The sequence below is a fragment of the Pseudonaja textilis genome, chromosome Z, assembly GCF_049901715.1.
Source record: "Pseudonaja textilis isolate UNSWEBS1 chromosome Z, rPseTex1.2, whole genome shotgun sequence".
NCBI classification, from domain to species: Eukaryota; Metazoa; Chordata; class Lepidosauria; order Squamata; family Elapidae; genus Pseudonaja; species Pseudonaja textilis.
In genome coordinates, this window is record NC_142008.1 from 29,972,891 (window position 1) to 30,258,046 (window position 285,156).

Consider the following 285,156-nt stretch of genomic DNA (forward strand, 5'->3'; position numbering starts at 1 on the left):
TTCAATTTCAAATACACCATAAATGGTTGCTCCTCGGATGCAACGGATATTCTTCAGACCACTCCAAAGGTGTTTTGAATTTGAAATATTTTACACATCACTATTTACAATGAACTGTGGCAGAATCTATTTGTAGAATGAATGTATATATTTTTCCTCTTTTTCTCATAATCCTCAGATTGTTTCAATTTGTTTCTCAAAACGACCCCTTCAATTTATTTGATTGATTATGTCCAAATTAGAATTTGGCAAGAGAATCAATTCCGCAGGTGAAGATCACACATTACCCCATAAAGTCAGCTGACAATCCCCCCACATCCAAATTGGTTCCAACGGTCCAAATTACACCACAATTACCTCCTCCAATCTTTAGTCTCTTGTTTTTTTGTCCCAGGTTGAATGGTTTAGAAATGGTATCCCAATGAAAGGTGTAAATAGCATTAGCGTATTTCTGTAAATATGATTCAGTTAATCTTTTTTTTTCTTCTCTATTTGAACCAACATTTTATTTCTGTAAAATATTACCCTTGTTTTGGTTTTGATTTTTGACGTTCTTCTGTAACTCACATTCTGGGCCATCTATGAAGTATTCATAGGAAGCTTCCTCTGGAGATCACAATCCCGAGGACATAAGAAGTATTCATAGGAAGTAGGTAATAATAGACATGTCCAGGTTTAATTCTATGTTAAGAACTGGACTTGTTTAAGTTAGAATTTTTCATAATGCTTCTGATTTAGTATTTTTAGCTGTTCCTAGTTTTCATTTTGCGTTAGATCCTTTTTAGTTAATCTTTACTAACATTTTGATTACAACTTTTGAGAATTGCATTTTGATTTTTTTTTCTTTCCTAGATGTTCTTTTCAAGTTAACGATCAGTCCAGAGTTTGGGATAGGTAAATGTTTTCAATTTCAAATACACCAAAAATGGTTGCTCCTCAGATGCAACGGATATTCTTCAGACCACTCCAAATGTGTTTTGAATTTGAAATATTTTACACATCACTATTTACAATGAACTGTGGCAGAATCTATTTGTAGAATGAATGTATATATTTTTCCTCTTTTTCTCATAATCCTCAGATTGTTTCAATTTGTTTCTCAAAACGACCCCTTCAATTTATTTGATTGATTATGTCCAAATTAGAATTTGGCAAGAGAATCAATTCCGCAGTGAAGATCACACATTACCCCATAAAGTCAGCTGACAATCCCCCACATCCAAATTGGTTCCAACGGTCCAAATTACACCACAATTACCTCCTCCAATCTTTAGTCTCTTGTTTTTTGTCCCAGGTTGAATGGTTTAGAAATGGTATCCCAATGAAAGGTGTAAATAGCATTAGCGTATTTCTGTAAATATGATTCAGTTACTCTTTTTTTTTCTTCTCTATTTGAACCAACATTTTATTTCTGTAAAATATTACCCTTGTTTTGGTTTTGATTTTTGACGTTCTTCTGTAACTCACATTCTGGGCCATCTATGAAGTATTCATAGGAAGCTTCCTCTGGAGATCACAATCCCGAGGACATAAGAAGTATTCATAGGGAGTAGGTAATAATAGACATGTCCAGGTTTAATTCTGTGTTAAGAACTGGACTTGTTTAAGTTAGAATTTTTCATAATGCTTCTGATTTAGTATTTTTAGCTGTTCCTAGTTTTCATTTTGCGTTAGATCCTTTTTAGTTAATCTTTACTATCATTTTGATTACAACTTTTGAGAATTGCATTTTGATTTTTTTTTCTTTCCTAGATGTTCTTTTCAAGTTAACGATCAGTCCAGAGTTTGGGATAGCTAAATGTTTTCAATTTCAAATACACCATAAATGGTTGCTCCTCGGATGCAACGGATATTCTTCAGACCACTCCAAAGGTGTTTTGAATTTGAAATATTTTACACATCACTATTTACAATGAACTGTGGCAGAATCTATTTGTAGAATGAATGTATATATTTTCCTCTTTTTCTCATAATCCTCAGATTGTTTCAATTTGTTTCTCAAAACGACCCCTTCAATTTATTTGATTGATTATGTCCAAATTAGTATTTGGCAAGAGAATCAATTCCGCAAGTGAAGATCACACATTACCCCATAAAGTCAGCTGACAATCCCCCAGATCCTAATTGGTTCCAACGGTCCAAATTACACCACAATTACCTCCTCCAATCTTTAGTCTCTTGTTTTCTTGTCCCAGGTTGAATGGTTTAGAAATGGTATCCCAATGAAAGGTGTAAATAGCATTAGCGTATTTCTGTAAATATGATTCAGTTACTCATTTTTCTTCTTCTCTATTTGAACCAACATTTTATTTCTGTAAAAATATTACTCTTGTTTTGGTTTTGATTTTTGACGTTCTTCTGTAACTCACATTCTGGGCCATCTATGAAGTATTCATAGGAAGCTTCCTCTGGAGATCACAATCCGAGGACATAAGAAGTATTCATAGGAAGTAGGCAATAATAGACATGTCCAGGTTTAATTCTATGTTAAGAACTGGACTTGTTTAAGTTAGCATTTTCATAATGCTTCTGATTTAGTATTTTTAGCTGTTCTAGTTTTCATTTTGCGTTAGATCCTTTTTAGTTAATCTTTACTAACATTTTGATTACAACTTTTGAGAATTGCATTTTGATTTTTTTTTTCTTTCCTAGATGTTCTTTTCAAGTTAACGATCAGTCCAGAGTTTGGGATAGCTAAATGTTTTCAATTTCAAATACACCAAAAATGGTTGCTCCTCGGATGCAACGGATATTCTTCAGACCACTCCAAAGGTGTTTTGAATTTGAAATAGTTTACACATCACTATTTACAATGAACTGTGGCAGAATCTATTTGTAGAATGAATGTATATATTTTCCTCTTTTTCTCATAATCCTCAGATTGTTTCAATTTGTTTCTCAAAAGCGACCCCTTCAATTTATTTGATTGATTATGTCCAAATTAGTATTTGGCAAGAGAATCAATTCCGCAAGTGAAGATCACACATTACCCCATAAAGTCAGCTGACAATCCCCCAGATCCTAATTGGTTCCAACGGTCCAAATTACACCACAATTACCTCCTCCAATCTTTAGTCTCTTGTTTTCTTGTCCCAGGTTGAATGGTTTAGAAATGGTATCCCAATGAAAGGTGTAAATAGCATTAGCGTATTTCTGTAAATATGATTCAGTTACTCATTTTTCTTCTTCTCTATTTGAACCAACATTTTATTTCTGTAAAATATTACTCTTGTTTTGGTTTTGATTTTTGACGTTCTTCTGTAACTCACATTCTGGGCCATCTATGAAGTATTCATAGGAAGCTTCCTCTGGAGATCACAATCCCGAGGACATAAGAAGTATTCATAGGAAGTAGGTAATAATAGACATGTCCAGGTTTAATTCTATGTTAAGAACTGGACTTGTTTAAGTTAGCATTTTTCATAATGCTTCTGATTTAGTATTTTTAGCTGTTCCTAGTTTTTATTTTACGGTAGATCCTTTTTAGTTAATCTTTACTAACATTTTGATTACAACTTTTGAGAATTGCATTTTGATTTTTTTTCTTTTCTAGATGTTCTTTTCAAGTTAACGATCAGTCCAGAGTTTGGGATAGCTAAATGTTTTCAATTTCAAATACACCATAAATGGTTGCTCCTCGGATGCAACGGATATTCTTCAGACCACTCCAAAGGTGTTTTGAATTTGAAATATTTTACACATCGCTATTTACAATGAACTGTGGCAGAATCTATTTGTAGAATGAATGTATATATTTTTCCTCTTTTTCTCATAATCCTCAGATTGTTTCAATTTGTTTCTCAAAACGACCCCTTCAATTTATTTGATTGATTATGTCCAAATTAGTATTTGGCAAGAGAATCAATTCCGCAAGTGAAGATCACACATTACTCCATAAAGTCAGCTGACAATCCCCCAGATCCTAATTGGTTCCAACGGTCCAAATTACACCACAATTACCTCCTCCAATCTTTAGTCTCTTGTTTTCTTGTCCCAGGTTGAATGGTTTAGAAATGGTATCCCAATGAAAGGTGTAAATAGCATTAGCGTATTTCTGTAAATATGATTTAGTTACTCATTTTTCTTCTTCTCTATTTGAACCAACATTTTATTTCTGTAAAATATTACTCTTGTTTTTGTTTTTATTTTTGACGTTCCTCTGTAACTCACATTCTGGGCCATCTATGAAGTATTCATAGGAAGCTTCCCTCTGGAGATCACAATCCCGAGGACATAAGAAGTATTCATAGGAAGTAGGTAATAATAGACATGTCCAGGTTTAATTCTGTGTTAAGAACTGGACTTGTTTAAGTTAGAATTTTTCATAATGCTTCTGATTTAGTATTTTTAGCTGTTCCTAGGTTTTATTTTACGTTAGATCCTTTTTAGTTAATCTTTACTAACATTTTGATTACAACTTTGGAGAATTGCATTTTGATCTTTTTCTTTTCTAGATGTTCTTTTCAAGTTAACCATCAGTCCAGAGTTAGGGATAGGTAAATGTTTTCAATTTCAAATACACCATAAATGGTTGCTCCTCGGATGCAACGGATATTCTTCAGACCACTCCAAAGGTGTTTTGAATTTGAAATATTTTACACATCACTATTTACAATGAACTGTGGCAGAATCTATTTGTAGAATGAATGTATATATTTTTCCTCTTTTTCTCATAATCCTCAGATTGTTTCAATTTGTTTCTTAAAACGACCCCTTCATAAGAAGGGCATAAGAAGTATTCATAGGAAGTAGGTAATAATAGACATGTCCAGGTTTAATTCTACGTTAAGAACTGGACTTGTGTATGTTAGAATTTTTAGTAACGTTGCAATTTAATAGCCTTAGCTGTTCCTATTTTTCATTTTGTTATACTTTTTAGTTAATCTTTACTAACATTTTGATTCCAACTTTTTAGAATTGCAATTTCTTTTTGATCTTTCTTTTCTAGATGTTCTTTTCAACCCAACTATTAGTTCAGAGTTAGGGATAGGTAAATTTTTTCAATTTCAAATACAGCATAATAGGTTGCTCCTTGGATGCAACAGATTCTTTAGACCACTCCAAAAGTGTTTTGAACTTGAAATATTTTTCACGTCACTATTTTCAATGAACTGTGGAATAGTCTCTTTTTGTAGAGTGAATGTGTATATTTTTCCTCTTTTCCTCACAATCCTTATAATTTTTTTCAATTCTTTCTCAAAACCACCCCTTCAATTTATTTGTTTGATTATATCTGAAATTGGTGTTTGGCTGGAGAATCAATTTTGTCCGTGAAGATCACACATTACCCTATAAAGTCAGCTGACCCCCCGCCTCCTTATTAGTTCCAGTTCAAATTCAACTATGATTTTTTTCAAATATTTCATCTCCTTTTTTTGGGTGTCCCAGGTTGGATGGTTTAGAAATGCTGGCCAAATGCAAGGTGTAAATAGCCTTACCATATTTCTGTAAATTTGATGCCCGTTCTTGAAATTTTTCTTGTCCAAATTATACCCAATATTATTTTTTAAAATTATATGGGGTGATATTAAAGTGAAATCTTAAGATAATCTCTCCAAAGCTTCCTAATAAGGGGCAATTCTCTACTGAAAATGGCTAATTGATTTTCCAAGTTGTTGTTTTATATCTTCTTCCAATATGCTGGTACACTTTTTTCATATTCCAGCTAACTGCGTGTATTACTTCTAACAGTTCTTTGTTTTACTGATATATAAACTCAATCTACAATTGAAATAATTTTTTTTGTTTCTATTCTCATGTGGACTTTTGGCATTTTCATTTTTTTTTAAGATGAATTGACTTTTTTTCCCCTCAAAATAACTCTATTTTACTTGCTTTTTTAAATTGGAAAATTATGTTTTATGAAATGTTCAAATTTGTATATGAAGGAAACTGTTAATCCATAAAGTTATCTGACAAAACCTCCAACATTCTTATTTTCAGTTATATAATTATAAATATAAGTTTTTTTAAAATTGCAAGAGTCCAAATTTTAAATACATACTAATATAATGCTCAGTTTTTTTCTTCCTTTTTACCATAAGGTGTTTTGAACTTGAAATATTCTACATATTTGCATTTGTAATATTTTATTTACTACATTATACTTATTTACTGTATTATATTTTATTATAGTATACTGTACACTGAATTGTGAAACAATTTCTTATTACAGTATGTATACGATGAATCTTCCTGTTTTTGTGTTGATGCTCAGAATTCTTTGCTGAAATAATCCTTCTAAAATCATTATATATGTTTGTGTTTTATACTTCTTGTTAATAAGTTAAGATATGTCCTGCATAGCATTTTTGGCTAAATTATTTTGCAAGGCATACTATATACTATTATATATTTTTGAAGTAAGTTGGGATGCTGACAAATTATTAAAGTGTTGATTTTACTTTTATATGGTGCTGTCTCTCTTTTTGGCTTGGAATATTGCTAGGTTTTTTTTCTTCACCACATTGTCTTAATGTGCAGTATGTCTTAATGATACAACACATGAAAGGAGGATTAATTTAAAGAAAACATGAACCTATTATATGTTATAAATATGACTTGTGGAATTTTTCTGGAAACTAGAATTAAATAAGCACTTTGCTCTATATTTTATTATTTAGACCAGTGATAAGAAAAATATTAAGAAACAATTGATTGCCAACATTTCATAAAATCTCAGTGATTCCTTTGCTGAGAATATGCAACTATTTTTGTCATTAGCTGATTAATTTTATGGTCATATGATATTTAAAGGTAGAGGTCTTCTAGGAGAAGAAGCCTGGCTGGCTTTCCTTTTGGCACGATGTGGGTGGAAGATCCAATAAAATCCAATTTCCCCCAGTAAATGAGAAAAATAAAGGCCCGGAGATCCAGAATTCAAAAAAGAGAGTGGGGTCTCTTTGTTGGAGGATCTGAGAGGAAACCAGCCAAAATCTGGGCAGGAGGCTATTCAGAGGGAGATCTGCTTGGGTCTCTTCTTCTATCCTTCTTAGATTCCCCCCTCCCGGCTTTCTTCCATAACCTCATTTTAAGGGGAGGGGGGAAACAAGGTGGGACAATAGTAGCTAAAAGGCTGCAAGTGGGGAGTGTATAGAGAACCCCTTCGTGATATCAACTGGCTCTTTGCCTCCTAACCCACTTTGGAGTATTTTCAATTGGGAAGCGAAGGGCCTTGGTTGGAGGCAACGGGCATAAAACGCAGCGGCTCCAAACCACACCAAGTTCTCAGACTGGTAGCCCCCTGACCCTCTCTGCTTCCCCCAAGTCCAGAGGGAACTCCCGCTGGGTTTCCTGGTTCATGTTTCTGGATTTGGAGAGGAGAGACATTCCACAAAATATGTGCTTAAGTCTTGCACCAGTGCAAAGTTCTCATTATTAAAGATGGGGATGGGGAAAAGATGCCATTCCTTTCCCAAGGATCCAAGAATAAAAATAGGTGTAGGGGTGTGTGTGTGTGTGTGTGTTTGTGCGTGTGCGTGTAAATAATACTAACAGCTGCTATTATTTTTGCTGAGACCTAAGCTACACAGCATTCTTTAATAAATACTAACAGTAACGAACCATAATATACAGGATTAAAGGAAAGAAGCTGAAATCAGAGGAGGGGGGAAGGAAGGAAGAAATAAGGGGGGAAGGAAGGAACAAAGGAAGGAAAAAGGAAGGGAGAAATAAGGACGTGATGGCTCTCCAGAGACTGCTGCACTACACTCATCATTCCTAAGCTGTGCTGTTAAAGAAATAACATGTCCTTGTTTCTCTTCCCCTTTGATCTTCTAGCATACTTTTCTTTCCTTTGATATAACAGGTAAAAGTCTGTCCTTATGACCGTCTGGATAGGCATGGCTGGGAGTGTGTGCATGACATCGAGTTGGCCACGCCCACCCAGGTTTTGTGGCTCTCAGTGTTTTCTGTGGGAAATGGGTCCAAATGGCTCTTGAGTGTTTAAGATTGCTGACCCCTAACCTAGAGTGTCTTGTAGAATAGACAATGATTACATTTAGCAACTCATATCCTCTCCTTTTCCTGTTATTCTAACTGTAGTCTGACCACTTTATAATGTCTGACCACTTTATGGAATAGCTTTTGTGAAAGTCAAAGGGCTGTTGTGGGAAGCTCTGCTAATAAAGATTTAAGTCAAGGCTATTTAGCATAAGAAATTTGAACAATACCTTTCAGACAGGGACACATTTTTCTGATCAACCTATTCTTTAAAATGGTCTTTGCTATTAGAGTTTGAATTACTATTAAAGTTTGAATTTTCTTAAAACAAGAGCAGGATAGTTGTAAAATATTATAATACTTTTTATAATATTTTACATCTATCCTGCTCTTGTTTTAAGAAAAGGAGATTATAGGATTTATCTAAGATAGTTCAATAGTACTTTTTATCTCTGCCTGTCCCCTACATCGTCACCCAACTCCCTCCTCACATCATTACATGTAAGGAACTTCCTTGCTTCCTTACTTTTATGAAAACACATTATCTAATGAGAAAATGTCTTTCACCTCTACTCCTTATCTCACTTCCCAGGAAAGCTTTCTTCAAGACTTATGAACAATGACAAGTAACAAATCTTAAAACAAAATGGCACATGATTTCTGGATCTTAATAAAGGTATAAATGCTCAAATAAAAAATTATAATACTATATTCTATAAATTTTCTAATTTTGTACGGCCACTTCTGTCTTTGTGTCTGCCAATGACTACTAAATTTTTTGCTGCCCATTTCACCATGAAGCAACTCTAGGTTGGTGTCACATTTTTATTTCTACTGTGTTAGATAGAAAAAGAAATATAAAAAAAGTATATAATAAAAAAAGTATAAATATACAAACTATCAACTGTAACTAAAAGCAGGGGAGGGAATAGGATGAACAGAGGTGGAGGTGGGATCTATTATCGACCACCTCAAGAGTGACTCTCCTCTACTGGAAACCGAGACCAACTGGCAGAGTCAGGACTTCAGGCTTTTGCAGAAGGTCAAGAGGATGGGAGATGATCTTCTGAGGGCAAGATGTTCCAAAGGGCAGTAGCAATGGCAGAGAAGGATCTTCTGGACCTGCCAGGCACAATTTCCTGTCTGACAGGCTTGCACCATGCATTCTCTGCTGGCGCAAGTGGGATGGGCCAATCCCATTGGGATGAGATGATTTTTCAAGTAACTTGAATCCATCCCATGAAGGTCTTAAAAAGTGATATCTGACATCTTGATTTGCACCCAGAAGCAAATTGGCAGCCAGTGGCAAAACAGATGTGGCATGGACCATTAGTGACTCCAAAAGCTGCCCAGACCACTGGATTTTTCAACAGCTGTAGCTTCCAAATGCTCTTCAATGGTATCCCCATGTAGGGAATGTGCAATTGTCCAAAAGTAAGATGACTAGTGCTTAAATGACTCAGCGCAGGGACTCCTGATCCAGGAAAAGCTGCAATTGGTATACAACCCAAAGTTGGGCAAAGGCTCTCCTAGTTGCAACTGCTACCTGCTCTTATAGCAAGAATTGTGAGTCCAGGAGAACCACCAAATTGCAGACCAGATCTGTCTGGCATAGTGCCACTCCATCCACATGTAACAATATTAAAGTCTCAGATCTTGGAGCTCCATACATCTAAAACCATGTAGTCTTGCCATGGTTCAGCCAAAGCCTATTATTCCCCCATCCAGGCTCCCATAATTTCAGGCAGCAGTACTATAACTTGAGTCATCAGGGTTGAAGAAATAGAGTTGAGTATCATCAGCATACTGTTGATGCCACCACCCAGTGGATGGATGATCTCACCTAGTGGCTTCATGTAGATATTTAAAAAGGAACGTAGAAAGTATGGAGCTTTGGAGCATGCCCTAAAAGAGAAGTCCTGGGCTGAATCAATCACTCCCTATTAACACTAACTGGGACCGGCCTTCGAGAAAGGTGTCAAACCAACACAAAACTGCCCCGAGACTCCTGTCCAACCCAAAAGGATGCCATGGTTGATGGTATCAAAAGCCTCTGAGAAATCAAGGAAAGTGAGGATGATCGCACTATCCCTATCCTGCCAGAGATCATCAACAAGTGTGATTAATTCTGTCTCTGCCATATACAGATCTGAATCCTGACTGAAAGGAGCCCAGATAATATGTTTCTTCAGGACCTTCTGAAGCTGCCAGGCAACTACCTAAAAAGGAAAGATGGGAGGCAGAATGAAAGTTGTCCAGGCAGGTGGGATTCAATGATGGCTTTTTAAGGAAGGTGTGAACCAGGGCATCCTTAAAAGGGTTCAGAAATGTCCCTTCCTGCAGTGATAAATTAATCACTCATGAATGAAGGCAAATATATGTGTTCCAGGATAATATTTCAAAATCCAATCTGGGTCATTAACTAGGACCAGAGATTCAATCTTCCAACCTTTCAGAGTAATACCTTCGACCTGGGGGAACTTCTCTCTCACCAGAACAGATATGTTCCTTATCTTCTGTAACCATGAGTAGCTACTGAGTAGTTGGTGACTGGTGATCGCTATGAATTCCCAATCCCAGAAGTACACACACAGGCACTGATCATCCATTTCAATATATACACCACTTTTTCAGTGATACTAAAGTCTGCTCTTGTTGAAGGAGTTTCTTTGATAAATAAATTGGGAGAGGGGGTTGTTGTTTTGCATCGATATTGCATCTGAGCCAAGAAATGCATCTATTAGTAAATGATTGCATAGAATCCAGTCATCTCAGTACCAGTTTTCCACACGGAGCATCTTTTAACCTTTCAATTGTCTCCTGGCATTGTGTCCACCTTATATTAGAAGTTTTCCTGGTTATCTCTGTTAGGGGTTGAGCAATTGTGAGGAAATGTGGGATAAACCTTTTGTAATATCCTGCCAAGCCTAGCTAAAACATACTACATTTTTGTTTTGGGGGTTTCTACTCTCAGGGTTTTCATCTCTCCCAGTTCAGGTTTGATTTACCCCTTTTCTACCACAAACATCAGGTATTGGGTTTCTTGGTAGCTCAGGTAACTTTTTTCTGGTTCAGGGTAAGTCCAGCTTCCTTTAGACATTCCAGTGGTTTCCTTATACACACAATCCTCCCAAGTGTTACTGTAGACAAGGATACTATCTAAATAAGATGCATAACCCATCCAGAAGCTTGTCCATTCTGGGAACCAGGTAGTTAACAAGTGTCATCACTCTGCCAGAGTCTACACAAAATCTTATGTCACCATTCAGCTTTGGCACCAAGAGAAAGAGGGAACATTATTCGCTGACAGATGATTCTATTATGTTCATCTGGAGCATTTTTAAACTTCCTTTTGTAGCACCCCTTTCAACCATTCAGGGATCCTACAGGGCCATGATCAGATAGATCAGGTTTTCCCCATTCCTATGATCCATCAAAGTAGTTGTACCTTACTGTCCAGTAACCATGCATTTCAGTGGTGGGATTCAAATAATTTAACAGCCAGTTCTCTGCCCTAATGACCGGGTGGGCATGGCTGGGCGATCATGTGACTGGGTGGGCATGACCAACTTGATTGATCTCACCCTTGGGAAATTTCTCCTTAGTCCAACTCAAAATAAAATAGCATAGTAAAATAGCATGTTCCAATATTTAGAAAAGAATAGAATAACAGAGTTGGAAAGGGCCTTGGAGGTCTTCTAGTCCAACTTCCTGCTTAGGCAGGAAACCCTTAATCACTTCAGAAAAATGGTTATCCAAACTCTTCTTAAAAACTTCCAGTGTTGGAGCATCCACAACTTTTGGAGGCAAGTTGTTCCACTGATTAATTGTTCTAACTTTCAGGAAATTTGAGGTGCTCCTACAAAAATGAGGGAGTCAATCTATTTTCCAAAGCAGCAAAAGGCACAACAATGGATGGAAACTAACCAAATGCCGAAGCAACTAAGGAGAAATTTCCTAAGGATGAGACCAATCAACCAATGGAATAGCTTATCTTCAGAAGTACTCCATCACTAGAGGCTTTTAAAAAGAGTGAGGAAAGTACACCCCCAAAGAACAGTGCCAGAAACCACTAAAACAATGCAGAAAACTTAAAAGTTATTCCCCTTTTTAAAAAATCAACCCCAAAGCAAACACAGCAGTGAGAGGGAAACTAAGAAACCTAGATAGCACATCCAGGCTTTCAATTCATACTGATTGAAAGCCTGGGCATGCTACCAAAAGCCATTAACCCTTTCAACTCTTTTATTCTATGCTCTCTATGTTCTAAATCACAGCAGAAGCAATACAGCTGGCTGGACCACACATGCATTAAATTCAGGGCCTGTATGATGAAGCTGCATCATTGTCCCCTCCTGTATCTTTTCCTCCAGGAAAAAAACAAGAAGTAGTCAACACTGCAGCAGCTCCCTGGGGAACTCCAGGGAGTATCAGCTGATCATAGAAGTGTTACTTAATAATCTTTATAATGAAAATGTTTGTAATCTTGTCCTTCTTCCTGAAGGAAAGAGGTTAATCCCATTCCTAGATGGGTGATTGATGGGTTTCCCTGCCCTAATCCTGTCAGTTTCTGTTGTTTATTGACTTGATTCAGTGTGCGTCAGCTGCATTCTAGCTGCAACTGTTAAGTGGCTCTTAGCTGTCTTCCTGGAGCTATTAACTAAAGGGAGAGTTGCACTTTATTTTTAGCTGGTTCTCCAAACTGCATAAGCAATTAACTAATGGTTTGGCTGAATCCCACCTATGATGCATTTATAATTCTCTGGCATTCTTCTTAATTCATCCTTTTGGTTCTTAGTTTGAGATTTATATGCATGGTTCCTTGGGATGGTTGCTGTTGTATCTTCCAAGCTTGATCCACTAAGTTTGGGTTGTTTTCTTTCAATACCAACAGGGTTATCCCAGGGTCAGCACTGATATGCTATTCTATAGGAGGTTCACTTGGTATATTTTCTTTTTTAGCTTTACAGTTCTATTTCATAATTTACTGGACCAGTTCTTCTCTTTATTAGGTAGGGACCCTGCCACTGGACCAGTTCTTCTCTTTATTAGGTAGGGACCCTGCCACTGTGGCTCTAGTTTACTTTCTTACTTGGCAACAAATAGGACTTTGTCCCCTACATCAAATTTTTAGTCTTTAACTCCTGATCATATTGTTTTTGGCTTTCCCTGACAGTTGCTAAATGTTTCTGTGTGAAGTGTTCTAGGGTCTTCAACTTATTCCTTTGTGTTAAGATATATCCAAACAGGTTTTTAGGGTCTTCTAGATTTCAGTCTACACTTCTTTAAATCTAACACATCACAAGGTTGTCTCCCATATAATAATTCAAAAGGACTAAATTCTCTGGATGCCTATGGAACCTTCCTATATATGAACAGCAGAAATGCCAGCCAATATTCCAAAGCTTTGGGTCCTGCCCTGTATTTTATTAGCATATTATTTTTTTAGCATATTTTTAGCATATTCTTAAATTTATCCATTCCATAAGACCATTTGCCTGGGTATAGTATCAGAGGTGGTATTCAACTGGTTCGCATCTATTAGGGTGAACCAGTAGCGGTTATTTGGCATGGGTTGCCGAACCGGTAGTGACCCCTGGCTGGCCACGCCCCCAACCTGGTCGCACAGTCGCTCGCTTGCCCGGTCATTCTCCTAGTTTTTCCTACCATGTGGCAGCCGTGGCGCAGCTCGGGCAGATGTCCCACATGCACACTACACATGCAGTGTGCATGTGCAGCAGCCCCAGACCATCCACCCGCCTGCCTGCCCTCCTGGAGCACATTTTCTTCCTTCTGCTGGCAGACGCGCCTCTTTCAGCCCAGCCCAGCCCGGCCCGGCCCAGCCAGGTAAGTGTATATTCCAGGGGGTCCTCTGCCCGCTTGTCATGAGATGCCTGCAGCTGCTGCGTGCTTTTTTTGGTGCAGCTGCAGTCCAGCAGCTGCACCCAAAAATGCATGCCCTGTTCTATTTGCTGGGCTCAGCAAGTCCGAGCAGCCGGTGCATAGAACAAGGAGGTGCCAGACCGTTGGAGAAGCAGAATGAAGCCAGAGATCAGTAGCCACCTCTTTCTCAGCACAGAAATCCTCCCCAAATGGGTCAGCTGGTTGTTTCCTTCTCTGCCATACAGAACAAATAGGCAGAGAAGGGGACGACTGGCCCACCGATTCGAGGAGGATTTCTGTGTTGAAAAAGGCGACTGGAGACCGAAAAAGAGTCGCCTCCAGCAGCCGCCCCTTTGGCCAGCTGATCTCCTCCTTGGCCATACAGAACAAACAAGTGGAGAAAGAGAAGACTAGCCAGCCAATTTCTTTCCTTCATCCCCCTGGACTGCTGCCATTCATGTCCTCCTTCTCTCTGGGGGGAAAGGAACAACACGAGGTAATGAGGGGAGCGGGGAAAGGGCACAGGGGAGAAACTTGCCTGGCCACCGGGTTGCTTCTTTCCACTTCTTTCATCTTCCGCTTTTGGCTGCACACAAGGAAAGCAGCACAAGTCTTTTTCTCTCTCCCTCAAACTCCACCAGAAATGAGTCTTTGGAATCCCGCAAGGCATCCTGCTCCAAGAGGCTGCATCAGCAAAGACTCATTTCTGGGGGAGTTTGGGGGGAGAGAAAGCAAGCTTCTGCTATTTTCCTTGCATGCAACCTGAGAACGGAGCTCAAAGCAGGCTAGGAAAGGGGCTGCCTTGGAGGGGGTGGGGTTGTGAGGGATCTCTCTCTCTCTGTGTGTGTGTGTGTGTGTGTGTGAGAGAGAGAGAGAGAGAGAGAGAGAGAGAGAGAGAATCACCAGCCCTCCGAGGTGAGTTCAGCTCTCTCTCCTTCTCCCTCCCACCAATGTCAGCAAGCCACGTCAGTCAAAATTCACATTTGTGGTCTGCGGGATTTAAAATAATGAGTTTGGTGGTCCCCGAGAGCCAAAAGGTTGGCAACCCCTGCTTTAAAGTTCTCCAAGGATTCCCCGTGGGTGCTGCAAGTATTGCTTTCCCCTCCTGAGTTAAAGTGCCGAGAGTGAGAAGGAGTGAGGTCTGACAGAGAAGGTGGAGGAATTCACTTCAGTCTTGGAGAAATTTAAAGGAGCTGCTTCAAAATGCATGTCTGTTAAGCTACAAAAGTGCTCCACGTGTGTGTGTGTGAGAGAGAGAGGGGGGGGAAGGGAGAGAGAGAGAGGGAAGGGAGAGAAAGAAAGACAAGACAAAGAGAGAGTGAGAAAGAAAGAAAAAAATAGGAAGACACACAGAGAGAAAACTCTGTGCTATTATTTTTAATTGTTCCATTATTTATCGTGTGTATTTACACTGTCCCTACACCTAGAGTGATTTTTCTGCCTTTCTTTTGCCTAGGGCTACCACATATTTTTCAGGGTTTACATGCATTCAATGTCTATAGTCCAGAGCATAAAATACACATGTGTTTAACAAGAGTTGAAAGGGACCTTGGAGGTCTTCTAGTCTAACCCCCAGCTCAGACAAGAAAACTGAGGATGCCAAACTCTGAGTAGAAATCCTGGGAAAAGTGTCAGAAAAATACTTAGAAGGGGTCATAAAAGGTGAACAACATTTTTACAGAACCATAGATAAGTTGAGGCTGGGTGACAAGGAATGGCTGGGAGGGGAGGGGTCAGGTAAGGCATCCATTGATGTGAGTGACATTGAGTTGGCCATGCTCACCATCACATGACTACCAAGCATGCCCACCCAGTCACATGACCACCAAGCCACGCCCACATAGCCGGTAGTAAAAAAAATTGAATTCCACCACTGTATAGTGTACACCCTTTTATTCCTAGGTCTGCATATAACTATTTCAGCAGACCTGATTGGAAATTTGTGTCCAGATCTGTAAAAATCTCCTGTGGTATTGTAAATAATGACCAGCTCCTCCACTATATGTTTACTGGTCATATTTCTTAATGGAACTGCTTCCTGGTACCAGCTGACATAATCACAGACCACCAGAATATATTCATTGCCTTTACTGGACCATGGTAAAGGCCTGAAAGATCCATCGCTAACTTTTGAAAAAGGATGAGGACTAACGATACCTTTTCCCTAGGGACTTTGTCTTGTTGCCTTTTTTGCTTTATCAGCCATATTTCACAATACTGGATCACCTCTCCACAGATCACTGGCCAATACAATATATCCAGGATCTGATAAGATCCTACTAAATGATTTTATCTCTATCCATATATCTGGCCCACAGAGTCTCATGAGATAACTCAATGTGGCTTTGTAATATCCCTGAGGAACCACAATTTATTCGATCTGTTCCTTTGTGTAGGGATGAAGACTTATACAGTATAGCAATCCTTCATTTTCTTGATACCTTGGTAATGTGTCCTTGTTTCTCTCCTTTTTTGCAGCTAGCCAACAATATTCTACCTGAAATCATGGCAACATTTTGCTAGTTGATGTATGCTCTATGGCCACAATCATTGCTAATTTCACCACTTTTATCTTTCTGCTGAATTTAAGTCTATGGAAAAAATTACCACATTTTCAAATAAAACAGCCCACATGTTCACGTGTTTAGTCAAAGCTACAGTTTTCCCAGTTGTACTGTATGATTGAGAGAGATGGACGCAAGGAAGGCTGAGTGCCGAAGAATTAGTGCTCTTGAATTATGGTGGTAGAGAAGACTCTTGAGTGTCTCTTTAGAACAAGGGTGTCAAACTCAAGGCTTGGGGCCTTGATCCAGCCCATGGGGTGCTTAGATCTGGCCCATAAGGCTGCTGTGGAAACACCAAAGGACTGGCCTGTGGTGCCTCTGCCAGCAAAAATGGAGCTCGGGACAGCCGCACGCAGCTTCCTGAACTCCATTTTCACTGGCAAAGGGTTGCAGGAAGCTATCGCAGCCAAAAATGAAGCTTGGGAACCTGTTTTTCTGGCAAAACATTCCGGCCACCACAGGCACCCCTAACAGGAGTGATATTGAACTGGCCATGCCCATCCTGGCTCCCAAGCAGGGATGGGATTCTACCGGCTCTATAGAACCCCTTGTTAACTTTCTATGCAGTTCGGAGAACCGGTAGTTAGAAGAAATATCCTTTTGTTTTTTTCCACCCTTATTATATTCTTGGCAGTATGCCTAGGCTTACTGTCTCCAAAGGAGAGTTTTTTTCTTTCTTGATACTTTGTTAAAGGGGAAATGTTGTTTTAAGATTTTTACACTGCTGTTGGGAAGAAATACTCCCCTGGAAATACTCCCAGCTGGCATGCAATGATCAGCACTTTGAAGAAATAATTGAATAACAAAGCAGAGTTGCAGAAAGAAGCTTTTAATGAAAAGGAACTACGATGAGTGACATTCAGCAAGGCTTCTTGGCTAGCTGGAAAAATTGACATTCAAACGTGAGTTTACATATCCTTTCTGAGTTTTGGTCTATAACTGGGTTTTGGTGAAGTTTAATTCTGTGCTTGGTGACATTTAATCCTGTTTATTGATGGGATAATTTTTCCTATTCAGCTTTGGGAGGAAAAAGGTTAATTTCTGTTCCTGAAAAGAAACTGGGTTGAGAAATCTGGCTAGTTCCTGTGTCTATTTGTTCTGGTAACTGGTTTAACAAGCAACAGCTACTGTTGTGATTTAATTATTTGAATTGTTTCCTGCCTCATGTTTTCTTTTTCTATCTGGGGAGGGGGTCTTCCTTCACTGCTTTACTGGAATCTGGCACTGTCCTTTTGGGGTGTACTTCCAAGAGGCAGGATGCAAGCTTGGCACTTATTTTTTTAACTGCCTTTCTGGGGGGCATGTGACCTTTCCTTAAATCTGGATGATTTCCTTAGGATATCTTGTGAGGTGACTGAGACTAGCTGGTATCTTAAATGGTGCAAAAGGACAGAAGGATTGCTTTTCTTGGGTGTGCTTTTTCTGGAGAGCTTAAATGACCTCTGCTAAATGGTTTCACTTTATGAGCAAGAGTTGGCTGCTAATAGTTATCATTGCATTTTAACTATTTTAATTCCTCAAGGTGCTCTGGCACCCTGCCTGATTTGTAACTCTGGCTTGCAGGTATTTTAAATCTAATGATTGGTATTTAGGGCAGCTTTTTGCAAGCAAAGAAGCTTTTTGTATTTTTGTACAGGTAATCTTTGACTTACAACAGTTCATTTAGTGACCATTGAAAGTTACAATGGCATTGAAAAAAGTGACTTATGTCCATTTTTAACACTTTTGACCGTTGCAGCATCCCTACTGTCATGAGAGGCCAAGGGAGGAGAAGCGCCCCTTGACATGATGTCAAGTTGGCCATGTCCACTCAGTCACATGACCACCAAGTCACACCCACCAACTAAGCCATGCCCACAGAACCAGTTGTTTAAAAGTTTGAATCCCACCTCTGCCCCCAAGGTCAAACAAAACCCTGATGCAGCCCTCAATGAAATCAAGTTTGACCCTCCCTGCTTTAGAAGATCAAATTAATTAATCCTAAAGAAAACCAACATTGACTGTTCTTTGGAAGACAGGTACTGAAGCTGAGGCTTCAATTCTTTGACCACCAAATGAAAAGAAATAACTCATTAGAAAATAATCTGATGTTGAGAAAGACTGAAGGCAATAGAAGAAGGGGAGAACAGAAGATGAGGTGGTTAGGACAGTGTCACTGTTCCAATGAATTTGGGCACATTTTAGGAGAAAGTGGAAGACAGGGGGACCTGGCATGCTATGGTTCATTGTGTCACAAAGAATTGAACATGACTTCGCAATTGCTCATGTAATACATTTAATTATCACTTATCAGTTTAGCGTATACAGTACTTTTGGTGCAGAGGTAAGGTTTAAAAAGAAAATACAGTATGAAAAAATATACTTATATACATCTTTCTGTGCTTTCCCCTATTTTTCTTTAATTGATTTTGACATTTAATATGAATTTATTTTCCTCTTTTGTTTAAGACCCCTGAGAAACAAGAGTATATGGAGTAACAATAATAACATTCAAAATACTGGTCCTGTTTTACTCAGAGATTTTTGCATAAGAAACCACACTTGATGGTCCTAAGCTGTATTAGTGAATTGGCAAGATGGTGTCTTGATATGAACAAGACACATGTAGATAGCCATTAATTATTCTCTGGGTTTGTTGCTACAATTATAGCTTGATCTTGGCACCTGAAGAAAGATTAGCAAAGGGGAAATAGCAAACAACTAGATTTTCATTATCCTTAGCTGCAACATTACGTAACCTTTGATGTAGGAAAAGTTATAGCTGTATTTATACGGAAAGATTCTGCTTTGAAAGTTTCCAAATATGATACAGTTTTCTATTTGTTGCTGTTACAGTTTCTGATGATGATCTAGAATTCACATTCTGTTTTGTAGATTGTGTAATACAAAATATTTTCATTTCAACATAATAAAACCATATTTTATGAGGGCTAATTATTACAATTGTTGATATCTGGCTTTTTAAATTTGCTCCTGAAACGTGGATCAATAAGGATAAATGTGTAAACTGCTTTTTATCAAGTAAAACTATCATCTATAAAGGTAAAATATTGTATTATATTATAATCTATATCATTCCATATCATTATAACACATTATACTTTATAATAGTATAAAGATCAATACTTCATAAAAGCACCAAATATATTATAGAAGTACTATTAATACAGCATTTGAACTTCTTTTAGTATGATTATGCAACTTTTGGCTTCATTTGAGATTTCACTTGAGATTTCTGTAACAGAAAAATACATTTTAATGTTAACTCTTACAAATCAGCAAATTTACATGTACAGATTTTTAGATGACAGCATACAGTTTAAATAAGTGCAACTTTAAACAACTGATACATTTGTTCAAGGAAAAGGTTTGCATGGCTATTTTAAAATAAAATCTATATTATTATTATCTTTATTGTCAGAATACAACATGTGTATAATGAGATTGGCTGAGCCTTCCTTCGTGCACCCCCCACAACACAACGCACAGTGAGATAAATCCAAACATTTTATTTAAGATATTACTTACCTTTATCCTTGAACACAAATTGCTTGGCATTCTTGTTGGGTTTCAAATCTATTCTGGTTGCCTTCACAACCTCCATACCAAAATCGGACACAAGAATTTGTATCCTTGGCATAAAACCATTTTACTTGATATTTCCGGCAGCTTCCAGTTTTCATTGGTTCTAAACACCTGGTTTCTGAAATCAATGTATACATATATATTGTTTTGCTGTACTTCTATAGAAGCTGAAATGTCTTGTCTATACAACTTTATTACTACAAATTATTGTCACTGCCTGTATTTTTACTGTGAAATGTAAGCAAGAGTTACAATTGAATTATTTTTAGCTTTCACAACACTCCTAGTGTTCTCTGTCTTTACCGGTTCTGCAAGATTGCTGCAGTGCTAGGTGTACATAGTGCCGATTGACTGGCAGATACAATCCTTCTTTGTAACGCTTGGAGGGTTCAAAGATTAATAATACATAATATATTCACCTTCCAAGTTTCTGCCCATATTCCAATAAAGTACATTTTAAAATTATTATAAACAGAAATCCCTTTAGTCAATTGGGCCATTGCTTAAGAAGACATGTAACTGATAGAATAAGCTGCCCAGAGTGACCTTACAGGAGAAATGGGAGGAATAGAAATGTAATAAATAAGTAAAAAAATAGAATAAGCCTGCATACTTTAAACATTAAGATTTTTTTATAATTAGCTGACTTCCCTTTTATGTATTTATATCCTGCCTTTATTATTTTTATAATTAACTCATGGAGATGAACATATCTAACACACTTCTTTCTCCTATTTTCCCCACAACAACAACTCTGTGAGGTAAGTAGGATTGAGAGAGAGTAACATGGTGCTTTTCTCAAACTGCTAAAAAATCACTGAAAACACACTGTTCATTTAAAATGTGTAGTTTCAGCAGTTCATTAAAACATTGTGTAACTTCAGGAGTCTGTCAGATCAAACAGATCAGAGTCCGTCACTTTGGTGATAGGCAATCTGGTCATAAATACAAGTTATCTATAAGCTCTTAATCCAGACTGTCTGTACTCTATGCGTATCATTTATTCATGATAAACTGTCTCCCAAGCTTTGCAGCCAGATAGGCAAAAAACCTGATTGACAGCATACCAGGCTGATCCTCAAAATCACTGAGTCTCAACAATTGAAAAATGTATTCATAAACACAGTCTGGGTGCTTATAATATAATTAATTTAAAAGGAATAATGTTCATCCTAAAGTTTACAAGACATGAAAGTGTTCATCATCACAATCAATAAAGACTGAAGTTTCAAAGAAGGTTTGAAACAGCTAGGTATTAGCTGAGCATATGAGTTTACAATGTGAGCTACTGTATATAAGTTTTGGCTGACATATAGAAATCTTCCAGTGCTAGCTGTTCTTCTCCTCCCGCTAAGTGTCTCCATGAGATTATAATACAATTCATGGACTAGCGGGATGGCACTTCAGTACAAGTTCTGACTCCTAAGGACCAGGGGCAAGTTGTCACCTTAGGCTCTGGTTCTCTGATTACCTTGATTTTTCATGTAGAGGCAAGAAAGAAAGGAAAAAAAATAGAAGCAAAGCAATTGTGAATTTGTCTTTTTGGTTTTTGATACTAGAAATTATCATGAGATTCTGTTGAGAACAAAGAAAACTGTCCTATTAAATCTACTTATCTATTTTATCTTCTCAGCTTTAGAACACTTCCATACCTTTCATAACATGTATTATTGTAGGAAGTGGAACAACAGCTGGCGTAGGTTGCACATGTCTAGTTACATTAGACACAACTGCTAAATCTGGATGATGAGTGCTTGATTCCAAATAATCTTGGCTCACTGGCCGTCTATGAAGTTCAGGAATATATTTAGAAGTGGTTGAGGTAACATTATGATCCCGATGTGATGCTCCTTTCTCACTGGGTCTCTTTGAAAACTATATTTACAATAAAGAAAAAATCCAGTAACAAAATTTAGCTTAATTTAAAGACTGTGGTCTTGCAGAAAGCATGAATTATGTCATTAAATGTTTGTCTCTCCTATACAAATGTCATTTTTAGTAATACTTACAGAATCACTAGTCTCTGCGTGAAGTGGAGGGGCAAATGATCCAGGAAGATCAATTTTGGCTACTTGACTGCCATGTTCGCTGGTTTCAAATCTTGGAGAAAGAGCTGAACTGAGCACTTTGGTGATGTAGGAACTCAAATCATTTTCACAAATTTGTTTGAAAATCTTATCCTCAAGAGCTAAACATATGAAAAAGAAAACAGTATTATACAATAGAATTGCATATAATAATTATTATATAATTATTTTTATAGATGTTATAAATAATAATTACTTGAAATTATATGTATTATATTTTATGCAGATAGATAGAAATTACATATAGACATATAAATAGGAATTACTTGAAATTATGTGACCTACTTTTCTCTCTCCCTCCCTCCCCGCGCTTTGAAGCAATATATATACATATACATAAACATATACATATACATATACATATACATATACATATACATATACATACACATACATACACATACATACATACATACATACATACATACATACATACATACATACAGATAGATAGCTTCAAAGCAAAATACCAGCCTATGTAATGGGTCCTATAAAATCCCAATGGCAAATTGTCACAGATGGTTTGTTTCTGGTAATTATTGTAATTTTGTGAATGGGGCCATGACAGCCATTTAGGGAGCATGCCTCAAAATTCAAAATCACTCAGAAAAGTTAAAGTGGTATAGAGTATTGTCAATTTTTCCAATATGATTGATTGCCACTTACTTTCTTGTAACTTACATTTGGCAAAATCCTTTGATTTGGAGCTCAGTGGAAGAGAAAACTATTCATTTGGAATTGAAACAAGACAAGCAGATTTGAATGATTTCTCTTTTCTATGTGTTTTGGATGATCAAAGATGAAATAAACAATTCCATCATCTGATCTTATAATATGACTCTTATTCTAAAGTTTAAAGCATTGTGGTGCTTTAAGAGTATCAAAGAAATATCACTGAATGAATTTTCATGGTCAATCATACTCAAAAGACTCTACCTAATGTCTGCTATTGATGTGATTGCTTCATTATTTTCTCATGAAACAATTTCTTCATTTTTATAGGTTTGTATCTCCCAACTAATTATTGATTGTAATGGAATATGGGAATTATCCGGGGTGGGATTGTAATGGAATATGGGAATTATCCGGGGTGGGATCTGACAAAGTTAACTACCAGTTTGGTCATTTACAAGGTTCGGTGATTTACGATGTGCTTTCCTGCACACTGCTGGCGTGCACATCATCAGCATGCTGCGTGTAGAGAAACAGCCTTTCAAAAAGCCCTTTTTTCCTGCTTTTTAAACTGCAGCTGTGCCTCCCACAGCAGCTAAAGTTGAGAAAAAATCAGGAAATAAAGGTCAGGTAAGAGCCCGGGTGGGCAGGTGGGCAAAAACATCAACAGACATAGAACCAGTTCTATGTCTGCTGCTCTTCAGAGCTATCAGTTCTACAGAGGTGGACAGAACTAGTAGAAACCCATCCCTGGAATTATCTTGTGGAAAGATAGGAAGAAAACAGTCATACAAGAGAAGAAAGGAGCCCCCAGTGGCTTAATGGTCACAGAAAGAAATCAAACAAGCGGATCTAGCAGTTAAAAGCGGTGTCAGGAAGTTTTCCACTTTCAAATCTGCAAGATTCTGTCACTGTCATCTTACAATAAAGTGGATTTAGCTCATTTGGTCTTATTTCGTGTCTGGTTTACCAGGATTGTTAACAATTAATATTGTAAGTTCATAAATATTTCTTGTCCTCAAATATTTAATGGTGTGCTTCATCCACATATGAATTAGCCATGTGAATATCATAGTTCAAGTAAAGGCAGCTCATTCTTACCTTGCAGAGTCATGAAGTCATCGATCTGGTAGACATGATCACTGTCTGGATCAGTAGCAATTAGATCCATTTCTTTTCGAAAATTTTCAAAGTTGGGATCAGTCTTCTGTACCACTCCAATTACAAATATTTCTATGTTGACAGCATGGGCATCTCTCACCACTACTTCCAGTTTATGTGGTTCACGTTGATCTGCCTGCCCATCTGTTATTACCACTGCCACTTTTCTAACTCCTTGTCGAGCCATCTGAAATATATCAATGGCTTTGCTGATAGCTGTAGCAGTGTATGTGCCTTCCCCATAGTATTGCATTGCATCAACAGCGTTTTTCAGACTGTCTTTGGTAGGAAATTGCTGCAGCGTGGACACCACCTCCACTTTGAGGCTAAAATTGATGATGCCAATGCGGGTTGTGGCTTGGTTGACTGTGATAGCATCGATCATAGTTTTTACAAACCGTTTAATTCTTTCAAAGTTTTCAGGCCCAACACTTTCAGAGCTGTCAATCACAAATACAAGCTCCAAAGGATTTTCTCTGCACTTAACACCACAGCCTAAAATAAGTGGTAGATAGAATAAGAGGGTAAGCAATGTGTTATGTGTATGATTTTCCAGGAAGTAATAAACTTGGAATAACATGAAGCATTTGTCATATCAGTTGCCCAGAGTTGTGTTTAAAATGGGCAGTCAAATCTTATCAACAAACAGATAAAATATTCCCTACAATGGATAGTTGAAAAATAGAAAAAAAGCTTAGTAATGTGGGCATCTATTTTCCAGACTATATCAAGGCAGTGAATCAGATTCAGATTTCATTTGATAAATAGCAATAGGGGTGTCAATAGATTCAGATATGATTTAATAAATAGTACAGGGGTGCCAAGCTTGATTTTATTGACACTTGTGTTTGACCTCAAGGGCTAGAATAAGGGTTGCCAGGGTGAATGCGGCCAGCTCAATGTCATTTGTGTCGGGGGCACCTGTGGTGGATCAAGCGCTCTGCTAGAAAGACAGGCTCCCAAGTTCCCTTTTCGGCTGTGACAGTCTCCTGCAACCCTCTGCCAGTGAAAACAGAGCTCAGGAAGGCCATTTTCACTAGCCGAGACACCACAGGCTATTCCTTCACTGTTTCCAGGGTTGGCCCCATAAGCCAGATCTAAGTACTCCAAGGGCCAGATCTGGATCCTTGATTTTGACACCTCTGGAATAGCACATAGACTTATACACCACTTCATGGTGCTTTACAGCAGAATTTCCCAACCTTTCCGGCTTTACAGGTAGGAGAGGGGATGGTTCTGGATGAGAGTGGGCATGCATGGGCGCACAACTCCATTCGCGAGAATGGTGGGCACATGTGCCTGCCGCTCATGCAAATGGAGCACCTGTGCACATACTTGTGCATTATTTGTGTGCATTCACCTACTACTTACATGGTTCAATTCTGAATGCCTCAAGGCCCAGTAGTGGACTGTGGCCCAGAAGTTGGGCATCTTACTTTATAGCACTCCTTAAGCAGTTTACAGATTCAGCATGTTGCTCCCAACAATTTGGGTCTTCATTTTACTAAGTTCAGAAGGATAGAAACCTGAGTGAACCTTGAGTCAGTCAGGATTGAACTCCAGGCAGTGAGCAGAGTTTACCTACAATACTGCATACTAATCACTACGCCACCACAGCTCCTAAAAAGGCAATGTTTTGAAACTGCCTGTCTACTATTAATGCCTAGGCAAAAGATTATACAGCAAGCACACTGATGATTAACTTGTGAAAATGCTTCACCACAGAAAAACAGAGTTTCACTTTACAGATTCACTTTGCATTACAATGATAATTCCCAAATTTGAAAAAAGTCATGTATATTAACATGCACAAATTTTATACTTAATTATAATCACCAATACTTGTTTCTCTGATGATATGCAAGTAGTAACTGTGCCACTTTTTGACCTAGTAAAGGTATCCATTCTTCTTTTCCTCTTGTATAGTACTCTTTAACACATAAATAGTTGTTATATGCCCAGAAAAAACAGAGATAATCTGGGATGATAGCCTTAGGAGCTAGAGTGGGTTTTGGAACTTGTCATATCAACTATGGCAACCATTTTATGAGGGCACTAAAATACCAATTACACATTCTATAGATAATGAATTAGTCTAAACTTTTCTTTTCATTTTCCTTTCACTCAACAAATTTAATTGCAATATACAACTGATAAGATTTACTTAAAATTATTTAAACAAAAGTGATTTGTACAGTAAAATGGTCTCTTTCCTTAAGTAGATCTTACCACATATCTCCATAATGAGTTTGATTATTTCTTCTTTCTGAAAGAGAGTAAGACCTTAGTTTGGTCTTTTGGAATTAGAAATGCCATAGGTATTTTTTAAAAAGTAAAAAAGGTGTTTTTAAAAAGTAATTTTCAGTAAGCTATAGTTTTACAGTATGTTTAGTTTAATCACTGAGGAAACAGGAACAAAATTATGTTCTTTGAATACCCTCCAATCAAGCAAATGTCCCAGATAGTCCCTAAATCAGTAAAGCTAGCATAACTCTCTCTTGGTAGACTTAAAATATAACTACTCTTTATTAATTGATTTACCAGAAAATGTATATTGCCACCCCATAAAAGTTTGTTAACAAGGGAGCAGCTAACTGGCTATTGTATACTTGGAAACAATCAATATATATTATCACTTAAACATGGCTTTAATTCTATAATTTGTTTTATGCAAATAAATTAGAAATATTAATAAATTCAAGTCTAGCACTGTTCAGAATATGTATTCTAACTGATTGTACATTTTCTAATTTCACACATTCAAAGGAAATACCTACATTGACCTAGTTGTGGTTTTTAATATAAAATAATATTTTGATGTCAACAAATGACAGATGTACTTACAGTAAGACCAGGTTCACCCTTTTGTCCTGAAAATCCCTAAAATATAAAACAATGACATTATTTCATAGTCTTCTGCAACATAGAGCATATAATATAACATCTAACATAATATAAATAAGAGTTGGCTCCAGAGTAAGTCAGGTGTCAGTCAGTCTTTTTGATTTCAATAGATACTTTTCATATGACTAATCTAGACCCAAGCCATTGTGAAATATTTAAGTTTTACCCTTAGTCCTTGAGGGCCAGGTTCTCCAATTTCTCCTTTGTTACCTCTCTTTCCCTGCTCTCCCTTCTCTCCATAGTCACCCTAAAAAACAGATCATTCTTTTAATTACATGAATGAAGGACAGGAAGACATACATGAAGTATCTTAATAATCAGTGCAGGTTATTATTTTTGATAAATAACAATATTAAGTTAGGCAAATCAAATAGAAAAAAGAAGTTTATATAAATGAAAATAGGGTAGATGTAAATAATCTATCCTAGCATCTTTCTCCACAATCACTGCAATTAAGTACAATTGATATTTAGCTTTTTTCTTTAAACCTATTAATTATTCATTAAGAGGTAGTCTTTGTAGGTTTAGCCAAATCACAGCATTTTTTTCACTATGCTCCTTGACTTTCATTACTATTAATGTTTGCACTGTCTCCTTTGTATGATACTGGTATGTAAATTGATCCTTTCCAGGCTGATAGCTATTGGTCATTCTCCAGATTTGCCGGCACAGTTTGGTTGGAATCTTTATTGATTCTTCAACTGATTGCAGTACTTCTGCAGATATTCCATCAGTTCCTGTAGCCTTCCACTTACTAATGACCAGTGTGCTGCTCTTTCTTTTTTAATATTAAAGTACATATTGTAAATAAGGAATATAGTTTAATGTATCTTGGACATTGACATCATTATTGTACAGAATTTTATTTATTGGTTTTTATTCTGCCTTTATTATTTTTATAAATAACTCAAGGTCATAAACATATCCAACACTCCTTCCTCCTCCTATTTTCCCCACAACAACAACCTTGTGAAGTGGGTTGGACTAAGAGAGAGTAAGTAGCCTAAAGTTACTCAGCTGGCTTTCATGGCTAAAATGAGACTTGAACTCATGGTCTCCCATTCTTCTTTGAATCAGGTACCAACTGCCCACTGGCATTCTTTACCATACTTTCCTAAATTCCCCAAATTTAAAAGGAGGTTCCTTGAAACCTCCTTCTAAACTTGAAGAACTTTGGGAAGACTGTCTTTGTTTTTCTGTATCTGTTTCCATCTTTAACAGAATACAAGAAAGAAAATCTGAATAAATGAATTACCCAGTTCTTCAGGAAAGCTTCTAGAGATTGCTTGTTTAGCCCAAGCTAGAGATAGCATTGCCAATAGAAGTTAACAAAAGTTGTGCAATGATTCTAATACCATCTTTGGCAATGTATAAGCCATTCAGAGCCAATGGGAATCAGCAACATGTAAGTCTAAGCAAATAAAAAAACTAGTCACTCTAAATGATTACATCATTACATGAAAGAATATAATGATAAAAGCATAACAATCACTTTATTCCTCTGTTGCAGGAGATGTTTTGATATTTTTTCAAGAAACACAATTAAGTTTCCCATTATAATCTTGGCCCATTGTTTCCAAAGTTTAATGTAGGGGACAAAAATCTTTATTCATTTTTAAACTTCATCCTGAATAAAAACTCTGATTTGTATACAGGTAGTCCTCAACTTAAACCCACAATTGAGATGAGAATTTCCATTTCTACACAAGGTGGTTGTTAAGTAATTTTCACCCATTTTTATGACTTTTTTTGCTATGGTTGTTAAGAAAATCACTCCAATTGTCAAGTGAATCATGTGGTCTTTAAATGAATCTGGCTTTGCCCATTGTTTGGTGGAAGCCAACTGGAAAGATTATAAATGATGGTCACATGACCCCCAGAGCATTGCAACCATTGTAAACACATCCCAGATGCCAATTTTTATCACATGACTGTGAGGATACTGTGCGAGCTGTAAAGGTAACAATTGGTTATGAGTCATATTTTCAATGGTGCTGTAACTTTGAATGGTCACTAAATGAATGGTTGTAAGTTGAGGACTACATGCACATATACTTTCCCTTTTAAAACAAAAACCTGTAGGAAATCTTTCCTACAATCTGAATTCTGATTCAAAAAGATAATTGAAGAAGTGCCATCAGTTAGTAACTAAGATATTCCTAAATAAAGTATACAATGAATATTTAATCTAATTGATTGCTTAATGGAAAACCTCTTACCTTTGGACCAGGTAATCCAATTCCTATGGAGCCCTTTGGTCCTGATGAACCTTGAATTCCTTGCTCTCCCTGAAAATAATACATAAGATTAATTCCAAATTTATCTTTGCAAAAACTCTATTCTGTACCATAAAATTGAGCAGGCTAAAGAAATCTTTGCTGTTCAGTGTTTATTTAGAGGAAAGGATTTTGTAGATCCTGAAAAGGCTGACCTTCAATTCCCATAATGTTTCGTCACTGACTCTGCCAGCTGAGCTCAAAGAAATTAAGAGGACAAAGCTATATGCCGAGTTGTACTGTATAGTCTTCAGCATGATTCTATGTCATTTTATATTCTAATGAAGAAGTGGTTCAGCTTTATATCTCTTGAGCTTGGACTTCTGTGTACATATAGCTCTGTCTGTTAAATAGCTATCATTATTAAAATCACAGACAAAAAAACATGTAAGAAACTTCTCTATAGTTATGAACAGTGGTGGAGCGCGGAGGGAGCGTGTGTGCATGCACTCACATTTTAGGCGAACTGGTTGTTAAAGTATGTGCAGCCCACCTCTAGTTATGAGGTTTGAGTTATTGTATTTCTCTCAATAGCACATCTTTGAAGTCAATTGCTTAGAGAGACACTGAGTTAATACAAACAAAAACCAAATAATTATTCAGTGTAGATTTGTGTTTCCAGGGATTTGTGTTTTATATCTACAAGCTGAAGGACTGGAATATAGGTGTTTTATGATACAGCTACTGAACAACGGGAAGCAATTTTCTCCCAAGCAGCTGAATCCTGGGGTTTTAAGAACTCTGATATCCATTTGGCTAAATGAGACCATTTTCCTAGAAAACAAATATATGCAAATGCAAATATATCTGCATTTTTTGCAAAATATAAAAATAGAGGTCTGCAACCAGCTTCCTTGCTTTGGGCTTTTTCAACAATAAGTAGAAATAAAAGGAGGAATTCTGCCTTGAGAAATTGTTGGAGAATTGTTGGAGAAGAAATTAGAAAGGCATTTGTGGTCATTATAGATAATAATGGCTTGGTTTTTGTTTTTTTTTACTGTTTGGCTTTGAGTTTAAAGACAAAAGAAAAAGAATGAGAAAGAATGACAGAGAGAGGTGGAGGAGGGAGGGGGAGAGGGAGGAGAGAGAGAGAGAGAGAGAGAGAGAGAGAGAGATGTTGCATCATCACTGCAATGTCACATGACATATCAGGACTTTTTTCCCCTTCACTAAACCAGGTGGGCTAGCATGTGACACATTCGGCCTGCAGGCTGCGAGCTTGACACCCCTGGTCTATGCCAATGTTCAAGCATATATTCAGTTAGATCCTTGTCTTCCGTAATAATTATAAATCAACTCTGCAAAATTAAGACAGTCTAAATCTCAGCAGGCTTTCATTTGCATATGCTAATTTATATGCATTGACACAAATTTGGATTAGCTGCTGTGTTATCATAACGGGAAAGTCAATGCTTAGTATATTGATCAGTACTTTTAAGGTATCTACTGTAATTTTTTATTTCTTTCCCTTAAATTCAGTTAAAACTGCTAACCCTTTAAATAAAGAGTATGGTGTTCCATATTGACAGACTTGTAACCCAACGTTCCCATTGGTCCGCTTTAACCGCTACCTGATTGGACAACCAGGGCGGCTGTGATTGGCTCACTAAGAGTCTGACGCGATTGGTCAAAACCAAGCGCGGGAGACTTAAAGTGATGTCATTGGCCGCTTAAGCCCCGGCAAGCTCTATAAAAGAGCCACCGCGGCTGCTATTCTTTTAAGCTGGTTTTAGCCGATAAATAAAGAGCTGTTGTTACTGAACTGAAGTCTCTCGTCTTTATGAGCCCAACCCTGCGAACATAGCACTGGCAATGAAGGTGGGATAGAGAAGACAACGAGACAATCCAGCACATGGCAAACGGCACGAAACAACCATCAAGATGGCCAGCAATGCCACGCCACCCTCACCCTTTAATCTGGCCACTGAGGACTGGGAGTCCTACATCGACCGGTTTCAGATGTTTTTGGAATGCAGCAACCTGAAAGACGCCAATGGCAACTGGAAACGGTCTGTATTCCTATCACACTGCGGGCCCACCGTGTTTAAAATGGCCAAGGCTTTGGCAAAACCTGCAGACGTCAAGACGATGGATTGGGATGACCTCACACCCATCCTCTGAAACCACTATGCTCCGGCTGTGCCCACCCTCATTCGCCGGCACGACTTTTACCAAAGAGACCAGCGCAAGGGTGAGAGCATCAGCAAATTCGTGGCCGATCTAAGGGACCTTGGAGGCTTGTGCGGATTCACTGACCTAGAAGAGACCATGCGAGACTGGGTCATCCTCGGCCTAAAAGACCCCACACTACAAAGCAAGTTGATGGCAAAAGGCAGTATCTCCCTCGCCGACACCATAGCTGAAGCGACTGCAGCAGAAGCCACCCGCAAATCAGCGGCTTGAATGCGGCGATCAAATGCAACCGACAGCCATCCTGTCAGCGAGACGGCCTCAACACCAGAGAAACACACCACCTCCACCCACCACGGCAACATCGATTCCGCCTCTGACAACGACTACGAGGAGGAAGAAATCCACCGGCTTCAATCAAAACACGATCGACGAGACCAGTGGGGTCGTAAGTCAGGGTTCCAGTGCACCGGATGTGGAGGCGATCACCCCCGCTCTGAATGCCATTTTCTTGATGCCATTTGTCGGCATTGCAAGAAGCGGAGGCACATCGCAAAAATTTGCTGAAATAAATGCAACCACAGTCCCCGGTGCCGAGGCAGCAGCCCTAGACGACGAGACGGCACCTCCCCAAAGCATCAGGATTGCCAGACTGACAGTCAATGGAGCCGAGACAGCCGGACCAAATGATTCAACGAGGCATCGCGGAAAGAAGAAACCCATCAAACGGTTGTCATCAGCCATTCTTCAACCATAGACGCCCAAAAAGTACGCGTAACGGTAAACATCGAAAACCAACCATGCTCCATGGAGGTGGATTCAGGATCCTACCTCTCCATGGTCTCCTGGCACACCATCAAGCGCCTAATACCCAGCATACACAGACACGAACTAAGCGACCAAAAGCTGATTCTGAGATACCAGGGGAACCGCATCCCTGTTACCGGCATCGGGCACTTCAAAATCACATTCAAAAGCCGCACCAACATATTACCATTCACCATCGTGGACAATGATCGCCCCAGCTTGCTCAGGCTACAATGGTTCAAGCCGCTAGGGATAGAAATGGCTGGCATCCACCACACAAACGAAGAAGATTGGGAAGCGGCACTTGCACGGGACTTCTAAGAGGTCTTCGACAACACCTTAGGCAAGTACAAGGGGTCCCCAATCTCCTTCAATCTTAACCCAGATGTCGCCCCTATCCGCCTCAAACCACGGTGAGTGTCATTTGCACTCAAGCCTAAAATAGACAAGCAACTAAATAAGCTCATCACCCAAGGGGTATTGGAGCCGATTGACCACGCCCATTGGGAAACGCCTATAGTCACCCCAATCAAACCAGATGGCTCCATAAGAATTTGTGGAGACTATAAGGCCACCCGCAACCATGCCCTGCAGCAAAGTGCCTACCCCATGCCAGTAGTCCAGCATCTCCTGCACTCACTGGAGGGAGGCCGGATCTTTGCAAAGCTCGACCTGGCAAAAGCCTATCAGCAGCTGCCGGTCGATGCAGAAACCGCCGAGGCACAAATGATTGTGACACACCGGGGGGCATTTAAATGCAACCGCCTCCAATTCGGCATCAGCGTAGCACCAGGGGTTTTCCAAAGCCTAATGGAAAGGATGCTGCAAGGCATTAAGTGCCAAAGTAGTGCCATACTTTGATGATGTATTAGTGGCAGCGGCTAATAAAAAACAACTAGAAAAATTCCTGAGGGCAGTACTCCAAAAATTTAAAGACTGTGGCTTGAAAGTTAAAAAAGAAAAATGCCAACTGTGCACGGAGAGGGTCGAGTTTTGGGGGTACCTCCTAGACAAACACGGAATTCACCCCACTGAGAAAAAACTCAAAGCCATCAAGGAAGCCACCAAACTGAAAAACAAAACGGAGCTTCAGGCGTTCTTAGGACTCATTAACTTTTATAATGTTTTCCTACCCCAAAAGGCGACCGTGGCGGAACCATTGCATAGACTGTTGGACAAAACCGCCTCCTGGACTTGGTGAAAATGGTAGGAAAATGCCTTTCAACAAATAAAAAACCTCTTAACTTCCGACGCAGTTCTCATCGAGTATAGTGAAACTCTACCACTAACAATTACATGCGATGCATCACCTTTTGGAGTAGGAGCAATCCTCAGTCACACCTTACCAAACAGAAGAGAGGCACCCATTGCCTTCTTTTCAAGAACCCTGTCCAAGCCGGAAAGAAACTACAGCCAGCTGGACAAGGAAGCCTTAGCAATCATCTCCGGAGTGAAAAGGTTCCACGAATACGTCTACGGTAGGACCTTTTCAATTATTACTGATCATAAACCTCTGCTTGGCATATTGACGGGCAACAAGGCCACCCCAAACATCCTCTCACCTCGCATGACGAGATGGTCCAAATTCTTGGCCGCCTATAATTACCAGCTCACACACCACCCTGGCAAGGACATTTTGCACGCCAATGCTTTAAGCCGGTCACCCCTTCCGGACGTGCTAGATGACCCAGCACCTACCACTCAAGTCCTCCAAATAGAAACCCTACCTAGCCCACTCCTCACCGCGCCAGACATTACCCGCGAAACAAAAAAAGACAGGCGGCTGGCGCAAGTCTTGAGTTGGGTAGAATGAGGTTGGCCAGAAAATGATAAAGACGAACATTTTAAAGACTTCAGAAGCCAGCAAACTGAACTCTTTGCTCAAAAAGGGTGCACCCTTTGGGGAGATCGGGTGGTGATACCTGAGACATTACAGACCACAGTGCTGGACATGCTGCACGAAGGGCACCCGGGCATCGTCCGGATGAAAGCCCTGGCAAGAAGTTATGCTTGGTGGCCAGGGATGGACAAGCAGATCGAAACAGGGGTCACAGCATGCAACAGTTGCCAACAAATGTGATCCACCCCCCCACAGCACCACCCCTGGAATGGGAAACACCCAGAGGCCCCTGGTCCCGAATCCACCTTGATTTCGCCGGCCCCACTCATGGACACACATTTCTGATAACTGTAGATGCCTATTCAAATTGGCTGGAAGTCTGCACTATGAAAAAAACAACCACAGAGGCTGTCATAGCTAAACTTAACAAACTTTTTGCCACAAACGGTTTGCCAGATGTGATAGTGTCTGACAATGGGCCACAGTTCACGGCACTGGCATTCAAACAATATCTAGCTGCCCGAGGCATCAGACATGCATTAACATTGCCCGTTTACCCGGCGTCGAATGGGCGGGCGGAACGGATGATTCAGTTTACAAAAAAAACCATACAAAAAATTGAAGATGGCAACATCCAAGAAAAAATCAACAAAATGCTGCTGATACAACATATCACGCCTAACACAACCACTAACAAATGCCCAGCAGAACTACTTATGGGCAGAAGACTCCGTTCGCCACTAGACCGGTTGCATCCCACTTATAATCCAGAGAACCCCCCCCCCCCGGTTCCACAAGCCGACATCACATATTCAACATCGGCGACACTGTCTTCGCAAAAAGTTTCACTGGGGACCCCCTCTGGGTACCTGCACGAATCACCCAAATAACCGGACCCAGGTCATACCGCCTAGAAACCACCGATGGGCGAAGCTGGAAGCGCCATATCGACCAGCTATGGTCCAGGCTAGCCAGCACAGACTTTAACAAGGAAATCGGGGAGACTTTGAACATTGAAAAAGAAAAAAACTCAACGCAAGCAGAACACCCCGCAGGCAGAAGCCAAACAATAAACCAACCATACTCACCTGAATATACAGAGCCGTTGCAGACGGGTGCTTCACCTGAAAAGAGTAGCTGTACAAGCTCGACCAGCCAGAAAAACCAGACGGGAGCAGCAGAGCAAACGGCTCAAGCAACCCGGGCGAACCAGGCGGGAGTCGCAGCTATAGGCCCAGCTCACCCTTCCAGGCAGTTCCATCAGGAGAATTGAGAGCGACGCGGAGCCCGTCCGAACCGGCCGACGACCAGAGACTAAATGAAGCGCGCAAGTCAAGTAGGCAGGTACGGAGACCCGCGACTACATCACCCCGCCCCTTGGACGATATCAAGATGGGAGGGGTGTTCCATATTGACAGACTTGTAACCCAACATTCCCATTGGTCCGCTTTAACCACTACCTGATTGGACAACCAGGGCAGCTGTGATTGGCTCGCTAAGAGTGTGCCGTGATTGGTCAAGACCAAGCGCAGGAGACTTAAAGTGATGTCATTGGCTGCTTAAGCCCCGGCAAGCTCTATAAAAGAGCCACCGCGGCTGCTATTCTTTTAAGCTGGTTTTAGCTGATAAATAAAGAGTTGTTGTTACTGAACTGAAGTCTCTCGTCTTGAGCCCAACCCTGCGAACATAACATATGGATTGGCTGATCTTCTAAATTCCAATATTATCAAACTACAGGGCCCAAAATCTGTACCTTAAATCACACTGACTGAATTTGATAGCTCTAATTCAAACACATTTGAAAAGTAACTAGCTCCCCACCTTGAAACAGGGAATACTTCCACACAGAAGACCTCTTGGCAATATTTTAGTTATTGATGCTGGACTATCGTCTAAAAAAACACAGGCCATCCTATTAGGCTATATTTAAGAATTTAATTTGATATAATTGTGATTGATTTGAGATTTGTCAATCAGTTGAAGTTTTTAAATTCACAGGAAATGGCAGCAACAAAACAAACATCTATGAAAAACATGAGAGGAATAATTTATTTTCAAAAGCCTTCCCTAGCATTAATATTCTTACCTTATTTCCTTGAATGCTGTCTCCTGGAGCACCTGGAGGGCCCGGGAAACCCTTTTGTCCCATAATACCCTATTTAAGAAAAGGGAGAAGAGGTAATAGAAAAAAGAATTCCCAAATTTCACCAGAAATCTTCCAGCCAGTTTTGAAAAACAGAAAACCAGAATTTTTTTGATAAATATATTTTTGATTATATCAAAGGAAAAGTAAATTCTGCTGGTGTATCTTTAGATTTGCTTCAAAAATTATATTGCTGTCATTTCACAAACATCAAAATTATTCTTGCCCCCGCCCCACACATACACACAGAGACCCCAGTCTTAATCTGTGATTGTAATAACATAAACAGACCTTACCACAGGTATTACTCCTAGGCTGTACCTGGCTTTTCTTATCTGAGTATTTAAAGCTTTCCATCTTTCCAAATGATTTGGTTCTTATTTTGTTCAGTGTTTTCTCTATCTTTTGTACCTATTTCAATGTTATGTTCCTTGTAGCTAGACCTTTGTCCACTTTTTTTGTTCCTTGTAGGCTATTTTGATTTAGATTTGATAAAATGATGATGTTTTCCATTGCCCTAGTATATGCCAACCCACAGTCCTTAAGCTTAATGTACACATTGTGCATTATTACGATTTCAATTTCAAACCTTTATTGTCAATGCACAACATGTTTACTATGAGATTGACTGAGCCTCCCTTAGAATAAATACCTGTACATTCTTATGGTGAAGTCTCATATCCTACTAATATACTGATTATGCTTCGAAGCCACGTCATTCTTTTTAGTTTCCTTCAGATCTTGCATTGTAAGATCTTTTAGCTCTGTTTGGATTTTATCAAATATGCACATTAGGCAAATAGTCCAACTCATAATTTTGCACTAGTCACTCCCTCTCAGCACAACCTAACTCACAGAGTTGCTAATATGGGAACAAAAAGATCCCCACATACATCATCTTGAATTCTTGGAGGAAAAGTAAGTTATAAATCTAACAAATATCATTACCTTCATTTCCTCCTCATTACAAATACACCATGCTTAATGACCATTCACTTAGTGAACATTTGAAGCTACAGCAACACTGAAAAAGTGACTTACAACTGGTCTTGCACTTATGATCGTCACAGTGTATCTGCATTCATAAGATCACAATTTAAGTGCTTGGCAACGGTTGCACATTTATAACTGTTGTGGCATCCGGCAGTCATGTAATTACCATTTATGATCTTCCCAGGTCACAAGGTCACATGATGTGCTGCTTATCAATTGCAAGTGATTCACTTAATGACCACTGCAGGAAGTACAGTCACTAAATGGGCAATTGTGTTTTGCTTAATGATTACTTCACTTAGCAATGGAGTTGTAGTCCCAATTAGTTTGCAATAGGAGGGCTGTGTATGCCGTTGTTGTGTTTTTCCAAATCACTTCTGTTTCTTTTTTCATCTGCGCTTTGTGTTTTTTTTCCCCTTCTAATATATGATATTGGCAGTTACCTAGATGGGAAGTGAAAGTTTCTAGCATATTTTTTGGATCAACATGCTCTGATAATCAATGAAATCCCTTTTCCTGTGTATGGCCAAAGTTAAACACAATATTTTTAATTGGTATGGATAATGCTTCATCATGATCATGTGTGAGAGACAAGGATGGGAAACTAATAAATTAGATGTATGTGCTGTTGTATGGATGGATTTTGGATAGTTATCACTGGATAGGCAAACATTTAAGACACTCATAGTCTGGGAATCCTGACTGGAGGATTGTCCCAATACAAATGTAGCTATTTGTAACAGGATGTAAGTTAATCCTGTGATGAATATATCATTTTTCCATAGTACTAGTCAGAGTAGTTTGAATTATTTAAAAATTACGTGTATTGTTCATGTGTTTCTTGTTAAATATAGTCAAACAAATACACCTAGTTCCTAAGCTTGGGTTTATTGCCAAGATCTCCACTGATCAACAATTAGTAACAAAAACTACTCAAATCAATTTCCTTATACAGTAGCTGTCTTTAATTTTAACAATGTGTGTCTCTTGCATATTTCTTTTGTTGGTTCTTCAGGTAATAGGAAAAAAATCTGGAAAATCCAGTAAGCCTGACATCTGCTGAGTTTGCCACTCAGAAGTAAAATCATTGCATTTATTTTATTTATTTATAAATTAATAGTATACTAGCATAACATTTGCTGTTCTTATGTTCTCCCGGTATTTTATGCCACAGCAGGCATCCAAGATATAATGGTTATAACAGATTGTACACACCAACATGCTGCCCTTGGATTGTGTTGGGGAAAAATGGAATAAGCTATTTAACTAAGTCTGTCTCTCTTGTGGACTGGGGGCAAGATGAAACAACTTCATGGAAAGAAAACAGAAAAAGAACTAGCTATGTGTGGACACATCCAGACTTAAGAATGTTCCTGCCGATATCTTGTCCATATATCTGTGTTAATTATTTCTCAAAAAAGGTGAGACAAGTGTTGAAATTATAGCAAGAAAATGGTCAAAATTGAGTGCTCTGATCTATAAAATGTACATTATAATTAAAGTTCTCCAAAAGAGCATCAACTAAGGAGTGAATCAGTATTAAAATTGGAATCATATAATGTTTTCTTTCCAGTATGAAAAAAGCCTATATTCTTTCTGAGAACCTTAAGAGTACAAATAATATTTCAAAAGCTGTGCACATTAATTAAGGTTATTATTGACTATAAATGTGGTCCTATTTTTCTGGTGAGGAAAAGCTGAGGCATTGGATTAAGGTTTGATTGTAGGGGAGGGAGTAAGATGTAAAGTATCAGAATCAAGCCTGGTAAATAATGTGATTTTTCTCCAAATATTTATTAGAGAGTGTCCAATAAAGTTTGAGGCCTGTTGAAATGTTCTCCTCACTCCCATCACCTCCATTTACCCAGCAATCAAAAGAAAATCTCACTGACCTTTGGCCCAGGGATTCCCACTCCTCTTTGCCCAGGAGGCCCTGGTGGTCCTCGTGCTCCGTGTTCTCCCTAACAGAAAGAAATTAGAGAGGGGTTATAATCACATGCATTTATGAATGATAGGAAGGAGAGAGGGAGAGAGAGAGGGAAGGAATATAAGATAAGGGCAATCTCATTACAACCTCATAAGCTAAGCGTGATTTCAAAGCATTGTATTAGAAATAATATATGGTAATTCATTCAAAAAAAGCAAAGCCAAATATTTCATGTAATTTGCCATTTCTTTGTCTTGTGATTTAGAGCAGGGGTTTCTAAACTTGTCAACTTTAAGGCTTATGGACTTCAACTCCCAGAATTCCTCAGGCAGCAGTACTTCATATGACACCTTACATCAATAAAACAAATAGGAATTGGATCATTCAGAACTTCCAGAACTACCATTGCCCCTTATCCAGGGCCTTTGAGAAGTCAAGGTAGTAAAAAATTTCATCTGCAAAGTCTAACAGGAATTGAGGATCCAATGCTGGATTTCCCCTTCAGAAAGCAGAATTATGATATGACAGAAAATAGAGTGATCTTATGGCCCTTAAACTATCATACCAAGTCTCAGAGGCAACGCTCTCTGAAATAAACCCAAAATGCTAAATTTATTTTTATTTAATTTCAAAAAGTGTAAGTTGCACTTCAAAACCAGATTCTCCAAAGCTACAAGCGCAAGGCTTGGATATTACCCTAAGCAGCCATCTACCATATATATACCTTGGGAAACAGTATTCCAAAGATGGATATTGGATCCAAGAAAACAATTTTGCAAGCAGATGAACCTTATGTGTAATATAATAGACTTATTCTAATTTTAGTTCTGTTAACTTTTGGAAAGATAGATTCCAAATTTTTGGAAATATTTGGAACATGGAAATGTGCCACGTGGTAGCCAAATTCAGTTAAAACTCTAATCAGAATATTTATTATTTATTATAGAAATAATTTCAGATACTTTCCACTGTCTCTGCACTCTTTCTATGGTACAGATACTTCATATACCACTACAGCTACTTCAATGCTTTATAGTAGCTATTCTATATTCTATATATTTCCTCTGTGTTTCTTTTGTCCTGTTTTTGTTTAATCCAGTGTTTCTCAACTTCATGGACTTTAAGATCTGTAGACTTCAACTTCTAGAATTCATTAGACAGCGTGGCAGGATAGGGAGTTGAAGTCCATACATTTTAAAATTCCTGAGGTTGAAAAACACTTATTGAAACCAAATGTGTAATGGAGAGAGGGGCCCAGTATCCCATTCTCTGTGTTCTTCCATCACTTCAAACCATTTTCTCCCACACAGATACTTTTCATGTGCTAAAAACTTCACGATAAAGAAAATACCAGGAGCAGGATTTGGAATAATTAAGACGGTCTGCAGTGTGTATTATCTCTACACAGAGTTATTTTAATGATTGAAAGTAAAGGATATACTACTTCAAAAGAATTTAGCACTGTGACAACTGATGATATAGTTTCAATTGCTGCATTTACTTTAATTCCATTTTTCTATGTTATATACAGTCTGTAATGCATGCTGATACTGACCGATTTAAGTTAAGTATTTTCTACATTTAAATTAGGGATTTGCAATATGATATCATGGGTACCAATCCTGCTTGGTTGTTGTGAGAAAAGAAATAAGAGAGCATTAGGTATAATACCAATACCACCATGTGTCATACACATGCACACATATAAAGGTGGGATAAAAATCTAATAAAGGAAGCAACTTCAAATAACTATAGTAAAAGTACACAATTAGAATTAACACTAAATACAGGTAGTTTTCAATTTACAACCATTCATTTAGTAGCTATTCAAAATTGTAGTGGTCCTGAAAAAAGCGACTAATCGGTACAACCTGTGCTTGCACTTACAACTATCACAACTCCCCACAATCACATAATCTAAATTTGGGCACTTGGCAACTAACAGGTGTTTCTGGTGCTTGCGGTATCTCGGGATTACTTGGCCTCAATGCTCAAAATCAACATAGGAAATTGGAGTCACTTAGCAGCCATGATATGATTCACTTAGCAGCCATAGTGATTTGCTTAACAACCGCAGCAAAAAAGATTGTAAAATTGGGTGTGACTCACTTAACAATTACCCCACTTAGTGACCGGTGTTTCGGTCCCAATTGTGTCCATAAGTTGAGGACTACCTGTGTATGTGTTGAGATGCCCAGTGTGCTAAATGTGACCAGTAGGTGGAGCCAAATGATTCCTAAATTATTCAGCTAATTTTGCATCTGAAGACATTTGCAGAGTTCCCCAGAATGAGCATACACACAGTGCATATTAAGCTACAATTCTATGACTTCTTGCTTACAAGAAGCTGCTTTCCACTGACATATCTCAAACTCAGTATAAATGATTTTATACTGTAAGCCTGCTTACTATTATATTTTTCCAGCAAGCTTTGCACCACTCTCTTACACAATGTACATCCCTTTTGTATCTTTCTGCATGCCTTGAATCTCTCTTCCCTGGATCTATAAAATGCAGCCATAGTAAAGTCATGACTCAATGAGTAGTCACATCTGAATTTCACTAACAATCCCCTTGGACATTGAACCCTCTTTTCCAGAACTCTTGGAAAAGTTGCCTATCCATTTCTTGTATCTCTACTATACTGTTATTTTATATCTATTTTCATTTCATTCATTTCATTAATCCCCTCATTACATAAGCAAGGCAAGGAGGATGAGAATGACCATGGAGCAGATGGAGCCAAACATCATTCTCATCTTGTCTGGCAGAGCCAGCCAAATCTGGCATGTGCAGCCCCTTCAACTAGATTGGATAGATCTGATCTAGCCCTGTGTAAAGAATTAGAATCAGGATGTCTTCTTAAGTAATACCCAAAAGAGGAAGTGTATTTCCATTTTGCTTTTCATTTGACATTACTTTTTTAAAAAAATATCTTATTTTTCATTACTGCTGTTAACTTTTTATTATTTATTTAATAATAACATTTCTTGGCCACCCAACTCTGAAAGACTGAATTGTTTACCCACAACAGCCATAAAATCAACAATAGATGGTTTCCCCCTAGGGAATAGCAACCAGACTTTTTCCTCTACCATCAGATACAAAAACAGTCAAAAACAAGTGATGATGGGAGTCTTCTGAATTCTCTATAATAAAGAAGCAAAATAGCACCACTTAAAATAAATAAGATGATAGCATAGTGGTTTCATTTACAGTGCACGCATAAATGCATGCAGTTATCAGAACAATTATGTAGCTGGGTCCAAATTTTAAAATTCCACCCACTGCATTCCATATTGCCAGCCCCACTGTTAGCAGTAGAGGTTGGAGAACTATAGTTCTTATTCTTTTCATACATTACATCCTAAGCCCACTAAGTTATCCAACAGACTTGGATGCAGCAGAGAACATTCCCTGATAATTGCTGATCCGTCTCTTCTAGCAGCAACATATTTTGAGCCAGTCCACCAGTCCTGAATAGTTAGTAACCATGAGATTAATAGGATGCCTGAAGTAAGGAACAACCAGTCTGCTCTTTTTGGGAGTTCAGCCAGAACCTGAGAGGTCACAATTTAAAAAGACATTCTTTCAACAGCTGGCCTAGCATATCTCCTAGGGACGATGTTGGTGGTATAGGTCTTTGATCTGATTTATAGGCAGAATACTGTAGAGTCTCTGCCACTACTGTGCTATTTAAGCTGCAATTCCTTGACAGTTATGCATTTTATTTTCATTTGTGATTACAACTATGCTCCTTTACTGTGTACTATGTCTTGACAACAAGGCAGTGCCCATACAGTTCATGCATCCCACAGGCAATTTGGTGTGAATTGACTCTCTGTTACATCAAATTCCAGTTCTCTGCTGGCCACTTGTGTGAGCCATTTCTCAAGCCAAGAAAACAGAGCCCCAACTGATCTCCAGGGAACATTTTTACACTGCAAATTTAATGGCATTCCAGCTTGACTTGTATGAAAATTTATTAATGGGAGCTTTTCAGTTAAACAAAACTGTTTTAATTATCTGGGAATTAAAACAGTGCCATTTAAATTAGCAATTATGGGTAGCCTCAAAAAAGATTTGTTGGATTTTCATCCTTGCAAAATGTCAATAGCAAGAGAAGAAAAATAATATCCCTATGTAAAAAAGATTAGCAATATGTATAATTTACTATTATTATGAACTATTTCATGGAGAAAAATATCTATATCTGAGTGCAAAATGATATACATGGTCTTTCAAGCTTTTCGATTTTGCAGAACTTAATTAATCACAATACTACAAAATCAAGAAATAGGGAAGAAGTATTAAATCCAAAACCTAGACCCCCTAGATTCATGTCACTCCCAATATGAGGTATTTATTTATTTGTCAATTGCTTACAAGATAATAGGTATAAGTAAAAACATAGTTATGAATGCATGGATACATATAAAAAAAAATAAAAAAAATCCAATAGGACAGGGACGGTAGGCACGTTGGTCCGCTTATGCACGCATCAAGCATATAAGATGATGTGATGAGAAATTCAGCCCTGAGGTTCAGGAAGGTCAAAATAGGCAGTGCTGGGCTACAAGGGCAAATTGACTAATTTGACTCATGCAAGACATCCCATGCCTTGGCAAAAAAACCCCTCACAATACTTTTTCCTATCCTTCCCTCCTTTTTCCCCTCTCTTTCTTCCAGGCATGCTCCATTCTAATCTCAAAGGTGATAGGTGTTGTGCTTTAGCTTAGTGTTTCTCAATCTTGGCCAACTATAAGATGTGTGAAGTTTAGTTCCCAGACTATCGCAGGCTGATTGGAGAATTCTAGGAAGTCCACACATCTTAAAGTAGACAGAAACACTGCTATAGCACCTTGGTACAGATCATAGATCAAACTGTTCACATAATTGCAATAATACTTAATACAATTTCATTCCTCCATCATGTAACCTTCCTTCATATATGGGTTTTCTTTATAGTACATGTATGTAGTTCTTTTTAAAGTATATTAATATCAACAGCTTTCCTTGATGCAAATAGTATTCATATAGCCAAAGGCAAATCACATTTGAGAGAATGTTCTAAATTACAAGAACATGACAACTTAAGATATTTAACTTTTAGAGACAGAGTTTACTCTCAAATTTAAGTCTTGCAAAAATACCAAGGTCTGCTCAGAGATTTTTGAATTATTCCAAAATTTGCTGAGAACCTCAGTTGTAGCACCAAAAACATGGAAGTAAATGGTAGCTATACAAATGCAATTGGTGTTTGTCATTCCAAATAACAGCAAGTCTTTGCTGTGTATAATTAATAGATCTAATTCTCAATGACATGACATGATTAGAAAGCTAATTCGACACAAAGAGCTATAGAAATTCACTCAAATATTACAAGGGTATGAAAAGCCAAACAGCTTTACAACTGCCAAAAATGCTGTAGAACAATTTTTCTCAATCTTAGCAACTCTAAACGTGTAGATTTTAATTCCCAGATTCTAGGAGTTGAAGTCCATGCATCTTAGAGCTAGTCAGATTGAGAAACACTGCTGTAGAATTCTATTAATTGTATCTGAATATTCTGATTCTTTTACAAAGAGATATATTTATTACTGAAAGAGTCCATTGGGTTGTTTATACCTTGTAAAAGATGTTTTCTCTGAACAATATTGAAATTTATGAAGACATATATTTCAAAAGTTAAATAAGACTGCTACATCTGCACCTTTTGTCCTGGATCACCAGCTCCTTTAAGGCCTCTTGGTCCTGGAAAGCCAGGTAATCCTTGAGATCCCTAGCAGAGTTAAAGAAACAGACAGGCAAATTAGCTTTACAGAGCAATAGAGAACAGGGTTAGCATGAACGGTCTTGCATGAACGGGTGTGTTTCCTTGAACTGGAGGCATTCAGGAGAAAGAGACACTTTGCAGGTGGAACAGCCCAGATTCGATTCCTGGTATCTCCAGGACAATCTGGGGAGAGAGAACTAAGAATAATATTTTTGACTCAGGGGTTCACATTTACCATTAAGACCTAATATGATTTGTTTATTTTTGGCTTAACACAATATGCACACCTAGGAACTTTTAAGTTTTTCAACAACAAACCATGATTAAAAATAATGGCTCGGTGTTATATGTGGTCACAACCTCTATAAGGCTGTAATAAAATCTTCTTATATTAAATATGGTATATATGTATGTAAGTATGTAATTTAAAACATTAACAACCTCATTATTATCCTTAGATTCCAGACAAGAACATATAAGTGAAATTAAACTTACTGGTGGACCAGGAAAGCCATCCCCTTTGGCCCCGGGGGGTCCAGGAGGTCCAATAACACCCGGAGCACCCTGGATACAAATCATAAGCATTAATATAAACTCTCTTCATTAACAATGAAATGTCATTGTTTCATTGTCATAGCATAGAAAGCTGTGCCTCTATATGGAATACAAAGGAAGGAAGGTGCAACCTCTTATTGAAAAATGCTATTAGGAAAAGCATGTAAGATGCAATAAATGCAATAAATTATTAAATCTAAGAATGAGTAATCATGTATGGCATTGGATCAATAGTCTCCTAAATCATTTGGGAACCCACAGAAATTTTAGAAGTGTTACAATAAAGTATATCACCTGTCACTTCCAGAAACCTGTCAAATGTTGCTGCCAAATTGTAATGTTAATGGTATTTCAAGGAATAAAATAACTAAATATCAATCATATCAACAATGTTAAATATAATAAATTGGCTTCTTGTATTAAATTACATTAGATCACATTTGGTTTTTGTCTTATTCTTGCTTATATTTTGAACATACATTATTAGTTAAAAAAACAGTAGAATACTGGAAAAGTTACCTTCCAAAAAGACAGAGAAAGCCAAAATTCATACTGAATGTACCAAAGGATCCCTCTGGAAGCCTGCCAATCTTTCATATATCAAATAACTTCTTATTAATTCTCTTAGTGAAGAAGGAAATTTAAGGGCAAAATCTCTACATTCTGATTTCCAAGGTCTTGTTCAAATAGAGTTGCCAACATGTGTTTCTACTTTGTGAACATCCTATTCTTAAAAACTGAGTATTTTGTCCAATAACTTCCTCTTGAGATTAGAACAATTTTTCGGAAATTGTGCTTTTTATTCTCCAGCACAAGGTCAGAATACCTCACTGAATACAGACAGTGTCATTTCAAGTGTGCAAGATCAAAAGTTTAAATGTTCTGTTTTCCTATACCTCTGCAAATAAAGCTATTGTGTTCGCCTGAAATTGAATATATGCACCAAATTTTATATATATAATTTGTTCTGGCAGTGTGGCACCAAAATTACATTTGAAATAGCTGAATTTTGCTTAGTAGCTATGAGGGTAAGTTCAAGGAGAAAACCTATTAAATTCCCTGAAACTGCTGACTAATTTTCTACTGTAAATCTTGGATAATAATAAATAATACACATATTTGAGATGTAGGACACAGAGGCATTAAGAATGGAAGGACATTTGTCTCTGGTCTTTGTTGCAAGTATTCACTTTAATTTTGTTTCATTTATTAGTGTATCAGCCTATGATTTTTGTTAAATACTGTGTAGATTCCCCCCCCCCAAATACAAGAGGATCCACATTGTGAAATAACAGTGTGAATGTCTATGAAAAACTGTAAACTAAATTAATCGATATTGATGGAAGAACCTGAATGAATAGGAAATCTGAAAGTTTGATTTGCTTTCTAGTTTCACTGGATTATTTATTGTATTCATGTACTATGATTATCCTGAATAAAGCAGTGTTTTAGACTCAAATTTATAATCAACAATATGCTTCATCAGGCTGGTAAATATTTCAGAAATTTCAGGAAATGGAATCACTCTCAAGTACTTAAGAATAAGAATAACATTGGGTTGTAAGTTTTCAAACAGAAGACAGTACATCACTAAGCAAGTGGATATTAGAAAATAGAAATCTAAAATGTAATACGAAAAGTAAAGATGTTCAAAAGAGGAAAAAGATACTAGATATATAACCTGATATTAAGTAGAAGAAAATCCCCCCCCCCCGCCGATCTTAAGCCATATTGACTGATTTATTACCTTAGGTCCCATAATTGTATGTCCAGGGCTTCCATCATTTCCAGGAGGGCCTGGGTATCCCTGTTCACCCTAAACATAGAAATATGAATAAATTAAAACAATTGCATTATATCTGAATTTTTTTAGGAAACAACTTTAGGTATTAATCTGAACAACTTCGATGAGGAGTTATACTTCAAACTATAACTAGGAGAAGATCTGTCCATCAATTATGACAATTCCAAAACTACAAATAAAAAGTATTTATTTCATATGTTTTATACCTCCCTGCTGCCCATACACGCTAATCCTGCTTCAAGATACAATGTTGACAGATAACAGATCACAGATAATCAGAATTGGAAGGGACCTTGTAGGTCATCTAGTCCAACCCCCCCCAAGCAGGAGACCCTACACCATTTCTGACAAATGGCAATCCAATCTTTTCTTGAAAGTGCCAAGTGATGGTGCTCCCACAACTTCCGAGGGCAAGCTGTTCCATTGTTTGATTGTTCTCCCTGTCAGAAAGTTTCTTCTTATTTCCAGGTTAAATCTCTCCTTGTTCAGTTTCCATCCATTATTCCTTGTCTGGCCTATAGGAGCTTTAGAAAATAGTTTGACCCCTTCCTCTCTGTGGCAGCCCCTCAAATATTGGAAGACTGCTATCATGTTTCCCATGGTTCTTCTCTTCACTAGACTAGCCATGCCCAGTTCCTGTAACCATTCTTCATATGTTTTAGTCTCCAGTCCCTAATCATCCTGGTTGCTCTTCTCTGTGCTTTTTCTAGAGTCTCAAGATCTTTTTAATAGTGTGGTGACCAAAACTGGATGCGGTACTGTAGATGTGGTCTTACTAAGGCTTTATAGAGTGGTATTAGTACCTCACTTGATCTTGATTGTACCCCTCTGTTAATGCAATTTAGGATTGCATTAGCTTTTTTGGCTGCTGCTGCACACAAGTTCTGCACAGTTTAAAATCCATTAGATATTTATGCCTCAAACTAGTCTTAATGAGCATTTAGTTTGATATTTAAGAGTACCTTGCACTGTGATGGATTTAGTTAACCATATACTGATTTTTATGTTCCCCTGAATCCATTAATGCTTTATTCCCCTTCAGAGTCTTTTAATCTCATTTTCTCATACATTTATGAAATATAACAATGCAAAAATGCTTGTGCTGCATTTCTCTTCTATCCTTCTTTATTATCTTTCCCTTTCTTGCATTTTATATGTCATACTAGGAAAATGATCCAAGCATTAATAAAGGGGACTATAATCTCTTAAAACATATGCTATTACATAGTTATTTTTTTTAAGTGAGGGATCCTTAGTGCTCTCTGAACTTGGTTGTTTTCTTGCAGACACTGTTAGTCATTGACTAACATTGATGATGTTACCTAGTTTGGATAATGAAATGTCTGCAAGAAAAAAAAACCAGGCTCAAAAAGCACTAAGGACTCTCCATTTCAACCTTGAGCTACAAATATTCTCCTTTTTTGGTATTTTTTTAAAGTGTCAACATTTTTTTTTGCTGTAAACAACTAATGGTTATTCTTTTGGCAATTCCTGTTTTCAGATGTAATGGTATTTGGGAATGTCCTTGAGAGACAGAAGGGAGAGCTGCATGTAAAAAATGTCTCAGCCCACAGAAAGAGTAAGAGTGTGGGAAAGGGTCCCTTCCTAGTCTTCAAAGGGATACTCCCTAGTTTTCTTCAGAGTAAAAATAAAGGGGAGAAATATTTCCCACTTGGCAAGATGCTGTGACTGTAGCCTTCAATAAAAATAGACTTCAAACAGAATAACAGAGTTGGAAGGGACCTTGGAGATCTTCTAGTCCAACTGTCTGCTCAGGCAGGAAATCCTATACCATTTCAGACAAATGGTTGTCCAATCTCTTCTTAGAAACTTCCAGTGTTGGAGCATTCACAAATTCTGGAGGAAAGTTCTTCCACTGGGTAATTGTTCTAACTGTCAGGAAATTTCTCCTTGGTTCTAAGTTGCTTCTCTCCTTGATTAGTTTCCACCCATTGCTTCTTGTCCTGCTCTCAGGTGCTTTGGAGAATAGCTTGACTCCCTCTTCTTTGCGGCAGCCCCTGAGATATTGGAACACTGCTATCATGTCACCCTCAGTCTTCTTTTCTCTAGACTGGCCATATCCAGTTCCTGCAACTGTTCTTTGTTTTATGTTTTAGCCTCCAGTCTCCTAATCATTTTTGTTGCTCTTCTCTGCACTCTTTCTAGAGTCTCAACATCTTTTTTACACTGTGGTGCCAAAACCAGATGCGGTATTCCAAGTGCGGCCTTACCAAGGCATTATAAAGTGGTATTAACATTTCGTGTGCATTTGATTCTATTTCTGTTTATGCAGCCTAGAAGTGTGTTGGCTTTTTTGGCAACTGTGTCACACTGCTAGCTCATATTTAAATGATTGTCCATTAAGACTCCAAGATCTCTCTCAGAGTTACTATTATTGAGCAAGGTACCACCCATACTGTACTGGTGTGAGTTAATACTCCTGGTTGTGCTTCTTGCCTATACTTCCCTGCAGGACTAACATCAGGTAAATATTCTTCCTATGAACAGCCAATGAGGCCAGGTATTTATTTACCTTGGGGCCAGGTAGTCCACGTATTGAAGGTCCTGGAGAACCAATGTCACCTTTGATTCCAGATTCTCCCTAAAAAAAAATCCATTTATATATTTTGATATCAACAGATTTCTTATTTGTATTTTAAGTGATCAATTAAAAGAAAAAAATCTCTCTTACAATTTTCTATAGATTCTTTTTATTAGTTCAGAATTAAGTCAGCTGATATTACAGGGGCCTGTAATATTTCAATCAGTAATACTATAAAATGTGTAGAAAAGCAACTACAATGATAGCAGTGGAATTCACCAAACTTTCATGATTTGTTAATCAATATATATATTATCAGCCTTTTCCAGAAAGATGTTCTCCAGATATGCTGGACTAACTTACATTCCCCAACAGACATGCTATCTTTGATCATTGGGGGGTTACCTAAAAAGTGCATTATATGAATTGTATTTAATAATCTGCATGCAGATTACTGAATGCCATAATAACATTTGAGAACAATTGAGTAACAATTGAGAAATGCACCAAACACACCTTTGGGCCGGGAGGGCCTAGAATACCTCGTGGTCCATCTAATCCTTGGGCACCTTTCTGACCTTCTTCACCCTGATTTTTTTTTTAAAAAGGGAAAAGCAATATTACAGAGGTTTTCATCTAATCTATCTGGAGACAATCTGAATAGACAACTTCTATTTAAGAATATTTTTAGAACAGAGTTATACTAAACATAGAACAGAGGGCAAAAATCAGTAAATATATAGGATGAAGGCTTTATATTCTTAAATTCCAGGTGTTTTCCATGTTCAAATATGAAAAAGGGCCTAACTTCTTAAGCAAATTATTTTACTAGTTTTATGAATATGTTTCAAGATATTGCTCCTTTGCTCTGTACATGATGCCTGCATAGGATCTAATAAAGCCTAATATATTTAAATCTCTTATATCTTCATGTAGTTCAACATATAAAGCAAGAAGTACATCTGCTTTACATTCAGCTTGACTCTCGATAGTTTTAGGGGCATTAATAGCAATGCAGAAGTTGTTTGCCACTGCTTTTTTTTCAATTTATTTCTAAGATCTTGGCTCAGCAACTTCATCACTATCCCCTTGCTTAATAGTATGCTTGATATAGAATCAATGAATTCAGGTTTTGACATATGAAGTATGACAGATATTTGGTAATTTTTTTCATGCAAAATATGGCTTCTTTAAGTTTTGAATTAAATTTGTAACCTGAGATCATAACTTTTGGCAACTGAGATTTGCACGGAATAATCCTTTCTCTCAGCTGATACTCTGCATTATAATGATTCTTGAAAAGTCCTTGTACAAAAATCAATGCAAAGGATTTTTTCTCTCTCCAAGTCAAACTGATATGGAGAAAAAGTCAATAAGCATATCTGAGCTGCAAATTGGAGATTCTTTAAAACGACAGCACCTTTTCTCTGTCATACTTTGTCATCTTTGTTCCAATACAACGATGAAAGTTTTTTGTTCAAAAGTTTTTTTTGTATAAATTATATTGAAAATATTTAAACTTGGAAGCATTTTTGAAAAAGCATCATCTTGAATTTAAAAAAAAAACATACTGTTGTGTGGCTTGATTCCTTTTTATTTTTATTTCTCTACTCTAATGACACAATTACAAAATTAATTAATTAAATCCTACCTTTGGACCCATGTGTCCTTTCCCTGGAATTCCATCTGGGCCTCTTGGACCAGGCAGTCCTTGTTCTCCCTATCATCAACAAGATTAATCTACTCAGCGCTATAAATATATATTATACCAAAAACAAACAAAGGAATGTAAAACAACAAACTACACAAATTCAGTAGCTTTAAGATAATAACCCAAAATATAAAAATATAAAAGTGCAACTTCTTGCTTCAAACACCTAGTGAAGGTGGTAGGAGCATAGGAATATGAAGGGGTGCCTTTCTCTCATTCACTTAATGGATCTGTAGCCCTGTCTTGGAGATATCTAAAACAAACAAACCAATTACCTTTTTTCCTGGCATCCCTTGTATTCCTGGTTTACCACTTTCTCCTGTAAATCCTGTTCTTCCCGGGTCTCCCTTTGAAAGAAAGTGTCTTTTTAAAAAAATGATTTTTTAAATAAAACAGTTCAATATATTTGCATTGTTTGGGGAGAATGCTTGATTACTCCCATTCAAATTCTTTAAATGTGTGAAATTCAGTTAAGAACTTTTGCTTTCATCTTGAATGAATGTGAGTACCTTAACTTACTCAGATATTGTCAGATATTGAATCATCACTATGGTGTGTTTTGCTACAAATATTGTAGAATATTTATATGCTATTATTAACTGATGTAACAATATTTCTACTGCATTCAAACAATTGTCCCCTTGAGTAATGCAGTTTCCAGAATCACCGCTCATAGGAAAGTTTCATTTCATCAAACAAAAATTTAAATTTTAGATTTATGAATGTAAAACAGGCTCACTTTCGGTCCAGGCTGCCCAATTCCTGGTGCTCCTATATCTCCTTTTTGTCCAGATGGTCCCAAGTCTCCCTTGTAAAAACAAAAATAAAAATTAATGAACAAATATTTCTTAATAATGTATATGTTGTGGCCTGGTGGCCGCTGGCCCCTCCAACAGCTAAATCAGATGAGAAGGAGGAGGCGTGGGAGTCAGGGTCAGCATTAGGGCAACTTGGGAGCTCCAAGGGGGAAGAGGAAATGGACCTGGCAGAGAGAGAGAGACAGAGGCGGAGCCTGGGCCTGGGCCATCAGTCAACCTTCAGATGGAGACTAAACAGCGTCCAGGTCTGGAGGTGGTTGATAAAGAAGAGGAGGAACAGCTGGGTCCAGTCCCTGACATGTGGCTGCACAGAAGGCAGAAAAGAGAAGAGCGGTAGAAAACCATGGGCTGATCGTGGAGAAGGAAGAGCCACCATTGCTAGCAAGGCCTCACCCTAGTTCAGAGGAATAAAAGGCAGGGGGTAGAGATTAATAGATGTGGCAGACAATCTTCCGGCCGGATGGACTTGTTAGCCTGCGAGAGAAACTTTTTGCCTGCAAGAGAAACTAAGGAATCTTTTGAGTTCATGTCAGAGGGTTTGTCGTGTTTGGGGAGCTGGGTCAGAATAGTATATTTCACACATTATCTATTTACAGATACAAATTTTTTTTCAATGCACAGAATAGAGCCTGTCACTTTGCATGTTGCCTTATCAAGTTTAATCTGACTCAACTCTGATTACTAGATGTGGAAAAGCATCCTCTCATTCAGATAGACTTGCTTCACTGCTCTGCTAAAGTGTTTCTTTCCAGAATTTGGTGTTACCATCACATATCTAAGGCAGAAGTATAGAAAAGTAATTGGTAGAATTCCTGTCAATAGTAAAACCTCTACTAGCCGCTGTCCCTAAGGGAGGAGACAAGTTTTGAGAGATGATCAGTGCTGTGATCACAAGTTAATTCACATATTTGTCAAGCACATGAAACCAAGACTCCAGGCAGTTCAAATGAATATACAGGTGTATTGCCAGCTTAAGATCTCTACAAGAATCTGAACTACTCGGGGTCAAAGGAAATTAGCAGTACATAGGAACCAATGAATTCAAAGTGGATTGGACTTAGATCTCTTGTGAGCATGAAGGGACTTGAGACTGATGATGTGTTTGACTCCTCTTTCCCTGATTGAAAGGGATATGGGGGAGTAACTCTTTAACTTCTCTTCCACCTATACTTCTGCTAGAGGCATTAATGATTTTTTCTGCCATGTTTACTTTCCTCCACAGTAAAGGAAAGAAAAGTAGGGGAAAGAGGCCTTTTTAGATAAAAGAAAGCAGTGTGCCTAAAGCAGAATAGCATTGGAAAATAATGGCTAGGGAACAGAATGAAAGAAATGTGTCCATAACAGAATGCCTCAGAATGAAAGAAATGTGTCCATAACAAATGCCTCAAAGGAGCTGACTAGAACTTAGTATCTCCAGCATCATGCTGGAGGTATTAACACCATTCACATGGTGAGACATGCACTGGGAAAAAAAATTCTACTTCCAAATTGTAATAGCTAACTTCAAATGGGAATTCCCATTGCAAGTAATCAGATAGTCATATTTGATATTAAATTATTGTTTGAATGTTTTAAACTATCTATATTGATGTTATATGGATTCCCTGCTATGTTTTCATACTTTTGTGCTTTTCTTAATGTTATTAACTGCCAACTACATATATTATAGAAAAGTGTTGGGGTTTAAATAGTTTAAATATATGTTAACATAGCAGTCATCCCCTGACATGTCATTATGTATATTGTAGTGGAGTTAAATGCATACTACAGAAAATTCTTTTATGTTTTATTATTATAATGAAGACATGAAGTCTTCCTAGATGCAAATTATGTATACTGTACTGTGTCTACTGAACTTTGAAAATTAGAATGGGATGGGATTTTTTAGAATAGAATAGAGCAGAGCAGAGCAGAACAGAATTCCTTTTTGGCCAAGTGTGATGGAATGGCCCACAGAAGGAATGGGACACAGAAGATGCATAAGCTCTCAGTGTACATACAAGCAACAAATGATAAAACCTGAACATAATCATTATAAAATACATTCATCATAATCATAAGTGATAGTCATAGGATACTAAAAAGCAGTCAACATAAATCATACTAGGATACTAAAAAAACAATTAATATAAATCATCAGATACAAGCAACAAACTTGTAGTCATAAGAAAGTAAGGAAATAGGTAGATGAGAAGAATAATTGTAATGTGCCCTACTAGATAGTTCGACAGTGTTATGCAAATCAATTGTTTAACAGAGTGATGGCTTTTATTGTTTATTTTGTAAATGCACCAGAGATGTAGCAGATAGTATCAGCCTATAAATTTAACACATATATACATACTTTTTGTCCAGGCAGTCCTATTCCTCGTGACCCTTTCACACCAGGAGCACCTTTTAGCCCTTGAATACCCTGAAAATATATTTTTTCAATTGGATAAATTGTCCTTGCTCATTCTATTGACAGAACGGACAGTCATCATATAATAAAAAAAGAAAATTGACTCACAAATATTTAGTAATTTGTACTTTCAAATGCAAGCTTAAATTATTTTATTTGTCACTGAAAATTAGCTATGTATCATTTCTTTTTCCCCATGCTTTCTATCTATATCTACCTTCAATTTTTTATACAGTTATTGCAGCATTAGACTTGTTTGGACAAATATTAATGTGCTGGAATCAAATATTCTTCAAATGTTACTCCTAGACCATAAGACAACAACTGTACTGGAAATTTGTGGGACTAATCCAGATATGTCCACTCTAGCTGGTAGCAAGGCTAAAGGCCTCCGCATCTTTTATAGCACTTAGCAAAAACACTTAGACTTATACACCGCTTTACAGTGCTTTACAACTCTCTCTAAGCTCCGAATGCACATATTGCCCCCAACAATCTGGATCCTCATTTTACTGACCTTGGAATGATGGAAAGCTGAGTAAACCTTGAACTGGTCAGGACTGAACTCCTGGCAGTCAGTAGTTAGCCTGCCATACCGGATTCTAACCACTGCACCATCATAACTATTGTCACATTTTATGTCACATCTAAGGTTAGCTGCTACCAAGAATCGAACCCAGGAATTGCTACAGGTAAAGCATGCATTCCACCTTTGATTTACAATGAATTAAAATTCCTTGTTGGCTTTGAATTCTAGGCAATAGCTCTTTAAAATAATCCAGATTTAGAATTATCGAACGTTAGAGTGTTCATCTTAATTTTATAGTTCATTTGCATTTATTTACAAAAATAAATGTTATTTTCATGCAGGAGGAGCAAACCTCAAGCATTTTGTTTAGATTTGCAGATGAATTCAGACATATATTAAGTTACAATTGAATAAAAGCACATTAATTAGACTGGTTCTGCTCAACTATAAAACTGAGAGTACTAGAGTAATTCATTACACTCCAGAAAACATCCCCAAATCAATATATTTACTTTTGATGATAGCTGTAGCTATTCTTAATGTTTGCTATAAATTGCCATTAAGAAATTGAAATTTTTGCAAAAAGATATCACATTGTTTTTATTCTTACAATGATGTGGCTCTAGCTCAGTAATGAAATACCAGTTCTGCATGCAGTATTGCCCTGGTTCGATCCCAGAATTCTTTTGGGAGGCTTGAAGAACAGTAGTCTGAAACTCTAAAAGCTCTGGGCAACTGTGTCACCAAGACAAAGTCAGATGGACCAAGAGTCTACTTGATATAAGGCAGCTTCAATATTGATTGGTTTGGCTTTATCAAGTATTTCCTTTTTTGTACTGTTTTGGGAAACAGTACAAAAATTAAGGGTCTTCAAACTTACTGGGTAATTCTAATTTGCTTGGAGTTCTTAAGATTCTGTGATTACCCTCGAATTATAAATTAACCTAGATATGCAAATACTCAATGATCATACATTGTAGTTGCCCCACTGACAATTTAAAAATATTTAAGGAAGAATGGATTTTGGAGTGAGGGGACCAAATGAGATGTTACCTGATTTCCTTGGATGCCAGTTCCAGGTGGTCCCATTGGGCCCTGGGCTCCTTCCATCCCTCGTTCTCCCTACATGAAAAATGCTCCCGTAAATTATTGCGTTAACTGAAGTGTCATCATAATGATGTTAGGTTCAAATTTGAAAAGTCTTATGCAACCTGATTGCAGAATAGTTTACAAATTACTAAGAAGGAACAGAACTGGGTTGAATGGGAGAATAATGAGAGAAGAACAATTGGGAAAATAATGAGACGATGTCACAAGGCAGCGATACTGCAATTATCTCAATTATCTGAATTAATGCTGCAACATCCATGGTAAAATTCCAGATGGTGGTTGTGGCAACGTGATCAAAAACCTTGCCCTTTTGGATGTGCATAAAACACTGTATGTTGCACATGCAAAAGTGACAGAGTATCAGTTATAATGTGAGACCACCATCTTAAATCTAAGCTCTAAGCCACCTCACAGCTGAATAAGTTGTTCTTTAAAACTTCTCTCTATTCTTAGCTTTGATTTTATTTATTATTTTCTTTAATTCTTCCGAGGCATTTATCATGTGGAAGCTTCAGTGCTGGGAGTTCAGCCATATTACATTCTGTTTATACCATCAATTCTATATGGTACCTTATCTCCTTGGATGGATAGGCCTGGGGATCCAACTGGTCCAGCAGGTCCCTCAGAACCTTTGTCTCCCTGGAAAGATTTATTAAGATTTTCTGAGTTGACTTAGGATTGTACTCAGCATTTACCACAGAAAGATATTTTATTAAATTACAGCAAGGACCAATTCTTTAATATAAAGTTTATGTCTTAAACCAGTGGTTCTTACTTTTTATTCCACATAGACCTTCTTTAAATACCTTTTGTAGCCACTGAGCATGGCCACAGACCCCCCCAAGACTTAACTCAAGATCTAAATCATAGCATTTTCTCAAGCCTTTGCATATCCTCTATAATATCATTGCGTCCCCCAGGAATCTGCGGACCACAGATTACGAAACACTGCCTTAAACTATGTAGATTCAAGGCACAATATAATAATGTAACATTATTATCCACCACTCTGTGTGCATCCATTCAATTGCACTTGCAAAAGGGCAATAAAAGATTAACCTATTTTCCATCATTCTCCCATTTTTCAGCCCAGCTTATGTTATATATTTACTTCCATATTGATTAAATCACTCTATTCTACTTCTAATAAAAGCAAGCAGAGAATGAGAGACAAAAGTACGTCACATTTGAATTCTAATTGGATGCAAACAGATTCGGACTCAGTCAAATCACATACAGGATGGCATGTAGTACAAGATTTTTAAAATAAAAAGATATTGCTAATCTTTCATTGGTCTAATTTATATTAGAGAGTTCTTTCTGGCACTACACAGGACAATCAGTGAAGCGCAGTCACATACTTAGTTAATCAGTGGCATGAATTTCTGCTCCTACTTCTTTTTCTATAACCTCAATAAGTTTGGAAGATAAAATTAAACTCCTAAAATTTTCTTCTACACATTCCATTTTCCTCACATCTGGAAAACAGCACCCTCAATATGTTCAATCTCAAGCTTCCATCTTTTTTTTTTTTTTTGATCTGCCCCTTTCCCCCCGCATATGTTGTTGAGAAAATATCCTTACTGGCATTAACAGAGATTGGAAACTCCATTTCGACATGGAGCAAGAAAAGTTGATTAGAGGTTTTTTTTTCCCGTAGCTGATTAGAACTGGTTGAAGACATGCACATGTCCTCCAGAATTAGTAAATGGGCCATCCTCATGAACAGGCAAGTAGGAGATGCATTTATATGTGTGGTAGAATGCAATCTGGAATCCCAGCAAGGAAAAACAGCTTCCCAGAGGACAAAAAGACAGCAGAACTTGGAAAATCTGGTAGGCAGGGAGAAGGCATGTTCCTGATTAGCAGGTCACAGAGTACATCTATAATTATGTAGATAACTGCTTTAGTCTGGCAAGAAGGGAAAACTACTCAGCAGTAACTCTGCATGTCATTTTTGTTCTTTGGACCTGACAGTATGGTAGTTTTACTAAATTTCTAAAATTTCCTAATAACTACAGAAATTTGGCATTACAAGGTCAAAGAGTTAATGTTATGCAGTATATGCAATAAATGATTTGGTTGCAATCTAATTTCTGCTAAAAATTAGAAATTTTGTCATCAGGGTTCCTTCAATTAAATATGAATACATTGTAAATTGGAACAGGAAAAGTCTGTAGAAAAATAAATGAGTAATCTCAATCAGCAGGAGGTCGTGAATCTTCTGGTGTATATCTGTCAGTACAGGATACATGTGGGAACAGGAAATAAATATTGCTTTAATTCCCACAATTAAATCATTGTTTTTATATTTTTAAAATTCTTCGTTACTTAGTAGCTTCACATATTTTACTTCCAAATGCTGGTAATGCTCCATAAAAATATAAATGTCCATGGAGATTCATTATGACATTCCTTGGGTCCCATCATTCATATTCAAGGTCGGGTGAAACAAAAAGTCTGGGAAAACATAAGAAAGCTAGGGATGCTCAGGATAGGGATGTTTGCTGGTCTCATTGGAAAAGACTAATCCTAATTACTTGTTTTACAGTATGCATCATTTTCTATACCTCTCGCAAGCCTTATGTGTTTACTCAACTTTTTTTCTGCTTACAAAATATTGCAAATCTGATATAGCTTTCATCAGACTGACAAATTGTCATATTCATGCCTTGATAAGGAGGAAACATGTTTTCTTGCGTTTCAGGGGACAAGGAAATGTTTTAAAGCCGAAAAACCTAGTGGCAAGAAGTCATTGCCTATAAACAAACTCCTAGAAAGAAATAATTAAAACAAACAGGGAAATAGTCACTATGTCTACTTGGAAGTCTATTTGTTTTAGATAGAATATTAACCTTCCGTCCTGGTAGTCCTTCACCTGGTGGGCCTCTTTCACCCTGCAGGCCCTCAGGACCACGTGGCCCCTGAATTTGGAAAAAAAAAAGATCTTGTGAATAGATGGTACAGTATCATGTATGCACTATTCCCTCTGTATAGACAGCCTTCATCAATGTTGTGGAATGTTTCCATGTGCTCAATGTTTTCCTGAGACTAAAAAAGCCCCCACTGTTGAGTTTTATTTTTACTTAATTTTGATTTCTTTGCTGAAAAGTATAGAATCAGCTTAACTTCAAACATATTGTTTATTTTCATTGACTTTTTGAAAATTGCTTTTTTAGACCACCTAACCAAAGTTTTTTCCATAGTAACTCATTAGTTAAAACTAAATAAATACTATAACAATCACATGCCAGCATTAAAAATCTTCAGAGAGAACAAATGAGCATAAGATTCACATCAGGCACACCAAATTAATCCCAATCAATATGGCACAGAATCATAATAAAGCACTAGCAAAGTTCTGAAGTATAAAACTTGTTCTTTTGATATTTCAGAATTTTAAGACTGCATTTTTGATCAGTTATCTGGCATCATAATTTGTTATACAAGGTTTCTGAAACATGTTTTCCAGATGCCAAATGTACCTAGCAGACCAAGCAGGTTGTTCACTCTAATTGAAGAAAAAAGGGAAACAGTGAAATTGTTATTTACATGTCAAAGTTAACTATAAAGTATACTGTAAGAGTGCCAGACGGAACACATGATCCCCCATTATAGTACTATATGTATTACTATTAATATATTTTAATCATTAAAAAACACATAAAAAGTGCTTTAAGAAAAATGGAAAGAAATATGACAAAAAAACATAATTATGATAGTTATGCATCATTATAAGAATAAACAGTTATAATTCTATATATACATGGGTAATGAAAATATTATTCAAATATACACGTAGACAGTATTTCTAATAATTTATACCACTATCTTTTAAAAAATCCACTGTATTCTGTATAAACAATTTCCATATTTCATTATACTTGTCTATACAATCTCTATGTCTATAAGCAATCTGTTCATAAAAGATAAGTGCAGTCAGGTCTTCAACCCATTGAATAAATAGAATTTATTTTTCCAGGGCTGCAATATATGGTATATCAGCCTTTTAGCCATAGTAAAGGCACAGAAAATCAATTTATGTTGTTTGGTTGTCAGATTCCATGTACATTCTCTGAAAATGTTTTAGCTTCTATCTCATAATCATATTTATACAGTTTGCTAATCCCACTCCAGACTTGGTAAGTGTAGTAAAGAAACATTGTAGAAACAAGTTTTAAAGAAGTATAATCATTATTACATATACAACGAACTGTTCTTTTGATAGTCCCTTTCTATACAAACATAATATAAAGCAATAACAATAGCACTAGACTTATATACTGTTTCATAGTGCTTTACAGCCCTTTGTAAGTGGTTTACAATGTTAGCATACTTCCCCCAACAATCTGGGTCCTCAATAAATTATAAAGATTATAAATTATAAATATTATTTTTGTTATATAAATCACAATTTGAGACCCCCTGACAATTGATATGGAAGTTAAGATATTCTCTTGTTGTGTAGGCCAGGGATCCCAACCCCCGGTCTGCAGATCAATACTGGTCTGTGGCCCATTGGGAACTGGGCCACAGTAGATTAGACTGTGCAAGCAATGGGTGAGCATATGAAGCTTTATTTGTGCATGCACAATATTACATTGTGTATGTGAAACCATCCCCTCTCTCCTACTACCATTCCACTGTCAGTCTGTGGAGCCAAAACGGCTGTGGACCACTGGTCTAGATAATATAGGAATCTTTCATTTTTTTATTGCATTCATGTCTTAACATCTGCATATCCAATTTATTTATTGATAACAAATATATATAAAAAGTAGTAGTAGGTTAAATGATTTAACAAGTTGCTTTAATATTTTAGGTGTTTCAGAACCTGAGAATGCTGCTGGATATTATATTAATTAATTAATTATTCATCATAAATAGTTTAAGCTGCCTCTCAGAGTTCATTGCTTTCTCAAAACTTACTTTAGAGATTACAAAACATAAAAATGTAATTACAATTCTAGAAAAAGTATTTACAAATTTACTTACTGTTAAGCCTGGCTCACCAATTCCAGTTGGTCCTGGAAGCCCAATTCTTCCTTCTTGACCTCTATCACCCTTGTAAAATATTTTTAAAAATGAAAATTATAAAATTGTTATTGCTCCAAATAGATTTTCCAAGACAATTTCTCTACTAGTGTTTTATGGCATCATCTAATTATTAAGGCCCATGACAATCACTGATCTAATACATCAGTCATGGTTGTATGATTGCAGACAATGTGGAGACTAGGGACTAGAATGGAAAGAATAGAGTCACACTTTTAATTTCATCAAATAAAACTATATCATAACTAAAAAAATTACTATAATTAAAATGAAATATATTGTAAGCCATAAGCTATGTACTATATTGGAATATGTGCAACTGAATTAAATATAACTTCCTTCGGAATAAAACATGCATAATATCAACTTGATGTATTCATCATCAAAATAGGTTTATCATATTTTAATTGTTATGACTTAATTGATCACAACCATTTTTAGCACTTAAGCTAAACTTTGATCCATCCAGCATAACATTTCACTTTTATGACCTGCATCAATATGTAAACATCTCCCAAATCTTTATTATCAAATGTTAGAGTGTTCCATCAAATGTTAAGAGTGATGAATACAGTAAAAATAGTACAAGTTATCACTCTATGTTGTGCATTTTCCATCAATGAATCCCAAATCCTATCAACTGCAGCAGTGGTGGGATTCAATTTTTTTTACTACCAGTTCTGTGGGCGTGGCTTATTTGGTGGGTGTGGCTTGGTGGTCATGTGACTGGGCATGGCTTGCGGTCATGTGACTGGGTGTGCTTGCTTGGTGGTCATGTGACTGGGTAAGCATAGCTTGGTGGGCATGTGACTGGGTGTGGCATTTGTGGCTCCTTTAAACTTCTCCATGGCTGGATTTCCCCACCCCCATCAGCCACAAGGGGTTCTTCTAACGTCCATGAGGAATCCAGCCTTGGAGCAGTTTGACAGGTTAACAGACCGCTCCTCCACCCACAGTCATGTGTTTTTAAGTGGCTGCTTGAAAATGCAGGGCTAGGTGAAGGAGCAGTCCTCCTTTAAACTGCTCTAAGCCTCAGTTCCTTGTGGGCATTGGCTAGCTGCAAATGCATGTCTGTTAACCTGCAAAACTACTCCAAGGCTGGATTCCTCCCAAAGCACCTCTGTGGATGGCGGCGATGGCAGCAGCATCCACTTTCCCTCCCAAAAATCTCAGAAAGCCACAACAGGGCCGTGGAGCACCCCCCTCCACTCCAGTCCTCCCAAAGCACCTCTGCAGATGGCAGCAGCGGCAGCAGCATCCACCCTCCCTCCCAAAGACCTCCGGTGCCCATTTGCTTTCGTGCGGGCAGGAGTGGGAGAGCAGGGCAGGTGGATAGATGTCCCAGCCAGGGCTGCATATGCAGTGCACAATTTTCAGGAACCCCAGCTGGGACATCCACCTACACTTGCTGTGCCACAGCTGCCACGTGGTAGGGAAAGCTGGGAAAGTGCCACGTGGAATGGAGCCATGTTGATTTAGCCAGCCAGCCAAGCCCGGGGACTGGAGGGAAGGCCTGGAAAAATCCGGGGATGGTAGGGAACACCTGGGGATGGTAGGGAAAGCCCAGAAAAGTGCAGGGATGGAAGGGAAGGCCCAGAAAACTCTAGGGACAGTGGGGGAGGAGCTAGGCTTACCTGTGAGCAGGAAGACCAGGGCTGCTCAGTTGGGGCACAGGCACCATGTGGGAAGGCTAAAATGGCAAACCACAAGGACCCAAGAGGGGAGGAGTGACTGCGTGGGACAAGTGGCAGATGGGTGAGTGGGGTGAGTGAGCATTATGTGGGCAGGCAAGTGAGTGGAGACTGGGCAACTGGGTTGGAGGCATGGCCAGTCAGATGTTGCTACTGGTTTGGCGACTCGTGCCAAATTTTTGCTACCAGTTCGCCCGATCCAGTACGAACCAGCTTGATATCACCACTGAAACTGCAGACACAGAAGCTTTAGCATAGTGGCTTATCATAGGAAGTAATGGAAGTAATGTAAACAAATTGGACTTCACTACACTATAAGGTCTTGTTGAAATTCTGAGGATGCAAAACTTCTGAGAGTTTCTGTTGTGGATTGAGCAATGAGAGGCTAGACCAGGGCATGGATGCAACAAGACTTTATTAAGGTAATAAAGGACTGAACGTGTTAGCCCTGCCTGGAGCAGGCTCACAGCGAACAGCGGCTGGCCGAACCCTGCAGCTGGCTTTTATAGCCGGCTGTCGAGGAGGCCAGCCAATGAGGGGTAGCAAACGCCCCGCAGCATGAACGGACCTGGGTGGGGACTTTGGCAAGTTCCAGGGACATAACACCCCTTCCCCCAGATGCGAACACGCATAGTCATTTAAATAAGCGGGCGGTCTGTGCTGGCGCCCGGCGTCGTAACTCCGGTGAGTTGCCAAGTGTCTCAGAGTTCGAGGAAACCGGTAGGGTTGGTGATGGGGTGCAGCCTCCTCTGAGGTCTGCGCTGGTACCGGTGCAGTGCTTCTGGCCGGCGATGTCGTGGCCCCATCTGCTGGTTCAGGTGGAGGACCCATCGGGCAGTCCCGGTCTACTGCCTGCTCCCTTGGCTCGGGTGATGGTGGCGAAGAGCCTCTGGCATGGTCTTCGATGAGAGTTTGGTGAGGCACCTGGGGACCGACCTGAGCCCACGATCCGGTACTGGCGAAGGTACCCTGTCGCTTCCTTAGCTGGTCCAGGTGCCTTCTCCATATGCGGCCATCTTCCAGCTGGACTCGTGCGACCTGGGGCGGTGATGGCTACTATCACTCCTGGAATCCAAAGTGGGTCTCCGGCATAGTTCCTTGCAAAGACATGTTCCTGCAAGACAAAATCTCTGACCCCGTCATTGAAGCGAGAGGGGTGTCAGGGCAATAGTGAGGGTGGAGCCTATCCAATACAGTTCTTAGGCGTCTACCCATCAGAAGTTCAGCTGGGGATTTGTTGGTGACCATGCAAGGGTTGAGTGTTGGCTTAGCAAGAAGCGGGAGAGTCTGTGATGCCAATCTTCTTTGCTGAATCTGGCTAACGCTTCTTTTGTGGATCTAACGGCTCTCTCTGCCAGTCTGTTGCTGGCAGGATGAAAGGGGCCGTGAAGATGTGTCGGATGCCAAGATTGGTGGCAAAGCGGCTAAATTCTGTTGAGGCAAACTGGGGCCATTATCCAAAACTATGGTATCTGGTAGCCCGTGTGTTACGAATAGGTGGGTCAGGGCCTTGGTAACCGCTTGCGTGGTGGTCGTGGATAGTTGGGCCACATCGATCCATTTAGAGTATGAATCTCGACCACCAAGAAGGTTTTGCCGTGTATTGGTCCCGCTAAGTCAATGTGTAGCCTTGACCAAGGCGCGTTGGCTCTCTCCCACTTTGTGGGGGTGGTGACTGGAGGATGGTCTGGATTCCTGACAGGGTTGGCAAGAGCTTACCCACTTGACGATGTCGTCGTCCAAGCCAGGCCACCAGGCGTAACTCCGAGCCAACGCCTTCATCCGGACGATACCGGGTGGCCCTCGTGTAGTGCCTCTAAGACTGGTGTGCGAAGCGAGGCCGGAATGACAACTCGGGTGCCCCACAACAGGCAGCCCTGTAAGCTGGATAGTTCAAGTTGACGGGTCTTAAAAGGTGTGAATTCGGCTGCGAGGTTAGAGCCCGGCCACCCCTCCTCACCCAGTCCAGTACCTGGGCGATTGTTTTGTCCGTCTTGGATTTGGTGGCGATGTCGAGGCGGTGACAGGAAGGTAGAGCTCGGTGACATCGAAGATGGCATGGACCAGGGCTGGGTCCTCAGCTGGAGCTGGCAGGGGCAGCGGCTGAGGGCGTCTGCATGGCTTAACGTTTTGCCTGGGCGGTGGATGAGCTTGTATGAGTAAGCCGCCAGGAACAAGGTCCACCTCATCATTCTGGGAGACAACACTTGGGAGTCTGCTTGTCTCCAGATAGAAGACCCAGGAGAGGCTTGTGATCCGTGATTAGTTCGAAGTTGTGGCCAAAAAGGAATTCATGAAATTTCTTTACCGCTGCCACTGCGGCTAAAGCCTCCTTGTCGATTTGACTATAGTTACGCTCTGTTGCTGAGAGCGTTCTGGAAAGAAAGCGATTGGTGCCTCGGGCCGTTGGGTAGTCTATGGCTTATCACGGCTCCAATCCCAAAGGGGATGCATCCGCTGCTAGTACCAATGGGAGGTGTGGGTCAAATTGAATAAGGACGCGTCTGATGTGAGCAGTGATTTGACTGCGCAAAAGCGGTGTCTTCCTTGTGTCCCCAGTGCCAAGGTGATTTTTTATCTAAGAGCCTGTGTAAAGGCTCTGCTACTGATGCTTTGTGAGGTAGGAATGACGCATAAAAGTTCAATAATCCCAAAAAGGCTTGTAGCTCGGCTTTAGTGGTTGGCGTGGGTGCCTCATGGATTGCCTTGACCTTGGATTCTAGGGGGGTGAATGCCTGAGGCGTCAATTCTATAGCCCAGAAAGTCCACCTGTCTAGTGGCAATGGCACATTTCTCCCTTTTAATTTGAGGCCGTGCTGTCTGAACCTGTCTAACACTGCTCTGACTCTCTGGAAGAGTTGGGGCCTGTCCTGGCCGAGACCAATATGTCGTCCGAAGTAGGGCACTACGCCTGGGAGGCCCTGAAGTATACGCTCCATGAGGGATTGGAAAATGCCCGGGGCAACACTTATGCCAAACTGGGGACGCCTGCACCGGAAGGCACCCCGTGGGTCACAATAGTTTGCAGTTCGGCTGTTTGGTTGTCAACAGGGAACTGTTGATACGCTTGTGACATGTCCAATTTGGCAAAAATGTTGCCAGGCTCAAAGGTATGCAATAAATGTTGAATGACCGGGACTGGGTAAGCGCTAACTTGTAGAAAGCGGTTAATTGTTGTTTTGTAATCCGAACAAATTCTCAGACTGCCATCCTTTTTAAGGGGTGTGACAATTGGCGTCTCCCACTTGGCGAAGTCTGTCGGCTCAATGACCCCTTGCTTTAATAATTTATCCAGCTCTGCGTCCAGTTTAGGCCGAATGGCGAATGGGACTCTATGAGGTTTCAGCCGGACTGGAACCGCTTGGGGGTCAACTGCAAATGAGATGGGGGTACCATTATAACACCCCAACTCATCGCTGAATACGTCTGAGTAGTCAGTGAATAAGGAGTCAGTGTCAGAAGCTGAGACAGCATGGACTCCTGTTAACCCTAGGCCGAGGTAGGGGAACCAATCAAGCCCCAAGAGACTAGGGAGGTTGCCGTTAACTACCACTAGAGGCAGGTGGCCTTTGAAAGCTTTAAAATTAACAAGGAACTTGCCTTTGCCGAGTACTGGAATGTCCTTTCCCTGATAGTCCCTCAAGGTGATCTGGCACTTCTGGAGCTGGTTTCTGGATAGTCTGGGCTGGATTTTCTTGAGAGTGCTCCAAGAGATGATTGAGAGCGCTGACCCCGTGTCAACCTCCATACGACAAGGTTTACCTTCTAATAAAATGGAGAGTGTGATTTTACTAATAGAATGACAGGTGTGGTTAGCATGGTAGCAAGTGTGACAATTTAGTACTTGCCTTTGGGGTCCAGAATGGGAAAAGGAAGGAACCTTTTGTGCTGAGTTGTGCGCGGCCTGGCAGACTCTGGCGATGTGGCCTTTTTGTGGCAATTGTTGCAGATGGCACCCTTGAATTTGCACGAAGCTCTCGAGTGAGGTCCGCCACAGGATAGGCACAGGATGATGTGTTTGGGTGCACTGTTGCTTTCTTGCCTGGTTCCTGTCTGTGGTTGTCTGGCATGAGCGAGGCGGTGGATGTCTGTTTGATCGTTGGGATCATCTTCGTTGACCACCTCTTCTGAGTGAATGGTGGCACAGCTTTGTTTGGGAACGGGACCTTGAATTTCGGTGGCTGACTGGGTTGCCAGTTCTGCAGCCAAGGCTTCCTCGACGGCCTGGGAGAGGTTGAGATCCTTCCTGGCAAGTAGTCGCCTTTGGAGGTGAAGGTCTTTGACCCCGCAGACGAGCTGGTCTAGGAGCATGTCATCTAAATAGTTCCCGAACCCGCAGTGGAGAGCTGCAGTCCTCAAGGCGGCCATATACTGGTTGACGGTTTCCTTTTCCGCTTGCTTCCTCATCCGGAAGGTGAAACGCCTCACGATCTGTGAGGGCCTGGGGGAGTAATGATTGGTGAGGATCTCCAGCAATTCTGCCCAGGGGACATTCTTTAACTCACGTGGAGCAACGAGTGCTGTGGCGGTATCAAAAACGATGGCTCCGCAATAACTGAGGAAGAATGACTTTTTCTGTGCTCCCAGCATCAGCCAGACCAATGGCATCGATGTAGTGGTTAAAACGATTTTTGTATGATTCCCACTTTTCTTCATCAGGCTTGAACGGTGGGAAGGCTGGGTTGGAGTTCATGTTGAGAACTTCTGCAGGTTACACTGCTGTGAGATCTCTCTGGGACGACAAATGGCCCTTCGTGCTCTTGTCAGGCTAGTGACTTCAGCTCTTGAGAGGTTACACAGAATCTCTGCTCTCTCTGGGTTACGCTATGGCTCAGGCTGCAACGGTCGTTGGCAGCGTTATTTGAATTTCGCGCTCCTGGAGAGTGTAGGCGGTAGTGGCTGACCGCAGCTGACAGTGATTTGAATCTCGCGCCCTGTGCTGGCGTCAGAGACTCCCGGAATGGCAGCACCGCGCTGTATTCCGACTCGAATTCAAACGACAGCCGCTTGAATTCGCGCTCTTTGAGCTGAGCGGCTGCGGCTCGCAGCGCTTCACTTTCCCTGTAGCTTGCTAACTGAGCGGCTACAGACGCTCTTCCTTTCGCTTTTGCTGACCGAGCTCTCCGGCGGCGCGGCTGCGCTCAGCAATTGAGTGATTTCAGCTGTTGCGGATTGCCTCTAGTAGCCATCCCATCCTCGTCGCCAGTGTTGTGGATTGAGCAATGAGAGGCTAGACCAGGGTATGGATGCAACAAGACTTTATTAAGGTAATAAAGGACTGAACGTGTTAGCCCTGCCTGGAGCAGGCTCACAGCGAACAGCAGCTGGCCGAACCCTGCAGCTGGCTTTTATAGCCGGCTGTCGAGGGAGGCCAGCCAATAAGGGGCAGCAAACGCCCCCGCAGCATGAACGGACCTGGGTGGGGACTTTGGCAAGTTCCAGGGACATAACAGTTTCTGTTAACTTAAATCTCCCACCTCAAAAATATATTAATTCTTTATTTGGGTCATCATGGCTGCCATATAACAAGATGGTTTGCTGTTTACATCCTCCCATCAGTCTTCTATCCTTAGGAACCATGAGAGAGCTATCACAAACATTACATTTTTAATGGCATGAAAGGTTTTAGTACATTGGATAAGGAACAATTTGCTATTTTAGCTGTCAGACAACGAAACAATAGAGGTGCTTGCAAGATTGCTCTGTCATATTGACATAATTTGATTGGCTTTGCACCTTAGATACATTAACTTATGAGAAAGACATAATTGTTTGATTTTTTAAACATTTTGGTCTGCCAACAAAATGGAACTCTGGCTACTGGCTTTTTGATTGCATGTGAAGAGACACGTCCCTAAATCATTGTTCAGGTCGAAGAGGTGTTCATTCTCTGCATTTTATTTTGAAGAAATTATGAGTACAACCTCTTTTGGAAGGCCAGGGAAAAATGTAGCTTGTTAGAACCACAGTAATGGTTCAAGAAGAGATTGGACTGCCATTTGTCAGAAATGGTGTAGGGTCTCCCGCTTGGGCGAGGGATTGGACTAGATGACCTGCAAGGTCCCTTCTAACTCTAATTATCTGTTATCTATTATAACACTAAATGGTAAAATTAGAACTTTATGGATTATTTTCTTTCTTTTTTAAATGTGTCAGGCCTATTTTCACTGTTATACTTAATGTTCCTCTGTTTATATGATTTAAAAAATAAAAACGTAAAAATACTGAAAGGCTAAAAAGGACTTCATTTACAAGACAATACAAGACAATATAAACTGATATTCTCTGATTGCAGTCTATAGAGCTATGTATGACTCGATGTGTATTACCTTAGGTCCTGGATATCCAATTCCGGGGATTCCTGCAGGACCATAAGGACCAGCTGGTCCTGGCTCTCCCTTAAAATGAATAAAAATTTACTAATTAACTCTTTGTATCATAGAAAAGTATGACAATATGGTATGAAAATAAATTTTGGCATTTAGTATATCCAGATTCCCAATAGTGTTAACTTGATCCTTTATTAATTTTACTGATTAAAACTTCATGCAAAGTAGAACACTCATTCAGTCATTTTTTCAATTTGTATAATAGCCCAATTTAAACCAATACAGCAAACAATCAATTGTTTAAAAGTTGAAATACAACACAAAAAATAAATTTAATACAGAAAGTAGCTGAGATATTATGATCCATCAGTGTCAACAAAAGGGGCCCCTTGGAACCACAAGCTTGAACAGAATATAAAAAATTATTTCACAAATAATGGTTTACTCCAAAAAGCATTCTATTAATTCTTCAGTTTCTACTTTTAATAAGATAATTTCTGCATTTATTTTGAATGTTTGTCCTCCTGAAGCAAAATATATATATAAGGTGACACATCCTGAAAATTGCTTTCCAAGTGGTTCTAGATGAAATTTTCAGTTGAATAATTATTCTGGGGAGATCTATTAAAATGAGTAAAGAAAAAAAAGCAACCCTAAAAATCTAAGAAAAATGCTAGCATTGAAAAACAAAGAAAAGAAAAAAAAATTAAACACTTATATACACAGATGAAATATAAAGATATAGCTATACAATATTCTGTTTCTTGGAGATGGGAGGAGCCTGCGCCGTGGCGATACGGTCTGCAATCGAGCTCCTCGATTGCAGCCGATATCTCCGCTACCGGCCGGTCCAACGGACCTACGCTGTCCCGTAGGGGCAGCCACCGTGAAGAGCGTACCCTGAGGACTCCGGGGATACCGCAAAATCCCTAGAGAGCCCGGGTGAAGCTCTTCTTGCCAGCGGCGGAGAGGCAGCCCCCATGCTGCTGAAGCCGGGGCGGCTCCAGAAGGAAAGAGTTTGAGAAAGAGTTTGTCGGTTGGGTGAGAACCTTTTTTTTATTTAATTTTTTGAGCTTTGAAAGTTTACTCTGACTATTTGAAGAAACCTGTGTGATTTTTTTTTTTTTTGACAAAACTGACTAAGCGGCGTTTTTTTTAGGAAAACGTCAAAGAGAGAATCCATTTTTTTTTCTTTTCTTTGCTTCCGGACTTTATTGTTATTTATTGGATAACTGGACTGTTTTGTTTTTTTTCATATTTATATGTTTTATTCTTCTTCTGGATTTTTCATTTTTAGGCTAGAGGCTCCTTTTGGTTTTGTTTTTGCTTTTGTGTATTCCACGTCGGCTTTCCCTTGTTTATTATGCTCTTCAGAGAGGAGGGGGGAAAGTGAGAACTAAGATACTTCGTAACACTGCCATCTAGAGGCTTGGAAATATTTTACTTGAATTGGAAAAAAACAGACTCTTCTTCTCAAGGACATCCTTTGATAAGATAGAGGAAAGCACTCTGTGGAATATTATTACAGGTGTCTTTCTGGATATTTATGGCTCAGCTTTGAAGCTTGTGGGAAAGAGAAGGGAGTTATAATTAGAGCCTTGGATAATTAAATAGAGTGCAGTGTATTGTTGCATATTCTTTTTTTTCTAATTCTTTTTTTGAGTTCCGCCACCCCCTCCACTAACATCAAGGTCTTTACTTTTAAGCCTGATTTATTTGCAAAGGGAAGCCTCTGAATTTTTCTTTTATTTTTATTTTATTTTGATTTAACTTGCTTTATTTTTTCTCCTGTCCATTTGGATCCTGTTTTTTCTTTTTTCCTTTTTTTTAATGTACATCAGTGGACTATTTCTTTTTCCTTTTTTCAATTGAGGTTTCTTTTTTTTCTGGCTGGACTAAGGTGTGGAATTTGAAGAAACTTATTTTTCTTGGTTTTTGCTTTGTTTTTTTTCTCCTTTTCTTTTTTCCTTCTCCTTTTTTGGCTTTGTCTTGTTTATTATTATTATTGGGTTTTTATTTTTACTTTTACTCTTTTTTATGGATTTTTTTTTTTTTTAACTGGATTAAGGTCAGGAAGAATTTGAAGAATTTTTTCTTTTTTTTTTCCTCTCACTATTGGCTTTTTTATTGTTGGCCTTTTTATCTTGGATTATAACTTCATATTTTTTTGTGGATTAAAATTTGAAAGAACTTGAAGAGCTGGAACCACTTAAAATGAGTAAGAAACTTATATCTTCGGGTGCCTCTATGTCTGCTTCTGCCTCCCCACCATCTGGACAGCACTCAATTCAGACATTGTTAAAGCAAGATAAAGAAAAAGAACAAGAAAGAGTATCCTTTCAGATGATTATGCAAGGAATTCAAGATCTTAAGGTAAAAATGGATACTATTGAACAAAGAACAGGTAGGATGGAGGAAAAAGTGGAAAGTATCCAACAGATGATGGTAAAATATGAGGAGAGACTTCAAAATGTTGAAGAGGGGGGCAAACGAAGAGAGGAGAAGATTGGAAATATTGACAATAGATTAACAGTGATTGAACAAGAAAAAAGTGAGATGTTGAAGTGGGAGTTGGATAGATCAGAATTTTATCTCAGATTTCAAAACATAGAAGAAGAAAAAGGACAAGATTTGGCTGCGATAATGGTAGGAATCTTGGCGGAGGCGCTCGAGATAATAGAAGAGAAGATGATGGATGGAATAGATGAGATATATCGAGTCTTTACAAGATATGCGATGAGAAATAACCTACCAAGAGAAGTTCATATTAGATTCGTTAAAAAATCTATGAAGACACAAGTATTGCAAGTAGCAAGAGAGAGGCCACTGAAATACAAAGATAAAGAAATTTTGGTTTTAAAACAAATACCTAGAAGAGTGAGAGAGATGAGAAGAGAATATCGATTCCTGACTAAAAGGTTATTGGAAAAAGAGGTGTCTTACAGATGGTTGATCCCAGAAGGATTGATGTTTACGTGGCAGGAACAGAGACATAGAATTGATTCAATCGAGAAAGCAGAACTGTTTTGTGCAGAGGTTCTTGGAGGGAGAGAAGGAGGGGCAGGAAAGGAGGTCCCATCAATTGAATCCCAAGAGGAACAAATGGAAATCGGAAAAGAAGAAGGTGCAGTAGGTGGACAAGTGGATATTAAAGATCAACGTGAGGCAAGACCCACGAGAGTGGTTAAATCTAAATATAAAACATAATTATGGAAGAGAAAAAATTGATTACAATGAATATAAATGGACTGAATTCAGCTGTTAAGAGAAGGAAGACTTTCCATAAATTAATGAAATTAAAGTTTGACATAATTTGTTTACAAGAAGTTCATATTAAAAAGCAACATGAACAATTGTTATTACAACCAAAATTAGGAAATTGTTTACCTCTTTGACACAATCCAAGAAAAGAGGGGTGGTTCTATATATTAAAGAGGCCATACCAGCAAAAATAATTTATATAGATGATGATGGGAGAATATTAATGGTAGAAATAATGGACAATAATAGAAAGATACTTTTGATTGCAATTTATGCCCGAATGATAAACAGGAAGAATTCTATAGAAAATTACATACTAAGATTGCTGAACTTGACTATGCTAATACAATTATGATGGGAGACTTTAACGGAATTGTGGATAATAAACTTGATTATATCGCAACAGCAGTAAAGCATAACAGAAAAACTCTTCCTAAATCCTTTTTAAAATGATAGATGAATTAACTTTAAAAGACATATGGAGAGAAAGAAATAATAAATCTAAACAATTTACGTTTTATTCAAATAGGCATTTATCATGGTCCAGACTGGATATGATTTGGATTTCAACAGATTTAATGTCTAGTATTCAAGAAGTTAATATTGAAACAAGCACTTGGGCTGACCATAACCCATTGACAATTAAATGGAAGGGACAAAGGAAAAGATCGAGATGGACATTAAATAATACTATCTTAAAGGATAAGGAATTCATACAATGGATGGAGAAAGAATTGGCCTTTTTCTTTAAAGAGAATAGAAAAGAAGACACCTCAACATAGAATGTTTGGGATACAATGAAGGCCTATGTCAGAGGCTTGATAATAGACTATACAAGAAAAAAGAATATTAGGAAAAGGCAAACTCTTAAAGCCTTGGATGACGAATATAAGAGACTTGAAAAAGAACTACAGAAAACGCCACACAGAAAAGATGTCAAACTGAAACTGGATATAACTAAACAAAAATGGACTTAATAGAGAAAGAAGAACTGGCACAGAAAATTAGGAATGCTAAACAGAATTATTTTGAGGATGCAAATAAGCCAGGTAGATGGCTAGCATATAAATTGAGAAAGGAGAAAGAGTCGAGGAAAATACTGCAGTTAATAGATGACCAAGGTAAAACTTGTTATGGCAGCAAAGAAAAAAAAGAAATTATTTATGATTTTTATAAACATTTGTATAAGAAAGAAGATATTGATGAGGAGAAAGTTAAACAATACTTGCAGAATGTAAATTTACCTAAGATACCTAAAGAGATTGAAGAAATGCTAGAAAGCAATATAACAATGATGGAGTTAAGCCAAGCACTTAAGAAACAAAATAATGGAAAGGCACCAGGTCCAGATGGACTTCCTGTAGAATTTTATAAAACTTTTCAAGAATTACTTTGTATTCCACTGCTAGAAGTTATGAATGAAGTCATGGTAAAAAAGATAATTCCTAAAACATGGTCAGAGGCTTATATTACACTTATTCCAAAAGAGGAGGCGGACCTACTTCAAATCAAGAATTATAGACCGATTTCCTTATTAAATGCAGACTATAAAATTTTGCTTCAATATTAGCAGAAAGACTTAAAAGTATTTGAATAACTTTATCCACCCAGATCAAAATGGGTTTCTGCCAAAACGACAAATTAGAGATAATATGAGAGTAATTTTAGACACTTTGGAATACTATGAGGCGCACCCTGAAAAGCAAATGGCTTTGATATTTTTAGATGCTCAAAAGGCATTTGATAATGTAAATTGGAGGTTTATGGTACTCCTAATGGAACAGATGGGCTTTGCTAGAAGATTTATTCAAGCAATAGAAACAATTTATAATGAACAAACAGCTAAGGTAATGATGGAAGGAGAATATACAGATTCTATTAATATAAGAAAAGGTACAAGACAAGGTTGTCCTCTTTCGCCTTTGTTATTTGTATTGACTTTGGAAGTGTTGAATAGAAATATCAGAGAAGATAAAACTATAAAAGGAATGAAAATTAAAAAGGAGGAATCCAAACTACAAGCTTTTGCAGATGACCTAGTCTTTATTTTCGAAGATCCTATAGAAACAGCCTCGAAGCTGTTGGAAAAGATAGAGGCATATGGGGAGGTGGCTGGTCTGAAAATAAATAAAGATAAAACAAAGATTTTGTCAAAGAACATGTTGCTGAAACAAAGAGAAGAGCTGGCAGAACTGTTAAAAATCCAAGTTACAAACAAGGTTAAGTATCTGGGGACATATTTGACATCAAGATGTAGTACATTGAAGGAGAATAATTATATTAAACTTAAACAACAGATAGCTCAAGATTTGAAAAAATGGGAAATTTACAATTGTCATTAATAGGAAGGATTTCAACAATCAAGATGAACATTTTACAATATTCTGTTTCTTCTTAATTTAATGCAAGAAAGCAGTGCAGAAATGATGTAAAAGCCAATTTGCATTCTATATCCAGATTTTATTTGTATTATGCAGTAATGAATCAGCCTCAAATGGTCTTGGCATATGCCAGACCTCACGTAGGCAGTCTTCGATATGTGCTAGGCCTCACGTAGGCTAAAAGCAGGTATCAGGAACAAAGAAAATCACCCAGGTAAAACAGGTATCAGGAACAAAAGAACGACACCAGAAGCTACTAACTGGACTGCAGGCACTGATTGGTTACTTTGTATCCATTAAACACTGTGATTGGATGCTACAATGTATCCACTAAAACTCTTACTCTTATGTTATGTTGATGAAATGAAACTTTCTCCTTTGTGACATATCCCCATGTGTATTCAATAAAAGAGCTTCCCCGAGCGCATGGCGGGGGCAGCTCACCCGAGATAGAACCAGCCTGGTGTCTTTCTTGATGCATTCGATGACTCAGTGAGAAGCCCTCCAAATGCGGAGAAAAGCCACAGTATTACCATCATTACATATTTCATTTCTCCATATAATAGACCTATTGACTTCTAATCCTCTCCCCACTATAAACAGCAAATGGAGGCATTATCTGCTAGTTTTGAAAGCTTGAAATGTGCAGAAATTTCAAAGTTATACTATATATGGTAACAATCTTTGCAAGAGTTGCAGCTTAACTTTTACAGCTCAAGAACAGTAATGCTGATAACTTTGGGACTACATATCATATATAGGTCTTTCATATAATATGTATGTACAGGTGAAACTCGAAAAATTAGAATATCATGCAAAAGTTCATTTATTTCAGTAATGCAACTTAAAAGGTGAACCTAATATATGAGATAGACTCATTACACGCAAAGCAATATAGTTCAATGTTGATGTGTCATAATTGAGATGATTATGGCTTACAGCTCAGGAAAGCCCCAAATCCACAATCTCAGAAAATTAGAATAGTACATGCAATCAATAAAACAAGGATTGTACATAGAACAGTATCAGACTTCTGAAAAGTATAAGCATGCATATGTATTGAGTACTTGGTTTGGGCCCCTTTTGCAGCAATTACTACTTCAATGCGGAGTGGCATGGAAGGTATCAGCCTGTGGCACTGCTGAGGTGTTATAGAAGACCAGGATGCTTCAATAGCAGCCTTCAGCTCTTCTGCATTGTTCGGTCTCATGTCTCTCATCTTTCTCTTGGCAATGCCCCATAGATTCTCTATGGGGTTCAGGTCAGGTGAGTTTGTTGGCCAATCAAGCACAGTAATCCCACGGTTATTGAACCAGGTTTCGGTGCTTTTGACAGTGTGGGCAGTGCCAAGTCCTGCTGGAAAATGAAGTCAGCATCCCCATAAAGCTCATCTGTGGAAAGAAGCATGAAGTGCTCCAAAATCTCCTGGTAGACGGTTGCGTTGACCCTGGACTTAATGAAGCACAGTGGACCAACACCAGCAGATGACATGGCTCCCCAAATCAACACAGACTGTGGAAACTTCACACTGGACTTCAAGCATCTCCATTCTTCCTCCAGACTCTGGGTCCTTGGTTTCCAAATGAGATGCAAAAGTTGCTCTCATCAGAAAAATGGACTTTGGACCACTGAGCAACAGACCAGTTCTGTTTTTATTTAGCCCAGGTAAGACATTTCTGACGTTGTTTGTTGTTCAGGAGTGGCTTGACAAGAGGAATACGACATTTGAAGCCCATGTCCAGGATCTGTCTGTGTGTGGTGGCTCTTGATGCACTGACTCCAGCCTCAGTCCACTCCTTGTGAAAGTCACCAACACTTTTGAATGGCCTTTTCCTGACAATCCTCTCCAGGCTGCGGTCATCCCTGCTGCTTGTGCACCTTTTTCTTCCACACTTTTCCCTTCCACATAACTTTCTATTAATGCGCTTTGATACAGCACTTTGGGAACATCCAACTTCGTTTGCAATTACTTTTTGAGGCTTTCCCTCCTTATGGAGGGTGTCAGTGATGGTTTTCTGCACAACTGTCAGGTCAGCAGTCTTTCCCATGATTGTGTTTCCTACTAAACCAGACTGAGAGACCATTTAAAGGCTCAGAAACCCTTTGCAGGTGTTATGGCTTAATTAGCTGATTAGAGTGGGACACTTTGAGCCTAGAATATTAAACCTTTTCACAATATTCTAATTTTCTGAGATTGTGGATTTGGGGTTTTCATGAGCTGTAAGCCATAATCATCTCAATTATGACACATCACAGCTTGAACTATCTTGCTTTGTATGTAATGGGTTTATCTCATATATTAGGTTCACCTTTTAAGTTGTATTATTGAAATAAATGAACTTTTGCATGATATTCTAATTTTCTGAGTTTCACCTGTATATATGAAACAATGCATATAGCAAGCACTATAGCATGCAAAATCTAATGTAATGATACAATGCAATGCATGTTAAGATGCAATTATCTTTTTCAATTATAAATATCTATGGTTCTCATATGTTAAGCATTGTTAAGCATGGGATTGATTTTTTGTCCCTCTTAGGGTGATTTTTGAATCCAGTTTGGTGACAAAATTGTCCCTGATCAATCTATTAAATAATCTTTTATTTTGCCATTTTGCTTTCAGTATGATTCCTTATCCTTTTATTAGTGTTGTGTTGATAGCATAGTATCTATTTTTAGGGACATAAATTAATTAAAACTCTGGCCTTAATATCCCAAAGCTTTCTCATTGCTCCAGCTTCTAGTTCTTGTTCATTAATTGTTCTTGTATTTCACTGAATACTAACAGGTGGTCTGACATATTACCATCTTTCCATTCCAGGAAATACTTCCTTTCTGAATGATTGTTTTTAAGCATGAATTTCCAGTTATATGTTTATTTTCCATGGAGCAATTAATTTGGACAAAGAGCTTTTGTTAAAACTTTTACTTTAAGGAGTAGAAGCAAAAACAACAGAGATTGTACCAGTAAGCAAATCAGCAACTATGAATGAATGAGAATTTTTGAAAACAAGTTGTTCATCTTTCAAGTGACATAACGAAATTTATAACTTTAATTTCTCCTTAAAGTAAATGAGTCAAAAGAGAAAAAATGTTTCCATATGTTTATCTGAAAGTAAGTGAAAATATATGTTTATGCACACATAAACATGTGCACACATCTTCAAATCTTTATTAATTCCTGGAAGTAGTTTGCTACTGTTTGCCTCCTAAGGCCGAGAGTGGGACTGGTCCAAGATCACGTTTCATGTTTAAGGCAGAACTAGAATTCACAATCTCCTGATTTCTAACCTGATGCCTGAACCAGTATACCAAATTGGTTCTTTTGCAACTATATTGAATGAGATTTGCATTTCTCAGGTCTCAGTGCAATGGTACATACTGAGAGCAAATGCAAACCTTATTATTTGACAATCTCATTATTTTTCATGACAGGTATCCTAACATTCTGCCAGCACACATAACTTTTCCAGAAACTATGTAATGAAATCAATTAAATTTCAGTATAGCATTGTATCCTTTAAATACTTCCTTTCAAGATATAATATACTTGAATATTTTCCATCAGTTTTTTATTTATATATGAATATTTTATTAAAATAATATACTTATTATAAATCTGCTCCCCATGGGTTGCTTGACTACAGAAAAGTTAATGCTTTGATGTTAATTATCAACCAAAAAAAAAAAAACATTTTTCCCATCAGCATGAAATGAAGAAAAGCCAAGAATAACATGCTAATGTGTGTCTATTTTCTTCTAATTATCTTGGCGAAGTTTCTATGCTGATAGGATTCCTACAAAGAAGCCTATAATTTTAAAGGCAACCAAAATATCAAGTATTGTTTTAATATGGTAATTAAGTCCATTTTTTAAACATGTAATGTTGAGTAGATACATTTTTATAATCAGTTTCATATGTTCAATTAATATATAGATGAAAATACATATATATTGGGTTATATGAAAACAAATCATTCAATTTTTCTGTGACTGGATAAGGCATGCTTTCTTTCAGCAATGATAGGGTCACTAGACAAAATCATTTATCATTTATAATGCTATGTTATAAATCATAGGTTTCTCTGGAAAAGGTTATAAGGCTGGGAAAGACAGAATGAAAGAAAACACGAGGTGGATGGATTCAGTTATGGTGGCAATAAGGTCCACCATTCAAAGACTTGAAAAAACAGGTAACTAAACACATCAACATAGAGAACATTTCTCCATGTTGTTGTGTACCTTACCTGTTCTTTCAGATCTTCTCCATGTGGTTAGTGGGAGTTGAAAATGACTTGTTAGCACATAACCAATCAATTAAACAATAAAATTGAATGAAATCAAAAGTTTACAAACTATAATGATGGGATTAATAAATTATTATTTAAATTACGAAACCTCATAATGTGACTCATCATGAAACCCTGCTAATTTATTTAAGTATGCATGTATTTGAGTTTTAAGCATCCTGTTTCAAGTTTATGTCAACTTATTCTATTTTACTAGATGTATTCGGGGACAGTTCCAACCACTCCAGAAATGTTGTGAGCATCAAACACTTTTGGGATAGTCAAAATTCTGTTCCCATACTTCTAGTACTGTCTAAATACTTGTTGAAACTTGAAATATGCAACTCAAAAGGTAGTTTTGAGTTCAAAACATTTGACTATGTACAAATGTTTATATGCAAGTCTATTGATCCCCATACCCTCAAACAGTGTCTAGTATCTTCTAATTGCTGCTATGCAAGGTTCAGTGGCCATCTGCACACAGTTTGGTAATATAGCAATGCTCAGATAACAGGGATAGAGAAACGCTTTAGCAACATAGCCTTTTTAAAATTTGAAACTGGCATTTGATTAATCTAAATAATAGAATCAGAATTTTGTAAGCATTGGAATTATAAAGTAAAGCAGACAATCTATGTGTAGATTCTTTAAGCAATCAATTCATAGAATATTAAAAATAGGCCATTTGAATGAATGTATTCTTAAAATCTCCCAGTTAACACAGAATTTGATTTCCCCCCCCTGCAAAGTGGTTATCCTTTCAAGAAACTATATAAAAAAATTACACAGAGTATTTAATGAAAAAGTATCTTAAAAGTATACAAGTCTTTAAAAATGTATTAAATTATTATTAAAATCAATAATATAAATACAAAAGCTTCAACAACAATGTAAATGTCAAAGTTGGAGAAACAGAACACACTGCAACTATGTTAATAATGCTGAAGCATGTAAATTATGCAAGATAGTACAGAAAAACACATCTGAATTGGTCATAATGTTTTGCTCCATGAGCTACCAATTATCCTGACTGTAACTTCTGAATATCAGAAGCTATCAATTTATCTTCTGACTGATTAGCTTTTCAACAATCTACATATATAATAAAATGGTTATTTCTATCTAGCACTGGAATGTATCAACAGAAGATCTGATCACAGACAGTTCCAAGTTTGTGCCATATTTGTTCTTCAGTTGAAAAACCATCTATATCTTCTTCTGTGACTCTCCAATAATTAATTATCCTCTTGGAGAAAATCCTTCCATAGCAACTGACTTATTCCATTCACTGGCATTATCTTGAGAACAGACTTATTATTTATATACTTGGAAAGAGTACTCATCATATAAATAACTACTAGACTTAGAATTCATTCATAAGTTTCTGGAAAATTAAAAAGAATAGTTCAACGATCTTTCTATAAAGATAACAAAATTTGGAGAGACTGCTAAATATCTGTCAGCCATAGTACTCACATGAAAATGGCACTGACCTTTTCTAGTTGAATGAATACTTATTAACTATAAACAATGATTCACTTTACTGTGTAATTTCTTCCCGAGCAAGGAATTAATTTATCAGAAATTTAAAGGATACTAAAATGCAACTAGTTAAGAATGATGGCTTTTGTAGCTCAGTATATTTGCAAATCTAGAAAGTAATCAATGGAGTTCTTTAAAGCCTTGCAAAAATTTTACTAAGAATGAGGATCAATTAGGCATCATTTGATTTGTCCATTAGAACCAAATGTATTTGCCATGCTAGAAGGCTCATTTGCTACCTACTGAACAGGGTAATTAATAGCAATAGCAATAGCACTTAGATTCACATAGTGAGTCTTTTATAGCCCTCTCTAAGTGGTTTATAGAGTCAGCATTATTAACTCCAACAATCTGGGTCTTCATTTTACCAACCTTGGAAGAATGGAAAGCTTGAGCTGGTCAGAATCAGATCCCTGGAAGTGGGCAGACTTTGCCTGCAATACTTTATTCTAGTCACTCCGCCTCAATAGCTCTTAAAGATTTTATAAAGTCTCCCTACTATTCAAGCAATGTACCTTAAGTTTAACATTACCACTCTTCTAAATCAAATGTTTCAGGATAAAATTATTCTGTTCAAAGATGGCAATCTCTCCAAATCTTAATAATATTGTGCTACAGGACAGAAGTGGATTCAGATGATTTATTTATTAGTTTTCTTGGCTATTCATTAGATTCTTGGGTGTCTTCTCAAGTACTAGAAGGTAAATGCATGAATAGTCTTTCTATCCTGCTTCTTCCTAGTCCAATTATTTTATCCATAGAAAGCAGATGAAAAACCTTTGTTCAAATAGTTCTAATCTTTCTAAGTATAGACACATTATACCACTTAAATACATTTTTCAAGGCCTTCATTGCTAGTGAATTGCACTTATTTTCTACTGTGAATTTTTTACTCTTGAGGGTCAGTCCTAAAAGGCACATGTTATCCACCACATCAGTGCTTTCATTATCCATTCTTACCTAGTTGCTGAACTTACTGTCATTGGTTTAGTGGTTTTATATATTTAATTTTAATCATCCAATTTTTTACACGGCTCCTTTACTATAACTTATTTTTCACATTTGCAGCACAGTATAATTAACTTTTCTTCCAACAGTTTTAAACCCACTCTCATCTTCTTCCAGTTCAGGCTCTTTCAATATATGTTAAGGCATATAGGTTGAATAAATATGGAAACAATATACAACTTTTTTTTATCCTTTTGGCAATTTAGAACTAATCTGTTTTGTTGTGTTCTGTCTGGACTGTGGTTTCATGACCTATGCATTAGACTTTGTATGAGGACAATGAGATATTCTGGGATTCTAATTTTCCTAAGGATATCCCACAGCTTAACAGAGCTTCCACAATCAAAGGAAATTCTATAACCAACAAAGCTCATACTGACTTCTTTTTGGTAATTACTTTTTCAATTATCCAGTATGCAATATTATCCTGTTCCTTAAGCTTTTTAAAAACCACCTTGACTAGCAAGCATTTTTCTTCTATATAGGGCTCTAATCTGTGAAGAATGATCTTGAGTGTTGTTGGGTAGCATGTGAAATTAAAGATATTGTGCAATACAAGCAGAACTTTACCATAATGGTGTCTGTTCATCATGGTTATAAATAGTGACAATCATAAATTGACCAACCCAATTTTATGACTTTTGTTACAGTGGTTGGTAATGGAACCAATGATTCATCATAGATGCAGTTTTACTAAAAACCAGAAGAAAATATTGGTTTTTAGCAAACCTGTCATAAAATGATAATGTGCCATGGCATGCTTAAAAAGCATGCTTATGCTTAAAGAGCATATGTAAATATGGCCATAGTTTCTAAGAGCCCATAGTTTGGTCATGTGACCACAGGTGGGCAACTGACAAAACTTCAAATCCAGATTGTGAGTACCCCCAGTTAGGTCAACCATAATTTCAAGGTAGCTAAGCGAGTCAAGGACTACTTGTCCTATCAAGTCTTCTTTCTTTGATATTGATACATAAACTGATCTCTTCCAATTTATGGGCAACTCTCCAACTTCGCTGGAATGGTTTAGTTAGAACTATACTCATTCTTCTGTTACTTGTTAGTTTCCAATGTAATAACAACCAGAGTGTTTTCTTTTGTAGTGCTCGAGGTATTTTGGATGCTGCTGTCTTAGTATAAATATATAACTATTTCAGTGTATTCTTTCCATCTTTCTTTGATTTTCAGTTAGTACCTGCCTGTTAGAATCTTTAAAATATCATTTTAGGTTTTAGGTTGAAACCTCTTTATATGTTTGGGGGTCTTTGGAAAACTTTCCTTCTTTTTCATCTTTTTGTATATTTCTATTTTCAATACCTTTACAAATATAATACAAATACATAATTCATAAGGCTTACAAATTTTGTGAGATCTATTACCCTTTTATTCTTTTTCTTCATTGCTTGGTAATTTCCACCATTGGTTCATGAATTCATATGAATCAATGAAACAAATTATGGCATATTATGTTTTCTGAATATCTTATGGTATGTTTTTTGTTTTTTGTTTCGTTTATTCTCTAATCCATTAACAAGGTCTTTCTATCTTTTCTTGTAATGCAGAGCAAAATAAAAATGTGAAATGTGTTTTGATCTCAATTTCCTGAGGTAGTTTCCCCAATGTATTCTTAGGAAGAAAGCTAAAATGTGGATCTCTTCATGACAACTGTCCCAATTTGGATGGGCATCTATATAACAATTTAGGGGAAAACTAAGGCCTGTCATGAAGAAAAAGGCCTTTGTTACACCTAGCACAGTTGCAAGTACCTCCAGCTGAATCCAACCCATTATATTCAAATGCTCTAAATTCATTCATTTTTATCCTCATAAAAAATTGCTTATTTATTTGTTTGCTAAAATAATGAGGTGATTTATAAAAAAGATGACTAGCCAAGGATGAAAATAGTCAATGCAAGGAAAAAACAGAAGAGAAACCAAGATTCCAAAATCTTTATCATCATAAATGTATTCTACATTTTTTAAAAAAACATTTCTCTGTGTCCTCAAATGTTCTGGTTGCCTCAGAAATAAAGCCAAGATATTTCATGTCAGGAACACCCACATATGCTGCAATAGAAGCTGCATTCATTACGAGCACAGTGATTTAACGATCAAATGCAAAACAGGAGTAGTAGCATCATACTTATAAACATCTTGTTATTCAGTACTTGAATGGATGTGTAAAGTATCAAGGGTAATATTTATATAAATGTGTACTAGAAAGAAAAGATTGGCAAAAATAAAAAGAGCTACAGCCATAATTTTCTTTCCCCAAATTAATTTGATATAACCACCATCCATAACATTTAAACTATGAAAACTATTTCTCTAGGAATGTTTTCCCCTCTACAGGCAACATGCCTAACTCTTTTACATCTCATTTTCATTTTAAACTGAGATATTGGGAAAATGTTGCAAGAGTACAAATATTGGTCCCTATTATTTCTGACTCTCCCATAGGATTAGGCAGAGTGGGTGTGCTCTTGGCCCTGTCCCCTTATGGAATCAAGGAAGTATGTTCTTTCTGTCATAGAACGTGCCCTCTGGAACAGCATCTTCATAGAGATATGTACAGATTCCACCCTTCAAATAGTCTGGAAATCTCTTTAAGATCTGGCTTTGTTCCCCTACCTGGGATCTGGGTGTATCTAAAAACCCTGGATATTATTTATGTGCATTTGTATGGGCAATTATGTTCTATCTCCCAGCTAGCTATTGCTTTCTGCAAAAATGTAAAAAATATAAGATGCAAACACTCTCAAAATTTGTTTTTTTTTTTAAAAAAAACCTCCCCCCGTTTTTTCTATTTCTTAAAGCTTTACATGTAGTATATGAAGCAACTTTATGCTTATAACAATAAAAAGTGTATAAAATCAGACCATCCCACTGGTTACAGAACAATAAGTAATACTTCTGATAAGGAAAAAGAAATTATGAACTTGACTAGGATATGATGAATTGACTAATATGTACTTGTAAAACGATGCATCATATGTTTCTTACCTTGTTTCCTTGAATGCCTTTGGAGCCAGGATCACCTGGTGGGCCACCAATACCCTTTCGTGGAAAAAAAGTGAGGGGTGATTAAATTTTATACCATTTCTGAATCATGTTCTGCTGTATTTTTTTTAGTTATCCTAGATGGAATTAAGTATATAGTAACAGCAGCAAAGGCATCCTGCAAAATAACAAAATGAAGTCTTGAAGTACAAAAAAGTGCAAAATGATTTGAAATCGTATTATTACAGAATAGATTTTTCCTATTGTTCTGTTTCTGCTGTCTGAATTATATTTATTTATTTATATAATTTATATTAACTGTCCTGTTACATAAGTGACTTTTGGCAGTGTACAAGGATTAATCACAAACATATATAGTATGAGTGTAACATACTATATAACCCCATATTAAGCCTTTTGAAACAACTGCTTAAATTCTATTATTTTTGAGATGGTTAAAGTCATATGAACAAATATATGATATAGAGGAAACATTTGTTAGAAAAATAGTACTCAAAGTGCACTATTGCACATTATGAAATAATGATGCATTTTCAGCATCTGTTTTCCATTTCATATTTGCTTCATGGCTGTGGCACTGGTCACAAGCAAGCAGAAAAAGTGGGCCTTCCGGATATGGAAAAAATAAGTCATTCCCCTCCCCACCCCCCTAATAAGCCCTAGCACTTATTTTGAGGCCCAAAAGAAAATAAGACCCGGTCTTATTTTCGGAGAAACACAGAGACTAAAATTATTAAAATTTAAAGACCTGGCTATAAAAATACATTTAATATCTTGTTTAACTATAGAGTCAATAAAGATATAAGACAGTGTTTTTCAAACATGACAATTTTATCCTGTGTGAATTTTAACTCCCAGAATTGTCCAGCAGGATGCATGAAATTCATCTCTTAAGACTGACAAATTTGAGAAATACAGATGAAAACCAATTTACTAAAAAATAAATGCCATAGTTGGGAAGCAGAACTAATAAACAGGCCACTGAAAAAACAAGGAAATGGTCATAAGGGACTTTTCCTCCAAACAGTAATGTTGGAAAAAATCAGGGGTGGGATGCTACTGGTTCTGCCCAGCTCTATAGAACTGGTAGCTCTAAAGAGCAGCAGACACTGAACTGGTTCATGCAAAGCGCACATGTGCGCGCAAAACATAGTCACTGAACCAGTAGTAACACCGGTTGAATCCCACCCCTGGAAAAAATCGTTCAATCTGGAAAGCAATTACTAACTTGCTGCATTGCATTGATAAGAAATACAAGCAACATACACAGGCCTGCATATAATTATTCTTTATGAACAAACTCTTACAAATGTGTTGCCTTAACAGCTAGAGTTCCTTCAAAACAATATGAGCAGCAATCGATCACTCACATATAGAAATTCGTAACATACAACACCCACCCTGTTATACAACCAATGAGTCATTTCATTGTTTTTCTGGAATTATTAGAGTAGTGCTTTCAAACTTGGCAACTTTATGATGTGAGGGTGTCAACATGCTTGTCCTGGGGAATTCTGGGAGTTGAAGTTCACATACCTTAAAATTGCCAACCTTGAAAAACACTGAACAAGACCAAGAAACTGGATCCATTGGTTACACCATTACTTGGTCATATCATCAATATTCAGCAACAAAATTTCAGAACTACAATTGCACAATTTTCAGGTAATAATATAAAATATGATTGGGAATTTTATTAGAAAACATCAGGCTCTTATATTCCAATCCCACAAAACATTACCCCAAAACAGCATGCTGTTTGGTATTTCCAAGCAACAAAGGCATAAGCTTAGAGGCCATGGTCAAGAATGACAATCTACAAAAAATGCCTTAAAGTCATAGGTTTCACCAGTCTTGTTCTATCTGGTATGGCTGATTGAACTGGACAGTTTTGAAGTGCAAAACATCCAAAAAATAAAATCCAAATCAATTAGAGATGTTCAGTAGCAATACAATTCTCTGCCCATGGGAATCTATCTTAAACAGAGAAGAGAAATGCTAGATATTTTTTGTACTAAAGGCTAAAGAATTGGCAGGGAGAGAAGCTAGCAATTCCACTGAGAAGACAAAAATGTTCTCACAGTATTACTTCAAGCTAAGGACTGTAGAACAGAATACTGAATATGAATAAATGACAAGCCAGAGATTGATAGCTATTAAAAATAAAAACAGAGACAAAAATCTGTGCATATTTAAGAAGGCAGCATTACAATGCTCTCAGTTATTTGAGTTTCTAGAACAAAAAAAGTCCTATGCTATGACATTGGAATGCACCCAGCGTTCAAATATCTGGAACATCAGCCAGATACCTCCATGAAACTCAAGCCAAACATGAATTTTTAAAAGTTTCATTTTTATAACAATTTTAAAATTATATAAAGCTTAGGGATGTCAAACTCATGGCCGGCAGATCAGATGTGCCATGTGCTGGCCTCATCCACCCTTATTTTAGCAAAGGGGGGAAGGTCAAGATGTATCATGTGACAATGTGACAACGTGACATGGCAAGTTTCATACCCCTGCTCTAGGGCATAAAGGCAAGTTATTGTCATGTTCTAAATAATTTCAAAATGTCTTTTGTAAAAGTATTAGGATTGCTTCACAATTTTACCTGTTAAGTATCTTTCCATATAGTCAGGCTAAGTGAGTTGGGCAAACAGTATTGTGCAAATTTATAAATTGTGTGTCTGCTATACAAGGGAGGAGGAGTTGCCATCTCTGAAATATATTTAGCAGTATTTAACTAGAGGGAACAATTGATGTAAATATCTTGTTTAGTTTTGATACACTTTTTTGTGTTGTTTTGTCACATTTTGTTTTGTTTTTGTATTTTTTCCCTCTTTTTTGCAGTTTGAATTTTAATGTTTAATTTAAAAAAGGATTATAAAAAAGGATTGCTTCACATTCACTCTCCAAAAGGTTTGCTGCATTTAATATTTAAACTGACATAAGAAACCAGAATCTTTCATTTTGGGGCAGTTTGAGCTGTGTATTACAGTACCTTAAGAGCACCACTTACAAGTTTATAGTATTTCTGTGCCAAATGATGTAATAGTTAATATAATATGTAATGATGTGATTTGTGATATGTAATTTAATATGAAATGCCGAAAGAATGCATGGTAACCATGATAACCTTTGCACGCCATTGGTTGATGCACTAGCTGTGCCCATTCCTGGATCAGCAAGCTCTGCTCTTTGTCACTCATGCTCACATGTTCTCCTGTCTGATGATTGCAATGCATGGGGTTGTCCTTGAAGAACATTTAGAAGTTTCAGTTGGTGGAGTAAATGTATTGGTTACCTGGCATTTGTAGCACTTTGTGACCTACATTGGTTGCCAGAGTGTTTCTGGGTGCAATTCTAGTTGCTGATTGTTATCTTTAAAGCCCTTCATGACTTGGGATCAAGTTATCTGGTGAAGGATCTTCTTCCAGTTGTTTCTACCTTTTTAATCCAAGGTGGCAGAATGGCAAGTTACAGTTCCTGTCAGCCAATGATATTAGTTGGCAAGGATTACAAGGCATGCCTTTTCTGCCACAGCACCTGCCTCTAGAACATTCTGTTGGCCTTTTGTAAGATTTTGAAAATCTGGTTGATTCTGGGTTTGGAATCCTGTGTGTGTAAAGGAATCCATATCCAGGCTATGGCTATGAATTGTAATATTGTTCTTGGTTGCTATGTATATTTAAGTTTTAGTATTATGATTGTTACTAGATTTTTAATTAATTTTATGATTGTTTGCCACCCTAAGTCACTTGTTTGAGATACATAGCCATACAAATTGAATAAATGAACAAACAAACAAATATTAGGACTGGTTTTATTGTAAACTCTCTATTCCTAACTGACATTGTATTGGAGCCATAATGTTCTTAGAATACCTTCATCTGTCTCTTTTTCTTATATAACGGGTAAATGTTGGAATCGAGCCAGTTTTAGGAAGAATAGATATCAGCAGAATTTAATTTACAATATAAAAATGTCAGTGACAGGTTCATGAAACTATCAATGATGTATCATAAAATTCTTAACAAAATCAGTTCATTTTTTTAAAAAAAGATGAGTCCAATTAATGTAAGATAATATAAGAAAATGTATACTTAAAAAAGCAAATGCAGTTTTATATAATAAAGGCAGAATAGGATTGTTAAAAGCCAATAAATGATAATATTTTAAAATGTAAGCAACTGGAAGGATCGACACATCATATATATGTTGAATCTATCTCCTCATCTGCTTTTTTTCTTAATTAGAAATGTGAGATATCTGGTGGTTTATAGAAGATATAAGGAGGGAAGGATGACTTCTTCAGTTCCCAGATCTTATATGATAGTGGTCCCCAATCTTTCTGACATGAAGGACTGGTTTTATGAAAGATAATTTTTCCATGGAGTGCATTGGGGTTTTTTTTGGATGCAACCTCCACATATATGCAGAAGAAGGTTTGCTCACTCACCCACTTGAACAGCCTGATTCCTTATAGGTCATGAATCAGTACCTGTCCAAGCCCAGGAGTTATATGTTATTTGAGATGAAATTGTCATGAAATAACTGATGAAACAACAGCATTCCCAATAGTTTAATGAGAAGATTTTTTATTAACTCATAGTTAATAAAAAGAAGAGATAAATCTTACTTCTAATATAATTTCTCAAGCCCAAATCACCCCTGAACCATTGCTAACTTAAAGAAAACAGAATATAGGTATGATGTGTAATTTAGACCTGAGAATTAGGACAAACTATTATTTTTAATATAAATGATAATAAATGGTTGGTAAAACTCAAGAAACTTACCTGAGGGCCTCTAGGTCCTTTGGGGCCAGAAGGGCCATCTAGACCCTGTTCAAATAAAATAATATAAATATAAGTGTTAATAGTGAATACTGGCTCAAATGATGAATTTTAAATCATTCTCTCTGCTACAGTTCATTATCTGTTCATTAGAGAAGAATTTCCCAATCTTGCCTTTTTGTCAGGGTTGTTCTTTTTTATTTATCAGTTTTCAGCTATCACCTGTGAAGTCATGTAATATGAATATTGAAAATTTCTACACTGTTTCTGATATACTATACCACTTACTATACTGATATTTAGCAATAAGGAGCATACTATATTCAAAGTATGAATTAATTACCGGTAATTGGCATGAATACTATGCTCAAACAATAACTTCCAAGGAAGAAAAGCAGATCAATTTGTTTTATCCTTCTGTTTTTAACTGAATCTACCAATAGCTGTTGGTGAACATCTCTAGATGCTGAAAATGGTTCTACTTTTGGCATGATCTCCAGCTGCTACCCTTGCCTACTAAATGAGTCGCATTTTCAGTCAAAAAGTCATGATGGTAGTACAATCATGCAAATGATGCCATGTTCTGTTTAACATGCATCTCCCATGCAACATCAGTAAAAAATAAGTAGGCCATCAATCATAGGACCATATATTCTAGCCTAACTTTTTTGACCTACCACCCCTGGAACCCCTGTACCCAACAACATAACATCCATATCCTTTGGGTTCCTGAGAAAGTAATGTGTTGTACAAAATTTAATGGCAAGAATTCAAATAAAAAGTGAACTAAGTCAGGAGGGGAAAAGAGAGAAGAGAGTGTGAAATTCATTAGGATGGTTTGCTTGGTTCCTAGAAATGAGTACAGAATTTTTTATCTGACAAGCATAAGCGACTCCTTTAATTTAACCACACACAATTTGTTCTCTGAAAATCTGTACACATAGTCCATGTCAGATTCTGTATTCAGCCATGCAGTCATCTGTTAAGCTATTATTAAAGCTGGGATTCCAAGTGTTCTTTGGGGAAACCCAGAATTAGGGACAAAGGGAAACATCAGTAATGAATTATTTAAATACAAAAAAGGGCATATAACAGTACAGCTATTATATTGTAATAATGGTTTATCCAGACTGTAAATGGGTCCTTGAAGATTGGAATTGTTCCCTTAATATTTTTCTCTATGTTCCTGCTACATGTCTGGTTATTTCCCCCTGGCATAATATCTATCTTTCTCTTGTGAAGAAAAAAAAAAGTCCTTTTGGCAAACCCTTTTCATCTTTTTCTTGCAAGTGGGAATCTTGTGGGTGATGAGAAATCTGGATGACTCAGAAATTTCTTTGAATGCCTAATCCATTTTGGCTTTTTAATCCTTTACAGATGTTCCATGCCATTTTATTATTTGTCCTGAACAAAAATTTGAATGCCTAGACAAAGCTGTTTCCTTATATATCTACAATCTGAACATATGGTTTTCCTTTTTCTACCAGCTGCTCTGTAATTTGGATTTTCTCTTTAAGGGGACATATATGCATATTTCATTTTATCCTCTACTATGGCTTGAGATGCTCTCAGTGTCAATGGATAATAATATGATAAAAATTTTATGGATCATATGGGTTCCTGTTTTCTAAATTAAACATGTTTAACACAAACCTTTTGTTCACAGATTTAAAAACTATGGTTAGTAGGAGAGACTATTTTCTGAGGAACTGCATTTTTTAAAAACTAGGCACACAATTATTGTTCTGAGAGTACATATTAATTAATGCTCTGTAATACTCTGGAATCCTTGGTACTTTCTGAATTTGGTTGCAGACATTTCAATACCATACAAAGGTATTCAGAGCACCAAACTCACACCAAGGACTCTACAGTTCAAACCTGAGCCACATATACTCTTTTCTATTGATGATATTGTATTTTGTATATTTATAATATTATCAACTACCATATATCAAAGCTTTCAAAATAAAGTGTCATTTATGTCAAACTCTTCTTTTCTAGCAATCAGGTAAAAACAGACAATGTTTTGTTGTTTTGTTTTCTAATTTTTTAAGCTTCCTGTTCTAGTTTATAGCTGTGAAATTCCTTGGAGGGCTCTCATTAAAGCCTGCTTAGCTATTTCAAGGTCAGATTGCCATCTGCTATAACACAGCAGTGCATATCATGTGGGGGAAACAGAGGAGGAATTTAAAAAATGTCATTAAGACTGGAGAAGCATAAAACCCTCAATAAATAAATAAAAATAAAACAAGTAGGTGCTCTATCCTTTTCTTTTTAGAGGACACATGCCATAAACACACTGCTGTAATTGTCAGAGAGTAGGAAGAAACATAAACTGCCCCTGAGTTCCATTTATCTATCTATCTATCTATCTATCTATCTATCTATCTATCTATCTATCTATCTATCTATCTATCTATCTATCTACAGAGGACAAAGGTAGAGTGAACCTCCATTGCCTTTTAACTTCCCAGAGGCTGGTGGGAGCCAAGATAGACAGAAAATAGGCTTAAGATACAGAAGGATCTTGATGGATTTGAACATTGGACGCTGCCTAACAAAATGAAATTCAATGGTGAAAAAAGTAAGGTTCTATATTTAGGCAAGAAAAATCAAATGCACAGGTACAGTGTATGTGGTACTTTTCTCAATAATAGTAACTGTGAGAGGGATCTCGGAGTCCTAGTGGACAACCATTTGAGCCAGCAGTGTACAGCAGCTGCCAAAAAAGCCAACACAGTCGTCAGCTGCACAAAGGGATAGAATTAAGATCAAGTGAAGTGTTAATACCACTTTATAATGCCTTGGTAAGGCCAAGTATGGAATACTGCATTCAGTTTTGGTCGCTACAATGTAAAAAAGATGTTGAGACTCTAGAAAGAGTGCAGAGAATAGCAACAAAAATGATTAGGGGACTGGCGGTAAAAAACATAAAACAAAGAACAGTTGCAGGAACTAGGTATGTCTAGCTTAATGAAAAGAAGGACTAGGGGAAACATGATAGCAGTGTTCCAATATCTCAGGGGCTGCCACAAAGAAGAGAAAGTCAAGTTATTTTCCAAAGCACCTGAGGGCAGGACAAGAAGCAACGGGTGGAAACTAATCAAGGAGAGAAGCAACCTAGAACTAAGGCGAAATGTCCTGACAGAACAATTAACCAGTGGAAAACTTGCCTCCAGAAGTTGTGAATGTTCCAACACTGGAAGTTTTTAAAAAGATGTTGGATAACCATTTGTCTGAAGTGGTGTAGGGTTTCCTCCCTAAGCAGGGGGTTGGACTAGAAGACCTCCAAGGTCTCTTCCAACTCCTATTCTATTCTATTCTATTCTATTCTATTCTATTCTATTCTATTCTATTCTATTCTATTCCATTCCATTCCATTCCATTCCATTCTATTCAGCCAGCCAGCCAGCCACAGCCATGGTCATCACAACTTTTTATTTTAAAACGTTTTTTTTTAAATAATGAAAAGATGTGTTTTCCTTGGTTAAATAGGTTGGGCTTTGCACATTTTTCATCAATATATAAATGTACAAATTGAATCAAGTGAGATTTAGACTTTGTACCTTTTATGCTCTTTAATTAATATAGCCCATTTTCCTTATGCTGATCTATGATCATAATAAAAAATTATTTTATGAGAAAATTCCCATAATCTGTGTATGTTAGATAAAGTGTGACAAGCAACTATCCTTTTTCCAGTGATTCTATATTTAATAATATTGAATTCCATAATCTTCAGTCTTGGAGAAGATATGTCACTGTTTCTGGAAATACTGTATCTTATTCATTCTGAATGCTATAAGAGTCAACTTGAAATTATTTTAGTCAACTTTCTGGTTTATTATGCTATTTTATAGAACCAATTATGCATTCTACAAATCAATATAATGTACAGATATGAAATTTCACATCAACCAGGATTCTTTAAGAACTGTTGATATTGCCTTTATCATTACAAAAAGAATCCCACTTTTATATCTTCATGTAGTAAAAATTTTAAACAAAAAAAATAATCAAATAATAATTTTAACGTACTCTGTCTCCTTTTAATCCTGGTGTTCCACATTCTCCTCTGTCACCCTGAAAATAATATTGTTGTATATTATAATATAAAATAAAATATTGTGTTATACATTTATGGATCTGAAATATAATAATGCCAAACTGTCATTAAACTAATCATGATATTATTATATAATATATATATTATCTTGAGTTTCCTGTATTGATGAAATTGAATGATTTATATCTGTCTTACATAATACATGCACATACACACTTCAGTTCAAAGTCTGAATCTAAATCTTGATCCAGAAAGTCAAATGACTATGCTATTCATTTTGATTATAAAAATATACGAACACACATATTTAATTTTAAATACTGCATTTCTGAATATATAATTACAGTATGTACAAATTGTGAGAATAAGATTTTTTTATCCAGTTTACCTTTTCTCCCTTATATCCAGGATTTCCCTGTTACAAAATAATATTAAAAATTACTTTATTTTTTATAGGATATTTTATTAGAAATATCAATAATATAATACGAAGGTTGGGCATTTTGAAGAAAAAAAATGGCCAAGCCTTAAAAGAAGAAAATAAGATTTATACATTTTACACATACAGCCTTTATATGCAAAGATCCCTAATCATTTCAACTTGCATTCTTATGCAAGAAATTAAAAGAACAGACATTCTTCATTGCCTGACAATAAATGAATGCTTCATTATCTTCCTTATACTTGACAGATGGGTTATATTAATTTTCCAGACCTGTCCTCTAAATGTGTAGATTTCCTGCATGTGAATTCTGAAAATATCAAAGTGCATATTTTTGGAGAATGTCCAGATTTTGGAAGGCTAGTGTGCATATTTCTCTTCCTGTGTCATCTTCTCTAAAACGCTAAGAGGAAGTTGATAGATAACGATTGGTCAGAAGACATCTAATGAGAATAAAAAATTGCAGCTGGGTCTCTCCCATCTGATTCCACTGTTCTCATACAAAAAAATTGATGAGTTTTTCTTATCTTATCTTTAGGAAACCCAAACTGAAAGAAGACTAGATCCCATTCTAGCTCTTTTAACATCAAAGTGAAACAATTACTAGGGTATCTACAATACTCAATAGTTTCATTTAAAAGTCAAAGGCATCATCACATATTGCAATATAAGTTCTATTTATACATATTTTATTTTATTTTATTTATCTATCAAATGTGGAGTCTGTCCATCTTCCTCAACTCTACCTCTTTCCTATATGCATACAATGTTACATATACAAGAAGGACAGATTGTTAACTGCACTGAAGAAGAGTTTGTATAATTTCTGCCCACCTAGGATTCCTCTCGACAAGTAAAAGAAATAGAATATCCCTTCTTTCAAAATCTCCATTGTGATACCAGAGCAATGAATCAATGGCATCAGATAACAAGCTAGCAGAGAAGATACTAATCAGAAAGCATCTTTTTCAAGAACTGACAGTTCATTATATAGATGGGCTTTTAGCTAAATGATCATTGTAATTATCCATATACCTCTGAACCTTTTTCACCAGGTTCTCCTTTCTCAGCCTCGCCCTGGAAAAAAAAGTAGAAATTAATTAAAAATTGTATTTGGAAAAAAAAAAGTCTTACATATGCTATATTTAACCAAGTATAAAATTCAACTTTGATTATAATTTTATTTAAATCTATCTACCAAGATCCAGAGATGTGTACTGATCATTCCACAGTGGAATGATAACAAGTATACCTTTCCTACAATCATGTTTATATTTTCTTGCTCATGTGGAATCCTTCATTTAAAAAATTGCTCTGGGCATTCCCTTAAAAGCCATTTGGCTATTTTTGTTTTTCTTCGTAGAATGTCTAACTTTGAAGATGAATTTTATTCTATCAAGCAAGAATTATTAAAGGACTAGATTTTTTTGAACTCACAACAGTGGAACCCTAATTCTGATTTAAACCAAGACCGAATAAGCATTTAATTGGCTCCTAGTCATGGGAGAAGAAACATTCTAGGAAAATTGTAACTGTTGATGTACCCCATGGAAAATATGAAAGTGAAAGCACCATAACAAATATTTGAAATGAACATCCAAAAATTACATGGGATGTAGGATTGATAATGGAACTTCTCAACAACGAATGTGCATTTTTAAGAAATTCCAATTTGGATTTACCTTTTGTCCCTTGGGTCCTTGTTCACCTTTATCCCCTCTTCCTCCATGACCACCCTTAAGAAACAAAAAAACTATATAAATTATATACTGGGTATACACGCAATGCAATTTAAAGTATGTCTGACTGGCAAAATGACCAGTGATTAAAGAAATCAACCAAAAATTCTATAGAAGAATAGACACATCATATTGATAAAAACCACCAACATTTGTCCAACAAAATCTCAAGACAGATAATAGTTAAACAGGATACCAAAGTTTAAAATCCAAACAGTTATAATGTTATGAAATAACTGCCTCTATAATCTTAAGATTTACATCTGAAGCTCTTAAGAATAGTGGCCCCCAACCTTTTTTGAACCAGGGACCGGTTTCACGATTATTTATTCTTCCACGGACCGGTACCTGAGTAACACGAGACTCCACCATCGGGGCGGCTCTTCGTTCGAAGCCACACACCCCCCTTTGATGAAACTAAGGCGTGAGCACCCAAACGCCGCTTTCCAACCGAAAACCCGGAAGCAACCGAAAACCCAGAAGCGCTGTTGAAACAAGATGGCGGCGCCCAAACTTTGCGGCCCAGTAAAAAATGATTCACGGACCGGTACCAGTCCGGGGACCGGTGGTTGGGGACCCCTGCTTTAGAAGACACTGCTGCTTTGGGGGGGGGTTCCATTTATTAAACTTATTGGAGAAATCTTTGTTTTTGTTTCTCACAAACTCACTCAGGAATTATGTTTAGCAGTTGCTGTATCATTTTCTTCAGAATGAGTGTCATGGTCTTGAATTGTGCCTTTGGAATCATCTTGAGTGATGATTTGTGGTGCAGAATGGTTGAGCTAAAAATTTTTGGCTCTTTGCATTTCGGGGTTATGAGGAAAGAAATTGTGCTTCATTCCTTGGAGACAATTAAGACATCAATTAAACTCTCAAATCATGTCCTCCTGTTTGGACTGTGGCTTTTGACAAAGTGCATAAAGCATGGTTTGGCCCTCAATCCAACAGAAGTTGCATACTTCTACTTTAAAGATTGAGACCAATATAAATGGCAGTCTGAAAACAACTGACAATTAGTTTACTACTAGAGTCGTTATTACTACTATTACTAATAAGTAATCAAATATAATTTGGTTAAAATGAAACATGTCACTTATTTAATTATACTAATAGCATGAAAATGAGTTTCAGCTTTGTTTATTTACTGTTGATTTTAGCTGTTGCAGAATTTCTGCTAAACTATTCAAGGAAGACTATAGTTTGGTTGAACGAAAATCCAGAAACAAAATTTGGATAGGTGCTACAGAGTATATAGGGCAGTAGTGTATTTCACCTTTTTCTCCCTTCTTTCTACATAGTTTTTGTACCAGGTCACTTTTTACCTGGTTCTTCTTTTTCCTATGTCCCTTGAGATATTGTTGCCAAGGCTATAGCCAATATCCTGATTTTTCACAAAACAATATCCAGAAAACTTGTGCTTTGGTAAGTTTCCAGATTGAACACTCATGCTTGAATATATACATAAACTACCCAAAATTGGCTCTTTTGTACACAGCAAGATTCTTCAAACTTGGCAAGTTTAAGACTTGTGGACTTTAACTCCCAAAATTCCTGAGCTAACATGGCTGGAGGAAGAATTCTGGGAGTTGAAGTCTATAAGTCTTAAAGCTGTCAAATTTGAAGACCCCTGCTATACAGTGTTTATATGTTAATTGTGAGCTTAACAATTCCTATGTGCAATAGTAAAGCGTAATTTTGTTAAGAAGCTTTTTTCCTCTTCTATTTAATCATATCTGATTCTCAGAGATTGCCTGGACAACTCACTGAAGTTTTCTTGGCAAGTTTTTTCAGAAGTGGCTTGTCATTGTCTTCTTAGGGCTAAGAGAAAGTGACTGGCCAAAGCCACCAAGCTGGTTTTGTGTTAAAGGCGAAATCAGAACTCATAATATCCCGGTTTGTAACCTGATATCTTCACCACTCCATCAAACTAGGTCTCTTAAAAGTTTTACACAATTGAAATTTAAATCTATCTTCTAGAAGGATATTATGTTTTGTTCTTCGTTGATTTTCTCCTTTCTTATCTATTTTCAAAATGTTAATATATTATCCTTAAAGCTTTTTGAGATTATCATTTACTCTCATGAACTATAAGTAGAGAAAACCTCACATTTCTTATAATGCTACACACTTACAGGTGGCCCGGGAGGCCCTTGATCTCCTTTCTGACATTCACAGTTCTTTCCACACTAGAAGTTTTAGGAAACATTGAAACATAAATAAATTAGTATTGGAAATGAAGAAGACAATTTGAAAATACAAAATCTGAATTCACTTAGGAAACAGTCCTGCACAAATAACTTTACAGGTATTACTTATTTACCTTCATTCAAAACAGGCTGTATAAACTTTATTTATTTATTTATTTACTCAACATTACAGTAATCTCATTGTATTTGATACTGGATGCGAAGCGTGCGATCACCAAACTGGTTCTTACACCAGCAGCATTCCACCACTGGATTTAGGTAAATAAACTCTTGCTACAAATTATAGTTATGACATTGTAACTCATCTATAATGTAACAATTTAATGCTATATTCCTGGATTAAACCTTATGTCTAGTTCCATCATGGTTTAGTCATGGTTTGATGCATAGACTACGTCTAGCTCTATTTATTTGAGGAAGAAAGACATAATCATAATTTACCAATCATAATGGCTGGATTTAGATACTATGCTAGACCAAACCATTCACAAAATGGTTTACCAGAGTATATAAAACGACCTTTTTGTAGGTATCAATAGAAGTCGCAACAGTGTCATATGTGATGATGTCATATGTCACTTAATCTTCTTGCTCATGATGTCCCTTCAAATACAAGTCTCTTCAAATACAATACTATCTTGCAGCTGAAATCCTAGCTTCACCTCTCCAAAGAAAAAGTGACTTGATTCTGCAGCCAACATATTATATTTAGTTTGCCTTTCAACCTATTGTACAAGCAGCAGAATCATAAACAAGAAACAGCTGTACATTCCTGAACTACTGAATTATTCATAACACAGAAGTATTTTTACTTTGTAGGGTTTTATTTGTGGAATTCAACCTTCTGAGAACTGTTCATTTCTCCCACTTGTGCATTCACTCTTTTGGTTCAAAGCTCAGATTGCCATCTCAAAGAGAAAGTTACTTGAAAAATTTCAAATTGATGAATTTCTTCAAAGATGCTTTACATGGTGGTTTCAATTGATTAACTCTTCGCAAGTGAATAATGATAATTTAAAGCAAGAGGAAAGGGCTGGAAAATATTATATTTTTACTCGGATGATTTGGAGTAAATAAGTCAAAAAAAATATTTCTAGGTAGCATAATGTACACATTATATCAAAATGGAAATCCACTGCATGTTCATAAAATATATCTCACTTACCCTCTCTTCAAATAAAGTGGCCTGAAAAATTAGAAAAAATAACAGATTAGCTTAACATGATATTTCGTTCATTGATTGCTAGCCTAAAGTTTTTTTAAAATATTTTATTAACTTATTGAACATAGACACAGCACTTCTGCCATGAATGTATAAAATCAGATACAATAAGCTTATCAGACAAGCTTATTCAAATGTAATAAACATTAATAAAAGACAATAAAAATAAGATAAAGGATAAAAGGATAATAATAACAATAATTTATTAAACTTGCATGCTGCCTGGCTTTCAATTATTCTGGGGCATTTCTTTCCTAATCATCCTGTTTTCTTTTACCATTTCTTGTTTGAATTATCAGCTCCTATTCTTTATTTTACTTATTCCTGCCATTCTAAGTTTCCATGAAAATAGAATCATGCACTTACTTATTTTAATTTAAATTTATGGGAATGATATGGATAAATAGGGTCATTACATTGAAGCAGGAATTTAGCAAACAGGAATCAAGATACTATAAAGACCAAGTCATATATATGTACACATAGGGAAATTATCTGTGCTGCAGCTGCCAAAAAGGCCAACACAATCCTCAGCTGCATTAACAGAGGGATAGAATCAAGATCATGTGAAGTGTTGATATTTATATCAATTATAATGCTTTGGTAAGATTAAACTTGCACCCACTTTTGGTAACTTGATACAAACATTTTGATTAGACTTTTTTAGAAAGAGTGTAAAGAAGAGCAATAATTAGGGATTAGGGAACTGGAAGCTAAAACATACGAAGAACAGTTATGGGAATTGGATATGTAGCTTAATGAAAGGAAAAACTAGGGGTGACATGATAGCAGTGTTCTAATATCTAAGAAACTGCCACAAAGGACAGGGGGTCAAACACAAGGGAGGACAAGAAGAAACGGATAGAAACTACTCAAGGAGAGAACCAATCTACAACTAAGGAGCAATTTCCTGACAGTTAGAACAATTAATCAATGGAATGACTTGCCTCCAAAAGTTGTGGCTATTCCAAAAAAAAGTTGTGACTTTAAAGAAGAGATTGGATAACCATTTGTCTTAAATGATATAGGGTTTTCTGTTTGAGTAGAGGGCTGGACTAGAAGACCTCCAAGGTCCCTTCCAACTCTTGTTATTTTGTTACTCTATTATTCTGTGTGAATGCTAGCCTATTCAGGAAAAAATATCATTAACAAATTAATAATTAATGCAAAAGTGGCTCTTTCGGCTGTTATGATGATACTATGGTTGACATTTCTTTTCATGGCTATATACCATAGTAAAAGCTTTGAAAATATCTACTCTTTAATATTTGTTCAATGGAATGAACTGATATGATTGTATAAATGGTTACTATATAATTGATTTAATGTAATTTAGTTTTAATTTGGTCTTACTGTTCATTTTGTAATTTCATTTTCATTTTTTAACAGGATTTAAGAGCTCAGAATAAAAACACCCTGCAAGTTTTATCTAAGGGTCCCCTGGAATCCAGATTCCTCCCACTTTTTTGCTGTATAATTGACTGGGAATAGCTGAAGAACAGTTCCTGGCATATATTTTTTTAAAGAGAGAAATCAGCAATCTGTTCAGAGAAGAAAAGGTATAGGTATTTTGTAGGTTGTTACTTATGCTTCTATTGTTTGAAATAGTTTCTACATGAGAAACATTTAGTAATGCAGGAAACAATTTAACGTTGATAATAAATGATTACTCATATAAACAGACTAAAATAAGTTGGGCCGTACTGGCTGATCTTTTTAGAACCTGATTCTGAAAAATAATCTTAAACATTGAAAACTAAAATAATTTTTAAAAATAGAAATAACAATTCCTCCCCTCAGAGAGCAGAATTGATGAGAAAAGCTGCACCTGGTTAAAAACTATCTTTTATTTTTTTCCAGTCTTTGAAGTTTCTAGATTTTCAAGGACAAATACATCAACTGATCTCATTTATTATTTTTCATGACAGTTGCTGTAGATTGTGCAGCTTCTAATACTCCCCTGAGTAATTCCATTATGAACTTTGATCCTGTATTAAGTCTAGAGCTGATCTAATCACATCCTGTTTATTTTTGTATTATGTTTATGTATGACATACTGGACGATCAGCTATGGAATTGCTATCTTGCTTTTGTTTATTCCATGTAGCAATACACTACTGTTACATTTAATTTTATAATTTCTAATTTTATTATTAGATTTACAAACCACTGTACATCATGGTTTAACTTATCAAATAAGACATCATGACTGGGTTTCATAATATGCTAATTCAGTGCTAATTGTGGCTTATAACATTACAGTAAGTTCTTTGTTAAAGATTAATGTAGCACAGTGGCTGGGTTCACACAATACACTAATCCTTAAATCTGGATTTTATAAATATCATTGTTACCTTTGCGAACTTTCCAAACAGTACATTATATTATGCTTATGCTGATTTACATCCTGGTTCACAGAACTTCCCAGATAATGGATGGATTTTCTGCATGTTTAGCCACTACCTATCTTACTTTAGCTTAGATTGTTGTGTAAATTCAGATTGCATTCAAAACTGAGCTCAACACATATTGATATGTTTCTACCAAAGCATCAGCTTTTGGATAACTTAAAAAAAAACTGAAAGGGTGCATTAATGTGTATGCTTTTGCTGAAAACATTTATTCCTGAACAAATAGACTACATTTTCATAGCATGTTAGACTAAAAAATGATTGGGTAGTTTGTGGATCAATGGGTTTACATAATGAATATGTCACATTAAGCCATAATGTGATTTATCTGTGTGAATAAGTCATCTAATTAAGGATTTATTCAATAAACCTCCGTTAAACAAATCCTAATTTGTGATGTGTGACAATATTCAGTTTTTCTTTAGCTTTCTGAAACATGGTGCAGAAAGTGAAAATTTCATCAGATGTCATCAGCCTTGTAAGGTGGTACAGGCAAGAAGGACACCCAGAATAACTAGCTCTACTTTATTATAAGGTTACATTAACAGAATCTTGAAAATCTAAAAGTACATTTCTCCCCCATCCCAGGCACTTTTACATCCAGAAAACTGGGGGCGGGGGTGTTGGGGGGTGTTTCTGAGACATTTGCCATACCCATTTCCTGGTGCAGGCAAAACTGACTCTTTTCCAACCATTGCTCTGGTTCAAGCTATTCCTCTAGGCTCCAGGGTCATTCCCACATGCCACTACTGTTCTTATATAGGATACAGGAGAAATAATCATGAACTCCCTTGCATTGACAGGGAAAACAAAAAGGCAGAATTATGAAATTAAGATAATGGATTCATGACAGAAACCCTGACCTTTGATATTTCATGGCATTACATTCGTCATTGTATAATACTGTGGGAATGATCCTGAGAGGGAATGACCTTGGAAATGACCTTGAGAGACAAGAAGGAGATCTATAGGCTGGACAATTGACATATAAGACTTACCTCTTCCCAGAGAGGACCTGGGAAAGGACCCTCCCTAGTTTTCCAGAGAATAAAAGGAGGGAATAAATTATTTTAGCCTTGCAAGATTCTGTTAATGTAATCTGACAATAAATAGACAGCTAGTACTCCTGTTTGTGCTTCTTCTTAGGCAACCTTGCAGGGCTAGCACATTTTGACAAAAGTAGCAAAATCCTATGAATGCCCTTAATAGTAACAATAACAATCATGAATGTGGAATAAAATGTTTTGATTATGAAATCCATTCCAGTTCAATGATTCCATAACATCAGCTATGGTCTAAATCAGGGCCATACTTTATATGGTCCATTTAGTAGGCTTATGCGACCCACTGACATTTTTTGAAAAATAGTTCACCGCCACTAAATGTCACCACTATTAGAAAGAATATGCTGCCACTTAAACTTTTGTCAAGTCCTCCAATGTCCTTGTGCCAGTTCTAACACTTGCCACCACACACCTAGCTGCCAAACAGGTATTCCTTTTTGGTCTGCAAATCTACACTTGCCTTCCTACTAACTGTGTAAATGAAAATAAAAATCTATTCAGTTGGAATAGGCCTGTCTATGTTTAACTTGTTTAACTCTATAACTAGGCAATCTGCAGCTGAGTATTTTAACCTATTTTTTTCTGAACTGAAGGCTGCATAGGTGGAGTTTCCACACATTCTCCAATTCAGGGATGGACTGGAAGCATACTGGCTTTGTTTCAAGTATATTGAGATATCACTGTGTTCTGATTGAGATATGTGTTCTGATTGTTCTGTGTTCTTCCAAGCTTTCTTATTTCATTTATTACAAAAATAGGAAATGGGGTTTCAAAGTTGAGGAATTGTTGCGTTGAGCATCCTTTTGAGATGTTCCATTTTATTCCCTGGGTTCATACTTAGCAAAATGCACAATGTAAATCAAACAAGCCTATTAAACTAAAAGCAAATATTTACCGCTGCAAAGGAAAGCAAGGTTTATTAGGAAAAATTATATACAATGGTAGAAAGGCTGAATCATTCACCTTTTTGTTTTTGAGATCAGGAAAAAAGAAAAAGAAAAAAAATATTCTAGGTTTCCTAAAGGAAGCAGACTGAAGAGAAAAACTATTTCAGTAGGCAAAGCAGAGCAGAACAAAGTAACACAGAAACAATGAAAGAAGGAAAGGTTTTGTTTTCTAGCTTCACTTTTAATGTCAATAGGATAAAAACTGCCAAGAGTAGATGCATCTGGAGCAGCATCTCAAAAAGAAGAAGAAGTAAAAAAAAAAAAGGAAAAAGGAGTTGCAAACAAGATGGCCAAGTAGACATAATAAAAACTCTGGAATGCTTGCAGAGCCAGGGAGTGAATTTCTGCCAACAAGAAGCAAGATTCAAAGAGGAGAGAACTACAAAAACTGAGGATGGCCAAAGAGACCAAAATAAATAATCTAACTAGCTACTAGAAAACCTATAGTTTGTACATGTCTTTGATGATGGGCCTGAGAAAGTGTGTGCAAAGCTAAGTCAAAGAAAAATACTGCTCACAACACTACTCACTCTATTTACAATACTCAACATTTGGGATATTTTTCTACCAGCAGTATAAAGCATGTCTGTCATAAACTACCGTGTTTCTCATATAATAAGGCCGGGTCTTATTTTTTTTTGAGCCCCGAAAAAATGACTAGGCTGTCTTTTCGGGGGTGACTTAATTCCCCCCCACCTTGCATCTTTGGGCTGATGGGCAGCAACGGCTTGGATGTTGACGTTGGTGGGGCACTTCGTATTGGGATCAATGGAGGCAGCACCATATCCAAGTATTTCCTAACGGCAAGCCCCCCCACCATTCCCCACCATTTCGCATGTTTTAATATAGGCCTTAATTTGGGGGGGAGGGGCTTAATTTCATTTCATGCCTATAAAACATGCTGGGACTTCCTATTGGGGGAGGCCGTATTGTTGGAGAAACGGGGTATTACTATAATGTTGATCTTCCATTCTGCCCATACTCTGCCTTCTTTTTCATTCTGCAGAAGCATATTTTCTCCCTACTCTGACATTCCCTTACTCTTGAAATGTATCAAAGTTTGAGATAAGACAACTTCTAAAGAATTATAGACCTAATTATTGGCCGTGGCAATAATGGTTAGTGAAGCAGGAAACTGGAAGTTTGTCTGGTCCACCAACAAGTAGACATCAACGAAGTACTGAAGAATGTCTAAAGATTGTGATGCTGAAATGCTGGATGGTGAGGAGAGAGAAGGGCAGGAAAGGGCTGGGGATGAGAGGCAGCAGATTCCAGACAGTTCTATAACTTTCATAAGGACTTTCCGAGGTCTAAACAAATGAACAACAATTTCAATAATGATTGGTGGTCAGGTTAGAATAAGAAACACAATAGATATGAGTTGGATTGATATCTTACCTTTTAACAAAGAGAATACTCAAAATTACTAACAAACAAGAATAAGAAAGTTTATAGTAAAACAATTAAATAATGGCATTTAATTATGATTAGTTAATTGCATTCGTATAATTAAACCATTTAAACTAAATAATTTAAACAATTAAAAACTAAATTAGGACAGTATAATAACTATACTGTATGTGCAAAAGTTATAAAATAGTAAATAATAACTCTCACCAGTAAGTAGCTTAACTGCAAGTTTAAAAAGGTGCTGCTTAGGACAATTTCCGAAAATAGTCATCCTTATATTTTACATCTTTTAAAACTGTGGATAATGTATAGCTATAATAGTTTACATCAATTTTTTCTTAATCCTGCCTTCATTATGAGTTACAATTCCGATTATTCTGAGACTCCTTATCCAGCATATCTATACTATATTGGCAGATGCCATAGTATAAGTTTATTTGCCCAATCCTAAAATCATGCCCCTCCTATTCTGAAGCCTTGCAATTTCAACAATTAAAATGAATTAAACTTTAAAAAGACTTACCAACTGGCTCCTTATTTTAACTGAAAGGTTGGGCTCATTCAAAATGAATACAGACTTCCCTGGAGAATCACCAGATATCAAATGCAGCTTGGTGTTATTGACATCATTAGACAAGCCAATGGTAATGAAAGATATTCCAAGAGCTCTGGCCTTTTCTGATATGTCTTGAATGTCAGGACTTTTGGGATGGTCAATACCATCAGTCATTAGCAAAACCACTTTGAGGCCTGTTTTACGACCTTCTGCTTTGAGCAGCTGAGTTGCATTAGAAATAGCATAGTAGGAATAGGTGCCATGTCCAATGTAGCTCATTTCATTGACTTTTTGCTTAAAAATCTGCAAGTTTCTCCACACTGAAAAAGGATAGTCAATTCTGACAGTACTACTGAATTGCATGATGGCCAGTCTGATGTCATATCTTTGAGCACGGGTGGGCTTCATGAGGAAGAGTTTATCACTTAAAAGAATAGCAAACTCTTTCTGCTTATCATATAATATACCCTTTGCACTTTCAGAACTATCCAGAATAAAGATGATGTCAATAAAACAGACAGAATCTAAAAAGGACAAGATTAGAAATGACATGTTGAGAAAATTCATACATTAAAAATGAAGCATTGTGATGCATGTACAAAAGGGCTGCTTTCATAATTGTCATTCCATGGACACCACTATCAAGGCAACCATGGTGAAACTTCAAAGGATATTGATGTACAATGGGATTTGCACACCTCTATATTATCAGTTGTTTTAAACATAAGCATGGACAACTTGTGAAACAGAATTTTCTATCTCATGCCCTCAGTTAATGATGTACAAATTGGAACAATAAAAAAATCAGTAAAATTGTCTATGGAGATTCTGAATCATCCAGGTCATGGTTATCCCAAAGGTGCTTTTTTTCAAAAGGCAACTTTTTTTTTTCCTTTGAAAATGTTCTGCTTCTCATGCAAGAAGCTTTTTCAGTTTTAACTGACTGGAAGGGAATTGAAGGATTTATATTCTTTGAAGTCATCCAGTCATTAACACTCTGAGGATTGGTTGTTAGCTCTCTGAGATTTGTTGAAGCCACTTGGGGGTTTATCTGTATCCTCAGAGTCACCTGAATCAGAGTACAAATGTATGTGGATTTTCCTAGGAATGAGGAATGGAAAATTCTCAAGAGCATTCCACATCCGTTTGCACTTTGATTCAGAGTGCTAATGACCATATGATTGCAAAGAATATACATCCTTCCATTTTCTTTTAGACAATTAGAACTGAAGAAGCTTCTTGGATGAGAAACGAAGTATTTTCAAAGGAAACAAAACTGAAGGAAGTTCTTTTGAAAAAAGCACCTTTAGACATCAGTAAAATTCCTTCCCATCCATTATATATCAAATCTTCTAGGCCTAAACATGGTTTACCAGAAGAATACAAAATAGCATGCCAATAAGATAATATAGTTCCAATCAAGGAGAAGCTAATAAGTTTCATTAACTTCACTGAAGTGCATTTTAACTTCTTTCTCACATAACAGAATAACTGTAAGTAAATGCATGGAATAAGGGAAGTTTTAGAACATAAAATTCCATTTTTGCTTTGGTACACAGTACCAAACAGCCACCCCTTGAAAAGTCTCATTAACATCACTCAGTATCTTGGAATGCTGGAAGGACCTTGGGAATAGCTGAATACAGAATCTGTAATATCAGATACAGCATTCCTAACAGATCATGCCCAGTTTCTATTTATACAGTATAACTCCTTCTGAAATAGTCTGTCACTGTTGAACATTCATCATTTTTAAGATGATTTGCTTAGAGCTGTTTCACAATTCACAATTGTACAATTCTGATTTACAGAATTACAGAATAGAATGGATCATTTAGGCCACAAATTCAAAATGATGATGCTTTGCACTAGAGAGAAAGGGCACCATAGAGATAATAGATGTAACATTTTAATATTTATTATTTCACAGATAGCCTTCAATGCATATAAATAATTCACAATTGTAGGCAGGTGGAACTTCTATTCTACAATTATTTTATATTACCTCCCCCATGTATTAAGATGTTATTAGATCAACAGCTCAATATAATCCAGTAGCAATGACAGCCATGTTTATCAAAAGATATGATTACTGGACCATCTGAATGTCTCCCAAACCATTCTGAAAATATGGTTGTGGGTCCCATATGTTTTTCAATGCATATTCCATGAATCATGTCTGCCATTAGAAAGAGATGGACATTCAGAAGAGAATAACAATGTCCTTTGTAATCCACTGAGAATGGAAATAGAGAATTCCATGAGATTTGTGAAGATACAAAATGCAGGTAAAGAAATATATCACTTTCCCCTGGGAATCTTTCATGCAACCTATAGCACTTCCTTCTCATATATAATACTTATATCAAATTCTAGGAATTTACCCTGAAGATTGTCTTTTCTTGCCAGAGGACTTAACCTTTGTCCCTTCTTTCTGTTTTGTCCATATACTACACTGTTTATTGCAATGGCCAAAACCAAAAGGTAAAGGACGGAGTGTTTTTTCCACATAATGACTTGTATTCAAAATCCAATGGCTGCTCCTGCTAATAAAAAAAATCCATTAACTTATTATCATGTTAAGAAACCCAGAATACGGATTTGTATGGAACATTTTTAAATGATTTGTACAATCTACAACTTTGAAATTAAATTGTAATATTTCATTATTTAAACTGTCCTATTTTCCTATTACTATTAGGCCTTTAGGTAAATTGTTTTTATTGACTTCATTTTAAAGTCTATTTCTATTATAAGCTACCATAGAAACATAAAGAGAAAAATACAAGGAAAAAGTATTGTAAATAATACTTGTGCATTTTTCCTTCTGGCTGATATATCAGATTTCTAAAATCTTAAGTTCTGCAAGTTTCACAGATCTTGCTTATTTATCATATTTTATCTGAGAAGTATTCATAGATATTTTATGCTTTTCTGTCTCAAGATAACAGATAAACATGGCTTGCATTAGGTAATACAAATAATAAAACATGGCTTGCATTCGGTAATATAATTATAAGAATTAGCTTCATTTTTTTTTTAATTTAGTCAATTAGCTTCTTCTTTTTAGACATGTAAAAGAATTGCTGAAAAGACTCTCTTCTGTTATTTATCTTGAAAAAAAAAGTCAGACCAGTTTTCTCTGAAAAAAAATGGGTGCTTGTGTAAATGTGCTCCAAAACTGCATTTTTAGCAGACACAGTCATTTCTATCAGGATTTATGTGCAGAATTTAATTCTATTGAGAAAGAAAACTATTCGGTAATGAAAGACATTCATTAGAAAATATCTACAAAATAGAACCTAAGGTAATACAAAGTATATTACAGAATGACTAATTTTGCAGGATTGTGAAAATTTACTCTACCTTCAGTAGGCTTACATGTAGAAAACTGGATATACTTTACTCAGGGCATCTCTATGTTCAGTGATTAACTTATGACACCAATATAAAATTTTCAAACCTATGATTCACTGATAATGCTAAAATGAATTTTATATAATATTGCAAAACTCTATTCTCTAACAAAAAATAATACATTATTTTCTATTGGTACTATACTTATATCGCTAATGTCAACAATTGTTAAAATACAGTTGGTTGTTGACCATATCGTTAAAATTAAAAATATGCTTTGGATTTGCATTTATTTTACTAAGAAATTATTTTTATCATCATCTCATCAGCATCTTACCTTACTTTAGAAAGCACTGAAGCTCAAACTGGAAATTAAAGAATTTTGAAATAGATATGATCTTGACAAGGCATTCTGGGGATAGGGGATTAGTTTTCTTTCCTTAACAATTGCAGTAGTTCTGGAATAACTAATTAGTCCAGATGCAAATAATAGTACCTTGCATCTGGAACTTGATCCTTGACTCATTTTTCATTGCTCCAAGCTGAATGGAGAATGGTTAGGCATTTGGCCAGATCTTCTGTCTGGGTGGACACACTAAAAATGTTAAAGGAACAGCTTTTCTGAGAGTTTGCTTTGCAAGTAGCTTTTTCATTACTATACAGTTTTTGTTTTTATTTTTTAAATAGCAGCTGTAATATTTAATTAGCCAAAATATTCCATAAGCCAAGCAAAAAAAGAGAAATAGAAGAAAGATGGAATTGAAAAACAACAAAGCTATACTAGGTAGCTATCATAGCATTAGATGAAGTATTTATGTAAATCATAGTAAGTTACAATTTTATTATCAAGGATTATTAAATAATCCCCAATTTGTACTGAACATCAAACAAGTAAACCATATTATCCTTGCATCATATAAAATAACACATTTAAATAAAACAATATACCAATATCATTAAGATAAACTAAAATGGAAATATAAGTCATAAAACTCACAAATTAAATTTCAAAATTAAAAACATTTTAAGCCTTGAATTATCTATCTTAAGGTGAATTGAGAGAAGGGCACATGCTAGAGAAAACAATCCTGTAGATTAGTGATCTCTAAAGTTAGGTATTTGCCTTACTGTGTAATTCAGACAATCCAGGGAGATGTAGCAAGAAAATATTGAGATATTGTTCATATAGATTTATGTAATGATCTGGAAAATACCTAAAGAGACAGGAAAAGGAAAAATTATAGCCTGGACAATGGTCAGACAAGAGATTTGTAGATCTACATAAGAAATATGATCATTGTTTCTTTCTAATTCTTTCAAAAGTAAAGCTGACAAAGGGAAGAAGTACTTTCAGGCACCAACATTCTGTTACTATAATAGGATGATTTTGGCTGGCCTCAAAGGAATAACAGAATAACAGAGTTTGAAGGAGGTCTTCTAGTCCAATCCCCTATTCAAGCAGGAAATCTTATACCATTTCAGACAAATGTCTGTTCAGTCTCTTCTTAAAAGCCTCCAGTGATGGAGTACCCACATTCCTAAGAGGTCTGTAAAGGTCGTGCATAAATGCACCATTGTGCCTCCCGCCCCCGTCCTATTGTCCCAATTTATTTGTACCTATTTCCTGTATTCTAACTCATGTTTATACTTATACCTATTATCTTGTAAGCGATTAACAAATAAAATAAATAAATAAATAAACTTCTGAAGGCAAACCGTTCCACTGGTTAATTGTTTTCACTCTTAGGCATTTTTCCTTAGTTCTGGATTGCTTCTCCACTTTATTAGTTTACATCCATTTCTTCTTATCTTGCCTTCTGGTGCTTTGTAAAATAGGTTAATCCTCTCTTCTTTGTGGGTCCCCTTGAATATTGGAACACTGTTATCATAACACCCCTAGTTCTTCTATACCAATTCCTGCAACCATTCTTCATATGCCTTAGCCTCCCTCCCACTAATCATCTTTGTTGCTCTTTTCTGCACACTTTTCATCTTTTTTATAGTGGTGACTAAAACTGGATGCAGTATTCCAAGTGTGGTCTTACCAAGGCATTATAAAGCAGTACTAATACTTCATGTGATCTTGATTCTATCCCTCTGTAAATTGCAGCCTAGGATTGCATTGGCTTCTTTGGTGGCTGCAGCACACTGCTGGTTCATATTTAAATGATTGTCCTCTAGGACTCCAAGATCCCTCTTGCAGTTACTGCTATTGAGTCATGTTTAAGCTAATCTCTACCTGTACATTTGGTTTTTCTTACTTGAGTATGAAATCTTACTTTTGTCTCCACTAAATTTCATTTTCTTATATAAAGCCCAGTGTTCAAGTCTGTTGAAATGTCTCTGAATCTTGAGGCACTATGTCATCTGCAAATTTGATGTGATCTATCCTCTCATCTAAATTGTTTATGAACATATTGAAGAATATTGTGTCTAAAACAGAATTTAGGACACACCACTGCTTCCTTCCTTCCATGTAGATGTAGTTCCTTTAAGAACTATACATTGAGTGTGGTTTGTCAGCTATCTGGTTGAGATGCTGTCTGCAGTGTTCTTCTAAAGTCTTCACTCCGCCCTGCTCTTTGAGCGGGAGCTAGAATCCCTTCTGATTAGCTGATTCCGTTTGACAGCTAAGTATAAAAGGAACTTTCAAATGGAATCAGCTGTTCTGTCAGCCAGCCGCCAGTTAGCTAGCAGCAAGCTGCGGCTGCTTTACAATGCTACAATAAACTTGTTAGCTTTCATTCTCGCCTTTGCCTCTTTATTCCCGCACACCAAATACAAAACTGGCAATGAGGATGGGATTAGAGCACTGAGGCATATACTGAGGTAACAAGAGCTGAAGGCACTGAGCTGAAGGCACTAAGCAAGTCACATGGCAGCACCACCGAGCTTTCTATCTTTCCATCCGACTACCGAGACCTGAATGTCCTATATCAACAGATTTGGGTGCATGATGGAAGCCGCCAACCTGATAGAGATCCTTGCTAACAGAAAAAAAGCATACTTCCTCAGCTTCTGCAGAGCAGTTGTCTTTGATACCGCCATGGCCCTGTTAGCCTCACAAACTGTCAAAGCTGTTGAAGAGCTGCAAGAAGTCCTGAGTAACCACTACACACCAAAGCCATCCTGCATAGCTCACTGGCACACCTTCAGAAGAAGAACCCAGGCTGAGGGAGAAACCAGCAGTGAGTATATAATTGCCCTCAGATTAGCTGCCCTTCACTGTGGTTTCTGGGACCTGGATGACATGCTTTTAGATCAGCTGGTCTGTGGTGTTAGAGACCTCCGTTTTACAGAGGCACAGAGCTGACCTTAATCTAAAAGCAGCCATTGAAGAGGCACAAGCCGTGAAAATGTCAACACTTTCCGTGGCAGAAATTCAAAGCTCCAGTAGCTACCAGAGCAGACGAACCAACATACCCATTCACTATGAAGAAGCTGTCAACACAGAATTCTATGACAAGGAAGAAGAAATCAACCATCTGAAGGGTCCCCAGCTGGCCCAAAGAAGAAACTACATAGTCAAAAAGAGATTCATCGCACCACAGATCATCTGCGTGAGCTATGGAGGCAACCATGCAATCTGCCACTACAGAAACGTCATCTGCCTCAAGTGCCAGAGAAAGAATCTGCTAAGAATCTAGCAAGAATCTGCCAAGCTGGGAAGAATATGAGCCAGCCAGCTCCATACCAGCCACAGCCAAAAATTTTAAACCAAAAGAGAACTGCTTTACCATAAATAAAGCATGTCCAAGAGCTGAAGCACTAACTAACCAAACTTGTTATACTTACATTAACAAAATACATGTTGATGTTCTTTTAGAAGGCAAACCCTGCAAGATGGAGGTGGATACTGGCTCTTCCCTTTCTATCCTGTCCTAGAACACCCTGAGGCATCTGGTTCCTGACATCTCAAGAAAATAACTGACATCTTGCAAACTGTCACTACAAGACTACCAAGGTCAAGCCATCCCAGTCATTGGAAATGGCAAGCTTCACATCCAATTTCAACAATTCAAAAGACAACTCCCTCTTGTTATAGTGGATGGATGCTTACCAAGTTTGTTAGGACTTGATTGTTTGCCTCCCTGGGCTTATAGGTGACTGGCATTAATTCAGCTACCACACAAGACTTAGAGCAATTACTTTCTGACTTTGCTGAGATTTTTGATGACAAACTTGGTTGTTATAAAGGCACACCCATCTCACTTAATTTGGACCCCCAGGTGGCTCCAATCAGGCTCATATTGTGCAGAATACCTTTAGGCCTGTGCCCCAAAGTGGATGCTCAGCTGGACAAGCTTATTGCCCATGGAGTGCTAGAACCTGTAGATTTTGCAAAATGGGAGACCCCATAGTCATTCCTTTAAAACATGATGACTCAATTACAATTTATGTGGATTATAAATCCACAATTAATAAGGGTCTCCAGCCAAATGCCTACCCAGTGCCCATTAGACAACAATTGCTTCATTCATTGGGCAAAAGTTCAATTTTTGCAAAATTAGATATGACCCAGGCCTACCAACAATTCCCTGTGGATGAGCAAACTGCTGAAGCCCAGACAATAATAACACACAATTTGGCATAAGCATAGCATCAGGAATCTTCCAATCCATAATGGAACGTTTATTATACAACATACCAGGAGTCATCCCCTACTTTGATGACATCCTTATTGCAGCTGACAGTACCAAAGACCTTTTAAGTCAATTAAGAAGAATATTGAATTGTTTCAAAAAGACAGGGATTAAGCTCAGCAGAAAGAAATGCAAATTTGTTATTGATCAGGTAGACTTTTTGGGATACCACATGGATTCTGCTGGCATTCACCCAATTGAATCAAAAGTTAGAGCCATTCAGGAAGCCCCTGTTCCTACTAGAAAATCTGAATTACACGCATTTTGGGGCCTCCTCAATTTTTACAGTTCATTTTTTCCCCATAAAGCAACAGTAGCAGAATCCTTACATAGACTCCTGGATTCTGAGACTCCCTGGAAATGGAGCACTAAGGCAGGGGTCCCCAACCACCGGTCCCCAGACCGGTACCGGTCTGTGGAACAATTTCTACCGGGCCACCGGTTTGCTGGGCGCCTCCATCTTATTTTGATGAAGAAGTGCTTCCAGTGAGCTTTTCCAGGTAGAAAGCGGCGTTTGGGTGCTGAAAGAATCCTCGCACCTTAGTTTCATTGGGGGGGGGGGCAGCTTCGAACAAAACTAAGGCACGAGGATTCTTTCAGCACGCATGGCAAGACGAGCCGAGCGACCGTCCCGAAGCCGTCGTGAAGCCCATCGACACAGGTACAAAGGAGGAATTGAAGGTGGCAGGGAGAAGCGGGGGACGGCTGGCTGGCCAGTCGCTCAGCTCGCCTTGCCATGCGTGCTGATGCCGGTACCGGGCCACAGATGATTTTGTGATGCTGGTACCGGGCCGCAGCACAAAAAAGATTGGGGACCACTGCTCTAAGGAACAAGCCTCTTTTGAAGCCATTAAGTCACTATTGACCTCACAAAAGGTTTTGATTCAATTCATCAATTTGCTCCCTTTAGTTTTGGTATGCGATACTTCGCCTTTTGGGATTGGTGCTGCTTTAGGCCATAGGCTTCCAAACGGTCAAGAGCTCCTATTGCGTTTTTCTCTTGAACTCTATCCAAACAAAGAGAAACTACAGCCAAATAAATAAAGAGGCCTTGGCTGCTATTGCATCAATTAAAAAGTTTAATGAATATTTGTATGGCCACCATTTTGAACTTGTCACAGATCACCAACTTCTGCTAGGCATCTTAGCTGGAAACAAACCAAGCTCTCCAATTCTATCTCTATGAATGATATGTTGGACTTTATTTTGGCTGCCTATAGTTATACCCTTACTTATAGGCCTGGCAAGAACTTGGCACATGCAGATGCTTTAAGGAGGTGTCCCTAACCCATTCCTGTATCTGACCCTGCCCCAACTGTTTCTATTTTCCTCATTGATGACCTGTAATTACCATTGACTGCTGCTGATATTGCTCAGTTTACTTCAAAAGATTCATACTTATGTCAAGTTCTAGACTGGTTGTGAAGGGGGTGGCCTAGAGGCCCTACAGCAGTGGAATTTCACCATTTTAAAACATGCCAATTTGAAGAGAGTGTTCAACAAGGGTGCTTTCTCTGGGGGAGCAGGGTAATTATCCCTTACAAGTTGAGGCCTTGTATTTTAAATGTGTTGCATGAAGGGCATCCTGGGATAACCAGGATGAAGGCTTTGGCCTGAAGCTATGTGTGGTGTCTTGGTTTGGACGAGGCAGTGAACAAAAAGGTATAAGGATGCCAATTGTCAAGGCCAGCACCTCCTGCTGCCACTCCAGGGGAGTGGGAGAATACCAAGGCCACTTGGTCTTCCAAGGGAAAACATTCTAAATGGTTTGAACTATCCCTATTATAGTCCACCACCACAGAAGCTGTGACTAAGGCCCTTGACAGCATTTTTGGAACTCATGGGTACCCAGACACCCTAGTTTCTGATAACGGCCCCCAGTTCACTTCCAGCCCCTTTGAATTATTCCTAGCCCAAAAAGGAATCAGATATGTCTTCATCTCTCCATTCCATCTGGCTTCGAATGGCTTGGCTAAACGAGCCATTAGATCAGCCAAAGAGGCTTTAGGAAGAATTACCAAAGGGGACTGGTTGCCCTATACCTCCTCACTCAGCATACTACTTTCAGTTTTGCAACTAATCTATCACCCACAGAACTACTAATGGGCAGGCGGCTAAGGATCATCCTTGACCATCTGCGCCCATCCTATATCCCAGCAACCCTGTTAGATTCAAGCAGTAGGGTGACCCAGTTTGGAATTATGTGGGAAACTCACTATGGTTACCGGGGTGATAGAGGGGGTTACTGGACCAAAATCGCTTGGAATTATGTGGGAAACCCACTATGGTTACCAGGTTGATAGAGGGGGTTACCGGGCCAAAATCTTACAGAATAAGATTGGCCGATGGGAGAATTTGGTGACAGCACATTGAGTAACTGAGAAGTCGTTGGAGTGCCCTTACAGGTAGGTCCATCCCTGGAAGAAGCCAAGGCTGAAGCAAATGATGCGGACTCCCCAGCGGCCAACAAGAAAGAATCAGAGCCAAATCCTGACCGGCGGTTTCTTGAGGCAGGCCTACCTTTAGAAGACTTCCCGCTGGCTCTTGACGCGCTCCCAGATGAAATTCTGGAATTGCCCCAGTGGAGACCTCCAGCCCTGCAGCAGGTCCTCTCCCTTCAACTGCTCCAGCTGGACTGAGGAGATCTGGGTGAATCAGGTGACGCCTCGCCTATCTGGAGAACTATGCATGCTCCTAACCAGAGGGAAGGAATACAGCATTCTGCTAAAGTCTTCAGTCCAGTCCGCTCTTTGAACGGGAGCTAGAATCCCTTCTGATTGGATGTTTCTGCTTGGCAGCTAAGTATAAAAGGAGGTATCAAACGGAATCAGTTGTTCTATCAGCTGGCCGCCTGTTAGCTAGTGGCAAGCCGCAGCTGCTTTACAATGTTACAATAAACTTGTCAGCCTTTCACTCTTGCCTCTGCCTCTTTATTCCCGTGCACCAAATACAAAACTGTCTATCCCACATTTTTCTAGTTTATCACGATGCAGATTGTGGTCTACTTTGTCAAATGCCTTACTGAAATCCAAGTATACTATTTCCACAGAATTTCATGGGTCCACTAATTTAGTCACTTTGTCAACGAATGAAATAAGATTTGTTCGGCATAATCTATTTTGAATGACAATAACAACCATACTAATTGTTTCTCCCAATCAGTGATATACAGAAGATATGGTGGATATTGATATTTCCAATGCTATAATACCATGAAATTAATCTCTGTTAATTGTATATTTTTATACAAATCTTGACATTTGAGAGATCCTCTTGATATTGAAGCTATCTGTGGAGAGATAACTTTGGTGCTTGTCACTATCACTCATAAGCATGCTCTTCTCTCTAGCACAGAATTCCCCAATATTTCTGCTTAGCAGATTGACAGGGGGAGAAGGGATGGTTCCATATGAGCAGCCGGCACACACAGCTCCATTTGCCCAAGTGTCATGTATACGAGCTCACGCAAATGGACCTCATACATACACACTACTCAAACAAGTGATATGTGCACGGGCACACTCACTGGCCATTTCCATAGCCCAGTTGCAAAACCACGGCTCACAAGTGACAAGCTGGAGCCCCCTGATCTAATAAATCTCAAGAAGCACCTTGATTCATTTGGGAATTGAGACAATGAAGCAGGCCGGTGGAGTTTGCAGAAAAATGAAGGAACAAATTGGTTTGAATGTAAATTTGGGCCATCCCAAAACCATTTGCAATCTTATTCAATGGCTGTTGATGTAGTGAAGAGACATTACTTTTTTTGCTTCTATTGTGTCTGTGTAAAAAAAGACCAGTGATGACTTTCAAGGTCGTTCAATATCTCTCCCTCAATATTGTAGGAGATAAACTGGTACACCCAAGGACTCACTGTAATATTCATTGTGCTTTGCAAACAAAGTTTATCAGATTTCTTCTACAGCCATTCCAGCATTGGGGCAGGTCATATAAAAATAGCATTGAAAACCACTGTTCCTGTTCACAAACATTATCTTCAGTTTATACATCTGAAGGAAGAGGATGGGACATGTAGAAAGGTGAAGGTTACCAGCTGTTTGCTAAACCCGTGTCCTTCCCGCTGATTAAGTTGATTGTGCTGTAACTCCCTATTATGGGAAATGATAAAATAACTAAGGGATGTGCTCTCATCTGCTTAATGGACTAATTAGAAAATGAATTTTTAAAAAGCTTCCAGACCAGACACACTCCACTGATGTCAAAAACTAAATGAATGGATATCCAAGTAGCTTTTCATACTACCAACTTCTGGGCTGGCTGGTGTTGAGGCATTTTTTCACAGTAATTGCAGTCATTCCTGTCAGGACACACATCCAAAAAACAGTGTTATCAGGCTATTTGACATTTAGACTGTTGATTTATGGTATTCTACAAGTTTCCATCTAATCTTCTAAGATTTATCCTGCATTTTTGTTTATAGCAGAAACTAACGGGTATGATATGGCTCTGTGCATGTGCATGTGTATGTGCACGTATAGATAGATAGATATTCGTAGATTTTCACGGGTACAGGTATGTAGGTCTAGGTGTATTTGGGTCTTTTCCCATGTAAGATTAAGAGTATCTTGGCAATGTTTGGGCAAGGTTCCATTTGCCATCCTCTGGCTGGTGCGTTCGGCTTCGTGCCAGTGCAAGCAGTATGTGATAGGAGCTGCTGTCTCTCTATAAATACTGGTGGTGGGGGCTGGTGTGCTGGGCTGGTTGGCTGCGCTGCTGCCTCTTGATTGGTTGATGGAGTTGATGTTTGTATAATGGACTGTTGATGGCCTTGTGAGTTTTGTTGTGGAGATATCCTGGATCTTGTGCTGTAATCTCCTGGGTCGTTTGTTTTGTAGTAATCTTTTTTCCATTAGCCTCTCGTGTTTTAATGGCTTAGGTAATGGGTTGTGTGATGGGCTTGCGAGTTCTTTTGTTGTGGTATCCTGGGTCCTGAGTTGTAGTCTCCTGGGTTGTTTGTGTTTTGATCTCTTTTCCATTAGCCTCCTGTGTAGTAACAGCTTGGGTAATGGGTTGTGTGATGACCTTGTGAGACTTATTGCTGTGGTATCCTTGGTCTTGTGCTGTGATATCCTGGATCATTTGCTGTGTTGCAACTTCTTGAGTTCTTGTGGTGTAATTTCCTGAGTTTTCTGATGTGATATCTTGAGCGGGTGGCTGTGATGTAGTATTCTGGGTTTTAGTCTGGCTTCAAGTTTGGGTTCTGGGTCTGTGTTCTTGGCGTGTGTCAGCTTGTTTGGTTTTGGGGTCAGGGGAATGTGACAGCTGGCGAAGCAGCCTTGGTCTGTTTTCTGGTGGTTGTCCTTCGTTTATAGGATGGTCTTGGGCCTGGGTCTGATGAGGGGGATTGGCGGTGGTGTCCCGTGTTGTTTCAGGTCTGGTGTTGGTTTCCGTGGCTGGGACTCATTTGTTGGTGAGGGCTAGCTTCCAGATGTCTGGTAGGCGGGAGGTATCATCCGGTCTATTCATGTTATGGGGATGTTTTTCTATCTCGATGGCTTTTCTGATTATTCTCTTGCTGGAGTGTTCAGTGTTGGATATTAATTTGGTTCCTTCAAAATTAATTTCATGTCCTGTGGCTTTAAGGTGCTGGAAGAGGGAGGAAGTATTTTCTTCTCTTCTGACTGCATTTTTGTGTTCTGCGATGCATGCATTTATTCTCCTATTGGTATATGTGGCTGGGCAATTGTTGCATGGTATTTCATAAATGCCTTAGTTTTCTAGCTGAATCTTGTCTTTGGGGTTTCTTAGGATGTTGGCTATTTTTTGGTCAGTGCCGAAGGCTGTCCTGATATTGTGTTTGTGGAGAATTTTGCTGATTTTGTCTGTGATGCCTTTGATCTGTGCAGGGTGGTGATGGGATTGTGCATTTAGATAGCAGTTGGTGTGTGTTTTTTTCCGGTAGATAGTGTGTCCTAGGGAGCCATTGGGTTTTTTGTAAATTAGGATGTCCAAGAAGGGAAGTTGGTTGTTGGTTTCTTTTTCCATCATGAATTGTATTTTGGGGTGTAGGTTGTTAAGATGTGTGAGGAAGTTGTCCAGTTTTTCTTTCCTGTGTGGCCAAATTACGAAAGTGTCACCTACATCAAAGGTACCACAGACAAAATCAGCATGCTTTTAGATGTGTGTGTGTGCGTGCGTGTCTGTGTGCATGCATACAGGGATTATAATTGACATAATTGTCTACCTGGCATAATTTAATGGGTATTAATATTATTATGTAAAGTATTAAACAATTTTGGGCTGACTACTTGAAAAACTACCTGTGTTTCCTCAAAAATAAGTCCCTGCCTTCTATTTTTTTTGCCTCCAAAAGAGGCACTAGATCTTAATTTCAGCAGATGTCTTACCTGTTTACCTTAGGACCACTGCAGTCAGGTCTTCCATGCCCCAACACCTGTTGTGCCACTGCCCAACCTCTACAGCCGCTCATGGTCAGACACCATGTAGTGCATCACAGCAGTGATACCCCTTGTGACAGGCTATGTGACTTGTCTTACTGGTGTCACTGCTTGTAGCAGGAGGCCATAGCATGCGTGAGCAGTGGCACAAGTGGGGCATGTGGCTTGCTGCCACAAGCAGCGGCACTGGTGTGACATGCCATGTGGACTGGTGCAATGAGCCATGCAGCATCCGGCCATGAAAAAAGAAGAAGAAGAAAAAGAAGGAGGAGGAGGAGGAAGAGGAGGAGGAGGAGGAGGAGGAGGAGGAGAAAAAGAAGACCTCAGTCCTAAAGTAAGCGAGTGCGGGGCATGTGGGCAGTTCTACCCCACCCAACCCAGCTTGATTTTTAGGCATGTACCTAGCCCTAGCTTGTACAACCAGATGGTGGGACAGAGTGAGCAGGGTCTTAACTAGGCCTTATTTTTGGAATAGGACTTATATTAGGTGCACATGTAAAAAAATCAAGCTTGGGTTTAATTTTGGGATAGGTCTTATTTTTGGGAAAACATGTTACTTTTACTATTTTGCCTTGCTCACCTAGAACTCTGAGTATTTACCAGCAACAGGACAATTTTTATGTGTGCAGCCTTATAAACCAGATAGCCAAATGGAAGCAAGGCATTGATTGGGTGGTTGTGCTACCATTTTTATTTTTGATACATGTCCCTATGGCCCCTCCCATGGCCCCCAGCTATAACTATCATTTTCTTATAAATGGTAAAAGGGCTTAGCAGTTAACATTTTATACTCCCTTGCTTTGATTACATGCAATTTTATTATAGTCCCTTGAAATGATTATATGCAATTATATTAACTGGGATCCATTTGTAGGAACCAGCTACACACTATTTTTCCATTTTGGAAGCTGATATAAGTGCCAAAGCCAAACTTCTGGAATGTCTGTTTGCCTTAATACTGTATAATATGAAGTCTCCAGAGATCTATGAGAGAACAATTATTTCTTCTAAAATTCAAAAATGAATTTTAATAGTTATTTTGAGGCATTAAGCACTGTTGTGTTTGTGATAATTGGTTGTGCGTTTAATTTGTAATTTTGTACTTTATACTTCTAGTGCATTAGATCTTATCAGGACCGTATCTATGGATAATGCCGTTACATTTTCAACTATATGAATTGAGCTCCACCTTGTGGGTTTCAGTGGCAACTAATTTAATTTAGGACCTGTTAAATAGCTACTGTGGTTGACGATAAAATTTGGTAATTCTTAAACTTTTCTTCCTATATTAATACATAGAAAGTAACTGAAAAATTATTCCCCGATTTGATTTCCAACCTTATAATGATGACTGTGCAAGCTGATCAAAGTTTACTTCAATCTCATTTATTCAGTAACTGTGTACAGAACAGCAGATATTACGTTACTAAATTATTCTGCACATGTCCAATCAATCCAGAAACTTAATTTTTTTATTAAAAATACAATTCCTTTTCAAAATATTATCTGCAAAGATCCTTTCTGTTATGAACTAATATATGAAATTGCAGCTTGAATTAAAAGACACACCACATTCTGCAACTGCTTACCTGAATCTCACCCCAATGGGACAGGCTCACCCCATCCGTGAAGGGGAAGGAGGCATGCTGCAGATCCATCCCCATTCCTCGAGAAAATTGGCTGATAAGGTCCAGGAGAAGGATACGCTTCAATTCCCAGGAGACACTTCAATTCTATAAGCTTGGTCAGTTTATAGAATGGAATGTAGTAACTGTTTGATAAGTAAAGCATCCTTTAGCTGCTGCAGCAAAACTTCAAGATATTCTTGGTGGAAAACAGTAAAAAAACCCAGCAAGATTTAATGGCTACAATGCATCCTACTTACAAAAGGTGGTAGCATTTCTTTTCAAATTGCACAAAAATCAAGTATTTTTAAACTGTAGTAAGTCAGCAACATAACAGAATGGGGAGAAGAGTTATAAAGATTTAAACCAAGGAACCCTTGTTTACTTTATATATTTTTCTCATTTCAGATATGCATTAAATGTGAATAGGATTTAGGCAAGCAGATTATTAAGCATGCTTCAAGAATATCCAGGGAGGCATGCACTATATGTATGGACAGATTTTACACTTTACACCAAGAGTCCATTAAAGTCCCAAAGGTGCTTTTTCAAGAGCCAACTGGACTTTCTGGTTTCTTTTTGAAGATATTTCACTTCTCGTCCAAGAACTTCTTCAGCAATGAAGCAACTTCCTAGATGAGAAACGAAAAGTCTTCAAAGAAAAAACAGGAAGGTCCAGTTGTCTCCTGAAAAACACCTTAAAGACAACCAAGAATGGCTGAGAATCTCCATAGACATTTAACAAGTCCATTAAAACTAGTCTGCCAATTATCTGGGTTGCCAAAATGTGGAGAATCACTAGTGTTTTGTCCTATACCCCAGATATGAGTTTTATCCTTTTGAAAAACTTCTCCCTTTCTTAAATTTCCTAGTGGTCCCCTGTTCAGCAACTGGTTAGCTCTAGTCCTTTTTTCCTACATCAGCCAAAATCTATCTAGGCTGTGTCAAAAAAGATGGACAGCTACACTGAAACTAGTGGTTGTCAGTCAGCCCTCCCGGGCTTTCAGCGCTCTGTTCTCCCTCAGAAGATGGAAAGACAGACTGCTTTGATCGCCTGGAAAAGGCCTTCAACTGCAACTGCCAGTCAGCCCGACCGGAGATGCCTGGCAACATTCCCAGAGAAGACGCAATTCGGAAACCAAAACAATTCATCCACCGCTTTTCGGAAGTAGCAGCACTCCCCATAAACTGTCATAAAATCACCTCCCCGAAACTATCCTACTCGGAAGCATTTACTCTTCCATGCCGGAAGTAGAAACTTCTCTGAAGGCGGAAGTCCGAACTGTTGTGGAGCTGCTTTGACGTTTTTAAAAGGATTGTTTTCCACTCCCTTTCTCGCCTAAATCTGCGTAATTCCGGCAGCCTCTGGAGGGAGCTCCGGTGGGCGTTGCGGATCTGATCCTGTCCTGCTCACGGGTTTCTGTCCGGTTTTCACCGCGAGTGCAGCAATCAGAGCTGCTGCTTTTACTGGGGTCCGGAGCACGGAGCTTTCAATAGATCGCCGCCGATCTCGAGTGAGTTGGTTTTCCCCTCCGGATCTGATTTTAGGGAAAGAAAAAAAAAATGCGGGCACGGAACTTGAAGGTCTCAGTCACGGTAATCGTAATTCAGACTTTTTAACGTTACGGAAGAGTTTCGTCAAGTTGGGATTGCAACGTACGTAAACATTCTTAAGGTCCTTCCAAGTCCCATGTTGTTGTTTTTTCATGATGTTGCAATAGTTAACGATCGCTGTGATGCTCGTAGTTAACGTTCAAATCTCGTACTAAGCATATCTTGGTGGATAATGGATTTCCCCCTCAAATTTGTCACCTCTCTACTTAATTGAATTCAGAGTACTTGGGATACCTATTACTAACTTGCTGCGTTCAGTGTGGAAAAACAACAACTCACGGTGAAGGTAGTGTGGAGTATGAGATGGCTAGAAGGGGGTGGTGGTGCAGAGAAATCTCACCCCCAGCGCATCCCCGCCAAAGCAATTAATCCAGGCTGTGCAGAAACTCAAGGCTGCTCAACCCACATGGCCTGCGGGAACCCTCCCCGCCCACTCACTTGTTACTGGCAAACTAGTTGCTATTTTTCCTTTTTCCGACCATCATCTGTTCTGCTGTGCAGAGATTTAGATTAGCTAGGAAGCAGGAAATTGTTGGATTTCTTGCTTTCTAGCTAAGCACAGCGGAAACTCCCTTTGGACTGAAGGTTTGCTTGCAAGCAAATTTAGTGCAAACTCACAGCAAGCAAACTTGAGAGACTGAGCTAGATGGCAGGTAGATAGATCACTGAATGATTCTGTGAGCAGCTCAATCTGCCTGCTTTGCCTGATTTTGGATAAAGGTTGCTTTTTTATATAAAATATTTACATACATGGTGTGTTGTGAGTTAATTTTGTGAGTTTTCTTGCTAGCAAATTTTATGAGTTTGCTTGCAGGCAAATTTTATGAGTTTGCTTGCAGGCAAATTTTATGCGACAGACTGAGCTAGCCAATGGCAGATAAATAGATTTCTGAATGAATCTGATTCTGTGAGCAACTCAATCTGCTTGCCTGCTTTGCTTGTTTGGGGTAAAGGTTGCTCTTTTTTTAAAAAAATAAAAAAGCAATATTTATATAATATTTATAATATTTACATACAAGCCATGCCCTGCCACTCACATGACCACCAAGCCATACCCACAAATTAGGCCATGCCCACAGAACCAGTTAGTGGTCTCTGGGATCTAAAATTATGAGTTTGGTGGTCCCTGAGGTTCAAAAGGTTGGCGACCCCTGGTTTAGAAAGTAGCTGCCTCATACTGTGCTCTCTTGACTCTACATGTGAATTGATCCTACCTTTTCTACTGTATAATCCAATAAGAAAAATCAACAAAGCGAGCAAAAGGATTACAGGTAGTCCTCAATTTACAATCATTTGATTACAATGGTTTGAAGCAGGGGTAGTCAACCTTTTTATACCTACGGCCCACTTTTATGTCTCTGTTAGTAGTAAAATTTTCTGTAACCACCCACCAGTTCCACAGTAATGGTGATTTATAAAGTAGGGAACAAAACCCCTACCGCCCACCATGAAAGCTGGAACGGTAGGGACCAGGTTGACTACCACTGGTTTGAAGTTACAATGGCACTGGAAAAAGTGACTTATGACTGTTCTTCACACTTATGCCATTGTAGCATCCTATGGTCACATGATCAAAATTTAGAAGCTTGGCAACAGACATGTATTTATAAATGGTTGCAGTGTCTTGAGATCATGTGATCATCTTTTGCCACCTTCTACAAGCAAAATCAATGGAGAAGCCAGGTTCACTTAACAACTGTGCTTATCAGTAGAAATTTTGGGCTTAATTGTGGTTGTTAACTGAGGACTATATAAAGTAATTTGTATAAGCATGTGAGCAGTAAAAGTGCAAGTCAGCCAACATGACTATTTTTTGCTTAAGATTGGAAGGAAGCTTCAACAAAAATAAACACAAAACTTGTTGATTTATTTCATTAAATTTATTATAGTCTACCACTCTAAGAAACTGGGTAGCTTACAAAATCTAATATAAAATAATTGAAAACATTAACAAAGCAAAGCAACCGAGATTAAAAACATATATTAAAACACAGTATGGCAACTGTCTCCTGTCCTCTTCTCTCAACAAATTAACCTGGGACCAAAATCTGATTTTAAGTGCTTTTCAAAATCCTAGGTGCCACCTGAATTTCTGAATGATAATGCTGAATTAGTAAATCATTCAAAAAAGTTTTGGTTGTGTAATTGCCAACTGAGAACAAAAAACGTGAATGCTACTATGCAGTGCTTATTTGGAATGATGTAAAGTATTGGATAATATAACACCTGTTATTTCTTTTCTTTTTTCTTTTTAAAAAAGGAGTCCATATGAGTGAACTTGGTTCTAGTTTCCCAACAACATTTTAAGCTGCCTGATTCAATTTGGAGGAACAGATATGAGTGGTTCCAAACCTGATATTCTATGGGCTCCACACCACGTTGATAGATTTGTTTTATGTGACTCGGAACTCAGTCTCTATCGTATTGAATCTGCAATAAGTTCAGAACTCAAAGCAGGATCACTGCGTTTATCTGAAGAAACTGCAGCTACTCTTTTGTCCATTAATTCAGAGACTCCATATTTGAAATGTGTGGCTTGGTATCCAAAATATGATCCTGAATGTCTACTGGCAGTTGGGCAAGCTAATGGTCGAGTTGTCTTAACTAGCCTTGGCCAAGACCACAATTCAAAATGCAAAGATTTGATAGGAAAAGAATTTGTTCCAAAGCATGCTCGGCAGTGTAACACTTTGGCATGGAATCCATTGGACAGTAATTGGCTTGCTGCTGGCTTGGATAAACATAGAGCTGATTTTTCAGTATTGATCTGGGATATAAGTAGTAAATACACTCCAGAAATTTCAATTGCCACTGACAAATTAAGGCTTTCAAGTGATATTGAATCAGGATTGGTTGTAACAAAATCGCTGTATGAATTAGGTCAAAACGATGCTTGTCTTTCTCTTTGTTGGCTTCCACGAGATCAGAAACTTCTTTTAGCTGGAATGCACCGAAACCTGGCTATTTTTGACCTTAGAAACACAAGCCAAAAAATGTTTGTGAATACCAAAGCTGTTCAGGGTGTTACTGTCGATCCATACTTCCATGATCGTGTGGCTTCCTTCTATGAAGGTCAGGTTGCCATATGGGACCTTAGAAAATTTGAGAAACCTGTGCTAACCCTGACAGAGCAACCAAAACCTTTAATAAAAGCAGCATGGTGTCCTACGAGAACTGGTTTATTAGCTACTTTAACCAGAGATAGTAATGTCATCAAGCTCTATGATATGCAACACACTCCCACACCTATAGGGGATGAAACAGAACCTACAATCATTGAAAGAAGTGTTCAGCCTTGTGAGCACTATATTGCTTCCTTTGCATGGCATCCTTCAAGTCAAAATCGAATGGTTGTTGTAGCTTCTAACAGGACTATGTCAGATTTCACTGTGTTTGAAAGAATCTCTCTGGCATGGAGTCCAGTTACTTCTTTAATGTGGGCTTGTGGAAGACATTTGTATGAATGTACAGAAGAAACTAGCTCTTTTGAAAAAGACATAGCCACTAAAATGCGCCTGAGGGCTTTATCCAGATATGGCCTAGACACAGAACAGGTCTGGAGAAACCATATTCTTGCAGGAAGTGAAGATCCTCAACTGAAATCACTTTGGTACACTCTGCATTATATCCTTAAAATAGTATTTGCTGCACAGGATGACCGATTCCTTCCATTCAGAGACCTCTCTGAAATATATGGATTTCTACAGAATATATTGGGGTGGTTCCTTTTTTCAGTTTAATATAAGGTGCTCTGGCATTATGCATCATTGTATAAAACAGTACTAATGGTTTTCAGCTACTTAATTTGTCTAAAGTAATCTGGATTATTTTAAGACTGAAAAGAAAGATAGTGTCTGAGTTTCCTTATCAAACTTAATGATAATACATATTTGTTATAACCGCTTTATGCTATAGCATAGCTATAAACTATTAATTATGGAGAGGATTACACTAATATTGTACAAATCATTTTGGAGAGGGTATTTGCCCAATTCCTTGATATCAAATTGGTTTCTTGATATCAAATCTAACTCAGTAGCAAAACAAGGGATATTAATAAACAAATAAAATATTGTTTTTGCCTCACACATCATCTTATTATGTTATTTCCTATACTGTAAAATACTTATGAAACAATATGCTGATGATATGGATCAGAAATTCACAGGAAACAAAGGATCCTTGGTTTATGCAGGCATCAAATCTATAGTGAAAACTTCTATGGGTAAGTTCATTTTGCAAATTGTTATTTAGTAACATCCTAAATAATTTTAAAGTAATGTCTTTTAGGCTGTTCCTTCATGGCCGATTCAATATTATAACTGCATCCATTGACAGCTTCTTAAAGGAACTATATCTTTCCATGAGACATTTAATTCAAGGTAAAGTAACATTTGATTTAGGGAGGTGCTAATAGGTTGCAACATGATGCATTCAACACATTGCTTCATCTTTTCCTCTTTGAATCCAATTCATTGCATTGTCCTATTAATATCTTGACTGAATGATAATTTGTAAACACAACAATGTTAAAAGACTGTTGCAATGCCTATATTTTAATGTTAAATTTAACATAGTGCATTCAAATATTAAGAAGTTGTGCTGATTGAGTATACAGTCAATCTGTAATTCCTTTTCAGGAACAACAGAGAACTTGAGGCACAGCCGAAGTGGATCTGACAGATATGCAGATATTATTCAGTATACAAGTGAAGAAAGATCATTGGCTTTGCAGCTTTGTGGATGGGTAAAAAAGGGAGCAGATCTAGATGTGGAACCCTTTCTGTGCTCTTTGGAGCAAGAAGGAGACTGGGAGCGAGCTGCTGCTGTAGCATTATTCAATTTGGACATCCGACGAGCAATACAGATAATGAACAAAGGAGCATCTTCTGGCAAAGGTGTGTTATGATGTTCTACCACTAATAGAGCATTTGATTGTGCTGAATATTATTTATCCACTCATCTGTTAATTAGACTGCTTTAAACAATGTTAAATTCAAAGATACAAAAATACCATTTGTTGATTCAAGGGCTGAATTATAGAATGACATAAGAAAACTGCTATCTAGTTTAAAGTTATACTTCTATCTGTAGAATATAAGAAATTTGCTACAAAACTGTTTAGTCCCATGGCTTGCACAAAAATCTTTGGGATTGTGTTTAATGACTTTTATTTTCTCCTGGTTATTCTTTAGATACAAGCTTGTAGAAACACTTGGACCATAACTTTGTCATTTATCTAACGCTATATAAAAATGAAAATTTAGGTATCTTGAACAAGAGCGGTGTGATGACCCAATGGTGAAGATGTTCATTTCTCACCTGGAGGATAGAGAGTTCAGTCCTACGTAGCAGCAGATGTTTTTCTCCCAAGGCTCAAAGAAAAAAATATGCTGTGAACTCTGTGTGGAGTCAAGGGTATCCAGCCGATGAATGCTCAGGTTCATCCAGTCATAGCTTTACATAGTTCATATGAGTTGATTGGTACCCAACTCAGTTGATTGGTTCAGAGTAATTTTACAGAACCAGCAGGGCCAAGTGTTAAGAAATTGTAAAAAAAAAAACTACCTAAAATTAAATTAATTCAAGAATTATTTCAAGTTCACTGAGCCCTCAAAAAATGGATATTTGATTTCTTCCCCTTCCTGTTAGCATTGTAAGAAATTTGAAGGATTTTTAAAAAAATCATGATCTGATTATGTTTAGCTGTAGCTGTTTTAGTTACAAATAATTACATGTAATTATTACAATACAATTAAAATAGAATATTGGGAGGAAATATAATTAAGGATTTTAATGTTATTTCAAACTATATTCTTAAAAAAAATTGTCACCTCCTGAAGAGCTTTGGCTCTGTTGAGTCTGCGTGTCAGTCACAAGGAGTTAGGAACACACTGAGTTGATCAAGGTTGCTTATTAATCATTGTAATGTGCATTTACTAGGACAGATGGTGCGTTGTCTTGGCAATGGTCAGATAAGACTTAAGGGACTCCAGAGGAAATAAAGGCTTCACCATTTTTTGCTGTGCAGGGATTTTAATTCAGCTCCCTCTTCACACTACTACCCATTCTATTTGGAAATTGCACTATACTGGGAAGTATCAAAGAAGATAATTTTATATAAATGGAAAGTTAACCTCCTGATTTTAAGGATTGTGTCCAATATATGAATCTATTATTTATCTCTCTTCTAACATTGAGAAGATATTTTTCAGTATAGTATATATTAAGGATTGAATTTTATATTGCTATTAATAGTTATTGCATGGGTCTTTTCCTTTTTTTCAGTTTATTATTTATTTTTGTCATATATACTTCATTTGAATCACCAAACTACATAGACTTGCATAGACTTGCGAATATAGGTAGTCCTTGACATAACGACCATAACTGAGTGGTAAGCGAAGACAGTTAAGTGAGTTTTACCTCATTTTATGCCCTTTCTTGCCAGAGTTGTTAAATGAATCACTGTAGTAACACAGCTGTTAAGTGAATCCAGCTTCCCCATTAACTTTGCTTGTCAGAAGGTGCAATAGATGATCACATGATCCCAGGACACTGCAACCTGAGTCAGTTGCCAAGCCTTTGAATTTTGATCATATCACCATGGGGATGCTGCAAGGATCAAGTGTGAAAAACAGCTATAAGTTACTTTTTCAGTGCATTGTAACTTCAAATGATCACTATGTGAACTGTTGCAAATTGAGGACACCAAGAATTTTAAGTGCCAAAGTGCACCTAAAAAAATTAAGTTTTCCCATGTACATGGAAATACATTTTAAAAAGTACCCATACAGACTCACATATAAGCCCATCTGTACATAAGCCAAACTTGATTTTTTTCTCTTCCCCCTATTGGTATTATCGGATACGGGTTTTTATTTGGTATTTCTCTTATTAAAAATAAAAAAGATTGATGCATTTCACAGAATAATAGTTTATGTAATTTTAAAAATATTTTGAGCTGTTACCTGTTACTATGTTGTTAGTTATTTTTTTGACTTTAGGGTTACTGTTTTTTGCGATGCAGGTAATCTAAACCTTAATGTGGTGGCTATGGCATTGTCAGGCTATACAGATGAAAAAAATTCCTTGTGGAGAGAAATGTGCAGCACGCTTAGGTTGCAGCTGAACAATGCTTACTTATGTGCCATGTTTGCTTTTTTGACCAGCGAATCGGGCTGCTATGATGGAGTTTTGGTAAGCTTTTTTAAATTGAAAACTATCATTATTGATATGCCACAAATATGGGTTACTCAGTGTCAAATTAGGAGATTGATCTGTCAGTTAAAGTGGCATAAATGTTGAGCCTTTGAGACAAAGGCAAAAGATCTTTATGTTGTAGTGCAGTGAAAGTATGTTTTCTTTGCATTGATTAATTGTTCTTGCTCCAATACAAAATATTTTGAAAAATCCGACATTTGTGAGAAGGTAGTCAGAAATATGATTGCTTGACCAAAGTATTTACTAATGGTCAGGCAATTAGAAAATTAAGTATTCATAAAAATGTATCATTTTTTTAAAGAATTTGACACTTTTTATATTTTATATGGGGGTGTGACGGCGCAGTCGGTTAAGATGCTGGGCTTGTCAGCTGGAAAGCCAGCAGTCAGGTTCAAGACCCAAGTGCCACATCTTTAACCCAGCTCCTGCCAACTTAGCAGTTTGAAAGCATGCAATGCAAGTAGATAAATAGGTATTGCTTTGGTGGGAAGTGCTCCATGACATCATGCTGGCCACATGACTGTGGAAATATCTTTGGACAGTACTGGCTGAATGGCCTTGAAATGGAGTTGAGCACCACTCCCTATAGTCAGCAATGACTACTATAATGAAGTAAAATCTGCAGGTACTCTTATCTTTTTTACCTTTATATTATTCGAATTGCAATATATAGATACTTTATAGTATTAAAATAACCGTCCCACTTGTCATCTCCTTGAGTTATTTTTAGATTTTATGTCAATATATGTGTGTGTGTGTGTTGTTTTTTTCCAGAATGAAAGTAATGTAGCTGTACGAGACAGAGTGGCATTTGCTTGTAAATTCTTAACTGATATCCAGGTAAGATGACCAGATGTGCTGTTATTTTTTTCTGCTTTATTCCCATTTCTTTACAGAAAACATACTATGTTGAAAAGAACAAATAATAACCCACTTTACCAAATTTCTCATCTTCTTTGTGAAGGAGAAATAATAAGACTAGGAACTGAATTATATCAAAATGATTAATATTTTGTGCTATTCTGGGCATCAGTATGCCTGTGGGGGTATCAAACCTGCGGCCCAAGGGGCAGATGCATCAAGTGCTGGCTGTGCCCACCCCCATTTTAACAAAGGGGAGAAAAAGTTGTGATATGTGAAATGACAATGTGACACCATGAGTTTGACACCCCTGCACTAGATCAATGTTTCTCGACCTTGGGAACTTAAGGATGTGCAAACTTGAACTCCCAGAATTTCCCAGTCTATATTTGGCTGAGAATAGGTAGGGTTTGGATTTCACATTTCATGGCTTATAGTAACTATGCAGGTGTTTGGTGGTCTCTGAGCTTGGATATTTTCATTGCAGACTTTTTATTATCCAAACTAGCACTGATGATGTTATCTACTTTGGGTAATGAAACATTTGCAAGAAAACAACCAAGCTCAAAAAGCATCAAAGACCTCTCCTTTCAACTGAGCTACACATATTCTCCTTTATTAGTGATAAGTGATTGCCATGTGATATTCTGAGTATAGATAGACGGGTTATATTTTGAATTGGCTTTCTAGTGTCATAATCCTAGTGCTGTTAGTAATAATATCAAATAACAGCATTGCTTTTGCATTTTCTTAAATTGTTAAAAGGTGACTTAATTTTTCTTTTCTATCAAAAATAGTCCTCAGCATATCCACAGTTGTGGTTTCTCCTAGCAATTTCTCACATATATTCTGCAGCTGTCAAATTAATGAAGTGACAGTATTTCAGAAACATTTTGAACTGAAGGACATATTGAAAATATGGATAATCTGTATTATCCATTCATGTTAATTAATGAACTTCAAATTTTGTTCGTATTAAGAAAAATTAATAAGAATTAAAAACACCATGTATGTTTAATACCATACAGAGGCATGCCACATTTGTGTGGGTTGGAAATAGGTAATAGGTTACAGGTTGAAGACTTTAAGGAAATCTTTTTTTACCTAGCTAAACAGATTCATTGAAAAACTAACAAATGAAATGAAAGACGCTGGAAATCTTGAAGGAATCCTATTGACAGGACTCACAAATGATGGAGTCGATCTGATGGAAAGTTATGTAGATAGAACAGGTGATGTTCAGACAGCAAGCTATTGTATGCTGCAGGTTTGTATCTTTTATGATTCTTGATTCTTAACAAATGTATCTTTTCTTTTATGTATACTGAGAGTATTTACATCAAGACAAATTCCTTATGTGTCCAATCACACTTGTCCAATAAAGTATTCTATTCTATTCTATTCTATTTTGAAAATAATCTCAAGCTTCAACATTTGTGAAAGTATTATGCTTGCTTCACCCATTTATGTTCCTGCTTGCCTTTGAGGTAAATAATTTCTGTTGTTTCATTTTATTATATATGTGGTATCTTCAGTAAAATATTTTGTGAATATCTTCCCACTATTTCTAAATCACAATTTTTAAGTTTGGGGACAGTATATAAAATGAAAGCAGAATTATTTTTTGTGAAGATTAGCTAATTTTTTTTTAACTTTTGCAAAAAATAGCCCATAATTTTTAACTTCATCAAAAAAATTATTTTGTTCTTCAATGCAATTTTTTTTGTTGATATCTACTTTTAGGGCTCTCCCTCTGAGGTGCTCAAAGATGAGCGAGTTCAATATTGGATTGAAAGTTATCGGAATCTGTTGGATGCATGGAGATTTTGGCATAAACGAGCCGAATTTGACATCCATCGAAGTAAACTGGATCCCAGCTCAAAACCTTTAGCACAGGTAAGTATGGTTACAATTTTCCTGGCTGCGTAGTATATTTAAGGACCTGAGTTAAAGTTTGTCACTATCTTGCTTGTTAATATTTTACAGCCCTATTCACACAGAGCTAATCTTCCATTTATGGATGAGCAACAGATACATTTGTCAACATTATTTTGGGGTTTCAGGTTATATTAATGTTATAATGAAAATCATTTGCTGTTGTGTTTTTGATGGTATAAGGGAGATGTATGCTTTATTTTTTTTCCTGTTAGGTATTTGTAAGTTGCAACTTTTGTGGAAAATCAATCTCTTATAGCTGCTCAACTATACCACATCAAGGCCGAGGTTTCAGTCAGTATGGTGTAAGTGGATCACCAACCAAATCAAAAGTCACAAGTTGTCCTGGTTGTCGCAAACCTCTTCCTCGCTGTGCTCTTTGTCTGATAAATATGGGCACTCCGGTTTCCTGCTGCCCAGGTATGTCTCCCTAGTTTGAAATTGTTCATTTAATTCAAAGATTTCTAGCTCTGAAAAACAATTGTTTGAATTCTTCAACTGTTTTTCTTTGTATATTATTAATGAAACACAGGAGGCCCTCACTATAAAAATTTTCAGCTGTCCATTGAAAACTTATCTCTTCGTTGAGGCTTACCAATATAACTGCTGGAAGAATTCTTTTCTTTTTAACTGGTATTTCATTGTTTTCATTATAAACTGCTTGAAAAATAGTTTAGTGTAGGAAATGGTATACACTGGCATATAAAAATATTACATTAATATTTGAATAACATTGTCTTAGAACACTGTATGTTGCTGATTTTGACTGAATTTAATTAACTTTGATTACATTTTCTTTGCTGTGATATAACTTAAAACTGCTTTACAGTAAAATGCAATTAAAAAGCAAGCATTTTCGGTAAGTACCAGGAGACAGACTCAGAAAAAATAGCACTCATTAATTGTCTATCTTATATTAAAACCAGACAATTCATGATCTGCGGGGATCCTCTTTTCATAGGTGTTTCCTTATCTAAACAGAGAAACAGAATTATTGAGGGTAGATAATAAAGCAGTGGGATTGGGAACAATGTCTGACTTCCTAGTGGTTTCCCTATTGATTTTCCTTCTGGGAAATTGACTGGGGGCATCAGAAGTCTTCCTTCCTCTCCTGAAGTTCTGGCTGTCCCGCCATCCCAATAAGGATATGATTGTGACCCATACACTTGGCAGTTGTCTTGCATTTAGGATGGTTGTAGTGTCTCATGGTCACATCATGACCATTTGGAACCTTCCCACCTAGCTTCCCATAAGCAACATCAATAGAGAAGTCAGGAGAAAAGGTTGCAACTTGCCCCATTGCCTTTTCTGCTTAAAAGACCTAGTCTCCAAAGCACCTGAGGGCAGAACAAGAAGCAATAGGTTGAAACTAATCAATGAGAGAAGCAACTTAGAATTAAGGAGAAATTTCTGACAGTTAGAAAAATTAATCAGTGGAACAACTTGCCTCTAGAAGTTGTGGATGCTCCAACACTGGAAGTTTTTAAGAGATTGGATAAACATTTGTCTGAAGTAGTGTAGGATTTCCTGCCTAAGCAGGAAGTTGGTCTAGAAGACCTCCAAGGTTCCTTCCAACTATTCTATTCTATTCCGTCTTCCTGCTTGTGTGGTTTGGGGGTTATGGTGGCACCTGGGAGTGCCAGGTTTTTCATCAGTACATGATACGGTTATATGATATTGCACTTCACTGCTGCATCACTTAGTGATGATGGAAATTCCAGTCCCAAATTGCCCTAATAACTCAAGAATTGCTTGTTTGTACTGTTCACGTCAACAACAAACCCATAACTGAAATCCAGGAATGCTGTTTTGCTTTATCTCAGCTTGTTGTTTGGCATGGGAGAATTGTCAATCCAAAGTTGTCTTGTTCATGTAGAATTCTTTGAACTCATGTAGAATTCTTTGAATTCTATTCCCTGCTTTTGTAAACTCACAACACAAATATGTATGAGGGAAACAACTATTTACTTTAGCTGCATAAAATAAGAGGGATCCTGTCAGACAAATGACATGGCCATTTTTTAAAATCCTTTTTCACAATGAAAGGCTTCTTCTACTGTTTGTTTAGGATGAGATGTCATCAGTAAGCAGATAAATAAGACTGTTACACAGCTCAACCAGAAGCTCATTGCAAGTTGTGGTGGAAGTCACAACATAGGTGTCTGGATGGGGGAAAGCAGACTCAGAGTCAACCTAAATAAGGCAGAGTATCTTGATTAGGAGACAATTTGATTGTACCTTTTTTAAAATTTTTGGTAGGATTGTACTCCTCAAGAGCAGGAGGATGACAATCTGGGAATAGTCCTGAACACGTGGCTCCTGCTCAAAAGTCAGGTAGAGATCATTACAGAGCTTCACTGGAGCATCAGTTGTGGCCTTAACCTGGAAGATCATGCTCTACTTGCATTTAGATATTGATTTACTACAAATTGCTATGCACGGGGCTGCCCTTGAAGATCATTTGGAAAATTCAGCTGTCCAAAGTACAGTTACATTCATGCTTAGGGGTCAGTTACAACACAACAACAGCAGTAATTAGTGGTCATTATCTATAAAGCCTTATATGATTTGATACCTGGATATTTTTGGAATACCTAGGAATCTTTCCCAAAAGTTTCTTCCCTCTGTACATAAAATAACCAGGGAATGCTTGCTAAGAGTGTTAATTACCAGGAAGTACAGTGAGAAGAAATCTGGCAGCATGAATTCTTTTCTTCTCTGCAGCATCTCCCCTTAGTTTGTTTCCCTGACTAAAAATAGCCCCCATTATTATGGCCTTCTTAAGCAAGAAAAAACAAGGCCTTCATGGATTAGAAATATAAACTGTGTTCCACTATTAAATTTAACTTCCAATTTTTAACATTGAAATAATTTAATTTGATTACTATTTTTGAGCTGTTGATTTGTATTGCATTTTATATATAAATTCTCTAAATTGGAGTCCTTATAGTTTCAGATGATAGATACCCACTGTACATATATACATAAGTAGATTCAGGTAAGATGCTTAGTTTCCCTTATTTTCTTTACAAAAGTCAAATTTGAACTTATATAAAAATAGTTCATTTGAATTTGGAATACTATGGAATGAGATAAAAATTAACATATAATAGATATGAAACAGAACAAGAGACTCATAAAACATTTACTGTTTGATTATTTAGTTTTCATTGCAATGGGTATTAATAAAAACATAATTATCAATTCCAAAGATTATTAGTCTGATGCTTAAAACATGACTAAATTTTTCAACTTTTGTATCTGTATTACCTCTTTTAAAGTGTTCACAAAAAACATAATTGTTCTATGTGCTGATTTTCTCTTTAGTGACTTAATAACAGCTTTTCTGCTGGTACAGTACTTAGTAAGCAATTCTGATTGCTACAAAAGCAAATCAATTGATTTTTTTTTTCATAAAGGAGGATCCAAATCAGATGAAAAAGTGGATCTCAGTAAGGACAAGAAATTAGCTCAGTTCAACAACTGGTTTACTTGGTGTCACAACTGCAGGCATGGTGGTCATGCTGGACATATGCTCAGCTGGTTCAGGTAAGAAACTAAAAACAATACCATGTGAAGCCAAGAATCTTTGTTAGCCTTATCGTGTATCTGTACTTTTAGTTAATATGTTTACACATCAATGTATATCAACCAAATTCTAATTCTACAAAATATGTAGAAGTAAGAACTATATTGAGAAACAGATTAGTAAAAAATAGAGCACTTAATAAATATAAGAAAAAAATGTGTACATTCAATGAAAGCCTATCTCTGTGGAGATTCGCAGTTATCCGGGTTATCTGGGTCATGATTTTCCCAAAAGTGCTTTTTCAAGAGGCAACTGGACGTTCTTGTTTTTTCTTTGAAGACCTTTCATTTCTCATCCAAGATCTTCAGCTCTGACTGGGTAAAGAATGGAAGGATTTATATTCCTTGCTGACATTCTCCACTATCCTCTTAGAGTTGAAGTAGCTTCTTGGATGAGAAATGAAACGCCTTCAAAGAAAAAACAAGAAAGTCTAGTTGCTTCCTGTAAAAGCATCTTTGGAACAACCATGACATGGATGACTGTGAATCTCCATAAATTTTTAGCTGTGTACTTTGGAATGAATATCCTTTGAACGGTGTGGGAGTATGAACAGATTTCCAGAAATATTGCAGACTACAGAAACCATTTAAGCTTCAGTTTGAAATGCAGACAACACAGACTTATCCCCAATAGCCTGTGCCTGTCTTCAACAGTGAAGGGACAGAGGCAGAAAACATCCTGCAGCCAAGAAGGCTCCACACCATTTGCACTACTCAGGTGACCCCAAGGACACAGATAAACCTCCAAGTCCTCAATGACTCTGTAAAAAAAAATGCAAACGACCAGCTGTCTGCAAGGAATATAAACCCTTCCATTCCCTACTATCCAGTCAGAGCTCAAGAAGTTTCTTGGATGAGAAGCGAAATGTCTTCAAAGAAAAAACAAGAAAGTCCAGTTGCCTCTTGAAAAAGCACTTTTGCGATATTCAATGGAAGATTTAAGATTTCAAAAATTTCACCTGTTTTTCATTACGAAATCTAACAATCATAACTCTAAATACCATTTGCAGTTCAGTGCAAAGGTTCACAGAATAGATTACACATCCGCAAGTATTGATATATAATTATTTGTTAGAGTTTGCAGCAGAAATTCAAGTCCAGACAACACACAGATGACTGATTCAGCAGGATCAATAATTTCTTTATAAACATATTAACACGAATAAAGTTTACAATACCATTTCTTTCAATGTAACATAAGCAAAAACACAAGCAGCAGCAGCAGCCCAAAGCAGGTATCAGTTTCAGCAAGCAAGCAAGTTGGTTTCACTTTCAATTCCCAGCAAAGCACACAGAGCCAAACCACACCTAAGCTGTTAGCTCCCAAGCTTTACTTTGTTAACCATGTCTCAACCAGTTAATGAATATACTCTGACATTATTTTAAAGAACTGTTATAATTAGTATTTTTGCCTGAATTTTTATAATTAGACTAAATGGCCAATTTATCTTTTAATGCATTTTTAAAATTTGTATGCTGCCAGCAAAACTTATTTCTCTTCCAATAATAATTTTTTAAGCACAGTCTATCAATAACTACAGAACTCTTTAATTAATTACTGGCTCCACTGTTCATAAATATCTCTCACTTCGTCTAATCTTCATCCAATGTTAAGCATTTTATTCCATTCTGTATTAGTAGGTCAAATTTAAGTATTTTTCTTCTTTAATTGTAATATTTCCATCTAGTTTTTTGTAACGTCCAACCTTTAAAGTTCCAATCATTTTTTTAAAAATTCAAAAAAATAAAAGCATTTTCCCATAGGGAGGATTCTTACAATTTCAAACCCTTTATTTCCTATCTATATAGACCTGTCCATATGTAAATTTCTAAAATCAATGTTCTAATCACTTTTTCACTTTTTTAAAAAAAGGAAGCCCTTAACATCTTGTGCTGTAAACTTGATAAATTCAAAGTCTCCTAATACCGAAAAAGCGGTTAATCAGCAATTTCCAAAAATAATTATAAAAAAAGTTTGTAAATTCAGTGCCTATAAAAGCACCAATCACAAAAAGTAACTTTGTGATGCATTTTTAGGGCAATCCCATCCTCTCCGTCTAATGGGAAATTATGAAGAGTTGATCTACTAATTGTCTCCACTTTTAGCAAAACCATCTTCAGTTAACCATTTCTTTCCTTTTAAGTCTAGAAATGTTTCTGTAGAAAAATATAGCCTAATCTATAATTATAAACTATAAAATTATAACTATAAAATATAACCTTAAAAATCTATAATAAATATCCATCATTCTATTTATAGGGTTAATTTTTCAATCTTGGGAACTTAATTTTACATTTAACAGCTATTCATAAATCACATTTCTAAGCCCTTTCTTTTCTAAGCCTTATCTACCATAACTATATTCATATTTCTTATGAAAAATATATGCATAGGTATTTTATACTATGTGAACAAAGCAGTTGTTCTTAGAGTTAAACAAAGTAATACTGTTTTGTTTTTTCTTCATATACAGAGATCATAATGAATGCCCTGTTTCAGCATGTTCCTGCAAATGTATGCAGCTGGATACAACAGGAAATCTCATCCCAGCAGAGGTGGTTCAGCCATAAACTAGAGCTTTTCTAAGAATTTTCACATCATCTCTCTAATTCACGTCCTTCACAGTCCAAATACATACCTCAGAACAAGTTATTCATGACTTCCTTATAATAGAAATACAAATCATTTAATCACATCAGCAATTTGTGCAGATGGTTTTTGATGTGCTTTACATAAACAAGTTCTACTGGACTGAGTTTTTCAAACATGTCCCCAGGTTTTATTCAGTGGTTTGTGAAGCAATTCTTTTCGGAGGGTTCATTGAAATGCAAAGGAAGACTTATGTTATCTGCACCTTGAGGCTTCTATCTAAGATGAAGTACTGTTGAACACTCTTTATGAATTTTATAAACTTCCAGAAAACTGTTCACCAGAAGGCAAATAAATGTGTTTTAGATGTATTTTACACTATTTTTATTAGTATTTTTTCTTACATCTGAGAAAGTTTCTATATTTTATTTGCTCACAGTACACTATAGTTAGCTATAATCTTGTAACAATCTTTTGATTAGCTTAGGTTTTACTTAGTTTGAATAAATAGATAGTAAAGCTGAATTTCAGTTAGTGTGAATTATATTCATCTGAATATTGCTTTGTTAGGACACTCATTTTGATCACAGAATCTTAATGAAGAACAATCTGAAAAAAATAGCTCAAATCACTGATAGTAGTAGGTGCCACTTACCATTATTATATTAATGATTTGTGCATCAAATACCGTTTCCCCAAAAATACAACTTATCCTGAAAGTAAGTCCTAGCTTCATTTTTAAACATGCACCCAATATAACACCTACACCCAAAATAAGCTCTAATTAAGATCCCACCCACTCCAGGGTGCATGAGTAAGAATTAAGCTTGGAGCTGCCATACTACTTACCTTTGGACAGCTGCAGCCAGGCCTCGCACACCCCACACCTGCCTTGCCGGCCCACTTCTTCTGCAGCTGGCAAAGCTTTCCTGAAGACCTCTGCAGCCAATAACAGAGCTTCTGATTGATCCTGAAGAAGTTCCTGAAGGCCTCTGACAGCGAAAAAGAGGCCAGGGGAAACACATGCAAAATAAGACCTGGTGCCTTTTTTGGTGGCAGAAAAATAAGGTAGGGTCTTATTTTCGGGGAAACACAATGTTTCACTGCAACTGTTTTTCCATTGACTAAAATCTGTTTAAGATACAATAGAAGCAATATAAACATGTTACCAACAACAAAACAAATTGATTGGAATAGCAAGTTTATTCACTTTATCAGAAAGTTTATCTTGCTGATCAAATGGATTTCTTTTTACCCCTTGTACATTCAGTGCTGTAGGATCAGGAAGGGAAGGAAAATGCTATCCTGCATGAGTGGAAATTCATTTAGATAACATTTGGTATATCCTGGTATACTTATTAGTCTACATATTTTCTACCAATTACTAATATAACAAGCATGCTATTCAAAATTTCAGTAGATAAATTAAAACTCTACTTTCAATGCAATTTAGTAACTGCTTTATATAACATTTACCTAGTTCAATTTTATATTTTGTATTGTGCAGGTTAGTATTTAAGAATCATGCAACATTTTAATTGCTTCTTTTTGTTTCTTGAAAAACATCTTTTTGTATGAAAAATGTTCTTCAGAAACCTAGATAATGGGCGCAAATAAAAGGAATATAGAAAATGAATTTATTGTGCTTATGGAAAATGGCTCCATTTGTACCCAGGATGTGAGCAACATCTATATGCATACCTGTTTTATAAGGGAGAAAAATCCTTAATGGATAAATTATATTTATGTATAGTTTTATTGTGTGATATGTAGACTTTCTCATAGTACTTCCAATCAAAATTTTGTTTCTAATTTGATAATATATTTTTGGAATATTAATAAACAATTTGTTTTAATAGTCTCAAATATTAAGCCATTAAATGCAGTTTAGAAACTATGTTTGTCTTTGTATTTGAGGTTCTTGTATTTGAGGTACATGGATAGTAAATTGTCTTGCACCCATATAAACATGAGCTGATATCTGGATTTTGAAAAGTAGGAAATTTTTATTTGATGAGTAGGGACATCTTGCACCAAGTTATTTTAGTAGATAGCCATGACATATTGCTAGATAGCTACTCCTAGAATCCCCCAGTTAGCACAATGACTAGAGAATTCTGGGATTTGAAATCTATACATTTTAAAATTGCCAAGGTTGAGAAACTTTGTTATAGATTATCATTTACCAATCTGGCAATTTCCAGATAGCTTAGGTTTGTATCATCCAGAATTGTCAACTAGGTTCTGGTTATTGCAGTTGTGGCATTTCAACTACTTGGATTCCACTAATGCGGGTGTTTCCATTTTAACTAAAATATTCTTGATTTGATTGCAGTTTTGATTATAATTATTAGATTAAGCTTTTACTGTAATTCTGTATTGAAACATTGAGGTATACTTCATTTTTAACCTTTTTAATATACTTTTAAGATTTAATATTTTTGTGAAAAGAAGAGTGGAGCATTACCTAATTTTGGATCATTATTTTGCATTTTATGGTTAGCAAATATGTTTACATGAATTGTTTTTGCTGCCTTTAAACTTTATTAAATACGCATATACTATAATTTTGTTTATTTGCCTGCCTTTAGATTAAGATTTCTTACTCCATTTTCATTCTTAATGAAGGTCATGCTATTTCAGTGTTCATCTCTTCCAATTTGTTCTATATTATTTGAATTAATTTGTAAAGTATAGTATATAACAGGATTGTCAAACTCAAGGCTGGAGGGCTGGATTTGGCCCATAGGGTGCTTAAATCTGGTCCATGAGGCCACCCTGGAAACAGCAAAGGACTGGCCCAGTGCCTCTACTAGGGAAAATGGGCTCCCAATCTCCATTTTTGGCTGGAACGGCCTCCCACAACCCTCTGCCAGTGAAAATGGAGCCCTCCCAAGCTCTGTTTTCACTGGCAGAGGGTTGCAGGAGGCGTTCCCAGATGAAGACAGATATTGGGAGCCCTTTTTTACTTGCAGAGCACTCAGGCCACCACAGGCACCCCTGACTGCTACACCCACTCTGACCCCCATAAGGTCAAACACAAACCTGATACAACCCTAAATGAAATAGAGTTTGACATCCCTGGTATATACTATTTGTTCTATATAACTAATTTAAATACTTCAAAAATTTAAACAAGTAGATTTTTTTTCTTTTTCCCCTTTAGCAACTTGTGTTGAAGACATATATTACAAAATCATCATAGATATATTTCCCTTTCTGCAGAAAATATTTATTCCACAAAAATTGGAAAGTTGTTAGTATCTGAGATCCAAGGAGTTTACAGCCAATTGTTGAAAACATTGCAATACTCCTTTTAAAGCATTCATAGTACTGCTTATGTCCTGCAATGTGTGCTTGAGGCAGAATCAAACAAAAATATTTTTTTCCCACATAATTTTAAGGAGATGAAAAATCACAGGTTAAGGATATGCAGAAACACTTGGCTTACAACATTTGGTCTGTCATACAATAGAATAAATTTCATCTTTTTGTTGTAAAAACAACTCAAAATGAACAGAAATGAATGAATACCAATAGTTCTTATACTGCATAAGTTCCTATGTTAAAGTACTTATCCTCAATTATTTCTGTGTTGGTTGAAATTATGTAATATTTTCTAAGAAAAACAATTTACTAATACAGGTAGTTCTTGGCTTACCACCATTCATTCAGTGATTGTTCAAAGTTAGGATGGTAACCTGAACATTTCACAATCATTTGATCATGTTCTGGACTTACGGCAACCATTTACAACTCAATGCAGTACTCTGAAAATGCCATTTTGACCTTGGCCAGAAAGTCATGGGACGTGTAAGTTTCTGGGAAAATGTCCCCCAGCATCCTATACTCATACTGGCCATTCACATATCCTCCCCAATTCTTGCCATTTTCCATGCTCCCTCCCCAAAGCTTGCCATGCCTCCTTCACACCCATAAGCATTACCATGCCATCCTAGCACCTCTCTCACTTGGCCTTATCATGACACCCTCACCCTTATGCATTCCCTCACATTTCCCCCAACTTTTGCCAGTCTTTTATTTGAAAAGGGCCACTTTTCTTCCCATATACAACTTAAGGTAATAAAAATATCAATACTGCTTCCTCCTATTTCCCCCACAACAACCTGCAAGGTGAGTTGGGATGAGAGTGACTAGCCCAGGAATGGACAACTAATTTTCCCAAGGGGCCACATGAGAAATAGACTGTTATGGAAGGCTAAACCAGAAGGCTGAGCTTAATACTAATGAATATTAATTTTACCATTTTATAAAAAGCAGTAAACTGTATGGTTCTAACTTCATGCAGGCCAGACAAGGATGCAAGGGCCAGGGCCATAAAATGCCCAAGTTAGGCCTAGCCCGAAGTCACACAAATGATTTTTCATGCCTTAAAGCAAGACCAGAACTCACAGCCCACTAGTTTCTAGGATAACAATACCTCAACGACTACACCATTCTGTCTCTCAAAACTCAAAAGTGCCAAAAAAAATTTAATCAAATTTTGGAACCATCTGTCACAGTGGCAATGTACAAATAAAACATTAAAACATAAACAGTATATAATATTTAAAAAGGCAAGGATGGATTACAAATCTATGTTTAAATTTAAAAGTTAATTAAATGTATCTAATACTCTGCCTCCTATTGTTTTCCCAAAAAAACCAATCAAGTGAGGTGAGTTTGGCTGAATGACAGGCACAGTCATCCAACTAGTTTTCACACAGAAGGCAGGACTAGAATCCAATCTTCTGGTTTCCAGCCCTCCCACGCACACCTTTCCTAAACCCCAGTATCATTCCCTTGCATTCTCATGCCACTGGCAGTCACTTTCCCTCCACTGGCTTGCTTGAGAGCCATCTAGGAATTGCAACTTCCTGATTTAGTTGTAGGAAACCAGCAGGAAGTCACCTAGCCTAAGGACAATAGGATTAAGTTAACAATAGTAACCAGGACTGCAGGAATTGCTATCACTAAGTGGTGAAGTTACACTTTACAATCACATCATTTAGCATGAAAATTCTGGTCCCAATTACCATTGTAAGTTCAGTACAACAGTTTACTTCAGTTGTTTCTTTTCATTTCCAAAGTGGAATCTGCCCTTACTACAGCAAGCTCTGCATTAATAGTTTCTTTTTCATACTTATATATTAGTTGATATAGTTCAATCTTGTGTTTAAAAAGTTTAAAATCTTCAGTTTAGGTTTCCTCTTCAAATTAGATAAATTATCTTTTGGAAATAAACATCACCTGGGTCACTGATTAGTCTGTTATATTTTGCATTTTTGTCAAATCAAGCATTGCATTAATCAATTATAGTAACATGTCTGGCTAGCAGTCTTTGCTTTCTAAGAGACCATTTTCTGAATGCAGAGTGAAAGTGTCCCTACTATTCATAAAGCTGTTTAATCTATAATTCCATTGCAGACCATTTCTGAACTATTGTTCAGACAAAATGGCTAAAAAAAGCCTCTGGGTTTGGGGACATATATTCTTATATCAAATTTGAACTGTATCAAAGTATTCAGTGGTCAGAAACCAGTTATTTTAAACAGAACATTTTCAAGCATTCTATGTTGTATCACATGTGATTCAAGAGTTGTCTCCTGTATTTTTCTTATAGCATAGTGGGTTGCATTCATGCTATTGATGGGATAAATTGGGAATAAACTTTTGGATTAAAGTAATAGATATTTATGAAGCATAGAGGACTATTCTAGATCTGTGATTAAGAGAGATCTACAGTTAGAACGGCATATTTTTTTTCCAGAAGAAAAAAGGGATAGATGTAGGAAAAGCACAAGCTGATTAGCAGCAAAATTCCTATTCTTATGGACAATAGATAACTGCAAAGTGGCTGAAGCAGCAGATGTCATACCACCTTCAAAAAGCTTCAATCTTTTCTGCATCACTAACGCAGGAAGCAAAATGTTCATAGGATCTTGGAGGTCTTCTAGTTCACCCCCTGCCCAAGACAGGAGTCATTATGCTCTGGACAGATGATTATCTACTCTTTGCTTGAAAACCATCAGTGAGGGAGCACCTATAACTCCAAGAGGCAAACGGTTCCATTGATTAATCCTTCAGGAAATTCATCCTTAATTCCAGGTTGAATCTCCATCTGATAAGCTTCCAATTGCTTCTTAACCTGCCCTCAGGTGCTATGGAGAATAAATTGATATCCTTTTTCCTGTGATATCACTTCAAATATTGGAGGCCTGTAATTAGGTGTCCTCTAAGCCTTCTCTTCATTAAGCTACAATATCTAATTCTGTTATTTAAGTTTAATTCACCTCACATATTTGATCCAGTTGAGATTTATGAAATGCACTGAACTCACCTTTACTACACTGATCACTGCTATCAAAAGGACCACAGTACTGTAAATTGCCAAGAATACAGAGTGGAGACAGAAAAAAAGGGAGTTTGAAATTCACACTCTCTTTTTCATTTTGCTTAGTCATTTTAAGGTTTGTAACCAACTTAGATTTTTTTATTTGAATTATTTTATTTATAACTGTTAATTACATCTTAAAATGAAACTTTTTTCCTCTTACAACTTTTAATTTAGCTGTTGTGCTTCTACACAGCAAGATTTTATCCATCCTAAAGTGAAATAATTTTAGAATGAATCCATTTTAAGCAAAGGACTCCTGCCACATATAAAGTATTTATTAATGATGAAAATGACACCATCTCAAAACAGATTGTAGCAGATTACAGAGATTAATTGTAGGCTAGACAGTGGGTAAATCAAATCAGCTAACATGCCTCATTAATATATCAAAAATAGTTGAAGTATTTCAGGCTTTGATAAACATCATGTACACATTTCCATAATTGTGTTATTGTTTTAGACAGGTATTCATATGTAGGAGATAAGCAACTCTGTCATTCTTTCCAAGCTTTGCATACTCAAGTCAGGCTGAGCCTTTATTGTAGTAGAAGTGTGATTTGCTCAGTGAAACTTCTTTTGAGTATTTTTTACATACATATATGTATCTCAAAATGTTTACATTAAAGATACTGTCCAGTGAAGTCCACTAATAGGAAAACAAATATGAAATTCAAAAGTTTGAGACATATGGTAGACACACAAATTAGAAAAAATTGTTCCTCACAGACGCTCTTCATAGTTTTCTTCAATAAACAATACAAAAGGATCTCACAATATCAAGATAAGCATCAGTCATACATCAGTACTGAAAGGGTAGTATTCAGGAAATTCATGGATAACTTTTACAGCTTCATTGTACATTGAAAGATCTGAAAGAAATTGGACAGAAAATCAAAATAGAATGTAATGTTCTTTATTAAAATACATTGTGCTCTAATGATGCATTAATCAGATTTTTCATCTATTTTGAAAGAAAAGGCTAAATTACAATGTTAATCCAGTTGCAAAATATTTCAAGGAATTGCTTTTAATATTGTGGTTGAATCTACAGATAAATTAAACTGCAAGAGTTTTCAGGTATGAAAGTATATCCATAATAAATCTTTATATAGATGAAAAATCTAGGCTAAACATCAGTTAGGATCCTGCTCAGCTGAATATATGCTCATATTTATTTTTCAGATTAAGAAATTTTGAGAGCTGGTCTACTGTCGCAAAGTTGTGAATATTTCTATATTCACATGCTTAGACGTGGAAACAAAAACTATGATACTGAAACACAGGCTCCATGTGGATTTAAATTCTGATGTAATGAAATTGTGCATATTACAGAAGAATTAACAAGAGACTTTGAAGAATTAGAAGCTTATTAAAGAGTAAGAAATAGCCACAACTTGAAATACAAAAATAACTTGCTTACCAAACATGTTTTTATCTTCTTTGAATTGTATATATGATGAACATACGATACTCAATTGATTTGTAACTCTTCCTACTACTTCAATAATACCAGAGATCTCTTCTTCAAGCTAGCAAAGTAGATGAGAATCAGCATTTCCAAAAATCAGGAATTTTAGTCATTTCAATTACATTTGGGAAAAGCAAACTAAAATGAAGTCTTTCCCCTCAGTTAAAATTAACCAATAAATGAATTTTCTAGTAACCATTAAACAATGCTTTAACAAAAAGGTTTAGTCTGTATTAAAGATTTTAAGAGGCCATAGCAGAATAGAAAAGATCCCACTCAGTATTTTCTGCTCATAGAAATAATTTCTATTTCCTCAAATTGCAACTTAAAATTAATTTCTTGAGAGCCTTTGGCTTAATTGATACTTGCTTTTCTCTTATTGGCATTTAAATTACCACACTTAAAACTGGAGTCTGTACTTTGGTTCTGTAAAAATAAAATGTAATTGACTCCATATCAGTCAGTATAGATGACAAGAAAGTAAGGCATATAGCATCCCCACAAAATTATATGACAAGAAATGATAGTGCTAGGAGACACTATCTTTGGCACACAAAGATAAAAGGAAACAGATATCAAGACATGCTTTAAGGAGATACTTTTTCATCCTACAGCAACATTAGGATACGAATTTATTTCATGATAACCTTTTCATAACTTGACATTGGTGTATTACAACATATTAGCATTCAAATTAAAACTTCCCAAACCAGTAAAAATGGTAAATCGTAATAAATTATAAGACTCTTTAATGTATATTCATACGTACAGGTGTATTTAGCTCAATTGCTGCATTTTTTCCTTCTCCATCAGATAGAAAGAAGAATTTCCCAGATGGATGAATCTATCAAATAATTCATAGTAATATTTTAATACAGAGACAAAGATACACACAAAGAAAAAGTGAGGTTCGCGCTATGTGAGTTAGAATCAGGAGTCTAGTAGCATCTTCCCTTTTTATATACAGGTAGTCCTCAAGTTACAGTAATAAAGCCAAACCATTTTGGTGGTAACTTATAATGGTTGTAAAGCAGGATGGTCATGGACTTTATTTGTGGCAGTTACTAAATGAATTATTGTGGTTAACCAAATGCTGCTTCACTGTAAGTGGTTTTGTCCCAAACAGGAAATAAATGCTAGTTAACTGTTGTAAAATGTAGTCGATACTGCAAGCAAACATAAATGCAACCCTATTACTGAGTGTTTGAAGTGCAATCTGGTGACTGGTAGGAGGGGCTGTCAGAATTTTGAAACTAGGTCATAAGTAGTCCTCAAGTAAATCTACTAGAACTTGAATAGTAGCTATTGGTCATAAAGTTGAGGACTATCTGTATAATTTTACTGAAAATGATTAAACACAAGACTAGTACAAACTAAAATAAGAGAAAAAGGGGGAAAAGGCAAAAAAAAAATGAAAGAAAAAAATAGAGGTACAAAAATAAATAGCTTCCAATCTTCTTTACAACAGTTATAAGTACAATTATAATGTAATCTTCCTAAAACTCATAATAATAAAACTTGCCAGGGGCAAAAAAACAGGATCACACGTGAAGTTCCAATTAAACTGATTTACTACCACTGACACCTATGAAGAGAAATCTACTTAAATAAGCGGAGTATTATTTTGGTGCTAAACATCAACAAATTCAAGACAGGTTGGACTTAGCCTCTTTAGTAGCTATGCAGAGATTCTAGGCTGATTCTTCTTTTGACTCCACCCTCAGGTTTTGCCACTCCTTGTCCGACAAAACCATATATCATAAGTTATTTTTCTTTTTTATACAAAAAGTCCCTAAGAGATAGCTAGGTCCCAATAAATGTAGCTTTGTCTTTTCTCTAACTGCTAAAGTTTGTTTGAACATTTCATTTCGTTATGTGTTCTTTATATTTGTTTGTGTTAGTTTTCATGTTCTGTTTAACACTATGGGTATTTATGTTGTATGTGTGTGCATACACACATACATTTGGCTATTTCAAGGAGTTCAGTCACCTTCACCAAACATTCCTCTATGATAATGCCAAATGGAAAAATGCCAAATCTCTCCATCTTTGTGTGTACAATCTCGCTACTGGTATCATAGAAACATGACTTTTCAAACTGCTTATGCATCAGCTCCAAGAGGAAAAGTTGGTAGCACCTTTCCAGCTAACAAATTTTGTTAAGACAAACTTTCTTGAACTGTAGCTCACTTCACCACATGCACAGAGTGCATCTAGTGAAATGAAAACACTGGTGCCTCTTAATAAATCTATTAATCAGAAGAAATGTTACGAGGCTTCTTTTGATTTCAAGGTTGATATTGAATTATGATCTATTTGTAGTAATTGAAAGCACTCTGCTCAAATAAACTTTGCTCATTCTACAATTATAAAAATTATCACAGAATTACTAGAAATTCATGCTTTATCAATAAACAAATGTATTCTTAACAGTATTTCAGAAATAACTTCCAGTTTTTAAAAAATAGCTACTACTACATTTCTTGCCTAGCCTATTACAGTTCATCTAACTTATTAAAGTTAGCCTGAGATTCTGTTACTGTATATGTGCTCAATTAGAGTAGGGTGAATTTTGTGTGATCTATGAATACCAAAAATAAGACACATGATCCAGTCATTGCTGCAATCTAAACAGATTCAGATTAAACTAACTGCATTTAGTTATGTTATGGGACATCTAAGCCTAGTAATAAGTGATTTTCATTTCAGTTATCTAAGAAAAAGGGCTGAAAAAATGGCTAAAAATAAACTCTTCACAACATTGAATACCAGCAGAAGCCTAGCCATACCTATTAAAGCTTCGTTAGCCACTTACGGCTATCTAATAATCTTTTCAGTATTCTTGTGCAAAGGAATGGGATATCAGGCACTAGGCCAAATTTATTATTTTTGATCCAGTTCAGGTGATTGTGTGCTGGCAGCATCATGAATAAGATTCTTTTCAAATATTTCTATGTCCTATTGAGATAGCTGGCAAATTTTACCTGAAGAATACAATCCCAAACATAATGAGGATTTCAGACATAATGGGCATTAGGGATTATAATCTGCATGTTGAGCTGGGCCTGGATCCTAACCAGCAATCAGTGCAGTGCTCACATTAAAAGTGTTACTATGTTAAACCATTTCATAGCAGTAGGCAGGCAACTTCATTCTGTGGCAATTGGAGCTTCTGGATCATTTACAGGTCCACTGTGAAACAAATTACTGAGGTACTGACTTAAGGTTAAGAGCATGACTACCATATCCATGTTAAACTGTTGAAAGCAACAAAACAAAGGAAAAGTATAATCAAACATTCAAAATTCAAGAGCACCAAATACACAGATATAGAAAAACGATGCCTCTCTTTATTTGCTATACTACTTGGATCTCTTTGTACCTTTTTGTTATTCTTAATTGATAATAAGTTGTTTTTAAATTATGCATTACATGACCAATGGGTAATTTTCTTCAACTCAGTAAATAACACAGGCCCCTTATAAAATATAGGGAAGAGAAGCCCCCCAAATCTAAATTTAATATGATATAAGTCACTAATTTAAAGCACCACTGTAACACCTCCAAAATTACAACCCTTGATCATTAGAGAAAATTTAGTCTAAAGAGGAATACCTCAATATGCGTACAAGTTTAACAAACGGCCTATCTCATAGTAAATATTTCATATGCCATCGCTATCAAGAATAATATGAAATATAAATGACTCCCCTTACTTGAAATAAAAGTGCTGGAACCTACCTGCCTGCCATTTCCCAGATCAAGAAAATTCTAAGTCGCACTAACTGCAGAGAACTGCCTATTACCTTTTCAAGGCGTCCCACGAAACAGACTGGCTTTCCGACGTATTGCGACAATTGACTCGCGCTGACACGAACGCGGGGGCCTTCTAATATATCGGCCATTGCAAAAGGAAATCCAGGTGAACTCCTCGGCTGTTGGCCTTGGCGGGAAAAAAAAAACTTGACTTCCGCTCTCGTGCCAGAGCGCAAGCGTATCGCCACCAGCAACTAAAGGCACGTGGAAGATCCAACCTCCAATAACGTTCCAGAACAGCAACGTCCGCTAGGCACGTGATAGACCGACAAGGAGGACAGGCGGGCAAATAGCGTAATGCGCAGGCGCCCTGTGTCAATGTGCGCTGACGACCTAAAATCATAGCCTCCGGGATGCATCCTGGGTGAACCGGAAGTGAAGTTTGTTGTGGAAAAGTGTCTAAAAGAGGTGGGTGTTTGATGGAGCCGAGTAGGGTTAATGCTACGGTTGGATTCCATTTGCTGACAGGGGAAGTTGGAAAATGTAACTCGACGGACCAATAATTGCGTGATACCCTCAATCGTTAACCGGGACACGAGACGTTAATTTGGTGGTTTTGACGTCTGAAGTATTTTGACGGGCGAAGAGTTTCGGATATGCTCATGAGCTGGTTCGGAATTCTTGAGGCAATTCTAACAGATTTTATTTGCATGATTAGCGAGAATATCAGTCATGCACAAGCTTGATTTGGAAACCTCTTTCTTCAGACCTAGTTGCGTGTGTGCATGTGTCTGTAATTTTCTTGGCAATATTTTTAGTTTTGCTATTGCCTTCTTACTAGGACTGAGAAAGAGCGATTTGTCTCACAAATCTCTTTCTAGTTTGTGCCTTAACTCACATCAAACTGGTTGCTTTAATCTTATTAGAGTACAGCTGCTTGTGAAACTGGTCCTTTTGTGTTAAAAATGGGAAGGCTTGTTACAGCTACAAGTAGTGTCTCATTTGCAGCTTACAGTGGCACTGGAAAACCTTAGCGATAATAATGTCCACTCAATCCTACAAAATTTGGTTTAATTTTGGTTTAATTTTGTACTTAGGTAGCCCCAAATTTAAACATATTGTTTTTTTCTGTTCCTGGAAAATGCTTTTTTTTTCCTTGTCACAACTACTGTACGAAATGTTTTTTTTAATGCATTCTATTACCTTTTTTGGAAGGAGCTAGGCTATAGCACTTGTGACTGAAAACCAGAGGCTCTTGAATATCCAGAAAATAATTAGTCCCTTCCATTTGAACACTGAGTGGGATAGGAAATGTAACATCTTCAAGATAAGTGAAATTAGATGGTGATTTTTTACTGGGAGTCACTAGTATTGTGATATGTCCTGTTTTGTAGGTGGCTCGCTATAAGTGCTTGATCTTACTGCAGTTATAATTGGGGACTAATATGAACTGCTAGGGAATAATTTCAACTTCCCATCCTTGGAATTAGAAGTGGTTTAAGACAGGAGTCCCCAACCATGGCCCACTATTGGACTTTGAGCTGCAGAAGTGGTGGACAAGCATGAACATGTGTGCACATCCCCACATGCTCAAGCAGTGGGGGAGATGGTGCGTGTGTGCTCCATTTGTGTGAGTGGCAGGTGCAGGAACCGGCCACTCACCCACCTACGTGTGTACTTGCCACTCATGTGGACCCATCCCCTCTACCTTCCCCTGCTAATCTGCAAAGCTGGAAAGGTTGGGAAACTTTGGTTTAGGAGTTCATGACTGTCATGTAATCATGGGTTTGAACCAGATCGTTACTAGTCCAACTTGATTGCCTCCTTTAGATCAAGTGTTCATCTCAGAAGATGTGTGTTGTCATTTGGTTCTATGGAATTTTTCCATTACTCCACTATCACGGAGAGATCACTTTCTTGTGACAGTATTGATTGGATGTACCAATCTATCAGTAAGATTGCTTGTAGAAATGCATAATGGATTCAATAAGTTTGTTGGCAGCCCTATGGAAATGCTTTAGTGCAGTGGCCCCCAAGCTTTTTTGTGCCACGGCCCGGTACCAGCATCACAAAATGATCCGCAGCCCGGTACCGGCATCAGCACGCATGACAAGGTGAGCTGAGCGACCGGCCAGCCAGCCGTCCCCTGCTTCTCCCCGCCACCTTCAACTCCTCCTTTGTACCTTTGTCAATGGGCTTCGCTTCGGGACGGCTTCGGGACGGTCACTCGGCTCGCCTTGCCTTGGGTGCTGAAAGAATCCTTGCACCTTAGTTTCGTTCGAAGCCCCCCCCCCCTTTGATGAAACTAAGGCGCGAGGATTCCTTCAGGACCTAAACGCCGCTTTCCAACCGGAAAAGCTCACCCGGAAGCACTTTCTCGTCAAACAAGATGGCGGCGCCCAGTAGGAAATGTTCCACGTACCAGTCCGCAGCCCGGTGGTTGGGGACCCCTGCTTTAGTGTACAATCAGTTTTGTTAAGGTGTCTGGAATATGGAGGCAACCAACATGTTTAACAATATTGCTTCCAAGTGGCCTCTTCCCATCTGCTGATCCCATGTAGCTCCTTAGTTTAACTGAGGCAGTTTGAGAAATTAAATGGCAATAAAGATGGCAAAATAATTCATTTAATTATAAAACTCTGTGAATAAAATGAAAACTAAGAGATTATATATGTTTAGACATAAATAAGAACTTTTTTGTAAGTCAGTTGTAGGTCAGTTACCTTTCAAGGTTACCCTTGAAGAGCATTTGGAAACTTCAACTGATATAAAATACTGCTGCATGGATAATAAATGGTGTCAGTTTCACATGACATGTAACTACAGTACTCCATGAACTGCACTCCCTTGCCAGAGTGTTTATTGGTGCAATTAAAGGTGCTGGTTTCATCTTTACAGTCCTATTTGGCTCAGTACCACATTACCTCATGGACTGTCTTTTTCTCAAAAGAGTTTCTACCTGGTAAAACTAATCGAACAGGGCATGCTGTAGCCAAAATGTGTTGACTGGTAGGAACTGGAAGAATGACTTTTTCTTGTGTAGCCTTGCCTTATTTAATATTCTTCCCTAAGAGATAGTATGGCTCCAGTCATGTTGGCTTTTTGCAAAGCTTTAAAAATTTGCTGTGTATCTGTGCTTGAGGTTCAGAGTGGGTTAAAGCCCTGTTACTTAGTTTTACTATTAGTTGATTAATTATAATGGCTGCTGTTTGTGTTTATTTATTTTGTGGCTACTTCTATTTAATGTTTTTGAAATTGTTTTATAATTTTAGAATTGTAAGTCCTCCAGGACACTGGGTTGAGTTGGGCAGCTATACAAATTGAATGAAAAACAAACAAATAAATAAATAGTAACACAATTATTAAGTGAATCTGGCTTTCCCATTGACTTTGCTTGTCAGAAGGACACAAAAGGTGATCACATGACCTTGGGATACTGTAACCAATATAAATATGAACCAGTTGCCAAGCATCTGAATTTTGATCACATGATCATTGGGATGCTGCAAGAGTCATAAGTGAAAAATGATAAGTCACTTTTTTCAGTGTCATTGTAACTTCAAATGGCCACTAAGGGAATTGTTATAAGTCGAGGACTACCTGTATTTGAAGTATAAAACTTAATTTAAAATATTATTGTTAATCTACTGAGATTTGGGCGAGTATCTTTGAGACAACTCTTTTTAAACTCTTTTTAAACTCTTTTTAAACTCTTTTTTACTATCAGCTGTTCTTCCCTAAAATAATCTGGTTCTTCTAAGAACAATCCAAGTTTAAGTCAGAATAGCTACATCATCAGCATAAAGGAATTCATCCAGCTCTTATTGTTAAGTTTAGGTTGCTGGAATTCTGCTTTACTGTGTGAAATGCTAATGCTTAGGAATTGACCATTCCTGCTTCAACATACAAAGTCTATGTAGTTTTTTAAATTAACAGTAATTATTTCTGTCTTTCTTAAGTTTACCCCTTCCAGATGGAATGTTTTTCAAAATTTATTTTGATAATTATGGAAATGTGAATTTGTTTTGCTTAAGCAGAAAAAGTTCAACTTATTTTTTTATTCTTAGACTTGAATTGCAAAGAGATGTTCAGTTTATTCAGAAAAAGTCAGGATACCAAAAAAGTAGTGGTGACTGACAAAGAAGTAGATGGATTTGTTTTTCTGGGTAAGTAACTTTAATCACATAAAAGTCATTTATTTTTTAAAAAAATTCTAAATACTGTATGCTACAAGGTGCTAACTGAAGAGTACATAGAATGTAGTGCTCAAATAAGTGCAGGTGGTTATTAATCCAGTAATATTTTTTTATAAATTATTATCTTGATAATAAGAATGTAAATAGTTTATTGTAGCTATTACAATTATTTTACCCACATTCTTTTCTACAGGTTTTTTGCATCTGTAACAACGACCTCACTAAATAAGTAATAATATAGTTGTGATTTATTTCCTTTGGTTATAGAAATCTAAAAATAAGTCAGTAAATGACATATTGGGGTTGCTTTTAAAACCATTATGTTTCTGGATGTTTTAGTTCTAAAGTAGCATTCATTTATTTAGCTATTCTAAAGTAATTCCAGTAGAGTTTACCTCTGAATACAAAACTTACTGAACAGTCACCATTTACAGAGGTTGCAAACACTATTATGTATTTTTATTTGTTAATGGACTTGATCTTGCATTGATTGTTGTTTTAAAACATTAAAAAGTGTAATGAATTCAGTAAAAAAATAACATAAAAAGTAACCCATAGTCTTATATTTCAGCTGAATCATATACTTTAGAGAAGAAGCAGTCCTGGGAAAATAGTTGTGGGGGAAACAAAAAAGCAAAGATGGTTGAAGAGTTATTGCTTTTGAATAGCTAACTATTCCTCTATTGTTAATGTTCTCATTGCACTATTTATCTGTGGGAATACTAGTCTTTTTCTAAAGTAGTCTTCAATGTATGACTTTGTCACATAGCAAATAAGGTTCTCAGAATTCTTTCTCATGAGATTTTGTATGCTGCGTCATATTAAATCCTTTGTTGGTTTTTCTTTAGAGAACGAGAGTGGAAACTATTCCAATCATGTGCCTCTGGGAGTTAGGTAGTACTACTGCTTACTATATGTTGTTTTTCAGTAAGAGTTGCCTACTGCCATGGCATGCATGCTCAAGGGTATGCGCTCATGTGCATCCCAGTGGGCATACAATATAGTTGATGTTTCTGGAAAAGAAAGTTGCCAGAACAGTTAAAGAAAAACAACATTACTTCATATGGGTAAATGAAGTATAGCACATGAAATGTTTAGCCTTTTTCATATGGTCTGTCAAATGCTATGTTTATATATTTTTTGTGTTAACTAGTTTGATGACATAATTCACATTCAGACCCTGGTAAGTCCATAAACAAATACTACTCTGATCTTCATCCACCCATTTTAAGTTTATCTTCAACTCTCTTCAAATTTGCTAAACACAAGAATATTGTCTAATTCACATTATTTGCCCAAGGTATGTGAGCTTTTGCCCTTAAGAGAGCAGTCAACAGTCAATATTAATCTTATGAAGTAATTTGTGATTTAGATCTCCTTCCTAAAAACTGACAGACCACTACTCTAATATTTGGACTGATGATCTGAATTTAAAACAGAATTTTCTTGTATTCAAGCATGTTACCTTCAAACTCATAACAAACAAAGATGTTCAGTAGTTTACATATAGAGTTACAACTTTTCAAAGGGGAAGTGAAAAAAATTACATGCATTCTTAGTTACTGCCTTTTCAATTGCAAAATTGCAACATCTCTATACTTCTTTTACCAAATGTGTTATTTATTATTATTTACTTTGATGCAGGAAATAAGACTTCCCACCTGATAACCTCATCTATAAAAGCCATTTCATGATTTTAGTTTACAGATTGCCTCTTTTATGTAATAGCTACTTTCAGAAGTGAGAGATTGTTTGGCTTTATTATTGTTCTCTATTTTATGAATAATAGGGTTAAAAGTTCCACGTGTCTGATTTCAGTACAACGAATTCAATGAGCAAGAACTATGAGGAGACCAGAAAAACAACCCTCTCCAGTGTCATAGATTTCTAGTCGCATAAGGAGATAATTGCTATCTGTTCATTCAGTGTGGAGTCAAGTAATCCTCTTGGGTACTTTGTTTTACACAAAAACAAAGTGCAGTATGCTTTTGAATCATTGGGTGGCATATTTCTTCATGTTTGCATGCTCCTTGACTGAATTGAATGCAGTATCTATTAATAACCACCTCTTTTATTTAAATCATATTTCAATATTATAAATGTGTTTTCAGAATTAATGAAATGAAATTTGTAGTCAGTTTGTAAGTTTGAAATAACAAAAATCTCAAGAGATGTTTCATCATTTATTTCAAAACATGATTACTGATGAATCATTGGAGAAGAAAATCCTTATAAAAGAAGTGAATTTCATATTTTAAAAGAGACAATAATGGAAGCAGGAATAGGAATTACTATAAGCTTTATGTTGTATTAAAATTATAAGAAGTACAGTATATATGTTGTCTAACTTCATGAATATAGTCATATCTTGACTGAATGAACATGACATTTCTAATGCAGATTAATAGAATTTAGATAACAAAGGAATAATACTTTCTGGTGTCAGGGAAGTTTTTCTTAATAATAGAATCTTCTGGAGTTTGTACAGTGTCATATTTGAGAATTCCCATTGCTATCTACAAACATAAAATGTTTGTCTTCCAGCAATTTTATTCATAGGTGTAGTTTGTTATACAGTTCGGTAGTGGATGTAACCTTTAGAAATAACATCTACTACATTTGGATAAAAATAGGAGAGTTGCTTCTAATCTATAGAGAGAGAATGTTTTAATTTGCCGTGAACCTATGTAAATTTATAAAATTGCACTACTTTTCAAATCTACCACATATATCTTTATGTAGTTAGCTTTTAAAATGTATTTAAATATCCTAATATGATATATAACAACATTCCAAACAGTCAAAAGACCCTGCAGATGGATCTGTTGTTTAAAAAGATACTTTGCAATCTCTGTCTGTTCTCATGTTTCATTCTATGTATCAATTTTCTCTGAAAAAATATATACTTATGGTCAAGTCATTTCTGCAGATAGTCCTTGGATTGTATGCACTCATTCAACAACCATTCAAAATTATAATGGTACTGAATGAATGGAACTTATGACTAATTCAATGGGAAAGCCTGCAGGAGGTCACAAATCACTGCTGCTCTCACTGCATTTTTGCTCACCTGTCTGTGCTCTGTAGCGCCTGTCCACAACTCTGCCCACCAGCCACTGCTCTGTAGTACCCACTTGCTACTCTGCTTGCATGAGAGTCCTCTTACCATGTTGTGGTCATATGAAGTCTTTCCTTATTGCCCATGCAATTCTGGAGTTACAATAGCAACCGGATTGCCAGGATTGCCATTGCTAAGCAATGCCATTATGTGACATTATGCTGCACAACTGCATCACTTAGCAACAGAAATTCTGGTCCAAGTTGCCCTTGTAACCTCAGGACTACTTGTACAATTTTCCTTTGTGAATTTTTTAATTTATGGTAATGTATCCAGTGTTATATTTGCCAAAAACTGGTGAACAAATATACCTGCTACCTATATTATGGGAAGATCTGTTTCTTCTCAGCAATTGTGCTAAGCCAGAGGCCCATTACTGAGCTATGTGTTATCCAGAGCATTTTTCTTATCCCATGTTTTCCCTAGGATCTACAAATGTTAGTAAATTACTTTTAGTAATAAAATTACTAGTAAATTACTAGTAAATTACTTTTAGTCCATTAGTATATCATTGCCCCTTTCAGTCTTAGCAAAAGAATTGTATGAACAGTGTGACAGACTAAAGTTTAGAAATACCAGCAAATTAGGTAAAATGATTGTGCCAAGAAAAGGGAAAACAGTACAATTGCAGAGATGGCTGAACACAGGCAAAAAAGGAAAAAAGTAGTTTCAGAGAGAGAAGAAACAAGCACGTTTAAAGAAAGGTTAGTAGTAATGTGTTACTGAGCTTTGGAAGCATCAAACAAAGAGCTGCCTATCTGGAACCAAGTGATAATAATTTTTATGTGATAATTGTGTTGAAACTTATTTAAGAAATATAAAAAGGGAGAGCAACTTTTTAAATTTTATTTTTTTAATAAATTCAAGAACAGTTATTTATATTTTAAAATATCTCAGTTCAAATATAATTGTAATTATATGTTATACATAAACTAAAGCTGTATGCTTTTCTTCTGTTCTATTTTGTAAGGAAAATGAAAAACTTCATAATTTAAACAAAGCAGGTTTTCCATCAATATCTAGATTTAAGTAATATTGATCATTGATGCCAGATTGTGCAACCTCTTAAGGGCAAGGGCATACATAATATATTTTAGGCTGTAAGAGATACATTGGGTAAGGCAATGATACAAACTGAATTTCTTTTCTTTTTTCTTTTTTAGGGAGTTAGAACTGCGGACTTGCTTTTGAAATGATATTAAGCTTTTGTAGAGAAAAATAATACAGTTGTCACATGTATTCCCTGCCTTAATTGAAATTATTTATTAATATTTCATACTTCTAAACTGATGCTGATGATTAGGTTAATCTTCAATTCACAATTAGGACTGGTAAAAACTTTAGAGTTCAAGTCCTAAACAAAGAGCTAAGAGCTGTTAAGGTAACGTCTGAGTATCTAGGCAGTTCTAAATAGAGTGGGTTTTTTGCAAAGACAGGATATTCAGGTCTAATAAGTTCATAGTTTCAATATATCTATGCAACCCTTTGGGTATTGCTCCAAGGATTCCTACCATGTTTCCCCAAAAATAACACCTATCTCAAAAATAAGCCTACCTTGATTTTTGTACATGCACCCTATATAAACCCTACCCCCCAAATAAGCCCTAGCTAAGACCCCCATCCATTCTTGTACCTAGTTGCATGAGGGGGAGAAGGCACATAGGTTAAAATCAAGTTATAATGGGGATAGGGGAGGATGGATCTGCCCCACATGCTCCGCACCTACCTTACTTACTTACCTTACCTTACCTTAGGATAGTTGCAGCCAGGCATTCCACATCTGACACCTGCCTCACCTTGCTGGCCTACTTCTGCAGCCGCTTGCCTCTACTTGTGTGCAACACCTCCAGGCCTCCATTTTGCCTTCTAGAAAGGCCTCTGCAGCTGAGAAACAAGCTTTGGATTGATGCATGTGCACCCTGGCCTCCTTTCCGAAGGCTTTTGACTGTGAAACAGAGGCTGGGGATGCCATGTGCATGAATCTGGAGCTCATTTCTCAGCTTCAGAGGCCTTTCCTGAAGGCCTCTGATGGTGAAATGGAGGCTGGAGTCACCATGCTTGAGCAGTGGCAAATAGCTGCAGAAGAGGTGGGCCAGCAGCAGGCACAAGAGCTCCTGCTGGGCAGGGCTGTTGGTGCCACCACTGTGAGGTGAGACAGTGGAAGACATCCCCCCCAAAATAAGACCTAATGTCTCTTGGAGGCCAAAAAAAGAAAAAAGACCAGGTCTTATATTCAGCGGGAAATGCTATTATTACTGGTACAACCATTGATTTTTATTTCCCTCCCTAATTATTCAAATTGCAAATCACAATATTTTGTTTTTCCTCAATTCATGCATCACCTATTATTGCAAACGCAGTGAAGCAGACTTTTTCCTTTTCCATAATCATGATGTCAGGAGTTTTGTTGGCCAGATATCAGTCTGTTTGGATTTGGAAGTCCCACTGAATCTTGACTTGCTAAATTTTCAATAGCTTTGTCAACTTGCTGTTCCCAGTAATTTTTGCTGCATTTGAAACCAAACTTCTGGCAAAGCTTCCAGTGTATGATTTTGGCAACTCGATCATGACATTTTAGATAATCAGTCTGAGATTTTGCTGCAGCCGCTGATAAGGTGATCCACTGTTTCATCTTTCTTGTTGCATAAACAACATAAGATATTGTTACTGACGTGTTGCTTTTGTGGAAGTGGTCTGCAAGGCTTGTTCTTGGGCAGCCAAAATGAAAACTGCAGTTTCTTTCTTCATCACCCGTGATCTCAAACAACTCCATAGTAGCTCTATATCTATCTTTTCTTCAATGTCCTTCAGGTATTGACTGTACATATCCTTCTTTTTTCAGTTAGCAATTCTTTGTTCAGTTGTTTCCTTTTGATATTCTGCTTCCAATCTTGTTTTCAAGAGGTCTCCCTTGTTCACCTCCTTTAGCAGTCTCTCGATTTTTTATGTAGTCATTTAAGCCTTGTTTTTTCTCTTCCACAGTTTGTTTCATCTGTAAGTCTTCTGCCAATCTCAGTTCTAGGCAAGTATAATCAATCAATATCACTTTTTGGGTGCAGAGCATATGTATTGTCATTAGTTTTCTTGTCTTTCAATCCGAGGTATCAAGTTCTATCTGAGCCCAATCAATTATTCCATCTGAGTATTGTATTACAAGCACTGCTAAGCTGTTAATTGTCTTTATGACATTCCTTCTATTGATCTTTGGATCTCAAGATTTTCTGGACTCGAGTTATGTATTTTGTTGAAGTAGCTTCCTTGACTTGGTTCAGAAACTTTTGAAACTCCTAAATACCCTTTTTCTGGTATTGCTGCTTTTATCAACTCTTCATTATCAAGTTTGAATCCATCATCTTCAACAATTTGTCAATGCTATTGTGCTTGTTATTTCCCCACAAGTTCTTCCAAAATTTAAGGGTATTTTCTTTGTTAGGTTTTTTCACTTGTGATAGTACCATGTCCACTTTCAAGGGTCTTATAGAAATGATGCTGGCTTTCTCAAAATTGTGAAGTTTGCTGAAACTGCATTATTCGGTTATCATTGATTTATTTTCTCTACAATAGTCACAACTTTGTTTCAACTTTTCAACTGCAACTGCAATTTCCTTGTTTTCCAGATCATAGCTTGTTATCAGGCTCTGATTTTTTTTTTTATACTTCAGGTTTCCTTGCCTCAAATTCATCAAATTATTTAAATCCAATAAAACTTTATTTTTAACTCTAGGAGAATTTTCCACTTTGGTTTTCCCTTCTTAATTGCTCTATTCTTTCCAATTTTCCAGCCCAGTTCTTCAGTAGTAACATAAGCTGCTGCATACATTAGCTGGTTTGTTTGAGCTAATATTTCTGTTGGAATAGTATATACAGCTCCATTCACATTCTTCAATAATTTAGCCAAACTATTCTTACTAAGTTGATTCAGTTTTGGCAATCAAAATTTTCCATGTTTTCCATCTGAGTCTTAATCATCTCAGCTAATTTGACTCTAGCTGTTGGTTTTTCAAGATCTAATCCAGTTCTTGCTTCTTGTTCCTCATTATCTTCTTTGATTTCCTTCCTTTTCTCTATCATTTGTTGCTCCACATTTAAATTATCTCTATTATCAGTTACACTTGAGCCTTGTGCCCTGCTTGCAATTTCTTGTAATTCTATATTAGTGAAGAACTTGTGCTTCAAAATGACACATCTCAGGTCCTATAAGTCTTTGTTCATTTATTTCCATCCAGGTGATTCTCCTTCCATGTTGATTATGCACTTTTAAAATCCACATTTCTTGGCCCAGATTGATAATAAACTTCTATAATTGAGTAATTTTCTTCCTTTGTCCAGATTTTTTGCTTTTTTCATTCATCTTCCAATTGCCTTCCAATTTCATGGCCTGGTTGCCTAGCAGAGGAACTGAGCCCTCTGGCATATTTTTTGCAGAACATCGAGGAGCCATAGTATTCAGTGCAGTCCAGCATAAAATTCACTTGATGTGTTTTTACCAGAGTTAAAAGGGCTTGGAGCAAGTTTAGCTTGGCTCTTCAATAGAACATATTATTGTTGATGTTGTTAATTTTACAGGGAAACAATGGCTTTCTATACCTTTAAATTGGGCTATACCTTTCTTCAGTATATTCTTTGTGAAATGATTTTCATGAAATTTTTGTTTGCTATCTCTCAATGATATGGTCCTCTGTGATTATGTTTCATTGTTATTTCTTTGAGGAAAAATGTTTCATTGTTATGTTCACATATCTAATGCAGCAGGTCATTGCTCTAACTGGAAAATCTTCCCAGATACTGTTTTTACATGATGGTATACTACAGTTAGTCCTCCACTTATGACCATAATTGAACCCGTTCATTACAGTTGCCAGTAGTGATAGTCATTAAGCAAGATGGCCTTGTTTATCAACCTTCCATCCCTGTTCTCCCTGATATGGATATTAAAAGACAGAGCTGGTTGATTAGTGAAGCATAGATGTGGCTTAGGTGGGGGAGGCTTAGCTCAGAGCCTCAGACCTGTCTGGGCCTCCCAAGGCTTCCTGTACCCCATGAGATACCCCATGCTCTGCTTCCCACCCATGAGGGTCTCCACAGCCGTTTGTTTCCCCCCCGCCCCGGGATTCCCACAGGTCTTTCCCCATCAGTGGGTCCCCACAGGCCTTGGACCTGCTTCCTAATCATTAAGCCTCACATCTTCCTCTTGATTTATCTTTTGAAGAACTTCAGAGCTCAAGAGATCAGAGTTGAGACATAGGGTAGGCCTCTCCTATTTCTGGGCCAAATAGTGTTCTGTCCTAGGCTTTGCCAAAAAGCACTAAGCCAACTCTGAGACCCAGCAAACCTCTTTTATTAAATGAACGTGAATTTATTTCATTCACATTCAGTCAACGGCTTGGCTCAGCCAATGGCTTGCAAAGGTATACTAATTAGCTCAGACCTTATCTATCTTGGAAAGCTGCTCGGTAAATATTTCCACATATAGCACTGACAGGGAAGGGCTGGGTTACACAGACAAATCTTCACAAGGCTGGAACTAATGAACAAACAAATGAACAAGTTGTTTCCTTCAAAAGCCCCCTCCCCTTTTGTTCCTCTTTTAATCCTGATGGGAGGAATCATTCATCGTTTACCTGTGGCCTTACCCCATGTCGACCCTAAGTTCTTAATTGTTCCTTCCTTTTGGCAGCTTTGTACATGCACAGGTTGGGAACCGGTTCCAGAAGCTCCCCCACCGCACTGCTTTCCGAGCCTGAAGGCAGCTGATGACTGCCAGCCTGCCCTGGCCCCATCTCTGCCTCTGACACAGAGCCCTCGTCCAAGCCTTCCTCAGCCTCCAGGACTAGCCCAGATTTCTCCCTGACCTCCTTGCTGTCTGACTCTGCTGCCAGCTCCATCAGCTGCTGGCGGGACACAATACATAGCACAATCAGAAGCAGCAACCATTTTCCAACCAACCATATTGAATTGCACAGAGAAAATGGCGGCCACTTCCAGGGAGTGCTGTGAAGTTCATTAACAAAGCTCTTTTCTTTGCTTCATGAGTTTTGTAACATTCAGTGTTACGGAATGATGCAAAGCTCAGATTAGTGAAGTAAAACGAGCATCTTGATTGCTGGGCTACATGCCACAATGCCACAAGTGGCTATCATTTTCCAAGTAAGTCCAAGGATTGTACCATGTGGGTCAACAACAAAGCAGTTTCCAGTTGTACAGAAGTTTCTGCTCAGGATCACAGTGCAGTCCCAGCAATGGAACACCTTGCTTTGCTTCATTAGCATGAACTCTGCAGCACCAGAATACAGCAAAGCTCATGTTAGTGAAGCAAATAAGATGCTCTGTTGCTGACTTCCGGTTTGCAGTGCTTCAGGGCAGGCAGGAATCCGTGATCGTGCACGGTTTCTGCCTGCGCTCGCCGCTGGAGTGCCCTGAGCTATCTGGCTTCAGGACTAGCCACCTCCGTAGAAGGTGGTGAAGACAGGGGGGATCTGGCAGGGTCGAGAGATATTGCACCTCTCTTCCTTAGCCAGCTAAACTCCCTTTTCTGAAGGTGGCAGAGCGGCGGTCAGAAATGGCCGCCACAAAGAAGCGCTCAGACGGAAAAAGAAAGTGCAGGAGGAGTTAAGAAGTGAAAGGTTTTTTTGCTGACCGGGACAAAGCAACAACGAAGGTACCCTGGAACTTAAAACTTGCAAAAGATACATCGTTCCCAGAGATTTACAAGTGGCAAATGGAAGTTAAAAGGGAAAGTTCTATTTTTTTCACACTCCTTCCTAACATTGACAGATAGTTGGTAATGCTTATAAGGCAGCTTAAACTACTGCTATCAATTACATTAAGTTCTTATCCTTATCTATTATTACCTTCCGTGCTCTTACTGGCAATGGTTTCTTTTTCCTGGATCATTTATTTTCTATCCCAGTGTGATGGTTTTCAGTATCTTATTCACTGAGTTGCCATATAAATGCAATTATATACAGGTAAGAATTGGATTTTAACGGTTCATGTCTTCCGATTACTAGAAAGTTCTGGTCTCAAATTAATTAATGCTTAATTTGTCAGTTTAGATAGTAAATAGATATTGTTTGTTATATTTTTGTTCAATTGTTGAGCATTTATATATACATTTTCTTGATTTTGATTTAAAGTACATAGTAAATGCAACAGTTTAATTTTTTTTAGTATTGCTGGCAGATTACTATATGCAGCAGTTTACATCCTGCTTATATATAAGGAAACAATAAATCCAAACTAATAAGCAGATAAAGTTTTTATTGTTATGTTCATGGGTTCTGTTTTAGTGAATCCATGTTGAATTGTTTTTTTTTAGGTTCTGTAGCTATATGCAGGACTACAACAACGTTTTCATAAATTATAGCTTCCATTGGTCGCTACAGCAATTTACTTAAAACTTTTTTTTAATAATCTCTGACAATGTTTTTGTGCATTGAGATATAGGTAGTTAATAAATGTTACCATCCAACCTAATTATGGGCCCTGGGATGAAAAATAGAAAGGGTCTTCTTCAATCTCCAATTATTTTGCACGTGTTCTCAGTGGAATCTCAGAAAATTTTAAACATTCAAATTTCCTTCAAACATAGCCACATGTTTTCTAATTCATGCATACTCAATATGGGTATTTGTGCATGGTCCTTTTAGATTCATTCAGCTTTAAAGCCTTCAGGGTTAACTTAATTGACGTTTAAATTTAAACTTGAACTGAAATATTTTTTTAAAAATCAGTTACATATCCACTCCAACCTCCTTCCTATTTTACAGAATCTCTTCCTCAAGTCCCTCTTTTATTTATTCTTATATTTATATTAACATCCAGCTCCAGGATGAAACAGAATTGACAATAGGCTAAAATGTTAAAAAGCATTATGAAATTAATGCTGCAAAGCAACAAAATGTTAGAATAAGTTATAGAACAAGAGCCAGTGAAGACTTCTAGCTGCAGAAACAAATATTTGATACTGAATCCAAAGTGATAAGAAAATAGTCTAAATCTATAATTTCGCTGTAATGAATTCAAAGCTATGTATAGTACCCACAAAAAAGGTCCACTCCCACATTCCTCCAAAATGTACTTTTAAAAAAATGGTGATGGGATAAGAAGTAAATTTGAAAACATAAATTATATATAAAACCAAGATTTTTCAGGAGATTGCAAACCTAAATAACCAAACTTAAACCATTTAGTGCTTAAAATTGATAATCACAATTTCAATTGGTTCAGAAATAAACAGGAAATAAGGGTATGCTTGAAATGAAAGCAAGATGTGCTTTCAGCCTGAAAAAAAGAACCACCCAAGTTGAATATTTTGTTGAAATGTATAATCAACTTTTCTATTTCAGTGAATAACACTCAAAAGTTTTCAGTCATAGGAGAAAACAAGGAACTTGGGAAAAGCCTCTTCTCCTTTTTCAGCATAGGCCCAGAAGAATTTGTAGGTTGGAAATATACTAATGGCTAGCTAATGTGAAGGAGAGAGAAAAAAAATATCTGAAGGTTTATTTTCCAAAGTAAAAAATGCTGTAAAAGTATTTTGAAAACATCATACACCGCATGCAACATTCTTATTTCCATTTAAAAGTAAGTTAATTTAGATTAGAATCTGTTATCAGAAAAGACATCTAGTCTTCTTTTAACAGACAAAACTTAGATCTTAACTTTTGAAGTGCTGAGCTAGCAGGAGAAGAAAGTTAATTTGAATATTTTTTAAGTTAGTATTTCTCTCAAACTTATAGACAAACATTGATTGTTAGTGTTTTAATTTTTATTTACTTATTTATTTGATTTCTAAAGCTGTCTTAGCAAGTGACTCTGGAAGAATAGAATGGAATAGGAATAGGAATAGAATAGAATAGAATAGAATAGAATAGAATAGAATAGAATAGAATAGAATAGAATAGAATTCTTTTATTGGCCAAGTGTGGTTGGACACACAAGGAATTTGACTTGGTGCAAATTCAGTATACATAAAAGAAAAGATACATTCGGCAAGAGTCAAGAATCATAAGGTACAACACTTAATTGATAGTCATAGGGTATAATCAACAATCAAATCATACTAGGAAACAGTCAGTATAAATTGTAAGGATACAAGCGACAAAGTTACAGTCCTACAATCACAAGTGGGAGGGGATGGGTGGTAAGGAGTGATGAGAAGATTAACAGAAATAGTAGTGCACACTTTGTAAATAGTTAAACAGTGTGGAGGGAATTATTTGTTTAGCAGAGTGATGGCTTTCGGGAAAAAACTGTGCTTGTGTCTAGTTGTTCTGGTGTGCAGTGCTCTATAATGTCGTTTTGAGGAAAGGAGTTGAACTAGTTTATGTCCGGGATGTGAGGGGTCTGTAAATATTTCCACAGCCCTCTTTTTGACTCGTGCAGTATACAGGTCCTCAATTGAAGGCAGGTTGGTAGTAATTGTTTTTTCTGCAGTCCTAATTATCCTCTGAAGTCTGTCTGTCCTGTTGGGTTGCAGAACCAAACAAGACAGTTATAGTAGTGTACATGTTAGACTCAATAATTCCTCTATAGAACTGTATCAGCAGCTCCTTGGGCACTTTGAGCTTTCTGAGTTGGCGGAGAAATAACATTCTTTGTTGTGCTTTTTTGATGACATTTTTGATGCTTGGTGTCCATTTTAGGTCATGTGATATAGTAGGACCTAGAAATTTGAAGGTCTCTACCGTTGATACGGTGTTGTCTAGTATTGTAAGAGGTGGTAGTATAGGAGTGTTTTTTCTAAAGCCTACCACCATTTCTACGGTTTTGAGTGTGTTCAGTTCCAGATTGTTCTGGTTACACCACGAGGCGAGTTGTACAATCTTCTGTCTGTATGCGGATTCATCGTTGTCTTGAATGAGACCAATCACTGTTGTGTCATCAGCAAACTTCAGTATTTTAACAGATGGATCGTTTGAGATGCAGTCATTGGTATATAGGGAGAAGAGACGTGGAGAAAGCACACAGCCTTGAGGGGGGGGGGGCTTGTGGTAATTGCACAGGTATCAGATGTGATTCTGTCTAGCTTCACCTGCTGCTTCCTCTCTGTTAGGAAACTTATGATCCACTTACAAGTGTATTCAGGTACCACTGGTTGGAAGTATATCTGGAATGATGGTATTGAATGCTGAACTGAAGTCTACAAAGAGGACCCATGCATAGGTATTTGGAGATTCGAGATGTTGTAGGATGTAATGCAGAGCCATACTAACAGCATCATCTGTCGATCTATTTGCTCGGTATGCAAACTGCATGGGATCTAACATTGTTTTCAGGTGGGACAGCACAAGCCTTTCAAAGATTTTCATGACTACAGATGTTATGAGGCATGTGTCATAAAACAGTTAAAGAAAATTAAAACAAAGTAGTAAAAATAAATATATATGTCACGAAGTAATATTGTTATAGATGTTAATATAGCAAGGAAATGGAGATCTTAATAAACTTGGTGCCCCAGGCGCAGACAGATAAGTTTTTATACCTTTACAAGAGATGAGCAAATCAGGTCATGCCGAAACCTATATTCCAGATGCAGGCACTATGGCAAAGAATACACATCTCCTGGTTCCTGCTTGCTGACATTTCTTGGCTGATGGGACATCAGCGTGCTTAACCTGCCTGCTTGGCCTAGACTGGTAAAAATAAGTGAGAGAAGATGGTCCCTTGGGTAACCAGACTCCAAGATACGAAAGGCTTTAAAGGTGATAATCAATATCTTGAATTGTACCCAGAAACATACTGCATCCACAAAGCAGTTGTATTATGCATGTCAAATACCCAAGACTTTTTATTATCTGCGCAGCCACATTCTGTACCAATTGAAGCTTCTGAACATGCAGAACATATTGCAGTAATCTAGACAAAAAGTCACGAGGGCATGAGTTACTGTGAGTAAAGCTTCCTGATCCAGGAACAGGTGCAACTTATCCTTTGTATCATTATTTTATTCGCAATTCCATCTTACAACAAAAACAAAATATATGGTTGCAGCAATGTGCAAAATACCCTGTTTCTGGGCAGATCACATGTGAAACACCATTAACCATCAAGCAACCACAGTCTATTATTTGCATTTGCTCCTCTACACAGTATTAACGATGTGTTTTGGTAAAGATACCTTTGCATTATTAACTGTTAAAATAAAGAACTGAATGATACACATAAGCTCTGATTGCAGCTCACATAATGACAATAACAGTAATTTCTCCACAGTAAAAGATTTTTCATAGTTTACCAAGTAGACTGGTAGATATGCTGTGAAGTCTTCAATCAAACCATATACATTGCTGCTGACTTCCTCTCATGCTTCATCACCCGTTCACTCTAAACCAGTAGTTCTGTAGGAGGAAAGTGTGATGTTCCTGTTGTTGTACTGGCTGGCAGAAAGGGTGCTATAAAAACAGGAAGTACTATCATCCTTGAGCAAAATATGTAAAATAAAAGTTGAAAGTGAATAAAATACTCTTTAGAACAGGAGTTGCCAACCTTTTGGACCTCAGAGACCACCAAACTCATAATTTTAAATCCTGCAGACCACTAATATGAATTTTGACTGACAGTGACTTGCTGACGTTGGTGGGAGAGAGAAAGAGAGGGAGATCTGATCTAACATTGGAGGGCTGGCAGTGATATTCTCTCTTGTTCCCTCTTTCTCTCTGACACACGCGCACACACATGCGCACACACACACACACACACATAGGTTCCTCACCCCCTCCACGGCAGCCACATTTCTTCATTAACCTGTTTTTAAGCTCCGTTCTTGGGGAGAGAGAGGGGGGGTATCCTACAATCCCAAATGAAGAAGGATCGATTGGTAGGAAAAGAGTGTGGGGGATTTTCCTGCAGACTTTTGGGGGGATTTTCTAGGGTCTCTGTCCAACTCCGTTCTCAGAGGAGAGAGAGAGACTTTATGCTTCATGCAAGGAAAGCAGTAGAAGCAGCAGAAATCTTTCTTTCTCTCCCCCAAACTCTGCCAGAAATGAGTCTTTGCCGGCACAGCCTCTTGCAGCAGGATGCCTTGCAGGGTCCCAAAGACTCATTTCTGGCAGAGTTTGGGGAAGAGGAAGAAAGACTTTTGCTGCTTTCCTTGCGTGCAGCCAAAAGCAGAAGAAGAAAAAAGCGGAAAAAATAATCTGGTGGCCAGGCGAGGTGCGTGGTGTGAGTGGGGCAAGTTCCCTCCCTCCGCCCTTTCCCCCCTCCCCTCACTACCTTGTGGTGTTCGCGATGCAAGTGATACAGCCTTGTGTTCGCACGCAACCTGGATTAATTGCTTTGGGGGTGACATTTCTCTGTAGACCACCAAAATTTTTTCATGGACCACTAGTGGTCCGTGGCCCACATTTGGCAACCACTGCTTTAGAAGTTGAGTAGTGGAAGTTATCAATTATAGTTATAGAACTTTTGTATGTAGTAAAAAGGAAATATTTGCAAGTTCTGTTCCATAATTAAATTTGGAGAATTATAATTATAAAAGCTATCCTTGAAGCAGTATTACAGATATATAGTAAGAATAATATTAATATATTTCTATTAAAATATTCTACATTATTTGATTCCTCTGCTCCATGTGAATTGTAATCATTGTTAAGGACAATTTTCTTGAAAAGCCTGCAGTTAAGAAAATAAAATGGTTAATATAATACACTAAACCATAAAATGACTTTTTTTGATTTTGACTTAGAATAGAATTCTTTATTGGCCAAGTGTGATTGGACACACAAGGAATTTGTCTTGGTGCAAATACTCTCAGTATACATAAAAGAAAAGATACATTCGGCAAGAGTCAAGAATCAAGGCACATCACTTAATAATAATCACAGGGTACAATAAGCAATCAAAGCATTTAGGAAACAGTCAATATAAATTGTAAGGATACAAGTGGCAAAGTTACAGTCATATAGTCACAAGTGGGAGGGGATGGGTGATACGGTGCGATGAGAAGATTAACAATAATAATAGTGCAGACTTTGTAATAGTTGAACGGTGTTGAGGGAATTATTTGTCTAGCAGAGTGATGGCTTTTGGGAAAAAACTGTTCTTCTGTCTAGTTGTTCTGGTTTGCTGTGCTCTATAGCGTTGTTTTGAGGGAAGGAGTTGAAACAGTTTATGTCCGGGATGTGGGGGGTCTTTAAATATTTTCACAGCCCTCTTTTTGACTCGTGCAGTATACAGGTCCTTGATTGAAGACAGGTTGGTAGTAATTATTTAATAGCATGATCTATTAATTTAGTCATGGTTTATATTTAGATAATGTAAGAAGCCATGATTTAGTGTGATGTAAATCCATGTCACTTTTTCTATTATGTATTGTATTCATGACCTATGATTTTATTGTAATATAATCATTATGAGAAGGAAAGACCCAGTGTCCTCAGGCTGGAACCAGTTTAATCTAACGGTTAAGGTGCCCACTAGAAACCATGAGTTCTAATCCCATTTGAAGCATAAAAGTCAGTAGGTGACTTTTGGCCAGTCACACACTCTCAACCTGACTCTTGTCCCAGGGATGTTGTGAGAAAAATAGGAGGAGGAAAAAGTATTAGGTATGTTTGCTACCTTATTTATAAAATAATAAAGCTAATAAAGATGGGATATGAATAAAACAAACATTGTACAGAATTCATTAAATTGTGAGAAAGCTTCACATTTGATCAAATATGAATGTATGAAGTACTTAATATTCTCATTTTGTCAGAGGGCAATCAACTATTTCACCTGGTCTCCTTTATGTCTTCAGTAAGGATTCTTCCCTAGCCAAACCATGTCTGCAAGATTTCAGCCAAGCCCTAGCATAGGAAATGAGTTTATCTATGTAAAGTCAGCAAATTTATGATTTACTGCTAAGCCCTGGTTGTTTTAAGTGTATTTAGGTGAAAAACCAAAGGAACATTGCTCAGGGTAATTTGTACATGGACCTTATCTTACGTATATAACAAGGGCCAGAAGTATTGAAATTTTCATGTCTTTGCTCATCTTGTGATTTTTTAAATATGGTATAGAGCTTACTGATATGAACTATTACATCAGTAGACAACTTCACACAACTATGTTTGTCTGTGACAAATATAGTTGTCACTGGGTCCCCACATGTATATAGAGATTCCCTCACTGGGTCTCCACATAAAAATTCTGTATATAGAGAAAAATATGTAAAAATTCTGTATATAGAGAAAAAATGTGTAAACCCAAAATATCATTCCTCTTCTGTTATAAGTAGATACAAAATGGCTCAGTGATTAAAAACACTGAGCTTATCAGATGGAAAGCCGACAGTCCAGGTTTAAGACCAGAGCACTGCACTATGGGGTTGACTCTATCCTTACCCCAGCTCCTGCCCACCTAGCAGTTCGAAACATGCAAATGCAGGTAGATAAACAGGTACCACTTTGGTGGGAAGGTAACATTCCATTAGCCTCAGCATACAGTCATGCTGGTCACATGACCACAGAAATGTCTTCAGACAACACTCCCTTAGCTAAGAAATGGAGATGAACACCACCCCACATGACCTTTACTTTTACCTTTAAAAAATACTTGCTAAGGCTATGTGTAAAATTATTCTATATTTTGCAACACTTTAATTGTTTAATTGCAACACTTTAATTATTCTATATTTTGCAACTACTTTAATTGTGGTTTCTTGATGTTTGCTGAGTTGATGAAAACTAATTATAACCAATTGTTTACAAACCACAGTGCCTGAGTTAATTCTGTCAAACCAGGCTTAAGTGATTTTCAACATTCCCTATCTAAAATCTCACTGTTAAAAAAATCTGGTCCCTCCAAAATTGAAACAAGAAACCTGCCTTTTCCAAGAAGGACACTGCATATTTAGAAGCATTCTAATGTTATATTCATCATTATATTTGATAAAACATTGAAATAAAGTTGATATTACTGTTATAGTTATAAAAATATGAATAAAAGTGAGCTAATTTTATTACAGCTACTTATAGTTTGAGAGCCAGTTTGATGTACTGGTACTCTTTGATTTAACTGGTCACTTAGTGACTGGTCAAAGTTACAAAAACTCACCATCCAAAACTACTTACAATCTGGTTTCATAGTAACGGCTGCTACAATGCCCCTACATTCATTAGTTCTTTTGACCAACCACAACAACATTGTAGTGGTTCCCTTCACTTATCTCCCTCCCACCCCCCTCAGTGGATCCCTACAGGCAAAGGCTGGAGTAAGCCCTGCCATAGAAGGGAAAGTGAGGGGACGCCACTGGTAGAATGGTTGTTTGCCATGTGTGAGAAAAGAGTTGGATTCTCCACCACACTGCTTGGAGAGTCCAGCATTGGGATATGACTCCACCCTCTGATGTCATAGAGCTGAGTCTGCCACTATAAAAAGCCAGCCTCTGCTGAGAACCCTAGCTTTTTGACTCAGCTCTTGTGACATTAAGAGCTATGGTCTCTGGAAGCTTAGTTGAATCAGCAATTTCATCAACAACGAAAGCAAAAACAGCGACTAAATACCATCAGTGCAGCTCCTGAGACTCAGGTAGAGCTGTGCTCGTGAGGAGAGCAGGGATCTGCTCTCCTCCGCCAGTCAGCTGTCCCAGCAGGGCACTGATGACCACAGTAAGTGCGGCCAGAGAGAATGAAAGCCGCGTATCCTCTGAGCTACATAATAACCTTGAGGCTCGTTCTAAATCTTCCTCTCCATTTTATCTTATTGAGGCGTGCTGTTTGCAAAGAGCATTTATACCGGGAGACCTCCCAAGCGATCGTTTGCAGCATGAGTCTCCTGGAGCGCAGAATTAGGCCTCAGAGAGCCCAGTCATCAGCTAGCCTCCCACACGGTCCCCTAGTGACGGTAGGCCCAGTCAGATTGAGACTTCCTGCTGGTGGTTAGACACTGAAAAGGATCATTTCAGAGTGAAGGCAGCATTTCAGCCAGACAGAATCTTCTCAGCCTGAGGCCCCAAGATTTCAGGCCCACTTGCGAACCTCATTCAAGTCTCTGGACTCGTGGCTGGTGGCTATTTTGGGATCGTGATCTTTTGGGCGCCATTTTGATTGGGCCTGAAAGCAGTGATCCATTCTGTCTGGCCTCCATCTTGAAAGGCACCTTGTGGAGGAGCTGAAAGCACCTCCGGTGCTCTTTCTAGAGTAGTGGAGAATGACTGGGCCCAGCCAGGACCATCAGGCATGCAGGCTATCCAGGGCCCCGAAGTCTCAAAGAGGCCTCTAAAGAGAAGACGCCCAAGAGTCCTTTCAGCCAACAGGGAGGCAGCAGCAAAGATCAGGGCCAAGGGCCTTGCCCCCAAGAAAGTCAGAAGTCAGAACTCAGGACAGAAAAGTGCAGGGACGCTGCCCTGGAAAAACAGTTTGTAAATTTTTTTCAGCAATTGCAGGAACAGAGGTTTTCACAGTCAGGAGAATCTCAGGCCTACACCGACCAGGCCTCAGGAATGGGGGGGGTGTCATATGGGAGTTCTGCAAGCCATCTTCGGGCTTGGTCCCCTGAAAGACCAGATGAGACCCTTCCCCAGGACCTCAGCAGGCCAGGACCTTGTTTCAGGCCTGCTATTTGGGAATCTGGTAGGCCCAATCCTGAGTTTATTGCCCCAGAGGGTATACAGGCATAGGGCAGAGGCATCTTTTACTCCAACTGCGGCTGGGCTGTGCCCTTTGGCCCCTTCCCCAGAAGGCAGACCCCAAGATATCCAAGCTATGGTCTTTGTGGCAGTCAGACGGCATTGCTGAGGGATTCCAGCAGCTCTTCCACCCATCGGGGTGGGGCCCTAACATCCTCTCCTCCTTCTGTCAGGGAAACCCGCTTCTCGGAGGGAAGTCTCCAGCCCTATGGAACTCATGTATTCCTCCCATCCCTCTAACTGGGAAGGACAGGAAGATAGAGGCTCCTCATACCACTCAGAGCAGGACAGATCCTCAGAAGAGGAAGAAGGAGAAATCAGGGACCCCTTCTTCTCAGGCAAGGGGAGGAGAATAGGCTGGAACAGCCATCAACTATGGCTGTCTTCAAACCTTCTTGTTTAGGCCTTTCCTACAGAAGACCCTGGTTACAGCACAATTAAGCCCAGAGAAAGTGGCTCCGGAACCATAGGTGAGCCCTACGGTCCATAGAGATGCATTATTCTCCAAACCTGTGATCCGAACTGAGGTTCTCCCTTTGCCATTATTATTCTTGGATTTAGTGAGGGATCAATGTGATACTCCCTGGCCAACGCATTAGCTCTGCCAGCTGTAGATCCCCTGGTGGTAACCACCTTTGCTTCCTCTGGTACCCCTATGGAATCAGAGGATGTCTTGAGGCCTGAGGACAAGAAATCTGAGCAAACTCTGAAATGCACTCACCAAGGCGCAGCCTGGGCAATGAAAGCCTTACTGCAGCCTCATTCTTTACTAGATCGGCTATTCATTGGTTACACCAACTTCAAGACAGGGTACCCAGCTGTGACGTCAAGTCTCACCAGGACCTTAACAAAATAATTGCCGCAGCTGAATTTACGGCTGACGCTACACTAAGTTCTGCCAAATTCACATCAAAGGCAATAACCTCTGTTTCTGCAAGACACCTTCTCTGGATGCGCAACTGGCAGACTGACTCTCAGCACAAGTGAAAGTTGGCGGCTGTTCCCTGCTCTGGAGAGAATCTTTTTGGAGCAACCCTGGAACCATATCTGACTGAAACCAGGGACAAAAAGAAATGCTGTCAATCTCCAACAAGAGGTCGGAGTTTCAACATACACTCCAGGCCTCCCAACTTCCGTCCAGAAACCAACACTTGGTTCAGTCATGACCAGAGAACGTACCCACCTCGCTGAGAACAACAGTAGGACTGCCAACCCAGACAATAACAGTTTTCTGGTAAGTGGCCTTTTCGAGGGGAGGAGGTCGTTCATTCAGGTGCTCAAAGTAACTTCATCCACTCCCCTGACCTTTTTTAAAACCAGATGGGAGGAATCAGCAATAGATGTCTGGGTTCTCAGGATGCTATCATCTGGCCTTCACCTCGAGTTTCTCTCCCCTCCTCTGCCATTTTTTGTCAGCTGTCCAACCTCATGGGACAGATCTAAAAGGGCTCTTATGGACTTGTCCATCCATCACCTAGTGGGCATCAGAGCCATAGAGAAAGTTCCTTGGGATCAGCAGAAGTCGGGTTTCTACTCCCACCTTTTTGTCATCCCAAAGGCCTTGGGAGGGTGGAGAGCGATCCTCGATCTCAAGCTTCTGAACAGATTCATCCCATACATTTTAAGATGCAGACATTCCATTCTTTAGAGCGTCCGAGAGGGTGATTTCCTCTCTTCCATAGATCTCACAGGGGCCTATCTCTACATTCCAATCTGGCCTCATCATCACAAGTTCCTACGCTTCAGTTATGGCGGTGAACACTACCAATACCGGGCCCTTCTGTTTGGCCTTTCATCGGCACCACTGGTTTTTACCAAGGTCTTGGCAGCATTGGCAGCTCACCTCCGAGTCTTGCCCGTGAGGGTCCAATGCTACCTGGATGACATTCTGATTCAATCTACCCCCATCCAGGCAGCCGAACAAGATCTTCGGATCACAGTGCAACTGTTGCAAGAACATGGATTCTCCATAAACCTTGTCAAGAGTCATCTTCGCCCAATGACCTGACCGTTGCACCTCAGGGTGATCATCAACATGACTCACTGTGAGGTCTTCCTTTCCCATGACCGACAGGACAGCCTCAATGAATTGATCAGCAGAATTCGACTGCTTCACACTGTCCCACTGTCTCTCCTGTCCTAGTTGCTGGGGAAGATGATCTCCTGCATCAGTGATGTGCCATGGGCACGTCTACATGCCTGCACCCTGCAGTGGTTCCTCCTCCCCTTCCAAAGGGCGGGGACCAGCCTTTCTGCCTGCAGGGTCCTGCTTCCCCCGCAGGTTCTTTGTACCCTTCGATGATGGCATTCCCAGGCCATTATGAAGGGGCACCCTTTCATGGAGACAGACAGAATTATAGTCACTACGGACACCAGCCTTTATGGCTTGGGAGCCCATGTACAGGGCCAGATGGCTCAGAGGCACTGGCCTACTTCAGACAGGTTTCTCCCCATCAACCTTCTGGAACTCAAGGCTATCTTCCTTTCCCTGAGACACTAGTCCCATGTACTAGTTATGATGGACAATATGGCTGTCAAGACCCATGTCAACAGGCAGGGGGGACCAGGTCCAGGGCCCTGATGCGGGAAGTGGAACATCTGGGGAAGTGAGCATAGAGGAAGGCAGACTACATCTCAGGAATCAACAACTCCCAGGCAGACTGGTTGAGTTGAACTCAAGTCAACCACTCAGAGTGGAGCCTCCACCTTTCCCTGTTCCAGGAGTTGTCCCTCATATTTGGAACTCCAGTGGTGGATCTCTTTGCCACTCCGCACAGGTAAACAGGTTTTTCTCCATGTTTCCAACCCAGGGAGCGGAGGGGACCAATGCGCTTCGGAGCAAGTGGCCTCCAGGTCTCCTCTTTGCTTTTCCCCCTCTTCCAATCATTCTGACCGTCATTTGGAAGATGTTGGAGAAAAAGGCGGAGCTGATACTTCTGGTGTCACATTGGCCCAGGAGACCCTGGTTCATGGACCTGGTGAACCTGTCAACTCAGAGGCCATGGAGAATCCCTGCCTCCAGGATCTCTCTTAACCAAGGGGGCCCTTCTCCATACAGAACCACACTGGTTCCAACTGGCTGTATGGCGGTTGAGTGGCAATTGTTGAGGGATTCCAGCCTCTCAGACAGTGTCAGACTTATAGCCTCTGTACGTTTTCTTTCCACTGAAATACTCTGTCCAATTTGTCTCTGATCTGTGCCAGGCTTTTTCAAACCACGAGGCACCCTTATGCTGAGACTCCATGTATTAACTGTAAGTTTAACTACACTATCAGAAGTGGTTAACAATTTTCAGTGGTCTTTGCTAGTTTCTGGATTTACTTTCAGTTTTGGGCTCTTAAACTCTAATATCTCAGAGACTATTCCACTCCTGGAAGCACTCTGCAAAGACATTCAGTTCCCTTTATCAGCATTCCAGCAAACCTCCATTCCAATTGGTAACTCCAAGACAAGCATAATCTCAAAAGTACCTTTATTGGAATAGCACCCAGGCACATCTGTGGAATCTCAAAATTAAATGTTTCCCGGACTTCCCACAATGTCCCAAACTACAATCCATCCCCTTTTTTCCCATCATCATATCACATGGACCAATCACAATCCGTCCCAGTGTAAGATCCTTTTTCCATGCTGTGCCACACTTAATAACCGTGAACTAAGAAAATAATTTTATTTGGTCTACTTAGAACTACTCAAATGAAATCACCCCACTCCAGGTTATGTGGCAGGGTAGAATATGGCTTCCAAAACTGACACCCTTTACATAAATTTATTTTTTGGAGAATGCAGTTTCTTCCTTCTCATCTCTGTTCTTCTATGTCCCATAGGCTCTTTTCTGATTTGGGGAGCAATTTTCATCTCCCCTAAATTACTTCTGTAGAAAACAGTGTTTGGTTGAAGTTAGTATATTTTGTATCTACCAAGCAAGTAATTGTAACGAAGTCTAGAAAGAGTTTCTCTTAAATTTGTTCAGTGTTTTTATATGCATGCAAAATTCTTGAACACAGAGCAGTTAGTCACTAAAAAACATTGTATTAGAGTTTATACTGCTATTTGCATATATTCTAGTTGCTGGTTGGATTTACAGTTTGAGCTCAATATCTCTTTTTCCGTGTATATTTTTTATTTGATAGAGAATTTGTGAATATATATAAATGGGGAACATATGTTCATATTCTGATTTATTTTTAAAATAATAGTAAACATATACCATTTGTACTTCTTCATTTCCAAAGGATCTTTGGTCTTATATTCTCATATAGTATTTCTATATACTTTTTTTTATCAACCCAAGGAGATTATTTAAAATATATATTTTGGAGTGACATGTGGACTTTGCTATTTAGAGAAAAACACTTTTTAAAGAAATCTCATAAACATAAATGTGCTTAAGAAGTTTTCTGTGTTCTAGCCAGTGTTTCTATAGAAGGATTGGTTTCATTTGCCTAGTCTGATTAAGGATTAAATATATGATGATGATGATGATGATGATGATGATGATGATACTAAAATATTCAAACACAATGCTACAAAAATCAGAGCTTATCAAAATAATTGTTACATTAGGACAATAAAGAAAATGTTAGGAAGATGAAGAAACAGTTGTTATATGATAAATCTTCCATGAATGAGTTTCATAGTAAGAATATTAAGTAGGCATCTTAATATAAGGATAATAATCTCTAAAAACTAAAAAAAATCTTATTTTTTCTAATTTTTTCTCCTTTAGGGATGAAAGTGATTGGCCTAAATTTACCCAGTTGATTTTGTGTCTAAGAAGAGACTAACACACAACAATCTCCCATTTCTATTCTTAACTACTACATCAAACTGGCTGTTTATTAGAACAAGGATATCACATCTATTGTTTGTGTCCATGGTAGCAAAAACTGTTCAGAAATAAGGTTTTATCCATAGCATTAGATTAAAAAAGTGGGGGGGGAATCCCTTGGGTCTCCTAAGTCAACTCATCACTACAGCACAGTGGCTTTCATTCGAAGCATAATTGTCTTCATTTTTTTGGCTTTTATATTACTCTTACACCTTTAGGAAAATTAGCATTTTTTCAGTTAATCAAGTTATGCTAAATGCTATAGTTTATTAGAGATTTTAATATGTTTTTTGTGGATTCAATGAATGAAGTTAAAATTTTATCTTAATGACTGTCTGTTGTAGTGATATATATACTGATACATAGTATTTCTATTTTATTAACTTCATTTTGACTGCTCTGCATTTTACAAAAGATCAATATTTTGCTCTCCATATGTATGTAATCTATAGTTAAAACTGTGAGCTGTAAATAATCAAAACTTAGCATTTATGGATGGATGTCAAGATAGAAATATATGGTTTTGAGCATTGAAAACAGTTTAGTTTGTTCATAGCACAGAACCTATCAACAGAGAACAATTTATAGTCTGTGCCATTCTTCACAGCTGAATGGAGAAGAGATGCCTGTTCATTGGAACACAGCAGCTGCACCCTGTTTAGCTACTCACATTAACATTTTGTTTTTTTTAATCAAGACCTGCACAGTTCTCAGTTACAGTTTTCCATGACAGCCATCAGCACTTGCAGGGCAGCTGTTTGGAATATAAACAGACGTTAAAAAAAAAGGTTACATTTACAACAGGTTGTAAAAATTACATCCTGATATTAATATGATACAAGAAATATAGATTTTATCAAATCTTTTTCAGAGGATTGAATAAGGTTATATTGGTGGATCTTCAAATAAACAAACAAATGGCAAAGCTATAATATTAGCAATCTTAAAATCAATGGAGTACGAATATTGTGATAATAAAGGATATTTTATTTCTTAATATTTAACAAAGCTTCTCTTAAGTCCTATTATTTTATTCTGAAATATTTCATAAATATTTTGCAAAATTCTGTAAATTTCAGTATCTTTCATGTATGGCCAATTATAATGAAATTTAAGATTTTCATTTGTATTTCAAAAAACTCATCTTGATTTTTTTTTTCAAAATTGGAAGGTATTGTAAGTATACATATTGGAATTCAAATGAAGCAAATTGACATTTTTAAAAAACCAAAGCATGGGTAATATATTTTGTTCATGTACACATCAAAGCTGTTTTAAACTACGTCAGTTTAGATTTTTATTTCTTTTGCTACACTAGATCACATTATGAATTTTTTTATAGGTTCTGTTGCAATTTCAAATCATACTGATTCTGGTTTTGGAAATTATTATGAGTTAGCTAACTTTAGATGGTACACGAATAGTTCTGTCATTAGACTGCAAGGCTAAAATAATTTCTTATTCTGGACAAATAGATTTATTTTTCTAAATCAGTTGGGTTCAGCTAAGACTTTAGGTTTATGGGACATGTTTAAGGCATTTATTAGGGGATTCCCTTTTTGGCTTCAGCAAAAAAGAGCCTTAAAGATTCCAACTTTAAACAGTTGGAACAGATGGTTAGGTATTTATTATCGTTTTATGCTAGACCTCACAGATGAATCACATCAAGCATGATTTTATAGCAAAATTTTAATTGGGGCTGTTATATTCAGAACAATTTGAATATTCTTTGTCATATATGAGACAGAAATATTGGGAGATAGAGAGAAAGGTGGGAAGCTGGCCAGTCACCCCAATCCAAGTAATTCAAGGCTTGGCCCCCTTCCAACTCTTGGTAAGGTAAGGGATTGCTTCCAACTCCTCATACCTGCTATCTTCCCGTCCCTTTGCACTTTTGGCCACCCTTCATCCTTCCTTGGGGGAACAGAATCATGTGGCTTTGCAGCTGCTTGCCATTCTGCAGCTCAGGAACTTCTTGGCATGCTATAACTCTGAGGTTGCAACAAGTCTCTGTGTTACAGTTGGAAGCCATGGGTACCCTAGACCCCTTATGGTAGTATAGTACAAAACCATCAAACCCCAAGAAGCCCCAATAGTGCAATACAAATGTCCCAGTTGCCCAAGAAGCCCTAGCAGAACAGAGTGAAGCTGCAGAAAGAAACAGTTGTAAAATTTGCTGTTGTTAATCACGAAGTCGTGTCTGATCCATTGCGACCCCATGGACAACCTTCCTCCACCCCTTCCTATCTCTACCATCTTCCGTGGTCCGTTTAAGCTCACACCGACTGCTTCAGTGACTCCATCTAGCCTCATTCTCCGTCATCTCATTATTCTATTGCCTCAATTGTTCCCAGCATTAGACTCTTCTCTAGTGAGTCTGTCCTTCACATTAGGTGGCCAAAGTATTTGAGTTTTATCTTCAGAATCTGGCCTTCTAAAGAGCAGTCAGGGTTGATCTCCTCTAGGACTGACTGGTTTGATCTCCTTACGGTCCAAGGAGCTTTTTCAGCACCATAGTTCAATTTTTTGGCGCTCAGCCTTCCTTATGGTCCAACTTTCGCAGCCATACATTTCAATTGGGAAAACCATAGCCTCGACTGTATACACTTTTGTTGGCAGGGTGATGTCTCTGCTTTTTAGTATGCTGTCTAGATTTGCCGTAGCTTTCCTCCCTAGGAGCAAGCATCTTTTAATTTCTTGGCTGTAGTCCTCATCTGCGGTGATCTTGGAACCCAGTAAGATAAAATCTGTCACTACTTCCATTTCTACTCCATCTATTTGCCAGGAATTGAGAGGGTGGATGTCATGATCTTAGTTTTCTTAATGTTGAGTTTCAAGTCAACTTTTGCACTCTCCTGCTTTACCCACATAAAGAGGCTCTTTAGTTCCTCTTCATTTTCTGCCATTAGAGTGGTATCATCTGTGTATCTGAAGTTGTTGATATTTCTCCTGGCAATCTTAATTCCAACTTGTAATTCATCTAGACCACCTTTCTCATGATGTGTTCTGCATGTAAGTTAAATAGTATACAGTATACAACCTTGCCAAACTTCTTTCCCAATTTTGAACCAATCAATGATTCCGTGCCCAGTTCTCACTGTTGCTTTTTGACCCTCATATAGGTTTCTCAAGAGACAAATAAGATGGTCTGGTACTCCCATCTCTTTAAGAACTTGCCACAATTTGTTGTGATCCACACAATCAAAGGCTTTAGCATAGTCAATGAAGCAGAAGTAGATGTTTTTCTGGAACTCCCTAGCTTTCTCCATGACCCAGCGTATGTTGGCAATTTGATCTCTAGTTCCTTTGCCTCTTTGAAATCCTGCCTGTAGGTCCACATACTGCTTGAGCCTAGCTTGGAGCAAGCTAGGCTTCAGCAGTTATTATTTTGGGGATAGTCAAATGATGTCTCACTTAACAATTGTACCATTTAACAATGAATTTTCACTCCATATTTTGATTGAAAGTTGTAAGACTTTGAGGTAAGATTAAGTTTATTTACATAAATATTAATAGAGATTAATATATCTTTTAAAGAGGACTCCAGTGTTAATTTCATTAGATATATCATAAAGATAAATAAATTAATAAGAAAATATTTATGGCAGAATAACCTAAACAATCTTAGGCTAAATTGTGGTTACTTTATGAGGATGCCCAAAATTGGGAGAAATTAGTCATATCTTTTCCAGCTAACGAGTTTTAATAAAAGGCATAAGGTTTAATAATATATCAGTGAAGACTTTCCTGCCGGTATCAGTCCAGTGGTGATGTATTTCCAGGCTAACAGGCCATGGTTTTATTATTTGGTATCCTGATAGTGCTAAAGATATCAGCCACAAAACATCAAGATAGACCATGGCCCATTAGCCTGGAAGGTCATTACCATTTAATAACATTCATTAGCCAGAAAAGATGCTACTAGACTCTTCCTGATTTTTGGTGATCATATCTAGACTAACATATCTCTGGCAATTGTAATCACCCAGATTTAATCAACTACAGTATATCATTGAGCTTTTATCTTAACATCTGTATTTTTTCTGATGAAAGCATCTGATAAGAGACTTACTGTGTTCCATTCCAGCCGTAGCGATGAAAGCCATCTGGGTGACTTTGGATCAGTCACTTTCTCAATCCAACCCACCTCACAGGGTTATTGCTGTGGGCAAAATAGGAGGAGGAAGGAATGTATGTTTACCACCTTGAGTTGTTTATAAAAAATAAATGTGGGGTATACATTCAATAAATAAATTGTTTTCCTCTGTTGGAAAACAAATGTGTAACACCTTTGAAATTGTGACAACTATTAGGGTCTAAGAATATTGAATAGGATCTTTCTTTTTTATGTTTGGTTATTAATAGGTAAGCAATTATGATTTGATTGTGAAGCACATGAGAAGTTAACATTATAGTACAATGTCTCTAATTTAGCTGAAGCATTGCAGCAGAATATTTTCCTGAAAATAATTGTGCTAAATAAGAGTTTAATAGTTTTAATTAATTTTTGACAGTTTTAAAGATTTTTGGATATTTTAATTTCAAATACACTTAGCAATATATAAAGCTGAACATATATTAATGAAATAATGTAGGTCAGATTCTTTAGTACCTAGTCACTGAGTGCAATTTTACCTTCCTTAAGAGATGCTATGCTGAACAAATCAAACCAATTTTATATAGTATTAAAAAGTGAAATAAAAGTTACCATTGTACTACTACTTCTTTATCAAACAAAGAAATAAAAATATATTATTAAAGATCTTCAGGATTTTTCATAAAATGTTTAAAAAGGGGCAGACATTAAACTTTTTATATTGGCCATGTAAGACATTTGAAACGTTTTTAACATATCTAATTTGATCTTATTCTGTTAGAGCTTTTTTGGTTTCAGATTAATATTGTCCCAAACGTGCTTATTCTGGAGGCAACTGGACTTCTTGTTGTTTTTTTTGAAGATGTTTCGCTTCTCATCCAAGAAGCTTCTTCAGCTCTGACAGGATAGTGGGGAATGGAAGGGTTTATATTATATTCCTGTCAGACCTGTAGAAGCTTCTTGGATGAAAAGAGAAATGTGTTGAAAGAAGAAAAATCAAGGAGTCCAGTTGCCTCCAGAATAAGCACCTTTGAGACCACCGTGACCTGGATGACTGAGAATCTCTACAGTAGGGGTGTCAAAATCAAGGCCCGTGGGCAGGATTCTAGCCTGTGATGTAGTTGGATCTGGCCCATGGGACCATCCTAGTCTACCCAAAGCAAAGAGGAAAAATCAGGCCAGCATGGCTTTGGTCCGGTCTATCCAGTGCAAAGAGGAAAGATCAGGCCAGCATAGCTTAGGCACGGTCTAACCAACGCGAAGAGGAAACATACCAGCAATTTGGGAAGTGACGTCAAGCTGAGCATGCCCACCCAGTTGGCCACACCCACCCAGTCAGCCATGCCCAGCCGGCCCCGTCGACCCGGTGCAGCCCTCAATGAAATTGAGTTTGACACCCCTGCTTTACAGACTTTTAGCCATTCAAACTAGTATGTTTATTTGAAGAAATGTTTATTTATATTTAAAGTTTCTTAACCCCCCATCATCGTCAAATACATTAAGCAACATTAAACAATTCCTGTGTGATCTTGATTTATATTTCTAAAATATTGAATTTGTCATCTTGTGAAGACAAGATGGGGAATACAACATTGGAGTACAACTCAGTACTTAAATGGTAAGAAAATAATCTTCCAAATAAAGAAATTGATCTAGGGTGTGATATTGCTTTTAATGTTTGAAAAATCTCTATGCTCTAAAAATGAAGTGACAAATTATATTTCTATATGATTAAAATTTAGTGATAAGCTTATCAATGAAATTAATTGCATATTGATCTTAAGCTTATGTGGATATTTTGTTTTTGTTTATATTTTATGTTCAATTATTTTAACCATTATATTTAGTTACTTTGCTAGAGTATCATTATTCAATGAATGTAGTGAGCTAACTATAGCAAAATGTAAAATTAAAGCAAATTTTATATTTGAACTGTTTTCTAAAAATATAATAGTCTTATATATTAACTTAATTATAAACAAATTCTGATGAAAGGGTGATTTTTTTTTAGGAATATTAAATGATTGCTCGCTCATTTTGAAATAAAAAATGTGAAACAAGTTTCAATTCTAAAGTTGAATTAATTAAGTAGTGTATTAAATGTCCTATCTGGAACAATGTCTTATGTTTCATCATGAGGTTTTTCCCTTTTATTGTTTAATATTAAAATATATTAACATAATGGGACATTATATTTTCTAGAATTACTCTTTGAAAATAAATATTTTGCTTAGCTGTATTTACTGAAACAGTTATCCTCCTTGATATGCTTTTTCCTATTCAAGGCCCAGTTTCCAACTAATTCACAGGTCTCTGTTAGAGGGAGGTATAAATATTGGGTTTTTCTCCTGTTTAGAATGACATTTTATGATAAACAGAGTATTTCATAATGTAGCTTTTTAGCATCAAGTCCTAATTTCAAAGTATCTGCATTTTTCATATATGTTAACTGTTGGGCTACTGCAGCATTCTAGTCTAGAGGTACATAAGGAAAACATATAGCTTTCAAAAGCCTTGGGAGCAGCCTTGTAAGACCTCAAAATGCTGCCTACCAAATTGGAATTTTTAATGCACAAAAGTTTATACATATTAATAATGAAATTTTAATTAAATATAACTATAAAAACATCTACATTTTTACATATTTATTTGTTCACGTTTGTTTAGACTTACAGCTAATTCAGTCACAAGTGACTCTTAGAAAGTACAGTATACTACAGCAAAAAATTAAAATAATTGATAATGATGCAGAATAATAGTACAGTATTGACCTTTATCCCCATCATACTATGAAATATCACTCAGGAGTCACGGACTACCTATCATAGTTTAGTTTAGTTTATTGTCATTGCACTTTGTACAACGAAATTAAATGCCATCTTCAGTGTACATTATAACTATAAAAATAAAACGCAAACACACATCTTTCACATTCTATACAATTGAATTGAAAACCAATATTGCATTAATATTGCACTATACAGTAGAATTCAATATAGTTATTGCCCTGAGATAAAAGCCATTTTTCAGCCTATTTGTCCTTGTTTTTATTATCCTGTACTGTCTGCCATATGGTAATAATTCAAAAAAAGGGTGCCCAGGATGAGATGGGTCTTTAAAATTTTTTTGAACTTTCTTAAGGCAGCAGGAACTATAAAGTTTTTCCAAAGAGGGATAGTGCAACCAATAATCCTCTGGGCAATGATGTTAACCCTCTGGAGTGCTGTCCTATCTGCCAAGGTGCAGTAAGTTAAAATACTCTCCATGGTCCAGTGGTAGAAGGTCATCAGCAGTTTTTCATTCAGTTGTTATTTCCTGAAAAGTCTTGGCAGTATAATCTCTGCTGGGCCCTTTTGATCAGTGCTGCAATGTGAGTATCCAGGTCAGGTCCTCTTTTATGATAACAACCAGAAACTTAAAACTGTCCACTTGATTTAGTCTCCATTGATAATCAAGGGCTGGATGTCTGATCTATTCCTTCTATAGTCCACTATAAGCACCTTGATTTTATTGGTGTTAAGGTCCAAGTTATTGTCTCCACACCACGAAAGCAACCAGTTCACCTCATCTTGATAGGCAGACTCATTCCCCCCCCCCCCCGGGAGCTGAGTCCCACCAATGTTGTATCATCTGCAAATTTAGTAATAGTAATACTAGTATGAATAGCTATTCCCAAAGTAGCCATCCCTTAGCAGCTTTTCTAAATGTCAGCAGGGTTGGTGCTGAATTCATCACAGGAGGAACACTGTTCTAAAAGAGAGAGGCAGCATGGTCCATGAGGATAGGACTTGCTTTAAAAACTGGATTCAAAGGAATCCCTTTCTATTGCATCTAATTAAAATGGCTGGTAGCAGGCAATTCTAATAATATTCAGATCCTGAGCTATGTAGGACTTAAAAACAGCACTTTTAATTTTTTTTGTTTCTGGCTCCATTATAGTGTAGTTTGTTCTAGTTGGAATTTCATTATTCTCAGCTGCAGTGCGGCTTCTGGTCCGTGGTCGTGTCTCATCTTCTGAGTGGACTCACGGACCAGAAGCCGCACTGCAGCTGCATCACTACCCACTTCAAACCCCTCCGAGCCATACATGAAGCAACCGACACCCACTATGAAGATGCAGCACGACCACGAACTCGAAGCCAAACAGCAAGATCACAGCTCACCAACTCAAATCCCCCAGCAACTAAGACTAACCTGAGCACAACCAAGCCCCCACCTGAACAGAACACGCCTCCAGCCAATCAGAACACGACCAACCCCCAACCAATCAGAACACAGCCAAACCCCTACCAATGAGAACACACCCCACCCAATCAGAACACAGCCAAGCCCCCACCCAATCAAGTCACACCCCCACTAGCAGTTAAAAGGAAGAAGCAGCTGCAATCTCACATCACTCTGAGAAGCCCAGAGCCGAAGACAGAAGCCTGAAGATGATGAATGAGACTTCATCAAACGTTGCCTAGATACTTGAATCTTACGCGGGAGAAAACCCGAACAACCAAAGATCCATATATATATATGGAAATGTCAGAAATATTTGTTTGTACAGTTTGAGTTGTTTGTTTATTATTCTAACTGTAACAGAATACATGCAAATAAAAGAGATGGACACATTTTCATGTTTTATTTAGTTGCATAATAATTCTGCATAATAATAGTTGCCCAATAATTGTGTACATTATTCTCCTAAGTCAAAAATCACACTTTTACTTCCTTAAATATTCAGGTGTAAAGATTAACATTTTGCATTGATTGTCAGCACTGTAGTTGTTCAATAATAAAATTAATTCTCCAAAATACAACTTGTCTAATAATTGTGCACATAGTGTAATTAGTGATCAGTATGTCATATCATTGTATAGTTCCATTTTGGCCATTTTTCCATGGAAATCCATTTCTACTAAATAACTTTTTGAAGATTTTCTATCATGAGTAGCTCATTTCTTGGAGATAGGTTCTAAACTTTGACTTGGCCATTCCAAAATACTGAATTCAAATGAGAAAACCTAACCCAGTTTAATTCATGCAGATTCCAGACTTCTGATTAATTTGGTATAGGCCAGAGGTGTCAAACTCGTGGCCCATTGGCTAGATACGTCATCCCTGGTTTAGCTAAGGGAAAAAGTTACGATACATCACATAACAACATGTCATCATAAATTTGACACCCCTAATATAGGCTATTAGCTTGAACTCTAACTAGAATATTCTTTGTGATACCAAAATGTGTTTGACTTTAGCATGTTATCCTAATGAATGAATTTTTTTAAAAAAAGCCAATATCCAGAATCATCCTGGAAGAGCAAAGGTAGAAAGTAATGTAGCTAAGTATCAGTACAATATTTTAGATTTCTACTGGGAGACACAGACTAAGGCCTGTTAGTATTTATGTAAATTATAGCGTAAGTAAGCTAATTATTGATTTTCAAGTTCTAAGAATAAAGATATTGCCAGCAAATACATTTCATCTTTGAAAAGTCCTAATGTAACTCCAGTATGAAGTCTGAAGAACTTGTGATGCCTAATATAGCAAAGATTTCATGCCAGAGCTTTTTAGTAATGGTAAAGCCTAACACTGAAACAGGATAGTTAAGATTTCCTCCAATAAAGTTAAGCTTAAAGTAGAAGCTATTTCTATGCAATTCATAAAGTCAAAACAGTATTTGTCTTACCACTGAAATCACATGAAACAGGTAATTGAAAACACTGGGGCAAAAAGTGACTCATTTAATAAATCTGTAGACCAGTTCTTTCAATCAACTATGTAAAAAAGAGGTGCATTCTTCCCACTATAGATTATATTTTTCCACAACTTGCTGCTACTCAAGTATTTCCATTGCCCAATGCTGATACTGGGTTACTAGATCTAATGAACTATGTTTGTCACACTGATAGATTTTTCTTCAAAAGGTTGCTTATGAGGATTTCTAATATTTCTAAGTTGCCTCAAAGATCTGTTTCCCAATAGCACGTGAACGATATTTCAGTATTCATGGATATTTTTTATTATAGCCTTATTGAAGATGAACAAAACCAGAAACTATGTTCCAGAAAATGAGTCATAAAAATTGAGCAGAGCAATTAGTCATAAAAATTGAGCAGAGCAATTAGATCCTATATTTGACATATTTTGGACACATATTTCACATACTTTGGAGCTCAGAATCAAAGTAGAAACATAGTCATTCGATTTTTAAAATATAATGTTCTTGATTTAAGTAGTATTTAAGTAATTCATACAAATAGTATTTTATGTTTATTTTCAAAGCTTCCCTATTGTCCATAAAAGCCTTATATTACCTGTATTGCACAGTAGCAATAAATAATAAAGCAAAATAGAAACAACTGTAGCTTGAACATGTCAGCTTTGTAAATTTTCTGTAAAATATGTTCAATTTTAATATTTGCTATCATGTACAATAAATACCGTAACAGCATAATACTTCTGTTAAGCCTAGAATAGAAAGTTGTAGAACCTACTAAAATGATCTGGGTAGAAGCTGATAATATCCCCACATTTTTTTCAAGTAATTTTTGAAGAAATATATGGACATCTCTGGTTCTGAGAGGACAGGTTAGAGAAGGTATAAAAGGTAACATTTTAGATATTTTTGCTTTCCTCTGGGCTATATTGAGAGAACTGATATCTCTTTTTTAAAACATTGATATGACTTCCAGTTAAGGCAGAATGTCCAATAAAAGTCAGTAATGGCTGCATTTATTAGATAGGCATAAGCTTTTGTTTTCCTTCAGCAGGATCATTGTGACAGTTCAGAGAACATCCTGTGCACTCCATCCTTTGACGATGTTAATCTGTTTTGCTTTTATCATGCCAAAAAAATTTTTGTACAAATTAAAGATGAACCATGTACTAACTCATCGGAGGAAAAGATGTGACTGTTAAGAAAAAGCAAACAAGCTCTGTCTCTTCCACTTTTTGGAAATGAATCCGAAGAACTGCACTTCACTATCTAATACATAATTGTGAGAATGAAATATTTTTGGACATGTAATAAGATTTTAAACTGAACAGTAGAAAACCAATTTCTCAGTAAGACCATTATTTCATTCACATGGCCTAGTATTATCTTCAAGAAATATTTAGTGAATCAGGTTATTTCACTTTTATGTTTTATTTATTTAAAACAGGTGGGGGACATGGCCCTTATATGACTTGTGGACTTTAACTTCCTTGTTGGGTCAGGCATTCTGGATTTGTCCACAAATCATAAAAGGGCTATAGTTTCCCCTCCTCTGATTTAAAATGTTTGTATAGTTCTTACCATTTTAAAAATAACAAAATTTAAATTCAAAACAAAACAAGTAATTTAAATCCTTGATTAGAACATATATTAAAATATTAAATAAAATACAGTATTAAAAATAACAAAATAATAAAAGACAGTAAAATAGTAATGCGAACTCTAAGTTATAGCAACATTCATTAACAAGAGGCTATACAACTTGCCTCGTGGTGTAACCAGAACAATCTGGAACTGAACACACTCAAAACCGTAGAAATGGTGGTAGACTTTAGAAGAAACCCTCCTATACTATTACCACTTACAATTCTAGACAACACAGTATCAACAGTAGAGACCTTAAATTTCTAGGTTCTGTATCATGTAATCTAAAATGGACACCTAACATCAAAAACATCATCAAAAAAGCACAACAAATAATTTTCTTTCTGCACCAACTCAGAAAGCTCAAACTGCCCAAGGAGCTGCTGATCCAGTTCTACAGAGGAATTATTGAGTCTATCATCTGCACCTCTATAACTGTCTGGTTTGGTTCTGCAACCCAACAGGACAGACACAGACTGCAGAGGATAATTAGGACTGCAGAAAAAACAATTATTACCCACCTGCCTTCAATCGAGGACCTGTATATTGTACGAGTCAAAAAGAGGGCTGTTAAAATATTTACAGGCCCCTCACATCCTGGACATAAACTGTTTCAACTCCTTTCCTCAAAACGACGCTATAGAGCACAACACACCAGAACAACTAGACACAAGAACAATTTTTCCCCGAAAACCTTCACTCTGCTAAACAAATAATTCCCTCAAAGCTGTTCAATTATTTACAAAGTGTACACTACTATTACTGTTAATCTTCTCATCACTCCTTATCACCCATCCCCTCCCACTTGTGATTGTATGACTGTAACTTTTTCACTTGTATCCTTATGATCTATATTGACTGTTTCCTAGTATGATTTGATTGCTTATTGTACCCTATGATTATTATTAAGTGTTGTACCTGATGATTCTTGACCCTTGATGAATGTATCTTTTCTTTTCTATATTCTGAGAGTCTTCCTGATTATATGAATGACATTGGGAGCTAGAGATTCTCAGAGCAGGAATATCAATTACATCAACACATAATAGTCTCAGCTCTAAAGTCACAAAGTAAAATGTCCAGGCCTAAAAGAAATGCAGAATATAGCAAAACTATTTACAGCACAAAAAATAGCAGCAGTAGTGCTGCTGCTTTTCCTCTATAACAACAATATATTTCATTTGTTTGCTTGCATGTATGTGATGGAGGTTGAGAGATTTTTAAATCCTTCAGAAATATATTCTTCGTTGTGAAATGTAAAATTGCTTGATCTATCCTGTCAGGACATTTCTTATTACTTTGGAACAGTTTGATTCATTTAGTTAACTTTTGTGATCTTCCATTGAACCATTGAAGGATATTACCAAATCTTTTGAATAATATGTAGGGAATAGAGAAACATATTATGATTATTATGGTTAAAATGTGCATAGGCATTATAGATGAACTTGTGAGGGATAAAAGTTCAGTTAAACTAGGTTATCTTCCATTACTTTTAAGGGTTTTTTTGACTAAGAATTGGTGGGAGGATAAGGAAGAAAGGGTTTACAAATTAATGTGTAAAGAAAATTATATTCATGAGTGTGTTACTGCATGTATATATTATTGCATTGTATCTTCTAGGCAATACAATTAATGAAGAAAGAAATAATTTGGAAAATAAACCTCCACTATGTGTGACAGGAGCTCAGTTTGATCTTATTCAGGTCAGAAATCCCTTATCTGTTGTTTTGAAAAATATGAGATTGAATTAGGGATAACAGGTCTGATTTGCAAAATTACAGAAAGCCATAAATCTGGCAGCAAAGAGGCACTGAAAAATAATTCTTTGCTGTAGTCTAGATATTGCAGCCCAGATAACTGATTGCTGAATAGCAACATTTGCTTTTTTACTTAGTTACAGTTTTAAATATGTTTCTGTCATAAACAGAATTATAATTAGATTCTCTCAGAATTAGAGGATCAACAGGCAGCTTCAGCCAATATTTGGTAAGTGAACCAGTTCTGCCTGTAATACAAAGTGTTGTACTGCTATTGTATGATTTTATTAAGTAATGTTATTAATGGTGTTGTGGTATTTATCTTAAAATTGTGCATTTATTGCTATCACTATCATTTGTAATGCTTTAAAATGTTATTACCACAGGTAACATTTAATATGTAAATTCATATTTATAGATATTGTATTTATCTGCATGTTAAAATTTGTAACAGTGTAAAGTATAAAACAATATGCAAGCAGTTCAATTACTGCTAGGTTAAAAGAATTTAAACTTGCTTTGAAGACTTCAAAATTTAATATGAATAGAAAGGAAAAGAAGGCACTGATATATTAATTATTCAGTGGTATTATGATTGGTTAACTGTACTGATAATCAGTACAAATGTAATGGCAAGATTCATAGTAATAATTTATCTGATTAATATATCCAATCTATTTGGGTAAAGGCAATATGTTTAACAATGACTTACCCTGATATTTTCACTGCAGTAATTTCTAACTAAAGTATGCTAACTATATTGCTAACTGGAAATAACCAGATTATTTCTGTTTCCAATGATCTCTGCTTATCCTATGAATTCTGATAAAGTAGACACGCTTAAGATCCCTTCGGTAAAGCAATGTCACCTAGCAGCAGATATACCTTTTCTTTTGCAGCATCTGCCCTGTAGAACAACATCCCACCTGCATTAAATGGGTGACCCTGTTGGGTCTCTATAAGGCCCCCAAAACCTGGTTCTTTTCCTGGACATTGGACTAGAACATAGAAATGATCCTATCCCAAAATGAAAGATCTTCAGTAAAATATACAATAGTTGGTCTCTGTTATTCTGTTTTCTGCTTAATTTGTCAATGTTTTCTTTTTGTGCCTTCATTTTTTTGCTTCTATCCAAGTAAAGCCTAAAGTCATATTTGTGAAAGTGATTTACATAAATATGAAATAAATACATAATGTAGGATTAGAACTCAAAGTCTTCTGATTTCTAGTCAAGGGCTCTTAACCACAATGTCAAACTAGTTGTAGAAATATGTAGACATAAATATAATATATTTTGGATAATGAGCTTTTGTTATTTAAACTGATTAAATTTAATAAATAAAATTGATTTCGGTTATTCATGATTGACAAGAACTTACTACGTTCAAAATATGTAAACATTCAAGTCAGAATATTATTTTATTGTATGCTATATGTTAGTGAGGAAATACAGAGGGAGCAGATATAAGAACCAATGATATTGGTGAATAATATTTTTCAGTCAATACAGTACAAGAATTTTTATAGACACAATTGCATAGACATAGAGTATTATTCTGTTTATTAGGACAATAGGCATGATAAACCATCTCAGAAATTGTGAGATTAGGGTTCCAGTTAATGTGTCCATCACACAGTAAACAAATTTACAAAAGACTAGTTGCTTGGATAAAATTATCAGAGACATTTTTCTTAATTTATGTAGGTATTAAAAGGCTGTGAAATATTGTTAAAATTAAGAGTGGTCCCATATCATTAGAATCCAATTTGACTCAAAGAATATTTACTTTTTAATGTTGAATTTATCATTTTATTTAGTGTAGAAAGTAGTCCCACAATAATTGGGTCAAACACATTATCAAATAATTAATAAGTCTTTGACGAAATATATCTGCTTGCCTGATCCTGCAGTTCCTCCTTGAGAGCACTTTGTATATGCCTAGAATAAGTATTTTTCTTATTTGTTAACTAATTATAAAAAGAACCATTATCATGATTAATCAGAATTCAAGGACATTCATATTTTAAATTGTTTCCTGCCAGGTAATTTTTTTAAAATGAAAGAACAATCTTGTCATTTCCAGTTCCTTTCATTCAGTCTACCTCTCACAAATTTCTTGTCCTCTTATTTCAAGCAACTTATTCTTATTATTCCTGACTTACCACTTCCTATTTTCTCTCCCTCCCTTCAGACATTAGCTCTCATACTGTCCAATCTTTTACAATCCTGTTAAACTGCCATGACCAAGTTTCTAATCGCTAATTGAAACTGAAAAATAAGCCACTGATTTTTCTACTCTACTTCATTCCACTCACCAAGATGTTCATTGTTCACAGAAGGCAACTATATGCTCCCTGAACCAAAAAAAAAATATTCCCAGAGAACCCTCAGGCTCAGGAATCTGTTATTAGCTTTAAAAAAATGCCAATTGGAAAAATCTTTATAAATGTGCTTTAATGCCAGCATAGAATTGAATCATATTTTACTAGAAATCTTTAGATATTCTGTATCTTTAAATCAGAATCTTCTTAAAATGATGGTTCTGTGTAGATTATTTTAAAAGAAAAATAACAATAGTATCACTTTAAATATCAGTGAAAATTTGTTTTTTAGCTGATGTACTCTGTGCCCCCCACCCCCCAGGTATATTGTTCTTTGGTGTTTTTCCTCAATATTCATAGAAAGTGCTCAATCTTTAAGTGAAGTGGATATATGTTAGTATTTAATATTTGCTCTACATAGGGACTAATAATCACAACATGTTTATGAGTATTCTTGTTTTATTTCATTCTATAAAAAACTACTGTAAGTATTTGTATCATTTCAAAATTTACTTTAGAAGACAATAGAAACGTTAACAAGGGATATAATTACCAATCATTAATCATGATGACAGTTATACATTACTACTACCATGTAAATGTTATAGACCTTTCAATGCTATTTGTCAAAAATTTGAACATGAAGCATACTTGCATTCATGTCCTGTTTGTGGTCTTCTCATAAGTATCTGGTTAGCCATTGTGAAAAAAAATTCTAGACAAGAGAACCTGGGAAATGATTCAGTGCAAATCTTTTTGTTCTTTCTCTCATTTTCTTAGGCAAATTCAGAAAACCAGTCAAAGTTGACTGAAGCAGACATTGAACTGGAAGCAAAGAAAAGTCAGAATATGGAAAGCAGTTCTGTGTTGGAATTTCCAAATGATGTACCTTTTGCTCTTGCACCACACATTCTGTCAATACAGGATACCTGTAATGATTTCTCAAGACAATTGATCTCCTGTGATGTTAATGACAATTTAGCACGATTTTGGTATGATTTTACACTTGAAAATTCAGTATTATGTGAATCTTAAACTTGGGGTACTTATTATAAAATGTACCTAAAGCACTTGAAATAAAATATGCTAGTATCATCTGTCTGTATCTACCACTGGTCTGACAGAATATTACCATTTTCCATTATTGTCATGTTTCTTACATGACAATGTAAGAACAGCTAAGCCAAACATTACAAGTCAATTACAGTAAACAGACTATAATCTGCACTCACTGAAAATAATCATATAAACTTCCAGACATTGATGTTAGCTTAGTCCTTGCTTGATCATGGGAAAACAAATGTTATATCGTATTGTAATTTACAAATAATTAACTTACACTATGATTTTAATAAATTATTTAATTTTATTACAGCATAGTTTATGTTGGGAAATTCACAACAAAATTTTAAACTAAATTTACACATCATTAGTGAAGAATGAATGATATCAAATATATGAGGTTAACTTTGGAATTTGATTCATGTTTCTAAGGACTGTAGTTTTTGGTTGGTTATTCAAGTTTTGTATTCTAGATATCTATATTCAGTTTCTGTATTGAAAGTTTTTGTTGCATCTAACTAGAGCCCAGTCGGGATATATAAATACAATACATTCTGTCAGTCTATATGTGTACATATGATGGGTGCATAGGTATATATGCAGATAAGTACATAATATCAGGGATGGGATACGATAGGGTTAACTACTGGTTCGGTGATTTACGAGGGTCAGTGATTTTATGATATGTTTCCTTGCACGCTGTGAGCGCGCACCTGCGTGCAGAGAAGCAGCCTTTGAAACAGCCCTCTTTTCCTGCTTTTTAAACTGCAGCTGTGCTTCGTTCGGCAGCTGAAGTTGAAAAATCAGGAAATAAAGATCAGGTAAGAGCCTGGGTGGGCGGGTGGGCAAAAACATCAGCAGACATAGAATCCATTCTATGTCTGCTGCTCTTTAGAGCTACAGAGGTGGACAGAAACCCAACCCTGCATAATATATATATGCATGTCTATAAATTTATTTAAACCAGTAAAATAGCAATGGATATTTAAAGTACCTTATACCAGTATAGCTTTTCATGAAATACTGTGAGCCATCCTTCTCTAACTTTATCTCCTTCTGTTATTTTATTTTCTTCATTGCTTTATGCAATGAAGAACAATATACAAAACATAAAAGGTAGATAATATTGTGTAAATATAATCGTATTTTAAACAACAAATTAAATCTTAAGCAGAACCATATTGTCCAGTCTTTCTGTTGTATGATAAAGAAGCTAAGAATGCAAACTTTTCTTCAATACCTTTAGTATTGAGTATATAGTATTCTTTCCAAGCAGATACTGATTTCTCCAGGAGAAGCCTGATATTTTGTTTTTTTTCTCTGGTATGAGAAAGGAAGAAAGTGATGGCCAATGAGGGGGAGAAAATAAAGAATGGCTAAGAGAGAAAATGTTAATATATTGTCAAAATTACAATATTATGCCATAATTATTAATCAAACTATAAATGAATTTTCAAAGACTAGGCTTATGAAAAGTGGTAAACTTTATTCCAAACTATATAGGTCTTTATCATTTCTCCTTCTTGAGATCCAGTAGATAGAGCTGGAAAATATCTAGCTTTTTAAATTCTATGTATAAAAATTGATACAATAATATCTAAAAAAAATCCTGCAAAATATTTGACATTATTTACAAATCATTTTTTCTAATTAAATCTGATTTTGAAAAATTGCTTGACTTGCAGCTCATTTTTTTTATTTATGAATCAATAAATCTTTTATAAAACATCATAAAATAGAAATGTAATAATTTTGCAAAAGCCAGATAAGATATGCCTGTGGATTCAATAAAACCATCTTTCTGTACATGGTTAATGATGTTGGGGTTTTGTCTGGTGATGACTTGAAACTGGGCTTTCTCAGACCTGTAAATTGTAACACATCATACTATAAATATGAGTCTTAGCCTTTATGAAAGCCTCAAAATCTGTCTGTTTCATAATTTTAATAATTGCTAATAGTGTTAAATGGTTTTTAATATGAGCTTTGTGTAAATTTTGTTTAAATACATTTAAATTATTTCATTTCTATGTAAACATCCCTGAGTCATTTTGAAATGTAGGTGTGGAAATAAAATAAATAATTATAACAATAAATTTCATATATATCTTCTTTTTTCTTTGTCCTGTTTTCTTTCACTTTTTTGTTAAAGCATTTTCTATGTGTTCTCTTTTTCTTTCTTTCTCTCTATTTTTGTATATACATGTGTATATCTCCATATCTATTATTTTTGTGTTGGTTTTTGGTATTAATTAAAAAGCAATAAAAATAAACAATATTTCAGTACTATTAATATAGTAATAATAGACTAGAAATAATAATAAATAACAGATCTATTTGTAAATTTGTTCTCAAGGTAAAACAATATTCAACATTATCCAAGACTGTACTGCTTTCGTTAAAGTAAAAACAATTTCGTTTTCAGATTTTTTTTTCATCTATTAAATGTTATAACTTTAATGTTGTAATCCATGGCCCGCCTCTAGATAGAAGACAATTCGTTCATAATTGCTGTTTAAAACAGTTTCAAAAGGTGTAGAAATGTGTCAGTTAATAATTTGATGTACTTCGTGGAAATAATATATTTCTTTTTATTATTCATATGGGGCATTTTAAATAGACCAGTTAATTATACATGGAAACAGGGTAAAAGAATGTAGACTTAGCCATGGGATGGGGAAGGAATAAGCAAACTGAATAAATACTGAGAAAGAGGAAAGTATTAGATAAACTAAACCCTCTCTGCCTTGCTTTTATTTAATATTGGGTAGAAAACTCTTGACAGGCTTTCAAGATTCTGTTATTCCAGTCAAAAACAATAGAGTATTCTTAAAATCCATGCTATGGTACTTTCTAGATTTCATCTATTTTCAAGAGCTGGCACTGGAGAATGATAACTTATTTTAGTATGGTTGTTCCTGATTCCTGGTTTATAAAAGGGGAAGATGAAAAAAAATAGAACTATATGATTTGAGAATTTGTTAATGCAGCAAAAATCTCATATTCTGATTATATCTAAACCATGACATTCTAAAGTAGCGTTTTTCAACCTTGTTTGCCTGAGGATATGTGAACTTCAACTTTCAGAATTCCCGTCAGCCATACACTGAATTGTTTCAGTTAAGTTAATAACACAGTTATTAAATGATTCCAGCTTCCCCAAAGCTTCTGACAAGCAGTCAGAAGGTTGCAAAAGCTGATCACATGACTTTAGAACACTGCAACTGTCATAAACATGAGCCAGTTGTCAAGTACCTGAATTTGGATCACATGACCATTTCAACCTGGAAATGTGCTCCCTTACCATCATCAACTCTTGAATAATATGATTGATATACAAAAATTAAAACTGAGCAGAACTAGAGACTAGCCTTATCAATTGATATCAGGATTGACATTTGATGCATCTATGAGTCATGTATGTAGCTAGATTGACATTATTGGTGATATAAGTATATAACCTGGGTCTGAAAGATTCGAATATTACTTGTTAACCCTTTATTTAGGGTAGAAGTTTGTTTTGGAATGTTTACATCTCATTTGCCATTGTATCTTGATAAAAGGAAAAAATGGGGGACATAAGAGACAGAATGTAGTACAGTACATGTTCAGTGTTCACTTATAAAGAGACTTGCTCTCCTAGGACAGGTATGTGTTCATATATAAATACAAAATACAAGACTAGAAATATAGCTACAGAATACTCTATATGTCATTGGTTGCTAAAAACAGAGAGGTAATGGAATAATATGAGTAAAGTACGATGGAATATGCTGGGCCAATAGCAGCAGTGGCAATTCTCTTTCCCCATCTTTCTTTGTACTTCAACCAACATTCCAGTGATGACAACACTGTTGGAAGAAAAAAAGGCTGATGCCAAGAATGAATCCTTTGGAGATCCATTCATTTGTAAGTAGTTAGAGTATAGTCAGCTTCCAAGAACAGAAAAGAAAAAAAACCCTAAAACTTAGCTTTCAATACTTGGACTTAACATATGCAATGTCCCCTCTCCCCCCAAAAAGTCTGTTAAATCAGACTTTATAGCATTAGTCGGAGTTTTTATTTATTGGTTGCAAATTAATCTTGTATTTTGCTCTGTTTTATTTATTTATTTTTAAATGGTATCTCAGTTCTCTACTGTATTAATATTTTCACATGACAGAGCATTCTTATCAGGTTTGCTGGCTGGCATCGGGAACCCCCTTCCACCTCTGTCACTATCTGGTCCCTCCTTCCAAATGCCGTTCTAAGAAATTGGATGCCTCTTCCTTGTAACTATAGAGACTAATCATGTAGCCTTTTCACCTACAAATTCCAACCATACAGAAAATGCATAGAGTTTCGCACCATTCCCTTCTGAATCAGGACCATCTCCCATCCCTTCTGTAATCTCTGTACTATAATGGGAAGAATGAATCAAAGATGAAATGTATTTTGGATTCTTAACACTTATTGAAAAGACTTCCAAAGATTCTTGAGCGATAACAGATGGTTGCATGCATTATAAATATCACAACAGTTCATCTGCAAGAATTTCAAAAGCCTAGCGTGCATGACTGGCCATGCAGCCAAGTTTCTGCATCTGCCCACAGTTCTGTCTTGGGGATAGAACAGACTTGTTAGGGAAAAAAGTACAAAAACCTAAAGATGAAAGGGAAAGTTCTAGACAAAGATATATAAGAAATGGAAATTCCACCTTTGGACAAGAGAAAGAAGGAATGGAAAGCCTGTAACAAAATGAAGAATGGAAAGCCTGCTCTAAATGAAGAAAAAATGGAAATGGAAGGAGCAATACTCATAATCTGCCAACTGATAATACAAAAACAAAAAGGTACAAGAATGTATTTCCAAGGGTACAAGAATCAGATAAACATATTGTTGAAAAATTATAAAGCCATTGCTGTATATCATATGTGAGTCCTAGTAGAAATCAAGGTTCAAAATCATATTGCTTCTTTTTCCATGCAACTAATGCAGATGTCCTTCTCTTTTGAACAAGAGGATATTTATTTATTGCTCTCCATGGCAACTCTGGGGTTTTCATCTGTCTCTTTTGTTTTGGTAATAGACAGATCTGGTGTCAGACTGGTTTGTTGTTTTAAGTAGAATTAGCTCTCACATAATCAGAAAGAGGGAGGAGAAGAATTATATAATAACTCCAGGATGAAAGTAATAATTTAATAACTCAGAGAGAGAGAGAAGGGAAGGAGAAAATAGGGAAGGAGATAATAATACAAAGGCTGGACCTGATAAAGTGGAACTAACAGTTTTCAGGTTAGAGAGAAATGTTATCTAAATATATGAACTGCTACCAGGCAAAATGATAAGTATTTGTATTACTGCAATATGAACTCCTGTTTCAGTTTGCTGTTTCACTATTATTCTCCTTGCTGCACAGTTTTAAGAGCTGTTAACTGAAATTAATTTCCGGATGCAACTCAAGCTGGTGATTGAAATGTTTGATATTCTATCTGGCTCCAGACTTGGTTACCTTAAAGACTACCTTCTTTATCCATTTGCCTGCTTTGATCAGATTCAACAGATTCCCATGAATTCCATTTTTGTATCAATTTCTACCAAAAAAAATCTATAGTATTTATCACCTAAGACTGAAGCACAAGTAGATTGTTTAGCAATGCAATGATTGCTAACATATAAACAAATACATGAAAGGATAGATGAGAAAGAATAAATTCAATTCTTTGAAATGACCAAGTGAAAGTCTAGACCTAAAGGCCACAAAAATGTTATGGTAGGATCTGAAGCAAGCAGCTCATGATGGAAAAATAACTAATTCACACTATTGGGAATTTGTTTTGGAAGGCTGGGCCAAAATTTCTACAAACAGATCATTACCAATTCCAGTACAGAAAATATTTGGCTATAGTTATTGCAGTAGGGGTAGTGCAATCAATTGCTGATTTTTATTTTTCATATTGGCTAATAATATAAGTCTATTTTATTATATAAATGAAAAAGCATTAAACTTTGACATTATTTCATCACTTTTAACACCTTTATATAATAGGAGGACATATGAAACCCAATTCAACAGTGCTTGCATATCTTCAGCAGTGAAGATATGCAAGCATTTAAAAATCTAAAAGGCGGCAAACATGTATTCACAGATCTCTGTATGTTGGACATGGCTAGTAAATTTCTTCACCTGGTTTACTACCTTATCTTCTCAATACATTTATACTTCTTTCCACCAGATTTAGAGAACAATACCCTCAGACTTCTAGATTAATGGAGTGTGCCCAGAAGGTATGACCTTTTTATGTTATGAAGAGATTCATGCTTTATTTATTAACTGGCTAACATTTTCAATGAGATACCAAAGAACAGTGTTTCTGAGAAGTAACAAATTAAACATCTTACGAGTTCTGTTCTCTTTTAGAAATTACCAAGTATCTCAAATGCTTCACCATCTATTAAGCTTTTATAGAATTCTTTTTTATTTCATTTCTTCTTTTGAAAGTTAAAGTTATTCTTCATTGTACTTGGAAGATCACTAGAAAAGCTAAACGTTCCAGACTAAAATGAAGAATTGGAAAAAAAATCTCTTATATTGTTGCCTTGAAAATTACATGTTGTCACCAGGATTCAGACTTGAAGAAGACTTTACCTGTATTTGATTATACAGTAGCAGAAGATATAAAAAACCCCAATTCTTTCAATAGTAGATGTTGTTGTTTCAATTAATCTTACTATTTCATTTCAAATGAAACTATGGTTTGATTTACTGGAATCATTCTTTGAATCATTATTTGAGAGATTTTTTTCTGTATTAGAACATTGTCAATATTTTCAATTTGAATCCTTATACCTCAATTCCTCATAGTTGCAGATGTATGAACATATTTTCTATTCTTCCATTCAATCGTGTTCTTTGTGACTATCTAGATAAGTCCCTGCAGTATTCTCTGCAAGGTTTCTGAGAAGTAATTTGCCTTTGCCTCCTTACTAGGGCTCAAATAAAATGATTGTCCTAAGGTCATCCAGCTGCCTTCATGCCCAAGGCAGGACTAGAACTCATAGTTGGGGTTCCAGCCTGATGCCTTAACCACTATACAAAACTGTTTCTGATGAGAATATATACACTGCCATAAAGACATAGTAAAATTTGCAGCAATGCCATTTTTTAGGGTAACCAATTTTTTAAAATAAATATAAAATGTAAAAATTGAGTGCGAGTTTAAAAAATGGAGAAGAGTCTGACGGTAATTTTTGCACATTTTGCCAAAATGTCTTACCAGATGTGTTTTGTTCATTGGATAGTTTTGATACTGCCTTAAATCAAGTTGCAAAACCACCACCCACTCAAAAGAAGAAGTAGCTGAAACCATCATGACAGATGTCTTCATGTTCATGGTTGCTTGCATTTGCTTAGAGTAATTAGTATGTGCATAAAAAATAAACACTATATTGGTAAGTACTTCCTGTTCAAATACTGTGCTCTTTTGTAGAAATGAAAGCAAATATGAGTTTATCTGAATTTAGAGTATGCAGTGCAATACTTCAGTGTGTGCAAAAAAGGAAGGGGATGGGTTGAAATGTGCTCTTCTCGTAATTTAATATTTTCTGAAGATGTAAAGGAAAAAATGGTGAAAGCATAACTATTTATTTTTCATGTTTATTTGGCATTGCCACATAGAGTATACAAACTGTTTTCTTTGAAGAAAGTTTCACAAACTGCTAATTGAAAATCACTCTTTTCGTTAAAATAGTTAGAGTATGAAAAAATGTCCCAAATATGCCCAAGCATGCTGTATGAAAATTAAACAATTAAAAAAAATCTGCAGTCATTATAGAAAAGCAAAACAAAATAAAACAAAATTGAATGACAATGGGCTAGAAACTAGGAAAAAAAATCCTAAAATACCCTTTAGAATTATTTCTGTATGTGCAAGTGTATAGTGTGGTTATGAAAAGGAAGTGGGTGGTTTAATGACTAATACATGATTAGAGTTTTGCTCTGTTTTCAATGCTCACAAATAGCTTTTCAGATTTTTTGCGTATATAGATTTTTTTTCCAGTTTTGGTTTCATGTATTCTTGATTCTGTCCTATGGTATTTAAAAATATTAGTAAGCAACAAAAATTTGCTATCCATGGAGCCAAACAGGAACCTCAGGTAGAAGCAATAAGGAAAGCCCCATTTTTCTTACGGAAACAGCTACTCTTAGTCAAGAAGTCAGTAAGATCACATGTTAGTCTGGATTATTATTTTTTCCAACACATCTGTACAAGTAAAAGCTGAAATATTTGGCGATCTTTAGCTTTTTAATTTTGAAGTGATTATGGCTATCTTATGATAGAAATACAATATATATATGGTTATATTTTGTATAGCATGGATAAGATTGGAAGATATTTATATCGTTTGTAATACTAGAAGTTAAAGTCATTCAATTAAATTGGTAAGCAGAGGATTCAAAACAGGCAAAGTAAATTCTTCACACCACCATCAGTTCATGATAGAGATTGGTAACATGATAACACCAAGATATTGCAAATCTTTGACATTCTTATGAAATATTTTTGCAAAATCCATCAACCTTGTGAAATTTCTGACTGATCTTCACTAGAATTTTGTTTCGTACTTGATTTATGGAATTTTTTATTACCAGCAGATACAGTGGTGGCTTATAGAGTAGATGGGCTTCAAAAGGCATTAGGCAAATTATTAAAGGTTATGAACATATCTGATAATCATAATGTCTCCAGGATCATAAATAGGATGCCCTAGAGTATTAGGTGGGGTAGTAACTGCTGATGGAGTTCTTTAAGTCAGGTATCTGACTGGTCATTGTGAACTGGGAAATAGAATTAGATCAGCCTTTGTCTGATTGCAGTAGAACACATGGAACCTATAATGATGTGCCATGATACTTAATTAACCAGCTGTTTCTATTTGAAGCTGCTGTTCAGATCTGTCTGTGACCCTAATTGTCTAAATACCCTGATAATAAACTTATTAGGATCTATCCTAATCAGAAACCCTGGATGACCAAGGAAGTCCAGCGCCTCTTGCAAGACAGGACCAAGGCCTTTAGGTCTGGTGATGGGGCAAAATACAGTGTTGCCAGAGCTAATCTGAAGAAAGGTATTCGGAAGGCCAAGACTGATTATAAGAGGAAGATTGAGGATAATTTTATAGCAATAACATGAGGCAGATGTGGCGAGGGATCAACAAATTACAAACCATCAACCAATCAATGTCATCCCTGCTGAGGGGGATGCTTCATTGGCAGAGGAACTGAATCATTTCTTTGCTCACTTTGAAGTGGAGACATCAGAGACAGATAAAACACAACTACCAGCCAATTGTAGTCCCCACCTCATTGTGGAGGAATAGGCGGCGAGGAGCATTCTGAGGGCTGTGGACCCTAGAAAGGCTGCTGGTCCTGACAGTATCTCTGGCTGAGTGCTTAAAGACTGTGCTGATCAGTTGGCTGGAGTCTTTACCAAGATCTTCAATCAGTCTTTATCCCAGTCCACTATTCCATCTTGTTTGAAGGCTTCCACCATTTTTCCGCTGCCAAAGAAGTTCCCTATCAATAACCTCAATGATTATAGACCAGTGGTACTCACTCCTATCATCATGAAGTGCTTTGAGAAATTGGTCTGCTGGCACATCATTTCTGGTCTTCTGCATACATTTGATAAACACCAGTTTGCATACAGAAAAAATAGATCTACAGATCTTTCACCCTACTTTGGCATGATTTTGAAGACAGAAGGTCAGAACAGATAACAGTGGCTTTTGCAAAAAATTAGCAGGCAACAAGCAAGGATTCTAAGATTTCACAAATGAAAATAGGTACCTTAATTTATCAAAGAAAACTAATCTGTTAGTTCCTCTCCTTCATCTATTCTATATGCTTTGTCATGTCCTATATACTGTTGCAAAATCAGTCTCATATTTAAAATATTATGATGTCACTTTTGTCTATATTATGAATCATTTCCCACTTTCATCAATTTATATAATCTTCCCCAGACATACCCCAGGAGTCAACATTTTATGTATTATAATGCCTGGATCATATGAAAATTATATTCCAATGCAGCTAAAATATTTAGGTTGAGGGCAAAAATATAAAAGACTGTTAATTTTTTATGTTAAATTTTTTAACATCAATTTTTTATGTTAAAAAGAAATGGTGGGATGAATTGCACATGCTCTTTTAAAACTATGTGCATATGTCAGGCGGATTTGTGCTACTGGGCATTTAGCATATACACATAGTAAATATGTGTATATGCTAAATGCCCAGTAGCACAAACTAGAACTGGTCCTTATGTACCTTTTTCCAAATTTTTATCAAATATATAGGTTTGTCTCAATGGTGGGATTCATTTTTTTTTTTTACTACCAGTTCTGTGGGCGTGACTTGGTCGGCGTAGCTAAGTGGATACGGCCATGTCACTGGGTGGGTGTGGCTATTTTGTTTTTGCTTTTTTTGCAGCCATCCCCCCACCTGTTTTTTGGGCCTTCTGGGCCTCAGGCAAGCCTCCGAGGGCGGTGTTTTGCTCCCAGAAGGCTCCCCCGGGGCTCAGTAAGGAAAAAAAAACAGAGCATAGCGGGGGCTCACAGCACTCCCCTCTCGCTCCATTTTGGGGCCTTCTGGGCCTCAGGTGAGCTCTGGGGCAGGCATTTTTGCTCCCAGAAGGCTTCCCTGGGGCTTAGGAAGGCAAAAAATGGAGGCATGGCTACATTTTAAGGCTTTTCCTGGAGGCTGGGAGAGAGAGGGTGCATCTTACTTTATTTGGCAAGATGTTCCAAAATATGGAGGCCATGGGTGCAATGTAATATCTACATACATTAAACACACAGCCAGGCCAGTTGTATAGATTTAATCCAATCCTTTTCATTATATTGTTGTGATAAGGGGAATCTCAGTGATCAGCTTTTAATTTTTAAGAAAAGTAGTTTAGAAAAAAAGAAAGAAAACAAAATGACTCTGATATCACACCTTGTAATTCTCAGTCAAGGTCTGTTTTTATATATCATGCTAAGTCATAATGAGATTTCCTTCCTTTGGACAAAGAATATTGTGTAAAGTGAGCTATTGTGGTTTGTGTAAACTACCCATTGTGGTTTAAATGCATAGCCTATGGCTTATCACCTCTGATATCTCCTCTGCTATTGGTACGTATATAGACTAGTCTTGGTGGTTTAATATGGTTTAACATCTTTAGTGAACCTACCTGTTCTGATTTTTGTAAACCAGCCATTGTAATTTATAAAACATAGTTTTATAACATAGAAAATTAATATAAATGCAGACAGTTTCAATTCAGTCAAGAAACCATATGCTCAGATACTAATAGCAATGATTAAAATGTAAATTTAATGAAAATTAACTGTCCTGGAAAACTGAAAAATGGTTATAATATTATAGTAAATTTCCACTACAATGGCCTATTGAGTCTCTATCATAGATTTCTGTTACAGGGACATTCTGTTTATCATAATGTAAAAGAAAGTGTGGAAATAGAGAGCTGATGCAACAGTGGTGGACAAATACGTGTTAGCAATCTTGCCTTCAACAGCATACTGGAATAATACTTGTGTGGTTTCAGCAAAAATGTTGATCTCTGCAATAACCCTTATATTTATCCTTAAAGTGAGCACTTTTCTACATTTTTGTCTTTCAGATTTCAGCTAAACACACTTTTATTCTTTTAAATGTAGAGTTACACAAAATCAAATCTACAATATTCAATGCTTACAAATTAATCACCTCTTATACAATTCTGGGGTACACTTAAAACTTCAAATCTCAACCAACAAATGCTCTGTCTTACATACTGAAAAAAAAATCAGAACATAAAATACAAGCTGGATGGACACAACCTTGTAGACAATCCTCACTCTGTCAAGGACCTTGAAGTACTCATCTAAGTGCCAGAGCCCACTGTAACAACATTACCAAAAAGCATTAAGAGTTGTTTACCTAATCTGGCGTAGCGTCTTCTCTGGTAATATTGTACTGCTAACTAGAGCATACAAAACATTTGCTAGACCAATTCTTGAATATAGCTCATCTCTCTTGAACCTGCACTGCATATCAAACATTAATGTAATTGAGAGAATTCAGAGATATTTCACGAGAAGAGTCCTCCACTCTTCTGCTCACAACAAAATACCTTATACCACCAGACTTGAAATTTTGGGCTTAGACAATTTACACCACCTTCAGTCTGACCTAAGCATAGTATATGAAATTATCTGCTACAATGTCCTACCTGTCAACGACTACTTCAGCTTCAACCACAATAGATACAAACTTAAGGTAAACCACTCCAAACTGAATTGCAGAAAATACGACTTCAGCAACAGAGTTGTCAATGCATGGAATGCCCTACCTGATTCTGTGGTTTCTTCCCCAAGCCCCAAAAACTTTAACTTTAGACTGTCTACTGTTGACCTCACCCCATTCCCAAGAGGTCTGTAAGGGGCGGGCATAAGCACACCAATGTGCCTACCATCCCTGTCCTAATGTCCCCTTTTATTCATACCCATTTCATGTAATCATAATCATGTTCTAATTATATCTGTTATTTAACACATGCTTGACAAATCAATAAAATAAAAAATAAAAAAGTATATCACAATTCATTATAGCTTAGGTTTCCTGATGACTATTCACTCTATCAACATCTTAAGAGATGGGGCCAGTTGAAAAGCTTTGTTTTACATTCTGAAAATGAAAGACTAGTCATAATTAATATAAAAAATATTACTTATTTTTTTTAAAAAATAATTCTTTAGGTTCTTATAGCTGTGAAGAAAATCCTCCTAAATGTTTTGAACATGTCTATCCTTTTTCAGGATACATTTTGTCTCCTGTATGCATATGATAATTCTTTATAATTCCATAGATGGCTTCACTGACAAATGAGATCTCTCTTATAATTTGCCCTAGCATTTATGCACACACAAAGCCAGATGATTCATTTTGTATTCCATTTTGAACATTCCATTTTATTAAGTTTAAGCTTTTTTTAACCTAGCACAAATTTTGTGGAGGTTCTTACAAGAATATGAATTCTATCATTCTATCTATGAAGACAGAATGGAACAAATGTTAAGAGAATGTTAACACTTAATTGTACAGTTTATATATAAATTTACTTTGAGTTAAATGGTACTTGATGAATTTAGTTAGTTAATCTTCCTGCAAAAATATTAATAGAATGGGGAAGTCACCATTTTTCCTTCTACATTTTCATTTCTGAGGACAATTTGTGTGCTACAATAGGGTGAGTTGCCTTTTCTATATCACTGATAGAAAAGCAATTGAGGCACATTATTACCATGTTACATAAATGTATTCTTATATAATGTCCATACAAATACCATGTATGGTACTTGAACACTGATGTTAGCATATTTAGCCATCCTATTTGTCACTTTCTGCAGCATTCTAGTTAGACAGGAAGATCAGCAATTTCCAGATATTTTCAATCTCCCTCTTCACCCAGTGTATCCAAATATGTTGACCTTGACACTAATATGCTTCCAAATTATTTGCTTTACTTTGAGAAAATTGATATATTTTGTCCTTGGGGTTTATCTGTCTACCTAATTTCTATAACCAGGTAATGACTCTGGACAGTATATATCATATAAGACATATATAGGAAAATGTTGGAGGTGGAAATTACTTTAGTGATAATAGCAAAGACATCATAATTTCATACTGTGGGGACAATGTAATGATAAATATTCTTGTATGTTTTTCAAGGTAACTACATGAACAGACAATACAAAATGATTAATAATACAATGACCCTCTCAAGTTGGATGACACTCAACCCTATTGAGAAAGAGCTATCTTGCCATGTAGAAAGAGCCATCTTGCCATGCAGGAAAAGATTTGCAAAGACAGAATAACATTAAGAACATGGAATGTACAGTAGAAAGTACTAACATGGAAAAGCTCAATAGTGAAAGATAAAATGAATCAAATACATATTGGCATCTTAAGCATAATTGAAGTAGATTGAAATTCAACATTTCACTCTGAAAATCGTTTTATTACTCCTCTTATTTCTTTCATAGTCATGAAGTACATAGCAAGGCAATACTATCCAGAAGCAAACTAAAAAATAATGGAAATTGCCAAATGAAATTAAGTTACAGCTAAGAAAGATAAATATCTAGGGAAGGAACTTAACAAAGAATATCAAACAGTGGTTAGAAGAAATGTGAACTAGTAGTACAAAACCTAATACTGTACAATAGACATGTTAGCAATAGTCTCTGATATAGAGATGGTGTTACATTCCAATTTCAGACCCAACTGATCTATTATTTTACATTTGTTTATATTAAATATAAATATATATATATTTGTATCTGCTACTCTTGTACCAAATAGCTCCCCCAAAATAAATTAATATGAAATATTAAGATGCCTGATTTTCAGTTATACTTTCAAAATAAGAATGTAGACAAAATTCTGAATGGCTAAAAGAAACATTTATTTTAAAAAAAACTTATAGTCTTCTCTGGAAGGATTTTCACTTTAAATGTAGGCTCTGCTCTGATTTAAAAAATAAATCAATATTTTCTTAGAATTCAGAGACCTCAGATTGCTGTTGCTCCAACCATCTAAAGGTTTCTAAAATTCCTAACTAGAGTTAGCACATTAGGACGCTAGTATTTGTTTATAATTTCCAGCCTCTTGGGCATATATAGTACATTAAGAAGTCGTGGAAGCAAATAGTAATAATTATCAAGAGACAGCCCTTCATCATGAGCTGCCTATATTAACTTTACTAAAACTGCCCTACCCCCAGCTAGACGTCCCTACACAAAGCGGCTTTCAGCTACTACTCTTTCCCTCTCGCCCTCTTCTCCACCTACAGGTAAAGTAGAAGCCAGTGGTTGGTTAGGTACGCTGCCTTTCGGAGATTCTGACCAATCAGACATGAATTAACGGCGGCCGATTGCCCAATTGGCGTATGGCTAGGCGCCCCCTGGCCATCACAGGCAGTGTAGTGGAGCCTGCGGTGGGTATTTAGAAAGAGAACGGTGAGCTTTGTGTGCGTGTGTATGTGTGTTGGGCGGGGGGGGGAGGGGAATAGGTGGTGGTCGTATGTGCGGTGGTGGTCTCGAGTTTTTAGTCAGGTAGGAGCTCGACTCTTATGCTCCCCGCCCACTTCGCCGTCGCTCCTCCTCCTCATCTCCAGTAGTGGCCGCCTCGTCCATGGACGATGTAAGCCGCGAGGGGCTAAGCTGCCAAGGCAGGCAGTCATGGTCACATACCGGCGATAAACGCGTCGCTGAACGCTCCAGAGTCTGCCTATCTCGGCCTCTTCCTGTCCCTTCTTCCAGGGGGCGTGTTCGCGCGTGAGGGAGTCAGGAGAGAAGCCTTCCTTGTTTTCTTTTGCCTTCGGAGCGCCGCCATGTCCAGCTCCTCCTCGCAGACTCCTCCTCACCACCAGCCCCCGCAGCGGATGCGCCGTGGCGCCGCCGGGTCCCCAACCAGCGGTAACGCCGGGGTTTCGGTCGGTAGTAATGGGTCTGGCGGCGGAGGAAACGGCGTTGGAAGCGCCCCCGGTGGTGGCGCTGGGACTAGCCGGTTGCTCCAACCGATCCGCGCCACCGTCCCTTTTCAGCTCCTGAGGGGAAATCAGCAGAGCCCGACTCGCTTGCCGATCTCCTCAGCCTCCGTGGGGAGTAATACCGGCCCTGGAGGGCCGCGAGGCGGAGGGGGAGGAGGCGGGGGGAACGGTGGCAGTCCGCCTCCACCAAACTCTACTTCACCGTTGGCTCTGGCGGCCGCTGCTGCCGGTGCCGCCGTTGTTGCTGCCCCGCCGGGAGCAGGCGGGGCGGTAGAACCGAGCAGGGTGAAGGTAAGGCAGAAGCGCTCGCCTGACAGCAGCAGCACCACCGCTACCACCACCACCGCTACCACCACCAACGGCGGCAGGCGGAGGAGCAGCTCACCTGAGAGAAGGAGCCCCAGTTCGCCCATATATAAAGGTAAAGCAGAGACAAAGTAGAGGTGTAACCCACCCCACTTCCATAAAAGCCTCCCTTGTCGTATTCCCTCCCTCCCTCCCAAAGATCTAACACGATTCATTTAGGGAAAACATTAGGCATAAATTTACTATACTCCACAAACGTCCGCCCTCTACATTGCTAAGTGATTCATTTGTAAGTTCTAGTGTGTCAGTGAAGCTTCAGTTGAGCTCAAAAGAAGAAACAGCAGATTTCTAAACCCAAGCTTTTCCTCAGCTGAAACCGAAAAAGATTTGGCCCTTCACTTATTCGTTGATTACTTGCTCCTTTAACATTGTTTATTTCTCTAGAATAGGGCAATTAAAACGTAATAAAAAAGTATTGTTTTCCCTCCATCCAGATAGATGGGGGTAAATGAGGGCTGGGAATTATACTGATAATTAAAAGTGTAGAATCTTGGAGGTTAATTTGGAATAACACAACTTGAAATGCACCATATGTTGATGTGAGTGCTGAAAATAGGGGTTTGCTCTTTTAACAAATTTTTATCGACATTTTTATGATTGAGAACTTTAATGCTGAATTCATGCTTTTTATGTGTTCATCTGTTTCAGTGACTAAAATGCTTTTCTTTAAGAGGCAACTTAAATTTAAAGGACTTTAAAGGAAGCCAAGTGCTGATATTAATTATATTTTTATATAAGTTACATTCCTAACAACGTATGTTAGAAATCCATTTATGCTTCTACTTATAGAAATAAGGAATATGAAAACCGGATTAAAACAAAATGCTGCTAATAAAAGTGCATAGGATGTGATGGCAGAACAGTTGTTTACAGCATTTCTAAAACCTGCAGGTTATATGAATGGCAGCAGTTTCTACAAAAAAATCTTTTAAAAGTATAAATGCAATCTCTTTGCAGGTTAAACCTACATGAATATGTGTTCCTGGTTTATTCATTTTAAATATGCTATGTAAATTTGTAAACTAAATTCCTCAATATAGTGCAGATATAAATCAAAACACATTCTAAGTGTTTCAGAAACTAATAAATTATTCAAATCTTCTAACATGACAATGATTATTTTAACTGTCCGACTGTGCCCTTTTTTCTTTCCATATTTAGATGAATCAAATTAATACACTGCTTATAATAATTCTTATATATACTTCATCTCCAATACTTTTGCATCTGTAATAATGCTGGGTCTGTGTTTAATTTTAAAAGCAAATTAAGTAAGCCTCTTACTAATATTGAAAGCAGCAAGTTATAATGATTCTTGGCTTAAATCCTTGGCATTAATTCTTAAGATAGATGAATTTGGCAAGTCATTCTTCAACCATTTGAAGAATTATACCAAAACTTATAGTTCTTCGCATTTGAATCTGTATGTGATCTCCATTTAGAAAAAAATATTTGGAAATTATTTATGGAATTAATCTTTATCTGACTTGATAAATATTGAACTTTATATTATCAAGTTTAAAAAAAGTTAAACTGCTCACAAGACAAATATAAGACAAAGTTGTAAGAACGTTTTTTACTTTTAAAAAGTAGTAATATGATGAGATTCTGTTTTCATAGAATATTTATTCAGGATAAAATAAAACTTTTATATATGACTTAGATCCTTTCCTAAAATATTTTTAAAAGAGTAAAATAACTTATATTCAAAATTGACCAATCCTTTAAGCTAGAAATAAGTGACTTCATGTTTTAATTCTGCCTTTAGCATTTGTAGCAGTCAACAGTTTGAGGTAACTGAGAGTACAACCATATGAAATAATCTGACAAACAGTTACCTAAATGCAAGTAATAATGATTAAGCCAGTTTGCTCTGGTTGATTGAAAAGTTCATTAACTAACCTGTTTTACTCATCCATTCCTGTAATTTGATAAGTATGTCTTTTTTCTTTATACAACTCAATAACTATATTCTTTAGGCTACAAAATAAAATACATTTTTAAAAAAACTCTGCAAAATGGCTTTGTGGGTTTTGCAGTTGGCATTGAATACAAAACCTATGCCATTTTTTAATTTGTTCTTTTCTCAGCTATTACCTCTTTGGACTGTGTAACATAATTGAAAAAGCAATCTGCATTTGCAAAAACTTAAGAATTGCTTGGGCCTTAGCTGTGTTGCGAAATAACAATGCTTCAACTACTAAACATCTGAGAATCTTACTTTGTATTAATATTAACAATTGCCAGAAATGGTGATGTGATGATAATCAGTGTTTAATATATTTAAAAGTGCGAGTGATCTATGGTCTTTTTTTTTTAAGAATGGGGAACTTAAAGTCTTTTTCTTTAGTGTATGATTCTTCCATCTTGTTACAATGCAGCTAATTGCAGTGAAATTTTTCATATGAACATGTAAACAAATTGCCAGGTATTCTGAAAGCTGCAAAGTGCTATGGATTGGAAGCTTGTACAGGTCAGGCAGCTGCCACTGCAGATGGTGACATCATTCTTGCCTGAATGAAAACAGCTTTCTTAAGAACTCTCTCTCCCACCCTCATTTTTCATCTCTAGGATGCTCTCAAATTTTTGCTTCAAAATTAATACTATTTCTGATTTTAAAAATTTAGAAGCCAGAAAATAATTACATATTACATTTACAGGTATACCTTTTGTAAAATATTATTGTATCTTCCATGTTTATCAGTTAATCTGCTTAACTATTCATCATTGCATTTTATATTTTGTACTTGTATATTTGTAGCACTACATACTATCTGGTATCTCACAGTTTGTGAATTTCATGATATTGAATTATTTTTTCCTTTATTTCTGTTCAAACATGCAATACAGCATATATTTTATAAACTGCTTTGGTAATATTACAAATGAAAAATATGCAGGATTTAACCCATTTGTAAATAGTTGCAAAGAATAAACATAACTGACAAGCATGGATTGACTGCCATTCCATTGATATATTGGCTGTCCAAATACTGTAAAAGGTCATGGCTTTTAAATTGTGAGAAAGGTTATTTCTAAAATAGTTTCTTTTACTGTCTTATAAGTACACTTTATCCTTTTTAATGTTCTTATCATATGCCGAATAAATTGAATCCTTTTTCAAATATTTATAAAAGTCTTCAAAATCTATAATGGCAGGGTAGGAGGTGAGGATTAAAATGGGCAATTGCTTCAATATAGTTTAAACACATGTAACTTGTCATTTATAATTATTAATTTTAACAAACTTCTAATGAACATTGTCAACATTTTAAGAGTAATTTTGACTCTGGTTGTATTGTGGCCTAGAATAAACCCCCATAAGCTTTTTTCCCCAGCCTACACCTTTGGCCAGTCTAATGTTTTAAGATGAAAGGAAATTGACTTGAGTGATAAATAATGAACCTATAGTGAAAACTGAAATTTGTAATTGGTATTATGTTTGATTTCATATTATATGACATAATGAACTCTTTCTGATATGTTTGATGGCCCAATGCCCTGAAATGCCACAATGCAGGAAGATATCAGATTGTTTCTAAATTTATGTTTATGAGGTTATGAATTCTAAGTGTATTTTGTCAGTGGTTGCTTAGATAGGGAGAATTTCTATATATTACAAAAATTTAAAATGTAATAAAATTAATTATATCCCTGAACTCTGTCCAAAATCTAAAGAACTCTAATGTTAGCTTAGTAAACCCAAGGAGGATTAAGCTTCCCCCAAAATACTGATTCCAGTCATATTTTTTATGATAGTGCTTTCTAAAATGTTCTTCAACTTTAAAGAAGCAGTAGATATGTCAGAGAAATCGATATTTCAGTCAGATGTAAGGCTTGGATATTAAATCCTAAATACCTTAAAGTGTTCTGATTCATGTTATTGATCCTGATGAAATAAGCGTTTTTAAAAACAACATTGAAAAGGTATGGAAAAATACCAATTATAATCTTTATGTGGTAGTTTGAATGCAACTTTATTGTATTCTTACATATATTGTTGTGTTAGTAATACCCAATTTTATGTATATATTGTTAATATCTATGGGATACAAATAATTGCAAATTAATAATTTTGCATTCTTAACACAGTTGTGTGTATGTAAATCTGAGCTCATATTCCAGAGAGCAGATTTAAGGTTCAAACAGATCAGTGGTAGTATGATAGGATGGTTGCTCACAAAAGTATGCCTTATCAGTTGGATGTGTTTGCCACATAAATTAGCAAGTAGACATAGTGTTTGTTTTTAGTGGTGGGCATGCTGACTACAGAGACAAATTACAGATGCAAAAAGCACTCTGGTTGGATTTCTGCAACTTGTAAAATTAAAATATAATAGGTTAGTTTGTGGCTCAGTTGCTGTAGAAATCTAGACAGTAGAAATCCAAACAATTAGAGCAGCCTCCAAGAAAGGAAGTGAACCAGGACAGCACAAAGTCTCCCACTCCCATGAGAGATAGAGCAAGGATGGATGCACTACCCCATCCTGCTCCCGCCATCCAAAAGTGTGACTAATGCCATTTCTGTCCCAAATCCAGGCCTGAATCCTGACTAACTTAGTTTATTTAGTTTAACCTTAATTGTCATGTAAACTATAATAGTAATAGTTTTATTATGGATATTGTTTAAGTAAATGAAAATACCTTTTCCCTCATTGAAATAAAAAATGTTTGGGAACTACATTTGTGACTTTTTGAATTCTGAACTTGAAACAAATGTACACTGCTCAAAAAAATAAAGGGAACACAAAAATAAGACATCCTAGATCTGAATGAATGAAATATTGTTCTTAAATACTTTGTTCATTACAAGTTGAATGTGCTGACAACAAAATCACACAAAAATTATCAATGGAAATCAAATTTAGCAACCCGTGGAGGTCTGGATTTGGAGTTACACTCAAAATTAAAGTGGAAAAAAACACTACAGGCTGATCCAACTTTGATGTAATGTCCTTAAAACAAGTCAAAATGAGGCTCAGTAGTGTGTGTGGCCTCCACGTGCCTGTATGACCTCCCTACAACTCCTGGACATGCTCCTGATGAAGTGGCAGATGGTGTCCTGAGGGATCTCCTCCCACACCTGAACTAGAGCATCCCCCAACTCTTGGACAGTCTGTGGTACAACGTGGCATTGGTGGATGGAGTGAGACATGATGTCCCTGATGTGCTCAATTGGATTCAGGTCTGGGGAACGGGCGGGCTAGTCCATAGCATCAATGCCTTTGTCTTGCAGAAACTGCTGACACACTCCAGCCACATGAGGTCTAGCATTGTCTTGCATTAGGAGGAACCCAGGGGCAACTGCACCAGCATATGGTCTCACAAGGGGTCTGAGGATCTCATCTTGGTACCTAATGGTAGTCAGGCTACCTCTGGCAAGCACATGGAGGGCTGTGCGGCCCCCTAAAGAAATGCCACCCCACATCATTACTGACCCACTGCCAAACCGGTCATGCTGGAGGATGTTGCAGGCAGCAGAACGTTCTCCGCGGAGTCTCCAGACCCTGTCACATCTCACATGTGCTCAGTGTGAACCTGCTTTCATCTGTGAAGAGCACAGGGCGCCAGTGGTGAATTTGCCAATCTTGGTGTTCTCTGGCAAATGCCAAACTCCTGCATGGTGTTGGGCTGTGAGCACAACCCCCACCTGTGGATGTCGGGCCCTCATACCACCCTCATGGAGTCTGTTTCTGATGGTTTGAGCAGCCACATGCACATTTGTGGCCTGCTGGAGGTCATTTTGCAGGGCTCTGGCAGTGCTCCTCCTGTCCCTCCTTGCACAAAGGCGGAGGTAGCGGTTCTGATGCTGGGTTGTTGCCTCCTACGGCCTCCTCTACGTCTCCTGATGTACTGGCTTGTCTCCTGGACACTACACTGACAGACACATGCTCTGGACACTACACTGACAGACACAGCAAACCTTCTTGCCACAGCTCGTATTGATGTGCCATCCTGGATGGGCTGCACTACCTGAGCCACTTGTGTAGGTTGTAGACTCCGTCTCATGCTATCACTAGAGTGAAAGCTCCGCCAGCATTCAAAAGTGACCAAACCATCAGCCAGAAAGCATAGGAACTGAGAAGTGGTCTGTGGTCACCACCTGCAGAACCACTCCTTTATTGGGGATGTCTTGCTAACTGCCTATGCTTTCCACCTGTTGTGTATTCCATTTGCACAACAGCATGTGAAATTGATTGTCAATCAGTGTTGCTACCTAAGTGGACAGTTTGATTTCATAGAAGTGTGATTGACTTGGAGTTACATTGTGTTGTTTAAATGTTCCCTTTATTGTTTTTGAGCAGTGTATTTTTACATTCTTATAGCAGGAAGGGTGGTACCTATAAAAATAATTGTTGGCACTTTTTTTTTTAAAGTCTGATCAGCATTGAATATTTTTACTGCCTTTCACAAGAGAAAGAAAAATAGAAACTTTCCTAGTCCTAAACCCTAAAAAAATATTTTGTTCTCCTTTCTAAAAATATTGGAATTTTCTATGTCTTTTTCTCCATTCTTAATTATCATTCCACAATCTTTAGATTGTGAAGAAAGAGAATAATATATTTTATTCAAATTAAAAATATATTGAAAGGCATAATAACACTTGAAACATGCTCAATATTAATGTACATATCTCTGCCTTTAATTCACCAAATCCCTAACTTTCCCATAGCCCGAGGCAGGGGAAGAAATGTGCCTTGCGTTTCAATTTAGGCTTTGATAATTACATTTCTATTTTGCTTTTCTATTTTGAACAAGAACTTTTAAAGCAGTCTTTTTCTTTCCTGATCCCACATATAACTAGTATTATTTTGTGATGGCACAGACTAATTCTGCCAAATGCCAGCAGTTCTCACTGGTTCAAAGTTGACTCAGCCTTCCATCCTTTTGAGGTCAGTAGAATGAGTATCCAGATTGGGCGCAATATGCTGACTCTGAAACCTGCTTATAGAGGAATGGAAAGCACTGTGAAGTGGTATATAAGTCCTATTGCTAAGTACTAATATTTTAGTATTATTTGTAATATACCATCAAGTTTCTGTTATAATGTGTAAAAATTTGCTATTTTTTCTTGAGAGGTGGGGAAGGGAGATTACTAGTGATATTATAAATAGTTTTTGTTTCATTAGATACTTTTCATAAAGTGTCCACACAATCTTAATCGATGAAGGAGAGAGGAATTTTAAGACAGGAGAAAGTAGGAGTCTAAAAAAAAAGGTTTAAAAAGAATGTTATATGCAAAAGCATTATAGTTGTCCGATTCCTACTATGGAGCTAGATATACCCTGTATTCTGATTTTTTACTTTTCTCTTTCTCTGTCTCCCTCAGTTTTAATTATATTACTGTAATCATATCATTATTTTTGATCATAAGAAATTTTTTTCTGCTAGCAAGCAGTTGATTATATCTATGGTATATATACCATTAAAAGATTATTAGATTATATAGTACAAAATATAAAATAGTTAAAAACATACTGTAAATTGCCTCATTTTGAATTTGCATTAGGCATTTAATTAAATTGCAAAAAGAACTTAAATGACTCTCAAAATTGCAAAGATTAAGTTAAGATATTGAGGTGATAGATCTGGACAAGGCAGAAGATTGGCGCATAAATGGATATTATACACACATGTGCATGCACACACACACACACACACACACACAGAGTTTCCCCCAAAATATGCCCTACCCTGAAAGTAAGTCCTAGCTTGATTTTTGTATGTATCAATATAAGCCCTAACCCCACCCCCAATAATTAAGACCCTGCCCACAGCAGGGTGCACAAGTAAAAATTAAGCTAGGGTGGGGATGAGGGGTGGAGCTGCCCTACTACTAAACCTTTGGATAGTTGCATCCAGGCCTCTCACATCCTGACACCTGCCCTGCTGGCCCATTTCTCCTGCAGCTGGCAAGGCTTTTCTGAAGGCCTCTGTAGCTGATAGTAGAGCTTGGATCAATCTGGGGCTCTGTTATTGGCTGCAGAGGCCTTTAGGAAAGCCTTGCCAGCCACAGAAAAAGTTCCTAAAAGCCTCTGACAGTGAAAAGGAGGTCGGGGAAGATGCACACAAGTGAGGTGAGTCAGTGGACGACATCCGCTGAAAATAGATTGGGTGTTTTTTTGGGTGGCAAAAAAAATAAGACAGGGTCTTATTTTGGGGGAAAAGTGTGTGTGGGTGGGTGTATGTGCATATACAGTGGAACCTCAGGTGACAACCAGTATTTTTGCTACTGTTTTGCTTCTGGTCGCAAACAGAACTTCGGGTGGTGACCAACCAAGCCTGAAAATTGCTGCGGCAATTTTCCCTGCCACGGCGATTTCCCCTTTGGTGCCAGTTTTTGTTAGTTTTTTTTGATCCATGCATGTGCAGACGGTCGTATTTCCAGTCACGACCAAATCAGGTTGCGACCATAATCCTGGAACGGATTATGGTCGCAACCTGAGATTCTACTGTATGTGTGTGTGTGTAGTGTATAGTCTTATTACTAAAGATGGCATTTCCATGGTATGTTTTCCCCAGTCCATATGTAACTTTCATATTTAATAAATGAAATGTTTTATTAGTATGTTATCTTTTTGATCCATTCTAGCAGAATGATTTAGAACAGTGATCCCCAACCTTATAGGTGCTGGAGACTGGTTCTGTGGAGGGCAGTTTTTCTGCAACAGAGTGCGGGTGTGAATTCACACATGGTCTGGATCCCATGGGTACACAGATGGAGCTTTGCTCGCTTGCACAGTCTGATTCCTCTCGGGCCATGGACCAGTGCTAGTCCATGGTCTATGGACTGGGAACCCCTGACAAGAGAATAGAAATGGAAAATCTTGCAAATGTGGATTTTATATAATACCTTATCTGTGTAATTGGGGAAATTTTTATATTGCATTAAGGAAATAAATTCAATGTGCTGAAAGAAAATGACAAGATTCTGTATTCCTAACAGAAAGCTTTATTTTCTTAATAGTATTTGTCTAAATACTTAGCTGTCACAACTATCATAACTTTGGAAACAAAATTGTTTTCAAAGTATTTTCATATATATTTACATGATGCTTAGTTTTTAAATTTCTAAGATTGAGGCATATAAACATCTAGGATGCATCCAGTGGGGAAATTAGAATCATGTTGCAATTGATAGAAGATTAATCCATTGTAGGAGGCCAGAATATTAGGAATGTGCTATTCGAATTTGATTTTCACAACATAGGTATGTGAAAATGTGCCATAAATCTAACAAAATAAATTTATGCAAACAACTAAAAATGGTTGTTGATACTCACCAGATTAGAAAAAGTTACAGAACTATTTGAAAGGTTTGGACTCTACCAGTTCGCTGTCAGGCAAATCATGAACAGATGGAGGCAGTGCAATGCCTTTTTACTCTCCCTGGGAATGTCTGAAAAACAAGATCACATCAAGGGAAGTTGTGTAATATTTTAAGAGGACTCAAAGAAGCTCATGCTAACTTCTGAAGAATTAAATGCCTCTTTTGCCTTGGCAAATGTCAGGTTTATGAGACCACCATCAGGAGATCACTGAATAACAGAGGTGTTCATTGCAGGATTACAGGGGAAAAGCCACTATTCTACAAAAATAACATTGCTGCCCAACTGCAGTTTGCAAAAGGCCATGTGGATAAGGCAGAAGGCTGTTGTAAGAATGTTCTGTGAATGGAGGAGATTAAAATAGGCTTTTTTTACTTGAATGAAAAATGTTATGTTTGTTGAAAGGCAAACATTTCAGCCTAAAAATGGTACTGGCATTATCTTAATTTGGGCCTGCTTTGCTTCCTCTGACATAGGGCAACCTGCTATCTTTGATGGAACTATGAATAATGAATTGTACCAACAAATTCTACAGGAAAATCAGGGTATCTGTCAATGAACTGAAGCTGAAAAAAAAGTGGGTCATATAGTGAGACGATACAAAACATACAATTTGTAGTATAAATGCATGGTGAAAGCAGAAGAAAGCTAATGTTTGGAATGGCCAAGTCAAAGTCTTGGCATTAATCCTATTAGAAGTATAGTGATAGGACCAGAAGCGGGAAGTTCATGTGAAGAAGCCCACCTCGATACTGCCTGTTAAGGAGGCAAGGACTAAAAAGCCTCTAAGCCTACATGCAGGACTGATCAATGGTTACCATAAACATTTTGTTGCAGTTATTGCTACCAAAGGAGCTTGCCAATTACTGAAAGCAAAGACTCATATAATTTTATTACACACTAATAAATAGTTTGAGATTGTCCTCAATGAATAAATGAACAAATGTAATGTTTTTGGTGCATTTATTTAATTAGATTCTCTTTATTTATTTAGGACTTGTATGGAATACACATCATGTTTTAGGTCATATTTATGCAGAAATATTGAAAATGTTCACTGTACCATAGACCCAAGCCATGCTACGTAGAATAGTTCTTTTCCTTAATAAAACCAGTAAAAAGGCAAGCCACATACATGCTTGGTTTAAGTGTTCAAATTTGTTTATCAAAATGTATGCCCTCAAAAGAAATATCATAAAAGCTTAGATTTTAAATAGAAATATCTAAAAGAAATAAGGATGAATAAAGAAACTAAGTTTTATCTTGACAATAGATCTATTGTAGCATGCCTATTTCTTCTATCATAATTCTAATTGCTGGAATTCCTTTCTTGAGAAAAAAGATGTAGAATGAAATTGTAAATGAAAGAGATTGTTGGTAATTCATTGATTTTTTGTGTAAATTGTCACACTAAAAACAGGATGGAAACTATAACCCTATACTTATAATCTTGCATATAATATGTTTTTGTTTCAGTAGACAAGCCAAAAGTCCAGCAAATTAGAACATCTAGTACTATAAGACGGACCTCTTCATTGGATACAATAACAGGACCTTACCTCACAGGACAGTGGCCCCGAGATCCTCATATACATTATCCTTCATGCATGAAGGACAAATCTACTCAGGTAAATACTTACAGCAATGGGAATTTTAAAATCTGGACTGAGGATTGGTTACTTTGTTGTTGGCATAACCATTGTAAAATGTGGATTGTGGGGTTAGAAATGTATTTTGAAATTTTTATATTTATGGTTTTTATGCAGGGATTTCCTATGACCCAAAAATAATTTCTGTAGAAGAATATGATTGAGAAAGGCTGGTTTAAGTCATTATAATTTTTCTGTCTTATTTTAAAACCTTATTGAAAAGATAATCATGAACTTTTTCTTTTTTCTGTCTGAATATTAAACTATCCATTAGGAATCAGAATTTTTTCAATCTTAAAATGGAACATTCTGTAGCATTCTCCTACAGAGCATACTATTTCAGGAGTATTTTGAGATCATCCAAAGATGGTGTTCTGGATGAAGCAGATCTGCTTTGGCGCCAGACAATTCCAGCAAAATTTAAACTGCTTCCAACTCAGTGTCTTCGCTTGCAAAATCTGCCAAACGGTCTCAGAAATGGTATGGACTAAGTAAACAAAATATTTTAGAATACACTGGAATTTTCATTCCCAGATCATCAAATTTTATACATCACTAATCTTCAAATGTTGGCAAACATATAATATTAAAATAATTTCTTAGCCTTAGTATGGAAACTAGTTGAAATCAAATAGTACCTAAACATTCCTTTCAAGAAGTCAGCATTGGATATATTTAACTATGCACAAAATTTGGATTTGTCCCATATCTTCAATCCCTAATCCATTCTATATTGAGCAGCAAAATTTTGGAAGAGAAAGTATAGCTTGTTTTCACATGAAAACATGTAGAATATTCCATGTTTTGGGGACTGACTGGTTGGGTACTATACTTGCTTATATTTCTATTTAAATGAAGTAACATGGAATCCTATTTTCTTTGAATCTTAACACCACATGGCACAATTATACTAAAGATTGAAGCTGGTATCCATAAAATAGCATCTGAAATTTCTGATTTGTAACCAAATTGGTCAACTTAAATAGAAAAATTGTTAAGATAAAATTGTTATGATAAATTGATATTGTTGTATTGTTTTCACTCTTAAAAATACAAAATATTTCCATGGAAAAAATTATTTTCTGATGTAAACCTTAATTGATACTGCAATATTTAACTTTTATTAGTACTGGAATGTTTAAAACTATCCAACCTTATGTATTTTTCTGACTCTTGAATCTGATTAGGGATTATTTGTTATTGGCTTGGTAGCAGCTGAGAATCTTGAGTTAAAAATAGTATTTACAGTAAATAATTTATTAAAATTGTATTCCATTCAACAGTCAATGACTGGCCAGCTTACTTTGGATAAAGCCACATTCATTTTTATTACTGATTGGTTTGTTACAGCTACAGATGTGTTATAACCATTACACACTGCTGCTGCTATTACTACTACTACTACTACTACCGGTACTACTAGAGGGAGTTGATTTTTGAATTGAGTTTCAGATTTGGAGAGAATACATAGTTCAATGGTGAAGACTTTAGTTTACATTCAAAAATTATTACTAGTCCTTTGCATTTTCAGTTAAGACAAGAATCGATAGCTGTGATCTTCCCAGCATTTGTCACTGTTAGCCGAAGTGGCTAATGCAACTGCAGATTAAAGTTCAACATCATCAGGAGAGCTATAGGTTCCCCATTCCTGAGCTAGACTAATAGGGATAATTCTGCCAACTATAGCAGACAGTATGTACAGTATGTCCTTTTTGGATGGCTTCCTACGTAGAATAAAAAAAATAGAAATGAACCCCTGCATAAGTTTATTTTTTGATTATTTGCTGCTCCCAGTTCTTGGTGAGTTATGGCATACACATAGAGGATTAATTCTTTGGATTATTGATATTTTGGTAGATGATAAATAAAATTTGATATGCTCCAATTTGTATAGAAATTATGATAAACCTATATTTCTGTGCAAAACAAAACTTACTTTCAGGAGAACATGCCATATGCAGACATTCTTTGTAATTTTGGTGCGCACATATTCATTGCCTTTGATGAGTGAAATAATTGACAGTTCAATAATTGAGAAGCACAAAATTCAAACTTGCAGAAAAATCATGGATTCCAAAAAAATCAATTTTTGAAAATTTAAAAAAGAAATTCCTTCTAACATAGAATTAAATCAGAATCCAGTTTTCAGTTCCAAACATAATTTCTCACTGAGACATTCAGTCACCAGAGCTAATTGTTCAGCTACCTTCTTTCCCTTAGCACCTACTTTAACAGACATTTTAACACCAACAGGTGTGACTTGCTTCTGGAAAGATAAAGCTAAGTTAACCAGTGCAAACCTTATTCATTGCTAAAGAGTTGGCTTTTTGTTTCTAATAAAGAACTTAACAAAAAGCCCATTATGTTTTGGCTAAACATAATGTTGTATTTATAATTTAAATACATATAAATATGCAGAAAAATACAATACTACAAAAACGTCTCCCTTGAAATCCTGTTCTGCAACCAGTAAGTAAATCAGAAAAGTTTACAGAAAAATGCAACATTCTTTCATGTTCATAGGTATGTACCTTGAAAACGAGTAATAGAAGTTAAATAGAAACAAATCTTTAGTGGTTTAGAAATATGAAAGCATAACTCATTCACGCTCCTAACATAATACAGAATCTTCTGGTTTCAGCATTTTAAAGAAGTGGTTTGCCATTGCATCCTTCCCAGGGCTGAGTGCAAGATCACTTAGCTGGCTTTGTGCCTAAGGTAAGCCTGAAACTCATGGTCTCAGTTTCTAGCCTGAAACTACAACTAACTGACTCTACCCCTTCATTATCCCTCTGCAAAGTAAAATGCAGTTGAAGATACAGCAGCACATTGATAAGTAATGTCTCCATTTTTTAAAAAAGTTACTTGCGAGTCAGATGTCTTTGAGTAGTTAGGGCTGTGTTCCTGACCCTATAGTACACTTTATTCTCAAACTTCAGCCCAATGTTCAATCTAAACCAATACAAATAGGAATATGAGTCCTTGCTGCCTTATTAGTAGGATGGAAAATTTATGAAAGAAAAATTCAGTTGAAAACAAAAAACAGTAAACAGTTTTTAAATCAGCTTATGACTTAACATTGTTTGAAATAATCAGATGTGTGCTTTCTTCCAGTTTCATTTCAGACTTTGGAATACATCTGTGTATGTCTTAAGCTTGGAATGCTTGAATTAAATTTCTTGACATTGAAATGTTTTGCATATCCCAATTGCATAGCATTTTTAACAGAATATTCAAATATTAGTCTCTTGTTTTACATGAGTATGATAATTTTATTTCTGTAAGTACAGAATCCATTGATAGTACCTTTCTATTAGGGGGTTGGAGTTACAGAAATAAAATTGAAAATAACTGTTTCAGTATAGTTGAAAGTTATTTTGTTCTGTACTTCACCTTGGATGTCATATCTTATTTGAAATTTCGTATCCAGGTTTTTTATACAGCATTATCTTGCTTAATATTGGAAGAAGTTACAAATTTTAGAGTATAATAGAATTCTTTATTGGCCAAGTGTGATTGGACACCCAAGGAATTTGCTTCTAGCGCCTTAAGCTCTCAGTGTACATATAAGCAACAAGTGATAAATCATGATCATAATAATAAAGTACAATTATAAATCATAAGATACAACACTCAGTGATTGTCATCGAATACTAAATAAGCAGTCAACATAAACCATACTGTAATAGGATACTAACAAAAGCAATAAACATAAATCATAAGTTATAAACAAAATGTATAGAAGTTTGTTTAGAAGAAACTAAGGGAAATTGGTAATAGGAAAGATGAGAAGGATAATAGTATGAATACGACTTTATTAAGTGGTTTGATATCTTAGGCCAGTGGCCCCCAACCTTTTTTATGCCACGGCCTGGTACCGGCATCACAAAATGATCTGCGGCCCGGTACTGGCATCAGCACGCATGACAAGGCAAGATGAGCCGAGCGACCGGCCAGCCAGCCATCCCTGCTTCTCTCCGCCACCTTCAGCTCCTCCTTTGTACCTTTGTCGATGGGCTTCGCTTCAGGATGGCTTCGGGACGGTCGCTCGGCTTGCCTTGCCTAGGGTGCTGAAAGAATCCTCGTGCCTTAGTTTCGTTCAAAGCCCCCACCTTTGATGAAACTAAGGCGCGAAGATTCCTTCAGGACCCAAATGCCGCTTTCCAACCGGAAAAGCTCACCCGGAAGCAATTTCTCGTCAAACAAGATGGCGACGTCCAGCAAACCGGTGGCCCGGTAGGAAATGTTCCACGGACCGGTACCGGTCCACAGCCCAGTGGTTGGGGACCCCTGTCTTAGGCCATAAGGCAGTGCTGCGGGAATTAGCTTTTTAATAGAATTATGGCATGAGAAGAAAAACTGCCCTTGTCTAGTTTTGGCTTACAGTATCTCTATAGAATCACCTTGAGGGAAGAAGTTGAAACAGTTTATATCCAGGTTGTGGAGGGCCTGTAGATATTTTCATAGACTTCTTTCTGGCTTGTGCAGCATACAGGTACCCAAAGGAAGGCAGACTTGTTACAATTGTTTTTGGGGTTTTTTTTTGCAGCCCTAACTATCTGTTGAAGTCTGTGTCAATCTTGTTTGGTTGCTGTGCCTAACCAGACAGTTATAGAGATGAAAATGATAATCATTCCTTTGTAGAAGCATAATAATCTATTCTTCTAAGTATTAATTAACAATACATTAAGAACATGCAAAAGTCAACCATGAGAACTGCTAGTCATTTCAGAAACAGTATAATTTGATTTGATGACCACTATAAGTATGGGAGGAAATGTTTTTGCATTGTTAGAAATTGATACAAACTATGTTCATTGATTATTTTATATTTTTAAGATCTAAACTTTATAATTTGGAGACAGAATGAAATAAATTATATAGCAATAATGGCACACTTTTGACAAGTATCAGACAAATTGATTTAGGGATATGGAGTGTTAAAAAAGAGTTTCCTGTAAGTGCTTCCTGAAAACAGTACATGAGAAATGAAAATGATTAACAGCTGGCCTTTTTCATGAACTCAATCAGATGACATCAACTAGCTTCTGCAGATCACAAAATATTACATGAGTGCTTAAGATGAGTGATTGGCATACAAATTGGATTTCACTTATAACGTGCTACAATTGAGTCAGTCTGTTTAGTATAAAAGGCAGTCTGTGGGAGTGACCCCAGCTTTGACTCACCTTCTTGCACCTGTAAGCTAGTATCTCTCAAAGCAGCGTGTTAATCGCACTTACTCCTAATTTTTTTAAATGCATTTACTCCTAATTTATGTTGTAGGAAGCTTATCGAGCTTCAGGCACTGCTCTTAGTGCTTTCAGCCCCGCAGTCCTGCAACGCTGAGGTTTTGACATTGCCAGCAAGGGAGAGGCAAAAACATCATCAGGAGGGCTGTAAGTAGCAAAGTGTCATCCAGCCTCCCCCAACGGCCTCTCCCCGATGGATTTAGCTGGTCATGATCACAAAGATCGGGTCGGAGATAAAGCACCAACCAGCTGATTGACTGACTCAGACTGATGCTTTTTTCAGCCGCAACTGCCACTCAGGGCTCTCAGCAGCCTGAAGAGAGACTTCATCAATGATTGGGGACAGCAATCTTTCAGCTGCTCGGGGCCCACAGCAGCATAAGGAGAGGCTTTATTTTAACCAGACACCACAGCCGGTGCAAGCGGTTATCTTGCAACAGCAATTCCCTATTGCACGTGGTGAGCTGCCATTTTAGGTGGCCTCACGATCTGACTGTCAGCCCTAGAAAAGCCATCCTTCATATTTCAGAAGCAAGGCCCCTCTAATAGGCAGCACATATTGAGAGTTCCTTCTAGTACCTCTTGTGCTTGACTTATTTTTCATCATGGATCCAGACAGGGCCCAGGTAGAACTTTCTGGCCCAGAAACCCAAGGCCTCCAACCAACCAGAAAGATACCGACAGTGCACTCAATCCATCCAAAGTGAAGTGGTAGTTAAAATTAGAGCAAAAGGCACTGGCCCCCCAAAAAACATTCCAGCCTGAACTCAAGGCCAAAAAATGTAGACATGCTGTCCTAGAGAGGCAGTTCAATAAAACTATAGAACAGATGAGGTGGCAACTTAAACATGCCTCTTAGCCAGGTGATCCCCAGGGTAGCCATGGAGGCCCCTCCAGGGGGGTATCAGAAATCCCAGATTCCCTTGGCCACCTACAATATTGGTCCCCAGAGAGGCTTGAGGAACAGTCAGGGCCTCAAGATCTAAGCAGGTCAGGGTCTAATTTTCAACAGGCCACTTGGAGCTTCCCTCCATTACCCAGGGTACCTCACGGCCTAGACCTGAGGCTACCTTCACCCCCTCCTCTGTGGGTCTTCACCCCTCTGACCCTTCCTTGACCACCAGGCCCAGTGAGATTCAGGACATGGTCTTCACTGCCATCAGACAGGGCTTGGCAAAAGGGTTTCAACAAATCCTGAAGCCTTTAGAAAGGGCTCACTCCCTATTCCCAGCCTACTCTCAGGTACCTTTTCCAACAAGCAGGCTCTCTTTCTCAAGGGCAAAAGGCCTATTCTACCCATTCTGAGTGGGACGACTACGGGGAAGGCGACTGCGCAATTCCACATGAACACAGTCACTCATCAGGTTTGGATTGGGAAGAAGGGGAGATCTGGGACTCAAACCTTTTGGAGAAGAAGATCTGTATTCAGATCAATCACCCTTGGCCACTGTCTTTAAACCAACATTATTACTCTCCTTAACAAGGCCCTGGTTACAGTTCAGCTGTCCCCTGAGGAGGTGGCACCTGAACTACAAGGAGAACCTTCTAGGCATGGAGATTCCCTTTTCTCAAAACCTGTAGTTTCTGTGGAGGTTTTCCCCTCCCCTCGCCTATTCCTGGACTTACTCAAGGACCAGTGTGCCTCCCCGGCAGCTGCCCCTTGACCCATGACAGGCGTTTTTACAGTGTGGGTCCTTCCCTGGCTAATGCTCTGGCTGTTCTCTCTGTGGATGCTCCTGTCGTCACCTCCTTCTCCTCTGGCACTCCCACTGAGCCAGCGGACATTCTCAAGGTTGATGATAAGCACTCCGAACAGACGCTTAAACGCAACCATCAAGCAGCTGCATGGGCTGTCTGGGCTTTGACTGCTGCATCATTTTTCACCAGGTCCTCAATCCATTGGATGTGCCAGCTACAAGACCGCATACCAACATCCAATTTCAGGTCACACCAGGACCTAAAAAAGATTATAGCAGCAGCGGAATTTACAGCAGATGCCACCCTTAACTCTACCAAATTTGCTTCCAGGACCATGGCCTCCTCGGTGGCAGCGAGAAGGCTCCTTTGGCTCTGGAATTGGCAGGCGGAATCTTGCCAGAAATGAAAACTAGTTTCTGCTCCCTGTACAGGTGACAAGCTCTTTGGTGATGCACTAGAGCCATACCCCATCGAAACAAGGGATAAAAGGAAGGTGCTTTTCTCCACAGGAAAGAAGGCAGACTACCGCCCGGCACTTTACCGTCCACCTCCTTTCCAAGCGGAGATGAACCCCCATTTTTCCAGGCCACAGAAGTCAATTTCCCAGCTCCAGGAACAGTGCCCCTATGCATCCAGCAGACAACAACATTCTGCTGGTAAATGGTCCTTTCGTGGGGGAGGGGGGGGTTGTTCCTTCTGTCGCTCTAAGTAACCCCTCGTTCTCCCCACCCATCGGGGGTTACTTGGACTTCTTCGCCTCCAGATGGGAGGAGTCAATGATGGATGCTTGGATACTCAACACAGTCAAGTATGGATTACAACTGGAATTTCTCTCATCACCCCCTGAAAATTTCATGTTCTGTCCAGTCTCATGGGACAGTTCAAAGAGGGCTCTTATGAATTCAGCCATACAACACCTAGTGGACATAAGGGCTATTCAACCAGTCCCCGAACATCAATGGGGACGTGGTTTTTGTTCTCGTCTTTTCATGGTCCCTAAGACCTTGGGGGTGGTGTGCCATTCTTGATCTAAAATTTTTGAATGAGTTTATCTCATACAGGCTTTTTAAGATGCAGACCCTGCATTCTATTCTATAGAGCGTTTGGGAGGCGACCTCCTCTCCATTGACCTCATGGCTTACCTCCATATCCCCATCTGGCCTCATCACCACCAGTTTCTCCATTTCTATTACCAGAACTCCCACTTCCAATATCAGGCCCTTCCCTTTGGGCTCTCGTCGGCGCCAAGAGTCTTCACAAAGGTCCTAGCAGCATTGGTGGCTTCGCTCCGGTCTGTTCCAAGGAGAATCCAATGCTACCTGGATGACAGTCTGATACAGTCGTCCATCCAATCCGTCCATCAAGACCTACAAGCTACACTGTGCTGTCTCTAGAGCCACGGCTTTTCCATCAACACCAAGAAAAGCCATCTGTCTCCCACAACCAGAATATTTCACTTGGGAGTGGTCATCAGCACATCCCTGTGCCAAGTCTTTCTATCTCCAGATCGGGGGAGAAGCCTTATGATATCATCTGTCAGGTTCAACATCAACACACTTCCCCTGTTACAGCTGTCCACACTACTGGGGAAGATTATATCATGCATCGGGATCGTCCCGTGGACACAAATTCACTCCCAATCTCTTTAATGGTTCCTGCTCCCTTTTCCATGGGCAGGAACCAGCCACAAGTCGATCAGAGTACAGCTTTCTCCTCAGACCCAATGTTCCTTCAAGTGGTGGCTTTCTCTGGCTCTCTGGAGGGGCCATCCATTCAACGAACCAGAAAGACTTATAGTCACCATGGATGCCAGTCTTTTGAGTTGGGGGGGCCCACATGGATGGCCAAATAGCTCAGGATTTGGTCCCGGACAGAAAAAGCCTGACCCATAAACTGGCTGGAGCTGAGAGCCATATTCCTTGCTCCGAGGCACTTCAGGGCCATGGTGACTGGAACTCATATATTAGTGTTGACAGACAACATGGCGGCAAAGGCACATGTCAACAGGCAAGGGGGGATGAGATCCAGGGCCCTGATGAGGGAGGCCAAACATTTGGGACTGTGGTTGGAGAGACATTTGTTGTCCATTACGGCGGATTGCATCCCCAGGGTGGACAACTCCCAAGCCGAATGGCTCAGCTGGAGCTTGGTCGACCACTCAGAATGGCGCCTCCACCCGTCCCTATCTGAGACCTCTCCCTCAGGTTTGGAACTCTTCTTCACTCCCCAAAATGCTCAAGTGAACAGGTTTTCACCAGGTTGCCTTGTCAGGGTGCAGAGTGGACCAATGCTTTTCAGAGCAGATGGCCCAGAAGTCTCCTCTACACCTTTCCCCCTCTTCTCATCATTCTGGCAGTCATTTGGAAGATGTTGGAAGAACAGGCGGAACTAATTCTCCTAGTCCCCCATTGGCCAAGGAGACTCTGGTTTGCAGACCTGGTGAACCTGTCTGTAGCCACTCCCTGGAGGATCTCAGCCAACAAAATTTCCCTTCATCAGGGAGCCCTGTTCCATCTGGATCCCCAGTGGTTCAAGCTGATGGTGTGGCACTTGAGCGGCAACAAATAAGGGAGACTAATCTCCCAGAGAGGGTTATCCTTACCATCGAGGCATCTCGTAAAACATCTATGACGCACATCTACAATGCCACCTGGAGGGTCTTTTGTCAATGGTGTCTAAAGGAGGGGCTTTCCCCTACTTCAGCTCAGGTAGCAGAGGTTCTAGGTTTGTTCCAAGATGGCTTAGAAAAGGGACTTGCCCCTAACACCCTACGCCGCCAAGTAGCAGCCCTTTCCTTAGTTCTCTCCTGGGAACCATTTCCTTCCTTGTCTCACCATCTCTCTGTGAGAAGATTTCTGAAAAGGGCTTCCAACTTTCACCCCCCTGTAGTACACAGGTACCGTTCATGGGATCTTTCTAAGGTGTTCCATGCTCTTGACGGAACCGCCATTCGAACCCCTCAGGGCAGTGTCTCCATAATTTTTGACCCTGAAAGTAGTTTTTCTAGTAGCAATCACATCTGCTAGATGGGTGTCAGAGTTGGCTACCCTCTCGGTCAGACAGGATCTGTGCACTTTTCATGATAATAATCAGACTAACTCCGTTTAGATCCCACCTTTATCCCAAAGGTCAATTTCTGGTTCCACAGGTCCCAGGACATTGTGTTGCCAGATTTCTGTCCTCTTCTGCACCACAACTTAGAGCACAAGTGGCACACCTTAGATGTTAGGAGAGCACTTAAGATTTACCTCAAACGTACTTCCATTTTTAGGAAAACTGAAGCTATGTTTGTCTCCTTTTCCCCATCTCACTTGGGGAACAAAGCCTCTCCTCCCACCTTAAGCAGGTGAGTCAATGTGTTCATTGCACAGGTCTACAAAGCTGTCGTTCTTCTGGTGTCTCAGGGACTAACCGCGCAGTCTACCAGAAGCGCCACGACTTCAGCTGCCTGGGCCACCCAGTCATCCCTGGAAGAGATTTGCAAAGCGGCCAGTGGCCATGGGCATCCCTGTTTCCTTTCATCAGACATTACTGTCTAGATTCCTTTGCCTCTGCGAGTGTGGCCTTCAGCAGATGGTTCCACAGTCGGAGTGATCAGCCGGACGAGGACCCTCCCATGGACATGCAGGCTTTGGTATGTCCCATCCTGGGCTCTCATAGTAGCATGGAGGAGAATGAGCGTTGGTAGAATTACCTGAGAATGCCCTTTCTATCTATGCTGCTAGAGAGCCCAGACACTCCCTTGTTTCGTCTGGATTCTGATAAGAAATATTAACGTTCTAGATTATGTTTGGCTTTCAGAGACACTCACTAAAATCTGTCAAGCATCTTCGCCAAAGCTGAGGTCACTCCCACAGGCTGCCTTTTATACTAAACAGACTCAGCTTAATGATGTCATCAGAAGGAGTCTAACCCATCTTGGGCTATTTAGCAGCACAGATAGAAAGGGCATTCTCAGGTAATTCTACCAATGCCCAGTTTAGTCCAGGGGTGTCAAACTCAAGACCCGGTGCCAGATGCGACTCGCTCGCAATGTGGTTGGATCTGGCCCCCGGACTGTTTTGGAAAATGTAAGGGGCTGGCCCACATTGCTTCAGCCTGGTCTACCTGCCTTGCTTTGGCCCAGTCTACCCATGTTACTTTGGCCTGGTCTGTCAAATGTGAAGAAGAAAAACATCGGGGCAGTGTGGCTTCATCCCAGTCTATCCAATGCTAAGAGGAAACAGGTCAGCAGTTTGAGGAGTGGCATCAAGACTTGTCACACCCACCCAATCGTCATGCCCAGTGACTGGCATCAAGCAGGCCACGCCCACCCAGTTGGCCACGCCTGCCCGACTCCCCGAGGTCATCAACAGTCCTGATGCGGCCCTCAATGAAATTGAGTTTCACACCCCTGGTCTAGTCTTAATGAAAAGAAAGACTAGGAGTAGCATGACAGTCTTCCAATATTTGAGAGGCTATCAGAAAGAAGAAGGGTACAGTCTATTCTCAGAGCATCAAATGAACAGATTCTCAGAGTACAACAGATAACTGATAAAAACATATGAGAGTTCCAACCTAGAAGAAAATCTTTGGCTTGCTGGAATGGCTTGCCTTCAGAAGTTGTGACTGCTCCATCACTGGAGGTTTTTAAGACGAGATTGGACAGCCATTTGTCTGGTATAGAGTCTCCTATTTAAGCAAGGGGTTGAACTAGAAGGTCCCTTCCACCTCTGTTGTCCTGTACTCTATATTCTGAGAGATATGTTATGCTTAAGGAAAATGTTACGAGACCTGCTGTGAATTAAATTCTGTTGATACTTCTGTTGATAACAGAATCACAGGTGAAGTGTGTCAGAGTGGGATGCAGGAGACCTCAGGAGGCTCTGCTCAGGAGCTAAAAATCCTCCCTGCCGAATTTAAAGCAGGATGTTCAGCCCCACGGGGAAGGGTCAGTTATGCACAACCCTCTTGGGGCCTCTTTACTGCTCTGTCTGCTCAGGAGCTGAAAATCATCCTTGCTGAAATTCAAGCAGGATTTTCAGCTCTGCATCAAAGAGAGTCTCTCCCACTGCCTGAAGCATCCCTCATTCCTTACCTTATTACATTGTGTCTCTGCTTGGATTTCAATTCCCTCATCTCTGGGAGCTGGCTGAAAGAGCTGCCTGCCAAAGGAGTTCAGCTCCCTTCCATGAATGGAAGGGAACTTTTCTGGTAGCATGCAAGAATAGAGCTCAAAACTTCAAGATTTGTGCTCCATTTCTGCACCTGCACAAAGGAGTTCAGCTCCACTCATCAGGCAGTTATTTCATCTAGAGTCCAGAGGCAAGAGGGAGTCACAGCAACCAGCAGCAGTTTGCAGCCTTCCCTGCCAGCATCCCTATTGACATTCTGGGGAAGATAATTGGAGAAGATTGCTAATAGTGATCACATTGCTTCACAATCAGTTGTAAGTGTAAATAGGTTGCCAAGCACCCAGATTGCAATCAAATAACCACAGGAATGTGGTGCATTGTTTTGTGATGACTGAAAGTGCATTATAGGCCATAGAGACTGTTGCAATTCTGTACTATTATCAAATTAATAATAGGTCAAGAACTATTTTATTGTATATGCTTTGCAGTGGGGTGAAAGAGAAAAATATTAAGTAGCTTCTCAGATTAATTCTATTTTTAAAGGAATTCTCATTACCATTGGAACAATGCATATAATTTGTAAATTTGTGTATTCGTGTTTGACAAATAAATGATGCTTGAGTATAAAATGTCTTGCGAGCTGTAACTCTATAAGTCTTCCTTTCTTTTTTTAAAGATCAAAAGCTCTTAATCTTAACAATGTAGTAGGGTTAAAGATGAATGGCTCTATTAAATGAAGAAAATGTATTGGAGACTATTAAAATATCCATTTAGACTCATTACATCATGCTGTTGCTATGGTATGTGGTTAGTGCCTCAAAATCCATAGTTATTTCCTCAGAATCCCTGCAAATAGATTATGTCAAGTTATTACCATATTTTAATGTATAAATCAGCAGTTTGTAAACTTTAATGTGTATCAATAAAAATAAAAATGAATTGTGTTTAATTATATTTTGATTTATTTTATTTAAATTAAATACAGCTTTTGTTTTGGTATTCCCAATTCTTTGCCTTGGTCACTTTTCATAGCTCAACCTCCAGAACGCTATCAGAGTCCAAAAGTGATTCTCAGCTTGAAAGAAGCTGGTCATTCCTGCTCTTAAGAACTCTCCTCAATCTGGGCAGTGAGATGTTTAGATCAGCTCTGGAGTGCTTGGTGCTTGTTACCTAGTTGGGTTATGAAATGTCTGCAAGCAAACTACCAAGCTCGAGAGCACCAAGGACTCTACAGTTAAACCCTGAACTACATATATTCTTTTCTATTAAGGTAAAATATTAAAGTTATTATCAAAAGTTAAACTAGCTGAGAATTTTAGGAATTGCAGAAATGGTAGAGATAAAAAATTTCAAAGGTGGAACTGATAACTGATCACATTAATAAATAAAATGGTGTGAAAATATTTCATGGCCCTAATTAGTTTTTAAAAATAACTCGGTAATAATGGAACTGACAAAACCCAAGAACTGTCACGAAATAATACACTATCAAAGATTCCTACTGTCACATAAATACTGAAGTTCCATTTATGTAAAGGCAGTAGAAGAAAACTGAAACATACTTGAAGTAGATAATTAAGATATAAAACTTCAATGTGGATTTTTGTGTAATGATATTCTTATTGTTGTGTATTTAGTGTATTCTAGTTTATTGTAGTTCATAAAAAATGAAATAGCTTGATTGTGAGTTGCAGTTGCTTGTACTATTTCCTGTTTATAAAAATTAATTAGAGAATTATTGAACTATTCCTTGATGGCAGAGCTGAGCTAGAAATCAATGCCATTTGATGTGTTGCTGTTTCTTAGCCTTGTTTGCTTTGTGACTCGGGTGAATACTTGTTGCTATATCTTTTAAATGTAATGTGGTTTAAAATATTACCAAGATGATAGGGATTCTTAGCTTTGTCTGTTTATTCTATCTGTTATACAAGAATTAAATATATTTATGCTGTTTGATTTCCTACATTCTTTTTTCTTTTCCCTTCTTAGTATTGCTTCTTATTTCTTCCTATTGCCACTACATCTATGCTGGTTCATTTAATAGAGTTATAAGAAAGAGCAAAAGAGAAAAAGTATTTCAGTTCATAAAAAGGCTGGCATGCTCCACTCCATTCCATTGTTGGGATAACAATGTGATTGTGGTTTTTTAAAAAAAACATTTACATGTTCTTTTATTATCTGCAGAAAGCAAAATATTGAAGTATTTTTGTTGTAACTATCTTGCTATAGGTACCAGTATAGATGGTTGCAGTTTGGCTATTGCATAAGCTTATTTGTAATAAACATAGATTAATTTAAGAGAAGATGATGATCTTATTTGGACAACATTTATGCACTGTTAGCAACTGTAAGATTAAAAAATGTTTTTTTTCTATAAAATAATTTTATGTATTATTATAAAAAAAGTTTTTGAGCATACTGATAATACATAAAGTATTTCTTTAGATATAAAGTTGTTTTATTTTAAACTGATTTCTTAATTGTTAAAGTGCTGTAATTTAACTCCCTCCCATCCATTACTTGTGTATATCTAAATTTCTTTTTAAAAAAATTCACATCCATTTTTGTTCATAAGGATCAACTTGCCATTTTCAATTTCACAGCTCCACTAGGAGAACAGTAGGAAATAAGATGAGAATTCAGCTGGGAAGTCTTTCTACTGCATAGTTTATTGTTGGGAATTATGAGATTTAAATTATGATTAATTCTTAAGCATGCGTTTATATATGATTAAAACAATGTGCTAGAGTTAAAAATAAGGTACATAGAAATGTAGAAATGAACTTTTTGCAATTTTCTTCTGGTATGGAGTGACAAGTATGAAAACAGTAATCATCCTGTACATTGACTATATGGAACCTTCAAAGCACCCCATAATAAGCAAAATGCCTATTACTATGGCATAAATATAGTGCAATTTATTTTCAGTCAAGTTGACAGTTTAAATGAATGTTTAGTTTCTGAAATGTACTGTGTCGATATCCATTTAACTGACACCAAGGTACCTTTCTCTCCAAAAGGACTGTACATTTTTGATCCTGCCATTTAGAGATTATCATATCTCTAGAACATTTGTTGTGACTTCTGTAATGAAAACAATTGCCTTCCGCTGCTTTAAGGAAATGTTTGAAAATGCTTTTAAATCAAAATGTAATATAATTAATTACTAAATAGTATTTGTTTGACTTAACACATTGGTGATGAAATAAAGAATAAGTGCCAAATTACATCCGTTGGTTTCCATTCATTTAGACACCTAGCTGTTGGGCAGAAGAGGTATTAGAAAAGAGGTCACATCAGCGTTCAGCTTCATGGGGCAGCACTGATCAACTAAAAGAAGTAAGTGCTTAACAACTTGGCAAAGAGCAGCAATCCTTCATGTCTCACAGTTAACACTAAATGCGATTCAGTTATTATGCCCATTTTGTGCACTCATGCCCCTGCTTTCAGTTATAAGCTGCTGGTTTTAGGATTTATGTAAATGATAAAAAGAACATTGGGTAGTCAGAGTAGATATCTGGTAAGATTGAGGCACAGGCAGTATTACACTGTCATATGTTAGGAAATGCATTCATGGATGTGTGAAAAATCAATTTACTGGTATAGATTCTCATGAACAGTATCTGTCAAGGAGTGACCATAATTTAGAGAACAGATTTTCTGATGTTTTGCTGCAACTCTGGCTGGCAAAGTGGCAAAGATTTAGAGACAACTTTGTCTCTGGTGATGTTAGTCCCAATTGTGAGTGAAATATCAGAAAATATAGCAATACCATTTAGACTTATATACTGCTTTATAGCCCTCTTAAAGCAGTTTACAGAGTCAGCATATTGCCCCCAACAATTTGGGTCCTCATTTTACTGATCTCAGAAGGATGGAAGGCTGAGTCAACCTTGAACCTGGTGGGATTTGAACTGCCAAATTGTAGGCAGCTGGCTGCAGAATTTGCTTGCAGTACTGCACTCTAACCACTGTGCCACAGAAGCTCCTATGCTCTCTGGACCACTAATTCTGAAGTCCAGAAGCCTGTTTCATTTATTTGCAATATGATGTTTGAAATTGGAAGAATTATAAAGAAACTATAACCCATGGTATAAGATCCAAGATCAGATGATAGTGTCTATTTAAACTGCTAAATAGATTCAAAGCTTAAATTGTAGAATGGTGGTAAAATTGAAAGGGCCAGCGAATATGTGCTGATTTTGTTTCCTTCAGTTAATTTGAATGCCTATTCAAAAATACAATATTTCTGGTACCAAGATTGTGATGGTTGATCCTTTTTAGCAGGTGGTTGTGACCTGGTTATTTTAAAATTAGTTTCAATGGGTTATATAAATGTACATATGAAAATGAACACTGGCTGTCATTTTCTTCTACTAAGACAATTTTGATTCTTTCTTTGTTAGAAAATACTAAGCAGGTATATTTGAGAATATGTTGTGTTCTGCATGAGAATATATTACTGTGAGAGTGTAATACTTTTTGTGGGTTGGATGTCTGGTAAAAGAAGACAGGTTCAAAATTTTGTTAAAAAAATAAGTGGTTGATAAGGTAGGTAAAAACTGAATCATTTTATTACATTAATTCATGATACTGAAATAAAATATGACTGATTCTCAAATAACTTTTTTTTCAGGAATAAATTGAATTCAGACCATTATTAATTATTTAAAAGAGCATTTAATTAGGATTACTATGAATTTTAAGGAACAATTTGCAACACATGCTTGTCTTCAGAATATGATACTGTTGTTCTGTAGTGTATTACTTAAATAAGAGTATCCCCTGCTCTTTTTATCTCTTTTAGTCTATCTTTTATTTGATTTTGTTTCTTTTCCCCGTCAGATTGCCAAACTGAGACAGCAGCTCCAGCGAAGTAAACAGAGTAGTCGTCACAATAAAGAAAAGGAACGTCAGTCGCCTCTCCATGGCAACCATATAGCAATCAACCAGACTCAGGTAAGCACACTACTGGATTGTTTAGGCAGAATATTTACACCACAAAATTAGAAGTAATGTATTTTTAAGTTCTGAATTCCTGTCTGCCAACTAAAAATAATTTATTTTTGTACAGTACAGTCAAACAACAAATAGAATTGGGAAGAAATATTAAGAAATCTCCAGAAGCTATTAAATTGTAACTGATGTTTGAGTAAAGTTTTGAGATAGTTAGAAATGAGTTTTAGTCACGCACCCTCTATCTGAATCCATTGATCATCCAAAGAGTTCTTTTATATCCATTATCAAGCAGATTTTTCTGCTTTATATTCCTGCAGTATTGTGATGTTCAGCGTCTTTATCATTTCTTCATTAGTCTAGCACTTGTTTTCTTTATTTAAACCTATCTCAAGAATAACTGGGCAGCTCATTACAGATGAAAAAGTTTTAAAATATCCTTTTTATATGGATAATGCGACCATGTTATTCTTGAAAATCTTTGCAATTTGTATGAAATATAACTTTTATTGAATGTTTTTTTCAAATAGTATATTCAGATAATATAACTATGTTAACAAAGTCACAGTGATAAATTGAGTTACTGATACCTTCCTTTTCATGCTAGTATTCGTAGTTATCTACAATTCTGATCTGATGGCATAACTATTTAGAAATGTGTTGCGACAGATTACTAGATAGATTGGTTTTTGTCTTCTCCATTTTAATTTATTTATATATGTAACATAGCACATCAATGTCATAGTTGTTGAAATTTCATGAATTATTTTTTGTTTCATTGTAGAAATATAACTAAATTTTACTGTCCCAAACATGCTTCTTTTTTCAGGAGCCAACTGAACTTTCTTGTTTTTTTCTTTGAATGTTTCGCTTCTCATCCAAGAAGCTTTTTCTGCTCTGACAGGACAGTGGGGAATGGAAGGATTGACCTTGCAACATCTGGTCATTTACATCCTTTTAGAGGGTTGTTGAAGCCTTTGAAGGTTTATCTGTATTCTCAGAGTCACCATTCTGCTCCTGATTCCTGTAGACTACAACTCTTTTTCTTCTGGAAATCCATTCCTACTCTCACAATAGTCAAACGATGTTCATCCCAAAGTATAAGTCTATTTGCGATGAACACCGAAAAAACATGAAGTATGAATAAATATTTCTTCAAATAAACACACTAATTTGAATAGCTAAAAGTCTGTAGAGATTCTCAGTCATCCAGGTCAAGGTTGTCCTGAAGGTGCTTATTCTGGAGGCAACTGGATTTCTGTTTTGTTTGTTTTTTTTTCCTTTCACATTTCGTTTCTTGGATGAAACATCTTCAAAGAAAAAACAAGAAGTTCAGTTGCCTCGAGAATAAGCACCCTTGGGACAACCTTCACCTGGATGACTGAGAATCTCTACAGACTTTTAGCCGTGTAATTCAGGATGAACACCCTTTGAATGGTGTGGGAGTAGGAATGGATTTCCAGAGGGAAAAAAGTTGCAGACGACAGGAACCAGGAGCACTACTCAGGTGACCCTGAAGACATAGATAAATCTCCAAGTGCTTCAATGACCCTCTAGTCTAAAAGGATACAAATGATCAGTTGTCTGCAAGGAATATAAATCCTTCCATTCTCCGCTACCCTGTCAGAGCTGAAGAAGCTTCTTAGACGACAAACGAAACATCTTCAAAGAAAAACAAAGTCCAATTGCCTCCTGAAAAAAAGTACCTTTGGAACAACCATGATCTGGATGACTAAGAATCTGTACAGACTGAATTTTACTCTGTGGTTACATAATTTGTATCAAGAATTTCTATATTTTTTTCTCAGAAAGCAACTAAATCAACCTTAATTATGGAGTAATATATATTGGCTATTATCATGTGGAGATAGATACAGGTGTTTTCATGATACAACATACTGAGGTTGAGCTTAGAAAGATAAGATGATAATTAGACACACTCATGCACAAATTATATTTCTAGAACCATATTGGAAAGCTGCAAATGTAAAAACCATTATTTTCAGTGCGCTTTTGAAGAAAATGCTTTATAAATTAAGCTTGATAGCCTAAAAATATTTTTCTGTATAGATAGTTACATTAAGGAAATGAATAGAAATGTCTGTTATATTAAACACTGTATAGATTTCTATCCATATTTCTATTTGATTTCAAACATAGAATACAAGATTTCAGAAATCTATACTAATATGATTGTTCAAAATATTGTTTAATAATTTTATAAACTGTACACTAGTGATGTTTGAATTATACCCATGGTCCTGCTCAATTGGGCTTTCATCAATGTTCATAATATTATATGCAGCCGAAAAATTCAGTATTTGTCATTGAAATATTTTTAATTAAAACATATATATACTCTATAAATACCCAAATGGGCTTTTATGAAAAAAAAAATGATACGATGTTGCATTATTCTAACCCAGTGGTGGCTAACCTTTTCGGCACTGAGTGCTGAAATGCGAGTATGTGCATGCTGGAAACCAGAAGAACAGCTCCCTAATGTGCGCATGTACCAGCGTCGGAAATTGGAAGCTTAACTTCACTGCATGGATATGCGTGCCAGCCACCTGGTCTGCTGGTTTCTAACACATGTGCATGAAAACCAGCTGGCCAGTGTACGCATGCACTCCGGGGAGCTGCTCTTCTGGTTTCTGGCACTCCCACGCACACGAAGACCAGCTGGGGAACCTTACAGATACAGATACAGATAATCAGAGTTGGAAGGAACCTTGTAGCTCATTTAGTCCAACCCCCCACCCAAGCGGGAGACCCTACACCATTTCTGACAAATGGCAGTCCAATCTCTTCTTGAAAGTTTCAACTGATGGCGCTCCCACAACTTCCAAGGGCAAGCTGTTCCATTGGTTGATTGTTCTCACTGTCAGAAAGTTTCTCCGTGTTTCCAGGTTAAATCTCTCCTTGTTCAGTTTCCATCCATTATTCCTTGTCTGGCCTACAGGAGCTTGAGAAAATAGCTTGACCCCTTCCTCCCTGTGGCAGCCCCTCAAATATTGGAAGACCTCTATCATGTCTCCCCTGATCCTTCTCTTCTCTAGACTAGCTATGCCTAGTTCCTGTAACTGTTTGTTGTATGTTTTAGCCTCCAGTCCCCTAATCATCCTGGTTGCTCTTATCTGTACTTTTTCTAGAGTCTCAACATCTTTTTTATAATGTGACCAAAACTGGATGCAGTACTCTAGGTGTGGTCTTACTAAGGCTTTATAGAGTAGTATTAGTACTTCCCTTGATCTTGACTGTATCCCTCTGTTAATACAATTAGGATTACATTAGCTTTTTTGGCAGCGGCTGCACACTGCTGGCTCATATTTAGCTGTTTGTCTAGGACTCCAAGATCCCTCTCACAGTTAAGAGCAATGGGCAACAGCTTGCATGCCCAGAGAGATGGCTCTGCATGCCACTTCTGGCATGCATGGCATAGATTCGCCATCACGGTTCTAAACCATTTAAAGTTCTTTTTACTGAAGCTGAAATGTTTGAAATTTTAATTCAAATATATTTAGGTTATGGGAATTCTCCAATGAGCTGCGACGAGCATCCAGCAGTGGGAAGTGCTTAGACTTAGATTGGATAGGCTGGGCTTGATTGATAGGACGCTCCTCCTCCACGTACTCCTCCTTAGCGTCCCCCAATTTTAGCTCAGCCTTCGTGAGGTAGGCAGCTTGATTGTTCCTTGGTCGGATTAGGAGAAATTAACAGATTTGAATTACAACTTAATACTCAAATTGGTAATTCTAAATTTTAATTCTAACTCAATTCTAAATTCCTTTCAAACAACATTATTCCGACGACAAATTGGCACGGACTGCCATCAGAATACCCATTGGCTCCCCAGGGAGCCCTCAGTCGCTTTCGTGGTGATTGGAAGCACAACCACTTGACATTGCAGATTGGCTTGACATCACGAAGCCCTGTTGCTGCGCCGCTTTAAAAGATGAGCGGCCAATTTAAATTGTCGAGGCTTTTCTCTGCTCCCCCGATCAGAACACCTAGAGAAAGAGGGCTTCTGAGTCCGAATTCTCCTTAGATCGCCTTGTTTGGTTAGCTCTGCATCGGCTTATAACAAGAGGTGACGGTTGCTGCTACATTTTGGCGCCTAAAATAAGCACCGGCACCATTTTGTTCATATTCTGTTGCGTTCACTATCTATTTATTTGGTGAGGGGCCATTTCCCCTCACAAGAATCTCTTTCTGAGGGTTCAGGGGACAATTACTCCAATTATTGACTTCTTTCTGAGGTTTATTTTCGGTTTCTCTTTTTTAAGTTGGCAGCCCTCACAGAAATTAGCAGCACAGTAACAGCAAGCACCAAGGCCTGTGTCTGCCTGTGCAGGAAGCTTTTGAGGGCCAGTGACTACAGGATCACTCATTTATAAATACAGCCCTGAAAGGTATTCTCAATTTGGCTCCAAAAATTTGTTCATCTCATTATCTGTCTGGTAACAGCACAGTAAGTTTATATATACAGTTGCTATGCACAGATATAATTAAAGTATATAATAATAAGAATAACTGAATATTATCCAATAATAATAATAATAATAATAATAATAATAATAATAATAATAATAATAATAATAATAATATATTCTAATTGTTATAAATTGATTTTACCAAAAAAGGGGGGAGCAAATATTAAGAGGGTTCCCTGTCTCTGATTAAAGCAGGCCTCTGGACTATCCAACGGTCCTTAAAGATCACACACACACATACACACGCACACACACACACATTATCTATCTATCTATCTATCTATCTATCTATCTATCTATCTATCTATCTATCTATCTATCGCCTCGTGGTGTTTAGGTCAGAAATTGCAATGGCAAGCAATTTTATATTATGGTGCCTTTTAAAATAATCATCAGCAATTTGTATTGGGGCCCAGAAGCTTATTGACATTGATGCAAGAATCTAAGATGCAATCCTGCAATATAAATTTCCCTGGCTAACAGTTCAGCCACTGCATTCTGACAGTAATGGTTTCGGAACCATCTTAAGAGACAATGCCATATAGAATACATAGCATTATTTATCAAACATATCTATTATTTTTTTCCACATTTTGAATTGTTCAACTCCTTCAGACTGTGTTGTATAATAAAATGCTAAAATATAAAAACAGCATATAAAAATTAAAAAGTTAGAAAATGTAGAATGTAAAAGGAGGCAAAGTTGATTAAAATCTGTTAGAAATTAGTTAAAAACTGACGGGATGGCTTTCAGGACATCAACCATCCCCATGGTAGTGTGCTTCTCTGAGCTCCTTGTGCAAGGCTGCAGAACCACATTTTAACTCCTTTGCAAGAGACTGAAAGAGTGGGAGCCTGTCTTACATCAAGGGAAAGGATATTTATTGCACAGGTGGGGCAATAGTAGAAAAGGCACTCTTCCTACATCCTTCCAGTTGTAATTCTTTAACTTATTGGGTCTACAACATGTTTTCCCTCTCTGACTCAGTGAGACAGAACAATATAATGGGACAAAGATGGTTCTGTAGGCAGCCTGACCCCATGGGATGTAGGGCGTTTAAGTAATAACACCTTGAAATGCATCCAGAAGTAAACTGGCATCCAATGCAAATTCACAGAGCAAAGATATTACATAAACCCTTTTTTGCTCATGTCATATTCTGCAACATGTAACTGGATACTTTTCAAAAGTAGCACCATGTACAGTACATTACAATAATCCAGTCAGGAGATGACCAAGTCATTAGTTCCTAAATGGAGACTTTTCCTATCCAGGAAAGAGTGTAAATGGCACATAACATGAAGTTTCTATCCCATTGATATGAAAAGATTTTTAGTAGTTTACAATTACAATTTGAAGCATCCTTGGTAAAAGCAGCAGTTCAACTATCTGATAATTAGAGCAAGGAATTTAAAAATTACATTTTCAAATTATGTAAGTGAAATTACAGAGATAAAACATCAGATTGGTTTACTAATTGTAGATCACTGAGTTGCATTCTGAGTTCAGCGTTAGACACTCTTTAAATAAACAGTCTCCTTTTTCTCCTAATGAATTGCTGTAACAGTCTCTGTAGATTTGGTGATATAGGTAAACCAGGTGGAATCAGTCTGTTGTGCTATATTGTGTATGTTTGTTAAATATCATTATATCCCATTACTATCGCTTCCAGTATTATTGCTGTTATTGATTCATTTAATATTATTAGTGTTATTATTATTTCCTGACTTATTTTATATAATACTTTGGTCAATCCATGGTGGAGAACATACATAATTGTCCTTCCTCCTATTTTCCCTTAAATAACAATCCTGAGAGAGAGTTGGTAGACTGTACATATGTTTTCAACGTATACATGAGATTTATGTAGTGACTTTTTTATTACTATCCATATCATACCATTTGTCCATGTTCATACGATACAGTTTTTTCTGATACCATAGATCAATGTTTCTCAACTTTGACAGCTTTTAAAATGTGGACTTCAGCTGCCAGAATTCTTCAGCCAAAATAAATTTCAGAATTCCCCAGCCAGCATATCTTGAGAAACACTGCCATAGGCTAATTAATTGAAGTAATAAAATAGAATAGAATTCTTTATTGGCCAAGTGTGACTGGACACACAAGGAATTGTCTTGGTGCATATGCTCTCAGTGTACATAAAAGAAAAGATACAAGAGTCAAGAATCATAAGGTACAATACTTAATAATAGGGTGTAGCATTGAGCTGCTAATTGTGTATGAGAACCAAGGTAGGATATTTTTTCTTTCCTCAATTCAATCCTTTTCATCTGAAATCTGCATCAAGTTAGATCATTTTGCATTTAAAAATGAATGTGTGTCACTTCAAATAAGTACATAACTCAGTTTCTTATTTCTTGGTATCCCTAGCTATATCTTTTAAGCTAATTGAACATACATTTCACTTGTTTTAAAGGCTTCTATCTCAAGATCAGTACCTATGCCACTGTCAAATATTTCAGTGCCAAAATCAACAATCTCACGTGTGCCGTGCAATGTAGAAGGAATAAGTCCTGAATTAGAAAAAGTATTCATCAGAGATAACAGTGGAAAGGAGGAAGTATCGAAGGTAAGGGAATGCTGTGAGTGACTATCATAAAAGACATGTTCTAGGAATGTAATTTATTCATTTAGTTTTATTTTTCTAGTCATATATTGTAAGCACATCTGACCAAGCATTTTATGTAATCTCAGTAAAGAGATTAAAACCATGTAAACTATGCATGTACCCAGGAATAACCACAAAATATTTAGTCTCCATGACAGACAGTAAACACCGAGGACCAGCTGAAGCAACTAGATCTTAATTACTTTTCTGGAAAGTTCAAGGCCAATCTGATGCATTGACCTACATTAAAAGCTAATTTTACATGGACACTCTAGATAGTTTGCATATCCATATACGTAAAGTGACTAATATAAGAAATTGTATTTTTTACTTTTGAATATATTGTGATCGTAGAACAATCCAATCAATATTAGTAATTGTACAAATATTTTTTAAAAAATGAAATGAAATGAAATAATTCTTATATATATATTCATGGATAAACTAGTTTATCCATGGATGGACTTATTTGCATGTATACACACACTTTAAAAAAAGTACCTATATTTTCCTTCATATGTAAGACTATCGGCAAATATACAGTCCCTCAAATTTTTAACCAAAATACCATGAAAAATGGCTTATCCATGGGTGGCTTATACATAGGTATAAATGGTAGACTATTAAGAATCTTATGAGGCAGTTCTATTCATGGTTTTAAGTTTCCTTATGACCTTACAACCATGGAAGTGCTGCAACTTCCCTCTCCCGTACTGTAGGTCAGAAAGCCTCAACTAGCTAGGTCCAATAGTGTACATGCCTCCTGCCTCTCCCTTCACTCCCAAGAAGTCTGGCCTTCTCCCTTCTCCCCTTCCAAAACATCTTCCCATTTTGCACTGCTCCCTGCAGGCCCTTTTTGATCTGCAAGCCATCTATCTTGTACTCCCAAGCACCTCCAGGCACCATTCACAGCCTACACTACCACTCCTACACCCTTCCCTGATTCGTGCAATATTTCTTGGGCAAACCCACATGTCCTTCCTAACCTGTGCAGCACCTCTTGTGCACACCCACATACCATTTCCTGCATTCCCCCCTCTACATAGCAACAGCCATTTATTTATCTGGTGGCCTTGGACTTGCAGTTTCCTGCTGGCTTTCTGTAAGCTTCCCACAAGCAAAATAATTGGGGAAGACAGTAGAATTCTAAAGAGGGAGGGGGAAGGAAGGACATGATGACAAAATGAGGGAGTGGGGAGGGAGGAAGGGAAGGAAAGGAAAGGAACAGTTTGGTTAGGAAGGAAGAAAGGAAAGAAACAGCAGATTTCACATGCTACCTACCAGATTCTCACAAGGAAACTCAATATGTGAAGGTAGCAGGAAGTTGATACAGGTAATCCTTGACTTACAACAGTTCATTTAGTGACTGTTCAAAATTACAACGGCACTGAAAATAGAAAATAGAGACTTATGACCATTTTTCACACTTATGACCATTGCAGCATCCCGTGGTCATGTGATTTACATTCAGATGCTTGACAATGGACTCATATATATGATGGCTGCAGTGTTCATTTTTGCAACCTTCTGACAAGCAAAATCAGTGGAGAATCCACATTCATTTAACAACCATGTTACTAATATAACAACTGCAGTGATTCACTTAACAAATGTGGCAAGAAAAGTTATAAAATGGGCCAAATTTACTTAACAAATTTTTAACAACATAAATTTTGGGTTCAATTATGGTCATAAATTGAGGATTACTCCTCAATTATTGAGGAGATTATTGAGATTATTGAGGTTGCTCCTTGCTTCACAGTTGTTTTTTTGCCCAGAATAGATAGTTTTCTTATTGTTTGTAGTCAGACAGATAAGATCCTGAAAAACAGGAAAGAGTTTGAATATCTTCATATGGTGGCAAATATGCCAGAAAATTGCTTTGCAAAAAACTGGGATATCATGAATTCTATTCCTGCCTTAGACCCGAAGTTAACTATGTGACTTTGGGTCAGTCACTCTCAGACCTGGGAAGCAGGCAGCGGCAAACATTTCTGAAATCTGCCAGAAATACTGAAAGGACTTGCCACCAGGAATCAAGGTCATATAAAGTGTTAGCACTGCTTTATAATGCTTTGGTAAAACCACGCTTGGAATAAAATGATTAGAGGACTGGAGGTTAAAACATAGGAAGAACTGTTGCAGGAATTGGATACATCTAGTTCAATGAAAAGAAGGACTAGGGGTGACATGATAGTGTTTCAATATCTTCTAAGAGGTTTATTACAAAGAAGGGGGGTGGGTATCATCCTATTCTCCAAAGCACCTGAAGGCAGGACAGGAAGCCATGATGGAAACTAATCAAGGAAGTAAGGAGATATTTCCTAACAGAACCATTAATCAGTGGAACAACTTGCCACCAGAAGTTGTGGGTGCTCCCAACACTGGAGATTTTCAAGAAGAGATCGGACAACCATTTTTTCAGAATGGTATAGGGCAGTGGTGGTGAACCTATGGCACGAGTGTCAGAGGTGGCATAGAGCCCTCTTTGTTGGGCATGCGTGCCATTGCCCCATAACCAGTGTAACCGTGCATGCGCTTCCCTCCATCCAGCTGGGTCTCTGCCACCATACGTGAGGCAGGGTGCATGTGTGAGGGGTGGGCCACAGGAACGCACATGTGGGAATGGGCGTGTCTTGTATTTTGGGAAAGTGCGGGCATGCATGTGCTTTGGACACTCTGCCCAAAAGGTTTGCCATTACTGGTATAGGGTTTCATATCTAAGCAGGGGGAAGGACTTGAAGACCTACAGAGTCCCTTCAAACTCTTGTTATTTTGTTATCATTCATATGCTGTAACGTGGATTCAAAGTCATCCTTTCCCCAAAAAATTCAAAACAAAAAAAACACCACTCACAAAAATATAGAGTAGTTTTACTTTGCCCAATTTAAACTTAATAAATTATACACAACAAAATTTGTCTTCTGCTCAGTTACAATTTCTTAGATAATTTTATGAAATAAGGCTTTATGTCTTCTACTTCTGAGTATGCTCCAGCATGTTTGTATTAAGACATTTAAATAAAGTGGAAAAAATACAGAAAGGTTTTGAATACTGTTTTAGAAAAGAAATGTAACACATATGCAAGCACACAGAATTAAGTAGTCCATAAACTTTCATAAAACTATTTGAAATTAAAAAGATAATTATGATACAATTAATATAGGTCAATGATTTACAAAACTAAGGGGAAAAGGCTTTTATAAAGGTGTGTGTTGTGTTGGTTTATGTTGTAAGGTAAGGCAAACAAATTTTTGTATTATACAACTATTAATAAACTACAGCATGTTTGTAGATTCTTAGATATAATATATATGCCATTAAAGTGGCAATCCCTTTATTTTATTGCAACTAGGGATGCTTTGGCAAATATTGATGACAAAATGATATTGCTGGTGGTAGAGAACGAATAAAGTTCTTCACCACTATGAAAATAAAGTATCTAGGATGGGGGAAAACCTTATAGCATATAGAGCTTTTATTGTGGCAGTCATTATGATTTTGGAGCATTGGCTGAAATAAAATGGAAAATTGTCTTGCAAGAGTTGCTTTGCTCACAGAACACAAAGCTATATGCATAAGTTTAGCTGTTTGAAACCTGAAGAAAAAAAATGCCAAGTGGAAAGATGTAAGTCATAAAAAATTATCAAATAGCATCTAGAATCTTGCTTAGAAAAATGCTCTTAAAATAAATCTTTTTTTTTTTTTAGAAATTAAACTATTTAATTTTATAGGTACACTTATCTTTTATATATTAATATAGGCAGTCCTTGCATAATAATGGTGATTGGGCTCGGCAGTTGTATTGTTAAGCAGTAATATAAAGCAGTGTCATGTGATCACACTGACTTACACCAGCAATTATGGCAATCTAAGTTGCTGTTGTTATGCAAATCCTAAGTGATCACAGTGTCCCATAATGAGATGATCCCTATTGCAATCTCTTGCCAGCTTCCCCATTGACTTTACTGGAAACCTGCAGTGAAGTGAAATGATGATCTTGTGAATACAAGAATGTTCTGACAGTTCCAACTATGAGGATCTGTCATGAATCCTCTTTATTCAGTGTCATTGTTACTTCAAATAGTTAATGAATGAATAGGTCATTCAAAGAGGACTGCCTATAACAGCTTTACAGGAAAGGGCAGGAGGAAATATATTGTTTAGTAACTACAGTAACTTGCATTAGCAGAAGGATTCTTAATGAAAATGAAAGACGAGGGGAAAATTGAATTTTCCTTTCGTAATAACAGGCATGTAAACCATATAGGAATACTTGATTTGTGCAGGATAAGTTAGTTTGTTAAAAAAAACTGCTATTATGTATTATATTCTATAATATGGAATATTGGAATTATAGGTTTGCTGTATCCTCTCACATTATGTGAAGTTTCTTTAAACTTCTTTCCTGCTTTTTAATGGCATTTTTGCTACTAGTAACAAAATTGTTTCATTACTGTGAAATATCGAGAGAATAGGTTTGGTACATAAATTTCAGTATGAAACTTAAACAAGTCCTGACATCTTTTTAAGAATATGACCTTCATAGTAAAGCAATTTATTTTATTCTCCTTCGTAGCCCTATGCACTGATGCATGGCATACCACTGGGTATTTTGCTTCTTTATTTTTTATTTATTTAATTTGATTTGTCAATCGCTTACAAGATAATATATTTAAGAATAAACATAGTTATGGATACATGAAATGGATACATATAAGAAAAATAAAAGAAACAATAGGACAGGGATGGTAGGCATGTTGGTGCACTTATGCAGACCCCCTACAGACCTCTTAGGAAAGGGTCAACAGTAGACAGTCTAAGGTTAAAATTTTGGGGAAGAAACCATAGAGTCAGGTAGAGTATTCCAGACATTGACCACTCTGTTGCTGAAGTCGTATTTCCTGCAATCAAGTTTGGTGCGGTTAACCTTGAGTTTGTATCTATTGTGTGCTCTTGTGTTGTTATGGTTGAAGCCGAAATATTCTTTTGTAGGAAAATGAATTTCTTGTCCTTTTGCAAGGTCAGCTCTGGCATGAAGGACATTGAAAGAGGACAGGTCAAATTGCCTATGGAAGGATTAATTCTTACTATGCTTGTTAAGAATAATATTTGTATTGTAGCCCTTAGATATTCCTGATGGTCGGAGAGCACCCCTACCTGCTCACTATCGTAGCAGCAGCACAAGAAGCATTGATACACAAACACCTTCAGTCCAGGAGCGCAGTAGCAGCTGTAGCAGCCATTCTCCATGCATTTCTCCTATTTGTCATCCTGAATCACAGGATGGGAGTCCTTGTTCTACAGAAGACGTGCTTTATGACCGTGATAAAGGTGAGAGTCTGTTGGAATTATTGGTCATGGTTTGCATTTACTGTAATGCATCCTCACTGTGCATTGTGCACTGAAATCATTTTTTTTTTTTTGTCGTCATCCTAGTGGTGTGAACACAGATTGATCATTGATTTTTTTTTTGCTTGCTTATTTATTTCCTCTCTTGCTTGTGAAATTTTACAAACATCTTCCATAAGTGTGAGAAAAGAACACAGCGGTCTTAACTCTTTTTAATGAATACTTGAGTAAGAAGTTAAGAGAAAGAGCATCGTTCCATATTACAGAATGTGAATCATTGGTCAAAGAAGTTAACTCACTTCATGATTATGTTACTTTTAAATAATGAAACAAGTAAAACTATAAATATCATTTTTCCAGTTCAGTGTATAAAGATTTTGACTTTGGAATGAGTTCTGCTGATGAGCGAATCATGGCTGTGTTTCATTGTCTGTATTTAACAGTGCAATCTTCTATATGTCTACTCAGAAGTAAGCCCCATTGAGGTCAGTGGAACTTATTCCCAGGTAAGTAAGTACAGGGTTGCAGCCTTATAATTAAATGAAGATGTTCTCAGCACAGTTGGTGTTTTTGTACAGTGTGCAGTTCTAGGTACATTCATGGATTGATGAGGAATACAGTATTCAGCATGCTTTAAATTATAGCTTTTTTATTTTTCTAAATAAAAGTTTCTGCACCTCAATAGCTGCAAAGATAATTTTAGAAGCATGCAATTATTATTTTTCAATTGTGTAAATCTCCAACATGTTGAGGATAAGGATGGTTTGCGTTTTGTGTATAATCCTTTGCATTGTTCTTTATGTAGAAGAAGCAAAATACATTTAATGGAACAGATACATATATTTAAATATTAATTTATATTCTTTGTTTACCGGAGCTCCAGATGCCTTATGTCACTAAATTGAGGACTTCCTGTCCAGGCATTGACCCATTCACTTTCAAGATGTATTTTGTGTCTTCCTAGTTGGTCTTCTAGCCAACTATTTGAACTTATTTTGTAGAATTTATAAGGGCTACATATTCCAGTTTGCCTTATAATTACACTGCTCAAAAAAATAAAGGGAACACTTAAACAGCACAATGTAACTCCAAGTCAATCACACTTCTGTGAAATCAAACTGTCCACTTAGGTAGCAACACTGATTGACAATCAATTTCACATGCTGTTGTGCAAATGGAATGGGCAACAGGTGGAAAGCATAGGTAGTTAGCAAGACATCCCCAATAAAGGAGTGGTGACCACAGACCACTTCTCAGTTCCTATGCTTTCTGGCTGATGGTTTGGTCACTTTTGAATGCTGGCGGTGCTGTCACTCTAGTGGTAGCATGAGACGGAGTCTACAACCCACACAAGTGGCTCAGATAGTGCAGCCCATCCAGAATGGCACATCAATGCAAGCTGTGGCAAGAAGGTTTGCTGTGTCTGTCAGTGTAGTGTCCAGAGCATGGAGGCACTACCAGGAGATAGGCCAGTACATCTGGAGACGTAGAGGAGCCCATAGGAGGGCAACAACCCAACATCAAGACCGCTACCTCCGCCTTTGTGCAAGGAGGGACAGGAGGAGCACTGCCAGAGCCCTGAAAAATGACCTCCAGCAGGCCACAAATGTGCATGTGGCTGCTCAAACGGTCAGAAACAGACTCCATGAGGGTGGTATGAGGGCCCGATATCCACAGGTGGGGGTTGTGCGTACAGCCCAACACCGTGCAGGATGTTTGGCATTTGCTAGAGAACACCAAGATTGGCAAATTCGCCACTGGCACCCTGTGCTCTTCACAGATGAAAGCAGTTTCACACTGAGCACATGTGAGACGTGACAGGGTCTGGAGACACCGTGGAGAACGTTCTGCTGCCTGCAACATCCTCCAGCATGACCGGTTTGGCAGTGGGTCAGTAATGGTGTGGGGTGGCATTTCTTTAGGGGGCCGCCCAGCCCTCCATGTGCTCGCCAGAGGTAGCCTGACTGTCATTAGGTACCAAGATGAGATCCTCAGACCGCTTGTGAGACCATATGCTGGTGTGGTTGGCCCTGGGTTCCTCCTAATGCAAGACAGTGCTAGACCTCATGTGGCTGGAGTGTGTCAGCAGTTCCTGCAAGACGAAGGCATTGATGCTATGGACTGGCCCGCCCATTCCTCAGACCTGAATCCAATTGAGCACATCTGGGACATCATGTCTCGCTCCATCCATCAATGCCACATTGTACCACAGACTGTCCAGGAGTTGGGGGATGCTTTAGTCCAGCTGTGGGAGGAGATCCCTCGGGAAACCATTCGCCACCTCATTAGGACCATGCCCAGGTGTTGTAGGGAGGTCATACAGGCACGTGGAGGCCACACACACTAGTGAGCCTCATTTTGACTTGTTTTAAGGACATTAACATCAAAGTTGGATCAACCTGTAGTGTTTTTTTCCATTTTAATTTTGAGTGTAACTCCAAATCCAGACCTCCATGGGTTGCTAAATTTGATTTCCATTGATAATTTTTTGTGATTTTGTTGTCAGCACTTTCAACTATGTAATGAACAAAAGTATTTAATAAGAATATTTCATTCATTCAGATCTAGATGTCTTATTTTTGTGTTCCCTTTATTTTTTTGAGCAGTGTATTTTAAAATATGATTAGATAGTTTTTAGGATCATTTTGAGGAATCTTAATTATGAAATAGTTCAATAATTAAAAATTCCTGATGTAAATTTAAATGAATGAACGTCCTTGATTTTTATTTGCTTGCTCATTCTTAAAAAGCTTGTATTTTTTTTTCCTTTACAATCTTTTATATGCTTTGGTTTATTTATTTTTAACAAAAATACATCTTGAATTCTGCTTTTAAGATTTTTCAGTTTTTACATTTTCACTTACATGTTACATACATTTCTTTCATTTCCTTTTCTCTTTCCTTTCCTCCAGCCCATTTGAAATTTATCCATATTTTATCTGTTCTATATGTTCTTCCTTAGCCCACACATGGGGGCATATTGCAGTTTTAGTTGAATGTGTTTGTTCAGTTGGTGTCAACACAGTACTCTTTTTTTGTTACATTTATTTATACTTTGCTTTCAAAACAACTTCAAGAGCATCATAGCTTAGTTTTCTTATGGATAAAAGGAACCATAGTGAGCAAATATGTTAAGATATATTAGAAAAGATGTAATAACATACTATAAAGTATATTGTGGAATTAAAATCTAAAGTATTTTATCAATAATACTTGATTAGCATTTTACATGCTGCTGCTCTTGGTGTTACAACAATCATATAGTAGCAGATTTTTAATAAAGAGTTTTATCTTTGATGGTTGGGGCAGTCTATGGCTCATAGATGTTACCAGATTCCTAACCATACATTGGCTAAAGTTAATGGAAATTTGTAGTTCAGTAGTAAGGAATGATGAAAGCAAATTCAGGTTGCCTATTTCTGTCTGATGTAGGTTACAATGAGCTGTTTTTTTCTTACAGATAAACTACATGAGTATTATTTTAAAATATATTTCACTAATTTATTTTCAGTTTGCGTACCTGATTTCTTTGTCTTATGCTGCTCGCAATAAAACATCACATAATTCTAACATTTAGTTTAAATAAAATATTCAGTTAAGAGATACCTTTATATTTTCCTCATATTCCTTATGAGTCTTTTAGCTAAAGTTACTTTTTGTTTCAGCAAATACCTTAAATTTTAGTTTATTTTCAAAAGAGAGCTCATATAGGGTAGACACAATAAGGAGTTTGCCATACTTCTAAGCTGTTGAAAATATATTTTTAATATTCTGTTCATTGTTACAACTGTAATTGTGCTACACTGTACATTTAAATGAATCTGATAATTATATTCATTTTATGCATGATAGTCTACTAGGTGCTCTTTCTGGAAGAAGTAGTGATAAATTTATATAAATTAGTATATTTAATTTAAGTTGCCACAATAATGTGTATTTAATGAACATAAACAAATATATAAATGTATATGTTTGTAGAGTTGCATATGATTTAAAACGTTTCATTGTAATGTTACTGAGTTTGACCAGTAATTTTGGAGCTAATTTTAGCTAATCGGGTTAATGCATTTTGCTTTGTTTTTTAAAAGGAAATTATTTCATATTACTAAGATAATGCCTTATGTTACTTTAACAGTTCTAAAAGAAGCATTAAGTGACCTTTAAAAGCTAAGTGGGCATTTGATTAATTGACAGTAAATACATTTAAGGATAGATTGTGTGGATATTGATTATTAAATTAATAATCTGTTCTAAAATACTGTAGCAGGAGCTAGAATTTGGCTGTATCTGACATTATCTAAGCAAAGAGACAGTCCTCTGCCATTTGATATGCTCAAATCTGCTCTAACCACATCCTCAACATTTATATATTAAAGATAAGAAAACAGTCTATCTATTGTAGAAGGTGATTTCATTGGTTTTGTCAATCATTGCGATAATTGCAAATTGCTGTCTTAGGAAAGATAATGTGCTTATGCCACATGTAATATTGCTTGTTCTCCTAGTGTAAGCTCATGTTTGGATAAAGCTAGCATTATAATTGAATTACATAGAAGAATGTATTTGTTCAATTGAACTATATAAATGAAATTTTGAGTACATTTCTGGAATAAAAAACAGACTTAAAATAATTTTTTTTAATTAGAGAGAAAAAGCCTTGAGGTAGCATTTTCTATTCTATGCTACCAGTGAGATTTATTTGGTATCACATTTTTGTGATAATTTACTGATGTTTTGACTAACACAGGCGGCAATTATATTATTGTCAAATACACTTGTCACCATCAATTTTTCCCATTTTTCTGCTCTAGGGTAGAAGTACCCAAATTTCTATTATGGGTCTATCTGACCATCAGAGGTTGAGTTTCTCTCTTTTATATTGATTTATCTTTTATGATGATTAAACTTCGTTTGTTAACTTCATGTACTAGTTTTGGAAGGAGGTATTTTAAAGTTTAAATATCTTATGTTAAGAAGGCATATAAAATTACCTAAAGATTCTGAACACTTTGTTCTTTATCATAAGCTTTGTTTGCAGCCCAATTCGCATTATACTTTTCAACGGAAAATCAGCTTTAGGCTGGAACTTTCTGGGTTTGTGGATAAAAAAATGGAGTTAATAATTGATCAAGCATAGGGAGAGCTAACCTGCTGGCCAGACACAGACCTGCTTTACATTTCTAAAGCATCTTTTCTTTCCATTGGAAGGCTGCAGTTTAACCACAGGATCCATTGCCACCCTTTGCACCAGATCAGCTATTTACTTTACATTTCTATGAAGAGCTGCTTAAATAGGTTGAAATGTTCAAAAGAAAGTGAACATAAAGTCTGTAAAGGAAACCTATGGTCTACTTTAGGGTGGGAGAATGATATTGCCTGGCAGGGAATGGAGAATATGTCAATCGCACCTGTTGTGTGTATGGAGAAAGGGAGGGGAAAAAGGCCCCAGCCTACAATTTGATTAGAAGCAGTTTTATTGCATTTAAAGTGCTTGCTCCACAGGGAGTTAGTGATTAGAATTCAGTTTTGTGCTTCCCCCCCAGTTGCTATTAACAGCCTGGGGGTGTGCTTTTGAGACCTTGTGGTACAAAGAGAAGGACTGGTTTTTAGCCTATACTATTTAGATTGTAAAATAGAACTTAATTTTTGGTAAGTAAATCTCATTTTTTTAATGTTACTGATGAGCCATCTGTTTAGTCTGCCTAGTTTCAAATTAATGAAGGCTCTTATTCTGCAGATCTTTCAGTATTTGATCGTTAAAACTAGCTTTATATGAAAAACTACATTTTTTCATGTGCTTTAAGGAGAATTTGAACACAGAACGTGTAAAACTGGAAGGATGGAATGATTTATTACCTGCTTAAAACCTGACAGAAATATTTCTCTAAAGATATTAAGACAAGCAGCTGGCAGATGTTAGCTGAATGATTCAATTAATTATTTAGATACAGAAAATAATACTGGAGATCCTAGTGGATAACAATTTTTTTTGTTTGGGTTTTTATTGATTTGTTGTTTAGGAAGATTTGTTTCTAAAAGTCAGGGCAGAGGATATTTAGAAGAAGAAATAAGAGAAATTATATTTAACTTTCCAAAAACAGTCAATGAGTATGTTTTTAAAGTTTTCAGTTACAGCTAATAGGGGACTGATACAAGAACATTTGGCTTGTCAGTTTATGAAATTATTGCAATATTCAGGAGGCATCTCTCTGTAGAACTGAAAATACCATCCAACGGAGACAGCACTTGATGATATTGCTATACATGATTACTAATTCATCTGTAGGAGGAAATATTAATGAAAAAAGAAAGCTCTGATATTTGGAGAACTGCTTATTTAAATGTTTTATTTCTGAAGCATCTTTTGAGCAAGCTCATGGATGATAAAATTTGATGGTCAAATTAGTAGATACAATCCACCAAGGCATTTTTTCTCATATATCCTATTTTTATTGCTATACTTTTGTAGTTATACATTACGTATTGTGCTTTAGTGCTGTTAAACTTTGCTAGTTTCTCCTGTTTTAACATAGATTATCATAGATGAAAACTAACAAAAAACAGGTGTAGCATTGTGTCAGTCTAAAAATTGGAGATGTTTATTTTATTCTGTGTTTCAAAGCCCATTTGTATAATAGAAGTGTTTATATTATATAAATAGTTGTGTTTGTTCGTAGTATTGCTTGTATATGGCAATATTGTGAGCTCTTCGGGTTTCAGATGATATTTACGAGCATTGTTTCTGTTGTTTTGTATAGTGCAAAGACAATTACTTTAAATTGTCACTAACTTCTTTACTTGAATTGTACATATTTATTTAATAGCTTTCATTTTTGAAATACTTAATAGAGAATTTAAAGTATTTCAAGATTATAATTTACTTTATTTGATCTGTGGTATTCTAGACAATCCTGTTATTTTCTAATACATGATAGATAACACTTTCAGATAGGCCACAATAAAAAAGTCTCATTTGAAGCAAACCAGTTTCCACAACCAAGTTATGCAAAAACCGTTATATTTAGAAATCAGACTAAGTTTTTATAAAAATCTTAATCCCTAGTAATACAACTGCTTTAAATTTTCAGACAGTGGGAGTAGCTCACCGTTGCCCAAGTATGCCTCCTCTCCTAAGCCCAACAACAGCTACATGTTCAAACGAGAGCCCCCAGAGGGATGTGAACGAGTGAAGGTCTTTGAGGAAGTGTCGTAAGTAATGCCTTTTATATCAGCTGGGATCCGCAAGGGCAGAAAATCAGTTTGTTGGACATTTTTTGAGCTGCAGATGAATAATCTACTCCAGCTGATGAGGTTTATTTTCCTCCTTCAAGAAAGAAATCAGTCCTGCCATTTTTTTCAGGCAAATTGAAAGTTTTCCTATTGGTTTGAAGGGACACAGTAGTGAGTGAGCACCCTTGGTCATGTGGTCTGTATCTTATGAAAGCATAGCTAAAGGGGAATATGGAAATATGAAGTTTGTGTAATGTTTTCATTCTATAAAAGTAACTGCAGCCAGAGGGGTTTTGCGGGGGCAGTTTTTTTAATTGTATTTAATCTTTTTAGCTTTTCTCTGTGTATTTGCATATGTGTTAAGAAAGAACTATATATGAAAGAGTGTGATATCCACATTCTCTAAGATGGCTTGTGTGGGCAAACTGGTGAGGTTAGAAGATACTGTTTGAGCTCAGTAAAAATGTTTTTGGGATTTGTTGCTAAAGTTCAAAGAAAGTAGTCTTCCTAGGTAAATCTTTAGAAAACTTAGGAAAGATAAAACTTCATCGTCCCTGCTTGTGTGTGAATATAATGAATTTTTCTGCTTGCTTTTTCTATGCGCATTATTTATTGCTGTGAATCAGCTCATTGACTGTCAATATGGAAGATGTTTGCCCATCTGTCAAGTAATTCCATTCTTTTATCATTCTGTATAACATATAATACTGCACATTTGTATCAAATTGTATCAATTGTATACTCTCAAATTCTACTCAAATATAATTATTCATCTGTTCCATTTTTTATAGGACTCGTCAGCCTGTCTCAACCCCTCTCTTTTCATGTCCTGACAAAAATAAAGTTAATTTCATCCCAACTGGATCAGCTTTCTGTCCTGTAAAACTTTTGGGTCCTTTATTACCTTCTTCTGATCTGATTCTCAAAGGCTGTCCAAACTCTAGTCAAAGCACATCTTTGAGTACTCTGACTGTGGATCAGCTTTCTTCTCGGGTTACTTTCTCTTCTCTGTTGGATGACACCAGCACAAGGGACTCTTCAGAGATCTTAGTACAACAGCCATCCCAGCAATCTCCACAGCTTTTGCAAGAACTGCAACCTGAAGAACACTCCCCTCCTCAAAATTATGTTGTAATCTAGTACAAAATAGACAGTTGGTGTAAAACATAATTGCATGAGTGGCCACTTTTCCAGGAAAAAAAAGCTATTTTTCAGCATCTTTCTATATTTCAAAGCTCTTCTTGGCAGGGATGGAAATGCTCTGATTCAGCATTTTTGTATTGTGGGGAGCAAAATGCTTGCAGAATATATCATTAAGCATTTTAAGTGGAGACTACGCATTTCATAGAATGATGAGAGTAGTACTGTTTCCTGTGTTTTTCTTTTTAAAATTCTACAGTATAAATAAGCTCTGTATCAAACAAAGGTTGCCTGTCTAAATAGAAAATGTTTTGCTGTGTTGTGTTCTATAGAAGATACTGTATTTCAAGATTATGTTTACAATTTATCCAGGTATTTATGTTTTAAATTTCTGTGATACATACAATGTAGAAAAAGAAAACCCAAAAGAAAAATGACCACAACAGTTGCACAGTGCCCACCTGAGGGCATAGCTTCAGGTATTTCTCTCAAAGTCTAAACTCAGGTATCTTGGAATGTATATCATACTGGGATATAAAATATTTTACAGCTGAAAAGCTAAAGAGGGATCATCACTCTTCTGCCTTTTTATTGTTTATGCATTAATAGTTCCTCATTACATTCCACTTACTTTGAGGAAAATACATTCAGATCCAGAGAACTATTACTTTGGTGAACATGAGGAAAGCTAGCAAATTTGTGATGTACAGCTTCACTTCATGTCATTACAAGTAAAACAACTGTTGCATTTCATTTCATTGTGGCAATTATGGCATTGAAAAGCATCAGGTGTTGCACAGTTAATGACTGTTAAGCTGTTCTGAATAAAGTGTTGTTATAACACTGTACATAAGCAACATTCCATGGTGAGTGTGTGCGTGTGAGAGAGGGGGGGGTGGAGGGAGAGAGAGAGAGATGCCTAACAAAGCCAAGTATACTTTTGTCGATTTCCACAAATTTGCCAGGTTTGGGAAGTTGATAGGAATTTTCTCTCAAGCTTGTGCTGGTGAGTTAAGGTTGTGAAATGCTACTGTTACAATATTAAGAGTCTAATTAATGTTTAGTTTCTCTTTTGGGGAAATACTAACTTGTGTCTTTGTTGCTAAAAAATTCTAAATTGTTTTGACAAGCAATGAATGATAAATTATTTTATCTATAAAATGTGTATATCACACCTGGATTAAGAAAAATCTCTTAAGCAGCATATAACGTATTTAAAAAAACAACAACAAAAAGGTAAGGAAAAAAGCAATAGTTGTTAAGTTATATTATCTATTCAAAGTCTTTGTAATATCCTAGTAAATTTATTTTTCATTAGACTGCTGAAGTTTGTCTTCAAAACAGCTGCGCACCCATGGAACATCCAGCAGCATTTTTCACTGCTCTGAAACCGCAAAAGCAGTGGTTTTGGAGATAATAATCGGCAGAAGAAAGGGGACTCCAAGACAAGAAGCATTTAATATTCCCGTGTCTCTGCTTTTGGCTCTGTGCGAGTAGTTTTATGCAGGGTTTGACTCTTGTTCAGAAATGGAAAAGGTTGACATGACTGCAGCTTCTGTATTTATGCCCATTTAATTATTTTCTTTTGAGGACAAGTTGGGGCAAGAAGAAAGGGGATAATAAAGGTGCCTAAGAAAAGACATGGAAAATAAGTAGCTGCTACATGTTGTATGGCTTCCTTTGTATTATTACCAAAGAGTTTGGTAAAAAAAAAAAAAAACTGTTAGGGAAGGTAGACCAGTGGCATTTATATGGCTGTAGAAGCAGGCTGAGTGAAAGTTAAAGATTAGTTACTTTCACACAGGGTTTTTTGGTCTGTTTTTTTTTTTTCCTTTTGGGAAAAGGTATATATAATCCTACTAAACTCAGGCTTTGGCGAAAGTGCTATATAATTTTTGTGTTAAGGTATAAGGAAAAAGCATTCAATTTTTCTGACAAATGTGCATTCTTTAAAGTTTTACTTTTAAGTGTTAAAGTGCATTTCCATTTTTATTCTTGAGCCGTTTTCAAATGTAACAATAGCTTGATTCTTAATGTTAGGGTTTATGAAAAGCTCTGTCAGATCAAGAATGAATTCTGTGTACAATATTTACAGTGATACTGCTTGTTCTGTTTCATGAGAAACTAAATATTAATTATCACTTGCATTTGTTTTTAGCTTATTCAAAAATTCTGAATAAAATATATTAAAATTAATGATTTGTGATGTAAATTTTCCAGCAATTATTGATCTCTGGTATATCCTACATTCATTTGTAGAAGATTGTAAGATACTGTTTCAAGCGTGTTGTGTATAGTTGTCATTTCCAGCCTCTGTGCTGAGCAGTATTCAAATTACCACATATTTGCTTTACCCCTGAAAAAAACTGTTTTTCAGTATAAAAGTTCCTATGCCTATTTAAATGAAATTATTAGGAAAACATACACTAAAAACTGCAAGTATAATATGACTGATTTATTTGTAAACTAGATAAAAGGTGTAATTGAAACAAAAGAGATGAGATTTTGAACTTCCCCACTGCAGACATAAATTGTCACCTGTTTTGCTTTTAGTTGAACTTCATGTCTGTTCATGGGAAGAAAATCAATTTGAAGTTTAAGATATTTATCTTCATGCTTATGAAAAAAGAGTAGTGAGACTTAAGATGCTTTATATTTCATAGAATGCATCAAACCACTTTATTTTAGTCATCAACCAGAAAATCATAGGGCGGGTATCATTAGTTAGGTTTTCTAAGCAGTAATCCAATTTTGTCCTTCAATTGTATATTTAATCAAACCAATTCATTTATTTCTCCCATAAGATGGTGTAATATAATATGATAAATACATAACATTTCTGAAAATATTAGCTTACTTACCCTGGATAAGCACGTTGTTTAATTTCTTACAGTTTTAATATAAACCATACTGATTCAATGACTGACTGACTTATTTCTTGTTATAAAGATGTCCATTTTATTTTTTTTTAATATATTTTTATTAATTTTCTTTTTTTTTAACATTATAAAACATGGTATCAACAACGTTCTTGGCATCTGTACAAGATTTTGGTTTAAATATAATACATTATATTGCATTTACTATTAAATAATATCTTTAGCTATAATTACTATTCTTATATCTTTAGTTTACAAAATGTTATTTTACTTTCTTAAGGGTTGTTTCGAAGATGTCCATTTTAATGTGATAAATATATTTATAAAATATAAATAAATATATAAATAAAAAAGTATTCCTATCCTAAAAATGGCAAAGAAGAGCATAAAGCAACCTTTGTGGCATCTTCTGCTAGTAATATCAGCTTTGGCAAAATGAATGTACTGAAACATTTCTCCTGAAAGATGAAGCTCATCCAGAGTAGAATATTTTATGTTCAGATCTGTGTGTTTTAAATTTTTTATATTTTAAGATAACCCATGTATCCAACCATGCTGGGCAATACAAAAAATTGGTTCAAATAAGCCATTTTTGTGCGTGTGAAAACAGCCAGGTTTCTGTTTGACATAGGATATTTTACAGAATCCACTCTAGTTCTGCTTTACTTACTAGGTAAAAGATAAGAGAGATTTTTGCCATCCTGCCTTGTTAGATTTGCCTGAAACTATTTCCAAAAATCAGCCCAAACTACAAGGCTTTATTTTTTTTATATTATTATTATATATTAATAAATGTTTATATATATATGTATGTGTGTGTGTGTTTTCTTAAGTTTTGTGGTACTTTACATGGCATTCAGCTTTGTTCGGCATTTTGTCACATCATTGTTGTGCTTTTAAAGTTGTAGCAACGTTTTGAAGAACCATCTGCCATCATCAGGCTTCTGTATTCTGTATTGTGTCCGGACACAATACAGAAGCCTGATGATGGCAGATGAGATTCTGCCGAAACGTTGCTACAACTTTAAAAGCACAACTACAATGACATGGGAAAATACCCGAACAAAGCTGAATGACATACATGTAAGTACCCATGAAAAGTTAAGAAAGCATGTATGTATGTATGTATGTATGTATGTCCAGGTGTTTGCCTGGCTTGTAGTGTGGAGCACAAACAGATCCCCCCTGATACCTCCAGCTCAAACACACCCCAACCAGGCACCCAGATGAAACCTAGCTTCCTAACAAATGATAGCCGTCCATTTACTCGGAGCCAAGCTGCACTAAAAGCCTCCAATACAGGAACACAATGTGGCCAGCCAATCGAGACATAAAAAAAGCCACAAAACAGACAGAAGATACTAAAAACACCAATCAAGCAGAACACAGCAAACTCCAAGACACAGACCAAGACTCCCAACCAATCAGGATGAAGGAAAAACCATTCTGGCACAGCAATAGGCTAGCTCCAAATTTAAACTGAAACAACTGTAAAAGTCTGACTCACAGATGAACACAATACAGAAGCCTGATGATGGCAGATGAGATTCTGCCGAAGTCGTTGCTACAACTTTAAAAGCACATTCTACAATGACGTGGGGAAATACCGAGCAAAGCTGAATACTATACATGTAAGTACATGCGAAAACTTAAGAAAACAAATATATATATATATATGTATGTATGTATATATGTATGTTTTCTTAAGTTTTCGTGGGTACTTACATGTATGGTATTCAGCTTTGTTCGAGTATTTTCCCACGTTGTTATAGTTGTGCTTTTAAAGTTGTACCAACGTTTCATCAAAAATAAATACCAACCAGCTAAACACCTCATGGAACTAGCAGAACACTGCTTAACCAACACATTTCATATACAAAAGACAAAGATACAAGCAAATTGAAGGAGCCCCTATGGGATCACCACTGTCACCCGTCTGCAAACCTGTTCATAGAAGAATTCGAACCCAGAGCCCTGGCTAACGCCACCCACAAACCCAAACTATGGTTAAGATACATCGATGACACATTTGTGATTTGGCCCCATGGAAAAGAAAACTAAATTTCCTAACACCTAAACAGCACACACACCAATATCAAGTTCACCAAGGAAATGGAAACAACTTCCATTCCTAGATGTACTAATCTACAAAAAAAATAGATGGCACACTAGGATACACCATATACCAGAAGAAAACACACACCAACCGCTACCTCAACGCCCAATCCCACCACCACCCAGCACAGATAAACTCTGTGGCCAAAACACTAATCGCCAGAACCAAATGCCTGGCAGACAAGACGCACATAAAGACTGAACTATGCACCCTGACTAGAGTACTGACAGTCAACAGCTTCCACAAAAGCAAAATCACCGGCTTGATCCACAAAAACACTGAGACATAATGGAGACCTAGAATATGAACAGACCTATGGAACAGCTGTCCTGTCCTACATAAGAGGTACTACAGACAAAATCAGTAAGATACTACACAGGCATCACATCAAGACTGCCTTCAAAACAGACAGAAAAATAGCCATCCTTAGAAACCCCAAAGATAAAATTGACCTGGAAAACCAAGGCCTATATGAAGTCCCCTGTGCATCATGCCTGGCCACATACATTGGACAGACCAATAGAAGAATAAGTACCTGCCTGGATGAACACAAAAATGCAGTAAAAAATCTGGAACACACTTCCTTACTAGTCCAACACATGAAAGCCACAGGTCATAGCATCAACTTCAATGGCACTAAAACCCTAGCCACTATAGAAAACCCCAGCCACAGCATTATCAGAGAAGCCATAGAGATTGAAAAAAGACCTGAAAGCATAAATAGAAGAGATGATTCCACCAGACTGTCAATTATCTGGAAGCCTGCACTCACAAACAAAAAAATCTCTACACCACTTCCGGTTGTAAGGCTTCGGCAGTGGCAGGAATCCGCGATCGTGCGTGGTTCCTGCTGCGCTCGCTGCTGAAGTGCCTCCGATCCAGCCGGGTTTGGAGGCTGTCGTTACCCCGTAGAGGTAATGGAAGACAGAGGAGATCCGGGCAGGGGTCTGGGGATATCGCATCCCCTTTCCCCAGCTGGCTAGACTCCTTTTTCCTAAGGCGGTGGAGCGGTCATCAGCAATGGCCGCCACAAAGAAACCTTCAGCCGGACAAGATCATGCAGGAGGAAGTGTCAGAAAGTGAAAGATTTTTGGCTGAACCGGGACTCTAAGATATATCTAAATATCCTGGAACTTAATTTTTTTTTGAATGATATATTGTTTCCAAAGGAGATTGTGAAAGCGGCGAATGAAAGTGTTAAAAGTGAAAGTTTACTCTCCTTCCTTACGGAGATAGCAAATGGACATTGAAAAACCTGCTTTGGCACAGAAGGTAAAAATCAAAAGTTTTTTGCTATAAGTGGGAAGGGAGAGGTAAAAAAAAAACACTTATATTAAGATCTTGCTGGAGGAGACGGCTTGGAATTTATAAGATTAGAGATTAACTGCAATAATGACTTCAAAAATATATTTTGGAACTTTGTAATTGATATTGCCCGAGGAGGAGAAACTAAAGAGAAGAAGGTGCTAAATGAAACCTTTTTTTGTTTGTTTGGATTGCTTAATGACTTTGGGACTTTTGGAAACTACTCTAAGATTAACAACATTTGGGTTGTTTTAAAAGAAGAAGAAGGAGAAGGAGGAGGAGGAGGAGGAGGAGGAGGAGGAGGAGGAGGAGGAGGAGAAGAAGAAGAAGAAGAAGAAGAAGAAGAAGAAGAAGAAGAAGAAGAAGAAGAAGAAGAAGAAGAAGAAGAAGAAGAAGAAGAAGAAGAAGAAGAAGAAGAAGAAGAAGAAGCAGCAGCAGCCTTACAATGGCATTATCTGTGGAAGAATTAAAAATTGAATTTGAAAAATTAAAAGAAGAGGAACAAGAAGGCAGAAGATATTAGAAACACCAATCAAGCAGAACACAGCAAACTCCAAGACCAATAAACACAGACCAAGACTCCCAACCAATCAGGATGAAGGAAAAACCATTCTGGCACAGCAGTAGGCTAGCCCCAAATTTAAAACTGAAACAACTGTAAAAATCTGACTCACAGATGAACACAATACAGAAGCCTGATGATGGCAGATGAGATTCTGCCGAAACGTTGCTACAACTTTAAAAGCACAACTATAATGACGTGGGAAAATACCTGAACAAAGCTGAATACCGTATATATGTATATATGTATTGATGTATTTTATTTCAAAGTATTAGTCGTTTTCCATCATTTGTGTAATCTTACAAAGGTATTTCATAAATTCTTTAAAAAACACTTAAAAAATCTCATCTGAACAAATGATAGCTGTCCTACTTTAGGAATTTTATTGATTTATTTCAATTTATATCCAAGTAATCTTTGAGTTATAATAATTAGGACTAGAATTTCTGTTGCTAAACAACATGGTCATTAGATTAAACATAAGACTGCATCATTTAGCTAGAGCAGGAGTATCAAACTCGTCATCAGGGCGGTGCTACATGATGTATTGGGACTTTCCCCCTTCACTAAACTGGGTGTAGGTGTGGCCAGCATGTGAAGCATCTGGCCCATGGACTGGGAGTTTGACAGCCTGAGCTAGAGCAATTCCACAATTCCTTATGCTCCAAAGGTCTTGCTGCACCAAGCTGATTTTTATTATCTTTCATTGTTGTCAAAGCATGCTTAACCTGATCCTATGAGGGCAGTTGTTGGACATTCCAAGAATTCTGCCGGAGACTACTCATGTTCACAATGCCTCAGAAATTCTTAGAAGGCTTGCTTGCTAAAACAGTATCATGGTCAACTATATTAAAAACTACTGAGAAGTCAAGAACAAGGAGGACGGAAATATTACCCAATCTCCCATTAAAGGCCATTGTAAAGTATAACCAGTGGTGTTTCAATTCCATTCTTGGACCTGAATTCTGTTTGATTCAGGATGGAAAGTGGATGATAATTGTCCAATGAGGTTAGGTCTAGTAATGGCTTCTTGGGGAAGTACACCCCTCCCTGTTTAAGAAGTAGCAAGATAATTCTTAAGAACTCACTACTGCCAGCACCCACTCACACATTGCTCCCAAAGACACTTTAGCCAGCCAGGAGACCTGGAACTGGTATGCAAGATAGTTGAGCTCAGTTGTGAGAACCCTATGAACTTCAACAGGCTGAGAATGTTATTGAAGGAATGTTCTGAATGCCTTCCCTTGTGAATCTTCACCCAGACTTGATCACAGGAGTTTTCCTGGGGTGTTAGCCCCTTGTTTCTAAGTGAACCTTATCCATGCTTGTCTGATTATCTTTTAAATTGGATGAGAACCTATTTGAATTAAGGGTTCCAGTTTATGCTTGTCCTTAGAAACCCAGGGTCATAGGGTTTTTTTTTAATCACAAGCTTGGTTTTATTTTACCAAGCAATAAAAAGGTGACAAATTCTTATTTTGATTTTTAATCTAATAACATTTATTTTTTTATCTAACGTCCTTGGAAATAAAAGTTTTTCCTGAATATGGTAGGTGATTTTTTAATGGATTTTTATTGAATTGTTTTAATAAAATAATATACATCTGTGAAACCCAAAGATTGTCAATGACTTTTGTAAGGAAGGGGCAGATCAGAGGTAAAAAGAATTGGCTTGTTCTTTCACGTTTCTACATATTTATTCCAATGTTCGGGCCTCTATATATCTTGGCCTCTCATTTTCAATCAGCCACAGATACTATATCCAATGGTTAGGAACCCTGAAGGTGGCAGGTGTTCCAATACAAGTCACCAATTTTCATCCTAAACTTAGATGAATAAGCAGAATGGTCATTTTCTCAGGGACAGAAAGTTAAAATTAAAAATCTACTTATTATAGCTTAGAATAAGGAAGTAATTTGCTTCAGGGAATGAAGTAAGAATGTGTAAAAAAAGGGCAACTAAAATTAGCACAACCATACCCTGGTGGTTTCATGAGCTTTAAAATAAATTTTCTGGAATGGAGTTTGAAATGAGTTTCAGGTTATTTTCAAAGTCAAACTCTTCACTTTCATAGTAGATCATCACATGAAAACTAATGTCCAGCTGTTTATGGTAGCAAAAGAGAAAATTGAATGGCATATTTTCATTCTTCTATTGCTATAAAAAATTGGAATTCCTGTATAATAACATATCAAGGAAATCTTCAGTATAATGCATGCAATTTAGAAAATCTCTCATGCCGGTTTGAATAGAATTATATATTTGTGTATTTGAAATATGTCCTCTAAGCCAGGGTTCGTCAACCTTTTCAACCTCGGGGACCACCAAACTCATAATTTTAAATCTTAATTAATATGATTTTTTAAAAAATAATATATTTAATATTAAAAATATTTTTATATTAGATATACATTTAATATTTTTTTCATTATACACACACACACACACACACACACACACACACACACAAATGCTTATTTAATTATAACAAAATTGTAAATGCTTAATCATAACTCTGGGGCAGAACGAAGGGAAAGAAGGGGGCCTCTCTCATCCTTTGTGGGGGAAAGAGGGAGGATTTAAGAAGCCACATGGTGCCTGAAGGCTGGGAAGATCTGGATGGGGAGGAACCGGCTCCCCCTCAAATGGAAGAAAAGCAGAGCCATCTCATATCTTCCTTTGCCAGGTGTGGCTGCCTGGAGTTAGTTGGGGAGGGAAGGAGGGCCGGACTGGAATTGCTAATGGGCTCCTAATAACCAGGCAACACTCCCCCCCACTTTCAGCCTCCACATAAGAAAAGGACTCCCCGAGGCTAAGCTCCAGGTTTCTCCTGTCGCTTTCAAGCAGAGAAGGATCCCTCCCTGCGTGGAGGCTGAAGCGGCATCTCACCTGCACAAACAGGCTGGTTATTAGGAGCCTGTCTTCCTCGGGGCTTTTTTGGTCTGGACATTTGGTCTCCCCCACCACCCCATGCCAAAGGAAAGCCAGTCTGGCTTCTTCCCTCCTGCCCCGCCCCCATCTTACTTTCAGACAGAGGAGAGTGTTATGTCCTGAGAACTCTAGGAGTTCTCACTCAGGTCCATTCACTTTGAGTGGGCGTTCTTCCCCCTTTCCTCATTGGCTGGTTCTCCCCAGCAGCCAGCTATAAAAGCAGGCTGCGGGGTCCAACCAGTCGCTGATTGCTGCGAGCCAGTTCCAGGCGTGGCAAGCACGGTCAGCCCTTTATTGTTATAATAAAGTATTGTTGCACTCATGCTCTGGTTCAGCCTCTCATTGCTCAAACTTAACAGAGAGTGTGCAGGAAATGTGTGTTGGCTTTTCCAACATGCCTTTCTCCGGCGCTCACTCACAATTCTTCACATTCCTCCAAGCCTGGCTTGCTGAGGGGGGAGAGCAGCCCTGATGTCCCTGCTGTTTCCCACCCCCCACCCCCAGGAAAAGAAAGCAAGCAGAAACAGCTCTCACTTGGGTGAAAGAGCAGAGATTGGAAGGCACAGGCAACAAAAAGTGGCACTTTTCAAAGGCAGCAGTTTCCGTCTTCTCTTGCCTGTGCCTTCCTCGACCTCAGCTCTTTCGCCCCAGCAAGAACTGTTTCTGCTCACTTTTCCTGTGCTTTCCCCAGGCAGCGATGGCTTGGGCCATGGAGGGGCGGCAGCAGCAGAAAAGCAGAACGCCGAGAGGGACGAGGAAACTGATGCCATCCCCTCCACCCAATTCCAGACCTCTGAACTCGATGGTGAGCACAGACTTGCCCACTCCGCCCACTCCCACCACCACCAGCCAGTATTTTTCCTGCCCCAGGCCGTCCCTACAGCCCACGGCCATTGAGGAAGAGCCCAGGCCAGGAGAGGCAAACTGGAAGGTACGGGAGTGCCACGCAAATGCAAGTAGCGCGCTGCTCCTGCACCTTCCAGCCATCTCCATTGCTGCTTCAGCCCGCCTGTGCTGCCATCTCCCTCTTGCTGCAAAAGCGCCATTACCTTGTCCTGCCCAGCGAGGACTGCACTTTTTGCAGGTTTGCGTTTGGCCAAAGGGTGGGAGCCAGCAGGTCGGCGGACTTTGGGGGGCATTTCTCTGCGGTCCACCAAAATTTTCTCACAGCCCCTCAGTGGGCCACAGCCCACCGGTTGGTGTCCACTGCTCTAAGCAACATCCTAAACTTCATGATCAACTCACTCCCTGGAAGCTATTGTCAATTTTAAAAGTGCAGGAGAATAGGAGTGGGCACAAAATAACTCAACAGTTTATGGGTTATTCAAATAAAGAAAATCTATCTTTAAAAATTCCTCTAGAATTTTATTCATTTGGTAGCTTTATATAAATAATACACTTTGTGCTGAAGTGGAGTCTAGTGAATGATTATGCCACTGTGGGATCATTGATGCTGTCTGAGACTGATTGTAGATGTTTCATTATGCAACTAAGTAACATCTCTGCTATGCCACTACAGATTTTTAAAGTGTTGCAAGAGCTAAAATATTCCAAGCAAGCACTTACGATTAGTGGATCATGCACATGTTTATTTGTAACAAAACTATTTAAAATTTGGTTTAAATATCCTTCATGTACAGCAATATACTAAATATATTGTAAGTTAGGAGAACCTTAAGCTTAATATAGCAATCTAAATATATTTGTGTAATATTTCAGTGCAAGTAAGACAAGTTTTATGGGTACAGCCAACTCTTTGCTTCTTTGGCTGTATTTGAACTTTCCACTTTTCAAACTGATTGAACTGGGGCTTTTTTTTTCTTTATAGCTTCTTTTTACACAATTAAGTAGGTTTCTATAACCTTAGTATTCTGCTCAAGTACATAATCGTGAAAGTTCTCCAGGCAGTTCTTAATTTAGCAGATGTGCATGATAGCTAAAATTGTCAACTATCAATACATTCCACCGAAGAATGACAAATCAATTATCATAAATTCATTTTGCCACTTTACTATGAGCTTTGTGCAGTACTTTCAAATTTAAAATTTTTCATAAATCACACACAAAAATATATTGTCATTGTCATGCAGTAAAAAAGAGCTTTGGTTAGACAATTGTTTACAATTTACAGCCAATTGGTTAGTTTAAATTGTGCATATGGTCAGCAGAAATGTTACAAGAATATTCTTAATAATATCTTGTACCACTTTTTGAACTGTAAGTTTGGAAAGTATAAAGCTAGACTAGTCAAATTCTCATTAGTCTAACTCTATTGCACTTACTTTATTGGTTACTAGCCACAAAGCACAGATCTTTGGGGGCAATGCAATGATTGTCCAACGATGCAGTATTGTGAGAATTTAGCTGTTCACCTGAATTGTAATGTGAGTTGATGGCAAGGCAGATCTTTGTTACATTTCTGCCAGGTTCTCTGCAAAATAGACCAGGCAACTCTCATGTGTATGATCTGTGACCTAAAAACAAAACTCTAATTAAATCTGACAGTCATGTATTTGCTTCTTTAAAAGCCACCGCAATCTATTCACATTAGGCCTCCTCTTCCTACTATTGCAGCTTCAAACCATTTAGCTGCCTGAGGATCTAATGCAGGTAGAAACCAAAATAATCACTTAGCGGATTTTAGAACACTGTAAACGATTGATGGGAAATTTAGTGAAATTTCATATAATCTGGAATACAATTCATTAAGATTGTCCACTGCTTCCACAAAATTTATCTTTGCATATAAGCTCATAAGGTAAATTCCAGTGAAAGTGATGGAACTGAGCCTTCTGCAGCTCCAAGCACAACCTCAGAACCTTTCCAAATAGCCAAGGGATCTTCTAGAGCAGGGGTGTCCAACCTTTCACCTTCCCTGGGCCACATTAGAAGATGAAAATTTGGTTTGGGCCGCACATAAAATAAAATAACAGTAACGATACCCGATCATCCCCAAAAACCATAGAAAACATAGTTAACATATTAAATTTATTTGAAAATGAAGTTAGTGAGATTTTTTATTATTTATTATTAATTATTTATTAAAAATTATTTTTTATCACGGTTTTTTTATCACATTTTTTATCACAGTTTATTTTCCGCCAAATTTTGCGGGGGGGCAGGGGGGAGAAAGCTCGCCCGCCTCGCACCTACCTCTCCTCCCGCAAATGGCCCAGCTGGATGAGGCAGGACTGGAAGGCAGAAGCAGCAGCAGCAGCGGCGGGGCAGAAGCCTTCCCCGCCACCGCTGCTGCCCCCGCCGCCCCTGCCGCCGCTGCCCCTGCTGCTGCTTCTGCCCCCGCCGCCGCTGCCCCGCCGCTTCTGCCCCCGCCGTCGCTGCTGCTTCTGCCCCCACCGCTGCCACCGCCACTTCTTCCCTCGCCACCGCTGCTGCTTCTGCCCCCGCCGCCACTGCCCCTTTGCGCCGCTTCTTCCCCGCCACCGCCGCCGCTGCCCCTGCTGCCGCTTCTGCCCCCGCTCGCCGCTGCTGCTTCTGCCCCACCGCTGCCACCGCCACTTCTTCCTCGCCACCACTGCTGCTTCTGCCCCGCCGCCGCTGCCCCCTTTGCCGCCGCTTCTTCCCCGCCCCTGCCGCCGCTGCCCCTGCTGCTGCTTCTGCCCCGCCGCCGCTGCCCCCGCCGCTTCTTCCCGCCGCCGCCGCCCTTCTGCCCCCGCCGTCGCTGCTGCTTCTGCCCCCACCGCTGCCACCGCCACTTCTTCCCTCGCCACCACTGCTGCTTCTGCCCCCGCCGCTGCCCCTTTGCCGCCGCTTCCCCCCTCGCCGCTGCCGCTTCTGCCCTGCCGCCGCTGCTGCTTCTGCCCCCACCGCTGCTGCTTCTGCCCCCGTCGCCACCCCCACCACCCCCGCTTCTGCCCCCGCCGCGGGGGCAGCGGCGGCAGGAGCAGAAGCAGCGGCGGCGGCAGAAGCGGCAAGCGGGGCAGAAGCGGCGGCAGCAGTGGCAGCGGGAGCAGAAGCAGCGGCAGCGGCAGGGGCAGAAGCGGTGGCGGCGGGGGGAAGAAGCGGGGTGGCGGCGGGGAAGAAGGGCGTGCGAAGCCGGCGGCGGCAACAGCAGGAGATGGCGCCTGACGGCGCCCGCCTTTTTCTTGCTGCTTGGCCTGGCGCCGCCGCGCCTGCCTCTCCTCCTCCTCCTCGCTGGCTGTGGCACGATGGTTGGGGTGGGCACTGGGCCGCATTTCGAGGCGACCTGGGCCGCATGCGGCCCATGGGCCGCGGGTTGGACAAGCCTGTTCTAGAGCATATTTTTCATGTTTCAGCAAACATGAAAAAAAACGAGAGGAGAAAGCCCTAGTTTGTGAACTAATTGTTCAAAGGATAATCTTCAGATCAATCTTGAATGTCATAATTAAGGTGATGACCAATCATTGTTTAAAAACTATTGCAAGTGCAACAATTTGAACTAGAGCTGTGATGTCACACAATATGCAGTGATGAATAACTAAACACAGAGTTTTTATTAGAGGGGCACTTATTCCTACATTACCCTTTGGAATTGTATATAGTAAATATTTTTATAGAAACTATAAAAGACCTTTAAAATAGAGGAGTTGAAGCCAGGGTCAAATAATTCTTTCTGGAACAGTCTGCTCCTTGAGATCAGACAGGCATTTCCCTACTGAGTTTTAGAAAGCCAGTAAAACAATACTGTTCTTCTGAACCTTTGAAAATGAGCAGAAACACTCCATATGTTTATTTTTAATACATTTTCTAATATATTTTTGTATTACTGCAAATAAAATACTAGTCAATCTTAAGGGCTCCAAGCAGTTTTATGATATGGCCTTAATTCTTGTATCTTTCTGGATACAAGATTTGCTATGAGGAATGAAATTCTACAGAAAGACTTATCCACATATATAAATGAATTGGGATAAATGTAGTGTTTTCATTTCACTAAGGCAGTTCAACACTGGATGAAAAAACTTTATGCAATAAATATAGATCAAAGAAGGTTCAACACTTCATGTTTTTGGATGTGTTTTGAAATTATCAGGTAACACTAAAAATAATGTGCAATCATCTCAGACTAAAATCATTTCATGTCATATACATTTTTCCTGCAAATGCAGGGTCTGCTTTTTAAATTTCTGATCATCCAATGTAACAGGAATTGACAGGTTTGTTATCCAAGCCTTACATCACAGGCTGAGAGTGTATGACTGGCCTAAAGTCAACCACCAAACTAGACCACACTCTCATCTCTTTCTACCAATAATGTTTTTACTATAAATCACCTAGGAGTCACTTAGATGAGATGTGCAGAAATGTGATAAAATATTTTTGATTTGATTCTGTGTACTCCATCTAGTCATAATTTTGATTGTTTAAAGAATTAGCAAAGAAAATCATATCAAAAAAGAATGACATCAGAAGTTGATGTCATTCGCTTGCTTCATTTCAGTTTCCTGGGCCACTGCATTTCCTCTTTGATTCTTCAGCATTCCAGCTTCCAATTTACAAGCTGCACATACCAGTTGCATGCAGTGTTATGGTGTTCTTATTTTAACTAATAAGCATTATATCTGCTAAGCAGACACAATTTCTTTGGACAATGAAAATGCTCTTTATATAGGTTATCGGAAATGTTTGATATGGTTTTTCTGTTTTTAGGTTTCCTGAAAGTTTATATTTTAGCTTAATATGATTTACACAACCTTTTAAATCTAGGTAATTATTAATGGAATGTCCTTTCTTTGATTAAATGTAAGATTAAGATTAACCAAAAATATCCCATTTGTCTCTTTCTTCTAATTTTTTTTAGAACTTCTTGTGTGTATAAGTTGAAAAACTGAAAACTTACTAGACATTAGGAAAACAGCATAATTTTTACTATATGTTGCCAATAACTTATGTTTTGCAGAAAGACATAGGGAAAATAGGAGGAGAAAGGGGTGTTAGGCTGCCTTGAGTCATTTATAAAATAAACAGAAATTTGTGTGCCAAATCTCATTTAGTTAATATACATCTAGGTGTTTACTTTACTAATTTAACAAGTAAGTCAGACTTGATATCGTTGGGCCATAGTAATTGAGATTACAATGGAGCATGTAAATATTGCCTGTGATCTTGTCCTGTGATTTCCCTACCTAGAGGCTGATAAACACATTTGGGATACTGCTGAGCTGGAGCAGACAAGGGTTTTTCATAAACAGAAGGGGGAATTGCGGGGGGGAGAAGAAATTGGAAAACTCTCGCAGGAAAAGGAATATTGTTGGAGTTAGGGAACTAGAAAGAAGATTTTGGTTGATAAACAAAAGTGGATTTAGAAGATTTGGCTGGTGAAAATCTTCAGATTTGATAATGGATTGAAGATCACCAAAGAGTTCCTGGTGAAGGAAAAATCACTGAAGATGGAGCAGGACTGGACTCTGAGGAACAAAAATATACCCAGCTATAGGAAGAGAAGATTCAAAGATTTCCATAGAAGACTGATTGAGCTGTGTACAATAGCAAAAGCATTAGATTTGTAGACAGGGAGATAGTAAAGCTTGAAAAAGTATAGCAATAAAGATCCATCAAGTTACTGCTTTCCAATCTCTCTTCTAAAGTCTCTATAGGAAAAGAAAGAAGGGTATATCTGCTTAAATTTAATTAGCACTACAAAACTGAAACAAAAACCAACAAATCTTTATGTTATGTTAAGTCTTTGCATGACTGAGTTTCTCTGGTTGGATCCTGAGAATATTAAAACAGTGCAATATTATCTGTTGTAACAATTTCCAGGAAACTTTCTAAACTGCATTTTGACTCTAAATATTTATTTTATTTTATTTGTCAAGCATGTATTAGATAACAGTTATAAGTATATATTTTGTACAGTTGTATGCAAAAATGAATCCAGCAAACGCATACAATAAATGCCATTGCAAAAACCAATCCCAACCACAAAAAACTTCATTCAAGACCAGACTTATCCATACTGCAAAGAATCTGCTCCCGTTAACTCCACGCAGAACTCAAAAACTGTCTAGACAATGGAGAAAAGGACCTATACATTGACTACAGAGCTGATTGCATCAAAAGAAAGTCATACAACCCACAACTCTGCATCCAACCCCACCCCATCCAATCCAACAGCACGCCTAATCCATCCATCATGCCTAATCCAAAATTAGGCATGCATGCCCCTAACTACCTCTATTCCAACCACAACTGGCCTTAAATGCAAGCTACTCAATGCAAGAAGCCTTGTAAATAAAATACCTGAATTTCTCCTCTTACTAAATATGGCTAAATTCAACATTATATTTGTCTGTGAAACATGGCTCAACGCATCTCTCCCTGACTCCATTACCACAGTAGGAGACTATCATGTTTACCGATCCGTTCGTGAAATCCGTAGAGGAGGTGGTGTTGCTATCTTTTATAAAAAGTCCCTACATCTAAAAAACATCCAAGTTACCCAAGAGCTTGCTCTTCCTGAGATCATCGTCTGTGAACTGTCCTTAAATATCACATTTTGGTTCTTACTATGTTACAGATCCCCTGATAATGACATCGAACATGCAAACAAGCTAAATAAACTACTGACATGGGCAGCATCCTGCCCATGCACTTTTATCTTTCTTGGTGACTTCAATCTACCTCATATTAACTGGACCCTTAACAAATGTACAACTGAACCCACACATGCAACCTTCTACAATGCAGTAACAAATCTGGGACTAGAACAACTAGTAACCAACAACACTAGACTTAACAACTGCCTCGATCTCATCTTCTGCAATAGTTTGAATTCAATTTACAGAATCATCACAATGACAGAATCCCCAATTATAACTTCAAAAAAGGCAACTATGATCTTATAAACAATGATCCCTCATCCCTTGATTGGCAATTTCTATTCTCTGCATGCAATACTGTAGAAGACCACTACAACATATTTTTACTTGAAGTCAAAAGAGTCATCAAACTAGATGTACCATTAACAAGTCCAAAAACCAGAAAAAACAAGTTACCCAAAACAATATGGAAGCTTCAATCCAAAAAGAAATCATTTTGGCGGAAAAACAAATCTAGTCACATTGCCAACTTCAAAAGCCGATACAAAAATTTATGCCACCAGATAAAAACTGAATGCATCAATTATCACATTAAACAAGAAGAAAACGTTCTACACACCAATTCCACCTGTGCTTTCTACAATTTTATAAACAACAAATTAAAAGACTCAAGGTCCATCCCACTCCTGAAAGGACTAAATGGTAAAGACTACAACGATTGTTGTAATGACGAGGCAGTCGAGTTGTTTGATCATGAACAACTGAACCATGATGATCTTTATTGGAGTATAGTCTTGTATCTATATACATTTTTAGTTATCCTCCATCATTGGTTAACTTTGGTTACTGCTTAACTTTCGTTACTGTTTAGTACAGTAATCCATGCAATTAATTATCTCTAGTTAACGTCTAACATATGTCTACTTCCCCTCTCTAATCCACCTTTATCCATAGATTAGTGACTTTGTTTGCCTGAGTTTTATTTGCTTGGAAACATTCTTTATCTGAGGTTTGCCATCCGAGATTGGAACATTCCTACAATTACAACTCTACATATCCTTGTTTTTTATTTTAAATGGAGGATTCAAAGATTTATGAATGTATCACAATTGAAGAGGATTAAGAGAGGGGGAAGCAGGATGAAACAATGCGAATAAATTTGGAATACATTGATTAAAACAACAGGTTGCAATTAGTACAATAATAATAATTATAGCATAAAAGAAAAACTGTCTGAGCCAAGACCAATCAGGGAGCCAATTGGTTAGCCACTCAAAAGGTAAGTAATGAGCATGGATATTATTTTGAATGTATGATTGTAAATTGGTAAGCTCATCCTCAATAGTTTTATTCAAAGAATGAAAATGCACAGCACATCCATGGTGTCCAACTAACGTACAGAACCCTCCCTGATGGGCTAAAATATAGTCTATGGCAAAATGCTGCTGTAAGACATCTTGATTTGTCTTCTATTTCATGCTGCAAATCACGAATAATAGCAGCGGTAGCATTGATGGATTTTTCAAGTCTGCAGGTAAGACCAAGAATAGATCGTCTGTTTTCTTGAGCAATTATGCCAGGATAAGAGCCTAGAGTAAGGACTCCTGTAATGGCCCCTGCCAATGCATGCCCAAATGTAGAACCAGAAGACAATTGTGTGTCAATAATGACTTCATCATTACATGTAGGCCCCAGAGAGGAATGCCACTGTCAAGTTGATGGGAGCATACCTATTTGAACAGGTAGAGTAAAATAACCTATAGTTGCACATTGATAATTCTGAGGATGAACATTAGTAGCATATTTATCAAAAAAGAACCACATATTAGGATTCTTAAGCTGCCAACCAGCACATATCGATCCTGTATTAGATTGATCAGAGGCATTAAAAATAGGAAAATTGTCAGGATACATATCAGGAGCTATATTAATTCCATGCAAAGAAGAATTAAAAGTACCTGACAACCAATAGTAATCAGAATAATTATAATTCCCTAGACTTTTTTAATATGTGCTGAGCAGCATCATAATCAGACCAATTATGAAGCCAAGTGTGTTTAGCGTGACAACAGAAACACAGACCCCTTGTAAATTGACTAATTTTCAAGTAACGCCAACGGACAGAATTCAATTGCATAGGGGGTGTAGAAAATAGCCAGGAGTGTGAAATAGATTGTAGTTGTGAGACAATAAATGTAGAAGACATGATGAAGTTAGGGGTAAAAGAAATTTGACCAAATGCCATTGAGGGCTCATAGTATAAAGTAATATTTGTGCCATGGGTCATAAACATGTATTGGGCATGACGAACCTACCAATTAGGGTTAAGACGAACCACAGAGGTGTCATTTTGAGCAGAAACACCATTAACCATAAACAAGAAAATACAAAGTAAAATGGTAACAGAGTTAGCAGTAATAATAGCAAAAACAGCAGCAACAAGATTTTCAGGAGTCTGAGGTAACGAGGCTTGTTGCAGTTGTTGTTGAGCTTGATATGTAGTAGATTTAACCTGGGCCCAAGTGATGGGTTGCGGGCACGTCAACCTTGGAAGATGGACTTCCATGTTCAGATGAAGATTGAAATCCGGAATTGGGTTGTGAAGTCCCTAATGCCATGCCATGATACGAACACAACGTGCTGGAACCCACACTACTTGTCAAGTAGAAGGATCTTCCATGACCGCAACCCCAGGTGATCAGAGGTGTAGGGCCTTTCCAGGTTGGATCTGGAGCTTGGCGATACTTTACCAAAGGCCTTGCTAAAGATTCAGTAGTTCAAAAATGCAAATTAACAGGTGAATCTGCAAGAGAATCTAAAAAGGTTAAATAATTCCAAGTATATAATGCTACAACAATGAGAATTTGAATCTTTCGCAGGTGGTAAGGGCCAGACTCAGTTTGTAATTGTTTCTGAAGCAATGCCTTAAAAGTACGGTGAGCTCGCTCAACTATAGCTTGACCCTGAAAGTTGTAAGGAATTCCGTGTGCTAAAGTAATATTCCATTTCTGACAAAAGGTTTGAAATTCCTTACTAATATAAGTGGGGCAATTGTCAGTTTTAAACTGAGAAGGCTGACCCATTACAGCAAAAGAGGATAGGCAATGAGAAATAACATCTGAAGTACGTTCATGTTTTGAAGCAGTAACCCAAAGGAAGTGTGAATGAGTGTCAACAGACGTATGAAGATAATAGTATGGCTTAAAGGTTGAAAATTGAGTTACATCCATTTGCCAAATTTGATTAGCTTGGGTTCCTCGTGGGTTGACACCTACTGGAAAGGGAACTGCCAGTTGCTGACAAGCACGGACAATATCCTGGGCTTGAGATAATGAAATTTTAAATTGCTTTGCAAGCGATTTGGATTTTGATGAAAATAAGAATGACTAGCAACAGGATCAGCAAACAAAGATGCAACATCTTTTAAGGATTCATCTGCCTTCCGATTTCCTTCAGTCAAAGCATTAGTAAAGGAAGTATGACTTCGAATGTGTTCTACATACAAAGAATACAAGTGAGTTTCCAAACTATTCTTTAAAGATAAAAACAAGGATAACAAATTCTTATCCAAAGAGAGAGCACAATAAGAAAAGGGAAGAGATCAGGGAGGGTGGAGCTGATGTCACGATGATACGGCATGCAATCTCGGAAGTCTGAGATTGCAGCTGATATCTTTACCCCTGGTCGGTCCAAACGGACCTAAACTGTCCCGTAGAGATGGTGATAGTGAAGGGCGCATCCTGTGGATCCTAGGGATATTGCAAAGTCCCTGGTTGATCCAGGAGAAGCCCTTCTTGCCAGCAGCAGAGGGGCAGCCATTAAAGCTGCTGAAGTTGGGACAGCTCCGGAACGGAAGAGATTGGAAGAGAAAGTGTGTCGGTTTGGTGAGAACTTTTTAAAAATCATTATTCTAAGACTTAAAAGGACACCCTAAGGAAAAGAAAAAATCTGTAAAAGTTTTGACAGAACTGAATAAGCGGCGGTTTTTAAACAGAAACGTCAAAGTGAGGCTTGGCTTTTTCTTTTTAATTACTGGACTTCTATTGCGATTTAGCATTTGTTAACTGGACTGGTTTTTTTCTTATATATATCTACTTTTTCTTCTATTTTTTGATTTTGCAATTTTTTAGAGGCTCCCTTTAGTTACATGTACATATACTTTCTCTTTTTTTTAAACTTCTATTATGTTTTGTCTGGGAAAGGAGGGGGAAAGTGAGAGCAAAGAAACTTTGTAACACTGCCAACTAGAGGCTTGAAAATATCTTAGATGAAGCTGAGAAAGCTGTGAAAGACTCCCTTTCAAGGACATTGCAACCTGATAAGATAGAGGGAAGAGCACGGGAGAGTGTTATTGCAGGTGTTCTTCTGGATTTCTATCAACAATTGAAGCTTGGTTTTGAAGTTTGTGGAGAAGAGAGTTATAATAAGAGCCATGGATAATTATAATAAGAACCTTGGATAATTAAATAAAGTGCAGTGTGTTCTTTTTATTTTTTTAAGTTGTGCTATCCCTCCTTACCAGCTCTACTGTACTCTTTTCTTTTAAAAAAAACTTTTATTTTTGTAATATTTCCACTTTTGCTTTTTATTTTAAAGGGAAAGCCTCAAAATTTTTCCTTTTCTTTTTCTTTCTTCGTTGGGATTTTTGCTTTTTCCATCCATACTTTTGGTTCATTTTTATGTTTTTTTTATTTTTATTTTTGAGACCTCTTAATCGGATTAAGGTGTGAAGAACTTGAAGAAATTTTTCTCTCATTTTCTTTTTATTATTATTGGGCTTTTTTCCTTTTATTATTTTTATCCTTTATCTTGGATTACAATTGACTACTTCATAATTGGATTAAGGTTCAGAAGAACCCAAAGAAACCTTTCCTCCTTTTCTATTTATTATTACTGGGCTTTTTTCTCTCTACCATTTTTACTTTCCATCTTGGATTATACCTGGCTACTCCATAATTGGATTAAGGTTCAGAAGAACCTGACGATTTTGAATTATTTAAAATGAGCAGGAAATTGATAGCTTCTGGCCCTTCAACTTCTACTTCCGCCTCCCCACCATCTGGAGGACAACGTTCAATCCAGACAATGTTAAAGCAAGACAAAGAACAAGAAAAAGTGACCTTACAGATGATTATGCAAGGAATTCAAAATATTCAAGTAAGATCAGAGAATATTGAAAAGAGAATAGAGAACATTGAACAAAGAACAGAGAACATTGAACAAAGAACATTGAACAAAGAACAGGGAAAACTGATGAAAAAGTGGAGAACATCCAACAAATGATGTTGAAGTATGATGAGAGATTCCCCAAAATTGAAGAAGAAGAAGATAAACAGAGACAAGAAGATTTGAGATATTGATAATAGATTAACAGTGGTTGAACAAGATAAAAGTGGGATGCTGAAATGGGAGATGGATAGATCAGAATTTTATCTCAGATTTCAAAACATAGAGGAAGAAAAAGGACAAAATCTAGAGTAGATGGAGTAGATGAAGTATATCGAGTTTTTACAAGATATGCGATGAGAAATAACCTACCAAGAGAGGTTCATATCAGATTCACACACACAAAAAACCCCATTAAAACACAAATATTGCAAGTGGCAAGAGAGAAAACGCTGAAATACAAGGGCAAGGAGATTGTGGTTTTAAAACAAATATCTAGAAAAGTGAGAGAGATAAGAAGAGAATAGCGATTTTTAACTAAAATGTCACTGAAAAAAGAGGTGAACTATAGATGGCTAATTCCAGAATGATTAATGTTTACATGGAAAGAACAGAGACATAGAATTGACTCAAGTGAGAAAGCAGAATTCTTTGGAAAGAGAGAGGAAGAGGCAGAAAAAGAGGTTTCATTAATTGAATTTCAAGAGGACCAAATGGAGACTGAAAAAGAAGAAGGAGCAATAGGTGGACAGGGGGAAACTAAAGAACAATGTGAACTAAGATCCATGAGAGCTACTAAACCTAACTACAAAGCATAATCATGGAAGAGAAAAAACTGATTACAATGAATATAAATGGATTTAATTCGGCTGTAAAAAGAAGGAAAATTTTTTCATAAATTAGAGAAATTAAAATTTGATATAATTTGTCTACAAGAAGTACATATTAAAAAACAATATGAACAATTGTTGGCGCAGGCAAAATTAGGGAAAATATTTACTTCTTTGACTCAATGTAAGAAAAGAGGAGTGGTTTTATATATTAAGGAGATCCTCCCAGCAAAATTGATTCATACTGATGAAGATGGAAGAGTATTAATGGTGGAAATAAGGGACAATAATATGAAAACACTCCTGATTGCAATTTATGCTCCGAATGATAAACAAGAAGAACTGGACTATGTTAATATAGTTATGATGGGAGATTTCAATGGAATTGTAGAAAATAAATTGGATTATACAGCAATAACAATAAAACAAAATAGAAAGACTCTTCCTAAATCCTTTTTTAAAATGACAGATGAAATAACTTAAAAGATATATGGAGAGAAAGAAATGTTAAAACCAAACAATATACTTTTTACTCAAACAGACATTTATCATGGTCCAGAATAGATATGATTTGGATTTCAACAGAACTAATATCTAATATTCAAGAAACAAATATTGAAACAAGT

General features: G+C 37.3%; 5 protein-coding genes across 16 annotated transcripts; 3 read left to right on the forward strand and 2 right to left on the reverse strand.

The window, feature by feature from the left end:
* Positions 1-16,833: 16,833 nt before the first annotated feature.
* MIOS (meiosis regulator for oocyte development) lies at positions 16,834-142,021 on the forward strand. Of its 5 annotated transcripts, XM_087918131.1 has the most exons (12): positions 16,852-17,290; positions 100,603-100,772; positions 125,520-126,883; positions 127,386-127,484; positions 127,900-128,157; positions 130,290-130,459; positions 131,258-131,323; positions 132,453-132,611; positions 133,088-133,240; positions 133,495-133,699; positions 136,699-136,828; positions 139,342-142,021. In XM_087918131.1, the coding sequence occupies exons 3-12, from the start codon at positions 125,596-125,598 to the stop codon at positions 139,436-139,438; spliced, it is 2,625 nt and encodes an 874-aa protein (XP_087774257.1). In that variant the 5' UTR covers positions 16,852-17,290; positions 100,603-100,772; positions 125,520-125,595; the 3' UTR covers positions 139,439-142,021. The 5 variants fall into 5 exon arrangements, with proteins under 5 accessions (XP_087774256.1, XP_087774257.1, XP_026562099.1 ...); XM_087918130.1 differs by lacking the exon at positions 100,603-100,772 and having other exon boundaries at positions 16,834-17,290; XM_026706314.2 differs by lacking the exons at positions 16,852-17,290; positions 100,603-100,772 and adding an exon at positions 122,893-123,159.
* COL28A1 (collagen type XXVIII alpha 1 chain) lies at positions 18,651-109,545 on the reverse strand. 2 transcript variants are annotated; one of them, XM_087918128.1, is made up of 36 exons: positions 109,455-109,545; positions 107,986-108,147; positions 105,569-106,125; positions 99,157-99,177; positions 97,917-97,970; positions 95,728-95,781; positions 95,081-95,122; positions 93,992-94,018; positions 93,576-93,620; positions 89,538-89,582; positions 84,721-84,774; positions 69,235-69,303; positions 61,155-61,223; positions 59,015-59,083; positions 56,730-56,798; positions 56,103-56,171; positions 54,464-54,532; positions 52,041-52,109; positions 51,577-51,648; positions 51,242-51,310; positions 50,107-50,178; positions 49,582-49,650; positions 46,992-47,060; positions 45,185-45,253; positions 44,627-44,695; positions 38,879-38,947; positions 35,937-36,005; positions 29,017-29,085; positions 26,964-27,044; positions 26,738-26,773; positions 26,123-26,159; positions 23,834-24,388; positions 21,983-22,161; positions 21,626-21,848; positions 19,917-20,091; positions 18,651-19,623 (listed from the first exon to the last, which is right to left on the reverse strand). In XM_087918128.1, the coding sequence occupies exons 2-35, from the start codon at positions 108,110-108,112 to the stop codon at positions 19,919-19,921; spliced, it is 3,489 nt and encodes a 1,162-aa protein (XP_087774254.1). In that variant the 5' UTR covers positions 108,113-108,147; positions 109,455-109,545; the 3' UTR covers positions 18,651-19,623; positions 19,917-19,918. The 2 variants fall into 2 exon arrangements, with proteins under 2 accessions (XP_087774254.1, XP_026562096.1); XM_026706311.2 differs by lacking the exon at positions 109,455-109,545 and adding an exon at positions 109,296-109,430 and having other exon boundaries at positions 107,986-108,144.
* Positions 142,022-146,114: 4,093 nt separating the features above from the next.
* Positions 146,115-151,340, reverse strand: RPA3 (replication protein A3). Its single transcript, XM_026706317.2, has 4 exons — positions 151,129-151,340; positions 148,092-148,166; positions 147,275-147,383; positions 146,115-146,723 (listed from the first exon to the last, which is right to left on the reverse strand). Exons 1-4 carry the CDS (start codon positions 151,225-151,227, stop codon positions 146,647-146,649), a joined length of 360 nt encoding a protein of 119 aa, XP_026562102.1. The 5' UTR covers positions 151,228-151,340; the 3' UTR covers positions 146,115-146,646.
* An 89-nt stretch (positions 151,341-151,429) lies between these two features.
* UMAD1 (UBAP1-MVB12-associated (UMA) domain containing 1) lies at positions 151,430-198,540 on the forward strand. 4 transcript variants are annotated; one of them, XM_026706316.2, is made up of 4 exons: positions 151,430-151,546; positions 155,146-155,244; positions 192,908-192,990; positions 196,147-198,540. In XM_026706316.2, exons 2-4 carry the CDS (start codon positions 155,163-155,165, stop codon positions 196,399-196,401), a joined length of 420 nt encoding a protein of 139 aa, XP_026562101.1. In that variant the 5' UTR covers positions 151,430-151,546; positions 155,146-155,162; the 3' UTR covers positions 196,402-198,540. The 4 variants fall into 4 exon arrangements, with proteins under 4 accessions (XP_026562101.1, XP_087774260.1, XP_087774259.1 ...); XM_087918134.1 differs by having other exon boundaries at positions 151,523-151,748; XM_087918133.1 differs by having other exon boundaries at positions 151,536-152,687.
* Positions 198,541-211,387: 12,847 nt separating this feature from the next.
* GLCCI1 (glucocorticoid induced 1) lies at positions 211,388-263,417 on the forward strand. Of its 4 annotated transcripts, XM_087918135.1 has the most exons (9): positions 211,388-211,457; positions 211,783-212,433; positions 223,184-223,335; positions 238,673-238,759; positions 240,266-240,379; positions 247,308-247,460; positions 252,623-252,833; positions 259,940-260,060; positions 260,873-263,417. In XM_087918135.1, exons 2-9 carry the CDS (start codon positions 211,854-211,856, stop codon positions 261,219-261,221), a joined length of 1,767 nt encoding a protein of 588 aa, XP_087774261.1. In that variant the 5' UTR covers positions 211,388-211,457; positions 211,783-211,853; the 3' UTR covers positions 261,222-263,417. The 4 variants fall into 4 exon arrangements, with proteins under 4 accessions (XP_087774261.1, XP_087774262.1, XP_026562104.1 ...); XM_087918136.1 differs by lacking the exon at positions 211,388-211,457 and having other exon boundaries at positions 211,534-212,433; positions 223,187-223,335; XM_026706318.2 differs by lacking the exon at positions 211,388-211,457 and having other exon boundaries at positions 211,535-212,433.
* Positions 263,418-285,156: the final 21,739 nt, after the last annotated feature.

Excerpts from the sequence above, each read along its gene's own strand:
- MIOS (XM_087918130.1), top strand. The coding sequence starts at position 125,596 with ATGAGTGGTTCCAAACCTGATATTCTATGGGCTCCACACCACGTTGAT. Across the intron at positions 128,158-130,289 it reads AGGAGCATCTTCTGGCAAAG|GTAATCTAAACCTTAATGTG; the intron begins GTGTGTTATGAT and ends TTTGCGATGCAG. Across the intron at positions 136,829-139,341 it reads CATATGCTCAGCTGGTTCAG|AGATCATAATGAATGCCCTG; the intron begins GTAAGAAACTAA and ends CTTCATATACAG.
- UMAD1 (XM_026706316.2), top strand. The coding sequence starts at position 155,163 with ATGTTCAGTTTATTCAGAAAAAGTCAGGATACCAAAAAAGTAGTGGTG. Across the intron at positions 155,245-192,907 it reads AGATGGATTTGTTTTTCTGG|GCAATACAATTAATGAAGAA; the intron begins GTAAGTAACTTT and ends TGTATCTTCTAG. Across the intron at positions 192,991-196,146 it reads CTCAGTTTGATCTTATTCAG|GCAAATTCAGAAAACCAGTC; the intron begins GTCAGAAATCCC and ends TCATTTTCTTAG.
- RPA3 (XM_026706317.2), bottom strand. The coding sequence starts at position 151,227 with ATGGCCGATATATTAGAAGGCCCCCGCGTTCGTGTCAGCGCGAGTCAA. Across the intron at positions 148,167-151,128 it reads TCGTGGGACGCCTTGAAAAG|ATTCATCCATCTGGGAAATT; the intron begins GTAATAGGCAGT and ends ATTATTTGATAG. Across the intron at positions 147,384-148,091 it reads CAATTGAGCTAAATACACCT|CTTGAAGAAGAGATCTCTGG; the intron begins GTACGTATGAAT and ends CTACTTTGCTAG.
- GLCCI1 (XM_087918135.1), top strand. The coding sequence starts at position 211,854 with ATGTCCAGCTCCTCCTCGCAGACTCCTCCTCACCACCAGCCCCCGCAG. Across the intron at positions 238,760-240,265 it reads GCACTGATCAACTAAAAGAA|ATTGCCAAACTGAGACAGCA; the intron begins GTAAGTGCTTAA and ends TTTCCCCGTCAG. Across the intron at positions 252,834-259,939 it reads GCTTTATGACCGTGATAAAG|ACAGTGGGAGTAGCTCACCG; the intron begins GTGAGAGTCTGT and ends TTAAATTTTCAG.
- COL28A1 (XM_087918128.1), bottom strand. The coding sequence starts at position 108,112 with ATGTGGAAAAAACACTCCGTCCTTTACCTTTTGGTTTTGGCCATTGCA. Across the intron at positions 56,799-59,014 it reads AAGGACTACCAGGACGGAAG|GGAGACAAAGGTTCTGAGGG; the intron begins GTTAATATTCTA and ends AAATCTTTCCAG. Across the intron at positions 38,948-44,626 it reads CTGGTGATCCAGGACAAAAG|GGAGAACACGGAGCACGAGG; the intron begins GTGCAGATGTAG and ends TCTTTCTGTTAG.